Genomic DNA, 288,358 nt, shown 5'->3' on the forward strand with positions numbered 1-288,358 from the left:
GCCATCAAGTCCAACCCCCTGCTCAGTGCAGGAATCCACCATAAAGCATCCCTGACAGGTGGTTGTCCAGCTGCCTCTTGAAGGCCTCTAGTGTGGGAGAGCCCACCACCTCCCTAGGTAACTGATTCCATTGTCGTACTGCTCTAACAGTCAGGAAGTTTTTCCTGATGTCCAGCCAGAATCTTGCTTCCTTTAACTTGAGCCCATTCTTCCGTGTCCTGCACTCTGGGAGGATTGAGAAGAGATCCTGGCCCTCCTCTGTGTGACAACCTTTCAAGTATTTGAAGAGTGCTCTCATGTCTCCCCTCAATCTTCTCTTCTCCAGGCTAAACATGCCCACTTCTTTCAGTCTCTCTTCATACGGCTTTGTTTCCAGTCATCACAGCATCTCTTGCTGATCATACGTTGGTTGGATATTTCTAGCAACTATAGCAGCACAGGCTATAGAATAGCAGAGTTGGAAGGGGCCCACAAGGCCATCGAGACCAACCCCCCGCTCAATGCAGGAATCCACCCTAAAGCCTCCCTGACAGAGGGTTGTCCAGCTGCCTCTTGAAGGCCTCTAGTGTGGGAGAGCCCACAACCTCCCTAGGTAAGTGGTTCCATTGTCGTACTGCTCAAACAGTCAGGAAGTTTTAGAGCTTTAGAGGTGGAAGGGACCTTGGATGTCATCTTGTCCAACCCTCTGGCTCCTTGCAATGTCCACTCTTGGTTCTAGTCCCGCCCCCTGGAGCAACAGAGCACACCTTTGCTCCATCATTTGCATGACAGCCCTGCAGGTAGTTGAAGACAGCTAATTTCACCTTCCATTGCCATCATCCGGATTTCCACAAAGTTTTGAGGGACAGAAAGAAAGAAGACATGGAAAAGAAGGAAGAAAGTCAATTTATATTTTGATGCATGTGTTGGTTTAGGTGGGATTGATGCCCTGAGCCCTTGGGGTGGGATGGAGGAAACTCAGCAGCACACAAGACCATTGCAGAGGTCTTCTGCTAAATGGCAGCACTCCACACCCCTGGGATTTCCTCACCGCCCTTTCATCCAGGGGGTGGGCGGCAGAGAAGGGCAATGCCTAACTGAAGAGGCAAAGTGAACCACCTGTGGCCACACCGTTGCGACTGGAAACCAACTTCCCTTTCCCCGTGTTCCCTTTCTTTGCATAAACTGCCAAGCGTTGCTCCATCTGATTGCAAAGTCTCAACTGACAACCTGTGTGCTTCTGTGCACCACGGGGGGGGGGGGGGAATGGGGCAGGAGGGTTGGGCAGGATTCCCCAGGTGTTGCTGCTCGGGATGCCGCAGGAACGTGCTGTGGATCCCAAGGAAGCTGAATTCCAAAGAATCCAACCTGCACAGTCCTTAGGTCCTTAGGCATTCCCACGGAGCGGGGGGGGGGGGGCTTGCAAAAAGGGATGATAGGTGAATGGCAGCTCCAGCTGTTCTTCTTAAAAAAGAAATGATGCCCAGGACATCCTGGAGGCAGCCCATGTGGACCGAGGGGGAAGGATTTTGCGATTAGCATATCGTGAGATCCTCCTCCTCCTCCTCCTCCCCTCCTCTGGTGTAGACATGCCCCCTGTGTGAATTCCTTTTCTTGCTGATTGTGGAAAAGCAATGATTCAGTAACTGTAAAGCAGGAGCGAGGAACCTTTTCACCTTGGCCCTAAACCTGTCAGGGGACCACATTCCAGCAGTGGGTATGGCCAGAGCCCAAAGCACATGGTGTCACAGGCGTGACTCTCACATGTGGGCAGTGTGCCACGAGGAGCGGAGGAGGCCTTTGCATCCAGGCCTTTGTTTCCCACATGTGTTTAGATTCCGTTCTGCTTAAGCCCAACAGAATTTTACAGCATTTGCATTGCGATACACAGTGGCAGACTCTAGTGGACTACCCCCCTTCCACAAACACTAGAAATGTCGAAAACTTTTTTGTACATTTTAAATTTATTCTTCAGGTCCTTTGAGTTGCATAAATGGGGTCATATTTTTATTCAAACAATAGATTACACACCAAAATGGAATTCTTGTGCATCCTTACATTTGTTCCTGTCCTATATAAGTTCCAGTTAGGCCACGAGGCTTTGCCATTTGTAGTTAGATGTTATTAGAATTAGTTTGGAATGTTAGAATCTGTGCAAACTTATCTATGAGGAGAGACTGAGAGAATTGGGCTTGTTTAGCCTGGAGAAGCTAGCCTCTGCTCCTCTCGTGGTGATGATGTGATGTGGAGCTGGAGCGTGTTCAGAGGAGGGCAACCAGGATGATCGGGGTCTGGAAACAAAGCCCTATGAAGAGAGACTGAAAGAACTGGGCATGTTGAGCCTGGAGAAGAGAAGGCTGAGGGGAGACACGATGGTACTCTTCAAGGACTTGAAAGGTTGTCACACAGAGGAGGGCCAGGATCTCTTCTCGATCCTCCCAGAGTGCAGGACACGGAATAACGGGCTCAAGTGAAAGGAAGCCAGATTCCAGCTGGACATCAGGAAAAACTTCCTGACTGTTAGAGCAGTGCGACAATGTAACCAATGACCTAGGGAAGTGGTGGGCTCTCTCACCCTAGAGGCCTTCAAGAGGCAGCTGGACAACCATCTGTCAGGGATGCTTTGAGGTGGATTCCTGCATTGAGCAGGGAGTTCTACTTGATGGCCTTAGAGGCCCCTTCCAACTCTACTATTCCATGGTCCTATGTCAGAGTTCTCAGAGGAGGGAGTAGCTTCAACACCCCCTCTCTTGGTCTTCAGACTATAAGACTACTTTGGAAACCTAGAACATAGAAGTGCCCTGATGCTGGATCAGACTCAGAGTCCATCTAGTCCAGCACTCCGTTCACACAGTGGGCAAACAGCTGTTTACCAGGAACCAACAAAGCAGGTCCAAGTGAAGCTGCTGCCAATTCTGCCTGCTGGAGTTTGAATCTGGGACCTTCTGCAGACTGAGCATAAGAAGCTAAGAACATCAGAAGAGAACTGATGCTGGACCAGACCAAGGGTCCATCTCATTCAGAATAGAATCATAGAATACTAGTAGAGTTGGAAGGGGCCTATAAGGCCAGCTTAGGTTGATATACCAACTATGCCCTTATCTGGACAGAGATAGCCTAGCTACAATGATCCATGCTCTGATAACCTCTCATTTGGATTACTGCAATGCGTTATACATGGGGCTGTCTTTGGAAACGGTCCGGAAACTTCAACTTGTACAAAACAGGGCAGCACGGTTACTAACAGGGACTGGCCGGCGAGATCAAATCATGCCGGTCCTTCTACAACTTCATTGGCTGCCTGTCCAGGTCCAGGCCCGATTCAAAGTGCTGGTATTAACATTCAAAGCCTTAAACGGCTTGGGGCCAGGTTATCTGAAGGAACGCCTCCTCCCATATGTACCTGCCCGGACCTTAAGATCATCCACAGGGGTCCTTCTCCGTGAGCCCCTGCCAAAGGAAGTGAGGCAGCTGGCTACTAGGAGGAGGGCCTTCTCCGCTGTGGCACCCCGGTTGTGGAATGAGCTCTCCAGAGAGGTCCGCCTGGCGCCTACACTGTACTCCTTTCATTGCCAGCTGAAGACCTTTTTATTCTCTCAGTATTTTAACAACTAATTTTAACTTACGTTTAAATTTTATTATTTTAATTCTGTATTTAAATCTTATATCAACTTCTGCTGTGTGGTTTTATCCTGGTTGTGCTTTTTATATTGTATTTTGTATTTGTGTTTTTAGATTGTTGGTTGTTTTATTATGTTCTTCATGGTTTAAATTTTTGTGAACCGCCCAGAGAGCTTCGGCTATTTGGTGGTATAAAAATGTAATAAATAAAATAAATAAATAAATAAATAAAAAACCCTGCTCAATGCAGGAATCCACCTTCTGTTCACACAGTGGCTACCCATGGGAAACCCACAAGCAGGACATGCTGCAACAGCACCCTCCCACCCATGTTCCCCAGCAACTGGTGCACACAGGCTTACTGCCTCGAATACTGGAGGTAGCACACAACCATCAGGGCTAGCAGCCATGGATAGCCTTCTCCTCCAGGAATTTTATCCAACCCACTCTTAAAGCCATCCAAATTGGTGGTCATCACTACATCTTGTGGTGGTGAGTTCCATAATTTAACTATGCGCCATTTAAAGAAGTGTTGGGAGAGGTGGGGGCCTTGCTGAAGGAGTCACTCAGATTGTAGCGTCATCTTGGTGAGTTGAACAGTGCCACCCTGTTTGGAGAAGGGCGTGGCTGAACGGTCAAAGCACCTGTCTGTCAAGTGGTTTGGATGAAGCCAAAAACTCCCTTTATAAGCTGGGGCAAAGGCGAGGGGCCGTTGCTGGGAACAATTCAGCTCATGGCCCAAACCCCCTCCCTGTTTGGAGCCATAGGATCATAGAATAGCAGAGTTGGAAGGGGCCTACAAGGCCATCGAGTCCAACCCCCTGCTCAATGCAGGGAGTTGTCTATGACTTTTGTCCATCTCTGTCTATGACTTTTAAAGCAGTCTGCACATGAACTCTCTCCTAATTGGACTTTGGATTACTAAGGACTTTGATATGAAAATTACTGTGAGGCTTTTCATAGAGTTGAACTCTCATTGGTTGTGGTTTGTGTGTGTTTGTTCGTTGACAGCTCAGTGTAAGGGTAGACTGTGCTTTATTTCGACTGTTGGACTTTTCCTCTGCTGACTCAGGTAGTGGGGAGTTCCCAGTGCTAAAGCAGAAGCATGGGACACCTTGTGCCTGAGCTTTTTACCTTCCCTGTGATGTTTAGGCTTTGGCCATGTTCTCCTGAGTTACCAACGAATGACCCACGGTTGGTCCAGCTCCTTTGAGATGGTTTGTTAAGCCTTTCAAGAATTACCCGTTGTGAATGCCTGAAAGATCATGTCAGGAATCTTTCCCTTCCTTTGGCCAAGTCTGGAACCCGTTTTGGATGGCAGCTGGGAAACTACCTTGTTATTGTAGTGATAAGCTTTTGACTGTTTTAGAATTGTTCGGAGCCTATAGCTTGCTGACCATCAAGCTATATGGATTTCTGAAATGTGTAACCATTAAGCTTTTACCGTGGGGCTTCAATAAAGAAATCTCACTGATTGGGTGTCCCATGTCAATTTGCCACTATTAAGGGGGAAAAAATCTGAACTTTTAATTTTATTTTGAACTGCCTTCTTTTGTTCTGGGCACACTTGCAGGGCTCCTGCAGCTTTAACTGTTGTGATGAAGAGGGATTGTTACCAGGTGCTGCATGCACACAAATGATACCTGCTGAAATTCTCTTTATACAACTGTTAAAGATACAAGAGCCCTGTCCTCTTTTTCATATGGCTACCTTAATTCAAGACAGCTGGTAGCTGATGCCATAAAATGAAGCAGGTACACACTTAGTAGAAGTCCCACCAGGTAGTGTTACCTAGTGGATGGAGGGCTGGAAGTAGTTCCCCCCTAAGACAAAGCCCTATGTCTAGAGCTTGGCAGTGGGCCATCTTGATCACCATCTTACCTGGTGCTCCCATGAGCAAGAAGGTGAGAACATCTGGGAGAAGGTAGAAGAGTTTCATGGCTGATGGTCGTTGAAGATCCTGGAGGAGTGGCGGATTGGAGGTGGAGACTCTCTACACCGACAGGTCATTGGGCGGAGGGGTAGGTTGACGCCATGATGGATCTTTAGAAATCTTGTGGGGAATTAACACAGCCCCATCATCTGGAGTCACCCCTTGCCTTGGCAGTACTCGTCCTTCAGCGGTGGGAAAGAGGAAGAGGAGAACACGGCAGGAAAAAAAGAGGAAGGAACAGGGTTAAATCTGTTAAAGATCTAGTAAAAAGGGATAGGATTTCATGGGTCAGACAAATTTGAACAATCTTTGAACTGCTGCTCAGAATTTCAACAAACCAATGAAAGGCAGAACTCCCCCAAAAGGCAGAACAACCTAGATCATTGATTTTCACCAAATTTGAAGGGTGGGGGGATAGGACAAACCTAGTCACACCACGAAGGAAAAAAAATACAAAGGTCAATTTCCAACACCTTTTAATTCTCTGGAGCCAATTTTTTTGGGATGAGTTTGAAATGTTGCACAATTGTAGACATTTGAGATCTATTGTGGATGCCAAGTTTCACATTATCAGCTTAAGAGATTTAATTTTTACAAGCTGCAGAATTTGGGGGCTGATAAGGGCAGAACCTGGGTTTGTTTTTTTGTTTTTGTCCCATGCTCCTTTAATATTGGTGGTGGTGGTGGGGGAAATGTCCCAAATGCATTCTATTAGGAAAATTGCTTGCAAAACTGAAGTTTGTAAAAGGAGTGCCTTTTACAAACTCTGGTTGGTGGCCCAGCTACGCCCCTATCTGGACAGGGATAATCTGACTTCAGTTGTCCATGCTCTGGTAACCTCCAAGTTAGATTACTGCAATGCCCTCTACGCAGGGCTGCCTTTGAAGACGGTTTGGAAGCTGCAGCTTGTGCAAAATGCAGCGGCCAGATTGATTTCGGGAACCAGAAGGTTTGACCATATAACACCTGCTCTGGTCCGCTTGCACTGGCTGCCTGTATGTTTCCGAGCCCAATTCAAGGTGCTGGTTTTGACCTATAAAGCCTTACATGGCTTGGGACCACGATACCTGACGGAACACCTCTCCCGACATGAATATACCTGGTCACTACGTTCAACATCTAAGGTCCTCCTCCGGGTGCCTACTCCAAGAGACGCTCGGAGTGTGGCAACGAGGGACAGGGCCTTTTCGGTGGTGGCCCCCAGGCTGTGGAACGATCTCTCTGACAAGGCTCGCCTGGCACCAACGCTGCTACCTTTCTGGTGCCAGGTTAAGACTTGAAGGGAACAGGAGCAGGCAGAAGAAACATCATGGCCTGCTCCTGTTGGACTCTACCCCCACCCCCACAGGGCAAACTATCATCTTGGCCCTGTAGGGAAGAAGAAAGTGCAAGGGGACAGATGCAGGCTGAAGAAACACCATGGCCTGCTCCAGTTGGACTCCCTTCAGGAGGAAGACAATCCCATCATCCCTGTTCCCAGTCCACTTAATTTCTCTCTCTCTCTCTCTCTCTCTCTCTCTCTCTCTCTCTCTCTCTCTCTCTCTCTCCCCCTCTTCCCTCCTGGACTCCTTTTCCTTGTGTGTCATGTCTTTATTAGACTGTAAGCCTGAGGGCAGGGACTGTCTTTTTTGCTAAGTGTAAGCCGCTCTGAGAGCCTTTTTTGGCTGAGGAGCGGGGTATAAGTATGATAAATAAATAAATAAATAATAAGACTTTCCTCTTTGCCCAGGCATATGGCGGCACATCTTAATCGCCCACATGTTTAGTTTTTTAATGGTTTATGTGTGTGTGTTCTGTGTTTTAGAATTTTAAATTTTGTATACTCATTTTTATCTAAATTTTAGATTTTCTGTAAACTGCCCAGAGAGCCCTGGCTATTGGGGGCGGTATATAAATGCAATAAATAAATAAGTAAGACTGGGGAAAAAATCTCAATGTTCACGACAAACCAAACGTAAGATTGGAACAATGAGAAACAAGAGGAGAAATAGAAAACAAGCAAGAAGGAGGAGGATCAAGATGGGAGGAAGTTTGAGAATATGCAAAATTGGGTGGGATAGCTCATGCCCTGGAAGACAGAAACAAACTTCAAAGTGATCTTGATAGGCTGGAGTGCTGGGCTGAAAACAACAGGATGAAATTTCATAGGGATAAATGCCAAGTTCTACATTTAGGGAATAGAAACCAAAGGCACAGTTACAAGATGGGGGACACTTGGCTCAGCAATACTACAAACGAGAAGGATCTTGGAATTGTTGTAGATCACAAGCTGAATATGAGCCAACAGTGCGATATGGCTGCAGGAAAGGCAAATGCTCTTTTGGGCTGAAATTAACAGAAGTAGAGCTTCCAAATCACGTGAGGTCCTGGTTCCTCTCTATTCGGCCCTGGTTAGGCCTCATCTAGAGTATTGCATCCAGTTCTGGGCTCCACAATTCAAGAAGGACGCAGACAAGCTGGAGCGTGTTCAGAGGAGGGCAACCAGGATGATCAGGGGTCTGGAAACAAAGCCCTATGAAGAGAGACTGAGAGAACTGGGCATGTTTAGCCTGGAGAAGAGAAGATTGAGGGGAGACATGACAGCACTCTTCAAATACTTCAAAGGTCGTCACACAGAGGAGGGCCAGGATCTCTTCTCGATCCTCCCAGAGTGCAGGACACGGAATAACGGGCTCAAGTGACAGGAAGCCAGATTCCAGCTGGACATCAGGAAAAACTTCCTGACTGTTAGAGCAGTACGACAATGGAATCAGTGACCTAGGGAGGTGGTGGGTTCTCCCACACTAGAGGCCTTCAGGAGGCAGCTGGACAAGCATCTGTCAGGGATGCTTTAGGGTGGATTCCTGCATTGAGCAGGGGGTTGGACTCGATGGCCTTGTAGGCCCCTTCCAACTCTGCTGTTCTATGATTTTTCTCTCCCTTTGTCCACATCAAGAGACACACATCTTTGGGGAGAGCCTTCATGGGGTGCAGGAGCTCAGAGAAGCCAGCAGGTGGAGCTCCAGGGTCAGCTACTTCTCCTCCATCGACCAAAGCCTTCTCAGATGTTTATACAGGGATCATACGGGGTGGGAAAATGCCATGGCTGAACCTGTTGACTGAAGATGGGTTATGGGATTCTCATCGGATCCTGCCTTAAGTTTCCAAAGGCTGCCTATGCAAATGGTAGCAGACACTAATCTAGGGTGACCCTATGAAAAGGAGGACAGGGCTCCTGTATCTTTAACTAGGGTGACCCTATGAAAAGGAGGACAGGGCTCCTGTATCTTTAACAGTTACATAGAAAAAGGAAGTTCAGCTGGTGTCATTTGTATATATGGAGAACCTGCTGAAATTCCCTCTTCATCATAACAGTTAAAGCTGCAGGAGTTATACTAGAGTGACCAGATTTAAAAGAGGGCAGGGCACCTGCAGCTTTAACGGGTGTGATGAAGAGGAAATTTCACCAGGTTCCCCATATATACAAATGACACCTGCTGAAATTTCCTTTTCAATACAACTGTTAAAGACACAGGAGCCCTGTCCTCCTTTTCATAGGGTCACCCTAACTAATCCCACAATGCCGGGTGCCGGGACTTGACAAAGTTAACAGAGAGAGAACTAGACACACCGCTGAGAACTAGACACATCGCTATTTGAGTTTGGAACCAAGGAAACTCCCTTATGCTAAGTCAAAGTATTTGAGCATCTCCCCAAAACCTGTCTACTCTAAAGGCATCACCTTGCAGTAGGATGGCTGTATGAAAAGGAGGACAGGGCTCCTGTATCTTTAACAGTTGAATTGAAAAGGAAATATCAGCAGGGGTCATTTGTATGCAGGCAACACCTGCATGCCGTTTGTATGTATCACAAGAGTTAAAGCTGCAGGAGCTATACTAGAGTGATGAGATATAAAAGAGGGCAGGGCTCCTGCAGCTTTATCTGTTGCGATGAAGAGGGAATTTTACCAGGTGCTGCATGGATACAAAAGACACCTGCTGAGGGCCAGGATCTCTTCTCGATCCTCCCAGAAGGCAGGACACGGAATAACGGGCTCAAGTTAAAGGAAGCCAGATTCCAGCTGGACATCAGGAAAAACTTCCTGACTGTTAGAGCAGCATGACAGTGGAACCAGTTACCTAGGGAGGTTGTGGGCTCTCCCACACTAGAGGCCTTCAAGAGGCAGCTGGACAACCCTCTGTCAGGGATGCTTTAGGGTGGATTCCTGCATTGAGCAGGGGGTTGGACTTGATGGCCTTGTAGGCCCCTTCCAACTCTGCTATTCTATGATTCTATGATTCCATGAAATTCCCCTTTCAATACAACTGTTAAAGATACAGGAGCCGAGTCCTCCTTTCTATGTGGTCATCCTATAGAGAAGAGATGCTACTGAAAGAGACGATCCAAAAGGGATCTTTTTCTGACTGCCAACCTTCCAGTTCTTCTGACAGGCCACACTCAAGGACAGCTGGACAGGGTCGCTGACAAAATTACTTCGATGCCCCCTTGTTCTAAAAATATCCCTGCATTCCCCCTCTCGGTTGCTCTGCCCGTCTCTTCCATTTTGGGTATGTCCCGGCTTCCACACAGAGGAGACAGTCAGCATGCAGGTGAATTGCTTGGAACATTTTATCGTACGATTCCATATTTTTGGTATGATAAATATGGTTAGTATCATAATGAATAATGCAATCATTATCCATAATAAATAATGAAATATGGTATAGTATGAATAATGAATAAAAACACAACTCATAAACGTATATGGGAGGGGAGGTATAATACAGCAAAGACATTTCATCGTTTTATTTTTTCATTTTTGGAAGAGGCACAGGCCTTCTGGCTTAGCACCAAAGGACCTTTTCACCGTGTGGTCTTAAAAATATCAGTTATACTTTAGTGTTGTGTCTTGTAAAAGCTGATTATCCAAATGCTGTTGACATTAAGTATTATATACAGTGTGTCTGATCTCTTAAGCACCTGAAAACTACACAGAGATTTTATTATTTCAAGTAGTATATAAGTATTCTAAATTAGATAGATAGATAGATAGATAGATAGATAGATAGATAGATAATTGGGAGGAAGCTAACTAGCTAGCTAGATATATTGATGTACCGTTTCCCCAAAGAGAAATCTAAGACTTTGCTCCCATTTCTAGTGAAGTGATGTGTGTGTATAAAAATAACTCCCTTTTCTCCATTACCTACAGACCAAGCAAGGGATGGAACTTGCTCCCGTTGAACCTTCTTCCTCCTCTGGAGCAGGGGCTGAGTCTCTCTTGCCTGGCGGCCTTCCGAGGAGGATGTGCTGTATGGATGGCTGGGTTCCTTGAGTCGTCAAGACCCCGCTGCTACTGACAGCTGCTACCCGTGTCCATGGAAACAGTTCTGGGCATCCCCAGGAGGAAGGCAGGAGCAGACAGTCGAGGGAGGAACCTGAGTGACAAAGGACCAGACTCCACCAGCCTCCTCCGTGCTAGGCTGGGCTGCTGTTGGCCAAGCGCAGGGCATGAGTGACTCACGGAGACTTTAGCACTTTGCTCATCTTTCTGGATCCTCAATCATACCAGAGGGCAAAGAGAGAGACACAGAGAGAGAGAGAGAGAGGATGTTTGAGAGTTCTACAGTAGGGGAAATTAGCTTCCAGACATCCTTCTGCGTCTCCCATCAAGCAAGGTGCCACCAGCGAATGGCCCTGCCCTGTGCCCTGGTCTTCATGGTTGTTCTTCACTGAACACAGAAGAGACTGTCCTCAGGTGTTGGCCTCCACCTGGGAAGCACCTGGGAGCCTTTGGCAGCACAGAGAGGCAATCTGAAAACCGCTTCGGGGAGCCTGTCCAACTTGAAACACGTTTCTGAAGAAGGGGCAACATCCTTCTGTTCGCAGGTGTTTCTAACAACTCGGAAAGGAGCCTGCTGTTTCCCTCTGCCTATTGCTCACCCGGCTTCCCTGGACTTGGCTTCTAGAGGCCCTCGGAGGCCGTCTGCTGGCCAGGCTGAACGTCAACAGTGACAGGGCGACAGCGAGGCCCAGCCCAGCCGCCACCATGACAGGTAAGCAGCAAAGGGCTCCTGTTGCCGACACGCCTCCTCAGCTGCTCTCTGTTCGGTTTTTTTCTCCGTTCCTTGTATGTGAACCGAGATGCTGCTAGATGTTCAGTCATGTGTCTTGCAAAACTTCCTTTAAATAGAGCCTTTCAAAACAGAGGCGCCGGCCCCTCTCGCGTTGAGATTGCAAGTCCTTTGGGGGGTGGGGGGGAAGGGACCTGGCTTTTCAAGGGCGGGGTGCTTCTGTGGAAATTTGTCAGGGGCAGGGCGATGGCTTTTTAGGGAAAGCTGTGAAACGGCCATTTGGACAGTTGGTTTTGAACTGTACCAGTCCTTATGGGTTTTTTTAAAAATGAATGGATTGTTTATCTGCGGCTTGGTTTGCCCTTTAGAAGTTTTCACAACAAAAGCAGCATGTGAGCAGTTTTCCCCCCAGCTACTGGCTGTGCAGTCTGGGACGATGGCAGTTGTATTTATTTATTTATTTATTTATTTATTACATTTCTATACCGCCCAATAGCCGAAGCTCTCTGGGCGGTTCACAAATGAGTTGTAGTCCAACTCATCCAGAGGACCTGAGGCTGGGAGAAGCTCATGAAAAGCAAATCATATTGAGACATAATGGCTAAGAGACAGCGCCAACCTGTGCATGTCTACTCAGAAGTAAGTCCTGCTGAGTTCAGTGGCTTTTACTCCCAAGTAAGCGTGCACAGGGTGCAACCTAAATCTCTTTGACTCTCTTTTAAGGCAGGGGTGTTGAATGTTAGGCACGTGGGCCAAATCCGGCCCAGCTGTGGTTCCAAACTGGCCACCGGGGATACCCAAATGAGGTAGGTTCCCAGGTTTTGTGCCGTTTTTTTGTCCCATTCTAAAAGGTTGACATTATTATTTATTATTATTTATTGCGTTTTTATACTGCCCAGCAGCCGAAGCTCCCTGGGCGGTTCACAAAAACTAAAAGCCGTTCCTAAGGCTTACTTACTTACAACAAAGCAGAGGGCCTTTTCTGTGGTGGCTCCCCAATTCTGGAACGATCTCCCCGATGAGGCCCGCCTGGCGCCAACGTTATTATTTTTTCGGCGCCAGGTTAACACTTTCCTATTGGAATTTGGTGCTTTTCCAAATTCAAATTCAGTCCTTGGTCTGAAAGAGATTCAATACCGTTGTTTTAAGGTGTCACATTAATCTATGTTCTGGAAGGTTCCACTCTGTTTAAACTCTATAGGAAAGGAAAGGAACCTCTCGTGCAAGCACTGAGTCATTACTGACTCTTGGAGGGACGCCAGCTTTCAATGATGTTGTCTTGGCAGGCCTTATAGCGGGGTGGTTTGCCGTTGCCTTCCCCGGCCGTTATTACCTTTCCCCCAGCTAACTGGGTACTCATTTTACCGACCTTGGGAGGATGGAAGCCTGAGTCAACCCGAGCCGGCTGCCTGAAACCAGCTTCTGCTGGGATCGAACTCAGGCCGTGGGGAGAGTTTCGGCTGCAGAAACTGCTGCTTTACCGCTCTGCGCCACACGAGGCTCCGTTAAACTCTATAACTTCCTCAAATTGACATCATGATATTTCCCCTCCTTTCTTTCACTGTTTTGGGTGGGGAGGGTGGAGGGCAATTTTAAAAAGTTGCTTCCCGTGCGAAGGGCATCCAGCTCTTCCGCTTGGGATGTTATCCACAGTTTCTGCTCCCTGGGTACGTGTTGCAGCAGATCTCGAGTAATGATGTCTGCGAGAGCCAACCCGCTGGCAAGAGAACTACTGGCTCCGCCTCCTGGGAGGCATTTCTGACATTTGCCATGAGACGGCTGTCATCACTTGCGACTTAAGAGTTGTTGTCGGAGGGGCTCCGTGTGCTGTTGCTCTTTATGGATGGGATTTGTACATCTCAGAGTTGGCACAGAGCTCTCTGCCTTCTGAGCTGCTCTGCCGATGGAGGGTCCATCTGTTCCATGCCGATTACATATCTAGGAAACAGAGAAAATCTTGTGTGGGCGAGAGGGTGGGTGGGTGACGCTTGGAGGATCCTGGCTGGTAGCGGGAAGGGTGAACATGATGACCATTTAATAATAGAACCATAGAATCATAAAAGAGAAGAGTTGGAAGGGGCCTACAAGGCCATCGAGTCCAACCCCCTGCTCAAGGCAGGAATCCACCCTAAAGCATCCCTGACAGATGCTTGTCCAGCTTCCTCTTGAAGGCCTCTAGTGTGGGAGAGCCCACAACCTCAGTAGGTAACTGGTTCCATTGTCGTACTGCTCTAACAGTCAGGAAGTTTTTCCTGATGTCCAGCTGGAATCTGGCTTCCTGTCACTTGAGCCCGTTATCCCGTGTCCTGCACTCTGGGAGGATCGAGAAGAGATCCTGGCCCTCCTCTGTGTGACAACCTTTGAAGTATTTGAAGAGTGCTATCCTCTGCTTTTATGTCACGATCTTCATCCCGCTCCTGGGGCTTGTCTGTACGGCTTCTTTACCCCGACCTAAATGCGCATATTTGCGTTTTAAGTTACACGTCCATTCGTCTCAGCGCCAGGTTTTAACTGCAATAATGCGCATATACACATTCGCGAGTTCAATAGGGTTACTTTCCCCAGAAAGCACACCTAGGGTTAGGGTTGACCTTGCAAATTTGCAAGTGGAACCCTTGACACACATTTTATTCCTGCTTAGCATAGCAATGGGAGGGAGGAACAGGCTGGATGGCCCCTTCTCCAGTGTCGTCTGTATTTGTGTTTTATTTCTATTTTGCTGTCATGAGATTGCTAGCATTGTCAGGGCTCAGCAGGGTACCTGAGAGAAACTGAGGCATGAGATATGATCCAAGCACGAAATCACATATCCCACCCAGCCCCCGCCGTCGCCAATGAACAACAAAATATCCATTTCTCAGAAGGCAAACTAATAATGCTCGGAGAACTCAGGGAACATGTTAAACTTAATGTCTTAATACATTTTTAGCTATGTACAATGATTTATTGTTTTATACTGTTTGATTTTATCTGTCTGCCAGATAGGGTGGGATACAAATTAGGGCTGAGCACGGACCCCCCAGCTCCGAAGCGGAGCACAGCCCTACTTCGCATCTCGTGTGGAGGAAGCAGGAGGAGGGGAGGAAGAAGCTGCTGGGTCTTTAAGACCCCGCGGAAGCCCTTCCCACCGCTTGCAGGTCATGATCTTCGCAAATGGGGAGCAAAGAAAGAGCAGTTGAAATCAATGGGATTTACTTTTGAGTAAATCCCATTGAGTAAATTTTGAGTAAATTTAAAATTTAGCCGCTCCTGTTTCCCTGCCAGGAGGGAGCAGAGGAGTTCCAAGGAGGAAAGGATTTAAAAAAAAAAAAACCACTGCAGAAAAGCCACGCCCCTGTCCTTCCTCTGCTCTCCCAAACTAGAAAATAAAAGGAAGTGCTTGTTTGCTTTCTGTCTTCCCCAGCCTTATAAACACTCATGCTGTTTCCTCAAAGGAACGGAAGAGCGCCCCATTCATCCTGCCGGAAAACCTCCCTCCCCCTTCCATGAACTGCATGATGAACTCAATAGGATTTACTTTAGAGCAAGGGAACCAACTCATGATCAAAGGAATGAATGAGCACAAATGCGTCCCTGCGCTTCTAAGTTCCATCGCTCCTTCGAACTAGTGGAATATACGCTCCAAAGTGCTTGAGGAAGGAAATTTTAAAAAAATCATAAAAAACCCAAAATGGATGGCCCAATTGGATTCAAACTTGGTATGCTGAAAGCCCTCCTTAATAGCTATTACTGTGCTGATTTGGAACTCTTTATCTTTAAAAATTACGCAGATGTAAGCATTTGTTTAATTTCTATTTTAAAAATCCAATAGAGTTCAATTGATTAATCAACTAAAGCTCCTATCACCTGCCATTGGAGGTTGCATTGTGTTCCCCTTGTCAGGCACTTCCAATCAGGAGGGAAAGGGGCAGCCCCCCCTTTCTCGGTTCCTCTCCCGCCCCCCCAAAGCAAGTCATGAAGCAAAGATGGAGGATCCAAAGTGCAATAGACCCAGCAGCCAAGAAGCAGGAGGAGGAAAGGATTTGAATAGGAATTTAAAAACACCCGCTGTAGAAAAGGCACACCCCTCTCTTTTGTCAGCAATACCGCCCCTTGAAAACACACAGAAAATACATGTTGCAGTTTGAGCGAGGTGCTTCCGCATGCTTGGAAAAACCGGACTTTCCACACACCAAAAATTTATTTATTTTATTTATTTATTTAAGGATTTTTATGCCGCCATTCAGCCAAAAAAGGCTCTCATGGCGGCTTACAAAAGTATTTCTTGACAGTCCCTGCCCACAGGCTTACAATCTAAAAGACATGACACAAAAGGAAAGAGGATTGGGAGGGAGGAGGAGGAGGGGGAAAGGAAAGCAAATTCAGGCACTACAATCTTAGTTGGAAAGTTCAGCAGTTACAGTTGACAGCAGGAGGGAGGGGGCTCTCAGCTGGAGCTGGACCCAGGCACGGTGGAGAGGTGCCTGGCTGCTGCTTCCTCCCTCACTGGTGGCCTCTCCAGAGACAGTTGGTAGCAGGAGGGAGGGGGCTCTCAGCTGGAGCTGGACCCAGGCATGGTGGAGAGGTGCCTGGCTGCTGCTTCCTCCCTCACTGGTGGCCTCTCCAGAGACAGTTGACAGCAGGAGGGAGGGGGCCCTCAGCTGGAGCTGGACCCAGGCACGGTGGAGAGGTGCCTGGCTGCTGCTTCCTCCCTCACTGGTGGCCTCTCCAGAGACAGTTGATACTTTGCTTCTTTTGGGGAAGGAGCGCAATCGAAGCAGGATGCATCGGAGTACTTCACAATAAAAGCAGATTATAAACTAGAAAACATCAGAGTCCTTTGCATGCACTTCACAGTGCATGCACAGTATAACGCCGGTGTGATGAAGCTCATAGTCAAAACCAGGGCAATGTGTGAGAGCACACTGTGGGTGCTCTCACAAAATGGATGCCACAGGGTGGGGAGGGGTTGCCCATTCACATAAAAGGTTGCCACAGTGGGTGTGGCCAGTCACAGAGCATTCATTTCCCAGAAGGCTGAATTCACAAGCTGAATTTGTAGATCACAAGCTGAATATGAGCCAACAGTGCGATATGGCTGCAAGAAAGGCAAATGCTATTTTGAGCTGCATTAATAGAAGTATAGCTTCCAAATTGTGTGAGGTACTGGTTCCTCCCTATTCGGCCCCGGTTAGGCCTCATCTAGAGTATTGCGTCCAGTTCTGGGCTCCACAATTCAAGAAGGACGCAGACAAGCTGGAGCGTGTTCAGAGGAGGGCAACCAGGATGATCAGGGGTCTGGAAACAAAGCCCTATGAAGAGAGACTGAAAGAACTGGGCATGTTTAGTCTGGAGAAGAGAAGACTGAAGGGAGACATGATAGCACTCTTCAAATACTTAAAAGGTTGTCACACAGAGGAGGGCCAGGATCTCTTCTCGATCCTCCAAGAGTGCAGGACATGGAATAACGGGCTCAAGTTAAAGGAAGCCAGATTCCGGCTGGACATCAGGAAAAACTTCCTGACTGTTAGAGCAGTACGACAATGGAATCAGTTACCTAGGGAGGTTGTGGGCTCTCCCACACTAGAGGCATTCAAGAGGCAGCTGGACAGCCATCTGTCAGGGATTCTTTAGGGTGGATTCCTGCATTGAGCAGGGGGTTGGACTTGATGTCCTTGAAGTCCCCTTCCAACTCTGCTATTCTATGATTCTATGATTCCAAGGCAAAGTGGTGAAGCTAAAGGAAAAATAACTTGCTCAAGAGGCAGAGGTGGGGTCTATGCTCTTAAACACAAAGCCACTTTCTGGGATCCAGTTTCCTGCTCCAAAAGCCATTTCACGGAAGGTAAATTGATAAGGCTCAGAGACAAGTAATTGGCCAAGAAACTGAGGCACGGGCCGGGTCCAACCTCCAAAGGCCAAATCACGTATTTCTCCCCGACCCTCAAAAAGAACAAAAACCCATTTCTTGGAAGGCAAACTAATGATGCCCAGAGAACCGCACATCCCCCTTACAACACACACACACACACACACACACCGCCACCCCACCCCCAGACAACCCCCCTACCCCTAGCTTAAGGTGTGTTTTTTCCCCTCAGGGTGGCTGGGTGCCCGTGTGCCCCATGTCAGAGACCCCCCATGTCTCTAGATGTTAAATCCATGTTGGGGGTGGGAAATACATCCTGCCTCAATTGCACAGATACATAAGTGCCAGCAGCGCATGAATGCTAATGCACCGTGCAGTGCGCAACCCGCCCTTCCACACAGTGCAACAGCTGCTAAGATCTGTTCGGCACTGATAATAATACACTGGAAGGCATCCATGTTGAGTCGCTTGTGTGATCTTTTTTTAATTCTAATATATTTTTAACCCAAATCGCTGTCTGGTGTTTCTTCATCTCCAAAGAGCTGAACCGCAAAGGCCCACGCGCGCTCAGGCTCCTGGCTTTTCCCTTCCCGTCGCCTCCCGTCCCTCCTCTCTCCCTGTCAAATTCAGATTGTAAGCTCCTTGGGGCGGGTTATTTTGCCCTTTAAAGTCACCCTTATATTGAGTTTTCTCCCCAACACTTCTTAGGACAGAAGGGAGCATTGCTTCTCCGCTCACATATGTTTAAGCAGCTTTCATTACCCCCCCTCCCCCAATTCTCCTGATTTCTAAGTTAATCAGAGAAACAACTTTGATCAAAAGTCTGGTTGTAATTAAAGCCTGAAGTCCCCAAAGGGCAGGCCTCTGAGTCACACAATAATAATTCACTGCCACGTAATAATTACAGTGGCGGAGCTGTTTTCAACGCTTCACATTTGAGAAAGGTTTATAGCCAAGTCAGCTCTGCTGCTCACAAATGCAACTTTTGGCACCTCCTTGGCAGATTCATTGATAGATTGATTTAAAATATTTGCTGGCTGCCTTTAGAGCAGAAGCCCTCCCAAGGCGGCTTACAACGTAAAAATGCGTAAAAACAATTACACTATTAAAAGCAATAAAAACATAAACACAATGAAATGTTACTCCATGTTACTCCGCTTCTGAAATCTCTTCATTGGCTTCCAATTCACTTCAGAATCCAATATAAACTTCTCCTGTTAACCTTCAAAGCTTTTCACGGTCTAGCTCCTTCCTATCTCTCCTCTCTCATCTCACACTATTGCCCCGCTCGTGCTCTTCGCTCCTCTGATGCCATGTTTCTCGCCTGCCCAAGGGCCTCTACTTCCCTTGCTCGGCTTCGTCCTTTTTCGTCTGCTGCCCCGTACGCCTGGAACGCTCTTCCAGAACATTTGAGAACTACAAGTTCAACCACAGCTTTTAAAGCTCAACTAAAAACTTTTCTTTTTCCTAAAGCTTTTAAAACTTGATGTTGTGCAGACTTCTACTGTTACTTTCTACTGTTAGTTTTTCCCTACCCTGTGCCTGCTTACCCTACCCTGTACCTGTTTGCATTCTCTTCCCCTCCTTATTGTTTTACTATGATTCTATTAGATTGTAAGCCTATGGGGCAGGGTCTTGCTATTTACTGTTTTACTCTGTACAGCACCATGTACATTGATGGTGCTATATAAATAAATAATAATAATAATAATAATAATAATAATAATAATGGCACTTCGTTGGCATTGGGTGGAAAGGAGTAGTAGAGTTGGGTGTCATCAGCGTACTGGTGGAACTGCACCCCAAAACTCTCTCCCAACGGTTTCATGTATATGTTAAACAGCACGGGGGACGAAACAGAACCCTGAGGGACTCCACAGGCCAACGGCCAAGGAGTCAAACAGGAATCCCCCCAGCACCACCTTTTGGGTCCGCCCCTCCAAGAAGGAATGGAGCCATTGTAATACAGCGCCTCCAAGTTCCATCCCAACAAGGCAGCCCGGAAGGATACTATTGTCGATGGTATCAAACGCCTCTGAGAGGTCCAGCAGCACCAACAGGGACATACTCCCCCTGTCCAGTTCCTGGTGTAGGTCATCCACCAAGGTGACCCAAGCGGTTTCTGCCCCATAACCAGGCCTGAAGCCAGTTTGAAATGGCTCTAGATAATCCGTCTCATCCAGGAATCCCTAGAGTTGGGAGGCCACCACACGCTCCAATACTTTGCCCAAAAACGGGATATTGGAGACTAGGGCTGTGCTCCGCTCCGTTTCGGATCCCTGAATCCGAAGTGGAGCGGGCCAATCCTGACCTATGAAGGTCCAGATCGGCGCAGAGCGGTTCAGAACGGTCCGAAGTGATTTGAACCGTTCCGAAGCTCCAGATGCAGGTAAGTGGGGGGGACGGGGGCTTACTTGGCTTTGTCTCCCACCGCCGCCACGGTCCTTGCGGCAGGGGACAGCGAAGCCAGGTAAGGGGGGAGGGGGACCTATTCGGCCCCCATTTTGTCCCCCCTTCCCCACTTACTTGCCTCCGCCAGGCAAGTAAGTGGAGAAGGGGGGGCAAAATGGAAGCTGAATCTCAATCCGGCCCTCCAGATCTCGATCCGGATCTGGTTCCGAAGTGGATTGGGGGAGGGTCGGATCAACCTGAACTGGTTCGGGCCCAATCCGGAAATTCTGGATCAGTCCGCGAACCGGTTTGAAGTGGTGGTGCACAGCCCTATTGGAGACTGACCGGTAATTATCCAATACAGTGGGGTTCAAGGAGGGCTTTTTCAATGTGGGTCTCACCTCTGCCTCCTTCAAGCAGGTTCGCACCCTTCCTTGGCCAAGGGAAGCATCAATCACTCCACTTTATGTGCTGTGACTCCTGTTGCTTGGTACATCGTATACAGTCAGTCGGCTGATAATTTCTAAAGAAGTTGAAAGTAGTTTGGGTGAGATTTTCCGCAACGTACATGCATGCAAATTTCTTTTATTTATTATTGGATTTATTTATAATACAATATAATAACACCTCTGAGTGATTTACATATAAAAATATTAATAATCACTGTTTAAAAGATACCATGACAAACAATTATAACTACGATAACAAAAAATGAAAGCACTGCAAAAAACAGTACAATGAAGCAGCAGTATGACATTGGTTGCAAGAAAGGCAAATGCTATAGTATAGCTTCCAAATCGCGGGAGGTGCTGGTTCCTCTCTATTTGGACCTGGTTTGGCCTCATCGAGAGTATTGCGTCCAGTTCTGGGCTCCACAATTCAAGAAGGACGCAGACAAGCTGGAGCGTGTTCAGAGGAGGGCAACCAGGATGATCAGGGGTCTGGAAACAAAGCCCTATTATTATTATTATTATTTATTTATATAGCACCATCGATGTACATGGTGCTGTACAGATAACACAGTAAATAGCAAGACCCTGCCGCATAGAGAGACTGAAAGAACTGGGCATGTTTAGCCTGGAGAAGAGAAGATTGAGGGGAGACATGATAGCACTCTTCAAATACTTGTCACACAGAGGAGGGCCAGGACCTCTTCTCGATCCTCCCAGAGTGCAGGACACGGAATAACAAGCTCAAGTTAAAGGAAGCCAGATTCCGGCTGGACATCAGGAAAAACTTCCTGACTGTTAGAGCAGTACGACAATGGAATCAGTTACCTAGGGAGGATGTGAGCTCTCCCACCCTAGAGGCCTTCAAGAGGCAGCTGGAAAACCACCTGTCAGTGGATTCCTGCATTGAGCAGGGAGGGTGGACTCGATGGCCTTGTAGGCCCCTTTCAACTCTGCTATTCTATGATTCTATGATTCTTCTTACAAGCCAGAGAAAGCCTGTTTAAACAAGTGCATTTCCAGGAGGCGTTTAAAATGTGCCCCGTTTTCTGCCTCCTGAACCACACAGAGAGAGCATTCCAGAGAATGGGTGCCAATGCTGTCAAAGTATTACATGTTGGTTGCGGAATGACCAGCAAGGCCTCCTCTGAAGATCTTAAAGGCTGGCTGGATACTTATAGGGGAAGGCAGATATCTTGGCTTAGGGCTTTGGGCCTTAGATGCTGTCTAGGGGGCCATAGGACTGCTCTGTTATTCAATTAATTCATTGATTCAATTTGCATAAATGTTTATATGGGTAAAAACAACAGTTCTGAAGCAAGAAGCATGCTTCCTTAGTATTTATTTGCTTATTTATTACATTTCTATATTTCCCAATAGCTGAAGCTCTCGGGATGGTTCACAACAATTAAAACCACAAGCTACATAATAAAATACAATATAAAATGTAAACGTTTAAAACTACAGTATAAAACTGCAAACCAAAACCTAGCGGCAATGCAGAGATTTATGATAGAATAACAGATTTAAAGCAGCAGAGCTAAAAGACTAAAATGCATTGAAAAATGAAAAGGTCTTTACCTGGCAAGCTCTACATTTAAGAAATAGAAACCAAATGCAGAGTTACAAGATAGGGGATACTTGGCTCAGCAATACTGCAAACGAGAAGGATTTTGGAATTGTTGTAGATCACAAGCTGAATATGAGCCAACAGTGCGATACGGCTGCAAGAAAGGCAAATGCTATTTTGGGCTGCATTAATAGAAGTATAGCTTCCAAATCACGTGAGGTTCTGATTCCTCTCTATTTGGCCCTGATCAGGCCTCATCTCGAGTATTGCGTCCAGTTCTGGGCTCCACAATTCAAGAAGGACGCAGACAAGCTGGAGCGTGTTCAGAGGAGGGCAACCAGGATGATGATGATGATGATGATGATGATGATGATGATGATTTATATAGCACCATCAATGTACATGGTGCTGTACAGAGTAAAACAGTAAATAGCAAGACCCTGCCGCATAGGCTTACATTCTAATAAAATCATAATAAAACAATAAGGAGGGGAAGAGAATGCAAACAGGCACAGGGTAGGGTAAACAGGCACTGGTAGGGTAAAACTGACAGTATAAAGTCAGAACAAAATCAAGTTTTAAAAGCTATAGGAAAAAGAAAAGTTTTTAGCTGAGCTTTAAAAGCTGCGGTTGAACTTGTAGTTCTCAAATGTTCTGGAAGAGCGTTCCAGGCGTAAGGGGCAGCAGAAGAAAATGGACGAAGCCGAGCAAGGGAAGTAGAGACCCTTGGGCAGGCGAGAAACATGGCATCAGAGGAGCGAAGAGCACGAGCGGGGCAATAGTGTGAGATGAGAGAGGAGAGAGAGGAAAGAGCTAGACCGTGAAAAGCTTTGTAGGTCAACAGGAGAAGTTTATATTGGATTCTGAAGTGAATTGGAAGCCAATGAAGAGATTTCAGCAGTGGAGTAACATGGTAAGAGCGGCGAGCCAAGAAGATGATCTTAGCAGCAGAGTGGTGAACAGAAACCAACGGACTGATGTGAGAAGAAGGAAGGCCAGTGAGAAGAAGGTTGCAGTAGTCCAACCGAGAAATAGCCAATGCATGAACAAGAGTCTTGGCAGAAGAGACAGAAAAAAATGATCGAATCCTGGCAATATTATACAGGAAAAAATGACAGGATTTAGCTACTGCCTCAATATGAGGAATAAAGGAGAGCAAGGAATCAAATATAAAGCCAAGGCTACGAGCTTCCTTGACCGGAGTAAGCGTAACATCATTGACAGTAAGAGAGAATGATAGATGAGGAGAAGGTTTAGGAGGAAAAACAAGCAATTCAGTCTTTGCCATATTAAGTTTCAAACGACGATGAAGCAACCAAGCTGAGATATCTGAAAGACATGCCGAGATACGATCGTGAACATCAGGAGAAAGATCTGGAGAAGAAAGATATAATTGTGTATCATCAGGGGTCTGGAAACAAAGCCCTATGAAGAGAGACTGAAAGAACTGGGCATGTTTAGCCTGGAGAAGAGAAGATTGAGGGGAGACATGAGAGCACTCTTCAAATACTTAAAAGGTTGCCACACAGAGGAGGGCCAGGATCTCTTCTCGATCCTCCCAGAGTGCAGGACACGGAATAATGGGCTCAAATGACAGGAAGCCAGATTCCAGCTGGACATGAGGAAAAACGTCCTGACTGTTAGAGCAGTATGACAATGAAATCAGTGACCTAGGGAGGTTGTGGGCTCTCCCACACTGGAGGGATTCCAGCTGCAACTGGACAACCCTCTGTCAGGGATGCTTTATTGTGGATTCCTGCCTTGAGCAGGGGGTTGGACTCGATGGCCTTGTAGGCCCCTTCCAACTCTGCTATTCTATGATTCTATGGCACCGGAAAGAGCACAGCGTAGGTGCCAGGTGATTGTAGTTGATAGATGTGTGTATTGCAGCTGGCATCTTCTTAAAAGACATACTTCCCTGCCCACACACACAGGAGGGACAAAATGACTCTGTTTGGAGGAATCTTGCCATCGCCAGGTGTCTGGGGTTTTGTTTTTGTTTTTTAAAAAAGATAATTGTGTTTAAAATAATTTATTTTTAAGGTGAAAACAACAGAATCTTTTGGCACCCAAAATATTAACAAATGTATTGCAGCATCTTTAAAGTGCCCCAAGATTCGTCGTTGTCTTTGCTGCAACAGACTAGCAGGGCTACTACCCCTCTGGAATTTTTCTTAAGCTTTTCCCCTGTTAATCTCAATGCCCTTTTTTTGTTGATAAAGGTTTTCCGAATTGCCTAGTCTAATGAATAAATCAATTAAATATTGCAGCTACTTTACTAATTGACAGAGTGGCTTTGCGGAATGGGGGAGGACGGGGCTCCCATCTCCTTTTATTTCCCGTGTGAACGAAGCCATTCTCCCAGATCCTGGCACGGGCCACCCGCCCCGTTCATGCCAGCTTAGAACTGCCTTCGCTGTGATGTTTGGTGAATTTGCATCCTCTCATTTTTGGCAGCCAGGAAAGCACGAACAGCAACAAAAGGCTTCCGTATGATGGCCTGCGTCTTTGTCTCTGCAGCTTTTATTATTATTTTTTAATATGATATTCTCCAGTCCCCTCAGGGCCATTTGCTTTCAGATCCGGAATCCACCATATTAAAAACACATCGCACCAGCAAAGCCGTCTGCATGCTAATGCCGCCTTCAGCCTCCTCGGCTGCTGGGGACGTGCTTATTAAGAAAAGCCGGAGCTGGGGCCGACAGAGGAGATCGCGTCCGTGCAATTTTGCTTCGTTCCCTTCCTCCATTTTATGACTTGCACCGTTGCAGGGATGCGGAACATCGTGGATGAAGGAGATTGACCCAGCCGTGCAGAATATGGTTTCCCTTGTAGTGCTTAGCTGCTCAGAGCCTGGTGCGAATCACGCCAGGAGTTTGAGCCCCATGCGGAGCTGCCTCTTTGGAGGAAGCGCCATCGTGCAAAGACATGCGCTTCCCATGCAGAAGAGCCCAACATGATGGGGAAGGGCTCCGGTCCGACACTCTGGCTCGCTGCTGCCAGTCACATCAAGCGGCCAGGTGGCCTTTTTTTTACAGAGGACAGCCCTCCATTTTCATAGAATCATAGAATCATAGAATAGCAGAGTTGGAAGGGGCCTACAAGGCCATCGAGTCCAACCCCCTGCTCAATGCAGGAATCCACCCTACAGCATCCCTGACAGAGGGTTGTCCAGCTGCCTCTTGAAGGCCTCTAGTGTGGGAGAGCCCACAACTTCCCTAGGGAACTGATTCCATTGTCGTACTGCTCTAACAGTCAGGAAGTTTTTCCTGATGTCCAGCCGGAATCTGGCTTCCTATCACTTCAGCCCGTTATTCCGTGTCCTGCACTCTGGGAGTATCGAGAAGAGATCCTGGCCCTCCTCTGTGGGACAACCTTTTAAGTATTTGAAGAGTGCTATCTTGTCTCCCCTCAATCTTCTCTTCTCCAGGCTCAACATGCCCAGTTCTTTCAGTCTCTCTTCCTAGGGCTTTGTTTCCAGACCCCTGATCATCCTGGTTGCCCTCCTCTGAACACACTCCAGCTTGTCTGCGTCCTTCTTGAATTGTGGAGCCCAGAACTGGACGCAGTCCTGAGATGAGGCCTAACCAGGGCCAAATAGAGAGGAACCAGGACCTCCTGTGATTTGGAAGCTATACTTCTGTTAATGCAGCCCAAAACAGCATTTGCCTTTCTTGCAGCCCTATCGCACTGTTGGCTCATATTCAGCTTGCGATCTACAACAATTCCAAGATCCTTCTCGTTTGTAGTATTGCTGAGCCAAGTATCCCCCATCTTGTAATTGTGCATTCGGTTTCTATTTCCTAGATGTAGAACTTGGCATTTATCCCTATTAAATTTCATTCTGTTGTTTTCAGCCAGCACTCCAGCCTATCAAGATCACTTTGAAGTTTGTTTCTGTCTTCCAGGGTATTAGCTATCCCACCCAATTTTGTGTCATCTGCAAATTTGATCAGCGTTCCCTGCACCTCCACGTCCAAATCATTAATAAAAATGTTGATGAGCACTGGGCCCAGGACTGAGCCCTGCAGCACCCCACTCGTTGCCTCTCCCCAGTTTGAGAAGGTTCCATTGATAAGTACTCTTTGAGTCCGATTCTGTAGCCAACTGTGAATCCACCTAACAGTTGTTCCATCTAGCCCACTTTTAGCTAGTTTGTGAATCAGAATGTCATGTGGTACTTTGTCAAAAGCTTTGCTGAAGTCAAGATATAGAAGCAATGACTCTGTTTTCATGGTCCTTGTCCAGGACAGAGCAGTCTGCAGAGTGCCCAGAGGAAGGGCACTGCCTGTCTGATCCCAGGAAGGAATTTGATTCTGCAGAAAAGAGAGGGTGGGTTGGAATATTGCAACCTCATCTGCAAGTTACAAGAAAAGGCCAGATTGGCAGTTATTGTGTGGGAATTTGGGCCATAGCCAGCCTTAGGATCTCTGTAGCCTACAGTGACTTCCTGCTCCTCGCCTTCCACCTATCCGCCCCCCCCCCCCCACTCTCTGCCTTCCTCCATTGCTGGGAGCACATGGTGTACTTGCTCTCTCGCGCTCTCTCCTGCTGGTGTTACAGAAACAAAGAAGTGGACTGAACAATGTCCTCCTGAAACTATATGCTGGGCCTGCGTGATATGCAACATTACGTGTGGGTAAAGCTGTTTTTCTTTCTTTCCTGAAGGAAAGGTGTGCTCTCTCTCTCTCTCTCTCTCTCTCTCTCTCTCTCTCTCTCTCTCTCTCTCTCGTTAGCCTTGTGTTCTGTGGGACTGCTAAACACTCATTCTGCTTTGCCTTTTTGTTTTCCCTCTCTCTCTCTGCTAACTGCTTTTCTAACAAAGAGGCAGCAATACAGTAAGACCTATCAGGGACAGGTTGGGAGGCTGTCTGGAGACCCCAGAATGCAGGGCTGCAAGGCAGGGCTTCCAGCCACCCCTGAAGCAACGTCTGCCTTCCTTGGGAGCTCTTCCAGGTTCTGCAGAGCTTGGCCTGGCCCCTTGGTGCGCTACAGGAGAGGGCAACTTGTGGCCCTCTAGATGTTTTGACCCACAACTCCCGTGATCTTTCACTATTGGCTTTGCTGCTTAGGGCAACGGGCACTGTCAGCCAAAACGTCTGGAGAGCCACAAATTGGCCACAGCAGGTCTACTGTCTACTGCTTGCAGCTGGCCGGTCCCTGCCCAAGGTGAGTCCGCTCCAGGCCTTATTCAGTGTCCCACTGGCCCTGGAGTCAGCTCGAGCAGGACAGACCTCACACCCCCATCCAGCCACAGGAGGTGTTGATGCAGGCCTGTGCTGCACCTGATGGTTCTCTGCCTGTTTGACTGCCTTCTGTGCTAATTTTCCCTGCCTCTGGCTCTTCCAGCCGCCTTCGTCTCTTCCCCGGAGGCTCCTGGCTCCCTTGTCTGTCTTGGAGCAGCCTGACCAAACGCTCTGACAGCCGCTCAAGGACTTCACGGGGGCCAAATCCTGACAGGCTGCATGTCACGGGGATGTTCTTGGCACCCGGAGCTGATCCGCCTTTGATCATTACAGGCCAGCCGAGTGGGCAGCAACGGTGGCTGCTGGCAGGCTCCCTTGGCATTTTAGAAGACCGGGCGAGAGGCGGTGCTGTCAGAGAGGAGGCCCTGGAGCGTGGGAGAAGGTGCTTCCAAACGAGACCCAGCCCCCTCCCCCGTTTTGGTCCTGCCTCGTGGCATCTGTGCCAGCTGTGTCCCACCCACCCACCCACCCACCCCCGCCCCCAGTGACCAAAAATAGCCTGCAAGGAACGCAGCAGCAACGCACAGCAAACCTCAGGACCCCCGGCCCTGGCAGCTGCTGGGGAACAGGCCCCTGCGGCGGCTGCTCCCCCCTGCTTTATTAATTGACTCGGTGGCCTTGTTTGCATTTGCTCCTCTGGTGGCTCAACCTGAGAGCAGCTTATTAAATTTAGCAAGGAGGCCGCCGTTGAGACCTCCCACCTGCTCTTGGCAATCTCTCTTCCCTTGCTTTGCCGACGGAAGCGGCGGAAACTCCTTCACTGAAGGTTGTAGAAAAGAGGGAGGGGAAGGGAGGGAGGCACTCTGCCCATGGCCAGGAGTCCCTTTCCTACCTCCTCATGTGCACACAATCACAGCAGCCTTCCCCAACTTGGTGCCCTCTGGATGTGTTGGACTACCACTCCCATTGGCCGTGCTGTCTGTGGATGATGGAAGTTGTAGTCTGGCATGCCTGCCTGGAGGGTGCCACGGGGCGGGGGGGGAGCTGTTGGGCTAATTACAGGAAGGAACGTCTTTCTGTTTTGTTTTGTTTTTCAGATTATGTAGGAGTGACCCCGTTCAGAAGACACCTTAAACCATGGCTTTAACCATGGTGGTTAAGTCGGAAAGGTGGGCTGTGTTCAGAAGACACCTTAAACCATGGCTTTAACCATGGTGGTTAAGCCGGAAAGGTGGGCTGTGTTCAGAAGACACCTTAAACCATGGCTTTAACCACAGTGGTTAAGCCAGAAAGCCGGGCTGTGTTCAGAAGACACCTTAAACCATGGCTTTAACCACAGTGGTTCAGCCAGAAAGCCGGGCTGTGTTCAGAAGACACCTTAAACCATGGCTTTAACCACAGTGGTTCAGCCAGAAAGCCGGGCTGCGTTCAGAAGACACCTTAAACCATGGCTTTAACCACAGTGGTTCAGCCAGAAAGCCGGGCTGCGTTCAGAAGACACCTTAAACCATGGCTTTAACCACAGTGGTTCAGCCAGAAAGCCGGGCTGCGTTCAGAAGACACCTTAAACCAGGGCTTTAACCACAGTGGTTAAGCCAGAAAGCCGGGCTGCGTTCAGAAGACACCTTAAACCATGGCTTTAACCACAGTGGTTCAGCCAGAAAGCCGGGCTGTGTTCAAAAGACACCTTAAACCATGGCTTTAACCACAGTGGTTCAGCCAGAAAGCCGGGCTGTGTTCAGAAGACACCTTAAACCATGGCTTTAACCACAGTGGTTCAGCCAGAAAGCCGGGCTGCGTTCAGAAGACACCTTAAACCATGGCTTTAACCACAGTGGTTAAGCCAGAAAGCCGGGCTGCGTTCAGAGGACACCTTAAACCAGGGCTTTAACCACAGTGGTTAAGCCAGAAAGCCGGGCTGCGTTCAGAAGACACCTTAAACCAGGGCTTTAACCACAGTGGTTAAGCCAGAAAGCCGGGCTGTGTTCAGAAGACACCTTAAACCAGGGCTTTAACCACAGTGGTTAAGCCAGAAAGCCGGGCTGTGTTCAGAAGACACCTTAAACCAGGGCTTTAACCACAGTGGTTAAGCCAGAAAGCCGGGCTGTGTTCAGAAGACACCTTAAACCAGGGCTTTAACCACAGTGGTTAAGCCAGAAAGCCGGGCTGTGTTCAGAAGACACCTTAAACCAGGGCTTTAACCGTGATGAATAAAGCAAAAGGGCTTATTTGCCGTGGTTAAAGCCATGGTTTAAGGTGTCTTCTGATCATGGCCTGGCTTTCTGGCTTAACCACCATTGTTAAAGCCATGGTTTAAGGTGTCTTCTGAATGGGCCCAAAGCAGCCATAGATGATGCCAACCATCTTTGCAAACAGCCCGGCAAGTTAGGCTAATATCATTATCCTCATCTTGCAGATGAGCGGGTTGCTGTGTTGGGAGGAAGATGGGCTACCCCAGACTGGCAGGCCTAGAAGCTGGGGGAAATCTGGTATACATGACGACCCCCAGGACTGATGCCAGCTTCCAGGGGGGCCTTGGCATAGTGCTCCGAAGGCCCCAGGGCCCTCCACCAGCCCTCCCTCGGTTCTTTTTTTCCCCTTTTCCTTTTTTTAACCTGGCAGCCGCTACTCCTCTTTGCCCGGCCAGCCCTGCTAGGGAAAGGAAGTGCCACGGCAGCTGGCCTGCACGCCCCACACCGCTGCTTTTGAAAGCAAAATTCCCACCCCCACTATTGTCTTGTGTAGCAGCAGTCTGAACCAATCAGTTGCTGCTGGGGGAGGGACAATGAGGGTACAGGAAAAGCAAAGGGGAAGCAGGGGGAAAGCTCTTACCTCGGAACAGCAGCTTCTCGGAGATAAAAGCCTTTCTCTGCTGCACAGTAACAAAGGCCGCCTTTCTCACCATGCAGCAGAGGAAAGCTCTTATCTCCAAGAAGCTGCTGATTGGAGATAAGAGCTTTTGTCTGCAGGAGACAGTCGGCTGAGTCCTGGGGAGGATGCTGGCAGGCCAGATGGGGAACCCCCAGTGGGCTGCACATCTGGCCTGTGGCTTCCCCATGCCTGCTGTGTGGCAAGCAGGATGTTGGATGAGATGGCCTTTTGGCCCCGCCACAGGGCTCTTCTTGTGTCCTACTGTGACGTGGACAGTGCCAAGCGCTGAACCCTGTGGCTGCGAAAACCTGAGCAGAGAGGAGGGAGCAGGGGAGATGCGTAAGAAGGGACTCCGCTGGTGCCTCCAGTGATTTTCAACGCTGAGTGTTAAAGTAGGGTGGAGGGCTGTGCTCGTGGGTCATCCAGAAGGGCCCCAGGGGCCAGACTGAGCTCCCACCCCCACCCCCACCCCATGCCTGATAGAAAACACAGGCACTCGCCTGACACCAAGTCAGACCTTGGGGCCATCTAGCCTGATACACTCTCTCCTGGAGGCAAAGGCTATCCATGGCTACTAGCCCTGATGGTTGTGTGCTACCTCCAGTATTAGAGGCAGTAAGCCTGTGTGCACCAGGTGCTGGGGAACATGGGCGGGAGGGTGCTATTGCACCATGTCCTGCCTTGTTGGTCCCTGGCCGATGGCTGGTTGGCCCCTATGTGAACAGAGTGCTGGACTAGATGGACCCTTGCTCTGATCCAGCATCAGGGCACTTCTGATGTTCTTCTGACAGGCGCCCATGGCTCTCCGGGCAGAATTCTTTCCCAGCTATGGCTGGCGATGCAGGTGGGGACTGATCTGGGACCTTCTGCATTCGAAGCAGGTTCTCCACCACTCAGCCCTGATCCTGCCCTGAAATCCCAGCTAAGATGCCAGTCCCCATGTTTCTGAATGAAGACCTGATTTAAATAGGCGCACAGGAAGCCTCTTTGTACTGAGTCAGGTAGAGCTTCGTAGTGTCTCTTCGGGGTCTCTTTCCCAGACCTAGCTGGAGATGCTGCCGGGGGTTGAACCCGGGACCTTCTGCATGTAAGGGGGGGGCGGTCTGCCACTGATCTACACAGGGCTGGTGATACCATAGGGGCCACTCAGCCTAGAGCGCCATGGTAAGGGGGGCGCCGAACGCCGCACCCGGAAGCCGCTCTCCCACCGCGGCTCTGAGAGGGCGGCTTCCAGGCACGCCGTTCCGAAGCCGCCCGCCTGCCCCGGCGTCCTGGCTTCGCTTCGGCTGGGCACCCACCCAGCCGAAGTGAAGCCACGCCCACCTACCCCCACCCCAGTGTCCTGGCTTTGCTTCGGCTGGGCGGGCGAGATGGCACCCCGTGCCCAGGTACGCTGGGGTGGGGGTGGGTGGGTGAAAGCAGCTCACCTGCCTAGGGCGCAAAATAGTCTGGCACCGGCCCTGGATCTACGCCCTTTCCCTAAGCTCCCACCCCACCCCTTCTACCTGAACATTCACCACTCTCCATAAATGATCACTGCTTTTCATTTTTTAACATGGATTTGGGTCCTTCATTTGGACCCAAATCCAAATGGCTTCTGCCCCATTTGCAGCGTTTCTTCTTCAGACTTTCTGTTTCAAGTCTGAGGGGTCCCAGAGGGATGGGGGGGAGGGGAGAAGAGGCCGGAAGCAGCTGGAGGGTGGGGGGTTGAAGACGGAATGCCTCTCAGAACATAAAGCCGTGCAAAAGAAGAGGCTCTCGGGGAGGGATGACCCAGAGCGGGCGCATGAGGTGGGGGGCTTGAGAGGTGGATGCTTTAGGGGAGGAAGGACTGCGTCCCTAAATCCTTAGCAAGGAGGAAGGAAAAAGCAGAAGCCCTTGAAGGAAAGGTGAAAGCGGAGAGGCAGGAGGGAGGTGGGGGAAAGCTGGCCCAGCAGAATGTAGTCCTTGAAGCACCGAAATGAGAGAAGCTGCTGCTGCCGCCGCTGTCCCAGTTTTGCTGTGTTTTTCTAATTTCTGCACAGTGAAGCAACTTGGAGAGGAGTCGGGGAGGGGAGGTGGCAGCGGGAGGACGGCCACTTAGCTATCCAGGCAGCTGCAAAGCAACCCAGGTCCCCGTGCTTCGAGAGGAGGCAGCGCAGCTGCGTTGCCTGCATGCCAGGCCCCAAGGAGCGCCGGGAAGCATCATGGCATGCCGGAGAGGTCTGATGGACTGCACGGCGGCTGTGGATCATCACCTTTGCAGTGGTAATCAGGGTGGGTGAGGCGGCACCACGCATGCGATGGGGTGGGAGCGAGAGAAAAAGGGGTGCAAGGCTGCGGGAGTGTGTACCAGTGGCTGGGGAACATGGGTGGGAGGGTGCCGTTGCACCATGTCCTGCTTGTTCATCCCTGGCCAACGGCAGGTTGACCACGGAGTGAACGGAGTGCTGGACTAGATGGACCCTTGGGCCGTAGCTGGTTTATCCCAGGATTGTCCTGGGGTCAAACCTGTTCATCTAAGTGCCACACAGGGCGTCCAGCGCTCAGGCAGGGATGAACCCGGGATGATCCTGGGATAAACCTTTGGTCTCACTACCGTCTTGGTCTGATCCAGCATCAGGGCTCTTCTGATGTTCTTATGAGTGCCGGATTCCCTTTCCGGCTTCTGACTCGGACTCCCTGGTTGACCCTGGGCATGAGCGGTGCATGTTTTTTCTCCAGATGCCTCGGCCAGCGTGGCATCTCTGGCAGGAGGCTTGCCCAAACTCAGACCTGCCCAGATGCTTTGTCCCGTTGTTCTTCCTCCCTCATCTGTAGGTAGTGACTCTCAAGCTTCCTTTCTAAGTAGTCCAAGTGATGCCTGACAGGGCAGAAGTGTAAACGGAACCTGGGGTGAGATTGGGCCCCAGACGAATGCAAACGTGACGTACTTTCTGCCTACAGAGGCATCGCTGGGCATGGACGTGGGGCCCTCTCCTCCACACGTCCTTGTGCTTCACATCTTAGCAGTGTGTTGTCCAAAACGCTTAACCAATGCATGCCTGACAACTGGGTTCCAAGGAATCTGCATAAATCGGAATAGGCACGTGTCGTGATTTTATTACCAAAGGATGTTGTGATGGTCACCGGCCTGGCAATTGGGAAAGGGTTAGACAAATCCACAGAGGGTAACTCCAGCAACCGTGGGTTGCTGTGATAGGGATGTGAGGAAAAGCCGCATGGGATTCCCATGGAGCATCTGGCCTGGATACAAGTGTTGGATACAACAATAAAGAAGGCAGAGGTTGGAATTGACAAAACAGAATAATGCTAACCGGACACAATTTTCCCACAACCCTAAAACAATTCCAATTCTGTCAACAAGCAGACAACAGAATGAAAAATGCCTAACAATCTGCAAAACACAGACGGAATGGATTTAATGAAATCTGTACATCCCGAGTGGTTACATTTGCCTTTTCCAAGTTGGGGTCTGAATCACCATGGGCCAGCCCTGAGGCCAAAGGCCCACACAACCTAGCCTTCTGCCTCCAACATGGGTCAAAACAGAATAATGCTAACCAGCACGCAACTGCTAAACCAGGATGATCAGGGGTCTGGAAACAAAGCCCTATGAAGAGACTGAAAGAACTGGGCCTGTTTAGCCTGGAGAAGAGAAGGTTGAGGGGAGACATGATAGCACTCTTCAAATACTTGAAAGGTTGTCACACAGAGGAGGGCCAGGATCTCTTCTCCATCCTCCCAGAGTGCAGGACACGGAATAACGGGCTCAAGTTAAAGGAAACCAGATTCCAGCTGGACATCAGGAAAAACTTCCTGACTGTTAGAGCAGTACGACAATGGAACCAGTTACCTAGGGAGGTTGTGGGCTCTCCCACACTAGAGGCCTTCAAGAGGCAGCTGGACAACCATCTGTTGTGGAACGAGCTCCCCAGAGAGGTCCGCCTGGCGCCTACACTGTACTGCTTTCGTCGCCAGCTGAAGACCTTTTTATTCATTCAGTATTTTAACACTTAATTTTAACTTAAATTTAAATTTTACTGTTTTAACTCTGTATTTTAATCTTATATCAACTTTGCTGTGTGGTTTTATCCTGGTTGCGCTTTTTATACTGTATTTCGTAATTGTGTTTTAACCTGTTGGGTGTTTTATTGTGGTTTTAATTTTTGTGAACCGCCCAGAGAGCTTCGGCTATTGGGCGGTATAAAAATGTAATAAATAAAATAAAATAAAAGAAATCTGTCAGGGATGCTTTAGGGTGGATTCCTGCATTGAGCAGGGGGTTGGACTCGATGGCCTTGTAGGCCCCTTCCAACTCTGCTTTTCTATGATTCTAAAACATTAAATGTTATCAAAAGAACTGGGGTGGTAAGCAGACATATTATATAACTTATCATAAGTGAACAAACATTTTATATAACATCATAGGTGAACAAACATTTTATATAACTTATTATATATTAAACGTAAGAATACAATGATGATTTACAAAAAACAAACAAATTGTTTTGCAGTAATCAAGCGTTTATGAGACGAAATGAATTGTTCACAATAACCGAACATGAATGGTTTACAAATACAGCGATAACTGAATTACAGGCGTCCGGCTACTTTCACCTGTTTCACAACTGCTTTGTCAGAGTCAGAATATCACAAGCCACTTGACACTGTTTATGGGTGGGGAAACAGCAAGATTTGTTGAATTTGTTCCTCGGTTCTCAAAAAAACTTTTTAGACCTCCAAAAAAGGATTGACTTCGATCCCCCGCCAGAAAACAGAAATGTTCAGGAGCGGTGAGTTCTTGACCAGCTGCACCTATGATAAGTTATATAAAATGTCTGCTTTACCACCCCAGTTCTTTTGATAACATTTAATGTTTTAGCAGTTGTGCGCTGGTTAGCATTATTCTATTTTGACCCATGTTGGAGGCAGAGGGCTAGGTTGCGTGGGCCTTTGGCCTCAGGGCTAGCCCAAGATGATTCAGACCCCAACTTGGAAAAGGCAAATGTAACCACTAGGGATGTACAGATTTCATTAAATCCATTCCATCTGTGTTTTACAGATTGTTAGGCATTTTTCATTCTGTTGTCTGCTTGTTGACAGAATCGGAATTGTTTTAGGGTTGTGGGAAAATTGTGTCCCACTTCCACAAAGGTGCACATTTGTGCTAATGCTCATATCTCCCCTAAAAGTAAAACACTTTCTCAAGTCCGTGGAATCTGTGTGACTCAAGAAAAAAAGGCCCAGTGCAGAATCTGCAGGTCAGATTCATAGAAATCTGAACTCATTTGAATCCATTCCGGATTTCTTCAACATCCCTGGGTACCACCACTACCTCCCACTAATTAACATGAGCCCAATCCACCTGAACTGTCATAGAATCATAGAATCATAGAATAGCAGAGTTGGAAGGGGCCTACAAGGCCATTGAGTCCAACCCCCTGCTCAGTGCAGGAATCCACTCTAAAGCATCCCTGACAGAGGGTTGTCCAGCTGCCTCTTGAAGGCCTCTAGTGTGGGAGAGCCCACAACCTCCCTAGGTAACTGGTTCCATTGTCGTACTGCTCTAACAGTCAGGAAGTTTTTCCTGATGTCCAGCTCTTGTCTCTTGTGCGAGGAGCTCTTGGGAGCTGCTCAAGGCAACAGCCCTGCTGAGCTCTTGCACAAAACTTGTTCAGCTTGTGCAGGAGAATATTCAGGCAGATGGTCCCACTGTGCCCCTTTTAATGGCCAGAAAACAATCTGCTCTTAAGAGGTGCTAGCTGTACTTCTTGAATTTGACCAGTGCAGATGGGCGAGAATTTCATTTGGGTTCATTTTTGATAAGAATTTATTAAACTTTACAAAGTTCTGCACATTCAGGAGGGAAGCCATGTGAGATGTTAAATTTGGGAGAAAGTGAAATTGACCGATTCACCCACCCCTACTAGGGCCAAGCAGGAAGGATAAGGTCTGTCCATGATGCTTCATCACCTTGAGAAATGGAACCGTCGGCATTTGGGTTGATCACAGCAGGCTCCTTCTATGTATCGTTCCCCAGCCCCACTGTGTGGGGGTCCCTGGTCATAGAATCATAGAATCATAGAATAGCAGAGTTGGAAGGGGCCTACAAGGCCATCGAGTCCAACCCCCTGCCCAATGCCGGAATCCACCTCAAAGCATCCCTGACAGAGGGTTGTCCAGCTGCCTCCTGAAGGCCTCTAGTGTGGGAGAGCCCACAACCTCACCATCAGCTGCTTGGCCACTGTGTGAACAGAATGCTGGACTAGATGGACCCTTGGTCTGATCCGGCATCAGGGCACTTCTTAGATTCTTATCCCTTTACCTGGAGATGTCAGTGTTGAACCTGGAAGCTTCTGCATGCAGGCAGAAGGCAGGTGGTCCATGGACTTTTCCCTCCCCTTTGGCTGCCTGCAAGCTTAAGTTCCTAATTGTATCGATTGCGTCCATCTGCGTCACCGGTGCCCATGACGATGGATTCACGGTGCCATGTTGATAAAAGTGGCTCCATGCTGCATTGTTCCTGTCTCTTTTGTGACGAACTTCAAAGTGACCTTGATAGGCTGGAGCGCTGGGATGAAAACAACAGAATGAAATTTAATAGGGATAAATGCCAAATTCTACATCTAGGAAATAGAATCCAATTGCACAGTTACAAGATGGGGGACACTTGGCTCAGCAATACTACAAATGAGAAGGATCTTAGAATTGTTGTAGATCACAAGCTGAATATGAGCCACCAGTGCGATAGGGCTGCAAAAAGAGCAAATGCTATTTTGGGCTGCATTAATAGAAGTATAGCTTCCAAATCACGTGAGGTACTGGTTCCTCTCTATTTGGCCCTGGTTAGGCCTCATCTAGAGTATTGCGTCCAGTTCTGGGCTCCACAGTTCAAGAAGGACGCAGACAAGCTGCAGCGTGTTCAGAGGAGGGCAACCAGGATGATGAGGGGTCTGGAAACAAAGCCATCTGAAGAGAGACTGAAAGAACTGGGTATGTTTAGCCTGGAGAAGAGAAGACTGAGGGGATACATGATAGCACTCCTCCAATATTTGAAAGGTTGTCACACAGAGGAGGGCCAGGAACTGTTCTCGAGTGCTAGTGAAAGAGACACAGGGGTCATTTCTGCAACCAGACAGAGGGCTGCCTGCTTGGGAGATGTAGCCTTTGCATGGCTCAGCTTTACATCCGAACAAGACAAATAAAAATGAATAAAGATAGCAAATCTAAAATGTAATAATAAGAACAATACTCTACTAATCCAGTTCTGGGCACCACACTTCAAGAAGGACGCATACAAGCTGGAGCATATTCAGAGGAGGGCAACCAGGATGATCAGGGGTCTGGAAACAAAGCCCTATGAAGAGAGACTGAAAGAACTGGGCATGTTTAGCCTGGAGAAGAGAAGATTGAGGGGAGACATGATAGCACTCTTCAAATACTTCAAAGGTTGTCACACAGAGGAGGGCCAGGATCTCTTCTCGATCCTCCCAGAGTGCAGGACACGGAATAACGGGCTCAAGTTACAGGAATCCAGATTCCGGCTGGACATCAGGAAGAACTTCCTGTTAGAGCAGTACAACAATGGAACCAGTTACCTAGGGAGGTTGTGGGCTCTCCCACACTAGAGGCCTTCAAGAGGCAGCTGGACAGCCATCTGTCAGGGATGCTTTAGGTAGGGTGACCCTATGAAAAGGAGGACAGGGCTCCTGTATCTTTAACAGTTTCATAGAAAAAGGAATTTCAGCAGGTGTCATTTGTATATATGGAGAACCTGGTGAAATTCCCTCTTCATCACTATTTATTTATTTATTTATTTTATTACATTTATATACCGCCCCACAGCCGAAGCTCTCTGGGCGGTTCACAACAATTAAAAATAGTAAACATTAAAAGTATACAAAAATTTTAAAAAACATAAAAGCAGTATAAAAACAACAGTATCCATTTAAAAACAACAACAACAACAGTATATCACAACAGTTATAGGTGCAGGAGCTATACTAGAGTGACCAGATTTAAAAGAGGGCAGGGCACCTGCAGCTTTAACTGTTGTGATGGAGAGGAAATTTCACCAGGTTCTCCATATATACAAATGACAGCTGCTGAAAATTCCTTTTCAATACAACTGTTAAAGGTACAGGAGCCCTGTCCTCCCTTTCATATGGTCACCCTACTTTAGGGTGGATTCCAGCATTGAGCAGGGGGTTGGACTCGATGGCCTTTTAGGCCCCTTCCAACTCTACTATTTTATGATTCTATGATTCCAATAACCACAGGGTGAGGAAGCAGAGTCATAAAGGCTGATATGTAGAGAGGAAAATATGCTGTAATTAGATATTGTCAAGAGAAACTGGCAAAAATGTTGAAATTGGGTGAGTATAAGGATTCTAAAGTGGCCCTGGAGTACCGTAATGGATGCATTCTGGGATGGAACTTGCAGATGTAGCCTAGAAGATATTGCAATTCACTGTTTGTTTGTTTTTAATGAATACTCTCCTGGGTGCTTGTAGAGAACAGTAACCATTCAACGCCTAGTTTGCTTAACCCATTAACCACCTTTTCTATATGACTGGCGGAACTGGGGGAATTGCTTTTCTATGGGGCAAATATGTTCATAGCCCCTCCTTTTCATTTACATAACCCCACCCTGGGGTTGTTGTTGGTCACACAAGAGGGTGACGGAATTCTGGGAACGGACTTGAAATTCCCAGGCCTCGTCCCCACCGAGATAGCCAGCCTGTATGTGGGCTATGCCACTTCAGACTGCACAAGTCCTGCTACAGATAGAAAAGTTCCCTGCAGTTGGAAAGCTAGCTTGTCAGGGTGGGGGGAGAGAAACTGGAGCTCTTATTCCTGGCATTGCGAAGGGGACTTCTTCTTTGCCGTATGGATGTCATAATGTGAATCCCATCACAAGAGTCCGAACCGGTACAGCCTAGAGGCAGGTTTATTAGGTTATGGATTTTACTGCGCTTTGTGTGAGTTGTGGTTCTTTCTTCCTCTTCCCAAACCTGCATTTATCTCTGTCACCAGCAGTCCCCGCCAACACGGTGTTCTAGCATTTTTTGGCCACCTGGGCAATGACGTCCTTTGCTGCATTTGAAACATCCGGTACAGACCTTGTTCTCCAATAGCAGATACAAAAATAGCTGTCGCTGTTGCAGTCCCATCAGCCAGGGCTGTTTCTTAACCAAGCTGACCCTCCCTCCCCGCGCTCTGACTTTGGCAGAACTGGAGCTGTTGCGGACGTCACAGCTGCTGCTTAAAATCCTCTCTCCCACCCCACCGCCCCCCCTTCATCCCCACCAATCCTTTACATGGAGAAGCAGCAGCACAAAAGAAGGATGTTGCATCTTGTATCTAGAGGGATGTCTTAGAAGCGGGGAGGGGGGGATCATTCTTTTTCCACGAAGAATGATTTCGAAGCCGATTGTCCCAATTTATTAGCAAAAGCCAGAATGTATAATTTCCTAAACTGCGTCCGTCCCCCCATCCCCCGTCACCCCCCCCCAGTTCTAATTCTGCATGTTTGTATATCTGAGTTTGCAGGGTGGGAGCAGGGAGGTAGGAATATAGCATTTTTAAAAAACAGTATGACTGCCTTAAAAAAATTTCCAGAAAAACATGGGATTAAGTTTATTTTTGTTTTTTGTTTTTTAAATCCCCTCAGTTAAAATTTAGAAGTGAAAATGGATACTTTTTTAATATATATATATATATATATATATATGAGATTTGAAATTCCAATTCCACATATTGTGTGTGTGCCAAAGTTCAAGCAGAGGCAAAATTTCATAGAATTTTAGAATCACAGAATAGTAGAGTTGGAAGGGCCCTCTAAGGCCATCGAGTCCAACCCCCCGCTCAATGCAGGAATCCACCTTAAAGCATCCCTGACAGATCAGGTATGTTCAGCTGCCTCTTGAAGGCCTCTACTGTGGGAGAGCCCACAACCTCCATAGATCATTGATTCCATTGTCATACTGCTCTAACAGTCAGGAAGTTTTTCCTGATCTCCAGCTGGAATCTGGCTTCCTTTAACTTGAGCCCGTTATTCTGTGTCCTGCACTCTGGGAGGATCGAGAAGAGATCCTGGCCCTCCTCTGTGTGACAAGCTTTCAAGTATTTGAAGAGTGCTCTCATGTCTCCCCTCCATCTTCTCTTCTCCAGGCTAAACATGCCCAGTTCTTTCAGTCTCTCTTCATAGGGCTTTGTTTCCAGACCCCTGATCATCCCGGTTGCCCATTTCAGCTCTGCTGCATATAACGCAAGAGGTGTGTGTCATAAGCAGTTCTGTATACTGGGAGCAATATTTCACCATTCCTGTCAGTTCATTGCATTCTGTACATGTTTTACAATGCTAACCTTGTCTTCACAACAGCCTTGCAAGGTAGAGCGGGCTACGACTGCAATTCTATACTTGGGAGAGGAAACTCTCTGAAGTCAGTGGGACTCCTGAGTAAACATGCTTAGGATCACGTTATGTCAGCTTGTGCAGAAGGGCAGAACCTGGGCACTTCCACGCCCGAAAGACTTTGCAGATATTGCAAGGGGCCCCTCAGAGACAGGACTTCCTTACTCCTTGATGTGCTACTTTTCTACATGAAGGATTAAACACAAAACATGAGTTCCAATTCATGCATGGCTCACCTGGGATAGTCCAGGAAAGATTCTACTCTGAGACTGATGCTGAGGTAATTCTTACCATTTGACAGTGCCGGTGGAGGGGATGAGATCAAAAGGCAAGCACCTTAAATGCGAATAACACCTGACAATTTGAGTTGGACAACTGGTCCCATCCCTCCTAGGTTTGGGGATTTGAACCCGAGTCTTCCTAACACCCTAACCACTATGCCGCACTTTATCAGGGACAGGCAACCTGGGGCCCTCCAGATGTTTCGGATTACCACTCCCATCAACTCTGCCAGCATGGCCAGCAGGCAGGGATTCTGGGAGCTGTAGTCCAAAACATTTGGAAGGTCCCAGGTGTCGCCCACTCCTGCTCTAAACCAGCCTCCCCACCACCAAATCTGGTGCCCACCAGATGTGGTGACATGCATGGCTGTGGAGGATGGGAGTTGCAGTCCAGGTGGGGGAAGGCTGCAGTCAAGCCTCATCACCCTCTCTCTCTGAAGCCACACCCCCTCTGAGAGGTGGATCTAGAGAAGATAGGGGATACTTGGCTCAGTAATACTACAAACGAGAATGATCTTGGAATTGTTGTAGATCACAAGCTGAAGATGAGCCAACAGTGCGATATGGCTGCAAGAAAGGCAAATGCTATTTTGGGCTGCATTAATAGAAGTATAGCTTCCAAATCATGTGAGGTCCTGGTCCCTCTCTATTCGGCCCTGGTTAGGCCTCATCTAGAGTATTGCGTCCAGTTCTGGGCTCCACAATTCAAGAAGGACGCAGACAAGCTGGAGCATGTTCAGAGGAGGGCAACCAGGATGATCAGGGGTCTGGAAACAAAGCCCTATGAAGAGAGGCTGAAAGAACTGGGCATGTTTAGCCTGGAGAAGAGAAGTTTGTGGGGAGACATGAGAGCACTCTTCAAATACTTAAAAGGTTGTCGCCCAGAGGAGGGCCAGGATCTCTTCTCGATCCTCCCAGAGTGCAGGACACGGAATAACGGGCTCAAGTGAAAGGAAGCCAGATTCCGGCTGGACATCAGGGAAAACTTCCTGACTGTTAGAGCAGTGCGACAATGGAATCAGTTGCCTGGTGAGGTTGTGGGCTCTCCCTCTGTAACGCTTTAGGGTGGATTCCCGCCTTGAGCAGGGGGTTGGACTCGATGGCCTCGTCGGCCCCTTCCAGCTCTGCGATTCCATGATGCCCGAAGGCCGCCGGCCCCGCCTCCGCCCATGCGCAGCACCCGCCGCCCTCTTGCTCCATTCATGCCAGGCGCTGGCTCCGCCCACTCCGGGCTGCGCCGCCCCGGGTGAATGAACGGCGGAGGCGCGGCGGCGGCGGCGGCAAGACGAGCGAGCCGGAGCCGGAGCCTCGCGGGCGGGCTGCGCAGCTGAGCCATGTACGGTAAGGGAGGGCGCCCGTCGGCCCGGCCGTCCCCGCCCTGGGCTGCCCATCGGCGCCCACCTCCCCAGGGACTGGCCCCTTGCGGCGTCGGAGGGTTGCAGGCAGCCGCGCAGCTTCGGGGAGACCCCGAGAAATCCCGCTTGCCCGACTCCCCGCTTCCCCAAATAGGCCCTCCCCCAACTTCGGGACTCCCGCTCCCATCAGCGTTGAAGGATGCTGGGAACGGTAGTCCGGCACTCGGAAGGCGGCTGGAGAGGACGCTCGCCTGTTCGCCCCTTCCGCAGCCCCCCAGCTCAGTCGCCCCCAACCCGGGGCCCGCCAGATGTTTTGGACTACAAATCCCACCAGCACCAGCCACCAGTGTCAAAGCCCGGGCATGCTGGGAGTTGTAGTCCGGAACATCTGGCGGGCACCGGGCTGGGGAAGGCGGCTGGAAGTAAACAGAGCGGCGATCGAAGCGCTTTTTCTGCGTTGCACACAAAAGCGCCCCAGGGCCATGGCTGAGTCTCCCCAAAGGAGCGCCCCCCCATCTCCAGGGGCCCCCAATTAAGAGGGCTGCCCCCGCGTCCCGCCACCGCCGCCTTTTCTCCCACGGAGCTGCAGTTTTTGAGCAGCAAACCCTTGTGCCAGCGCCGCTCCGCAGTCTGATGCAAGGGTGAGAAAAGGGGGGGAGCCCATTCTGCCCCCCCCCACAACGCAGTGTTGGAGACCCTTCCTCGGAGAACCCGCTCCCCCCCCACACACACGAAGGCCTCTCCTCTGCTTCGTAAAGACCACAAAAGGAAGAACCACCCGGACTCCCCACCATGAGTCCAGACCGAAGAGGGGGCTCACAGCCAGAGCTGTGCAGAGAAACTGGGGGTGGGGTTCGTCAAACAGCTAAACCCACTGGCACCTTCCGCCCCCCCAACCCCAATAAACCAGCTCCGTTGACACCCTGTCCAAGAGTTTGCAGTCTCTCTGGGGCAAGCCACTGCGCAACTCTCTGCGGTCTTTCGGATCAGGCACAGTTTTGGTTTCTCTTCCTCCTTCTCCCATCTCTCTCCCCCCTCCGCCCCCCGGGCCACCCCTCCAACCAGCAATGAGTCACTTCCTTTGCTCAGAATCCCATGTTGAATCGGCTCCCTTTAAATTGCACGATTGCGGGCTCTTTGCACCCCAACGGGTGTCTGCAGCTGGCTGGGAGTGCAAATGCAGGAGAGGAGAGAGAGAGTGTGTGTGTTTAGAACAGGCTGCGTGAGAGAGTAAGGCAATAACCCACCCCTACAAAATTTGTGTATTGATGCTGCAGCCTGACCATGTAAACAGCTAACAAGTGATGGCGGCTTGCAAAAGCCAGCTCCAGACAGTGTGGACTAGCAGCTTGCAAAGCCAAGCTGAGTTTTTTTTGGTGGGGGCTGGGGAAGTGGGGATTCACTTATGTCAATACCCACAAAGTTGGGTTTTCCCTGCTAAGTTCTGAGACTGAGGGGAGACATGATCGCACTCTTCAAATACTTAAAAGGTTGTCACCCAGAGGAGGGCCAGGATCTCTTCTCGATCCTCCCAGAGTGCAGGACACGGAATAACGGGCTCAAGTTAAAGGAAGCCAGATTCCGGCTGGACATCAGGAAAAACTTCCTGACTGTTAGAGCAGTACGACAATGGAACCAATGATCTATGGAGGTTGTGGGCTCTCCCACAGTAGAGGCCTTCAAGAGGCAGCTGAACATACCTGATCTGTCAGGGATGCTTTAGGGTGGATTCCTGCATTGAGCAGGGGGTTGGACTCGATGGCCCTGTAGGCCCCTTCCAACTCTGCTGTTCTATGATTCTATGTCCAGGTCAGCTTTTGCAAGCAGAGCTTTCGTTTTTGCCGTGGGTTTTGCCCTTGCTCCCAAACCTCCCACGTTCACTCGAGATTCTGTTGCCCCCCCCCCCCGACTTGGTTGGCTGACCACATCCCCTGCTTTCTTGGTTTACTGGCTTTGCTCCCGTGGCATGAGCCATGGCAGCCGGCTGCAGAAGCTTTTCTCCTCACCTGGAGTCAATGCCAGCAAAAGCTTCTGCTGCTTACCTTTCTGCACGTCTCTGCATTTAATAAGGCAGAAAAGGAAGACTGGGAATCAGGTGGCAACTCTAATACAGCATTTCAGTCCCTTCCCTTCTCTATCTACCTGCCTTTGCCAGCAGCAAAACACGCACGAGCTGTCTTTTCCCTGCAAAGGCCAAAGGTTTTCAATGTGCCAAATGAGAAGAGGCGTTAAATGTGTGATAGCTTTTGCATACCGTTTAATTGTTTGAAAACGAAGCAACTGTGGTGGCACTCCAGGATTGGGACCACGGTTTGGAAGGAGTGTTTGACACTCTCCCCCCCCCCCACCCATTTTCCTGATAAAAATCCCCCCCCCTCCTATTGCTATTTGCCCTGGAAGGGAAGCTGCTATTCGCACCACCATAAACAAGGCAAATAGCAGCCTTGGACAGGGGTGTTTTGTTTGTTGGAGAAAACAGCAGTTCGGAAAGGGTTAACCCCTCCCCCCCTTGCACTGCAGTCATAATTTATATTGGGTTCCCTGCTGGAGATTTTTTTTTTCAAAATTAATACAAATAATTTTAACTTGATGTTTCAATTTGTAATTTTGCATTGCTGATGATTTTATCTGGTTTTTATATTGTATTTTATATTATGATTTTATACTGTTGTTTTATACTTTGAATGTTTTCGATTTTTGTGAACCGCCCAGAGAGCTCTGGCTATTGGGTGGTATAGAAATGTAATAAATAAATAAATAAATAAATAAATAAATAAATGCAGACATGATCACATACCTCACTCCTATTGTCTAGTGGGGCTAAAGATCTCTCTGCTTCCAAAGAATAATTTCCATCCGTCTTGATTTGAAATAAGTGCCTGGTCACCATAGGCGACTCTAAATTGCGTGCAGGCGACTGAGTGGGCTGGCAGAGGAGGGATCTCTGGGAGTGTTTTCGTCTGTAGAGTGAGGTTAAAGTGTAGTAAAATGCTTTAAATCAGCTTTAAATGATGCTTTAAATAGATAAATCAGCATCTAGCCTTGTATCCCAGCAGAGTAGAAATGCAGCTCTCCAGTCCCTCTTCAGCCAGAACCCAACCCTGACTAGTAACTTTTGTGGACTTATTTGCAAGGCTGATTGTCAGACTGATTTATTTGCCAAAGGGTCCCTGAATCTCTTTCAAGGAAAGCTAGTGCATACTAGAGAATTCCAGGGCATGTTCTAAGGCAGGCTTTCCCAACCTGTTGCCATGCAGATGTTTTGGACTACAACTCCCATCATCTCCGGCCAGCAGGAAACCCCTGCTTTAGACCAGTTTTGGAGGTTTTCCTGTGCCCAAAATAACACTCTACTTCCTTCATAGCTGCTGCACTGTATGGCCAGCAGTGATATGTGATGGACTCTTCCCCCTCGCAAGTTAGAGTATTCGTGAACATTCCGTGCTTACTCAGGAGTAGCGATGGGAGTGTATGCATCGGAAATTCACAGATATGCAATTAATACCATTTCTTCTTTTGCTTCTTTATTTGTCTGCTATATTTTGGCTTGTATCACAGTTATGATTTAAAACCTGGGATATCCTGGCATCCCAGATTTTTGATGTTTCTTATTGTTGGTTGTTTAAATATTTTTTAGATAATATGTGTTTTTCTGTGTGTGCTGCCTGTTCGTATGTAAATGGTTTTGTATATACTATGGGTAATGTATTTTCAATGGTTTTTAATCTCCGTAAGCTGCCCAGAGAGCTCTGGCTATTGGGCGTTATATAAATCTAAGAAATGAATATCAGGTGGTGGAGGAAACTGTGATTTTGGGTGGGTGATTTTTGTCCCCCCGCCTCCCTCCCTCCCTCCCTCCCTCCCAAGGCATCTGATCTTGCAGACCAAATTGTGTAACTGCAGAACATAATCCTTGCAAGGCCGAGGTTGCTTCTCAAACACGTTGGGACTTTAATGAACCTCCCACCACAAAGCAAAGGGCAGGAAGCAAAAACAGCCTTGGAAAGCAATACAGATTCAAACTAATTAACAGAACTCCGTTCAGCACCTCCCGTTAGGAGAGCGGTGTGAGACCTCTTTCAGTCCAAGGGCCAAATTGAAACTCTCAGGGGCCGCCTTCCAGTGCTGGGTGGGGCCTAATGCAAACAGGGCGGGGCCAAACAACAACAAAAATTCTAGCACAGTGGTTCCCAAACTTTTTCAGGTCACCGCCCCCTTGGTTCCACAAACTCATGCCCGGTGCCCCCTACCCTACACTATAAAAAACATTATTCAGAATAGCGGTTTTCAATGACCCACTAAGGAAGATAATAATAATAAAATTCAAAACAATAACAATTAATTGAATATTTATTCAAAATCCAAATACATTTTTTTTAGTTTATTCAATTAAACATAATTGATGAACTTGATCCAGTGATATCATCTTTTCAAAGTCTGATAGTCATTTAGCAAGAATAATAGATATCACATTTAGTTACTAGGGTAGAGGACCTCGCTATTCTGTAAAATCTTAATGTGATGGATGGGCTTGATGAAGTGATACCAGTTTCCCAGTGTCTGGCTTAAAGTCAGTTGACATGAATCATAGAATCATAGAATAGTAGAGTTGGAAGGGGCCTCTAAGGCCATGGAGTCCAACCCCCTGCTCAGTGCAGGAATCCACCCTTAAGCATCCCTGACAGAGGGTTGTCCAGCTGAAGGCCTCTAGGGTGGGAGAGCCCACAACCTCCCTAGGTAACTGATTCCATTGTCGTACTGCTCTAACAGTCCGGAAGTTTTTCCTGATGTCCAGCTGGAATCTGGCTTCCTTTAACTTGAGCCCGTTGAGTCTTAAATCACCACGTTTAGTAATCTGGAGTCGATCTCTTTGGTTGGAGAGAAGTAGGCAGACCACACTAAAACCACATTCCACCAAATAAGATGTTGGAAATGCAACCAGGAGCTTCTGAACCACTGTCCATAGTGCAGGATAGCAATCAGAAATTTCCTTCTGTAACCAAAACTCCTGTTATATAAAAGACCACCACAAGTGCCCCCCTGCCGCCCCCTTGCCTCTTAAAGCCCCCTATGCAATCCCACTGCCCCCAAGGGGGCAGTACCGCCCACTTTGGGAACCGCTGTTCTAGCACATTGTAGCTTTTCAGGTCTCTTACGGTGAGACAGCTCAACCTTTTAGAATGGGGAAAGAAGCTGAGCCAAAGCCGGGAGACCTGCAAGCCAGAGAGGCCTGGGGGGAAAGCAGGTAGAGCCAGGGAATGGGGCACAGCCACATGGGACCCCTGGAGGGTCTGCTTGGCAACCCAGGAGGGCCAAATGTGGCACTGAGGCTGAACCTTCTAGATGAGTCTGGCTGGTAAAAAAATAAATATACTGTGGTCTTGTGAAACATTTGAACTTGGCTGAATGGGACGTGCTGTGTCAGCAAATGGCCACGGTCACTGAATGACACATTGCTGCAGTGTCCGTGAATGACTATATATTTTTCAAATTGCAAAGCTCTCTGTGCAGTATGCAAAAAGGTGTATAATTTACTGGATTTTTTCCCAGGTCCATCTGGGGATGGCGCCATGACAGGGACTTGTTGCATTTTGTCAAATGTTGGAGCGTTGCTCTTTTGTTGACGCCTCATTTTAACATATCTCACTGCCAGAGGATTATACCATATTTATTGGTTATGGGTTCCCCCTCCCCATGCCATGGGACAGGGGCTTATTAGTTATTTAGTTATTTATTACATTTTTATACCGCCCAATAGCCGAAGCTCTCTGGGCGGTTCACAAAAATTAAAACCATAACAAAACAACCAACAGGTTGAAAGCACAAATACAAAATACAGTATAAAAAGCACAACCAGGATAAAAACCACACAGCAAAATTGATATAAGATTAAAATACAGAGTTAAAGCAGTAAAATTTAAATTTAAGTTAAAATTAAGTGTTAAAATACTGAGAGAATAAAAAGGTCTTCAGCTGCCGATGAAAGGAGTACAGTGTAGGCGCCAGGCGGACCTCTCTGGGGAGCTCATTCCATAACGTGATTTCCAAATCACGTGAGGTACTGGTTCCTCTCTGTTCGCCCCTGGTTAGGCCTCATCTAGAGTATTGCATCCAGTTCTGGGCTCCGCAATTCAAGAAGGACGCAGACAAGCTGGAGCGTGTTCAGAGGAGGGCAAGCAGGATGATCAGGGGTCTGGAAACAAAGCCCTGTGAAGAGAGACTGAAAGAACTGGGCATGTTTAGCCTGGAGAAGAGAAGATGGAGGGGAGACATGAGAGCACTCTTCAAATACTTCAAAGGTTGTCACACAGAGGAGGGCCAGGATCTCTTCTCGATCCTCCCAGAGTGCAGGACACGGAATAACGGGCTCAAGTTAAAGGAAGCCAGATTCCAGCTGGACATCAGGAAAAACTTCCTGACTGTTAGAGCAGTGCGACAATGGAATCAGTTGCCTGGTGAGGTTGTGGGCTCTCCCGCACTAGAGGCCTTCAAGAGGCAGGTGGACAACCCTCTGTCAGGGATGCTTTAGGGTGGATTCCTGCTTTGAGCAGGGGGTTGGACTCGATGGCCTTGTAGGCCCCTTCCAACTCTGCTATTCTGTGATTCTGTGAGGTTTGAACAGATCAGGTCCTTAGCTGAGTGTCTCCACCAGCCCCGATGGGCCCTGGGTATCCTTCGCCAGTCTCTGTAGGGATTTGAATAACAGCGAGGCTTTTTTTCCCTCTCTGTCTGTTTGGCTGGAACCCTGCAACATACTTAGTCTGATTGCACTTTGTCCTTTTTTGACCCTGCGAGGAGCCCAATCGCTGGGCAAGGCCCTGCTGGGAGGCAAATCCCTACACTTAGAGGGCTGCTAATGTCGAACAGCTGGCTTCGACAGCTGGCTAAACCCTTTCCCCTTCAGTGTCCGTTGATCCATCTTCCGTTCCTGGTTAAAAACGCGTGGGGAGAGATGATTAAACCCACGGCCCTCCCATCCACGAGGGCAAAGGGCGTTTGGGCCGGTTCCTGGCCTTTGGTGGAGGCAGCTTCTCTGCAAAGGATGGAGCGTCTCTCAAAACCAGGCTCCCTCGGAAGAAGAGACGGGGGGAGACCGAAGCCAGGCGGCTCACGTCCTTGAGTCTTGTGAACCAGGTACCGGCTTTCTTTCTTGGCTAGACCTTTCTGGTCCATTGAGGGCATCGTCTTGGGCTGTTCCTCTGGAAAGCTGCCTTCCCCGCAACCTCCCTGATGCTGTTGGCTGCGCTCTCTGGGAACGATGGGACTTGCAGTCCAACACATCTGATGGGCACCAGGATGAGCAAATAAATGGCGATGCCAAGCGAAAATTCAGATGCAGGTTTCACAGTGTCCGCTGCCCCCAAATCAAGAAAACCCACATCCCTAATCCAAGAGCTTCCATCCTCTCCCTGTGGGTTCTCCATGAGCGTTGAGTTTCTAGGACGTTTGGAGCAGCGTATGGGCCTGACGGGTGCTGCAGGGAAAGCCCCCATGTGCTCCTTGCGGGGAGGGGGAGGGGTTTCTGGGCCCCGGCATTTGTCCAGCCCAGGTAACGTCTGGCACCAGGCCTGGTGATCTGTTTTTGGCTGACTGTCTGGGCTTTGATGGACTTTGGGGGGGGCTCTTTTGACTCTTACGCTCCGGTGGCCTGGTTCTCTCAAGCAGCTGGTAGGTTGTGATCTGATTAAGTTCAAATTAGAGATGCATCTGGGTCTGTCCTTTCAGGCTGCTTCTGTTCTTACTTCTTTAATTGTTGTATTTTTATGATATTGCTGCCATTTCTTGTGCTGCTTGATGTTTTATGTGGCAAGCCGCCCTGGGAGTTTCATTGCAACCGAAAGGACGGGATAGGAATGCATTAATAAACTTGTTTTTGGCCTCTCTCATTTTAGACTGTGGGCATGATTGAATGCGACTCTGTAGGGCAGGTGAAAGAGAGTCCCTGCATACAGAAAACTAGCATGTCAAGAAGATAGCAAGCTGAATATGAGCCAACAGTGCGATAGGGCTGCAAGAAAGGCAAATGCTATTTTCGTTGCGTTAATAGAAGTATAGCTTCCAAATCACGGGAGGTACTGGTTCCTCTCTATTCGGCCCTGGTTAGGCCTCATCTAGAGTATTGCGTCCAGTTCTGGGCTCCACAATTCAAGAAGGACGCAGACAAGCTGGAGCGGGTTCAGAGGAGGGCAACCAGGATGATCAGGGGCCTGGAAACAAAGCCCTATGAAGAGAGACTGAAAGAACTGGGCATGTTTAGCCTGGAGAAGAGAAGATTGAGGGGAGACATGAGAGCACTCATCAAATACTTAAAAGGTTGTCACCCAGAGGAGGGCCAGGATCTCTTCTCGATCCTCCCAGAGTGCAGGACACGGAATAACGGGCTCAAGTTAAAGGAAGCCAGATTCCAGCTGGACATCAGGAAAAACTTCCTGACTGTTAGAGCAGTACAACAATGGAATCAGTTACCTAGGGAGGTTGTGGGCTCTCTCACACTAGAGGCCTTCAAGAGGCAGCTGGACAACCACCTGTCAGGGATGCTTTAGGGTGGATTCCTGCATTGAGCAGGGGGTTGGACTCAATGGCCTTGTAGGCCCCTTCCAACTCTGCTATTCTATGATTCTATGAAGGCTTGGCTTCGCTCCTTGTTTCTGATATGCTAGTTTTCTATATGTGGGGAATCCCCGGGAGAAGAAGTGTTCAAGGCTATGTGCCTTCCTGACATGCTAGATTTCTGGATGCAGGGAATCTTTTTCCAACAAGGGAGTATTCGGTCGTATGGGGCTGTCTGAAATGGTACAATTCAGATCCAGGTTGATCGCCTCATCAGCACTTTGTGCAAATCCAGGCCTGCTTGTATGTCTTTCTCTTTCGCCTCTTAAAGTTTGATAGGCAAAGCTTGTCAGTTCTGGCTTTTTTTCATTGCAATAGGGATAAGAAGCAGAACCAGCAACAAAATGTTGCAGCGTGAGGTACTTCTGTTCAGGTTTCCATCAGCCACTCTATTACTATTACTCCTTCCTCTGGTTTCCTGTCATTCTCCCTCCCCCCCCCCCAAAAACACCCCATGGTCAGCTTACCATGGCAACTGAGCATGCTCAGACTTCATTGGTTCATTGCCAGTGGTGGGTGGTCGCTGACTTTTCTCCGTTAGGGTGTTTGTACTAGTTTTTTTGTTTGGTAGTTCTGCAGCTCCTGGGGTTCCCCCAAGCCCACTGGTATCTCCCTGTTTTGTGGGTGGATGGTGACATTTTGGCTGTGTAAACAACGACACTTGTCACCTACACATCAGAAATAGGGGAAATGGTTTCATTATCCTTCCAGGCTGGTTAAAAATTAAAAAAAACACCACAGTGCTGTGTGCTCTCTGCAGTGTGCTGGCTGCAGACCAGCGTCTGTGTCTTGCTGCTTGGGACTCCAGACTGATATGTCTCTGCATCAGGGATCAGGTGGCGAAGAGGGTTTCCGCAGACGTTCTTCTGTCTCTTCCCGCTTAATGATCTTTTCTGGCAATTCTCCGTGGGGTTCTTGTGGGGGTGGATAGAGAAAAGTGGGGGAGGGGAGTCTACAAGCAGAGACATAGACCCGATCCCAGCTGTGCGCTGTCTGTAATGGCAGGACGTAATGCACAAACCTAATTAAAAAACGGTGATGCTAATTGCTGTGAAACTTGCCAAAATGAATTCCGGGTAAATAAGCACTTTTCAAGGGCTGCATAGAAGCTGCGGAATCCGACTTTTGAAAGGGGGGATTTAAACAACAACAATGGCACATTCTTTGCATCCAGCGCAGGGTAAAGGCAATTTCATTGGTATACAGAGTGGAAGCCCTCCGCGGAATAATGGCTCGAGTTAAAGGCAGCCAGATTCCAGCTGGACATCAGGAAAAACTTCCTGACGGTTAGAGCAGTATGACAATGGAATCAGTTGCCTGGTGAGGTGGTGGGCTCTCCCACACTCGAGGCCTTCAAGAGGCAGCTAGACAACCATCTGTCAGGGATGCTTTAGGGTGGATTCCTGCATTGAGCAGCGGGTTGGACTTGATGGCCTTGGAGGCCCCTTCCAACTCTGCTATTCTATGATTCTATGATTGCCCGTGTCAGTTGTTCTGAAATGTTTTTAACTGAGATGCTTTGTATTTTCGGTTCTCAAATGTTTTAACTGCGTGGACGTTTTGTGTTTTGGATTGCTATATTTTGAACCCGCTTCGAGGTGTCCTTTCAGATACAGACAAAACGGTCTATAAATTGATTAAATTAAATAAATGAGTTCCATAAGGAGTTCCAATTCATGTAAAAAGATAGATTTGTTGTTTGCTCTTATTCGTGAGGTGCTCAATTAATGTCAGGAGGGCACAAAGCCATAAAGAGTGTCAATGCCTTCCTAGCTGGCTTTGATCTGTATCTCTTGGCATTCGCCCAGATTGAGAACTTCCTCCCCCCTTACCTGAAGCTGGTTGAGCCCTTGCAGAATAACAAAAGTCTATTTTTTAAAATATGTTGCCCCAAATCCTTGTAGAACTTATCCCTGCTCTCCAAATTCCTGTTCAGTGAGCCTGATAAAGGCCTTTCTGTATGTCTATATTGATTCTTGACCTAGGAAGCAGGGCCATCTTTGCCCCATTCATTATTACCTGGGGAATTGGTTGCTGACCATGGAAATAGGTCTGAGGTGGCATGGATATAATGGCTGCTGCTGTCACAGAGGCAGTGATGGCTTCCTTTATGCAAAAGAGAGATGTGCTATTCTTTATGCATTTTTTGGGTGGAGTGGGGTGGTCCCTTCCAGCCGACAAATTGCAGTATTATATGCCTGTCAGGGATGCTTTAGGGTGGATTCCTGCAGTGAGCAGGGGGTTGGACTCCATGGCCTTGTAGGCCCCTTCCAACTCTGCTTTTCTATGATTCTATGATTCTATAGAATAGCAGAATTGGAAGGGGCCTATAAGGCCATCGAGCCCAACCCCCTGCTCACTGCAGGAATCCACCCTAAAGCATCCCTGACCGTACCTCTCCTCCCCATGCAAGAAAAACTGTTCAGGGGGGAAAGACGCCCAGGCAAATGGACCTGTAGAAAAGCCAGGATGTTTCTCTAGAAATCTAATTTTAAATCTAAACTCTTGCTCCCATCAGGGATTTCTTCGTTAGGTGACTGGCAATTCTTGCTTCGATAAGTCACATGATGAAAACTGAATCCTCACTTTAACCCCAGGATTTTCAAACTGGCTCTAGCATGAAAGAGGACAAGGCCCATAGGGGGGAAAAAGCCCATTAAACGCAAAGGCAATGAGCTGTCTTGGGTGGTATGGGCAGTTGGATACTAGAAGGGTGCTTGTTCAGTGGAGGCTGGAGTCTCCGAGGTCAGTGGGGCAGTGAAATCATTTATTTATGAATCTGCTCCAGCTTTTAGTCAGAACGAGTCAGACCTCTAAAGGGGCTATCCACCTTGGACAACTCCTTTAGAGTTCTGACTGGCTCTGGCAGAAGCCCAAAGCAGATTCACTGCCTCACTGACATCGGAGCCACCAGCGTCCACTGGTGCTGTCCAGATGGGATGTCTTCTCATGTGGTGGGGAGAGTGCTGGGCTTGGAGGAGGGTACGCATTTGCTCTCCGGCTTGAGTTTGGTTAAGAGACCCGTTGGGCCAGGCATCTTCTCAGCCTGGTTTCCCTCGCAAGGAGTGCACCTGTGTCTCTGCACACTGTCTTGATCTCCCTGGGGAAAAGCTGTGTGCAATTTTTATTCACTTCTTTCTTGCTGGACAGCCTGTGCCTCTCGAACCCTTTCCGGTGGCCCTCTTAGTCTGGATTCCAACACTTCTGTCCTGATCTCCTGCTGCTTTGTTCTGAAAAGACCACAGACTTCCACCTGGCTTAGATCGGAGGATGGCAACAAGGGAGAGGGCCTTTTCGGTGGTGGCCCCCCAATTATGGAATGATCTCCCTGATGAGGCTCGCCTGGCACCAACTTTGTTATCTTTCAGGCGCCAGGTCAAGACTTTTCTCTTCTCCCAGGCATTTAACAGCATCTAACAACGCTAAGTTTGTCTTTTAACGGACCCCCAAAACTGTTGTTTTTTAAATGGATACTCTTGTTTTTATACTGTTGTTTTTATGTTTCTGATGGTTTTTAAATTTTGTATACTTTTTAATGTTTACTGTTTAAACTTTTGTGAACCACCCAGAGAGCTTCGGCTGTGGGGCCGTATATAAATGTAATAAATAAATAAATAAATATAAATAAATAAATCACGTTCCGTTTTGTTCCATAAGAACGTAAGAAGAGCCCTGATGCTAGATCAGACTGAGGGTCCATCTAGTCCAGCACTCTGTTCACAGAGGGGCCAACCGGCTGTTGACCAGGGACCAAAAAACCAGAATATGGTGCAACAGCACCCTCCCACCCATGTTCCCCAGCAACTGGTGCACACAGGCTTACTGCCTCGAATACTGGAGATACCACACAACCATCAGGGCTAGTAGCCATGGATAGCCTTCTCCAGGAATTTATCCAACCCCCTTTTAAAGCCATCCAGATTGGTGGCCATCACTACATCTTGTGACAATGAGTTCCATCATTTAACCCTGTGCTGTGTGGAGAAGTACTTCCTTTTATTTGTCCTGGATCTCCCACCTTCATGGGATGACCCCTTTGGGTTCTAGTATTTTGAGAGAGGGAGAAAATGTCTCCCTTGTCCACATTCTCCATACGCATCATTTTGTCCACCTCTATCATGTCTCCCCTTAGCCTCCATTTTTCCAGGCTAAACAATCCCAGTTGATATAACCTTCCCTCCTAGAGGAGATGCTCCAGCCCCTTCATCATTTTAGTTGCCCTTTTCTGCACTTTTCCCAGCTCCATAATATTCTTTTTTAGGTGTGATGACCAGAACTGCACACAGTATTCTAAGTGTGGTCGCACCATCGATTTGTATAAAGGCCAGGTGATGCTGGCGGTTCCAAACAGCTGGGCCGAAAGGTGCCCGTGCCTTTCGAAAGTGCGCTCCAAGCAGTTTCGAGGATGGGTTGACCCAATAAAAGAGGATTGTGTCTCCTGCTCTCAATGAGTTGCAATTAAAAGATGGAGAAGCGGCCGGGGGAGGGGGGGCTGGGTGAGGAGGTTGGAAGCCTCTAATGGGTTTTGGTGCCAGAAAGCTTATCCGCTGCGCCTCTTAACATGCAGAAAAATCCCACGGAGGGAGAGGAGAGAGTGTGAGTGATGGAGAACAGATCCCCCGCTAGCTTGATCGCCTTCCCCCCCCCCTCTCCCTCCTTCAATACGTGGAATAATTTGAATGACAGCTTGCCTCATTACCTAACTAGCTACCTGCAGGTGGGTTGTTGAGTGAGGCTGGTGGGAGGCGGAAGCAGCTAGAATTTCTCAGCTTGGATTTCCAGCTACCGGAGGGTATCCGTGTGTGTGTGTGTGTGTGTGTGTGTGTGTGTGTGTGTGTGTATAGACTAAGCTCAGCTGAACTGCAGGCAGCTCTTATTTATTTTATTTTATTATATTTATATACCGCCCCATAGCCAAAGCGCTCTGGGCGGTTTGCAAAAGTTAAAAAACAGTGGACATTAAAAGTATACAAAAATTTAAAACCATCAAAAATATATAAAAACAACAGGGGTCCATTAAAAAACAAACAAACTCAGCATATGCTGTTAAATGCCTGGGAGAAGAGAAAAGTCTTGACTTGGCGCCGAAAAGATAACAATGTTGGCGCCAGGTGAGCCTCATCGGGGAGATCGTTCCGTAATTGTGGGGCCACCGCTGAAAAGGCCCTCTCCTAGTAACACCTGAGTGAGATGCAGCAGCACAGCCTCACGGGTTCCAGGGAACCGGATTTCAAATCCAACCTGCGACGCCTTTCTGATCCAACATCTCTGAAGGGTTCCATGTTGGGGCAGCCTGCTTTAGAATACCACGCGCTGTTTCAGCCATCACAAGTTCCATGGCGGTAGCTGCCTTGTCGGTCAGCGGCAGGGAAAGAAATGGCCACAATTCCTTGGGCAGCGCCTGAAAGGTGAATTGAACGTTCGTGGCATCGGCTTTCACAATAAAAGCTTTGGTGGACTACCTGACCATGTGGCCCATGAAACTCGATCCCATCGTAAATGTGTTTGTCTTTAAGGAACCCAGAAAACAGGTGCTGATTGGTCCGGGCATCCAATGCTCATTAAAAAGAAAAGAAATAATGGCAGGGGGAGAATGGATCTTATTTAGACCTGGGTTCTGATTCCCGTATTTGGAAATACTAATTCAGGCACAGGCACGCACGCCACCCGTTGGTTTGAAAGTGACCCCGGTGTGTCCGTGTGCAGACGTATCACCCCTCCCACGTGGTCCTGTGTCCATCTGGACCTCTGCTCTATGAATAGATCTCTGCTTCAGAGGCCAATGTAGTGTGGGTTTCCTAAACGGCTTTATGGAGGACTGATTGATGGTGGCATCCATCCTCGTACCAAGGGGCTGGACTAGAAGACCTTTTTGTGCCCCACTTCTGCCTCTGGGGCTCTGCGACGTTTCCTTATGCAAGGAGCTACATCCTGGTTTGGCCAAATTCATCTCCTGCACCCCCGGAAAATGTGACTGACCTAAATGGTTGTTAGGAGCAAGCTAAGAGACAGCGAGGCTGCGGAGCACAGGTGCTGAACCTCTTTTAGCCCGAGGGCCAGGTTCCATTCTGGAGAGGCTCTCGGCGGCTGCACTCCAGCAGTGGGCGGGGGCTGAAAGTGAAAGGGGCGGGGCCAAAGACTGCCAGTAATTCAGCCTTAGGAGCAACATTCTGGCCTTTTAGAACGGGAGGGGGGGGGGGTCAGGGGGACTACGCAAAAGCCAGAAAGTCACCAAAGGGGAACAAGGGAACCCCCTGAGGGCCGGGTTGGGGCCCCTAAGCAGGCTGGATTTGACCCCTGGGACCGAGGTTTTGCACCTCTGTGGTAGAGGTCCGTTTGACTAGTTGGTAGAGGCAGAGGGATAATCTGATTCAAGGATGTTCTTTCCCCCCTCCCAGCTTATCAAATTTGCAGATGACACAAAATTAGGTGGGATAGCTAACACCCGGGAAGACAGAAACAAACTTCAAAGTGATCTTGAGAGGCTGGAGTGCTGGGCTGAAAACAACAGAATGACATTTCATAGGGATAAAGGCCAAGTTCTACACCTCGGAAATAGAAACCAAATGCACAGTTACAAGATGGGGGATACTTGGCTCAGCAATACTTCAAACGAGAAGGATCTTGGAATTGTTGTAGATCGCAAGCTGAATATGAGCCAACAGTGCGATATGGCTGCAAGAAAGGCAAATGCTATTTTGGGCTGCATTAATAGAAATATAGCTTCCAAATCACGTGAGGTACTGGTTCCTCTCTATTCGGCCCTGGTTAGGCCTCATCTAGAGTATTGCGTCCAGTTCTGGGCTCCACAATTCAAGAAGGACGCAGACAAGCTGGAGCGTGTTCAGAGGAGGGCAACCAGGATGATCAGGGGTCTGAAAACAAAGCCCTCTGAAGAGAGACTGAAAGACCTGGGCATGTTTAGCCTGGAGAAGAGAAGATGGAGGGGAGACATGAGAGCACTCTTCAAATACTTAAAAGGTGGTCACACCGAGGAGGGCCAGGATCTCTTCTCGATCCTCCCAGAGTGCAGGATGCAGAATAATGGGCTCAAGTGACAGGAAGCCAGATTCCAGCTGGACATCAGGAAAAACTTCCTGACTGTACAACAATGGAATCAGTTGCCTGGTGAGGTTGTGGGCTCTCCCACACCAGAGGCCTTCAAGAGGCAGCTGGACAACTATCTGTCAGGGATGCTTTAGGGTGGATCCCTGCATTGAGCAGGGGGTTGGACTCGATGGCCTTATAGCCCCCTTCCAACTCTACTGTTCTTTGATTCTATGTGTAAATGGGGGCAATGATGCTTAGAACCATGGAATCATAGAATAGTAGAGTCGGGAGGGGCCTTTAAGGCCATCGAGTCCAACCCCCTGCTCAATGCAGGAATCCACCCTAAAGCTTGATGGACAGTGGGGCAGGTGCTGCTCTTTTAACCTGCCTCTGCTCTGAGCCAGCAGAAAGCAGTTCTTGTGTTTGTTGCATGGGCAAACGCATGGCATTTTTGGGGTACAAGACATGATGTTCCTTCATGCTATTTCCTGGCAGTTCACAGAAGCAGAACCAGTGAAGCCAGGAGTACGAGGACAACATATTTTAGGACAGAACGCGGCCCCCATTTCCCACCCAGGGTGAGCTCTTTGCTGCCTCTAGTTTGGATAGGGCTCGTCCTGCGCAATCCCTGTGCAAGCTCTGGTTTCCCTAACCCAGTTAGGGAGTGGCGTCTTAAACTTCCTCCTGCTGTTTGCAATTGAATGAAAACTATCTGTGTGTTTTTAAGAAGCTTATGTGGCTGAGATAATTCTTGGTGTGATGCTTTAGCTCTTCCTCCCCCCGCCCCCCCCCCCCCCCGCCACCTGGTCCAGGCTGGGTGCGGCGCTACGATTGCCCAGGATGAGCTGTAGCATTGAGTAGCATCATTCAGTTTATTGCGAAGATCATAACATGGAGCTGCTTTATGCAAAATCGGCCGCGTTGCTCTCCAGGAGACGCTTTTCAGGTAGCAGAGGATTGGGATAGATCTCCGCCTAACGCCTTGATGAGTCACTGCAAGGCAAAGGAGGCCATACTGGACTAGATGGACCAGCAAGGCAGATCATACAATCATAGAATAGCAGAGTTGGAAGGCGCCTACAAGGCCATCAAGTCCAACCCTCTGCTCAATGCAGGAATCCACCCTAAAGCATCCCTGACAGAGGGTTGTCCAGCTGCCTCTTGAAGGCCTCTAGTGTGGAAGAGCCCACAACCTCCCTAGGTAACTGGTTCCATTATCACACTGCTCTAACCGTCAGGAAGTCTTTCCTGATGTCCAGCCGGAATCTGGCTTCCTGTAATTTGAGCCCATTATTCCGTGTCCTGCACTCTGGGATGATTGAGAAGAGATCCTGACCCTTGAAGGCCTCTAGTGTGGGAGAGCCCACGGGCTCCCTAGGTCATGGGTTCCATTGTCGTACTGTTCTAACAGTCAGGAAGTTTTTCCTGATGTCCAGCCGAAATCTGGCTTCCTGTCACTTGAGCCCGTTATTCCGTGTCCTGCACTCTGAGAGGATCGAGAAGAGATCCTGGCCCTCCTCTGTGTGACAACCTTTCAAGTATTTGAAGAGTGCTGTCATGTCTCCCCTCAGTCTTCTCTTCTCCAGGCTAAACATGCCCAGTTCTTTCAATCTCTCCTCATAGGGCTTTGTTTCCAGACCCCTGATTGTCCTAGATTCCTATGTTCCCGTATTGGCCTGAGATTATGGCCCAGCTCTGAGTCTTTTCTCCTTGGAGTATAAAAATCCTGGAAGATTTATGGTGCAGGGTGATGGGAACTCTAGTCCCACGCATTGTAGAGCACCAGGTTGTGGGAGGCTGCTCTAGTCTGTGGTAGCAGAAGTCGTAGTTGAAACTTGAGTTGAACTTAGAATCAGCACCATGTACATTGATGGTGCTATATAAATAAATAAATAATAATAATAATAATAATAATAATAATAATAATAATAATAATCTTCTTAGACTGCTTTTTCTTTTTTAAAGAAACAAGACTTCGGAGAAAGCCCAGTTTTCAAGAAGTGCAGGAGGTGTCCACCTCCTCCAAAAGCTGATCATTTTTTCTTTCTAATACTAAATAATAAAGAGTTTTTCCCTCCTGGCTTTATGAATGAAGCATGCTCCTATTTTTAATTGAGGAAGAACTCTCCCAATACCACACTTTTCATTGGATTCTTTATTCCCCCCCCCTTTGTTTTATTTCTGTGTGTGGCCAGCCTGACAGAGAGAGCAGTGTAACTCAGAAACTTGCATACTGTAGCCACAACACAGGTTCAGTCTTATAAAAACACGATATTGATCTGGCATCCTTCTTGAAATTAGACTTCAGTAACTGCCCAGATTTTGAGCGTGGTATTTGTTGAAAAGGAACTTGAACCTACCACCCTGCCTTCAGCAGCTAAGCCCTTGTCAACTGGGAGCAGGGTCATCTTGGTGTTGGTGCCCTGGGTGGGAAGACCCCTCCCCAGAAAAATCTGCTTGAAACTTAACATTTTTAGGTTTTGGATTAAAAGAATTCCTCCAGTCTTTTAACATGTGTTTGCTTTATTTTCCTCCTTACTCTTTTAAACTGGACTTCATTTTTTTTAAGAGTGTCTACTTCCATTGTTAGTGATACGATTACTATAAACTGTCTTCATTACTTTGGGGGAAGTGGAAAGACCCCTATATAAGTGTTCTAAAATGCAGAGTCGGTTTTAAAGTGGGGTATTTTTTTTTCCTGCGGCAGGAAAAAAGGGAGAGAGAATATACTTCAGAGCACCCTTGCTTTGGAAGGGGATTTCAAACACAATCCTATGCATGTTTAGACAGGGAAAAGTCATACTGTATAACTCCCAGTATGCCCCAACCAGCATTAGAGCTGTACGACTTTTCTTTCTGTCTGTCTAAACATGCATAGGATTGCACTTTAATTTATCTGTCGGTCCACCCTTTGGTGTAAACATTTGGAGCAGAGAAAGAAGAATAAAACAAAAGTCGATCCGTTCCAATCCAGGAAGGCTTAAAGCATTTGTCAGCTTTGAAATCGGCTGGGATTTTGGATTCATGAGCAGGTTGGAACATATGGTCCCTGAGCCAGATTGAATATTATAGAATGCATCAAAAGAGGAAGGAGATATGTGGGGGCGTGCTGTGCAGGGGGCGTGGGGAACGCTGGGTGGAATCTGCCCTCCGGCCAATGGCTCAGACGGGCTTTTGCACAACTTACTGTGTAGTTCTGCAGGCTTTATTACTATTATTATTTGGTTTTTGAATCTTTGCACCCACCAGACACCCACCCCACCCACACGTCCTTTCCTCCTCCCTGTTGTGGGATCAAACATCCCAGGATGTCATTTTCTGAGACGTGCGCTTTTCTGGTGTGAATCTCTGTTTAGGAAGGGCAAAGTAATGTCTTGTCAAGCACACGCAGCAGGCTACACGCCACACCAGGGGGCCCAGAACCTCTCTCGGCCTGAGGGCCGAATTCCATTTTGGAGAAGCTTTGGGGGGCCGCATTCCGGTAGTGGGGGGGGGCCCAAAGGCAAAAGGAGTGGAGCGAAAAATGCCAGCCGATTTTAGCTTAAAGCCCTTAATGCCGGTAGCGTCTTAGGAGAGGCATTTTCACCTTTCAGAATGGGGAGCAGGGAGGGCCCAGCAGCTGGGAAACCACTAAACCAGTGGTTCCCAATTGGTGGTCCGTGGACCCCAGGGGGCCCACATAACCCACCCAGGGGGTCCGTGGCACCATTCACATATTCACTATTCATTTCTGGAGTCCACTGACGACGAATTCCTACCAGAAGTAAAATATAACATCCCTGAGCACCTGCGTGATTTAGTGACTAGCTTCAGGGATTACTTCCCTGCACCTAATCCTGAAAACTCACGGAACCCTTTTGAATGTGGTGATGGACAACTAACAACTCTCTCTGCGGAAGAGCGAGATGCAGTTGTTGACGTGACTTGTGATGGTTCTTTGAAATCATTTCCCAAAGAATATAGACCGGACCAATTCTGGGTGAAGGTTTTTCCTGATTATTAGAAGTTAGGTGAAAAAGCATTGAAACATCAAGTTCCCTTTTGTTCCACATATCTTTGTGAACAAACATTTTCGACATTTTGTTATATGAAGAACAAGCAGAGAAAACGGCTCGATGTTGATCCAGATTTGAGATTAAAAGTAGGAAATATTGAACCGGATGTGGAAAGGATTGTTCGGGACAAAAAGAGGCACGATTTCTCCCATCACGTTTACGTTTAGTAGCTGCTAGACAAGTCATAATTTGTTCAATTGTAAACTAGACGTTAGGAAAATTAAATTCGTCTTTATATTCCTAACTAACTCATTGTCATTTTTGTGTGGTAATATCACAAATTTTATGGTCTGTTTTTAGTATACCTAAAATCCTTTGCTTATTAGGGGCTACCCCTTAATTATCTCCAAAAAATTGCTTCGCACAGGTAACTACCATAGAGGTAACACATTTTTCAAAGGTAGGGGGTCCATGGCTTGGCATTGAAAAAACAGGGGGTACGCAGTACTTAGCTAATTGGGAACCACTGCACTAAAGGATCAGTGCTTGGGGCCACTGGGAGGGGGCGTGGCCATCTCAGCAACTCAGAAAGCCGGATTTGCCCCCCCCCCCAGGTGTGAGGTTCCAGACCCTTGCTGTAACACATGGGGTGGGGGGGAACAAGTTGTTTTGTACTACAGCTCCCATTGTTCTTTTATTTCATTATACTTCTATACTGCCCCATAGCTGAAGTTCTCCAGGCGGTTCAGAGTGCTCATCCCTGCCCATTGGCTGTGCTGGCTGTGGCTGATGGGAATAGTAGTTAAGACATCGGGAGCTCAGCAGTAAGCAGACGCTATGCATGCAGAATGTCCCAGGTTCATTCTCTGGCATCTCCCCACCCCCGCACCTCTCTCTCTCTCTCTCTCTCTCTCTCTCTCTCTCTCTCTCTCTCATTTATTTATTTATTACATTTCTATATGGCCCAATAGCCGGAGCTCTCTGAGCAGTTCACAAAAATCGAAAACATTCAAAGTATAAAACAACAGTATAAAACCCTAACATAAAATACAATATAAAAGCTCAACCAGATAAAAACAGCAACAATGCAAAATTACGAATTTAAAACACCAAGTTAAAATTTATTTAGAGACTGTTAAAATGCTGGGAGAATAAAAAGGCGTCTAAAAGCATATAATGTAGGTGCCAAGCGAACCTCCTTAGGGAGCTCATTCCACAGCCGGGGTGCCACAGCAGAGAAGGCCCTGCTCCTCCTGGGAGCCACCTGCCTTGCTTCCTTTGGCAGGGGCTCATGGAGAAGGACCCCTGAGGATGACCTTAGGGTCCGGGCAGGTACATACGGGAGGAGGCGTTCCTTCAGATAGCCTGGCCCCAAGCCGTTTAGGGCTTTAAATGTTAATACCAGCACTTTGAATTGGGCCCGGACCTGGACTGGCAGCCAAGGAAGCTGGAAAAGGACTGGCGTGATGTGGTCTCGTCGGCCAGTCCCTGTTAGTAACCGTGCAGCCCTGTTTTATACCAGTTGAAGTTTCTGGACCGTTTTCAAAGGCAGCCCCACGTATAACGGATTGCAGTAATTCTAACGAGAGGTTATCAGAGCATGGATCTCTGTCCAGAGAAGGGCGCAGTTGGTATATCAGCCTAAGCTGATAATAATTGTTGTTATTATTATTATTTATTACATTTGTATACCGCCCCATTGCTGAAGCTCTCTGGGTGGTTTACATTATTATTATTATTATTTATTTATTTATATAGCACCATCAATGTACATGGTGCTGTACAGAGTAAAACAGTAAATAGCAAGACCCTGCCCCATAGGCTTACATTCTACTAAAATCGTAGTAAAGCAATAAGGAGGGGAAGGGAATGCAAACAGGCACTGGGTAGGGTAAACAGGCACTGGGTAGGGTAAAACTAACAGTATAAAGTCAGAACAAAATCAAGTTTTAAAAGGGGGAAACAGGGTAGAGCCCAGGAAAGGGCGGGTGGTCTTCTTCTTCTTCTGGGGAGCCTATAGGGACTGGGTTCAGAACCCCTCCCTCATAAAGCCCTCTGCAATTCTTAAAACTCTTAAAAAACAATATACAAAATTTAAAACTACAAAAACATACAACAGACGCAGAAACATACATTTAAAACAATTATAAACAGCTTTAAAAACAAATCTGTATATACTAGTGGAAAGCCAAGGTCGCCATGGGGCGCTACTAGTCCTGGTCCTTTCCTGCCTTTTTATTTTATTTTGCCCCTCCATCCCATCCCATCACAGAGATGTGAATCCCCCCCTCTGAAATTTGCATGTGGCACTGCCCTGGCCCCTCCTCTTGTGCACTCCAATTGGCTGCCTCCTTCCCCCTCCCCATAGAACTTAACTCTATGGCTGTGCCCAGGGCCCGCCTTCACTCCACACTGATTGTCTGAGCAGGGCTGTCCATCATCCCGCTGGTGGAGGGCCTGGCCCTGCCTGTCTTCAATTGCTATTGAAGCTCGACCTTTGAACTTTTTTGAACTTTCAGAATTTTCTGCACATCTACACTGGTCAAGCTTCAGTTTAAAACAAAACTGAGCAAAATCGGTCTGGTTGATCTTGCATAATAAGCCTTTCACTACTGGTATTCTTATATAAATATATGAACGAATCATGAAGCAATGAAGGAGCCTTTTCTGCCCAAGACCCTGGAGAGTGGCTATCGCCAGTCAAGGATCGATTGTGTTGCGCTGGATGAACAAACAAGCCAACCTGGGGTAGGGGACGCTTCCTACCCCAGGTTGGGCTCCACACTTCAAGAAGGACGCAGACAAGCTGGAGCGTGTTCAGAGGAGGGCAACCAGGATGATCAGGGGTCTGGAAACAAAGCCCTATGAAGAGAGACTGAAAGAACTGGGCATGTTTAGCCTGGAGAAGAGAAGATGGAGGGGAGACATGAGAGCACTCTTCAAATACTTGAAAGGTTGTCACCCAGAGGAGGGCCAGGATCTCTTCTCGATCCTCCCAGAGTGCAGGGCACAGAATAACAGGCTCAAGTTAAAGGAAGCCAGATTCCGGCTGGACATCAGGAAAAACTTCCTGACTGTTAGAGCAGTACGACAATGGAATCAGTTACCTAGGGAGGTTGTGGGCTCTCCCACACCAGAGGCCTTCAAGAGGCAGCTGGACAACCCTCTGTCAGGGATGCTTTAGGGTGGATTCCTGCATTGAGCAGGGGTTGGACTCAATGGCCTTGTTGGCCCCTTCCAAGTCTGCTATTCTATGATTCCTGCCTTTCCCACTCAGCCTTACTGATTAAAGAAGTCCACAGACTTATTAATTAGTCATTTTATTTACGAATTAAATAAAGACTCCCCTAACTATCCTCGTTTAAACATACCAGTCAAACAGCATCACCAACAGGCCAGCTCAGGAACAGCAGCGATAAGAAGGCTGCGATACCGAAAACCAGATTGCAGGAAGCTGGGACGGCGTCCAGGGTCAGCATGGTCGAGCACTTGCCAAGGGCCCTCACCGCGGTGTGGGCCCACTGGAAAGATCACCCTGGAGCTGTTGCCCCTCTTCACCCTTGCAACCTGCTTGTTCTCCCACCTGTCGCTCTGGCCCAGACAACAGTGGTGGTGAGAAGGTGGAGCAGCAGGAGACGGCCCTGGCCTGCTGGCGCTCTGCCTGTCCAGCAAGTGAGTGGCGGAAATGAGGAGGAAGAGGAGGAGGAGCAACACCAGCTGATGACCATGGTGGTGAGAATATAGAGTCACTGAAAGAAGGGAGACCCCAAAGCTTACACCTTTTTTGTGATCTTTAAGTGGTCCTAAAGCTGGTATTGCAGTCTATGGATTTTGGAGGTTTTCTTACGGCCAACACAAGCTGCCTTTGGGTTTTCTAATATTGATAGTTGCCTCAAAATGAATGCATCGGACTCAGCTGAACAGAATGGTCAAAAAGATACTCGGGTTTCCAGACAATCGCCATATCTTAAGGACGCTTGATGCTGGGTGACATCTCTCTCTTTCTTTCTTTCTTTCTTTCTTCCTTTCTTTCTTTCTTTCTTTCTTTCTTTCTTTCTTTCTTTCTTTCTTTCTTTCTTTCTTTCATAGAATCATAGAATCGCAGAGTTGGAAGGGGCCTACAAGGCCATCGAGTCCAACCCCCTGCTCAATGCAGGAATCCACCCTAAAGCATCCCTGACAGAGGGTTGTCCAGCTGCCCCTTGAAGGCCTCTAGTGTGGGAGAGCCCACAACCTCACCAGGCAACTGGTTCCATTGTCGCACTGCTCTAACAGTCAGGAAGTTTTTCCTGATGTCCAGCTGGAATCTGGCTTCCTGTAACTTGAGCCCGTTATTCCGTGTCCTGCACTCTGGGAGGATCGAGAAGAGATCCTGGCCCTCCTCTGTGTGACAACCTTTTCAGTCTTTGAAGAGCGCTATCCTGTCTCCCCTCAATCTTCTCTTCTCCAGGCTCAACAGGCCCAGTTCTTTCAGTCTCTCTTCATAGGGCTTTGTTCCCAGACCCCTGATCATCCTGGTCGCCCTCCTCTGAACACGCTCCAGCTTGTCTGCATCCTTCTTGAATTGTGGAGCCCAGAACTGGACGCAATACTCTAGATGAGGCCTAACCAGGGCCGAATAGAGAGGAACCAGGACCTCACGTGATTTCTTTCTTTCTTTCTTTCTTTCTTTCTTTCTTTCTTTCTTTCTGCTCTTGCTGCCCCCACCCCCACCCCCACCCCCCAGCTTCACCTGCCTTTTCATCCAATGGGCTGGGCCAACTCCTGGCTGACTTTCTGTAGTGTTGTGGTGTCTTTGGGGCAACGGCCTGAGTCGCTTGCCACGGCCCATTGGCCACGAAGCCACGGAGGAGCGAGGGTGGAGGAAGAGAAGAGGAGGACAGCCCTGACACAAAGTGGAGGCGCTTGCGGCCACTCTCGGAAGTGGTGACAACTCTTCAAATACTTGAAAGGTTGTCACACAGAGGAGGGCCAGGATCTCTTCTCGAACCTCCCAGAGTGCAGGACACGGAATAACGGGCTCAAGTTAAAGGAAGCCAGATTCCGGCTGGACATCAGGAAAAACTTCCTGACTGTTAGAGCTGTACGACAATGGAATCAGTTGCCCGGTGAGGTTGTGGGCTCTCTCACACTCGAGGCCTTCAAGAGGCAGCTGGACAACCCTCTGTCAGGGATGCTTTAGGGTGGATTCCTGCATTGAGCAGGGGGTTGGACTCAATGGCCTTGTAGGCCCCTTCCAACTCTGCTATTCTATGATTCTATGACACTAAAATGCACATCTTGATCCTGTGTGGGCAAATGTGAACTGAGGCCGGTCGTAAGGGAAAGAGCAGAGCACTGGAAGATGCGTTGTACCAAATTATTTGTCTATCTTCCCCAGTCTTGCTCATGCAAGTTTCCCTAACCTGATGGCCTCCGGATAGGTTGGACTACAGCTTCCATCATTCCCAGCCAGCATAGCCATCCCAGCTGTGGATGATGGGCTTTGCAGCCCAATACCTCTAGAGTGTAGTAGGTTGGGGGAAACAAGTCTATTTTGACCGGCATTTTATTCTTTTGTAGCCAGTTCTGCTCCGCTCTTCAGACTAAAAAGCTTGTCCGGAGTGACTTAGGAAGATGAGTAATAATATGTCAATCCTGTCGTGAGGCTTGCAAGCTAAAACAAAAGGAAAGGGGGCATGTGGAGGAGGAGGTTCAGGGTCCAAACTCAGGAATCAGGTCTTGGTTTCAAAACTCTGTATACATACCCGCACATTGACACTGACCAGTTCAGGAGTAAAGCTTCAGATTTTTAGCATCTAGTAACAAAATTGTGGTGCGTAGACAGCCGGGTGTCTGCTCCCTTTCCTTTCCTTTCCTTTCCTTTCCTTTCCTTTCCTTTCCTTTCCTTTCCCTTCCCTTCCTTCCTTCCTTCCTTCCTTTCTTCCTCTCTCTCTCTCTCTCTCTCTCTCTCTCTCTCTCTCTCTGCACTGATTCTTGGCTAATTGGAGCAACTGGCATTTATGTTCTGATGAAGGCAATGACCTTTGCATCCTTTCCGAAGCGCACCGCGTGCTCCTTTTCGGCACAGTGTGTGCAGAAAAGGGCGAGGGAAGAGGAAAACAAACCCCTCTGAGGACAAAAGGCTCCAGCCTGGTGATTTGCTCTCGGCTGTTCTGCATAGCGGAGACAGAACGCTGTGTCTGCTGATATCATTGTGTTTTGCCAGCTCTGCTGCGGACGCCGTTTCTTCGGGGGCTTTACCTCGAGAGCCGTGATCCCCCGGCAGCGCCACTGTGCTCTTGACAATGTTCATGTTTTTGTTGCAGTTCCAATATCAAAAGGCATCAGGGAGGAAAATATTGCTTTGTGTGATTGCCGGGAGCTGCCAACTGCAGCGTGGGGGGTGGGGGTGGGCTGAAAATCCCGCCATCCCAGGGCCCAGCTTCTACAGGTAGAATGTAGCTATGCAATTTAGTCATATTTAAATGAAGATGCTTTCATTTGTGAGTCTAAAATACTTCTTCACTGCCTTCTTAGTAGTTCTTTTTCAGCTCGTGTTACAGCTGTAGCTAACGTCTGTCACTTACAATGCTTCAAAATCCCATCCCTAAGCTGCTGCTTCTACAATTCCTTTATTTTTTAAAAAAAATCAGCCTTGCACATCAGTAACTTCTGTGAACTAGTCCACACAAACGTTTACTCCCCACCTGCCCATGCATGATTCTGTGACTCATATTTTGTGGCCAAAACAGAAAAGAACTTGGGCCTAGTTTCGCTTGGAGGTGGTTCAAGTTCACCATAGGTGAGCAGGCAAAGAAAGGCCCATTCACAAATACCCATTTTACTCAGACTATCGTACTAACCTGTGCTGATTATTGCTTTAATATTCTTCATACCATTTTTCCGGTGTCTGGTTTACACCGCTTATATTTAAAGTCAGTTCTTCTGCTTGCTTAACTTTGGGTGTCTTGACATTCTCCCTATCTGTAAACCTCCTTTGGATTTTCACATTCAGAATCTCTCTTCATAGGGCTTTCTTTCTTGTCTCCTCCTGCCTGGGGATTGAACCTGGGTCCTTCTGCATGCAACGGCGACGTTCCTCCCTGCTTGCAGCCTGTGCTGGCTGTAGAATTAACTTGGAAAGGGTTCTGCCTTAGCATTCTGCTGTTTTCGGTTGGCCAGGTGTCAGTGCTGGGTCTGAGGCCCCACTAGCCTTCACCCAAGAGGATTTTATTTTTCAGTTTCTCCCTGTCCTGCTCTTATCTCAACTGACTTGAGGTTTAAGCCTAGTCTTCACCCTGGGATGCTATTTATCGATGACCAGGGAGTCTCTTTTTTACAGGAGACAAAATGTATCCCACTCCTCTGCCTCCGCCCCCCTTCCCCTTTCACACAGCCTGACGTGGTAGAGTCCCAGAGAAGCTTCACCACTTCGGCAGGCCTCTGTGCCTCATGCCGTAGTTCCTGATCCATTTTGCCTACTGCCGAAGGTGCTTTGTCACTAAATGCAGCTGCCGAGACTCATTTAGAACATGAAAATGCATTTAACGTGTTTATTATAATACAGTAATGGCTCATGCAGGCATCAAAGCGGCTAAATAAAGGTTGCAATCCCGAGTGGCGGCGGTTAAAGATGAATTACTGTAATTATCCTCGATTAGATCAACTTCCCCAGCTCTGAAACTTCTATTTTGATGTTTTTTATGCTGTCTGTTTGCTTGCTGGCACAACATGGAGACCTGACCCTGCTGCCCGTGCCAACTCCTCCAGGTGCCCGCCATGGGGTAGGGCTCCAGCCGTTCTGCAATGCGCAGTGCACGCGAGGGTTACCTGGATTTTGCCCTGCCTCCTCCGCCTGCCAACCTGATCAGTTAAGATAGAATGCAAAACGGTTCTCTTCTATCTAGCAATCTCCTGGAACCCAGATCCTGACCGGTAACCAGCTACCTCCCTCTCTTGCGTTCTCTGTCTCTCTCTGTCTCTCTCTTTGTCTCTAGAATCATAGAAAAGTAGAGTTGGAAGGGGCCTATAAGGCCATCAAGTCCAACCCCCTGCTCAATGCAGGAACCCACCGTAAAACATACCAGATGCTTGTCCAGCTGCCTCTTGCAGGCCTCTAGTGTGGGAGAGCCCACAGCCTCCCTAGCTAACTGGTTCCATTGTCATACTGCTCTAACCATCAGGAAGTTTTTCCTGATGTCCAGCCAGAATCTGGCTTCCTTTAACTTGAGCCCATTATTCTGAACCAGTGCCTGGGCACGGTAATGGCTAATAAACTGAGACTCAATCCAGACAAGATGGAGGTACTGTTAGCGGGTGGTTCATCTGTCCGGCGAGGTGATGTTTGCCCTGTCCTGGACGGGGTTGCACTCTCCCTAAATGATCGGGTCCATAGTTTGGGGGTGCTCTTGGATCCAGAACTGTCACTTGAGGTACAGGTGAACTCAGTGGCAAAGAGCACCTTTTATCAGCTTAGGCTGATATACCAACTGTGCCCTTATCTGAACAGAGATAGCCTAGCTACAGTGATCCATGCTCTGATAACCTCTCGTTTGGATTACTGCAATGTGTTATACGTGGGGCTGCCTTTGAAAATGGTCCGGAAACTTCAACTGGTACAAAACAGGGCAGCACGGTTGCTAACAAGGACTGGCCGACGAGACCACATCACGCCAGTCCTTTTCCAGCTTCATTGGCTGCCAGTCCAGGTCCGGCCGGATTCAAAGTGCTGGTATTAACATTTAAAGCCCTAAACGGCTTGGGGCCAGGCTATCTGAAGGAACGCCTCCTCCAGTATGTACCTGCCTGGACCCTAAGGTCATCCTCAGGGGTCCTTCTCCGCGAGCCCCTGCTAAAGGAAGTGAGGCAGGTGGCTACCAGGAGGAGGGCCTTCTCTGCTGTGGCACCCCGGCTGTGGAACATGCTCCCTAAAGAGGTTCGCTTGGCACCTACATTATATGCTTTTAGACGCCAGGGGAAGACTTTTTTATTCTCCCAGCATTTTAACTAATAAATAAATAAATTTTAACTTGGTGTTTTAAATTTGTAATTTTGCACTGCTGCTGTTTTTATCTGGTTGAGCTTTTATATTGTATTTTATATTATGGTTTTATACTGTTGTTTTATACTTCGAATGTTTTTAATTTTTGTGAACTGCCCAAAGAGCTCCGGCTATTGGGCGGTATAGAAATGTAATGAATAAATAAATAAATAAATAATAAATAAATCCCGTGTCCTGCACTCTGGGAGGATCGAGAAGAGATCCTGGCCCTCCTCTGTGTGACAACGTATTTGTAGAGTGCTATCATGTCTCCCCTCAATCTTGATTGCTTGATTTGATTTATTACATTTATATACCGCCCCATAACCGAAGCTCTCTGGGCGGTTTACAAAAGTTAAAAACAGTGAACATAAAAAAGTACGTATACAAAATTTTTAAAAAACCATCAACATAAACAGTATAAAAACTGTCTGTCTTCTTCACCCCGTCTCCCCCCCACAACCCACCACGTGCCCAAAGCCCTGAATCATCCCTTTTGGCTATCTTGGCACCCAGACCTTGTGACTCGGCAGAATTCTCCGGCTAGTGCAGCAAACGCTCTTTCATTCTCAGCTGCTGCTGCTGGATGAAGCATCCTCTGGAGATGCAAAGTTCTTCCCCACCTCCCCCGCCTCCTGGCAGAAATCCCAGCAGGTGCCAATTCCCTGCCGCCTGTGCCGGCTTTTTCACACCTGCGCTTGTGCGTAGAGTTTGCCCAGGTGGTGAGTCACAATCCCTCCCTCCTGCTAATCTCCCCCACCCCCCAGGGGCAAACCGTGGCCTCCCCGTTTCAGCCAGCAACCTCTGCGGTTGTGCTGTGCAGTGTGCGGCTGGTGGGATGACAGAAATTGGTCCCCTGGACTGGAGCTGCCTTTCAGAATGACATTTAATGGGGATAAATGCCAAGTTCTACATTTAGGAAATAGAAACCAAAGGCACAGTTACAAGATGGGGGATACTTGGCTCAGCAATACTACAAACAAGAAGGATCTTGGAATTGTTGTAGATCGCAAGCTGAATAGGAGCCAACAGTGAGATATGGCTGCAAGAAAGGCCAATGCTATTTTGGGCTGCATTAATAGAAGTATAGCTTCCGAATCACGTGAGGTACTGGTTCCTCTCTATTCGGCCCTGGTTAGGCCTCATCTAGAGTATTGCATCCAGTTCTGAGCTCCACAATTCAAGAAGGACGCAGACAAGCTGGAGCGTGTTCAGAGGAGGGCAACCAGGATGATCAGGGGTCTGGAAACAAAGCCCTATGAAGAGAGGCTGAAAGAACTGGGCATGTTTAGCCTGGAGAAGAGAAGATGGAGGGGAGACATGATAGCCCTCTTCAAATACTTAAAAGGTTGTCACACAGAGGAGGGCCAGGATCTCTTCTCGATCCTCCCAGAGTGCAGGACACGGAATAACGGGCTCAAGTTAAAGGAAGCCAGATTCCAGCTGGACATCAGGAAAGACTTCCTGACTGTTAGAGCAGTATGACAGTGGAACCAGTTACTTAGGGAGGTTGTGGGCTCTCCCACACTGGAGGCCTTCAAGAGGCAGCTGGACAACCGTCTGTCAGGGATGCTTTAGGTTGGATTCCTGCATTGAGCAGGGGGTTGGACTCGATGGCCTTGTAGGCCCCTTCCATCTCTGCTATTCTATGATTCTATGAGTCTTTGGGTCCCCCACTTCTTTTTTTGTGGGTGACCATGCAAGAGAAGCGGCTGAGATGCTCCAGCGTTCACAGCTGCTTGGCTGGTTTTCGTTCTTTTTTTTTCTTTCCCCTCAGGGTGGATTTGATTTAAATCAATTTGATTTAAATCACGATTTAAATCACTACTCAGAAAGTCTCGATTTAATCATGTGACTTCCCCCCCTCCCAAAACAGTGCACTCTATTCATTGAATTTTGTGAAACTTGGCACTTAAGAGGAAAGGTTTTTTTTCTGTGTACATCGATTTGCAAAGGCACAAGGAGATTGTGACCTCTGCAGACACACGTTCACAGTTTTGAGAACAGTAAAACCAAGCATCTGTGATCATATCTTCTAGACAGAAAAATTGCCCCATAATCTTACAGAAACCTCTGGGAGAGCATGACATGATGAATGGATGAATGGAATTCATTTAACCCAAAATTTAAACATTGCATGACTATTTATTTATTTTTATTTATTTAAAATATTTATATCCCGGCCTATAACACTAAGATCTCAGGGCGGTGTACAGCCTCATGCTACATAATTAAAAACTAATTCTTATTTCATGATGAATAACCTTTGCACTATAATGTATCTTAAAAAGAAAACTATCTTTAGATGGATTTTTCCTCAAAAAGCATTTTATTTTAAAAAAATACGATTTAATTTTTTTTAAAAAATCAATTTTTATTTATTTATTTATTTACTTATTTAAAAAAAACATTGCTTTTTATCCACCCTGTTTCTCTCCCACTTGGATTATCCCACTTGGAAAAGTTAGAATAACCCCCAAGATTTTGGTAGCGAAAAGGACATGTGAACCGCCCAGAGAGCTTCGGCTATTGAGCGGTATAGAAATGCAATAAATAAAATAAATAAAATGAATGTGGACGTTCCTCCATCCAGGACTGTCTGCCGTTGGAACAGAAGGAGGCCCTGGTGCAGTTTGCACTTGACCAGTGCTGTTAAAGGATCACCTGGAGTTGCAGAGTTTGGAACTGGGTGTCTTGGAGGGGAGGTGGTCCTTGAAGCCCTTCTGGATGACTTTAAAGAATGGATGCAGGATATTGGGGAGGTTCTGCGTGACAATCTCGCCAGAGGGAAAACTCCATTGTCAGTATTGTTCGAAACATTCATTGTTAAAGGGCCAATTTATTTATTTATTTATTTATTTATTATACTTATATACCGCTCCCATAGCCAGGGCTCTCTGGGCGGTTTACAGAAATTCTAAAATTGAGATAAAAACAAGAATACAAAATTTAAAACTCTAAAACACAGTACATACAAACACAGAGCATTAAAAACCAATTAAAAACTAAACATGTGGGTAATTAGGATGTGCCGCCATATGCCCGGGCAAAGAGGAAAGTCTTAACCTGGCGCCGGAAAGATAGTAGTGTTGGTGCCAGGCGAGCCTCATCAGGGAGATCATTCCACAGTCTGGGGGCCACCACCGAAAAGGCCCTGTCCCTCATTGCCACACTCCGAGCCTCTCTCGGAGTAGGCACCCGGAGGAGGACCTTCGATGTTGAACGTAGTGACCGGGTATATTCACGTCGGGAGAGGCGTTCCATCAGGTATTGTGGTCCCAAGCTGTGTAAGGCTTTATAGGTCAAAACCAGCACCTTGAATTGGGCTCGGAAACATACAGGCAGCCAGTGCAAGCGGACCAGAGCAGGTGTTACATGGTCGAACCTTCTGGTTCCCGAAATCAGTCTGGCCGCTGCATTTTGCACGAGCTGCAGCTTCCGAACCGTCTTCAAAGGCTGCCCCATGTAGAGCGCATTGCAGTAATCTAACTTGGAGGTTACCAGAGCATGGACAACGGAAGCCAGGTTATCCCTGTCCAGATAAGGGCGTAGCTGGGCCACCAACCGGAGTTTGTAGAAGGCACTCTGTGCCACTGAGGTCACTGAGGCCTAGAAGGAATGTGCAGTGCTCACCTTGTGAGGTAATGGAGTGTTCCTCCAACAAGAAGTGGTGCTGATGGTGTGTGTTTTTAAACAGCGGAAATCCAGTAAGGGTTCCTAAAACGTTAGGTAGAGATGGAGCCTTTCCATACCTACACAGCAGCAGCGCCTGGTGCCGTGATCCTCTCTGGCCTCCTTTCTAGTTTTGTTCTGGTTTGATGGATTGATTGCATTTTTGTGCCGCCCAATAGCCAAAGCTCTCTGAGCGGTTTGCAAAAATTAAAACCGTTCCAAGTATAAAACAAAGCGTATAAAAAGCATGATATAAAATACAATGTAAAAGCACAACCAGGATAAAATCAGCAGCAGTGCAGAAATACAAATTTAAAACATAAATTTAAAACAGCCAAGTTAAAATTGAATTTATAGACGGTTAAAATGCCGAGAGACTAAAGCTCTTCACCTGGCGTCTAAAAGCATATAATGTAGGTGCCAAGCGAACCTCCTTAGGGAGCTCATTCCACAGCCGGGGTGCCACAGCAGAGAAGGCCCTGCTCCTGGTAGCCACCTGCCTCACTTCCTTTGGCAGGGGCTCGTGGAGAAGGACCCCTGAGGATGACCTTAGGCTCCGGGCAGGTACATACGGGAGGAGGCGTTTTACCAAGTGAGTCTGGGCGATTGCAAGGAACATCCTGACAAGGACAGTGAGGGTTCTGTTTTGAGTTGGGTCTGATCCAAAATGCTTCAAGAGTGGGCGCACTGGGCTAATGAACTATAGTGCCTAAAGTGCACTCCGCCTCGCCGCATTTTGGGGCATCAGCCGCAACTTTAATTTTGTAAAAACGGAGTCGTGGATGAGCGCCACAGTGTATCCATTGTACAACATGGAGATAGCGCATGGCCCCAAAGGCTGTTAAAAGATGCACCCACAAAGTGCTAATGAGAGAGGCAGCATGTTGTAGTGCTTAGCGTGTTGAACTGGGACCCGGGAGACCCAGGTTCTAGTCCCCACTTGGCCATGAAGCTCACTGGGTGACTTTGGGCTACTCACAGACTCTCAGCCTAAGCTAACTCACAGGGTTGTTGTGAGGATAAAATGTAAGCTGCCGTGGGTTACTTGCAAGGGGGGAAAAGGCAGGCTGTAATTGTAACAAATGAACGGAATAAATACATCATGCTGGTGCCTCCACACAGCAATGGGAGTTGGGAGATGGGGAAAGGATCTCACTTTCACAGCAACCAAATATTATGGGTTGTGCGCTTGGAAAAAGCAACCGGTCTCGAGGATCGGCACCGGACAGCTGAGCAAGGAATGAATAAAAGCAACGAGTCCGTGTTGGCTGTGCCAGAGGGGCCCACGTCACGCCTGGAAGCAAAGTGTGGTTGCAGCAAGCACCTGTCTGGAGGCGCGCACCTCGTCGCGGCACAGGTATATGCTCCGTGGGGAGTTGGGGTGAGCTCCAGCCCCTCGCTGCGCTGTGCCACCTGACGGTGAGGGCAGGTGCACCTTTGCATCGTGCGTGGAGCGGTGGACCTGTGAGGAAGCCGGCTTGCTCCTTGCTCCTGGTTGCAGTAACGCAGCCTTCCCTCGCCTGGAGCCCTCCTGCTGTGTTGGACTGCAATTCCCAGTACCCCCCCAGCCGGTGCTGCTGGATGGGGGACACTGGGAGACGCTAGGAGTTGTAGTCCAACACGGCTGGAAGGCGCCAGTTTGAGGAAGGCTGCGCTATCCCCTTTCTGCAGCCTGCACTGGCCTCTGCAGCTGACATGCCTCTGCTCTCTTGTGCCTCCCCGTCTGGTTCGGTTCTCAACAGCTGATGTGCCCAGTACAGGTGCAGCCCACGGCTGCCGATGCCACCTTGCGATGTGCAGAAATATGGGTCCCTCTTCCCCAGTACCACCTCACTAATGGATGCTGCTGGTTGCACTTAGGGGGGGTCAGATGGGGGGAGCAAACGAGGCAGGACTCCGGCCTTGGAGGGTCTGTCTGCCCGGGCTCCTTGAGGGACGGCTGAAGGGCTGGCGTCACCCTCTCTTTGCCGAGGAAAACGCGGCTGCATCCATGGCGGTGGGGACCCTTTCCCCCATCAGCTGCTCCCGGCCGCAGGGAGAAAGCTTGCCAGTGGGCGAACGGAGCCGGCTCTTTCCTGAGCCCCGGCCATGTAGGCGAAGTCCCTTGCCGGCCTTGCGCCTCCCCCAGTGCCGATCCCAGCCTCCCGGCAAAGGCGGCATTGTTGAAACCAGGCGGCCAGAGACGCGTCGGCTCCTGCGAGGTTGGCCCCCCGGTCCTTGGCACAGCGTATCACAGGCCAGGGATGGGCCGGGCTTGCTGACGGCGGGCGGCTCCGTCTCTCTTGAGTTGGTTTTAACTCTTTGTCACGGAGACAAAGGGCGAGACTTTGGCACTGGCCGCGGGCTTCGTGATCCTGTCTGAGCAGATGGAGGCCGCAAGTAAGCAGGCGTGGGGGGCCGGGCCTGGGCCGGGGTCTGCTTTTCTCTCCCTTTCCCCTCTCTGTGTGGCTTCTTTTTCTATGCATCTTTATTTAAAACAAACAAACGGGGTGGTGTTGCTGGTGGCCAGTGGCTTGCAGATAGTGTCGCTTGTTGCTGATGCTGGGTCTGCTGGCGTTCGTCCCGTTAGGGAGCCCGTCTGGTTTCAGACACTTTTTTTAGAGCCGTCAGCAGAGAACGCCGATCGCACCGTTCTGTCTGATTTTATCACGGGGCACGATCCGCCAGCGCAAGCCTCATTGGAAGGGCCGAGAGCTGTGAGGCTTCTCATTACGATGGAGGTTGCATTATTACGATCATTACTTACTTATTTATTTATTTATATAGCACCATCCGTGTACATGGTGCTGTACAGAGTAAAACAATAAAATAGCAAAACCCTGCCGCATAGGCTTGCATTCTGATAGAATCATAATAAAACAATAAGAAGGGGAAGAGAGTGCACCAAACAGGCACAGGGGAAAGTAAAACTGACAGTATAAAAGTAAGATCAAAACCCTTTGGCAGATCATGAGGTAGATTTTCTCCTCCCCCACGATACCCACCCACCTTTTTCTTACAGCGCCCAAAATCAGTCGCCTGAGGGAGACACTTCCCTTTGCCTCGCCATAGGCGTCTCTGCTGCTTTAGTCCAGAGTATCATCCCAGGGGAGACATGATCGCACTCTTCAAGTCCTTGAAAGGTTGTCACACAGAGGGGGGCCAGGATCTCTTCTCGATCCTCCCAGAGTGCAGGACACAGAATAACGGGCTCAAGTTAAAGGAAGCCAGATTCCGGCTGGACATCAGGAAAAACTTCCTGACTGTTAGAGCAGTACGACAATGGAATCAGTTCCCTAGGGAGGTTGTGGGCTCTCCCACACTGGAGGCCTTCAAGAGGCAGCTGGACAACCATCTGTCAGGGATGCTTTAGGGTGGATTCCTGTATTGAGCAGGGCGGGTTGGACTCGATGGCCTTGTAGGCCCCTTCCAACTCTGCGATTCTATGATTCTATTGTGGACTGGCCAGCATCAGTCTCCACGTACATGTCGAGAGAGTGTGTCTCTGTGCTCCAGTGAAGTTCCGCGGTTGCAAAGGTGTGCTTTCTCTGGTCCACTTGGAGACACTGGGGCTGTTCTGGCTGATGTCAGGAGGCATCAGAGTCCCTCCCTTTGGGGTTAACCCCTCTGTGCTCTGTCCAAATTGCCAAAGAAGTGCATTGCCTGAACCAGTTTAGATATCAATGCCAGGGACGTATTAGTTGATTCACAGGTGTATTATAATATAATATTAATGGACTGCTCATTGCACGTCTTCTTCTTCTTCTTCTTCTTCTTCTTCTTCTTCTTCTTCTTCTTCTTCTTCTTCTTCTTCTTCTTCTTCTTCTTCTTCTTCTTCTCCTCCTCCTCCTCCTCCTCCTCCTCCTCCTCCTCCTCCTAGAATCATAGAATAGCAGAGTTGGAAGGGGCCTACAAGGCCATCGAGTCCAACCCCCTGCTCACTGCAGCAATCCACCCTAAAGCATCCCTGACAGAGGGTTGTCCAGCTGCCTCTTGAAGGCCTCTCAGGGTGGGAGAGCTCACAACCTCCCTAGGTAGCTGATTCCATTGTCGTACTGCTCTAACAGTCAGGAAGTTTTTCCTGATGTCCAGCCGGAATCGGGCTTCCTTTAACTTGAGCCCGTTATTCCGTGTCCTGCACTCTGGGAGGATCGAGAAGAGATTAGAATGTAAGCCTATGAGGCAGGGTCTTGCTATTTACTGTTTTACTCTGTACAGCACCATGTACATTGATGGTGCTATATATATATATATATATATATATATATATATATATATATATATATATAAATAAATGTAATAGATCCTGGCCCTCCTCTGTGTGACAACCTTTCAAGTATTTGAAGAGTGCTATCATGTCTCCCCTCAATCTTCTCTTCTCCAGGCTAAACATCCCCAGTTCTTTCAGTCTCTCTTCATAGGGCTTTGTTGTTTCTTCTTCTTCTTCTTCTTCTTCTTCTTCTTCTTCTTCTTCTTCTTCTTCTTCTTCTTCTTCTTCTTCTTCTTCTTCTTCTTCTTCTTCTGTAGTGGGGAGTTGAGAAAAAGGAGAATTGATTAGTTTAGCCAAGTTGGTTCATGGCGCAGGCAAAATTTGAACCTGCTACTTCTGGGTTGTGCAAGTAGCCAGTTCTCTGGCTCACTGTTTCCCATGCTGGCTGGGCATGATGGGAGTTGCACTCCAACACATCTCGTGGGCCCCGGGCTGGGAGAAGGTGCCCTCATTCTTGAGCAGAGTTGGCGTCAAGGGTAGGCAAGGTTGGGCAACTGCCAAGGGCCCACACCCGAGCAGGGGCCACTAACAATAAGTCCCTGGACTTGCTCCTCCTGCTTGTTCTTCTGCCTCTCGCTCAGACAATGGTGTTGGTGAGAAGAAGCATCAGAAGCCGTGGCCTCCTTTCTCCCTGGCTTTCTGCCCAGCACGCAAGCAAGCGGTAGCCATGACTAGGAGCAGAGGCAACTGTTGACAATGGTGGCGAGACGGTGGACTCGCTGATGGGCCCTTAAAACCGGCACGGCCCTTGAGCCAGGTTGAACCGTACCAGCGTTGGAATTGGGGCAGGCAGTGAAATTACTCCTTCACAAAAGGCACACAAGATGTGGCCTGCTAGTTTAGATGCCGTGAGAATGGGCTTCTAGGCCCGAGTGGAAGTTTCCCCACCACAGACGCACCTGGGGAAGACAGAAAAAAGTACCCCATTTGTAGTTTTCTCTGTAGGGTGATCCCTGGCAGCTTCTGGTCACTCTAGTATAGCTCCTGCAGCTTTAACTGTGGTGATGAAGAGGAAATTTCACCAGGTTCTCCATATATACAAAGGACACCTGCTGAAATTCCCTTTTCTATGCAACTGTTAAAGATACAGGAGCCCTGTCCTCCTTTTCATAGGGTCACCCTACCTAAAGCATCCCTGACAGATGGTTGTCCAGCTGCCTCTTGAAGGCCTCTAGTGTGGGAGATGTTGCACACTATTCCACAGATGTTCTGTCTGAGGCTGCACGGCAGACTACACTTTGCAATGGGTGAATCTACAGACAAATCTGCAATTCGTTTTAGTTTTAAGAGAAGAAGGAGAAGCGGGTGGAGGAGGAGGAGAAGATTAAAAAAAATGGTGGATGGTTAGCATATATTCCATGCGAGGGGCCCTGTGTTGTGAGGATTAATTAGTTAATGTTTGCAAAGTGTGTTGAGCATGGCAAGAATGAGATAAAAGCGAGGCCCTTATTATGCAAATTGCTGGCAGTCTCCTGGGTGTTGGCAAAATGCCAAAGCGGTTTCTCTCTTTTCTCCCCCCCCCCTCCCAACGCCCACGCACTTTTCTCTTCCCGGTCCCCCTTTCTTCCTGCTTTCCCGGCTCGGAAGGATCCCTCCTGGCCTCCAGATGAAGGAATAAAGCACTTTGCCACCCCTAAACACACCCACACACCCACACACACCCCTCATGACACCCTGGAGCCTGTCACATTACCAGCAAGGGTGCGTGGCTGATGTTGGGGGACGGGACGGACAGTTACAGCTGGCTTCGGCTTCCAAGGCTGGTGTGAATTTGGGCTCCCGCTGGGGCCCAGAGGTGATTGGAAGGGGGAGAGTTTAAAATGAATCTGCAGCATGTTAAGTGATCAATCTTCGCTCTGCTTATTTAACATTCGGCTGCCCGATGGTTTTTTGCGTAGCAGATTCTTCAAGGAGAATCTGTCTGGGCTGCATGTAAAATTCTTATTTATTTATTATTTATTTATTACATTTTTTATACCGCCCAATAGCCAAAGCTGTCTGGGCAGTTCACAAAAATTAAAGCCATAATAAAACAACCAACAGGTTAAAAGCACAAATACAAAACACAGTATGGAAAGCACAACCAGGATAAAAACCACGCAGCAAAATTGATATAAGATTAAAATACAGAGTTAAAACAGTAAAATTTAAGTTAAAATTAAGTGTTAAAATACTGAGAGAATAAAAAGGTCTTCAGCTGGCGACGAAAGGAGTACAGTGTAGGCGCCAGGCGGACCTCTCTGGGGAGCTCATTCCACAACCGAGGTGCCACAGCGGAGAAGGCCCTGCTCCTAGTAGCCACCTGCCTCACTTCCTTTGGCAGGGGCTCGCGGAGACGGACCCCTGTGGATGATCTTAAGGTCCGGGCAGGTACATATGGGAGGAGGCGTTCCTTCAAATAACCTGGCTTTGAATGTCAATACCAGCACTTTGAATCGGGCCCGGACCTGGACTGGCAGCCAATGAAGTTGTAAAAGGACTGGCATAATGTGATATCGCCGGTTAGGAGGAAGAAATTCTTCTCTTCCTCCTAACTCCCAGGCACATAGCTCTGGCACCTGAACCCCCATGTTGCAAGCGATCTACACGGCCGGACCTGGTTGTTTTACCAGCTGCCCCCATGGGATGGGGGGGGGGGCGTGTGCATTCAAGGTTCCTTTGGGAAAGAAGAGGAATTGTTTATACATGGAATAGTAGCCACAGGGGATCTATTTACCGATGCCTCAGTTTCCAAGCTCCTTTGTGCAGCCATAGGGACTAGACACTTGCTTATGGAAAGGATACCAAATTCACACACAACCTCGCATTTCGGTTTAGATTGTGGCAAGAAATAATGCACGGGAGGTTTTCATTAAACACGTAGGGGAGGCTCCCCTAATTTGGCATGCACACACACACACACACACACACACACACACCCAGATGTGTCAGACTGCAACTCCCAGAATTCCCAGCCAGGCATGAATTCTGGGAGTTGCAGTCCTACACCTCTGGAGGGCGCCATGTTGGAGAAGGCTGATGTAGGGTATTTGGAGCTGCGCTCTAGATCCCTATAGAGTTGGGGAAAGTGTTGGAAAGAAGGAAAGGGTTACCAACAGTGCGATATGGCTGCAAGAAAGGCAAATGCTATTTTGGGCTGCATTCATAGAAGTATAGCTTCCAAATTGCGTGAGGTGCTGCTTCTTCTCTATTCGGCATGGGTTTGACTTCATCTAGAGCAGTGGTTCTCAACCTGTGGGTTGAGACCCCTTTGGGGGTCGAACGACCCTTTCACAGGGGTCGCCTAAGACCATCGGAAAACACATATTTCCGATGGTCTTAGGAAACTGTATTGACTGAACTATGTCATGTATCATCTTTTGTATGATTAAAGCTATTGTTATGTATTATTTTCATTAGCAAACCATCCCATGACAATGGATCGTGTAGAGAAGAACGAAAATAATTTTATGGTTGGGGGTCACCACAACATGAGGAACTGTATTAAAGGGTCGCGGCATTAGGAAGATTGAGAACCACTGATCTAGAGTATTGTGTCCAGTTCTGGGCTCCACAATTCAAGAAGGACGCAGACAAGCTGGAGCGTGTTCAGAGGAGGGCAACCAGGATGATCAGAGGTCTGGAAACAAAGCCCTATGAAGAGAGACTGAAAGAACTGGGCATGTTTAGCCTGGAGAAGAGAAGATGGAGGGCAGACATGAGAGCACTCTTCAAGTACTTAAAAGGTTGTCACACAGAGGAGGGACAGGATCTCTTCTCGATCCTCCCAGAGTGCAGGACACGGAATAACGGGCTCAAGTTAAAGGAAGCCAGATTCCAGCTGGACATCAGGAAAAACTTCCTGACTGTTAGAGCAGTATGACAATGGAATCAGGTACCTAGGGAGGTTGTGGGCTCTCCCACACTAGAGGCCTTCAAGAGGCAGCTGGACAACCCTCTGTCAGGGATGCTTTAGGTTGGATTCCTGCATTGAGCAGGGGGTTGGACTCAATGGCCTTGTAGGCCCCTTCCAACTCTGCTATTCTATGATTCTATGATCTAGTTATGGGTCATGCTAATAGATATTCGTAGCATCAGAACAGTTGAAAAGGCGATATAGAATCCACGAAGCTCATCCCCCGTTTGTGAAAAGCGCCTTGTGTTTTTCATGCTGCTGAATTGATGCTTCCAACGTGTTGGATAACCAGGAGTGAGTGTCTGTGCACGTGCAGAGAATGCAGTGCTGGCGTTGAGTGTGGAAGCAGTGGGATCTCAGAAGTGGGAACTAGGAAGTCCAGCTTCACGCCACGGATGCATCCTGTCTTGCCCAGGGCTTCACAGCCCCGTCTTCCACATTTCCCATGCCCACAAATTTAAAAAGGGATAATATGCTACTATTCCACATAAAATGAGCTGTGGGGGACCAAAAACATGCCACTTTAAGCTACTGACACATTAAACATGGTTTGATTGATGGCAGTAATGGAAGGCCTGAAGGTGTAGCGTTGTGGGGACCGGCAGGAAGAAGCCACAGTGACTTGGACACCCATGCAACGCTTTTAACTCTGTTACCCAAAGTCTGTCTCTTCCCCCCCCCCCCTTTGCTACTGTATGTTACAAGTGAAGCTCTGCTTATTTTTCGTAGAAATTACTGCTGGGATTTTCAATTAGGACCCAGTAAGAGTGGAATTATACCTTGGCTGGTTTATAGTAAAAGTGGTGGTGGTGGTAGGGTTGTTGTGCAGAGCATTTGCAAAGGAGAATCAACAAGCAGGGGGTACTTAACCCTTCCCCCAGGTAGATTCCAGCTGAACATCAGGAAAAACATCCTGACTGTTAGAGCAGTATGAGAATGGAATCAGTTACCTAGGGAGGTCGTGGGCTCTCCCACACTAGAGGCCTTCAAGAGGCAGCTGGACAGCCATCTGTCAGGGAAGCTTTAAGGTGGATTCCTACACTGTGCAGGGGGTTGGACTAGATGTCCTTAGAGACCCCTTCCAACTCTGCAATTCTATGATTCTATAATCCCCACCACCACCCGAATTTTCCTTCCCATCCACAGGCTTCTTTTTCCCCAATCAGAGTCATTTCTATTCATTGATAGAGATGTAAAATTTTCCAAATAAAATTGAGGCCATAGAAATAAAAAATCCACAAATATATATATATATATATATATATATATATATATATATATATATATTGTGGGGGAGGGAATGAAAAATAAGCAATACTTTTTTTTAACCACTCTTTACAGATCTAAAGTCACTTTGTTGGTTTAAGACAACCTTCCCCAACCTGGTGCCCTCCAGATTTTTTGGACTTCAGCTCCCATCAGCTTCAGGCCGCAGTGCCAATGGTCGAGTGCTGGGCTCTGTAGTCCAAAACATCTGGAGCGCACCAGGTTGGGGAGGGCTGCTTTAAGAACATCTGTTCCTAAAGTGATTTTATGTCTAACTTAGTTTGCTCATAAATCATTATATTTTAAGTAAACTCAATTAGTAAATTTGTAGTTATTGTCTGAATAGACTAGAACTGCAGTAAATGACTACTACAGCATCAGAAACACAGGACTCTCAGAACAAAACCCGAACTGTCAAAAATGCACACTTACTGTCAGGAATGCACAATGGTGGCGCTAATTACATATTGGGAAACTGAGCATAAATGTCTATCAGTAAAATTTACTCTAGATCAATAATTTTCATAAGGAATAAAAGAAAACAATTACGCTGGGAATCTTTCAGAGAGGATTAAAAAAAATACATTTCCCCCCACAGCTTCGTTATTTCCAGACATTTTACCTCTTTCTCTAAAACTGTTCTTATTACATAGTTTTTAGAAATCATTTTGGGAGGAGTAAAACCTGGGTAACAATACATTGTTTTAAATTCTAAAAGAAAATGGGCCCATTCAGAAGACACCTTAAACCATGGCTTTAACCACAGTGGTTAAGCCAGAATGCCGGGTTGTGTTCAGAAGACACTTTAAACCATGGAATCATACAATAGCAGAGTTGGAAGGGACCTACAAGGCCATCGAGTCCAACCCCTGCTCAATACAGGAATCCACCCTAAAGCATCCCTGACAGATAGTTGTCCAGCTACCTCTTGAAGGCCTCTGGTGTGGGAGAGCCCACAACCTCCCTAGGTAACTGATTCCATTGTCGTACTGCTCCAACAGTCAGGAAGTTTTTCCTGATGTCCAGCTGGAATCTGGCTTCCTTTCACTTGAGCCCGTTATTCTGTGTCCTGCACTCTGGGAGGATCGAGAAGAGATCCTGGCCCTCCTCTGTGTGACAGCCTTTTAAGTATTTGAAGAGTGCTCTCATGTCTCCCCTCAATCTTCTCTTCTCCAGGCTAAACATGCCCAGTTCTTTCAGTCTCTCTTCATAGGACTTTGTTTCCAGACCCCTGATCATCCTGGTTGCCCTCCTCTGAACACACTCCAGCTTGTCTGCATCCTTCTTGAACTGTGGAGCCCCGAACTGGACGCAATACTCTAGATGAGGCCTAACCAGGGCTGAATAGAGAGGAACCAGGACCTCCCGTGATTTGGAAGCTCTACTTCTATTAATGCAGCCCCAAATAGCATTGGCCTTTCTTGCAGCCACATCGCACTGTTGGCTCATATTCAGCTTGTGATCGACAACAATTCCAAGATCCTTCTTGTTTGTAGTATAGCTGAGCCAAGTATCCCCCATCTTGTAACTGTGCATTTGGTTTCTATTACCTAGATGTAGAACTTGGCATTTCTGCCTATTAAATTTCATTCTGTTGTTTTCAGCCCAGCACTCCAGCCTATCAAGATCACTTTGAAGTTTGTTTCTGTCTTCCAGGGTATTAGCTATCCCACCCAATTTTGCCTTAGTCACCATGGCTAAAGCCGGGGTTTAAGGTGTCTTCTGAACAGGGCCAATGTTTCATAAACCAAAGCGGCTCAATTTTTCCGGTGGAAACATACAGTCCTCAGAAAAAAATGGAAAAACCACTGGTATTTTTTCATCCCGTCCACCCCCCCAGCCTTCACATTGTATAGCACCAAGTACATTGTTGGTGCTATATAAATAAATAAATAAATAAATAAACTCTATTCCCGGAGCCATTTGGGGCGGAGCAAGGGTCAATGATGCCCAAAGCAGAGGAGGTAACAGAAAAGAATCCATGGTTGCGGAAATGCTTCAGAAACCCAGCTGGACATTCCAGCTGGACATCAGGAAAAACTTCCTGACTGTTAGAGCAGTGCGACAATGGAATCAGTTACCTAGGGAGGTTGTGGGCTCTCCCACACTAGAGGCATTTGAGAGGCAGCTGGACAACCCTCTGTCAGGGATGCTTTAGGGTGGATTCCTGCATTGAGCAGGGGGTTGGACTTGATGGCCTTGTAGGCCCCTTCCAACTCTGCTATTCTATGATTCTATGATTCTATGATAGCCTTTGTAACTTCCACTTTCCGTTAACAGATAAACATGTTGTTGAGGTCCTTGTGTTTGTTTGTCTGCAGTTATGCCATAAATGGCACTTAACCGTGTATGTGTGTGTGCGTATTTGGGGGTGGGGAGAAACATGGCTTTGATTTACAGGAAAGAATCCCAAGATCTTTTACAGGAAGACAGAAAGCAAGCAGGACTCTAGGGTGCTTTTATTGTTCGCTCACTTCCTCTGGCGTGAGGCACTCCCAGTAGATATAAGCTACAAACCTGAGAATAAATAATCCCCGTTGTATCAGTGGGATTTCCTTGTGAGCAAACAGGTAGAGAAGGCTTCCCCAACCTGGTGCCCTCCGGATGTGTTTGGACTACAACTCCCATCAGCACCAGCCAGCATTGGGAAGGCTGATGCAGAGGATCAGGCTGTGGACTTTATGCATCTGCTACAGCCTTCCTCAACCTGGGGCGCTCCAGATGTATTGCAGTCCAACACATCTGGAGCGCCCCAGGTTGAGGAAGGCTATGCTACATCATGTTGTCACATTGGCAATGGGATAAACTTTACGTTAGTCAGGAATCCAACATAATGAGGATATTAAAGAGGCTTTACGAGATCATAAGCAATTTTCAGTGTGAATAAGAAAGCAAGAATTCATTAAGGAGTTGGATTAAAGACACTTTGTACTGAAAAGAGAAGAATCAATTGCTCATTTTGGGGGAAGGAACAGGGAGGGGGTAAATAGAAATATTGCATCAATTAATCACAGAGAAGGTAATGAACCAGACAAGAGCAGAACCCAGAAGCTGCAATTCCACACAGACTGAAGGTGTAATCCCATGCATGTTTTGACGGGGCGGGGAGGGAGTCCTACAAAAACGTCCTACATCCCCCATGGCTGGGGGATGCTTAGAGATATAGGACTTTTTTCTGTCGAAGCATGTTTAAGATCACACCTTTGATCCCATGGATTTCAGCTGACTTGAATGTGCTTTACATGGTGCTAGATAGGGACAAAAAGGCAGAGAGAACTGCAGCCTCCAAAAATCATTCCCATGAAGCTGATTGGTGGGAGGTTCAGGACAAATGAAAGGAAGGATTTCTTCCCACAGTGCATAGCTAAACTATGGAATTCACGACCACGCGATGGAGTGATGGTTGCCAATTTAGATGGCTTTAAAAGGGGGTTGGATAAAGAAAAATCTATCAATGGATCTATGCTACCTGCAATATCAGAGCAGTAAGCCTATTATTATTATTATTATTAATTTATATAGCACCATCAATGTACATGGTGCTGTACAGATAACACAGTAAATAGCAAGACCCTGCCACATAGGCTTACAATCTAATAAAGTTGTAGTAAACAATAAAGAGGGAAGGAGAATGCAAACAGGCACAGGGAAGTGTAAACAGGCACCGGGTAGGGTGAAGCTAACAGTGATGGAGTGATGGTTGCCAATTTAGATGGCTTTAAAAGGGGGTTGGATAAAGAGAAATCTATCGTAGCCTTGGCTTTATCTTCGACTCCTCGCTCTCCTTTATTCCTCATATTGAGGCAGTAGCTAAATCTTGTCGATTTTTCCTGTATAATATTGCCAGGATTCGATCATTTTTGTCTGTCTCTTCTGCCAAGACGCTTGTTCATGCACTGGTTATTTCACGGTTGGACTACTGCAACCTTCTTCTCTCTGGCCTTCCTTCTTCTCACATCAGCCCGTTGGTTTCTGTTCACCACTCTGCCGCAAAGATCATCTTCTTAGCACGCCGCTCCGACCATGTTACCCCGCTTCTGAAATCTCTTCATTGGCTTCCAATTCACTTCAGAATCCAATATAAACTTCTCCTGTTAACCTTCAAAGCTGTTCACGGTCTAGCTCCTTCCTATCTCTCCTCTCTCATCTCACACTATTGCCCCGCTCGTGCTCTTCGCTCCTCTGATGCCATGTTTCTCGCCTGCCCAAGGGCCTCTACTTCCCTTGCTCAGCTTCGTCCATTTTCGTCTGCTGCCCCTTACGCCTGGAACGCTCTTCCAGAACATTTGAGAACTACAAGTTCAACCGCAGCTTTTAAAGCTCAACTAAAAACTTTTCTTTTTCCTAAAGCTTTTAAAACTTGATGTTGTGCAGACTTCTACTGTTACTTTCTACTGTTAGTTTTTCCCTACCCTGTGCCTGCTTACCCTTCCCTGTACCTGTTGGCATTCTCTTCCCCTCCTTATTGTTTTACTATGATTTTATTAGATTGTAAGCCTATGCGGCAGGGTCTTGCTATTTACTGTTTTACTCTGTACAGCACCATGTACATTGATGGTGCTATATAAATAAATAATAATAATAATAATAATAATATCAATGGATCTATGCTACCTGCAATATCAGAGCAGTAAGCCTATATGCACCAGTTGCTGGGGAACATGGGTGGGAGGGTGCTGTTGCACTTGTGGGTTTCCCATGTGCAGCTGGTCGGCCACTGTGTGAACAGAGTGCTGGACTACATGGATGAATGGTGTAGAATGGTGGACTACATTGTGGAGCCCTGTTCTGGTCTCCACAATTCAAGAAGGACGCAGACAAGCTGGAGCGTGTTCAGAGGAGGGCAACCAGGATGATCAGGGGTCTGGAAAAAAAGCCCTATGAAGAGAGACTGAAAGAACTGGGCATGTTGAGCCTGGAGAAGAGAAGATTGAGGGGAGACAGTTAGTTTTACCCTACCCTGTGCCTGCTTACCCTACCCTGTGCCTGTTGGCATACTCTTCCCCTCCTTATTGTTTTACTATGATTTTATTAGATTGTAAGCCTATGCGGCAGGGCCTTGCTATTTACTGTTTTACTCTGTACAGCACCATGTACATTGATGGTGCTATATAAATAAATAAATAAATAAATAATAATAATAATAATAATAATAATAATAATAATAATAATAAATACTTCAAAGGTTGTCACACAGAGGAGGGCCAGGACCTCTTCTCGATCCTCCCAGAGTGCAGGACACGGAATAACGGGCTCAAGTTAAAGGAAGCCAGATTCCGGCTGGACATCAGGAAAAACTTCCTGACTGTTAGAGCAGTACGACAATGGAATCAGTTACCTAGGGAGGTTGTGGGCTCTCCCACACTAGAGGCCTTCAAGAGGCAGCTGGACAACCCTCTGTCAGGGATGCTTTAGGGTGGATTCCCGCATTGAGCAGGGGGTTGGACTCGATGGCCTTGTAGGTCCCTTCCAACTCTGCTATTCTATGATTCTATGATTCTAAAGGCAGTCCTGTGTAGAGAGTGTCATGGTAGTCTAGTCTGGCCGTAACCAGGGCTTGGGTGGCGGTAGCAAGGTCCGCTTTCTCCAGATGGGTTTGCAGCTGGTGAATCGATCGATGCTGATAAGGCAACGCTGGGAACTGATGCCACCTGCGCTTCCGTGGATTGCCCCGAGTCCAAGGTGTGCCTTGGACCTCCATGGGCAGCACAGCCCCATCCAGCCCAGTCTTGCCTCTGCATCCAGATTGATGGATGGAGCGTAGCACAAATGACGTAAAGAACGTGACGGGGATGTTGCTGCATCTTTTTCGCTCGTCTTGTATTCTTGAACGCAGGGGTGCAGAACGTCAGGCCCAGGGGCCGGGGCCGTCCCTCCTAGGATCCCAATCCAGCCTTCTGGGGTTCCCCAGATGGCCACGCCCCTTCCCCTTTTCCCCAACCATAGATTGTTTGGTGGTTTCCCAGTTTTTGTATTATTATTATTATTATTATTATTATTATTATTATTATTATTTACATTTATATACCACCCCATAGCCGAAGCTCTCTGGGCAGTTTACAAAACATTTAAAACAATGTACAAAATTTAAACAGACAGTAAACACAAAGACAACATACATCTGAAAACAACATTGAGCAACCAGCCAAACCTAAAAAAAAAACCCACCAGATCCGGGATCGATTAAAACTCATCCCTTGCTGCTGCTCATCCCATACAGTTACTTCTCCGAAATGGCATTCTGTCCCTCGGGCTGCAAGCGATTTGGCACGCCCGCTCTGAGGACTTCCTAAGCCATCCAGACAATAAAATGAATACATTAAGAGCCTGAAGAAGCAAAGACCTCTTTGGGCCGCTGTAAAATGACTCCCTGTGGCCCCTTTTTCTAGTACTTTGTCCGCTCTAGTTTTCCGTCTTTGACTGATGAAGGCTCCCTCACGCTCTTTCTCTGCCTCCTCACCCGTGAAACTTTGCGGGGGCGTTTTTGCTTCCATGAATCATCGCTCTGCAGGTACCGGTGGCTCTGAGGCCTTACAAGCGTTTGGTGCTGTCTGTGTGGAGCGGGACGCACATTTATCTGCAAAATGTAGCTGTCCCTGAAATCTCTCTTTTGGTACACGCACATGGCCTGGGAGCACAGGCCCAAGCAATGATTTATTAGGTGATGTGTTGACACTTCTGGCGCGGAAGGAGTGAGTGAGCACAACTGCAGGGCTGAGGACATGCAGAAGAATGCATTAGAACATCAGAAGTGCCCTGATGCTGGATCAGACCAAGGGTCCATCTAGTCCAGCACTCTGTTCATGCAGTGGCCAACCAGCCATCGTCCAGGGACCCACAAGAAGGACGTGGTGCAACAGCACCATCCCACCCATGTTCCCCAGCAACTGGTGCACACAGACACATGAGCAACCCAGGATTTTTTTTGTTTTTAATGTAGTGAAATTCCAGGAGAGTAACACATGTCAGGATGTGAGGGCAGAAGCAAACGGGATCTTTGGTTCCTTAGACTGCAAACCTATATGCTAAGGGGGGGGGGTTGAAACTCTGTCAGCCGTTGAGCGGAATTCCATTTCTGAAAAGATACCGGAGGGCTGCATTCCTTTGATAGGTGGTGGGACCAAAGTCAGATGGGGCAGTGCCGAAATACTTGCATATTTTAGCTTCAGGCTCTTTACAGCCTCTGGGCTTCTTTAGATTAAAAGGAAACCGTGTTCATAGAATCATAGAATAGCAGAGTTGGAAGGGGCCTACAAGGCCATGGAGTCCAACCCCCTGCTCCATGCAGGAATCCACCCTAAAGCATCCCTGACAGAGGGTTGTCCAGCTGCCGCTTGAAGGCCTCTAGTGTGGGAGAGCCCACAACCTCCCTAGGTAGCTGATTCCATTGTCGTACTGCTCTAACAGTCAGGACGTTTTCCTGATGTCCAGCTGGAATCTGGCTTCCTGACACTTGAGCCCGTTATTCCGTGTCCTGCACTCTGGGAGGATCGAGAAGAGATCCTGGCCCTCCTCTGGGTGACAACCTTTTAAGTCTTTGAAGAGTGCTATCATGTCTCCCCTCAATCTTCTCTTCTCCAGGCTAAACATGCCCAGGTCTTTCAGTCTCTCCTCATAGGGCTTTGTTTCCAGACCCCTGATCATCCTGGTTGCCCTCCTCTGAACATGCTCCAGCTTGTCTGCGTCCTTGAATTGTGGAGCCCAGAACTGGACGCAATACTCTAGATGAGGCCTAATCAGGGCCGAATAGAGAGGAACCAGTAGCTCACGTGATTTGGAAGCTATACTTCTATTAATGCAGCCCAAAATAGCATTTGCCTTTCTTGCAGCCATATCGCACTGTTGGCTCATATCCAGCTTGTGATCTGCAACAATTCCAAGATCCTTCTCATTTGTAGTATTCTTGAGCCAAGTATCCCCCATCTTGTAACTGTGCATTTGCTTCCTGCTTCTCTTCCGCAGTTGTAATGAGCTGAATTATATGGGAAGAGAGGGGCGATGACGTGGAATGTAACTGTTTACTTCAGCTGTCATATGCTTGAATGGGACAGCACCCTCTAGTGTATGTTTTGTAGCGCAACTTCCCCTGCGCACAGTAGGAAATCCCGAGATATTTCAGAAGAATCGGGATATCACAGGGTTTTTTCTTTAAAAAATGGAATAACTGGGGGAAAACTCGGGAGACGTGCAGGAGGCTCACGACGTCATCAAAATGTCCCACAAACTTCTGGGAGTGGCCAGTCACACGCGTGCTATAAATCGCTCATGTAAGGAAGCCCAATAACTCTGCCTTAAGGGAGGCGTTTCTGCCTTTTAGAAGGGGTGGGAAACTGCACAAGAGCTGGGAAAGCACCCAGTGATCGCTGGGAAGGGGCAGGGCTGTGGGAGTGGAAGGGGGCAGGGCCCGGAGAATGGGGAGAGGCCATGTGGGGAAGTCCGGAAGGCGAAATTTGGCTTCTGGGCCTGAGGTTTTGCTATACACATATACCTGGGAGTAAGTACCATTGAAGTCAGTGGGGCTTAATTCTGAATAGTCCTGCATAGGAGTGCGCTGTTAAAGATTTGGTCTCCCTACCACCCCTATCTAGTTCCTGGTTATTTCAACGGTGCAAGCACAGAAGAACCCTTTTGTGGATTGTGATGTGAGCTGCCACTAGCAAGAAACTTCTAATTTTCTAATTCAGCCATCCCCAACCTGGTGCCCTCCAACGGCCTTATTAATTGGGGATGGTGGGAATTGTGTTCTCTCTCTCTCTCTCTCTCTCTCTCTCTCTCTTCCTCTCTTTTTCTTTCTTTAACTACTTGAACATTATTGATGTACAGTTGTAAACTTGCATTTGCTGCCTAGATTTTGATGAAAGGAAGGTGGGTTATATTTAAAAAAAAAAAACGTATTGACGAACACATTTGCACAGTTCTCTTCTTGAGCGGAGGCTTTTGATTCTGTTCCAGGTGTCTGTGGCTGCTGCGGAGCTCTGCGTCCCCGTTACAAGCGCCTCGTCGACAATATTTTCCCTGAGGACCCAGAGGTAAGCGCGTTGAAGCCCCTTCCGCACAGCCTTAAACCTTAAATCCGAGCGGTTGGTGTGTGTTTTGTCATAAACACACACACCTTTTTTACCCCACCCTCAAGAGCTCAGATCCTACCCCAAGGAGCCAGACTCTTTAACCAAAATACATAATGCAAAATGCAGGCCGATCTCTGCACATTTACTCAGGAGGAAGTCCCCCAAATTTGGCAGAGGCTTACTCCTGAAGAAGTGTGAATAGGATTAATAGCCCAAAGGACACTGCTTCCAAGGTGCAAGTTCTCAAGGAATTTGATATTTGGGGCCAAGAAGGATGGATGACCTCTATGGTCCAGAAGAATGGATAACCTTCATGGCCATGAACAATGGATGACCTCTATGGTCCAGAAGGATGGATGACCTTCATGGCCATGAATGATGGATGACCTCTATAGTCCAGAAGAATGGATAATCTTCATGGCCATGAACAATGGATGACCTTTATGGCCATGAATGATGGATGACCTCTATGGTCCAGAAGGATGGATGACCTTTATGGCCATGAATGATGGATGACCTCTATAGTCCAGAAGAATGGATAATCTTCATGGCCATGAACAATGGATGACCTTTATGGCCATGAATGATGGATGACCTCTATGGTCCAGAAGGATGGATGACCTTCATGGCCATGAATGATGGATGACCTCTATAGTCCAGAAGAATGGATAATCTTCATGGCCATGAACAATGGATGACCTTTATGGCCATGAATGATGGATGACCTCTATGGTCCAGAAGGATGGATGACCTTTATGGCCATGAATGATGGATGACCTCTATGGTCCAGAAGGATGGATGACCTTCATGGCCACGAATGATGGATGACCTCTATAATCCAGAAGAATGGATAATCTTCATGGCCATGAACAATGAATGACCTTCATGGCCATGAATGATGGATGACCTCTATGGTCCGGAAGGATGGATGACCTTTATGGCGTGGCCCCAGGCGTGTCTTTCTGCACGTATTTCCCATTGCGTCCCTCCTTTGGCTGCCCAAAATTCTCCTGCCCCCTTAAAACCTCCTCTTCTCCATTGCTGCCCCTTCCCTTTGAACGACCACCCAGAACACCTGCACGGTCTCTCCACCACCACCACCACCACCCTCTCTCTCTCTCTCTCTCTCTCTCCGTTCCTCAAAACCCACCTCTTTTTTTCATTAGCATTTGGGGTCTTCCATTAGTCCAGGAGTATCAGCCCGGGAGCCGAATTAGATTCTGGAGATGTTCTCAAGGGCTGCATTCTAGTGGTGGGTGGGCCCCAGAACAAAAGGGGCATGGCCAAAATGCCAGTGTCTCTTAGCTTAAAGTTCTGACTGCCATCTACTAACCTTTAGGAAAGGCATTTCAACTTTATAGGATGCAGGGTGGTCAAAGTGCGCAAAAGCTGGGAAAACTCCAAAGGAACAGTGGTTGGAGGAAAGGGGGTGGTGCCAGAGGAATCATAGAATCATAGAATAGCAGAGTTGGAAGGGGCCTACAAGGCCATCGAGTCCAACCCCTTGCTCAATGCAGGAATCCACCCTAAAGCATCCCTGACAGATGGTTGTCCAGCTGCCTCTTGAAGGCCTCCAGTGTGGGAGAGCCCACCACCTCCTTAGGGAACTGGTTTCATTGTCGTACTGCTCTAACAGTCAGGAAGTTTTCCTGATGTCCATCTGGAATCTGGCTTCCTTTAACTTGAGCCCGTTATTCCGTGTCCTGCACTCTGGGAGGATCGAGAAGAGATCCTGGCCCTCCTCTGTGTGACAACCTTTTAAGTATTATAAGAGTGCTATCATGTCTCCCCTCCATCTTCTCTTCTTCAGGCTAAACATGCCCAGTTCTTTCCGTCTCTCTTCATAGGGCTTTGTTTCCAGACCCCTGATCATCCTGGTTGCCCTCCTCTGAACACGCTCCAGCTTGTCTGCGTCCTTCTTGAATTGTGGAGCCCAGAACTGGATGCAATACTCTAGATGAGGCCTAACCAGGGCCAAATACAGAGGAACCAGGATCTCACGTGATTTGGAAGCTTTACTTCTATTAATGCAGCCCAAAATAGCATTTGCCTTTCTTGCAGCCCTATCGCACTATTGGCTCATATTCAGCTTGCGATCTACAACAATTCCAAGATCCTTCTCATTTGTAGTATTGCTGAGCCAAGTATCCCCCATCTTGTAACTGTGCCTTTGGTTTCTATTCCCTAAATGTAGAACTTGGCATTTATCCCTATGAAATTTCATCCTGTTGTTTTCAGCCCAGCACTCCAGCCTATCAAGATCACTTTGAAGTTTGTTTCTGTCTTCCAGGGTATTAGCTATCCCATCCAATTTGGTGTCATCTGCAAATGGAAGGAGGCGTGGCCATCTGTAGAACCCCAGGGGGACAATTTGGGAGCCTGTCCTGCTTTAGTCCTAAGAGCTTGAGGCTTGAGTCCAATGTGCAGTGAAATTATGGCTACTCCTATCCAGGGAAATCTCTTTGGAGGGCAAGTGGGGCCAATGGCTGACACGCCTTCATGCGTGCAGGAGGAGCGTTTGCAGGACTGTCGGCTGCAGTCATGTGACTTCTCCCCCCACCCACCCCGCCTGAGTATGTTAGAAATGGTGGTGTATCAAAGTGAGCTATATCCTGCCCTAGGAGGTCGCATGTCGCCCTGCAAAGCCCTGCATCCACGGCGGGAGGTCCCTGGCTCGGAAACTGAGATCGCAGAGCACGAGGAAGCCTGGCCTGACGGAGGAGGCTGTGCTCACGCTTGCCTGCTTACTCTTCCCCCTGCTACACTCCCACTTGAGCTAAGGTGCAAAGCAGGGGAGGAGAAGGGCGAAGGCTTTGGGGGCAGGGGCCGATCTTTCCAAGTTAGACAATGCGTGAGTGCAATGGAGGTAGTTATGTGCCCACATCGCACTCGGGGTCCCCTTTCTCTCCCGCCATGACTTTTGTTTGGAAGAGGGAATCCTCTTGTTAACTCCAATCCAGGTTGGAGATAACAAGGGGGTTCCACCTCCACCCAAGGTTGGTAGGTAGATCGGGAGAGAGGAGATAAAGGTGCCATGGCAAGGACCAGGAACACAACCCTACTGAATAAAGTAAGAGTTGAGAACTTCTATAGGGACTGGGCCAGAACTATTGACCTGCTCTGGCAAACAGCTGGCCAAAAGGCTCCTTTGCTCTCTGGGCTGCTTTCCTTCTATTTCCTTCCATTGCCCAGAGATCCCCGCCCGACATCCCTTGGGTTCTGGGTTCAAGACTCATCGCAGGCTCAAGTCTCACACACACCTCTTTCTTTCAGGACGGACTGGTGAAAACCAACATGGAGAAGCTGACCTTCTATGCCCTCTCCGCTCCCGAGAAGCTGGACCGCATTGGCGCTTATCTGTCGGAGAAGCTGATCCGAGACGTGAGCAGGCACCGATACGGGTAAGGGCGCTGCGTCGATCACGATGCTTTGAAGGTCCTTCATCCCTGCCGCTGCCCCGCTCCTTCTTGCCTCCTTCTTGGATCCTCTTTCGTTGAGCCTTCGGGCGCAATCCTATGCATGTTTAGACAGAAAGAACTACAACTCCCAGCATTCCCCAGCCAGTCACTGTAGTACTGGTATATAGAGCAGCAGGGGTTTTTAACCCCTCTTGCCCACTGCCTTTGTAGCCTGGCAAACAACCTGTGAACAACCCATGGTTCTGAATTCACCTGTAATGACAACCCATGGTTTAAACGATGCAGAGTTCACAGCCCAACGACAAAGCATGTGTTCCCAGAGGGCCATTTTGCACATCCCAGATGGCTCATCATGGGTTATTTAACCCTTGATGAACTGTGGTGCATGCCGGATGCGTTTGGCCACCATTTTGATTGCTAAACAATCAAATCATGGGATAAGCAAGGGTTGTTATATAACTCATGTTAAACTGCCCATGTTATGTAAACCAGGTCAGAGTTCACAAAACAACAACAAACTATGCTGGGTTGTTCGTAATCTACAAACCATGGATTGGGCTGGGTTCACACATTATGACAACCCGGAATTCAATAGCCTATGGGTTAAAGAAAACATGGGTTAGCATTATGTTGTCTCAAAAACAATGCTTTCAGTGGAGTCCTTTCACAGGCTTGACTGATAGTAGCTAAAAAGCGCTGACTTGCATGTGTGTTTGTGTCAACTGGCAGCTGAAAACGTGGACTCCGTTGGACATCTTGATGCTTGTGTGTACTAGCCCTGAGGTCTCAGCTGCGTCTTTGCCTCCTTCTCTCCCAAAATGGGTTAGATTGCATTTATCTGTTCCAGCTATTTGATCCTAAATAAATTCTGTTGCTGGGATTTTTAAATCCCATGCCCGCTGCGGTCTTTTGGCTCAGCTGCCCGAGTTGATTCTATATCCGTCGCCTTTCTCCCAACACCTGCCTTTCGTTTTGCAAAGTGTTGCTGCTCAGCAAGTGGGTGGTGTTCGCTAAAGGGATGCTTGTGCATGCGCCTTCCGTGGGCGTCACTGTCGCCAAGAATAAATGGCTGTTCTGATTCGAGATGTCAGATGAAACTCCAGATGGAAGGTGGCTTTCAAATCATTCCAGGACGGATTCTTTCTTTGCCTTGCCAGCCAAACCCCGACACGCAAATGTCTCTTTGTGTCTCTGTTGCTGTTTTGCACTTCGATCGCGGCTTCTGTGTGCCAAAGAGTGAAGAACGGGGGCGGGGGGGGGGGGGGAGAAGGAAGGAGGGGGGCAGAAAAGGCGTTAAAAAAAGAAAAAAGTGAGACACTTCAAAGCTGCAAAGATTTCTGCTTTCATCTGAGCTGACAGTCCCTTCAAAGCTGTGTCAGAGGGTCTCTGTTCAAGAGACTGTTAATGTTTTGTTTGCAATAAGAAAGCAAGGCCGATGAAGGATCATAGAATCACAGAATAGCAGAGTAGGAAGGGGCCTACAAGGCCATCAAGTCCAACCCCCTGCTCAATGCAGGAATCCACCCTAAAGCATCCCTGACAGAGGGTTGTCCAGCTGCCTCTTGAAGGCCTCTAGGGTGGGGGAGCCCACAACCTCCCTAGGTAACTGATTCCATTGTCGTACTGCTCTAATAGTCAGGAAGTTTTTCCTGATGTCCAGCTGGAATCTGGCTTCCTGTCACTTGAGCCTGTTATTCCGTGTCCTGCACTCTGGGAGGATCAAGAAGAGGTCCTGGCCCTCCTCTGTTTGACAACCTTTTAAGTATTTGAAGAGTGCTATCATGTCTCCCCTCCATCTTCTCTTCTCCAGGCTAAACATGCCCAGTCCTTTCAGTCTCTCTTCATAGGGCTTTGTTTCCAGACCTCTGATCATCCTGGTTGCCCTCCTCTAAACACGCTCCAGCTTGTCTGCGTCCTTCTTGAATTGTGGAGCCCAGAACTGGACGCAATACTCTAGATGAGGCCTAACCAGGGCCAAATAGAGAGGAACCAGAACCTCACGTGATTTGGAAGCTATACTTCTATTAATGCAGCCCAAAATAGCATTTGCCTTTCTTGCACCCATATCGCACTGTTGGCTCATATTCAGCTTGCGATGTACAACAATTCCAAGATCCTTCTTGTTGGAATTGTTGTAGATCGCAAGCTGAATATGAGCCAACAGTGCGATATGGCTGCAAGAAAGGCAAATGAGAGCTGTTGGAGCAAAGATGGGTGGAAATATGTATTTTCTTCTGATTCCAGATGTGTAAGTGACTTGGAGGCTCCGGTTGATCCCTTCAAGAGAACCGTAAAGCCCCTCTGATCTGATAACTGTTCTAAGTGCTCTGCTTTGGTGGCACATGTCTTTACATTATTATTATTTATTACCTCTCATCTGTAAAGCCAGGAAAAATGTTTAAGGAGCATGGGAAGGTGCCTTGTATGAGATCAAACCACTCGTCCATCTAGCTGAGTATGACCTATTTCAGCTTGGTGCTGTCCAGATGTGACGGACTACAACTCACATCAACCCCAGTCAGGCTGGTCTATTCGGCCTGGCAGTGGCTCTCCGGGGCCTCAGGTCGAGAAGAATCTTTCGGATTACCTGTTCCCTGATCCTTTAAACTGGAGTTACCAGCAACAATAGAATACAAATTAAGAAAGAATTATAGTCGGAACATAAAAGCGTGTTCAGAGGAGGGCAACCAGGATGATCAGGGGTCTGGAAACAAAGCCCTATGAAGAGAGACTGAAAGAACTGGGCATGTTTAGCCTGGAGAAGAGAAGATGGAGGGGAGACAGGATACCGTATTTCTTCGATTGTAAAACGCCATTGATTGTAAGACGCACACTAATTTCAGTACCACCAACAGAAAAAAAAACCTAAGACACACCCGTGATTCTAAGACGCACCCCATTTTTAGAGATGTTTATATGGGGAAAAAAGTGCGTCTTAGAATCAAAGAAATAGGGTAGCACTCTTCAAATACTTGAAAGGTTGCCACACAGAGGAGGGCCAGGATCTCTTCTCGATCCTCCCAGAGCGCAGGATACGGAATAACGGGCTCAAGTTACAGGAAGCCAGATTCCGGCTGGACATCAGGAAAAACTTCCTGACTGTTAGAGCAGTACGACAATGGAACCAGTTACCTAGGAAGGTTGTGGGCTCTCCCACACTCGAGGCCTTCAAGAGGCAGCTGGACAACCCTCTGTGAGGGATGCTTTAGGGTGGATTCCTGCATTGAGCAGGGGGTTGGACTCGATGGCCTTGTAGGCTCCTTCCAACTCTACTATTCTATGATTCTATGATAAAAGCAAAATGCACCCACCAATTACAACCTGTTTCAGCAACTGACAATCCAGCTTAATGGCTAAAAGCCTGCCTGGATAAGAAGGTTTTGCATCCTGAGGTTCACGTGAATGCCAAGTAGCTGTTCTGGTGCATAGGCATGTGCACTGCAAAGCCATGCAATGCGCCCACGCGCCCTCTGCCCCGTTCTCATGGTGGCAGCTGGATTGCTCTTGACCTCGCTGGGCACTTCCAGACCGCATTGATCCGTTCACCCACAAAGAGGAGGAGAGAGGCAGAAAAAGGCAAGACCAACCAAGAGGGAAGTAAACACAAAATCTAAGCCCTCACCGCAGAGCGTCAAGAAGTGCCAAGGGAGTCGTCGTGATAGGGATCTGGGAACCGCCCATGTTCGTGAACCTTGATACCTTGGCCGAACAGACCATTTGGTACGTGGAGTGGAAAATGCTCTCTCTCTCAAAAGAACATTTAGAAAAGCTATCGGAACAACCGTCTATTTTTGATCCCCGTCTCTGCCCCAGAGGATCAGCCTGGGACTCTTTTGCCAGCCTTACATCATAAAGAAGTCGATGGTTCTGTACAAATTGCACCCATCCCCCTTATAGCAGTATTGTTGAAATTAACACAGCCCTCGAGGCCTGTGCACCCTGACAGGATTTAGCTTGTGTAGAGACAGCAATGAATACACACCCAAAATGGTATGGTGTTTCAAATGGATATTGTGTCTAATCTGTTTATATGCCTTTAATCTTTGTATACTGCCCACAGTGCTTTGGCTTTGGGGCGGTATATAAATTATCATCATCAGGCAATCCCTAGATTTTGTCAGAGTTTTAACTTCAGCTATGGGGCAGTATACAAATGCAATAAATAAAATTAATAACTTACACCTCTAAGAATCATAGAATCATAGAATAGCAGAGCTGGAAGGGGCCTACAAGGCCATCGAGTCCAACCCCCTGCTCAGAAATTAACAGAATTAATTTCTGTTAATTTAGAAATTAACTTGTGATTTCTAATGGAACTAAAATCACAAGGGGCTACAGAACTTGGAATGAGAATTGAAATGAGGAGGTGGACTTACATTTTTTAAAAAATGTAAGGGACAACCTATCAGCTTTGCCCACCCTGGCAGCCTGCAGATGTGTTGAAGCAACTGCCGTTACCCTCAGCCGGCACGGCCAACACATCTGGAGGCAGCCAGGGCGAGGAAGGCCTGCACTGCATGGTTCCCTAATTGGTTGGCTGGAGTCAGGACCATAAGTGAACTTTGAGGCGTAGAACAGATTCTCTGAACTTTAGAATCCTCCCAATAGAAAGTGATCATATTGGAGAGAACTCAGTTATTTCCTCCTAGGCGTGCTGCTGTCTTTCCATGCACAAGAACATCAGAAGAGCCCTGATGCTGGATCAGACCAAGGGTCCGTCTAGTCCAGCACTCTGTTCACACAGGGGCCAACCAGCGCTGTTCCCCCCCATCCATCCATCTATCCACCCCACCTCCCGGCCATGCTGAGTACTCAACCACACAGTGGTACCAGCCAGGAAAGCTTTACGGCTTGGAACTGCTCAGTGTGAACTTTTTCATGCCTGAAAACGGATCCAATTCGGCTCCTTGAAACAAACCGCATCCCCGGGGGGCAAATCCCGAAACTCCTGCCTCTTTGGGCAGTCCACCTAGTGACATGTGGCCGGTCAAGTTCCTCTTCTCCTCAGTCGCTTTATTTCTTTCCCTCCTTCATTTCTTCCTCTAAAAAAAGCATTAGCGGGATGATTTAATCAGCAGCCTTGGAAGCCTCCTGCTTCTGCTGCAGCGCCTTTGTAAACGATCCCGGCCCACACGTGCTCCCGTTTCTCTCTTCTGACAGGTGATTTATTTTTGCCTCTTGGGCTGACTGAACCCAGCGGGGCGGTGGGGGGACAACACACACACAGAAGCCCCAGTTTCTTCCGTTGACGTCAATCACAGTGTCTCGGGAGCAGAACTTCGCTCCCAGTTGGCCTCCTTAGACTGATGTTGTTTTTACTGGGGAGTTTGTCCTCGTTCCTTCTCTCCTTCCCGACCTCGATTCTGACGCTAACATCCAAGGCAATTCAGGGCTCTGATTCTAGAATGTGCAAGCGTCTCTCCGTCTGTCTATCAGTCGGGAGGGACCATGGCTCAGTGGTGGAGCCCCTGTTTTGCACATATCAGGTCCTTAGTTCAATCTCCAGCACCTCCTGGAAGAGCTGGGGGGAAAGCCTTCCAGAAGCCCTGGAGACCCATGGCTGCCAGTCAGTGGGATAGATGGACCCGTGGTCTGACTTCTGTCTTCCTGTTGTCCTATATGTCATCATATTGCCATAAGTACTCATGCCATTTGGTGATGCTGAGAACTAACTCCTCCCATTGGTGACGTTGAGAGCTGACTCTTCCCGTCCACTGCCTTGCTCCTCCTCCTCCTCCTCTTCCTAACTCATCATTGGATGTGGTCATTCCAGGATGGCTTGGTGTCTCCTCCTCTTCTCCCCCAACCACCGCCACAGGTACGTGTGCATCGCGATGGAAGCTCTGGACCAGCTGCTGATGGCCTGCCACTGCCAGAGCATCAACCTCTTTGTGGAGAGCTTCTTGAAGATGGTGGCCAAGCTGCTGGAGTCGGAGAAGCCTGACCTGCAAATCCTCGGCACCAATTCGGTAAGCTTTGGCCCTGGCGACGCTTCAGAGGGTTTGGACTACAGCTCCCAAAATCCCTGACTATTGTCTATACTGGTGCTTGGGGCTGATGGGACTTGCAGTCCAAAATAGCTGGAGGGCGCCAAGTTGTCTACTCTTGGCCTTGGAAATGGTCGCCAACAAGATGTGGAACTAAGAGAGGCAGGTGGACCTTGGGGCTCCGTTCCTCTCTGGAGAGGCAGCTTCGCATTCTGCCTCAGATCCTGGGCACTGTAGCAGAACGTCACCAGTTCAAACCAGTGCCTCACAAGGGGCCCAAGGCACGGAGCAATTGCTCTGCCTCAGTCCTCCTATCTGAACTATGGGGATAATGATACAAATGGACGTTATAGGATTGCTGTAAGAAATGATGTGGGAATACTTTGAGTTCTCAGAAGTACCAAGTAAATGCCAAGTTGTATTATTATTGTTGTTGTTGTTGTTGTTGTTGTTGTTGTTGTTGTTGTATCCCAACCTATATCACAAGGATCTCAGGGTAGCATACAGGTAAAACCGTACAAACAATATAAAGCAAATACACAGCTAAAAACAAATTGAACCATTAATAAGCTAAAACCAGTATAAAATTTAAAAACAGTAAAACCAATTAAAGCAATTAAAGCTATGTAGAAGTTTGGTGAATTTAGCCATCAAAGGCTTTGTTAAAAAGCCATGTCTTTACTTGGTACCAGAATAAAGTCAACGTTGGCGCCAGTCAGACCTCCAAGGGGAGGGCATTCCACAACCAGGGTGTCCCCACAGAGAAAGCCCTCTCCCATGTCCCACCACAGCGTATGTCTCACGTTGGTGAGACGCGGACGAGGGCTCCTGCAACAGATCTCAAGTCTTGGGCAGGCAGATCTCGTCTCGCTCCTTCCAGAGTGCAGGACACGGAATAACGGGCTCAAGTTAAAGGAAGCCAGATTCCGGCTGGACATCAGGAAAAACTTCCTGACTGTTAGAGCAGTATTACAATGGAACCAGTTACCTAGGGAGGTTGTGGGCTCTCCCACACTAGAGGCATTCAAGAGGCAGCTGTCAGGGATGCTTTAGGGTGGATTCCTGCATTGAGTAGGGGGTTGGATTCGATGGCCTTAGAGGCCCCTTCCAACTCTACAATTCTTTGATTCTAAGTTACAGGAAGCCAGATTCCGGCTGGACATCAGGAAAAACTTCCTGACTGTTAGAGCAGTATTACAATGGAACCAGTTACCTAGGGAGGTTGAGGGCTGTCCCACACTAGAGACCTTCAAGAAGCAGCTGGACAACCCTCTGTCAGGGATGCTTTAGGGTGGATTCCTGCATTGAGCAGGGGGTTGGACTTGATGGCCTTGTAGGCCCCTTCCAACTCTGCTATTCTATGATTCTATGATATAGGGAGAGATGCGCTCCCTCAAGTACTGAGGTCTCAAACCGTTGAGGGCTTGAAAAGTCATTGCCAACACTTTGAATTCCAGCCGGAAGCGTATTGGCAGCCAGTGCAATTCTTTTTACACCGGTGTTATATGGTCTGAGAGATGTACCGGTCAGCAGTCTAACTGCTGCATTTTGTACTAGCTGCAACTTCTGCGTCGTCTTCAAGGGCTGAACCTGCTCCTATTGGCTTAGGAATAGGCACCCATAAGAGCCATCCAGGGTCACCTAAAGATCCTGGCAGCTTTGTTTTTCTCTCTGACTCAGGAGTGCAAAGTAACTCACTGATGAATCATCACAGCACTCTGGAAGTCTCTTAACTGCCGTGGACAGCAAGCGTTTCTACTGCCTGCTGTGGCTTTTGGGATTAATCAGAGAAGGTATTTAGGGATGTCCTGGACCCCACCTAACAGAGAGGAAGTTCCCCTCCCTCCCCTGGGCAAGAACCGAACCAAGAAAACTCTGCAGAAAATACCAAAATGGAAGTAAATCCTTCGAGGACCCAGGTTCACAGAATCATAGAATCATAGAATAGCAGAGTTGGAAGGGGCCTACAAGGCCATCGAGTCCAACCCCCTGCTCAATGCAGGAATCCACCCTAAAGCATCCCTGACAGAGGGTTGTCCAGCTGCCTCTTGCAGGCCTCTAGTGTGGGAGAGCCCACAACCTCCCTAGGTCACTGGTTCCATTGTCGTACTGCTCTAACAGTCAGGAAGTTTTTCCTGATGTCCAGCTGGAATCTGGCTTCCTTTATCTTGAGCCCGTTAGAGCCCGTTATATAGGTTGACAAAGCAACCTAATTACCCATCCTAATTACGGCACATCCTAATTACCCACATGTTTCGTTTTTAATTGGTTTTTAATGCTTTATGTGTGTATGTTCTGTGTTTTAGAGTTTTAAATTTTGTATACTTGTTTTTACCTCAATTTTAGAATTTCTGTAAACCGCCCAGAGAGCCCTGGCTATGGGGGCGGTATATAAGTGTAATAAATAAAAATAAATAAATAAATAAGGGGAATTCCTGGGCCTGGTCTGGGGCGCCTGGTGCTGTGCATAACTCAGGCTGAGCAGAGTTGGGCCTGTTCGTTCCCTTGAGTGGAAGACCAGCAGGAACCCTTTTAGAAGTGAGATCTTCAACGTCGTACAGGGAGACCTTGGAAGCCTTTGTAGCGTAAGGGTTCGAGGGGATAGATAGAAATGTAGATATGTGAGCTGTGCTTGCAGGGGACCGATTGTTTTGCAGGAGGAATAAGACATTTTGCAGAAGTCCTGACACCACTGGAGGCTGGTGGCTCCTATATCAGGGGAGTGATGAATCCTCTCCGGGTTTGTTTATTTATTTATTTATTTATTTATTACATTTCTATACCGCCCAATAGCCGGAGTTCTCTGGGTGGTTCACAAAAATTAAAAACATTCAAAGTATAAAACAACAGTATAAAACCATAATATAAAATACAATAAAAAAGCTCAACCAGATAAAAACAGCCGCAATGCAAAATTACAAATTTAAAACACCGAGTTAAAATTTATTTATAGACTGTTAAAATGCTGGGAGAATAAAAAGGTCTTCACTTGGCGTCTAAAAGCATATAATGTAGGTGCCAAGCGAACCTCCTTAGGGAGCTCATTCCACAGCCGGGGTGCCACAGCAGAGAAGGCCCTCCTCCTGGTAGCCACCTGCCTCACCTCCTTTGGCAGGGGCTCGCGGAGAAGGACCCCTGAAGATGACCTTAGGGTCCAGGCAGGTACATATGGGAGGAGGCGTTCCTTCAGATAACCTGGCACCAAGCCGTTTAGGGCTTTAAATGTTAATACCAGCACTTTGAATCGGGCCCGGACCTGGACTGGCAGCCAATGAAGCTGGAAAAGGACTGGCATGATGTGATCTCGTCGGCCAGTCCCTGTTAGTAACTGTGCTGCCCTGTTTTGTACCAGCTGAAGTTTCTGGACCGTTTTCAAAGGCAGCCCCACATATAACGCATTGCAGTAATCCAGACGAGAGGTTATCAGAGCATGGATCACTGTAGCTAGGCTATCTCTGTCCAGATAAGCTTTGCACCTTGGATAGCTCCTTTAGAATTCTGACGGGCTCTGGCTGAAACCCGGAGCGGATTCGTTACTCCACTGACCTCTGCTTAACACATGTTCACAGACAGAGCTGAGTAACGGTCTGATGGCTGCAACTTGTCCATCCACTTCTTTATGGCCTCAAGTCAATTCCTGCTCTAGGTCCAGAGGACCTTTCAGTAGAAAACTATGGGGACTGGATCTTTGGCTTCTAGCAGGCAAATATGTTCTCTCCTGCCTAAACCTCAGGTCCTGGATCCCAATCTGGCCCTCCGGGTTTCCCCAGAATGACCCACCAACTCCCCCCCCCCCGCACAAAACCCCGGATCATTTATGTTTCTCAGCTTTTATGCAGTTTTTCCCCGTTCTAAAAATACTGAAAGGCCTCTCCGGAAGTTCAGTTACTGGCTAGAAGAGCTGTGTGTGAAAACAGAGAGGTGTGTCTTTGCATTTTGGAAGCCGCCCATTTTGCCTTTGGCCACGCCCACCACTGGAAGGCAAACCCCGCCCCCCAAGAGGCAATGGGGTCCTCATTGCTAAAAGACTTTGAGTATTTATCATTTATTTATTTATGTATTACATTTTTATACCGCCCAATAGCAGAAGCTCTCTGGGCGGTTCACAAAAATTAAAACCATAATAAACATCTAAGGTCCTCCTCCGGGTGCCTACTCCGAGAGAGGCTCGGAGTGTGGCAACGAGGGACAGGGCCTTTTCGGTGGTGGCCCCCAGACTATGGAACAATCTCCCTGACGAGGCTCACCTGGCGCCAATGCTGCTGTCTTTCCGGCACCAAGTTAAGACTTTCCTCTTTGCCCAGGCATATGGCGGCACATTTTAATCACCCACATGTTTAGGTTTTTTTTAACGGTTTTTAATGCTTCATGTGTGTATGTTCTATGTTTTAGAATTTTAAATTCTGTATACTCGTTTTTATCTTAATTTTAGAATTTCTGTAAACCGCCCAGAGAGCCTTGGCTATGGGAGCGGTATATAAGTGCAATAAATAAAATAAATAAATAAAACAACCAACAGGTTAAAAGCACAAATACAAAATACAGTATCAAAAGCATAGAATCATAGAATCATAGAATAGTAGAGATCGAAGGGGCCTGTAAGGCCATCGAGTCCAACCCCCTGCTCAATGCAGGAATCCACCCTACAGCATCCCTGACAGATGGTTTTCCAGCTGCCTCTTGAATGCACATGTGAACTGTCCCTTTAAAGAGACACAGGTAATGAATGAGCTTTCTCCATCATGACCGGACAATCTCAGCCCCACGGATGGGGGGTGGGGTGGGATCAGGGAGCCCCCTCCTTCTCCTCCTCCTCAAGGCAAAATTTAGCCCCAGATGATTTGGAGACGATCGCCGTGTCTGAAAAAGGCAAGACGTTTTGCTTTCCCACCAGTTGGCTGCTGGTCAGTCAATAGAAACGCGCTGAAGGTAGAAATGAAATGAGAGGCGCTAGAAATCGATTTTTGCTGCGTGGAGTCGGCCTCGCTAATTGCAAAACGGAGGCGCTCTCGCCGCTTGCTAGAAGCGAGAGGCTGCCACGCTGGGGAGGGGAGGGGGGCGTGCAAGTCTCGGAAACGAACTGGAGCATCTAAAGGTAAGACTTTGGGGGCACTTAAACCTTGTGTGAGGGGAGGAATTTGCCGATGTGTTTTTCCTTGATGCTATACGAGTGGCCCCATCTGCCCCCATCAGCCTCTCCACTGCAGAACGAGGGAGGGGGACGTCAGGGGAGGCTGCCCGTTGCAGTTCAATTCCTTCTGGCCTTTGGCTTAACAAGGGTAAGTGGCAGGAGAAATGGAGCCGAACAGGGTGGGTGATGGAGCGGCGGAAGGCGTTGCGGAGCACGGGCGGCCCAGACGAGGCGTCTGCCGAGGTTCCGCCGGCTCAGGAGCTCGTTGCAGGGTCAATGAAGCAGCACTTTGCTTTCTGAACGAGATGGATGGCCCACGCAGTCGACCACGAAGCGTTGCTGCCCGAACGACCCTTTTGCCTGTGATTTATTGAAGGATGTCTCTGTAGAAGCGGTTTCTACCCAGGAGCTCACAGGGGAAGCGGCAGTGGAGGCCGGTGGCTCCGAGGTCAGTGGGGTGAGGAATCCGCTCTGGGTTTCAGTCAGAACCAGTCGATTCCGACTGGTTCTGACTGAAACCCGGAGCAGATTCACCTTGGATTCACCCAGTCCAGGTCCGGGCCCGATTCAAAGTGCTGGTATTAACATTTAAAGCCCTAAACGGCTTGGGGCCAGGCTATCTGAAGGAACGCCTCCTCCCGTATGTCCCTGCCCGGACCCTAAGGTCATCCTCAGGGGTCCATCTACGCGAGCCCCTGCCAAAGGAAGTGAGGCAGGTGGCTCCCAGGAGCAGGGCCTTCTCTGCTGTGGCACCCCGGCTGTGGAATGAGCTCTCTAAGGAGGTTCGCGTGGCACCTACATTATACGCTTTTAGACGCCAGGTGAAGACCTTTTTATTCTCCCAGCATATTAACAGTCTATAAATAAATTTTAACTTGGTGTTTTCAATTTGTAATTTTGCATTGCGTCTGTTTTTATCTGGTTGAGCTTTTATATTGTATTTTATATTATGGTTTTATACTGTTGTCTTATACTTTGAATGGTTTTAAATTTTGTGAACCGCCCAGAGAGCTCCGGCTATTGGGCGGTATAAAAATGTAATAAATAAATAAATAAATGGAGAGCTCCAGTAGAGTTCTGACTGAAATCTTGAGTAGATTCACCTTGGAGAGTTCCTTTAGACTTCTGACTGAAACCCACCCCACTGATATCGGAGCCACCAGCCTCCACTGGGGAGCGAAGGTCATCAGGAGGATGGGACGTATCCAGCATGACCAGCACTTGACTGGCAAGGTGGATTGGGAGTACACAGGGACAGAGCCTCTAGAGTGGAGGAATGCACATGCAGAAACAGGGTCACGCGCTTATAGCAGCATGTGTGTTACACGTCTGCACACCTGTGCATGTTCTGTGCACACACACACACACACACACTGTGTTTCTAGGGTGACCCTATGGAAAGGAGGACAAGGCTCCTGCGTCACTTGTACGCATGCAACCCCTGGCGAAATCCCCTCTTCATCACCACAGTTAAAGCTGCAGGAGCCCTGCCCTCATTATCTAGCGTGACCAGATACAAAAGAGGGCAGGGCTCCTGCAGCTTTAACTGTGGTGATGAAGAGGGGATTTCGCCAGGTGCTGCATGCGTACAAGTGACCCCTGCTGAAATTCCGTTTTCTATACGACCGTTAAAGATGCAGGAGCCCTGCCCTCCTTTCCATAGGGTCACCCTAGTTGTTTCCCACCTGGAAATGATTCTCAGGCAAGAGGCCCACTGTCTGTGAATCGGTGCAAACACTTGCCCACATGCCACGTACATCAGAAATCAATTGGGCTGAAGGGAAAAGGTCACAGAACAGCGGGGTAGTGGGGTGTACAGGTTTGTTCATGTGCACATGCACGTGCGTCCTGTTTGCCAAAAAAGGAAGTGGGCTTGCTGAGGAACTTTAGAGACGGGGGTGGGGTTTGGTGGGCAAGGGGACATGGAAGTTTGAGGAGTCCACACTGGGGCTGAATGTCACAGACATCCTGTGAAATGTCCGGCCAAATGTTTGGCTACAGCAGAGCTCCCATAATTCCCTCCAGAGGAGAAGCTGTGTGTAGTGTTAGTCTCCTGGAGCGAAAAACGCTCCCTCACAAAGAATCTTCAGTCACTTTCAAGATGCATTCCCATGCTGGGGCTGAAAGCTTGCTCATGCGAAGAATGATAAAATCATAGAATAGCAGAGTTGGAAGGGGCCTACAAGGCCATCAAGTCCAACTCCCTGCTCAAGGCAGATCGTCTAGTCATTCCAGCACCAACTAAGTCCCCCAAATGCTTGCTGTTAGATAACAGTGGTGACTCCCCCAGGGGCAAGGCTTGGAAGCCAGGCCCTCCCTCCTGGAGGAACCCAAGGAGGCTCTGCGTTTTGGATACGGAGCTCCCGCAGGCCACATACATAGGCTCTGGGGACCGGAACTTCTGCGCCCCTGGTCTGTCCAGACAAAATCCTCCCAAATGCATGCAAACAGTCTTCATGATGTCCACTCATTCATTTTATTTATTTATGTATTTATTTATTGCATTCCCAAAGATCTGTAGGAGTTTGAGTAGTCTGGGAGTGCAGCATTTTTACCTCACAAATTACACATTTTTACCTCACAAATGCATACAAGTCTTCATGGTGTTCATTCTGTGGGTGGTATTAGTATTAGTATTAGTATTAGTATTATTTATTGCATTCCCCAAGATCTGAAGGAGTTGGTATGTGGTGTGAGAGTGCAGTATTTTTACCTCACAAATGTTTATGTCACAAATTACCTCACAAATTGCATTTTTTTTTTACTTCGCAAATGAGTGCAGTCTTAATGACGTTCACTCCATTGTTGTTATTTATTTATTTATTGTGTTCCCAAAGATCTGTAGGAGTTTGAGTGGTCTGGGAGTGCAGCATTTTTACCTCACAAATTACACATTTTCACCTCACAAATGCATACAATCCTCGTGGCGTCAATTCTGTTGTTGATGATGATGATTTATTGTATTCCCCAAGATCTGTAGGAGTTGGTATGTGGTGTGAGAGTGCAGTATTTTTACCTCACAAATGTTTATGTCACAAATTACCTCACAAATTGCAAATTTTTTTACTTCGCAAATGAGTGCAGTCTTAATGACGTTCACTTAATTGTTGTTTGTTTGTTTATTTATTTTTTGTGTTCCCGAAGATCTGTAGGAGTAGGAGTGGTCTCGGAGTGCAGCATTTTAACCTCACAAATGCCTACAATCTTCATGGCGTTAATTCTGTGGGGTATTATTATTAATAATAATAATTGTATTCCTCAAGATCTGTAGGAGGTGGTGTGAGAGTGCAGCATTTTTACCTCACAAATGTTTATGTCACAAATTACCTCACAAATTGCAACTTTTTTACTTCACAAATGAGTGCAGGCTTCATGATAGGGTGGATTCCTGCATTGAGCAGGGGGTTGGACTCGATGGCCTTGTAGGCCCCTTCCAACTCTGCTATTCTATGATTCTATGATTCTATGATGTTCACTCCATTGTGGTGGTGGTCGTCGTCTTCTTCTTCTTCTTCTTCTTCTTCTTCTTCTTCTTCTTCTTCTTCTTCTTCTTCTTCTTTTATTCTATTCCCGAAGATCTGTAGGCATCGGAGTGCAGCATTTTTAATGTGTGTTCCCTTTCTCTGCCTTGCTGCCCCCACTTCCCCCACCTGCAGTTCGTGAAATTTGCAAACATCGAGGAGGACACCCCGTCTTACCACAGGAGCTACGACTTCTTTGTCTCTCGATTCAGTGAAATGTGCCACTCCAGCCACGATGACATGGACATCCGGACGAAGTGAGTAGTACCCGAGCAGATACAGGCGACGTAAACAGGCCTCCACAAATCCCTGGCCCTCCTCTAGTGGGGAGGCTCTGCTCAACCAGCCTCTCTTGCCTCCTACGTTGTTACTAAATTGGTCGGGTCGCCTTGTTTTATTCATTAATTTATTATATTTCTATACTGGGAGTTGTAGTACTTATTCTGTCTAAGCATGCATTGTTGTTGTTGTTTATTCGTCGTTCAGTCGCTTCCGACTCTTCGTGACTTCATGGACCAGCCCACGCCAGAGCTTTCTGTCGGCCGTCGCCACCCCTAGCTCCCCCAAGGTCGAGTCCGTCACCTCCAGAATATCATCCATCATGCATAGGATTTCTATAATGCCCAATGCTTTCTGGGCAATTCACCAAAATTCCAGAAAGTTCTCCCACTCAATTCTTGGCATCTCCAGTTGAGGCCACTGCTTTGGCCTGAGTACCGATGCCTCATGACGATTCAGGACGGTGCTGGGCCGCTCCCTCTGCCCACCTGGGAAAGCTGGTGCAAGGCCAGCCATGAGTCCAGGTGAGTCCAATGGACTCACCTCACCTTACCTACCTATCCTTCCTCTCCCTCCCTGGTCACCGCACTGCCAGGACTTACCTTACCCTGCATCTTGGGGGCTCTCTTTTTTTAATAGCTCTATGGCCGCAAACGATGGCGGACATAAAGGGCCATTTGTGTGCGTGTGCATGTATGCGCACAGCCCTGCAATTTTGCACATTGGCCATCCTGGGCAAACGAGCCTTTAAAGCCACCGTTGATGGAAATGAATGCCTGGAATCGGCTTCTACTCTTCAGCCTCCCGGGTTTCTCATCCCTGAACAGTTCCAAAAGAGCAGTGCCAAAAGAATTCTGCATGCAGCCGTCCCTTGGGATTCGCTTTTGAAAGCCGAAGCGTGGAAAAGGCAATCGGGCTAGGCATGAGCGTCAAAGACCACATCTCCCCTTTCCCTTTGATGGGGATGACGCTTCCTCCCAGAAGGATTGAGGATGAATCATAGAGCCAGACATGAATATTATTTATGGCCAGCCAAGCGTGCCTCTGTTGGTGGTTCCTGCCCCGCACCGACCAGCATGGTCTAGCGTTTCTGTCACAGATCCGTTTGCGCGGTTGCTGCACGCCCACCCTTTTCAGAATGATCTCCGTCCTGCAATTAGCCTGCCATGGATGTATTTTAATTGCTTTCTCCTCGCCCCTCGACGAAGCGGGAAGCCGGAGGAAGCTTTTCAGAGGCTGCAGGATAATGAGGAGCTGAGGTCGGGGTGAGGGTGGCAGATTAGAACACAACACACCGGGAGGGGACGGGGACCTTTAGAAGCCAGCGCAGAACAGGTGACTAAACCCCCTTGAATGAGACGTCTTTCATTACCGCTATTATTTATGTTCCTTTGAGGCGTGTTTTGGTTTCATAGGTCGGAGGGAAATGTCACCCGCCCTCTCGGTGCTAAAACGCTTGTTGCACCCGGTTAAATTGATTTGGCAAGTCGGTTCAGGACAGGTTAATGGAAGGATTACTTCACACGACTTGTAATTAACAGAGGGATTTTGCTGTTCTCATGATACCATGGTGGCTGTTCCCTTTGTGGGGAGGCAGGAGACGCCTACATTTGTGGAGGACAGGTTCTTCGCTGGCAGCAACACCATCAGTGAACCCCGTATTCAGTGAAGATATAACTTTGGGTACCAGAGGCTGAAAAGTTGTTGGCAAACTGGAGCGGTCCATCTTTTGTCTTTCATTCCAGCCCTCTTTGCTTTTTCCTGGGGCACGCTTAGCCCCACACACACACGGGCGTGAGCATCCAGCATTCACAAGCTGAATATGAGCCAACAGTGTGACATGGCAGCAAGAAAGGCAAATGCTATTTTGGGCTGTATTAATAGAAGCATAGCTTCCAAATTGCGTGAGGTACTGGTTCCTCTCTATTCAGCCCTGGTTAGGCCTCATCTGGAGTATTGCGTCCAGTTCTGGGCCCCACAATTCAAGAAGGACGCAGACAAGCTGGAGCGTGTTCATCCCACTATGGTGAGATGTCCTATATTTCTATAGCAGTGGTTTCTAAATGTGCATCTATGCACTTAATCATGTGCAAGTCTGTGTCCTGTTTTGTCCTCTTTTGTGATGATGCATAAGAAGACACCCTTAGTGAACAGAGAAGCAATTTCTGCTTTTCAAAGGACAAAAACATGAGCTTGTGGAGTAGAGTGATCCTCCGGGTTTATCTTAAACAGGGCATTGAGATCCCTGCTCCCAAGAAGCTTACGTCTATCTATTAAGGTTGAGGAGAGAATGCAGGGAGGGAAGAACCCAGAGGAACAGATGAGCAAATGCAGTGACACAGAGGAAGATGTGGTATGCATAGGAAGGAGGGCAACCAGGATGATCAGGGGTCTGGAAAAAAAGCCCTGTGAGGAGAGACTGAAAGAACTGGGCATGTTTAGCCTGGAGAAAAGAAGATTGAGGGGAGACACGATAGCACTCTTCAAATACTTGAAAGGTTGTCACACAGAGGAGGGCCAGGATCTCTTCTCGATCCTCCCAGAGTGCAGGACACGGAATAACGGGCTCAAGTGACAGGAAGCCAGATTCCGGCTGGACATCAGGAAAAACTTCCTGATGGTTAGAGCAGTACGACATGGAACCAGTTACCTAGGGAGGTTGTAGGCTCTCCCACACTGGAGGCATTCAAGAGGCAGCTGGACAAGCATCTGTCAGGGATGCTTTAGGGTGGATTCCTGCCTTGAGCAGGGGGTTGGACTTGTAGGCCCCTTCCAACTCTGCTATTCTATGATTCTATGATCCTTTGAGAGCCAAGGCTTCCAACTAGGCCAGAGTGGAGGGAGGCTTCGTTCCCTTTTGCCTTTTAAGATGCAGCTCTTCTTTTCTTCTCCCCCCCAAAGGATCCGCATGTCTGGCATAAAAGGCCTGCAAGGAGTGGTCCGGAAGACCGTGAACGATGAGCTGCAGGCGAACATCTGGGACCCTCAGCACATGGACAAGATTGTGCCTTCGCTGCTCTTCAACCTGCAGCACGCTGAGGAAACCGAAAGGTGACAGCAGCCAATCTGCTTGATCTCGCCCGGCGGCGTTGCTAACTGTGGAACCCTAGAAATGGAAGGATGTTGGCGGGTCACAATTTAGTCCCCAAGTCCTGTTGGAGGGCACAGGAATGCGCCACCAGAAATGCATCTATTAAGTGCTAGGCGCTCCTTTAAAGGGAGGGGGCGTAGCTCAGTGGTAGAGACTCTGCGTTGCATGAGGAAGGTCACGGGTTCAATCCCCAGCGAGGCTGGAAAAGACCTCTTGTCCGAAACGCCCGAGAGCCATTGCTGCCCGTCAGAGTTGAAAGAACCGGGCTGGACGATCCAACAGTCTGACCCGATATAAGGAAGCTTTGCATAAAGCCAAACAATCCATCTGTGGGGCAGCATGTGGGGCGGTATATAAATGTAATTAAATAATTAAATAAATCTTTGACATGCCTCTTTCCCAGCGGCTTCCATTGGGGCTGTGGGGGCAGTACTTTGACGGGATTTGCGTTCACTTGATCGCTTCCGATATGCAGACTTGCAGCAGAATTACCCAAAGCAGCCTGTTCGCTGGGCCTCCGCATGACTCGTTGCTTTGCCTGGTTCCAATGTGGAGCCACGTCCAGACACGTGGCCCATGCAGAAAGGCAGGTGGCGGGCGTCCTCCGCTGGTGGGTGAAGGTTACCTGTATCTAGGGTTTTACGGGTTCTGCAAAATCAGTTCTATGTTTCCTGAACGGACAGGTTCCATTGAGCAGGGGGTTGGACTCAATGGCCTTGTAGGCCCCTTCCAACTCTGCTATTCTATGATTCTATGTTCTATCATCCACTCATTCGCAGAATACTTTTTGTTTCCCAATTTGTCACGTTTGCACAAATTCGCATTTGCGAAAATGTGAAAATCCCTGCAAAAATCCCCCCCCCCAAATGTGCAAATCCGCCCCCCAAATGGGTTGGACTCGATGGCCTTATAGGACCCTTCCAACTCTACTATTCTGTGATTCTATGTGCAGATTCCTGCTTTTATAGAATCATAGAATAGCAGAGTTGGAAGGGGCCTACAAGGCCATCAAGTCCAATCCCCTGCTCAATCCAGGAATCCATCCTAAAGCATCCCTGACAGAGGGTTGTCCAGCTTTAGTCTATGGGGGGAATGTGCATTTGGGGCTGATTTTTTTAAATGTATTTTTCTACGACTAAATTTGCATTAAACTCCAGGAAATAAAAAAAATGATTCTATTGCGGATTTTTCCTGTATCCCTTCTTGTAACGCAGTTCCCACAGTTCGTCATTCCAGGTGCAGCCGTGGCTCCAGCTTTAATTCAGTGTGTTGGCGTGGCGCGCTTGCACGCAAGGTGGGCCTTTGGCCCTGGGTCTGAAACGCCATTGACGCCTCTTTCTTCTTTCCTTCAGCCGTTCTCCGTCCCCCTTGCAGACGACGGAGAAGGAGAAAGAGAACCCGGCAGAGCTGGCGGAGCGATGTCTGCGGGAGCTCTTAGGGCGGGCGGCTTACGGCAACATCAAAAACGCCATCAAGCCCGTGCTGATGTAAGTCCCCGGAGATGCTGCGTTGCTCTCCCTGGCGTTTGCCTCGGGGTTTGTCCAACCTGGGGGGAGGTGGCTTGAACTCCCTCTTGCCCCAGGACGGAGATCTGACCTTGGGGCACTTCACGAGAGTTATTTCTTCTCCCTCATCTCCATCCCAGCCTTCTTCCAAGCAGCCAAGACTGGTGCAGGTCTCCCTCTCCCAGTCCACTCCATTTCATCAACACAAAATTGGGCTGAGAGAGAGAGACAGATTGGCCTGTGGTCACCCAGTGAGCTTCATGGCCGGGTGGGAATTTGAACTCGAGTCTCCCTGCTTCTATTTATTTATTTATTTATTACATTTCTATACTGCCCAATAGCCGAAGCTCTCTGGGCGGTTCACAAAAAGTGTCCTAGCCTGACACTCTCTAACCCAGGGGTGGGCAACTTGCAGTTTTCCTGACGCTTTCAGCCTACAAATCCCATCATCCCTAGCCAACATAGCCAGTGGATAATGGGAGTTCTGGGCCAACACATCTGGAGAGCCACAAGTAGTCCACACCTGCTCTAACCACTACACCACAGCATTACGCCAGCACGGCTGAACAAATCGATTCTAGCAAAACGACGGTTTTTACGTCTCTCTGGAGAGCCTGTGTTTTTTGTCAGGTTTTGCCCGTTTGCAACCTGGACTCCTGTAGCCACCTGGCACGTCTCCTGCCTTGCGCTCTAGCCAAGCGGTCCGTTGTGTAGCTAGCCGTGGGTCTCTGGATGCCCTTGCTTCTGTCAGCAGTAAATCCACAGTGTGGGCTCGTCTGCTTGCTAAATTCATGCTCCTTTTGTCCTCCTCCTTCTTCCCATAAGCCACCTGGACAACCACTCCTTGTGGGAGCCCAAGACGTTTGCGATTCGCTGCTTTAAAATCATCATGTACTCAATCCAGGTGAGAGATCCCGTTGAGACGGGGGGGTATCATGTTTCCCTCATGTTGGGAAATGGGTCTTGTATTTCAGCAGTAGCCGCTTCACCTGCCCAACGAAGTATGAACATAAGAAGTGCCCTGATGCTGGATCAGACCAAGGGTCCATCTAGTCCAGCACTCTGTTCACACAGGGGCCAACCAGCCATCGGCCAGGGATGAACAAGCAGGACACGGTGCAACAGCACCCTCCCACCCATGTTCCCCAGCAACTGGTGCACACAGGCTTACTCCCTCGAATACTGGAGATAGCACACAACCATCAGGGCTAGTAGCCATTGATAGCCTTTGCCTCCAGGAATTTATCCAGACACCTTTTAAACCCATGCCAATTGGTGGACATCACTACATCTTGTGGTAGTGAGTTCCATAGTTTAACTCCCTGCTGTGTGAAGAAGTCCTGCCTTTATCTGTCCTGAAGTGTTGTTTTTAAAAAAAGAAAGGGGGGAAAAAGCATAAACTGAGCGGCAGAAGAAGATGCTCTTTGCCCGCTGTGAAAGAAAACACTTTGGGGTGCAAAAGCCTCCATCTCTAACCCCAGAAGGAAGGGGGAGGTGAAAGCAGAACTGTATGTGACCTGCAATTTCATGATTGTGGTATGAAAATGCAGGAAACCCCTAGAATATTATAATGCATCAATACAAGCTGAATCAATTGCTAATAATGCCCACATCATTCAGTCATAAGGGCTAAAAATGCGGGTTGACTGTGGTTCTGTTTGTTTTAAATGAAAGCAAAAATGTTCCAGAGGTTGCTAAATCCTGCACCTACTGCCAATATTTGCCCTGTATTTTAAAAGTGATTTGCTGTTTTGCTTGAATGCTCTGCTACTTTTACTCTTTTGATTTGTTTTTAATTGTGATATTTTATGGGGTTTTTTATATTTTGGTCTTTATGCCCCTTGTGCCCCTCCCTAATGTCCTCGGATGAAGGGCAGGTTAATAATACTTTAAATAGAATCATAGAATAGTAGAGTTGGAAGGGGCCTCTAAGGCCATCGAGTCCAACCCCCTGCTCAATGCAGGAATCCACCCTAAAGCATCCCTGACAGAGGGTTGTCCAGCTGCCTCTTGAAGGCCTCTGGTGTGGGATTGCCCACAACCTCCCTAGGTAACGGATTCCATTGTCGTACTGCTCTAACAGGAAGTTTTTCCTGATGTCCAGCTGGAACCTGGCTTCCTTTAACTTGGGCCCGTTATTCCGTGTCCTGCACTCTGGGAGGATCGAGAAGAGATCCTGGCCCTCTTCTGTGTGACAACCTTTTAAGTATTTGAAGAGTGCTCTCATGTCTCCCCTCAATCTTCTCTTCTCCAGGCTAAATATGCCCAGTTCTTTCAGTCTCTCTTCCTAGGGCTTTGTTTCCAGACCCCTGATCATCCTGGTTGCCCTCCTCTGAACACGCTCCAGTTTGTCTGTGTCCTGATGAACAATGAACAAATAATCTTAAAGTCCTGCTCTGACTGGCTGGAATACTGCTTGCTTTTGCTGGTGGTCTGACCGAGCGGGAAGACCTCAGCACCCTGCTTTATGCACCCCAGCTCCCAAAATAGTCCACTATCCCCATTCTTCCAAGTTCCTTTGCTCCCCTGCTCCCTTTTCATCTCTGGTTCTTAGCAATTTCCTCCCTCATCCATTGTTTCTCTTCTCCTTTGCTTCTAGCCCCAGCACTCCCACTTAGTGATCCAACAGCTTCTGAGCCACCTGGATGCCAACAGCAGGAGTGCGGCCACCGTGAGAGCCGGCATCGTGGAGGTCCTCTCGGAGGCGGCCATTATCGCGGCTTCCGGATCCGTCGGTAAGGAGCCCGAGCGGCCCTCGAGGGGACAGCCCTGTTGTGTGACCACCGGGCACCCCAAACTCCAACGAGGGAGGGCGCACCTCACCACATGTCACCAATGCCTGGAGCCAAATGGTCTGGCGAGGGCGATCTCCGTTTCTAGGGATTTGCACCAACAGATAAGTGAGAAAGATGGGTGGGCATGAAATTAGGCTCAAGATATAGAAAGAAAGACTGTCACAATGGTGTACCAGACCCTGAATCATAGCATCACAGACTAGTAGAGTTGGAAGGGTCTCTAAGGTCATCAATTCCAACCCCCTGCTCAATGCAGGAATCCACCCTAAAGCATCCCTGACAGAGGGCTGCCCAGCTGCCTCTTGAAGGCCTCTAGTGTGGGACAGCCTGGCTGGGAATTCTGGGAGTTGCAGTCCAACACATCTGGGGTGTGGATGTGTGCGTGCCAAATTAGGGGAGAATCTTAGAATAGCAGAGTTGGAAGGGTCTCTAAGGCCATCAAGTCCAACCCTCTGCTCAATGCGGGAATCCACCTTAAAGCATCCCTGAGAGATAGTTGTCCAGCTGCCTCTTGAAGGCCTCTAGTGTGGGAGAGCCCACCACCTCCCTAGGTCACTGGTTCTATTGTCATACTGCTCTAACAGTCATTAAGTTTTTCCTGATGTCCAGCCGGAATCTGGCTTCCTGTAACTTCAGCCCATTATTCCGTGAAACGTGGATCAGTCTCCAAATGGCGTGGTACATGTGGTTTTAAAACAGAAAAGCAGTCATTGGAGGGGATAGAGATGTGAAGGCCTGGGAAAAGACCTGAAAAAATGGGTGGAGAAGAGAAAAATGGGGGGATTTTTTTCTAAAGATTTTTGGGAAATCATGGGGGCAGATTGTTTCTGAATTTTTTTTTGGGGGGGGGGGTTCCAAAGATTTTCACCAAGCCTTAGCATCTCTGTGGGGTGGGTGGGGGGGAGCTACCAGTTTAAGTGGACGAGTAATGAAGGAAGTGGAGGTTGAACTCTGGTCCGACCTCTGCTTTTCCCCTAAGGGAATGCAGGCAAGGAGCGCCCGAGCGGGGGGGGGACCTTGAGTGGAAGAAATGAAAGAGTTAATCACCCCTCTTCATCCCTGCCGCCATTCTATGGATTGTTCCAGCCCCTGAGGCGGCTTTTCAGTTATTATTCGGTTCATTTTTAAGGCTGTCAACAGTCACGTAGTGGGTTCAGGGCTTGCTGTATCGAAGCACTGGGACTTTCTTATTACCAGGGACGACATCAACCACCCTAGCAGATTTCCCTGTCAGCTTAGTAGCAATAGTTTCAGGACCTGGGATGTTCAGGGGTCTGGAAACAAAGCCCTATGAAGAGAGACTGAAAGAACTGGGCATGTTTCGCCTGGAGAAGAGAAGATTGAGGGGAGACATGAGAGCACTCTTCAAATACTTGAAAGGTTGTCGCACAGAGGAGGGCCAGGATCTCTTCTCGATCCTCCCAGAGTGCAGGACACGGAATAACGGGCTCAAGTTAAAGGAAGCCAGATTCCAGCTGGACATCAGGAAAAACTTCCTGACGGTTAGAGCAGTACGACAATGGAATCAGTTACCTAGGGAGGTGGTGGGCTCTCCCACCCTAGAGGCCTTCAAGAGGCAGCTGGACAACCATCTGTCAGGGATGCTTTACGGTGGATTCCTGCATTGAGCAGGGGGTTGGACTCGATGGCCTTGTAGGCCCTTCCAACTCTGCTATTCTATGATTCTATGATTCTATGTGTGGGAGGAGGGGAATGGACTTCCCCAGCAGCAATATATGGCTGTGAGCTGTCCCTGTTAAAATGCAACGTGTGTTTTGGAGTGGCTTGGCCTGAATGGGCAATTAGGATTCCTTAGCTCAACAGAAGCCCGGCTCCTGGGGAGATGAAAATGCTAGACGTGGTTTGTAGATAGGGATCCACATGGCTGCCTGCATTTTTGGAATCTCCTTGGGGGCCATGGCTATAAGAGCCTAAGAAGGGCCCTGATGCTGGATCAGACCAAGGGTCCATCTAGTCCAGCACTCCGTTCACACAGGGGCCAACCGGCCATCGGCCAGGGATGAACAAGCAGGACATGGTGCAACAGCACCCTCCCACCCATGGTCCCCAGCAACTGGTGCACACAGGCTTACTGCCTCTGATACTGCAGATAGCACTCAACCGTCAGGTCTAGTAGCCATGGCTAGCCTTCGCCTCCTGCAGGAATTTATCCAACCCCCTTTTGAAGCCATCCGGATTGGTGGCCATCACTACATCTTCTGGTAGTGAGTTCCATAATTTAACTATGTGCTGTGTGAAGAACTCCTTCCTTTTATTTGTCCTGGATTTCTCACCGATCAGTTTCATGGGATGACCCTGGGTTCTAGTATTTTGAGAGGGAGAGAAGAATGTCTCCCTGTCCGCATTCTCCACACCATGCATGGATTTTGTGCACCTCCATCATGTCTCCCCTCAGCCTCCTTTTTCCCAAGCTAAACAATCCCAGTTGATGTAACCTTCCCTCGTAGGGGAGATGCTCCAGCCCCTTCATCATTTGAGTTGCCCTTTTCTGCACTTTTTCCAGCTCTATGATATCCTTTTTTCAGGTGTGGTGACCAGAACTGTACACAGTATTCTAAGTGTGGTCGCACCATTGATTTGTATAAGGCCAGTAGGATACTGGCTGTTTTATTCTTAATTCCTTTTCTTATCATGCCTAACATGGAGTTTGCCTTCTTTACAGTGGCCACACACAGGGTGGACATTTTCATCGAGCTGTCCACCACAATCCCAAGATCTCTGTCTTGTTCGGCCCCCACCAACACAGATCCCATCAGGTTATACTTGAAGTTCAGGGTTTTGCCCCAATGTGCATCACCTTGCACTTGCTGACATTGATCCGCATCTGCCATTCGGATGCCCACTCTCCCCGCTTGGAGAGATCCCTTTGGAGCTCTTCACAATGTCATGATGGGTGCCAGTGCTTCAATATTTGCCACTGCACCACCTGGTTGTCAAGCAAGGGATTTTTCATTTCATTTCCCCTACACGACATCTGGTTTGGCCTTGAACGTCGGGCTCCTGCATATTTTATTTATTTATTTATTTATTTATTTATTACATTTCTATACCACCCAATAGCCGAAGCTCTCTGGGCGGTTCACAAAAATTAAAACCATAATAAAACAACCAACAGGTTTATTTATTTATTTATTTATTTATTTATTACACTTCTATACCGCTCCCATAGCCAGGGCTCTCTGGGCGGTTTACAGGAATTCTAAAATTGAGATAAAAACAAGTATACAAAATTTAAAATTCTAAAACACAGAACATACACACATAAAGCATTAAAAACCATTAAAAAACTAAACATGTGGGTGATTAAGATGTGCCGCCATATGCCTGGGCAAAGAGGAAAGTCTTAACCTGGCGCCGGAAAGATAGCAGCATTGTCACCAGGCGAGCCTCGTCAGGGAGATCATTCCATAGTCTGGGGGCCACCACCGAAAAGGCCCTGTCCCTCATTGCCACACTCCGAGCCTCTCTCGGAGTAGGCACCCGGAGGAGGACCTTCGACGTTGAACGTGGTGACCAGGTATATTCACATCAGGAGAGGCGTTCCGTCAGGTATTGTTGTCCCAAGCTGTGTAAGGCTTTATAGGTCAAAACCAGCACCTTGAATTGGGCTCGGAAACATACAGGCAGCCAGTGCAAGCGGACCAGAGCAGGTGTTATATGGTCGAACCTTCTGGTTCCCGAAATCAATCTGGCCGCTGCATTTTGCACGAGCTGCAGGTTAAAAGTACAACAAAAAATACAGTATAAAAAGCACAACCAGGATAAAACCACGCAGCAAAATTGATATAAGATTAAAATACAGAGTTAGAACAGTAAAAATTAAATTTAAGTTAAAATTAAGTGTTAAAATACGGAGAGAATAAAAAGGTCTTCAGCTGGCGACGAAAGGGGTACAGTGTAGGTGCCAGGCAGACCTCTCTGGGGAGCTCATTCCACAACTGGGGTGCCACAGTGGAGAAGGCCTTCCTCCTAGTAGCCACCTCCCTCACTTCCTTTGGCAGGGGCTCACGGAGAAGGGCCCCTGTAGATGATCTTAAGGTCCGGGCAGGTACATTTGGGAGGTACATATGTTCCTTCAAATAATCTAGCCCCAAACCGTTTAGGGCTTTAAATGTCAATACCAGCACTTTATCTGTAGGAAAGGCCAAAGAGTCTACCAAGGGACCCCAGTTTCTGCACCTAGAAAAGGTGAATCCTCTAACTGGAATATAAATGTATGCAAATCCCTACCCAGGAAAGCCGTCTCCATTTCGGTTTGTGGAGAACCTCCAGCTTCCTGTGCAGAGGAGGCCGAAGGGAGGACTGCCCTGGTGTTGAATCCAATCTGTTCTGTCCTCCTTCCAGGGCCAACCGTGCTGGAGGTCTTCAATACCCTGCTGAGGCAGCTGCGCCTGAGCATCGATTATGCCCTCACAGGCAGCTACGATTGTGCCATCGCTGGTGGCACCAAGATCATCAAGGAGCATGAAGAGAGGATGTTCCAGGAGGCCGTCATCAAGACCACAGGTAGGACAAGGCACCCCAAAGCTCTTTTTCCCATCCCAAGCAGCGGGGAGGAATTCTAGCCAGGTCTATGGATCCTCCACTCTCCTCATCCGAATCCTACGACCACAATAGACCCTGTGAATTTGCATGCCTGTGCTTATTTTCACCAACTTTCTCTCTCTCTCTCTCATAGTTCTGTTGTTTTTAGAAAAGCGACACAGCAAGAGAGAGACAGCAGGAGCATTTGAACCCTGCCCCTTAAAGAGAGCTTTGGCTATTGGGCGGTATAAAAATGTAATAAATAAATAAATAAATAAATAAATAAATAAATAAATGCATTGGGAGAAAGAGACGCATGTGCACGCAAACAGGAGCATGAGATTCATCAGGCCCACAGGAACTTCTCAGACACCATAAGGGCTGGAAACTTGAGACTAGGGATTTATTTATTTATTTACTTATTACATTTCTATACCGCCCAATAGCCGGAGCTCTCTGGGCAGTTCACAAAAATTAAAAACATACAAAGTATAAAACAACAGTATAAAACCATACTATAAAATACAATATAAAAGCTCAACCAGATAAAAACAGCAGCAATGCAAAATTACGAATTTAGAACACCCAAGTTAAAATTTATTTATAGACTGTTAAAATTTATTTATAGACTGGGAGAATAAAAAGGCGTCTAAAAGCATATAATGTAGGTGCCAAGCGAACCTCCTTAGGGAGCTCATTCCACAGCCGGGGTGCCACAGCAGAGAAGGCCCTCCTCATGGGAGCCACCTGCCTCACTTCCTTTGGCAGGGGCTCGCAGAGAAGGACCCCTGAGGAGGATCTTAGGATCTGGGCAGATACATATGGGAGGAGGTGTTCCTTCAGATAACTTGCCCCGAAGTCATTTAGGGCTTTATACCAGCACTTTGAACCGGGCCTGGACCTGGACTGGCAGCCAAGGAAGCTGGAAAAGGACTGGCGTGATGTGGTCTCGCCAAATGGATGGATGCACCAAACCCCTGTTAGATCAATGTTCTTTTCACCCAAGGACGAGATCCAAACAGCCCTTAAGCACGACTCCACCATTCCAGCGACAGAGGGTTCAAAAGCGCTTTATTGATTAGTAATCAAGGCCTGGTCTCTTCAAAGGGAGCAATCGACTCCACCCGACAGATGGAAGGGAACAGGCAACACCCCTGCCACTTACCCAACCCCAACAAAATGGCACTGGGTGAACTATTATTATTATTATTTATTTATTTATTTATATAGCACCATCAATGTACATGGTGCTGTACAGAGTAAAACAGCTGGGTGGACCACAGACTGGGTGGACCACAGACTGTCGGCAGCAGGGCGCAGGCGCCCACGCCCTCCACGAGCTGCCGTTTTCCACAGAAATGGCAGCTCATTCTTGTCTATAAATGCCCCACTTGCGCAAATGGGACCCTCGTCAGGCCAACATACGCAACGTCGCAGGCGTTCACACACTGAAGATGTGAAGAAGTATTTCAGTATTTTTCTGACAAAAGCCCGCAGACTTGCTCACCGCGACAAGTGTGCTACTGCCCTCTGGCGCACGTGAGCCACTGCAGCGGGGTGGTTAGAGTGTTGGACTGGGGTTTGGCAGACCCAGGTTCTAGTCCCCACTCAGCCATGAAGCTCACTGGCTGACTTTGGGCCAATCACTCATTCTCAGCCTAACCTACTTCGCAAGGTTGTCGTGAGGATAGAGGAGGAGAATCATGCATGACGGCAGGATATAAATGTAGCAAATAAATTAATAAATAAGCATTGTAGGCCTGTTCTTTCTCCCAAACTTGCAGCTGGAGAGAGGATCCAGGGATGTCCCCCAGAGTGGAACTGAGCTTCCAAGACCTTCTGCTGAGCTTCCAAGACCTTTGTTACATTGATCTAACAAAGGGGTTCATTCCGCCCCCGATACAGATCTGTAGAGGAGAGCTAGGAACGACCCCTAACCAACCCCCCTCTCCAGCTGCAAGCTGAGCCTGTGGTGTGTTCAGAGGAGGGCAACCAGGATGATCAGGGGCCTGGAAACAAAGCCCTATGAATAGAGACTGAAAGAACTGGGCATGTTTAGCCTGGAGAAGAGAAGATGGAGGGGAGACATGAGAGCACTCTTCAAATACTTAAAAGGTTGTCACACAGAGGAGGGCCAGGATCTCTTCTCGATCCTCCCAGAGTGCAGGACACGGAATAACGGGCTCAAGTGACAGGAAGCCAGATTCCAGTTGGACATCAGGAAAAACTTCCTGACTGTTAGAGCAGTACGACGATGGAACCAGTTACCTAGGGAGGTAGTGGGCTCTCGCACACTAGAGGCCTTCAAGAGGCAGCTGGACAACCATCTGTCAGGGATGCTTTAGGGTGGATTCCTGCATTGCGCAGGGGGTTGGACTCGATGGCCTTGTTGGCCCCTTCCAACTCTGCTATTCTATGATTCTATGATCCAGCAGGGCTCTTTGTGCAATCTTACATTCAGCTCGTGGCAACCACCAACTCTGCACGTGCCTCCCTTCCCCGCCCGTCCACCGCATGGACCTCATAGAATCATAGAAACATAGAAACCTCCACAGCAGCTGTCACTACGTTTAGCTGAAGCAATTTTGTGTGAAACGCTGTGGATGGATATGGATCCATCGGTGACGGATTTATCTCTCTTGGTGCCTCAAGAAATAAGCTCACTGGCTGTTGTAGAAGTGCTTTCAAAAAGGAAATCCATCCAGATAATCAACCTGTCTCCTTAACTGGGATCAGGTTTTTCCCTTTCCAAGTAGGGTCAACTCAAGGGACTTCACTCCCACTCTTCCTAAATTTTTTATCCTGCCCGTGAGTTGCATTTGAAACCTCAACCTGGTGCTATCAGGATGTGGTGGACAATAACTCCCAGCATCCCCGTGGATGGGGGTATGGGACTTGTAGTTGAATACATCTCGAGTGCGCCAGGTGGGCCACGGCTGGTTTGGAGTCAAACCTCGCCGTCCCTCTCGTGATAAAGCAACTGATATTCACTGGGGTTTGCTTGTGTTCAGTTAATCTATCAAATTTAATTCGGCTTCTCCCAACCCCAGTGTCTCATAGAGCAATGATAAATGCAATCATAATTAGTGCTAATAAAAGGCATTTGTAACAATCAGCCTATTTAAAATTCACAGCAGTGGAGCAATCAATCAATCAATATTTTTTTAAAAAAGCAGCTTCTCTCAGAACCTGAGTGTATTTCTTCCCCTGCTCAAGGAAAACAGGATTTGGCCCAGCACTAAAGGAAACCCATCCAGATAATTGGCTCGCCGTCTAAGCCCTGAAGTGAGTTACTGGACCAGTCCTGAAATTCATTGAACCCTTTTCTGGGATCAAGGGGGCTGGGGGGATACTCTGTAGGTACCGTAGAGCATGTCACAAATCCCATTTCAATCCACGACCTTTCTAGTTAAAACTAGGGGCGTGCACGGACCCCCCCAATCCGCTTCGTAGCCCGATCCGGAAAATCCGGATCGAGCCCGATCCTCTTTGCGCCGCTCCGCCTGTCTCCCACTCCGCGGAGCAAGATCCGTCTTCGCCACCAACGCTACATGGGTGGCGGCAGTGGCGACGGCGCAAGATAAGCCACCACTACACGCCCCCTTACCTGCATCCGTCGCGGGCTTCAATTGAGGCCCCGGTTGAAGCCGGAAGAGGCCTCGGCCTTCACTTCCGCCTTCAACCAGGGCCTCAATTGAAGCCCGCGATGGACACAGGTAAGCGTCCCTCCTCCCTGCTCCCTTACCTGGCACCGCCGCCGCATGGATGGCGGCGCCGGCAGCGCCAGATGAGTCTCCCTCCCCCCCCACTTACCTGCAGACGAAGCTCTGGATTGAGGCGATCCTCTTCGCTTCGATCTGCAGCCCCCTGACTCTCTTTGCCTCTGCCTTTTCCGGAGGCGAGTTAGGCCGCCTCGCTCCTACTTCTCTGAACCGAAGAGAAGCAGAGCACATCCCTAGTTAAAACAAAGTTTTTAAACCTCAGGCTTATGGGTCAGATCCATCAAGGTCCCTATCCTGCTCTCTAGGGAGTCCTCAGATGCCTGCTGTCACGTTTCCCCAAAACCTCCCGCCTTATTGGGAGACAATGAAGAGGCCTGCCACGTAATCCACACAGCTTTATTCAGGCAATAAACGTCTCTTCCTACCTGAAGAGAGTCTAAACTCTAGGAACTTTCCTCTAGGCAAAACTATGCAAAGTAAGCGAGATGATTGTCCTTTCAAGAAAAAGGGCAAGCCCTTTCCCCAGAACGCTTTGACTTCAAGGAGGCTGGTTCTGTCTGAGGAAGCCTTTGGCGAGAAGGTAGCCGGGCCGACCTTCTCTCATCTTCCTTTAGCTCCACCCGTTTGAGTCTGCGGCATACTCTAGGATCAACTAGCCTTTAAGTGCCCTTCCTCTCTGAAGAATACTGATTTCCCGCAGAGTGTGTATTGTTAACGTTTTCAATGATAAGGTCTGGCGAAGGTTCATCCCCAGCTGGTGACGAGCCCGTGAGAGTCACCTCCTCCACTCACCGTATAGGCTGGTACGTTTCATAGAATCATAGAATCATAGAATAGCAGAGTTGGAAGGGGCCTACAAGGCCATCGAGTCCAACCCCCTTCTTCCTGCAGGAATCCACCCTAAAGCATCCCTGACAGAGGGTTGTCCAGCTGCCTCTCGAAGGCCTCCAGTGTGGGAGAGCCCACAACCTCCCTAGATCATTGGTTCTGTTGTCGTACTGCTCTAACAGTCAGGAAGTTTTTCCTGATGTCCAGCTGGAATCTGGTACTGCCTCTTCTGCTTCAGAATCTGATTCTGATTGACCGCCTGAAACTCCTTCCCCCAGCCTAAGGAGAACAGGCCTAGTCACGACACCCCCTTCTGCACATGCTTTCGTCATTATCTCCATGTTCCAAGGCTGAGCAGCATAAAAACAGGTTCTGGAGTGGAATTGTAACAAAAGGAAAGAAGTGTGACCGATGCTCTTCCATTGGAGGCTGATCAGCAGGAGGAAAAAAGAGCAGACACCGTCAGAGCATGGTTTCATGCGGCGCATGGCCAGCAGAGGTCAGGCTCACCCCAGGAAACACCAGTGTTGGTGGCAGAGGGAGAGAGAAAGCCCGAAAAGAGATGATTCTTCTGTCCGGATGGTTTTTTGACACGGACGGAGGAAAAAGGAATTCTCTTAGAGTTTACGTAGACAGCTTTTGTGGGCGGGAAGACACTGTGAGCGCTCCGAGTGAATCTGCTGCCGAGTCTACCTGCTGGGGGTTGAACCTAGGACCTTCTGCGGACCGAACATAAGAAGCTAAGCACCTCAGAAGAGCCCTGATGCTGGACCAGACCAAGGGTCCATCTCATCCAGTGTTCTGTTCACACAGTGGCCAAACAGCTGCCCATGGGAAACCCACAAGCGGAACAGGAGTGCAACAGCACCCTCCCATCCATGTTCCCCAGCAACTGGTGCACATAGGCATACACCTCTGATTCTGGAAGTAGCATAGATTCAGGACTAGCAGCCATTGATAGCCTTCTCCTGCAGGAATTTGCCCAATCCTTCATTAAAGCCATCCAAAGTGGTGGCCATCACCACATCTTGACATTGTAAATTCCATAGTTTAACTAGCTGGACATCAGGAAAATTCCAGCTGGACGTCAGGAAAAACATCCTGACTGTTAGAGCAGTACAACAGTGGAATCAGTTACGTAGGGAGGTGGTGGGCTCTCCCACACTAGAGACCTTCAAGAGGCAGCTGGACAACCCTCTGTCAGGGATGCTTTAGGGTGGATTCCTGCATTGAGCAGGGGGTTGGACTTGATGGCCTTGTAGACCCCTTCCAACTCTGCTATTCCATGATTCTATGAAAAGCAGCCTTACCCAACCTTGCACACACACCCAGATGTGTTGGCCCTGCTGTCTGGGAATGATGGGAGTTGCAGTCCAACACTTCTGAAGGCAAGGCAGGTTAGTTTAAAGCTTTTTCCTAAAGCTTTTAAAACTTGATTTTGTTCTGACTTTTATACTGCCTGTTTGGTGCATTCTCTTCCCCTCCTTATTGTTTTATTATGATTTTATTAGAATGTAAGCCTATGCGGCAGGGTCTTGTTATTTATTGTTTTACTCTGTACAGCACCATGTACATTGATGGTGCTATATAAATAAATAATAATAATAATAATAATAATAATAATAATAATAATAATAATAATAATTTATCTCCTTTCCATTGCATTTTAATGAGTTGAGCAAGGCCCTTGCTGACAAAACCAGTGAGAAAAACTACTCATAAAGAGCCCTGCTGGGTGAGACCAATGTTTGTTCGTTAATTAAATCTACTTTTAAACCACCTAATCACCCAAGTCAGTGTGCAATGACTAAAAACAGCACATTGTATAACCAAGATATAACCAGCAATAAAGAGTAAAAACACGACGAATTGGACCAAATTAAAACCTGCACCAATACATGTGCCAGTGATCTTAAAAGGACTCAAAGAGTGAGGCTCTGTGGGGAATTTTGTGGACAAGTCAAAGGGAGGTGGGGTGAATACTCATGCAAGGCACTGCGCATAGGAGAAGACTGTCGTTCATGCAGCCTCCAAGTCATTTGGGGCTTTAAAGTTGTATAATCATCATCATTATCATCATCATCATCATTTGTTATCTTCCTCTCCCTCTGGATCGAGGCGGGGTACAACACTAATAAAAACACCATAAAATACATCCAACTAATTCAAACGTTTAAAACCAGTGCAGCATTAAAAGCAGCACACCATTAAAAAAAAAAGGCAGTTCTTGGGAAGACAATTCACAAGACTCGGAGGCAGCTGCCGTACCTCACAGCTGATATTCCGAGGCGCGCTGCGTCCAGTCCTGGAGGTTCAGTCGGGTCGTTGTGGCCAGCCTTTGCTGAGGGGCTACCTCTTCCGCATGCATTTGTTCAATTCCCTTTTTAAAAACATCTAAGCCGGTAGCCCTCATGAAAGAAGCTGGTTTCCCTGGAACAGGCTGGCTTCTTTCTTCAGCACTGATCCGGGTCGCCCCTGCTCCTTCTTGACCATTGGAGAGGGGGGTGGCAGGTGGGGGGGCACTGCTCGCCATAGCAAAAGCCATCGTTTATTTATTTATTTAATGCATTTATATACCGCTCTCTGGGTGGTTGTCTTGGTGAATTGCTCTCCTCCACCGCCTGCTTGAGAAGGGTTCCCCCGTCCCCGCCTCAGGCTCCTGTGGCCCCTCTGTGCCCCCCACTCAACTGCCTTGCATGCTCTTCCTGCTCTGTCTTTCCCCAGGTTCCTTTGCCAGCACCCTGCCCACCTATCAGAGGTCGGAGGTCATGCTCTTTATCATGAGTAAAGTTCCGCTTCCTTCTCTGCACCACCCTCTAGACACGGGCAAGGCTGGGTGAGGACAAGTACCTTTTTTTCCTTCTTCGCCTTTCTCTCCTCTGTTGGCCTTTTCTGGTCTTCTTTTTCTTTCTCCCTCTTCTCCCTCCCCTTTAAGACAATAGCGGAATCACGGGCTCAAGTTAAAGGAAGCCAGATTCCAGCTGGACATCAGGAAAAACTTCCTGACTGTTAGAGCAGTATGACAATGGAATCAGTTGCCTGGTGAGGTTGTGGGCTCTCCCACCCTAGAGGCCTTTAAGAGGCAGCTGGATAAGCATCTGTCGGGGATGCTTTAGGGTGGATTCCTGCATGGAGCAGGGGGTTGGACTTGATGGCCTTGTAGGCCCCTTCCAACTCTGCTATTCTATGATTCTTGCAGAAATGATAGCCTTTCCTTGATGGTGCCTCTTTGGGCGTGGGGAGGTATCATGTTTGCAGCTCCCACCACTTAAAAAACAACAACATCCTTTTGATTCTGAATCCTGGATCCTGAGGTTAACTTTGGGCTATGCCAAACACCAGAAAGAGAGGATTGGGGTGGGGTGGGGTGGGCTGTCTCCATTTCTTCCTTGTTCCTCAAGTCGTTTTCGCACGACAAGCCCAAACGTCAAGTCCTCTGATTCTAGGCAGCATTCCTCTGCGGACTTACTTCAGAGGAAGCCGCACTGAAATCAGGGAGTCTTACGGATGATGATACTATTCTATGAATAGTATCTACTATTATTCTATGATTCTACGTGTGATTCCTGCATTGAGCGGGGGGTTGGACTCGATGGCCTTATAGGCCCCTTCCAGCTCAACTATTCTATGGTTCTATGAATGAGATCAAGCCTTTCCGGCACCTTTTGACATCTTTGCAATGGGTGCTTCTAAGATTAGCCATTGTGGCGGCAAATGGGATTAGCCTCACTGAAGAGTGAGTTGCAGTAAAATGTGTGTGAGGGGGGGACAATATTTCCCTAGACTACACGGCTTAGGCTCAGTTGGTCTCAGGGCAAGGTGGGTGGGTTGGTCCCACTTGGAAGCCTTCCAAGAGTGCAGGGGAGACATTGGGGGTCACCCCCACCGAAGGCACCATCTGGTCTTCCTTATTCCCCCGTATCTTGTTCCCACTGGGAAGGCTGAATTGTTTTCTCTTTCCCCCTGTCTCTCAACCTCACCATGGAAGCCTGGCAGGGCCCTAGCCTCCCCCACCCCATGGCTGGAGTGAACGCAGTTTTGTTTTATGAAACGTCCACAGAAGAGTTTGTGCAGAACTTGTATTTGCTTGTTTGTTGCGTTGGGTTGTAGCCGTGTTCCACCATTCTGGGCTCCACAATTCAAGAAGGACGCAGACAAGTTGGAGCATGTTCAGAGGAGGGCAACCAGGATGGTCAGGGGTCTGGAAACAGCCCTAGGAAGAGAGACTGAAAGAACTGGGCATGTTTAGCCTGGAGAAGAGAAGGCTGAGGGGAGACATGAGAGCGCTCTTCAAAGACTTAAAAGGTTGTCACACAGAGGAGGGCCAGGATCTCTTCTCGATCCTTTCAGAGTGCAGGACACGGAATAACGGGCTCAAGTTAAAGGAAGCCAGATTCCAGCTGGACATCAGGAAAAACTTCCTGACTGTTAGAGCAGTACGACAATGGAACCTGTGACCTAGGGAGGTGTGGTGGGCTCTCCCACACTCGAGGCCTTCAAGAAGCAGCTGGACAACCATCTGCCAGGGATGCTTTAGGGTAGATTCCTGCATTGAGCAGGGGGTTGGACTCAATGGCCTTGTAGGCCCCTTCCAACTCTGCTGTTCTATGATTCTATGATTGGAAGGGATCCACTGGAAGAACAGATTTCTCGTTCTGCCCCCGCCCCTCCCGCAGCCCCCAGATCTGACGTAGAGGGTTAGGGAACCCTCTAGAGCAAATTTGGGGATGGGGGAAAAAGAGGGCAGTGGTCCTGTCACACGGGGGCAGGGTCCAACCCATTGCATAGACAAGGTTGCTTCCAGCTGCTTAAATTCCGTTATCTCGCTTCTTTGATTTCATTTTGAGTTTTGTTTTATCTTTTTCTTTAGGGAGAACAGGAATCGTCTGACGCAAATCATGCTGCTGAAATCGCTCCTGCAGGTATGCCACCCGGCTCCTCCATTTCGCATGTGCCTTTGCAGGGGACGAATAGCAGCTGGTCACGTGGTGGTGGTGACTTTAAGGCTCCAGGGCAAATCCACCCTTTTAGGCATGCTGTGGCTTGCTCCTCGACCCGGGAGGGGACAGCAAAGGACTTGAGTTCGGGCTGAGCCTGAGCAACCGCCATCCCTGCAAGTTTGACTCCCTGGCTCCTAGCTCCTCACCACCACGACCACCTACGGATCAGTAATGGATCACCTGTCAGCACCCCCCCCTCCCCCTCCACACCCGTGGGCTCCAGATCACGGCGAATTCGAAGCCGAGGGCGTGGGGCACTGCAGGCAACTGCCTACACAGCCCAGAGCTCAGTAGGGCTGTAGCCACATCCTTGAATGGTTGTGAGCAAGTGGAGACTTCCAGAAAGAAACTGGATGGCCGCCCAGCATCTAGTCCCTAATTGTGGTAGCTGCCCATCAACTATATCATCCTGGCCGACTCCAGATGCATAAGACTGCAATTCCCATCATTCCCAACCAGCGTGGCCGTTGGGAGTTGCAGTCCAACAGATCTGGAAAGGGCCAGGTTGGGGGCGGTGGGTCTGTTGTGTGTGTTGCAACCAAGCCCTGGGACCCGGGTTAACGGAGGGGACCTCTGCGGAACCTGCAGGTTTCCACCGGCTTCCAGTGCAGCAACATGCTGACGGCCCTCCCCAGCTCCTTCTTGGACCGGCTCCTGTCGGCGGCGTTGATGGAGGACGCGGAGATCCGCCTCTTCGTCCTGCAGATTCTCATCAGCTTCATCGACCGCCACGGGAACAAGCACAAGTTCCAGACAATCAGGTGGGCAGACCTGGGCTTTCGTTCGGGATGCGGCGGGGAAACGGGAACCGGCCTTGTGGGCTGCAGGAGGACCGTAGGCCGTCGAGGTCAAGAGCAATGAGACGCCCTTTTCGCCGCCTTGTGCTACGGTTGCCTCCTTGCACGCCCCTTCCGTGGTAACCCTGGTGGTTCAGTGACTTCATCCTCCTGAACTGGTTCTCCATCCCTGGCACACACCCTCCTCTTCACTTCTAGCAAGTCTGATCCATCTCTCCGTTCCAATTTATATAAAACGAGGCCCGCATTTGAATATACTCATGCGTCAGTTTTCGGATTGCCCGAGTGCTTTTTTCTAGGGCTGTGCACCCCCTCCCCAAACCACTTCAGATCCCGATCCGGTTCGGGTCAATCCGGACCTTCCCCGATCCACTCCAGAACCGGGCTTCAGATGTCCGGATTGGCCTGCTCCACTTCGGATCCGGAGTTACGGAGCGGAGCACAGCCTTACTTTCCCCCGCCTCTTTCTCCCCTAATACTGTTCAGCACAGTTGTTTCCCTTGGCAACGGCAGCGGCTGCTTCCAAGATCAACCACGCAGGTGATCCTGCCAATCAGGGATCACATAGTAAGCACGGTGACATTGCAGATAAAATGATTGGTTATATCATTGGTGATGTAACCAATCAGCCTTGCCGTTCCTGGTGCCTGCCAGATGTGTTGGACTGCAACTCCTATCGTTCCCAGCCAGCATGGCTGAAGTCCAACACATCTGGAGGGCTCTAGGTTGGGGAAGCCTGCGCTATGTGAATTGAGGACAAGGGATGGTGCAGCCGATGGAAACACAGAGACCGTCCTCTTTCAAGGGGCGTTGCAAAATCTTTTGCAGAGGGGAGCCATGTTTACGGTTAATAACGTCAATGCAAAATTGCAGCTGTTTCAGCTCAGCTTGCAGAATTTTCGCCCTTGCCGGCTACCTCTGTTGACTGAGAACATTGTAGTCGTCTTACCACGGGTCGGAAGTGCTCCTGATAACGGCTAAAGGGGAGGGCCCCCAATTTGCATCCATATTTCCCCTCCCGCCGCCTTTTATTTTCATCCCTTGTCATCTCTCTGCACAGCACCCTCAGCGATATCTCCATCCTGAAGCTGAAAGTGGACAAGTGTTCTCGCCAGGACACCGTCTTCATGAAGAAGGTACGGGCTGGTGCTCAGGGGCGTGCAAAGCACTTGTGGCAGGGGAGGGGGAGTTACCCTGAAACAGGGCGGACGGTAAGCTGGACTTGAGTCAGCAGGGCAGGGCCGTGTCTCCCGAGAGCATCCACAGGACACTCCTTGCCCACAAAGACAATGGAACCAGTTACCTACAGAGGTGGTGGGCTCTCCCACACTCGAGGCCTTCAAGAGGCAGCTGGACAACCATCTGTCAGGGATGCTTTAGGGTGGATTCCTGCATTGAGCGGGGGGTTGGACTCGATGGCCTTGTGGGCCCCTTCCAACTCTGCTATTCTATGATTCTATGAAATGGCAGTATCCAACTGTGTCGCTCTGCAAACTCAAATAGTGCTAGTGGAGCTTCATCGAATCCATTGTGCAACCGGTTAAGAGCATATGTGCCCTGATGCTGGATCAGACCAAGGGTCCATCTCGTTCAGCACTCTGCTCACACAGTGGCCAACCAGCCGTCGGCCAGGGACCAACAAGGCAGTACACAGGTGCAACAGTACCTTCCCACCCATGTTCCCCAGCAACTGGTGCACACAGGCTCACTGCCTCTGATACTGGAGATAGCACCCAACCATCAGGGCTAGTAGCCATGCGTAGCCTTCTCCTCCAGGAATTTATCCAGCCCCCTTTTAAAGCCGTCCATATGGGTGGCCATCACTACATCCTGTGGTATATGAGAATTGTGCTTACACAACCAGTTGCACAGTGGGTTGCATGAGCATAATGCACAACCGCTTGCACGGCTGTGCAAACACATCTGTAGATGGATTCTCCTCTTGGGCCTAGTTTGGGACCTCGTTTCTGCTAGTGCGGCGTCATTTGTGCTAGCGGAATGAGGCAGTTGGAGAGGTGCCCGTTGAGAGATATAATCCCGGCAATCATCTCAGTGTTGGGGAGGCCACGTCTTAAGTTGGTTCTGGGGCTGCGATTCAAGGTCAGGGTTTGCAAAGCTCTCGGAGAAGGACTTAGAACAATGCTGTGAGTCCTCCTGACTGTGAAGGGAGCATTCGGCCACCCATGAACTCTCTCCACCTAGAGCTGCCGTCACCCAACTGGTGCCCCTGGGTGTGCTGGACTCCAACTCCCATCGCATGGCCATGGCTGGGAATGATGGGTGTTGCAGTTCAACACATCTGGGCAGCACTGACATGGGAGAGGCTGTTTAAAGTTTTAAGGGCCTGGAGGCTTAATGGTTTGTGTGGGAAACTTCCTTTTTTATCTCGATCCATCTTTTTCCTTTCTTCTCATTTTAAGACTCCTGCTCAGAGCCTGGGTGTTCAATTTTTGTACATCTTTGAAGTGCTTTATAAATCATCCTCATTACCGTAGTTATTTAAGAAGCAGGTCAAGGCTGTCTTTGCTTAATCTCTGTTCTTCTTGGGGCTGCAGTTTTAACTGGCTCCTCCAATCTTTTACAGATTTGTTTTCTCGTATACCAAAGTATTCATTTTGGCTTTTCATTAGGCTAATGTTTAAATCCATATTGCATTGGTTCTGTGTATTGCTGTTTAAATGCGGGAGGCAGTCTTTACATTACACAGCACAGAACGATGCTGTGGAACCTACTGCTACAAGACGTGGTGAGGACCATTGGGCTAGATGCATTGAAAAGGGAAAGGGGAAAACTCGTGAAGGAGGAAGCGGGGGCAGAAATCCATCAGGGGCTATTCGTCATGGTAGCTACATGAAACCTCCCAGGATTAGAGACTCGCTCCCTCTATCCTGGCTGGGGTGCGGAAACCCAAGTCCTTCGGGGAATGCTTAAAAGATCAGAGTACATTTTAGCTCAGAGAAGAGACAATTGCAAGGAGGCATGATTCCGTTGGAGACGTTGGAGACAATTGCAAGGAGACATCAGTCCGTTGGTTTCTGTTCACCACTCTGCCGCAAAGATCATCTTCTTGGCTCGCCGCTCTGACCATGTTACTCCGCTTCTGAAATCTCTCCATTGGCTTCCAATTCACTTCAGAATCCAATATAAACTTCTCCTGTTAACCTTCAAAGCTTTTCACGGTCTAGCTCCTTCCTATCTCTCCTCTCTCCTCTCACACTATTGCCCCGCTCGTGCTCTTCGCTCCTCTGATGCCATGTTTCTCGCCTGCCCAAGGTCCTCTACTTCCCTTGCTCAGCTCTGTCCTTTTTCTTCGGCTGCCCCTTACGCCTGGAACGCTCTTCCAGAACATTTGAGAACTACAAGTTCAATCGCAGCTTTTAAAGCTCAACTAAAAACTTTTCTTTTTCCTAAAGCTTTTAAAACTTGATGTTGTGCAGACTTTCTACTGTTAGTTTTACCCTACCCTGTGCCTGCTTACCCTACCCTGTGCCTGTTTGCCTTCTCTTCCCCTCCTTATTGTTTTACTATGATTTTATTAGATTGTAAGCCTATGCGGCAGAGTCTTGCTATTTACTGTTTTACTCTGTACAGCACCATGTACATTGATGGTGCTATATAAATAAATAAATAAATAAATAATAATAATAATAATAATAATAATAATAATAATGATGATGATAGCAGTCTTCCAATATCTGGCATGTTGTCTTGCAGAAGATGGAGCAAGATGTGTTCTCTCTTGCCCCAGAGAGCAGGACTAGAACGAATGGTTGGAAGTTGCAGGAGGCAGATTCTGGCTAGACATTAGGAGAAACGTCCTAACTGGGAGAACTGCTCAGCGGTGGACCAGACCACCTCCCAAGGTGGTGAGCTCTCTTTCGCTCGGACAGCCACCTGTCAGGGATGCTGTAGCCTCACCCTGCTCTGCAGAGCCTGCATTGAGAGGGTGGATTAGATGATCTCCATGGTCCCTTTTGACTCTTTGATTCTATAACATCATATCCTGTCTTCCTGTATCCTGTCTTCTCATTATGTGGCCAAAGTACTTCAGTTTTGCCTTTAATACCATTCCCTCAAGTGAGCAGTCTGGCTTTATTTCCTGGAGTATGGACTGGTTTGATCTTCTTGCAGTCCAAGGCACGCTCAGAATTTTCTTCCAACACCACAGTTCAAAAGCATCTCTCTTCCTTCGCTCAGCCTTCCTTATGGTCCAGCTCTCGCAGCCATAGGTTACTACGGGGAATACCATTGCTTTAACTATGCGGACCTTTGTTGTCAGTGTGGTGTCTCTACTCCTAACTATTTTATCAAGATTTGCCATTGCTCTCCTCCCAAGAAGTAAACGTCTTCTGATTTCCTGGCTGCAGTCAGCGTCTGTAGTAATCTTTGCGCCCAGAAATACAAAGTCTCTCACGGCCTCCACGTTTTCTCCCTCTATTTGCCAGTTATCAATCAAGCTGGTTGCCATAATCTTGGTTTTTTTGAGGTTTAACTGCAACCCAGCTTTTGCACTTTCTTCTTTCACCTTTGTCATAAGGCTCCTCAGCTCCTCCTCGCTTTCAGCCATCAATGTGGTGTCATCTGCATATCTGAGATTGTTAATGGTTATATAAGTATACAATCTCTCTCTCTCTCTCTCTCTTACAATAAAAGAGAATGCAATACAAATATTAGATTAGCTAAAAGAATTGCAGTTGCCAAAGCGGGCCTTGCGAAGTTAGCTAATAGGGTTAGCAGCTTGAGCTTCTAACACTGTTATGACTCCTCCTTCTCTGCTCCTGTTTTGGACTCAGGGTTTAAAGCTAAACTAAAACAAAACGAAACTAAAGTCGTTAAACCTTCCCTATTCCTCCTCCTGCACATTATTTGAATATAAAAGCTGTGTGAAATCATTACAGGCGTGTGAATAATTAAATTTAGAAATGAAAAGAAAAACTTAAACATAGTTCTAAATGCCATCTTCAGAGATAGCTTTCAGTCTTAACCTAAAGAAATATTCTAAGTCCCAACTCCAGAAAATATGCGAAGTCCCAAAGTTTAAAAAAGTAAAGAGGTTCCTAGTTACCCAGATCTTTGGGTCTGTTAATCCAAAAAAAACCAAGGTGAAGTAGAGGAAAAGGGGAAATTTAGGGGGAGGCATCAAGCCCTGGAGCCTTTTCTATCTGTGCTTTTATACACTTCTTTTGGCCAAAAGTTGGGACCCCAATGAGTGATGAGACATGAATAAGTGATTAGACCAATCAAAAGTTAGGTGAATAAGTGATTCACCAATCAAAAGTTAGGTGTCTCCCCCTCCCCAATATCTCACGTGTTATACCTATGTGTTTTGGGGAACCTCTCTGGTATTACTATGAACGGGTTAACTTGGAGCTTACTAAAACATGGCTGCCATGTGGGCATGTTATCTTGATTGACATGTTTCTCTCTGGTACGTCTTAGAATCATAGAATGGCAGAGTTGGAAGGGTTGGAAGGGGCCTACAAGGCCATCGAGTCCAACCCCCTGCTCAATGCAGGAATCCACCCTAAAGCATCCCTGACAGATGGCTGTGTGACAACCTTTTAAATACCGCCCAGAGAGCTCTGGCTATTGGGCGGTATAGAAATGTAATAAATAAATAAATAAATAAGTAAGTAAATAAGTAAATAAATAAATAAATAAATAAATAAATGTATTTGAAGAGTGCTATCATGTCTCCCCTCAATCTTGTCTTCTCCAGGCTAAATATGCCCAGTTCTTTCAGTCTCTCTTCATACGGCTTTGTTTCCAGACCCCTGATCATCCTGGTTGCCCTCCTCTGAACCCGCTCCAGCTTGTCTGCGTCCTTCTTGAATTGTGGAGCCCAGAACTGGACGCAATACTCTAGATGAGGCCTAAGCAGGGACGAATAGAGAAGAACCAGTAATTCACACGATTTGGAAGCTATACTTCTATTAATGCAGCCCAAAATAGCATTTGCCTTTCTTGCAACCACATCACACTGTTGGCTCATATTCAGCTTGTGATCTGCAACAATTCCAAGATCCTTCTCGTTTGTAGTATTGCTGAGCCAAGTATCTTCATGCCTATGGCTCAGGGGCCTGGAATATACATCTGGGGGTCTTCCAGATGAGTCTGCGGTCTTTTAGGGGGTCTTCTTGTAAGTCTCCCCAAGACCCTCACTGAGGTTGTGCCACCATTCCAGATCAAATGAGCCATCCATAGTTTGAAGTGCAGCATGATTTGACCCTCTTAGATTAACACTGCCTAAGCATCAGAGCCTCTACTTTTCCATGCAGAAGTTGCCCGGTTCAGGCAACTTCTGCGTGACAAGCTGGAGACAAGCTGGAGCGTGTTCAGAGGAGGGCAACCAGGATGATCAGGGGTCTGGAAACAAAGCCCTATGAAGAGATAGCACTCTTCAAATACTTAAAAGGTTGTCACACAGAGGAGGGCCAGGATCTCTTCTCGATCCTCCCGGAGTGCAGGACACGGAATAACGGTCTCAAGTTAAAGGCAGCCAGATTCCAGCTGGACATCAGGAAAAACTTCCTGACTGTTAGAGCAGTACGACAATGGAACCAGTGACCTAGGGAGGTCGTGGGCTCTCCCACACTAGAGGCCTTCAAGAGGCAGCTGGACAACCCTCTGTCAGGGATGCTTTAGGGTGGATTCCTGCATTGAGCAGGGGGTTGGACTCGATGGCCTTCTAGCCCCCTTCCAACTCTGCTATTCTATGATTCTATGAATCTCTGCCTGAAACCCTGGAGAGCTGCTGCTGTCGGTTCGTGTCGACGATACTAGTCTGGCTCAGTAGAGATGGCAGCTTCATGCCCTCCTGTGTCTTTTCATGGGCTGCTCCCTGAGTTCCATTTAACTGGAGATGCCAGGGATTGAACTGGGACCTTCTGTGAGCAAGGCAGGGCCTCTGGCCCTGATCCGCACTGCCCTCCTTGCAGTCCTAGGAGAAAACCATCCTACTTAGCTGCGGGATGAAATACTTCAAAAGCGCTGCATGCAAAGAGCCCGTGGCTCGGTGCCTGCCTCACAGCCCACCGCCCCTCCCTCTCTTCCCAGCACGCCCAGCACCTCTACCGGCACATGTACCTGACTTGCAAGGAGGAGAACAACGGGCGCGCTCATTACGAGGCCCTCTACAGCCTGCTGGCCCTCATCAGCATTGAGTTGGCCAACGAGGAGGTGGTGGTGGACCTCATCCGGCTGGTGCTGGCCATGCAGGTAGGTGCGGGGTGAAGGCAGCGGGCCGGCGGGTCTCCCAACCCACTCCATAGCTTTGCTGGGTGCCTGTGGCTTCCTTTGGAGGAGGGGGTGAGGGGAGCGCCAAAGGGGGGTGCAGGACAGTGTCTGATGGCAGGCAGCAAATTGCAGAGGGCTTCATGAGGGAGGGGTTCTGAACCCAGTCCCTGTAGGCTCCCCAGAAGAAGAAGAAGACCCCCCGCCCTTTCCTGGGCTCTACCCTGTTTCCCCTGACCAACGATCATTTCGTTTTCCAGCCTTTTGCGTGTGTGTTTTTCTCCCGTTCTAGAAGGCTGAAACGCTTCTTTAAGGCTCCATTACCGGCAGTCAGAGCTTCGAGCTAAAATAGGCTGCTATTTGGGGGGCATTTTGCCCCACCCACCCCATTTTGCTCCCCTCTTTTATCTTCTCCCCTGAAAGTGGTTCAGCACCCACATGCAGAAGTGACTGGCTCAATTTCTTGTAGCTCTACCAGCCATGCTGATAGTTTCATGTGCCATGCTGTGCCATGCCCAGTTTGTACACCACGTCCCCACGCATTTCAAACGTCATAACTGGTTCGTCGTCAGATAATAATAATAATAATAATAATAATAATAATAATAATAATAATAATATTATTTCTCACCCGCCTCTCCCTTTGGATCGAGGCGGGGAACAACATTAGAACAGGAATCAATACATCTTAAAAATTCTTGATTTTACATTAATCTGAGTTGGCCTGCCGGAAAAGGCTAGTCTTTAAAGCTGCCTTAAAATCACAGAGGGAGTTAATATTATGAATCTCCTCTGGCAGGCCGTTCCATTATCCAGGGGCGACAGAAGAAAAGGTCCTCTGGGAAACTGATGTCAGCCTAGTTTTAGCTGACTAACGTAAGTTCTCCCCAGAGGACCTGAGTGTGCGGGGCGGACGGTATGGGAGAAGGCGATCCCGCAGGTAACCTGGACCCAAACCATTTAGGGCTTTAAAGGTAACGACCAACACTTTGTACTTTGCCTGGAAACTAATCGGCAGCCAGTGGAGTGATTTTAATGTTGGGGTAATATGCTCACCCCTAGATGTACCGGTGACCAACCTGGCTGCCATATTTTGAACTAGTTGAAGTTTCCGAACTAGGTACAATGGTAGCCCTATGTACAGCACATTGCAGAAGTCAAGCCTTGAGGTTACCAGCACGTGCACTACTGTCTTTAGGTCTTCCGACTCTAGGAAGGGGCGCAGCTGGCGTATCAGCCGAAACTGATAGTAGGCACTCCTGGCCGTCGCGTTTATCTGGGCTGTCATTTGGAGCGACGGATCCAGGAGCACCCCCAAACTGTGAACCCAGTCTTTCAGGGGGAGTGTAGCCCCATCCAGAACTGGTTGACACACCTCCAAACCTAGGTCAGAGCCCTTGACAGCAAGCACCTCTGTTTTGTCTGGATTCAGCTTCAGTTTGTTTTTCCTCATCCATCCCATTACGGCCTCCAAGCATTCATTCAGAGGAGACACACTATCCTTAGCTGACGCTGTTATTGAAGGCATAGAGAAATATGTTTGGGTGTCTTCAGCATCCTGATAGCACCCCGCCCCATGCCTCCGGATGATCCCTCCCAGCGGTTTCATGTAGATGTTAAACAGCCTTGGGGTGTTTAAGATAGCTCTAGTGCTGTTGTCATCAGTTAAGCAAATGGTGTTCCGTTTTGTTTTTACAATTCCTTCCAACCCAGACATTGTCCTAAAAGTAAATGGACAAACACGCACACCTCCACCTGTTGACCTGTCTTCACCACCCTCGTCCAAAACTTCTTTTGAGGTTTTGAGCACCTCCACGCACTTAAGTATATCAAGGGGGGGGGTTACATCTGTGCCCCCTCCCCTTCAAAAGTGAGCAGGACCATCCAAGTGATTGCACTGGCAGCATTCCCGAATATGCAACAGGAAAGGCCTCGTGTCATGTCATGGAGATGTGTTGACTCAGAGCTGGGTGATGGGAGTTGTAGCCTATCTCAGCTTGAATTCCATCCCATGTTTTTTTTTAATCCACCCATTTATTAAATCGGCCTTCGAAAAGAAAGCGCAATGCATTCCAAACCAAGCAGCCAAGCCAGCAGAGAGAGACAAAAATTGCGATGCGAACTGGAGTTTTTTCAAATAATTCTGTTCCATTAAAAACAATGCCTAGGTCAGCCTCACAATGCTTTTTGGCCATAACACCCAGCATTCCTGACCCTTGGCTTTGCTATCTGAGGCTGATGGGAGTTGGAGTCCAAAAGCATCCGGAGAGCACCAGGTTGGGGAAGGTGGCGGGATCACTGACTCTTCGGATCTGCAACGTGATGATCTTCTTTGCAGGAGCTGGCCCAGGTCAACGAGGATAACCTGCCACTGTACAGCCGCTGTGCGCTCTATGCGCTTGGCGCCGCCTACTTGAACCTCATCAGCCAGCTGACCACCGTGCCTGCCTTCTGCCAGCACATCCATGAGGTTTGCCGCTTGGCCCGGACTTCCTTTGTCTGGCCCGTGTCCGCTCTTTTCTCATGCCACCTCTGAACGTGGAGATGCCTCTTGTACACGGCTCTCCTTCAGACGTTTGCTAGGAGCAAAGCCGCACAAGCGGGGCCTCGCTGGGCGACGCCAGCGCTTCCCTCCATCTTCCGACAAAGGGCTGACGTGACCTCGGCCCTGTCCGTGGTTCCCTGAGCCGGCACTGCTTCCTTGGTTGCCTCATGCGGAGGGAGTAGGGTGACCCTATGGAAAGGAGGACCGGGCTCCTGTATCTTTAACAGTTGCATAGAAAAGGGAATTTCAGCAGGTGCCATTTTTACGCATGCAGCACCTATTGAGATTCACTCTTCATCACAACAGTTAAAGCTGCAGAATAGCTAGAGTGACCAGATACAAAAGAGGGCAGGGCTCCTGAAGCTTTAACTGTTGTGATGAAGAGGGAATTTCACCAGGTGCTGCATGCATACAATTGACCCCTGCTGAAATTCCCTTTTCTATACAACCCCAGCCCTGTCCTCCTTTCCATAGGGTCACCCTATGAAAAGGAGGACAGGGCTCCTCTATCTTTAACAGTTGCATAGAAAAGGGAATTTTAGCAGGTGCCATTTGTATGCATACAGCACCTGATGAAATTCCCTCTTCATCACAACAGTTAAAGCTGCAGGAGTTATATTAGAGTGGCCAGATACAAAAGAGGGCAGGGCATATGCAGCTTTAACTGGTGTGATGAAGAAGGAATTTCACCAGCTTCACCATATATACAAATGGCACCTACTGGAATTTCCTTTTCAATACAACTGTTAAAGATACAGGAGCCCTGTCCTCCTTTTCATAGGGTCACCCTATGAGGGAGGGGTGCAGGAACGTTGAACACGCCCATTCTCAACTAGGCATTTCCAAGAAATGCAGGGCAGAGGCGCCGTCATGGGCAGTGGCCCTGCTTTGCCGGGACGACCGAGTTGGGCCTGCGTTGAGAGCTTGGTGCAAATCCAGCCAACCAAGTCTCTCTCTTTGTGTGTGTGAGTCAGTGTGTCGGACTAGAACTGGGAGACCTGGGTTCTAGTCCCCACTAGGCTATAAAGCATACTGAGTAACTTTGGGCCAGTCACTGACTCACAGCCTAACCTACCTCACAGGGTTGTTGTGAAGATAAAATGGAGGGGAGGAGGAGGAGGAGGAGGAGCATGTACACTTCCTTGAGTTCCTTGCAAGAGGAAAAATGTCAGGATATAAATGTAAATAACTATCCCAGTAGCAGTGCTTAACAGTTGCAGTTAGTAATGCCCTGTCTACCACTCGCTCTTTATTTGCATCTGTCTTGGTCTTGCACTAATGGTCTTGCTGCCTCCAGAAATATCCAGACATAATATAAAGGGAGGCTCGTATCAGTAAAATCATAGGTGGTTCACCCTGGGAGTAGGCACGTGGTTCTGCCTTCGTCAGGCATCCGAGTAGCCTAGTCCAGCAGGGGGGAACTTAAACCTACCAGTAGACGCCAAGGCGGGATGTTGTCCGGTGGCTGAGCGCACCTTGCCTCTTTCCCCTTCCCAGGTAATTGAGATGAGGCAGAAGGAGGCCCCCTACCTGCTCCCCGAAGGCATCTTTGCAGAGAAGCCCAGGTAAGAATGCTCCTGTCGGTCTCAGAGCTGCCACCTCATCATGCCGGTGTCTCCTGATGTAGTGCTTTATCAGCACAGGTGACAGCCGCCGACCGGGTTTGGCTCCTTGCAGCTCACCTGGTTGCGCACTCACTCCTTCAGCCCTGGCTGTGCGTCGTCCTTCCTCCCCTGGAGAGAAGCTGCTAAGCAACGGGGAGGGGCAGGTGAATCCTCTCTCAGCGCTTCTCCTCTCCCATCTTGCAGGCTGTCGAGAAACCTGGACCGCCTCGGCTCCGAGATCCTCTTCCGGCAAAGCAAGATCAGCGAGGTGCTGGGTGGGAGCGGCTACAATTCGGACAGGCTCAGCACGCCTTACATTCCCCAGCTGACAGGTACTGGCGCGGGGGAGGCTGCACGTACCATGAGGGCAGGGCAGGAAAAAGCATCGGATGCGCAGCTGGGCTCATCTGCCTGAGAATGTCAGCTTTAACATTTTTAAGCACGTTTCATGGCCGCTCTCACAAAATGGCAGCCACGGGGCGGGTCACCTATGCATGAAACGGTGGGCGTGGCCAGTCAGAAGACGTTCATTTCCAGAAAGGCAACTGGTAAGGCTCAAAGACAAGCAACTTGCCCAAGAACCTAAGTACAAGGCAGACATGGGGAGGAGGGTGGTCTGAGCTCCAATTTGCAATAGGATTATGGAGAGGAAAAAGGGCTCTCCTTAGCTAATCCCGACAAATGCCCCCAAAGCATCTGCTTCCTAGCTGTGGCGAAGACTGTCCTGTAGATCAACTTCTCTTTTAATTCCCCCCATCCCTTTTCAGATGAAGATAGACTGTCGAAGAGGAAGAGCATTGGGGAAACCATCTCCCTACAGGTCGAAGTGGAGTCCAGAAATAGCCCCGAAAAAGAGGAGGTATGGCAGTTGCAGAGAGTCCAATTTTGTGGGTTGAGACACAAGCATGTGCTGAATGAGAAGGGGGAGCCGGCGGGGGGGGGGGGGGGACGACCGTCATCCAATAAAGCCCTCTCCCCATCTGCCTTTTGTAGTGCTATTTTAACCTACATCTGCCTTACTGCAGACTACTCTTAAGGACTGAACTAGACAAGTGAGGAGCCACTACCGAGAAGGCCCTGTATCTCATGACCACCGGCCTTATTGCTCTTATAGGCAGGCAGACCAGCAAGGCCACCAACGCTGACGTCAGAGTGTGGGCAGGATGGCATGGACATAGGTGGCCATTCAAGTAACTGAGACCCAAACCCTTTAGGGCTTTGAAGTCCTATACCGGCAGTTTAAATTGGGGCCCCAAACGCACTGCCGATCAGTGCAACTGGTACAATGTTGGTGTCACATGATCCTACCAGTGTTCCAGCGGCCACATTTTGTACCATTTGAAGTTATTGATTTCATTTGATATAAAATTATTTTTCAGTCTCTAAGAATGGAATCCTCCAAGTCCAGGCCCGATTCAAAGTCCTGGTACTAACATTCAAAGCCCTAAACGGCTTGGGGCCTGGTTATCTGAAGGGATGCCTCCTCCCATATGTACCTGCCCGGACCTTAAGATCATCCACAGGGGTCCTTCTCTGTGAGCCCCTGCCAAGGGAAGTGAGGCAGGTGGCTACCAGGAGCAGGGCCTTCTCTGCTGTGGCACCCCGGCTGTGGAATGAGCTCCCCAGAGAGGTTCGCCTGGCACCTATACTGTATTCCTTCCATCGCCAGCTGAAGACCTTTTTATTTTCTCAGTATTTTAACACCTAATTTAACTTAAATTTAAACTTTGTTGTTTTAATTCCGTATTTTAATCTATATCAATTTCTGCTGTGTGGTTTTATCCTGGTTGTGCTTTTTATATTGTATCTTGTACCTGTGTATTTATTTATTTATTTATTTATTTATTTATACATTTCTATACCGCCCAATAGCCGGAGCTCTCTGGGCGGTTCACAAAAATTAAAAACATTCAAAGTATTAAACCATAATATAAAATACAATATAGAAGCTCAACCAGATAAAAACAGCCGCAATGCAAAATTACAACAACTGTTGATTGTTTTGTTGTGCTTTTCATGGTTTTCATTTTTGTGACCCGCCCAGAGAGCTTCGACTATCGGGCGGTATAAAAATGTAATAAATAAATAAATAAATGGTGGCATAGAAGATAAAAATAAAACTATACAAAATACAATAGACACTAATAAATGTTCAATTAGAAATACCGTATTTCTTCAATTGTAAGACGCCATCGATTGTAAGATGCACACTAATTTCAGTACCACCAACAGAAAAAGAAAAACCTAAGACACACCCGTGATTCTAAGACGTACCCCGTTTTTAGAGATGTTTATATGGGGGGGGGGGAAGTGTGTCTTAGAATTGAAGAAATACGGTACTAGAAGAACAGATAATACCAATATCATTGGTATTGATAAAGCAGTACAGCTTCTGAACCATCTTTAAAAGCAGCCCCACAGTAATCTAGCCAGTAAATTACAGTAATCCAGCCTGGATTTTATTTATTTTTATTTTTAGAACATGAACATCAGAAGTAAGGTCCATCCACTCCAGATGGCTTTGCAGTTGGTGGTGGACCAGCCTCATATCAGTTCTCATTAGCACACTACAAGGATGATTGGTTGATAAGATATTTGTTTCTCTCCCCGCCAACCATTATTAATAGTTTCTATTAATAGCTTCCTAAGTGGGGTGTCTAACTGAACTTCAGAGGAGGGCAACCTTCAGAGCAGGGCAACCAGGATGATCAGGGGTCTGGAAACAAAGCCCTATGAAGAGAGACTGAAAGAACTGGGCATGTTTAGCCTGGAGAAGAGAAGATTGAGGGGAGGCATGATAGCCCTCTTCAAATACTTCAAAAGTTGTCACACAGAGGAGGGCCAGGATCTCTTCTCGATCCTCCCAGAGTGCAGGACACGGAATAACAGGCTCAAGTTAAAGGAAGCCAGATTGCAGCTGGACATCAGGAAAAGCTTCCTGACTGTTAGAGCAGTACAACAATGGAATCAGTGACCTAGGGAGGTTGTGGGCTCTCCCACACTGGAGGCCTCCAAGAGGCAGCTGGACAACCCTCTGTCAGGGATGCTTTAGGGTGGATTCCTGCACTGAGCAGGGGGTTGGACTCGATGGCCTTGTAGGCCCCTTCCAACTCTGCTATTCTATGATTCTATGCTTTTCAGGTCTTGAGAGAGCTGCTTTCTAACATTTTCCTTCTTCTCCTCTTGCACCACCTACCCAACCCCAAACAGAGAGCTCCTGCCGAGGAGATCACTTATGAAACGCTGAAGAAAGCCATTGGTAAGTATCTTTCTAGAGCAAAGGTTGCCCACGCACATACAGTGGAGGCCAAAATTGTGGACCCTCTCGTGCCAGCACTTGAGTCATTGCTGACTCCTAGAGGGACGCCTGCTTTCGCTGACGTTTCCTTGGCAGACTTTGTAGCGGGGTGGTTTGCCGTTGCCTTCCCCGGCCGTGATTCCCTTTCCCCCAGCTAGCTGGGTACTCATTTTACCGACCTCGGAAGGATGGAAGGCTGAGTCGACCTGAGCCGGCTGCCTGAGAACCAGCTTCCGCTGGGATCTAACTCAGGCCGTGGGGAGAGTTTCGGCTGCAGAAACTGCCGCTTACCACTCTGCGCGCCAAGTAGTTAAAAAATTATCTTCCTTTGTTTCCCCTCTAGCCATACAGAAATGACAGGTTAATTTCTCCGCCAGTGCAACTGACCATATGCTATAAAGGTATCTCCTATGAAAGTCCTTGGAAATTTTTCCAGAGAAATTTTCCTTTCCCGTTATACAGTGGTGGCCAAAATTGTGGACACTTTTTGAAATGTTCATGTTTTGCAACTTTGCAACTTTGCATGCTTATAGAAATGTTCTGCTTCACGAAATTCAAATGTTTATATATCAATTGAAAGAGAATTTAATGTTGAATTCAATACAAAAAAACAGAATGCAAATATCTGCAGTACAAAAAAGGTTATGCTTACTATAGTCTAAAAACAAACACAAGTGCGATGGAGTGAAGACGCGGATTGGAATTGCAAACCCTACCGGCCAATCACAGTCCTTGTCCTGGGGTCCAATCACATGGCAGTAGCTGCAATACATCATGTTTCAAGTTGGGGAAAGTCAATTTTGCTGTTTGTTCTGTAACTGAAGGGCGATTGGAGATTGTGTGAATAATTGAAGTATTTCTCAAATTAAAAGTGTATATACGTACATCATAAATAGAGCAAAGGCACCAAAGAAAAGAGTTGATTGGACACCCAGGAAAAGGAGCAGGGTTGTTATATTACGTGAATCAGGTCTTTCAATTGATATATAAATATTTCAATTTTGTGAAACAGAACATTTTCTATAAGCACGCAAAGTTGCAAAATATGAACATTTCAAAAAGTGTCCGCAATTTTGGCCACCACTGTATAACGGGAAAGGAAAATTTCTCTGGAAAAATTTCCAAGGACTTTCATAGGAGATACCTTTATAGCATATGGTCAGTTGCACTGGCGGAGAAATTAACCTGTCATTTCCGTATGGCTAGAGGGGAAATAAAGGAAGATATTTTTTTAACTACTTGGCAACATTCTTAAGGGTTTTTTTTTTTAAAGAAGTGAATACAGAAGATCCAATTAATCAACTGGATTTTTGGCAAAGTCGATTCTAATTTTGGATAGAAATGGACCAATTAGCAACAATTAACAATAGATAAAATATTTTAATTGTATTATTTAAGGTGTTCTGGTAATGTTTGTGTGTGACTGTATTTGACATATTGTTATAATTGCTTGTGGGTTTTGGGGATTCGGAGGGAGGGATTGATGTACTTGTTTTTGCTAGGAAAGGCCTTATAAACATTTTTTTAAAAAAGGAAAGGAAAATTGAGACTCCCCTGATGCAACTGAGGTCCTGACTATTTCAGCCTCTGGTTTCATTACATCATCATCATCATCATCATCATAAGAAGAAGAAGTCAGGGATGCTTTAGGGTAGATTCCTGCATTGAGCAAGGGGTTGGACTCGATGGCCTTGTAGGCCCCTTCCAACTCTGGGATTCTATGATTCTATGATTCTATAATAATAATATATTTGTTACCTGCCTCTCCCTCTGGATCGAGGCAGGGTACAACACAAATAAAAACACCATAAAATACATACAACTAATTCAAATGTTTAAAAACAGTGTATCATTAAAAGCAGCACACCATTTAAAAAGGCATCTTAAAATTCAACTGGGTAGGCCTGCCGGAAGAGACCAGTCTTTATGGCTTTCTTAAATTCCGGAAGACTGTTAAGTTGACGAATCTCTCCCGGCAAGCCATTCGACAAACTGGGAGAAGTGGAAGAGAAGGTCCTCTGGGTAATAGTTGTCAGCCTTGTTTCTGTTAGCTGGAGTAGATACTTCCCAAAGGACCTGAGTGTGCGGGGCGGTTTGTACGGGGGAAGGCGATCCCGCAGGTAGCCTGGACCCAAACCACGTAGGGCTTTAAAGGTGATAACCAACACTTTATACTTCGCCCGGAAACTAATTGGCAGCCAGTGAAGAGATTTTAAGGCTGGTGTGATGTAGTCCCCCCTAGGTGTACCGGTAACCAACCTGGCTGCCCTATTTTGAACTAGTTGAAGTTTCTGGACTAGACACACTAGTCAATGATTTTCAATCTTGTTGCTGTTCCACCCAAGCTGGTCCATTCTCTCCTCTCACTCTCTCCGTAGTAGACAGCGTGGCCGTGGAGGAACAGGAGCGGGAGAGGAGGAGGCAGGTGGTGGAGAAGTTCCAGAAAGCCCCCTTTGAAGAAATTGCGGCTCACTGTGGCGCCCGGGTACGTGGCGGCTTTTCCCTTTCTTCCCCCGGCTGCTAGCCCTGTGCCTTCGCTATCTTGGAGGGGCAAACGGTTTGCACAAAGAATCCAGTGAGGCAGGGACATTAAGAATAAGAAATGAATGCTATGTGGAAACAGGAGAGGATGGAGATATGAAGGCCTGGGGTGGGGTGGGCACAGGGGGAGGTTCAGGGAGAAATCCCTGTGTTTTCCAGGACTTTTTTGGCCTTGGAAAAAAGGATTAGAAGTGATTCCATGAGGAGAACTGTGCTTTAGATAGGTTTCAGTTCATCACTGTTCTTGTTTTCAGCGTCAGGGGGATAGCCCTGATATCTAAATAAGCTTATTGTGTTGAGGCAGTTCTGGTATCTCAGTGTAATTCAGAACACCACCTCTGCTCTGTGTGGAACATCCCAAGGTTGGTTTATTTCTTTGTTTGTTAAGTTTATAAGCCCTTCATTCTGCCAGAAACGGCACTCAAGGCAGATGGCAATAACGACGTTGTTATTAAAGTTCAACAGCTCACCTTATTAGCTCAACATCTCAAACCTGTGTTATAATACCCTATTTTACAAACATAAAAATGTAATGTTTATATTCAAGTAAATTAAGGGTTTACGGCTGAGCTAAAATGGAACGCTTTTCACAAGGATTGAACAGCATTCTTTCCTCCGCTTGGGCAACATCAGGTCGTGTGTTGAAAGAGGGCAAAAACCTCAGTCCCTTTGGAGTAATACTTTCAGATAGGGTGACCATATGAAAAGGAGGACAGGGCTCCTGTATCAAAAAGGGAATTTCAGCAGGTGTCATTTGTATATATGGAGAACCTGGTGAAATTTCCTCTTCATCACCACAGTTAAAGGTGCAGGAGCTATACTAGAATGATCAGATTTAAAAGAGGGCAGGGCTCCTGCAGCTTTAACTGGTGTGATGAAGATGTCCTACTTTTCATAGGGTCACCCTGGTTGTACTGAAAAGGGAATTTCAGCAGGTGTCATTTGTATATATGGGGAACCTGGTGAAATTTCCTTTTCATCACACCAGTTAAAGCTGCAGGTGCCCTGCCCTCTTTTAAATCTGGTCACTCTAGTATAGCTCCTGCAGCTTTAACTGTAGTGATGAAGAGGGAATTTCACCAGGTTCTCTATATATACAAATGGCACCTCTGAAATTCCCTTTTCTGTGCAACTGTTAAAGATACAGGAGCCCTGTCCTCCTTTTCATAGGGTCACCCTGGTTGTACTGAAAAGGGAATTTCAGCAGGTGTCATTTGTATATATGGAGAACCTGGTGAAATTTCCTCTTCATCACACCAGTTAATGCTGCAGGTGCCCTGCCCTCTTTTAAATCTGGTCACTCTAGTATAGCTCCTGCAGCTTTAACTGTAGTGATGAAGAGGGAATTTCACCAGGTTCTCTATATATACAAATGGCACCTCTGAAATTCCCTTTTCTGTGCAACTGTTAAAGATACAGGAGCCCTGTCCTCCTTTTCATAGGGTCACCCTGGTTGTACTGAAAAGGGAATTTCAGCAGGTGTCATTTGTATATATGGAGAACCTGGTGAAATTTCCTCTTCATCACACCAGTTAATGCTGCAGGTGCCCTGCCCTCTTTTAAATCTGGTCACTCTAGTATAGCTCCTGCAGCTTTAACTGTGGTGATGAAGAGGGGATTTCACCAGGTTCTCTATATATACAAATGACACCTGCTGAAATTCCCTTTTCTGTGCAACTGTTAAAGATACAGGAGCCCTGTCCTCTTTTTCATAGGGTCACCCTATTTCAGAGGGCAGCATATATAGCCAACTATTATTATAATGTAAATAACAGCCCATATTGGCTACGTAACATTGTGACATCATCCTGTTCATTATATGAACCCTAGTTGGCTGGGATCACCCACGTTACTGTTCTCGGGAAGAGCATCCGGTTTGTTTGCAAAAACAATATGCAAAGCAGCAGCTGATTGAAAAGAATAATGAAACAATAGCAGCAACTGGGGTAGAAAATGGTAATGTTTAGTTGAGGGATTGGGGTCAGGAAATATTTCATCTGTGCGCCTCCTGTCAAATGAATGAACCCTGAGGCTTGATGAGTACACAACAGGAGAAGATTGGCTGCCTTAATCAGGGTTAATAAATGTGACCATATTATCAGAAGCCCTTATTGGATAAGTGGATATTATGCAAATGACATATCTCTCGAGTTGTAAAGGCTGTCTAATTTAATTATGCTTGTTGTGCCATTTCTCAGTGACTGAATACTACGGACTGGGATTTGTTGAACTGACAAAGGCAGTGCACATAAAATATCTTTTCTCAGTGATCGCTATGACTTAATGTGAAGGAAAACAAATCTGTTTTATATTTATTTCACTTTATTTATTTGTTACATTTTTATATGGCCCAGTCAAGGCTGCCTGGGCAGTTTCACAATTAAAACCATAAAATACAACAAATCAAAGCATAATATAAAACCTGTTTTTTAAAAAAAAACCAAACACCCAGCAGCAGTTACAACCTAGGGAAAGCCTGTGTGAAAAGATGTGTTTACAGAGACATTAAAGGATGTTACATTTTTCCACCTCCTGACCAACACAAGGGGTGCCCCTACAGAGAAGGTCCTGTATAAGAGTGAACTGCTGCCCGTGGTGGAGTTTCAGGAACTTTTTGCTCGTTCCTTGCTCAATTTTTATTTATTTATTTATTTATTTATTTATTTATTACATTTCTATACCGCCCAATAGCCGGAGCTCTCTGGACAGTTCACAGAAATTAAAAACATTCAAAGTATAAAACCATAATATAAAATACAATATAAAAGCTCAACCAGATAAAAACAGCGGCAATGCAAAATTACAAATTTAAAACACCAAGTTTTAAAATTTATTTATAGACTGTTAAAATGCTGGGAGAATAAAAAGGTCTTCACCTGGCGTCTAAAAGCATATAATGTAGGTGCCAAGCGAACCTCCTTAGGGAGCTCATTCCACAGCCGGGGTGCCACAGCAGAGAAGGCCCTGCTCCTGGTAGCCACCTGCCTCACTTCCTTTGGCAGGGGCTCGTGGAGAAGGACCCCTGAGGATGACCTTAGGGTCCGGGCAGGTACATACGGGAGGGGGCGTTCCTTCAGATAACCTGGCCCCAAGCCATTTAGGGCTTTAAATGTTAATACCAGCACTTTGAATCGGGCCCGGACCTGGACTGGCAGCCAATGAAGCTGGAAAAGGACTGGCGTGATGTGGTCTCGTTGGCCAGTCCCTGTTAGTAAATGGACTGCCCTGTTTTGTAGCAGTTGAACTTTCCGGACCGTTTTCAAAGGCAGCCCCACGTATAACACATTGCAGTAATCCAGACAAGAGGTTATCAGAGCATGGATCACGGTAGCTAGGCTATCTCTGTCCAGATAAGGACGCAGTTGGTATGTCAGCCTAAGCTGATAAAAGGTGCTCTTTGCCACTGAGTTCACCTGTGCCTCAAGTGAGTTCTGGATCCAAGAGCACCCCCAAACTGCAGACCCGATCCTTTAGGGAGAGTGCAACCCCGTCCAGGACAGGGCAAACATCACCTCGCCGGACAGATGAACCACCCGCTAACAGTACCTCCGTCTTGTCTGGATTGAGTCTCAGTTTGTTAGCCCTCATCCAGTCCATTACCGTGCCCAGGCACTGGTTCAGAACAGCCACTGCCTCAAGTGGGGTATATCTTCTTTCTCTAGGGCAGCCTGCCCTGTCGTGGGCCCCTCCAAATACGTTGGATGAGGAAGGCTGTTGTAGATGGTCTCTAAAAGCCTGGTGCATTGGGTGCCGCTGGAATAGAAGCATAGAATCATAGAATAGTAGAGTTGGAAGGGGCCTATAAGGCCATCAAGCCCAACCCCGCATGGGCTCCTGCCACTGAGGAGGAGCCCACAGTGGCTAAAAACAAAAAACTCAGCATTTAATAAAGAGGACTACATTAGAATCCTCAGAGATGTCTCAGAGGGGTGGGCTGGGGGGGTTGACAAAGCTAGTAAAGAACAATTGTGTATTTTTAAAATCACATTCCAAGGTCTGCAGCCTTGACTGGGGCCACTGCAGGACTTTCCTTTAGCAGCACAGGAGGGGGAAACGTTTCTGCCTTCAGCCACCGATCCGAGGGCCCTCCCAGACCGTAGGGCCCCAGTCCTGCACCCGGTGTTCTGTCCCTTGTGGCACCTCTGAGCATACCAGCAATCCGAAACACAACATGCTTCAGGAGCGTAGAGAACTCTGCCTTCTTTGCAGTGCATGCGTGCACACTCACACACACAGACACACACACGCACACGCCTGCAGGGCTGACATGGCCTCTGCAAGGCTGATGAACATTATTGTTCTCGTTGCAGGCGACGCTGCTCCAGAGCAAGCTCAACCAGATATTTGAGATCACCATACGGTAAGGGGATGTGATGTGTTCGAGGAGGCGAGGCATTGGGGAGGTGTGGGCAGAATCTTGCCATGAGCAGTTGGTGGCCCTGAAAAGTCAACAATCAGGACACCGTTTATAGTAGCTCTCCTGTGCCCTAGAGACAGCGTTCCTGGTCTCTGTGGCCACGTGGGGAATGAAGCCGTGTCGCCCAGGCCCCCCACGGACAGGAGAAACAGCGCATCGTTGAACTATGGAACCGTCTGCTCAGGACAAATAGCTTAGATGGCTTTCAAAGGGAATAAGGCATATTCATGGGGGATAAATCTATCAATGGCTCCTAGCCACAATGACTATTGACCAAGGTCAATATCAGACTGCATGCCTCTGAACCCAGATGCCAGGGAACCACAGCCGAAGTGCTAAATGCCTGAGAGAAGAGAAAAGTCTTGACCTGGTGCCGAAAAGATGACAATGGCGGCACCAGGCACGCCCCGTCAGGGAGATTGTTCCACAGTTGGGGGGCCACCACAGAGAAGGCCCTCTCTCTTGTTGCCATCCTCTGAGTTTATTCATTATTTTGTTCTCTTTCGATGGGGTTGGGGCGGGAGAATTTTCTGCCTGAACACCGTTAAAATCACAACTCCAGAATTACAAGTACACAGTAAAATGTAATAAAAAAAGCCGTCAGTGCATCACCAGAAAATGGAACAAACGCTTGCCTGCATCCTAAAGGCCTGTAGAGATAAATACGTCTTTAACTGTTGCATGAAGAACAACAGCCTGGAGGACAGCTGAAGCTCTACTGGGAAGGAGTTCACCAGTCCGGGAGCCACCGCCAAAAAGGCCCTGCCATATTAGTCCCACAGGCCACGTTCCCCAAACAGTTGTGTGTCGGCATATTTAGTGTGCGGGGTGGTTTTATTTATTTATTTATTTATTTATTTATTTATTACATTTCTATACCGCCCAATAGCCGAAGCTCTTTTGCATGCTTTGCTTCAGCCAGTTCTACCACAAACACACCCACACGGACGCGTCTCCTTTCTCTTCAATGCAGGCCTCCGCCAAGCCCCTCGGGCACCATCACTGCTGCTTATGGACAGCCCCAGAGCCATTCCATCCCGGTGTACGAGATGAAGTTCCCAGACCTCTGCGTGTACTGAGAACCCAACAGCATGCCAGGACAGCAGCCATGGAGCACAGAATCACCCGGGACCACCTAGAATGCTACCATGCCCTCCACCCCCTGCATGAGCCAGAGTGGAGCTTTGGGGAGGGGGCCGTTGAGCACCTTCCGACCATGAGGGATAAGAACAGCATCCCTTCCAACTCATACACTCCCGTGGTCCTTTCTCTCTCTCTCTCTCTCCCTCTCCCTCTTCTTTGTGCTCCACGCATTTTCCGTCATGCCCAGACCCGCATCCAGAAAACCTTTTACGGACTGTGGGAAAGAGATTGTTTTGGCTTCCCTTTTTTAGAAGCTGTTTTAAAAGTTTTGAAGGGTTGAAGATTTTCTCTCTCCGGTGAAAGCGTGTGTTGATAATCCATTACATAAAGTAAATTTATTCTCTGTGCGTCTGCCTCTCATTTCTGCTTGTCGTTCCATGTCCAGAATACTTTGCTAGCAAATAGGTTACTCTTTTATTTGTAACGGAGATTTCACATTTTTCTTTCTTTGGAATTTTCATAGAATCATAGAATAGCAGAGTTGGAAGGGGCCTACAAGGCCATCGAGTCCAACCCCTTGCTCAATGCAGGAATCCACCCTAAAGCATCCCTGACAGATGCTTGTCCAGCTGCCTTTTGAAGGCCTCTAGTGTGGGAGAGCCCACAACCTCCCTGGGTAACTGATTCCATTGTCGTACTGCTCTAACAGGCAGGAAGTTTTTCCTGATCATAGAATCATAGAATAGCAGAGTTGGAAGGGGCCTACAAGGCCATCGAGTCCAACCCCCTGCTCAGTGCAGGAATCCACCCTAAAGCATCCTTAAAGCACCCTAAAGCATTCCAGACAGATGGTTCTAGGAGTGGGGGGTGCTGTTTTTTTAAAAATATGCACGCCTCTGCAAAAGTAAATATAACACTTTGAATCAACTTTAAAATAAAACAATTGGTTTGAAAAAGGTATAGACTGAAAGGGGTGGCACTTGTAGGGTGACCATATGAAAAGGAGGACAGGGCTCCTGTATCTTTAACAGTTGTATTGAAAAGGGAATTTCAGCAGGTGTCATTTGCATATATGGAGAACCTGGTGAAATGTCCTCTTCATCACACCAGTTAAAGCTGCCCTCTTTTAAATCTGGTCACTCTAGTATAGCTCCTGCAGCTTTAACTGTTGTGATGAAGAGGGAATTTCACCAGGTTCTCCATATATACAAATGACACCTGCTGAAATTAGCCTGGAGAAGCGAAGATTGAGGGGAGACATGATAGCACTCTTCAATTACTTAAAAGGTTGTCACACAGAGGAGGGCCAAGTTCTTCTTCTTGGTCTCTGTGCATCACACATATGGGCTCTGCGCCTGCGCAGGGCCAGGTTCGGAAACTTCTCAAGCTGAAAATCTTTTAGGCGGGAACCCCTCCCCCACCATCCACTGAGCATGCTCAGGGGTTCCCGCCTAATCCCCTCAGTTCTCTTCAACCGCCTGTGGGTCAACAGCATTTGGAGACTTCTCGTGGTATAGTGCCTTCTCTGTTATACCATAGCTGAAAAATCTATCAATTTTTCCTTCTTTTTCTTACTTCTCCAGTTTTCTATTCTCTCCTATCTTATATATATTTGTTTGTTCGTCTGTGTCTTGAGTGCCTATGGCACATCAAGGCCTTTTCAAAAAGTGTTCCAGTTGTGGACAGAAAATATCACAAACGGATGGACATTCTTTATGCTTGCTCTGCTTGGGGGAGACTCATATTGTGGAGTCGTGTGCCTTTGTTTGAAATTTTCAAGGCAGGCACGAAAAAACCGCGCAGATTGCCTTCGGGCTATTCTCTGGGAAAAGGCGTTGGAGGCAGTAGACAAGCCGAGAGCAGCTCGCGCTTCTACATCTCCACACAAGATGGAGTCTCTGCCCAAACATCCTCCGACAAGGAGTGAAGCCTTAGCGGTTCCCCCCTCCTCCTCTCAGTCCGCAACAAAGGCGGCAAAGAAGATCTCTAAGAGAGCGAGAGAGCACTCTGAGGCCGAAAACCCTCAGAGAAAAAAGAGCAAAATCAAGAGAAAAAATGGAAAGAAAAAACCATCGAAATCGATCTCGTCGGTACCGAGGAGCCCGGTACCGAGTACTTTGATACCAAGCCACGAGACGGGGCATAGAAGCCCGATATCGAGTCTCTCACTACAGAGACCTCCCTCGCATGCGATAAGCCCGATACCGAGGCTTTCGCTACCGACATCTTTTTCAATACCAAGACGTACGACTCCATCTTTGCCGCCGGTACTGAACCCCCCGCCGCGTGAAGAGCCGGTTGCTAACTCGCCGGTCCCATCGCCGCTACATATTGTTACGGTTCCGACTGATGAGCCTAGTGTGAGGCCATCGATTTCGGAAGGTGAAATCAGGGGTTCCTCACTGGATAATACCATGTCGGATCGGAGACCTTTTTCCCCTCGGTACCGAGAAGACATCGATACCGACGGACGTTGGTACCGACAGCAACCACAGGTCGATACCGAAGGCTATCGATACCGACAAACATCTCCTTATGGATATGGCCGTGATCGTTCATCGGCTTCAATTCATTCCAGTCGGCAATATGCCGCTTACAGTGAAAGACCCAGGTCCCCATCGAGGGGTCGGGACTACTATGCCGATTGGCAACCTCCACATTTTCCTCCATATTACTATGAGGACTGGAGGCACAGAGGGCATCAAGAATATTACTACCCTCAAGAATGCCCGTATGAACAATACCCGCGTTTTCGTCAGCCACCCTCCGAGACGGTCTCCCGTCCACCGCCCCAGGAGGATGCTACAGTCATGCCGCCTCCGCCTCAACCAGCGGTATTGAGGCGCTCGTCGCAACCGACGCAAGCTACGGTACCGACCACCACGGTACCGACTCAAGCGTTACAACCAACCTCAGACATGAGGGTGGGCACTTTGGACGCCCTATCGGAGGAGGACTACCAGTCTGACTCCTCCCAAGAGGTATCACCAGCACCCTCCATTCCCTCCCCGGATGACCTTGTAGGGACTTCGGATGTAGTCTCCCCTTCGGAGGATTTATTACACTTTGCCGATCAAGTGCAAAGGATGGCAAGATCATTGGGGATTGAAATGTCTCAACCCATAGAAAAAATGAACAACCCAGTTTATGACAACGCATATTGTGAGTCATCAACTCCAGCAGCCATTCCGTACTTGCCTGTGCTGTTACGCACAGCACAACAGCCGTGGAAGCTGCCCTCCTCTATGCCACCAACGTCCAGGAGGTTAGATAATACATATAAGATACAGGAGAAAACTGCTCCTTTTCTTTTTACTCATCCCAAGCCCAATTCCATAATTGTAGAGGCATCTCAGGGACGCACTCATAAAAGACACAATGCGCCAGTAGATAAAGAAGGTCGTCGGCTGGACGGCATAGGGCGAAGAATCTACTCGTCAACAGCACTGTCATTGCGCGTGCATAATTACCAAGCCACCATGGCTAAATATCAACTCTTGTGGGAGAAGATGGCATCCCTATCTGGATATTTGCCAGATGACCAAAGGGAACTGGCAAACGTATTTTATACTGAGGCTTGACACTCTCTAGACAACAGCTTAATACAGCTCGTCACGCGACTGACTGCGCCTCAAAAGCCATGGTAGGGTCTATTGCCCTACGAAGACATGCATGGTTGAGGTCTGCAGGACTATCCCAAGAGGCACGCACCCGAATCGAGGACCTGGAAAACATCCAAAAGGCCAAGAATACGGCCAAGAAGATGGGAATTGGGCAGCAGCAACAACAGATCCAAAGAGCATTCCGTTCAAAACGCTGGCCTAGGGCTCAACAACCCAGACTGTCAGCCCAGACAGCAACAGCAGTTTCAAGATCGACCCCGTCTGTACCAACCCCAAGGTCAGTACAAGAGGCAACAATTTTCAGGACGCTTCAAACAAAGCAGAAGCAAACCAGATCAGGGTCAAAGACGGCGTCTTTGACTGCCCCATAATTATAATTTCTGTGCCAAAATTTGGTGACATCCTTGCCCCCTTTTATAATAGTTGGACCACCATTACCACCGACAGGTGGGTCCTCAACATCATTTTTCGGGGCTACAAAATTGAGTTTACCACCCTCCCTCCCCTAGGAACCGCAAGGTTCTCTCCACCTACAGACGCTCTATTGCAAGAGACCAAGTCTCTTTTGGAGAAGGGTGCCATAGAGCGATTACCAACTCATGCCCTAAGGTGCGGGTTCTACTCCCGCTACTTTACGGTTCCTGAACAGGATGGGGGGCTAAGACCTATTTTGGACCTCAGAGACCTAAATAAGTTCATCAACCCTAAAAAATTCCGGATGAACTCCCTAGCAAGCATCCTACCTTTCCTCTCCCAAGGGGACTGGTTTACTTCTATTGACCTTAAAGATGCTTACTTTCATGTCTCAATTTACCCCGACCATCGTCAATTCCTCCGGTTCATAGTAGGGGAAGACATTTTCCAATTTAAAGTGCTTCCTTTTGGTCTTTCTACTGCCCCCCAAGTTTTCACAAAGTGTATGGCACCAGTTTGCGCCTTTCTGAGAACTCAAGGGGTAGAGATTTACCCCTACTTGGACGATTAGTTGATAGTGGCTAGTACGGAGCAGGAAGCCACCCGTAACACCCACCTCACCATCAACCTCCTCAACGAATTAGGCCTTTGCATCAACAAAGAAAAATCAAATTTTCAACCAACTCAAAAAATTAAATTCCTTGGAGCAATTCTGGACTCAACCCGCTCCAGGGCTTTCCTTCCGCAGGATAGAGCTGCAACATTAATTAGGCTTGCACTCAAACTCTTTCACTCCAAGACCATATCTGCCTTCCAGGTGCAAAGACTACTAGGTCTCATGGCGGCAACTGTCAGCGTCGTCCCTTGGGCACGCCTACACATGAGACCTCTACAATTGTGGCTTCTGCGGGAGTACGACAATACAACGGACGCTCATCGAGTGAAATTGTCGCCCCCTACCAAAGTAAAGGACACTGTATGCCTTTCAGCAGACCTTGTCAGGACATGTCATCCAAATCCATACAGACAACATGGCTGCTGTTTGGCATATAAACAAACAAGGTGGAACACGGTCTATGGACCTGATTTCCCTAACATTAGACATTTGGCACTGGGCTATCGCCCATGGCATGACTTTATCGGCCATTCATATCGCAGGCCAGGACAATATTCTGGCAGACGACCTCAGCCGCACCTTCGTGGACACGCACGAGTGGCAGATGAAAGACTCTGTTCTCAACATGATCTTTCAGGCATGGGGACAGCCTGTAATAGACTTATTCGTGTCACCAGAGAACGCCATCTGCAACCAATTCTGCACGTGGGCGGGTCACTGGACAGCATCTCTAGGAGACGCCTTCGAGAGGACGTGGTCAGGACAGCTCCTGTACCTGTTCCCCCCCCCATACCACTACTATCCAAGGTGATCCTGAAGTTGCGCACAGACAACGCCAATGCCATATTAGTAGCACCTTGGTGGCCAAGGCAGCCGTGGTTCACTCTACTACTCAAACTGTCCTCAGCGGAGTTTATCAAACTGCCCCAACGCCACAACTTAATCTCCAAGGAGAAAGGACTCATTCTCCATCCAGATGTCTGGTCCCTGAACCTGACAGCATGGAGAATCAGGCAACGATAGATAATCTATCCCTGCCTGCTGACGTATGGGACATTATTCTAGCAGCCAGGAAACTGGCCACTAGAAGATCATACGCCAAAAAATGGGAAGCATTTTCTGCCTTTGCCTTCAGCGGAAACGGAAACCCGCTTACAGCACCTTTACCCATTGTACTTTCATTTCTTTTTTCTTTATTTAAAAAAGGACTCAAGTTCTCGTCACTTAGAGTTTATTTGGCAGCTATCTCTGCCTCTACCCTTTGGGTTCAGGGCTGTTCGGTCTTCACCCACCCTTTAACCAAGCGTTTCATGAAAGGTATGAAAAATACCATCCCACCAGTTCGTTCCTCAATGGAGCCTTTCTGTGGTGCTCAAGGCACTGTCTGCCAAGCCCTTTGAACCATTGGCAAAGACACATTTACGTTTATTGACTTTTAAGGTGGCATTCCTTGTTGCCATCACTTCTGCTAGACGTGCATCAGAGTTAGCAGCACTCCGTATGGACTCACCTTATACGGTGTTTCATGCTGACAAAGTGGTCCTTAGACCAGACCCAGCCTTCCTTCCAAAGGTTGTGTCTTCCTTTCACCTTGGACAGGATATTACACTGCCAAGCTTTTTTCCGTCACCGACATCTCCCCTTGAGTCGACGCTACACACCCTGGACGTGAGACGTGCTCTCGCTTTCTACCAGTCCAGAACAGCAACTCTCCAGAGATCCCAAAGATTTTTTGTTTGTTATGGGGGCAAACAAAAGGGACTCCAAGCATCTCCGCAGAGAATATCTGCTTGGGTTGTTCAGACTATCATATTAGCCTATGAACTCGCTGGCCTCCCATTGGAGGGGAAAGTGCGCTCTCACTCCACCAGAGGAGTGGCCACTTCTACGGCTTTTGAAAAGGGGATCGCCTTACCAGACCTCTGCAAAGCGGCTACCTGGTCGACACTTCTGACTTTTGCCACCTGGACATCAGGGCACGCAGAGACTGTGCCTTTGGGCGTGCCGTCTTATTGGCAATCTTATGACTACTCATATACCAACTGACACCACCCACCTCCGGTACGTCAGCTTGTTAATCGCCCATATGTGTGATGCACAGAGACCACGAAGAAGAAAGACAGGTGGCTTACCTGTAACTGTAGTTCTTCGAGTGGTCATCTGTGCAGTCACACAACCCTCCCACCATCCCCACTATGGTGTCATTATTTTTGATCACCTGGTGGTTCTCCTCAGTGAGACTGTCTAGGCGGTTTCAGGAACTGAGGGGATTCGGCGGGAACCCCTGAGCATGCACTGTGGACAGTGGGGGAGGGGTTCCCGCCTAAAAGATTTTCAGCTTGAGAAGTTTCCGAACCTGGCCCTGCGCAGGCCCGGAGCCCATATGTGTGACTGCACAGATGACCACTCGAAGAACTACAGTTACAGGTAAGCAACCTGTCTATCTCTTCTCGCTCCTCCCAGAGTGCAGGACACGGAATAATGGGCTGAAGTTACAGGAAGCCAGATTCCGGCTGGACATCAGGAAAAACTTCCTGACTGTTAGAGCAGTACGACAATGGAACCAGTTACTTAGGGCAGTTGTGGGCTCTCCCACACTGGGGGCCTTCAAGAGGCAGCTGGACAACCATCTGTCAGGGATGCTTTAGGGTGGATTCCTGCATTGAGCAGGGGGCTGGACTCGATGGCCTTGTAGGCCCCTTCCAGCTCTGCTATTCTATGATTCTATGAAATTCCCTTCTCTATGCAACTGTTAAAGATACAGGTCCTCCTTTTCATATGGTCACCCTAGGCACTTGGAAACATTTTCATCAATCCCCTGAGCCCTTCAGTTATGTATCGGTCAAATTTTCTAGCACATGCAGAGTGAGGGCAAGAAACTATCTGATTGGTCCAGAGCATCCACGTGACAAATCTAGTAAAATTGCCCTCTGTCTCAATTGGCTTTGTTTGTCTTTAGCGATGCCAACTCATACAAAATCTGATTGGCCACTTGACATCATAGTTTCTAAACTAGCCTGTGTTTTGCCCTCAATGTTTTCTCTTTTGTCAAGTTTGATTTGGGTTATTTGGTAGAAATTGGCAGGCCACATTTTCCCCTACTCATTTACATATCCCATGCTTCTATCTGATTTATCTGCCTATGGTTATGGCTTCGGTTTTACTGGTAGACGTAAGAGCTCAGGAGCTTGGATAAAAGTGACGGTGGACAAATAATATTCGCATTTCTCTGCATGTATTGTCGGTGCCATCTCAATGTCTGAGGCACACAAGACGCACGCTCTAGGTGTTGGGCACAGAGACAGCTGGGGATTTCATTGTTGATCTTCACAAAGGTCACTTCATGGTGGTGGTGGGGACGCAGAGTTGACTTATTTTTGAATAAAGTTATCTGGGTGCCCTTTTCAAAGAAATGTTAATGTTGTCACCGATTTGGACTCTGGACTATCTTTAAGAAAACATTTTGTGAGGCATGGAGGGGTGTTTAAATGATGAGCTGGAGGGGGCTGTGGCCATCCCTGGGATTTCATGAATGACCGTTCTACTTCTTTTGCATGCATTTGGGGTTTGAAATAACGGTCACGTTCTATACTTTTTGCATTTCATTTCTACCTGACATAACAGATTACAATTTCACACATACAGACAACCTTGTGCATATACTTTTTGATGTAGGACAATGCCATGCAGCTCATAGAATCATAGAATACCAGAGTTGGAAGAGGCCTACAAGGCCATCAAGTCCAACACCTGCTCAATGCAGGAATCCACCCTAAAGCATCCCTGACAGACAGTTGTCCAGCTGCCTCTTGAAGGCCTCTAGGGTGGGAGAGCCCACAACCTCCCTAGGTCACTGATTCCATTGTCGTACTGCTCTAACAGTCAGGACGTTCTTTCTGATGTCCAGCTGGAATCTGGCTTCCTGTAACTTGAGCCCGTTATTCCGTGTCCTGCACTCTGGGAGGATCGAGAAGAGATCCTGGCCCTCCTCTGTGTGACAACCTTTTAAGTATTTGAAGAGTGCTCTCATGTCTCCCCTCAATCTTCTCTTCTCCAGGCTAAACATGCCCAGTTCTTTCAGTCTCTCCTCATAGGGCTTTGTTCCCAGACCCCTGATCATCCTGGTTGCCCTCCTCTGAACACGCTCCAGCTTGTATGCGTCCTTCTTGAATTGTGGAGCCCAGAACTGGACGCAACACTCTAGATGAGGCCTAACCAGGGCTGAATAGAGAGGAACCAGTACCTCACGCGATTTGGAAGCTATACTTCTATTAATGCAGCCCAAAATAGCATTTGCCTTTCTTGCAGCCACATCGCACTGTTGGCTCCTATTCAGTTTGCGATCTACAACAATTCCAAGATCATGAATTGGTCTCCAATCCAGCGGTGGGCAGAAAGCAGATCTCTGGATTTTTTGGTCTCCTTACTGCCAGCATTCATGATCGTTGACAAGGGCTTCTGGGAGTTGAAGTCCAATTTCCAGTATATAGGCAGTAAACCTATATACACCAGTTGCTGGGGAACATGCGTGGGAGGGTGCTGTTGTACTGTGCCCTGCTTGTGGGTTCCTGGTTGACAACTGGTTGGCCACTATGTGAACCGAGTGCTGGAATGGATGGACCCTTGGCAGGATCCAGCAGTGCTGCTCTTACGTAACTTCCTGACTGTTAGAGCAGTACGACAATGGAATCAGTTCCCTAGGGAGGTCGTGGGCTCTCCCACACTAGAGGCCTTCAAGAGGCAGCCAGACAACCCTCTGTCAGGGATGCTTTAGGGTGGATTCCTGCATTGAGCAGGGGGTTGGACTCGATGGCCTTGTAGGCCCCTTCCAACTCTGCTATTCTATGTTCTTATGAAGCCTGAATACAATCTGTTTCACTACTGGCCACCCATCTTCCAAGGATGTCATATGTTTACATCTCCGTTGCTGCTGCGTTTACACGTCTGTGGATCACAGCGCTGAAGGTCAAGAAAAGAAAGGTAAGCTTGAGGTTCAGCTCATCAAAACGTCCTTCTCAGAAGCGTTTGTTGACTGTAACTTCTGAGAAAGAGACGATTTTTCAGTCCTCATTGTGCTTAGCAGAATATCAAATGCTTCCTTAATAGGGGCAGCGATGGAGGAAAAAAAATGCAAGCACCATAACAAGGACGTTGTATAAACGGAGGATGTGCTGACATGTAGCACACTTCTTAGAGCTGGCACATTCCCCCACCCCTTTCCCAACCCCCATGTCAAAAGGGGTATCGCAAAGCTGGAGAAAGTTACATTCTCAAGGGCTTAGCGAAGTCATCTGATGGATCGGCACCTTTGCAACACGTTTGCGGCAGCTGACAAAGGAACCCTCCTCTGCAGATCTGCCGGCTGAAGGGGTACCCGCCTCCTCCAACGTGGTGCTCTCCAGATGGTCCCAAAGGCTGTGCCTACTGAGGATACTGGGAATTGTAATCCAACACAGCTGCAGGCTACCAGGTTGGGGAAGGCTGGGCTATGGGGTACGGTGGGAACCCTGCTACGGGGTTGGAATGTGAAATGCATGGCTGCTTTGCCAACAGAACACCCCTGATATGTTAGTGGAAGGCTTCACAAGTACAGATAATCAGCCAGTGAAGATACAACCATCAAACAGCTAAAACGAGCACAGGAAAGCACAGGGCTGGAGCACACTTACAAAGCTGGGTCCAGGTTTGCGGGAGCAAGACGCCTTCCATGGGTCTCCCTACTCACCGCTATTGTCGCCAGCTGGTCTTGATCCTTCTCCTCTTTCTCCTCCTTCTTCCCCCTTTCTCACTTGACTGGCAGAGGGGGGGGCAAGGAGGCCATGGCATCTGCTCCTGCTTCTTCTCACCACAAGCAGCAGCAGCAGCAGCAGTGCATAGTTAAATTACGGAACTCACTACCACAAGATGTAGTGATGGCCACCCATTTGGATGGCATTAAAAGGGGGGTTGGATAAATTCCTGGAGGAGGAGGCTCTCCACGGCTACTAGCCCTGATGGTTGGGTGCTATCTCCAGTATCCGAGGCAGTAAGCCTGTGTGCACCAGTTGCTGAGGAACATGGGTTGAAGGGTGCTGTTGCACCATGTCCTGCTTTGCCTGGTCAACTGCTGGTTGGCCACTGTGTGAGCAGAGTGCTGGACTAGATGGACCTTCAGTCTGATCCAGCATCAGGGCACTTCTGATGTTCTTAGGTTCAACTTCCTGACTGTTAGAGCAGTACGACAATGGAACCAGTTCCCTAGGGAGGTGGTGGGCTCTCCCACACTAGAGGCCTTCAAGAGGCAGCTGGACAGTCATCTGTCAGGTATGCTTTAAGTAGGGTGACCATATGGAATGCAGGACAGGGCTCCTGTATTTTTAACAGTTATATTGAAAAGGGAATTTCAGCAGGTGTCATTTGTATGCATGCAGCACCTGCTGAAATTCCCTTTCAATACAACTGTTAAAGATACAGGAACCCTCTCCTCCTTTTCATATGGTCATCCTAGTTAAGATCATTCCCTGTACCCAAGAGTGCTGCACATGCCAGCCCCACTCCCACCAGCCCCACACCTGCCTGGCTCCACTCCTGTGACCTACACATACTTGACAGTGGTCTGATAGGGTGCCAGCAATGAAATCAGGAACTCCAATTGCACAGGGCTCCCAGTCACATGAAGGAGCATATGCAAGTATCTGGTCAAGAGGGCAGGGCTCCTGCAGCTTTAACTGTTGTGATGAAGAGGGAATTTCACCGGGTGCTGTGTGCATACAAAGGACACCTGCTGAAATTCCCTTTTCTCTACAACTGTTAAAGATACAGGAGCCCTGTCCTCCTTTCCATATGGTCACCCTACTTTAAGGTGGATTCCTGCATTGTGCAGGAGGTTGAACTCAATGGCCTTATTGACCGCTTCCAACTCTACTAGGGTGATCACATGAAAAGGAGGACAGGGCTCTTGTATCTTTAACAGTTGTATTGCAAAGAAAATTTCAGCAGGTGTCATTTGTATATATGGAGAACCTGGTAAAATGCCCTCTTCATCACCAGTTAAAGGTGCCCTTTTTTAAATCTGGTCACACTAGTATAGCTCCTGCAGCTTTAACTGTGGTGATGAAGAGGGAATTTCACCAGGTTCCCCATATATACAAATGACCCCTGCTGAAATTCCCTTTTCAATGCAACTGTTAAAGATACAGGAGCCCAGTCCTCCTTTCCATATGGTCACCCTACTTTAAGGTGGATTCCTGCATTGAGCAGGGGGTTTGACTCAATGGCCTTATAGACCCCTTCCAACTCTACTATTCTATGTTTCTATGATTTAAACAAGGCTTTCTGGAAAAGGTGGGTTTGAGGGAAGGATTTGGAGGAAAGTGAGAAGTTGCCACCAGCCATAAGGGGAAATGTCTTTAGTTCCCATCCCCCCGACTTTACAGAAAACCTCAAAAAGTGTCTATAGGGGACCGGTCTTACTCGTGCATCTGGATTTCATTTCTTCTAGCGATTGAGCGAAGCAAACAGCTCTGACTCAACACAGGGAACATGAGCCATTGGTGCAATTGCATCGGCATATTCCGAATGACATCCAACAATTTCCTGCCCACCACCGTCAGCATCTTCCAGCCATTCACCATGAACCGTCATGTGTCAAAGATCCACCATCCGCTAAGCGTCATGAGTCCTTCAGGCAACTAGGCACACAAGGAGACGCGGCCTGCAGGTGGCTAGAGACACTTCTGCATTTTCTTTCTCTTGTGGAGGTCAAATGTGACCCTTTGTTTGAAGTTGACGTGATTGCCAAGGACACAGTGGGAAAGACTGGAAAACATGTTATTGTAATGAGCGCCCGCCTCCCACTAATGTTGCTTCAACGAGGCAGGTGGAGTTAAGCACTCAGAAGCCCACCAAGGGTTTGGGATGAGTTACAAGTACATATAAATAAATAAAAGCTGTATTCAGTTCAAGGGATAACAGAGATATGTATGTATTCAGTTCAAGGGAATACAGAGATAAGGTTTAACAATGATCAAAGAAGGCTGACTTCCTTTCCATAGCCCCGTGGCCAATATTTCATAACCCAATATCCTGTTAAATATCGAGCTTTTCAAATGAGGTTTTTCTGTGTGCTCATGATTGCTCACGTACAGTAGTTTGAGGGTTCTTTATACAACGTTGTAATTCTAGAGGGCCTCTCCCGTGCTTTGCGACCATTATCACAGCTTTTTTTTTCTTAATGGAGAAATTCTGGCATATGCTGAAACGCTGCCATTAAACTAGGGTGACCATATGAAAAGGAGGACAGGGCTCCTGTATCTTTAACAGTTGTAGAGAAAAGGGATTTTCAGCAGGTGTTATTTGTATGCATACATCATCTGGTGAAATTCTCTCTCCATTGCAATAGTTAAAGCTGCAGGTGCCCTCCTCTCTTTTATATCTGGTCAAGAGGGCAGGACTCCTGCAGCTTTAACTGTTATGATGAAGACAAAATATCACCATGTGATATATGCATTCAAATGACACTTGCTGAAATTCCCTTTTCTATACAACTTTAAAGATACAGGAGCCCTGTCCTCCTTTTCATATGGTCACCCTACATTAAACTCTCCATGAGGGATGGACGGACTCACCCGCGCCTGACGCATCAGCCGCTCACCCCGCCATCCACCCCTTTCGGCCTCAGCAAATGTTCGATGATGTTGTGAGCCCGTCCACCCATGTCCAGAGTCTCCATTATGCATAAAAATGGAGGCTCCCGGTATTATAAATTTTCCCCATTGCATAAATGGCAGCTGTAAAGGCCCCATTTAAGTTCATGTCTTTAATCTTGTGTAAACAGGGCCTTTACAGTCACCATTTACACAATGGGGAATAGACAGAGGGCAGATGGTGTGTGTGTGGGGAGTCCATTCAACTTTCAAACCCAGTTGAACACCTGTGGCCTCCCTCCTCTCCGTGTAATTGTGCTATTCCACTACACCACACACCATCTATACTTGGCTCAGCAATACTACAAACGAGAAGGATCTTGGAATTGTTGTACATCACAAGCTGAATATGAGCCAACAGTGCGATATATAAATAAATAATAATAATAATAATATGGCGACAAGAAAGTCCAGTGCTATTTTGGGCTGCATTAATAGAAGTACAGCTTCCAAATCGCGTGAGGTACTGGTTAGGGTGACCATATTTTGGAAACCAAAAAGGAGGACAAAATGGCCACCCTCAGGAGGCGTGGCCACCCAAACATGCCCACCCCCAAGGTGGAGCCAACACAACATGTCCGGCCCCCAAGGGGGTGTGGCCTCTGTCACGTTTATTTATTTATTACATTTTTATACTGTCCAATAGCCAAAGCTCTCTGGGTGGTTCACAAAAAGTAAATGAAAGCAACCAATGAGTGCCAAAGGCACACAACTACTATAATAATATACTAAATACTAAAAAAAGAATTAACACTTATATAAAACCATTTCTTTATCTTTATAACATAATAAACAGCCACAACCAGCAATCATCACCAGCAAGAGAAGGCGCATTATTAATATTAGAATCAGCATCCATTATCATCATCACCAGCAACTGAAGGAGCATTATTAATATTAGAATCAGCATCCATTATCATCATCACCAGCAACTGAAGGAGCATTATTAATATTAGAATCAGCATCCATTCTCATCATCACCAGCAACTGAAGGAGCATTATTAATATTAAAATCAGCATCCATTATCACCATCACCAGCAAGAGAAGGAGCATTATTAACAAATGAAGCAGAAAAATCTAGTACAATAAAAAGAAAGCCATTCTGTAAAATAACCATAATCTCAAAGACATAGGGCTCATCTACACCAAACAGGATACAACACTATGAAAGTGGTATGGAAGTGGTGCATAAAAGGCAGGAGCCACACTACTGCTTTATAGTGGTACTGAAGTGCACTGACAACTGTTGGGGCCCAGGACGCATCTATACCAAGCAGGATATTACATTATAAAAGCGGTTATGAAAGCAGTATATGGTACATGTCAATGGCCCCCAACAGTTGTCAGTGCACTTCAATACCACTATAAAGCAGTAGTGTACATCCTGCATGTTATATACCGCTTTCATAGTAGAATATCCTGCTTGGTGTAGATGAGCCTTAAGTCAAAAATAAAAATTCATTCACACACACACTCAAGGTAAAATAACAACAGCAATACACACCTCACATATGCTCATCAAAGGCAATAAAAATTAAAATCCACACACCCCTACACACTCACCCAGCATGGAAAAAACTCCACACCCTCCCCAAGACAATATAAAAACAACAACAACTCCACACATACTTAACTGGGGGGGGGGATAAATCCATCCCGCACTCACCAAAGGCAAAATAATAATAATCTACAGCAACACCGCCCAAGGCAAACAATAAAATAACATCAAAAACACAATACTTACTCACCCAAGGCATCATCATCACAATCATCATTATAGTGTGGTATAGTGGCTAAAGTGTTGGATTGGCAGCTGGGAGATTCAGGTTCTAGTCCCCACTCAGCCATGGAGTGACTGGGAAGGAGCCCGGGCCCAGCTGAGGCGAGCCCTGTGTGCGCCGGCCACGGCTGCAGGCCCGGGTGCTGGGAGGAGGCCCGGGCCCAGCCGAGGCAAGCCCTGTGCATGGTGGGTGCTGAGAGGTGGGGCTGGAGGACCCGTTCCCAGCCTCCAGCCCTCCCAGGGCCGAGATTGGCCTTTTGCTGGCCCGGCGTGATGGCGCCGGCCCAGCATCGCTGGGGGAGGAAACTGGGAGACCCGTTCTCGGAGAATGGGTTTCCCAGCTCCTCCCACCCAGCAACGCAGGCCTTCTCCTGTGTGCTGGCGTGCTTGCGCCACCACAGAGGAGAAGGGGAGAGCGTCACTGGGGGCGGGGACTGCGAGGCCCGTTCTTGTCTCTCCCAGCTTCCATCAGGACCGCTCCTTGGTCGTCATCACCATGGCGACCAAGGAGAGGCCCCGATGGAAGCCGGGAGAGCCTTAAAGCGCGTGTTTCCGAAATGCGGAAACACCCGGCTTAAGCCACGGCCACCTCGTCCATTCGGGCCTCTCCAGTCGACGTCATAGGAGAGGCCCGGATGGATGAGGTGGGCGTGGCTTAAGCCGGGCATTTCCACGTTTCAGAAACACACAGTTTAAGGCCACCCAGGTTTCCATCGGGGCCTCTCCTTGGTCGCCATAGTGATGACGACCAAGGAGAGGCCCCGATGGAAGCCTGGAGGGCCTTTTTGGAGGATTTCCCGGACAAAAGGGGGAAACGGGCATTTCCGGCCGGACCTGGATTTGCCCCCCCTTTTCCGGGCATTTCTGGGCAAATCCATATGTATGGTCACCCTAGTACTGGTTCCTCTCTACTCAGCCCTGGTTAGGCCTCATCTAGAGTATTGCGTCCAGTTCTGGGCTCCACAGTTCAAGAAGGACGCAGACAAGCTGGAGCATATTCAGAGAAGGGCAACCAGGATGATCTGGGGTCTGGAAACAAAGCCCTATGAAGAGAGACTGAAAGAACTGGGCATGTTTAGCCTGGAGAAGAGAAGATTGAGGGGAGACATGATAGCACTCTTCAAATACTTAAGAGGTTGTCACACAGAGGATGGCCAGGATCTCTTCTCGATCCTCCCAGAGTGCAGGACATGGAATAACGGGCTCAAGTTACAGGAAGCCAGATTCCAGCTGGACATCAGGAAAAACTTCCTGACTGTTAGAGCAGTACGAAAATGGAATCAGTTACCTAGGGAGGTTGTGGGCTCTCCCACACTAGAGGCCTTCAAGAGGCAGCTGGACAACCCTCTGTCAGGGATGCTTTAGGGTGGATTCCTGAGTTGAGCAGGGGGTTGGACTCGATGGCCTTGTAGGCCCCTTCCAGCTCTGCTATTCTATGATTCTATGATCTAGTGGTTGTATAATGAAACATATAGAAAAGCAGAGGAGGAAACATCCCAGAAAAAAGCATATGTAAAGGAGCTGTTCTTAATCCCACAAAGAATCCAGAAGCAGAAGCCCTGGTGATGAATGCCTCATGTGGAATGAATGCAGGATGAATGTCTCATGTAGAAATGACCATCATCCAAGGTTGTCTGCAGCATGTAAAACACTGTGAAATACCAAAGGGCTAATGCTATAGTGTCTTCATAAGAACATAAGAAGTGACCTGCTGCATCAGACCCAGGATCTATACAGTCCAGCATTTATTTTACATAGGGTGACCGTATGAAAAGGAGGACAGGGCTCCTGTATCTCCTGTATCGAAAAGGGAATTTCAGCAGGTGTCGTTTCTATATATGGGGAACCTGGTGAAATTCCCTCTTCATCACAACTGTTAAAGCTATAGGAGCCCTGCCCTCTTTTGTATCTGGTTACTCTGCAGCTTTAACTGTTGTGATGAGGAAGGAATTTCACCAGGTGCTGCATGCATACAAATGACCCCTGCTGAAATTCCGTTTTGTGCATAAAGATACAGGAGCCCTGTCCTCCTTTTCATATGGTCACCCTATGTAAAATGAATGCTGGACTATATAGTCCTGGGTCTGATGCAGCAGGTCACTTCTTCATCACAACAGTTAAAGGTGCAGGAGCTATACTAGAGTGACCAGATTTAAAAGAGGGCAGGGCACCTGCAGCTTTAACTGTTGTGATGAAGGGGGAATTTCACCAGGTTCCCCATATATACAAATGACACCTGCTGAAATTTCCTTTTCAATACAACTGTTAAAGATACAGGATTCCTGCATTGAGCAGTGTATATTTATTGTTCTATTTTATATGTATGATTTTATCTGTACACCACCCTGAGATCCTTGTGATATAGGGCGAAATATAAATGGAAAGAAAGGAAGGAAGGAAGGAAGGAAGGAAGGAAGGAAGGAAGGTGGGTGTCAATTGCTAATGCTGAAATATCCAATATTCAATAAACAAATACCCATGCAGGGGACATTCAGAGGCTATTTGTTCACCATCAGAATTTATTTACAGAGGATGACTTGAGTTGAGTCTAAGGGGACAAATCCATTTCTGATGTCATGCTTGACTAGCCCCTTTTAAAACACTGTTAGAGATGACTGCAACTCCCCCCTTCCCTGGCTGGACATTAAGAAAATGTGTTGCTCTTATCCAAATTCTTTTAGTTTCCACTTGTAATTCTTTTGGAATTTCACCAGGCATCTCCAAATTCACCCTGAAAGCACAGTGGCCCTTTCTACACTTAACGGCCTTTGGGGAGGGAGTATTTGTACAATGAGTATTTGTACCCATGGACCTGCCTGGCCAGCTGCCCACTGACAAGAAGAAGAAGGAGAAGAAGAAAGAGAAGAAAGACCCACATCACGCTAGTCCTTTTCCAGCTTCATTGGCTCCCAGTCCAGGTCCAGGCCCGATTCAAAGTGCTGGTATTAACATTTAAAGCCCTAAATGGCTTGGGGCCAGGCGATCTGAAGGAACGTCTCCTCCCATATGTCCCTGCCCGAACCCTAAGGTCATCCTCAGGGGTCCTTCTCTGCAAGCCCCTGCCAAAGGAAGTGAGACAGGTGGCTACCAGGAGGAGGGCCTTCCCTGCTGTGGCACTCTGGCTGTGGAATGAGCTCCCTAAGGAGGTTCGTCTGGCACCTACATTATATGCTTTTAGATGCCAGGTGAAGAAGACCTTTTTATTCTCCCAGCATTTTAACAGTCTATAAATAAATTATAACTCAGTGTTTAAAATTCGTAATTTTGCATTGCGGCTATTTTTATCTGGTTGAGCTTTTATATAGTATTTTATACTATGGTTTTATACTGTTTTATATTTTGAATGGTTTTAATTTTTGTGAACCGCCCAGAGAGCTCCGGCTATTGGGTGGTATAGAAATGTAATAAATAAATAAATAAATAAATAAATAAAGGAAGAAGAAGAAGAAGAAGAAGAAGAAGAAGAAGAAGAAGAAGAAGAAGAAGAAGAAGAAGAAGAAGAAGAAGAAGGGGAGGAAGAGGGAGGGAGGGAGGGAAGAAAGAAAGAAAGAAAGAAAGAAAGAAAGAAAGAAAGAGTGCTATGAGGTCCAGCATCAGTCCCCATGGGCCATAGCCTGGCCATGCTAAGCCCATGGAGCTGGCCCTGGGCCTGTTTGCCACTGCCCCATCCCTGCTGGTCTCTTGGTAATCATTTACCAAGGGCTACAGGACCCTAGACTTTGGCCCCCAGCTTGAACTGCAATTCCCCCCAAGCACACAAAAATGCTTTTGAGAGCCAGGGTGATGTAGTGATTAGAACGTTGGACTGGGTTCTAGTCCCCAATTGGCCACGGAAGCTCACCGGCGGGTGACTTTGGGCCAGTCACAGACTTTCTGCCTAGCCCCTTGTGAGAATAAAGTGGGGAGAAGGCCCAGTGAGTTTCATGGCCGAGCAAGGACTAGACTCCAGGTCTCCTAAGTCCCAGTCCAACACTGCAAGCACAGTAGCGCAACTGGCAGGCAAGTTATCACTTGCTTGCTTGACAGGCAGAAAGCCCTGCTGCTGCTGCTGTTCCTTCTCACTACCCACTCTTGTCTGGGCCAAAGTAAGAGGCAGGTGAACAAGCAGGTTGCCGTGGGTCCCTGTGGCCCTCCCTGCCTCCCTCTGACACCGGCCCTGCCCACGGTGGCCAACCAGATACCTGTGGGAAGCCCAGAAGCAGGGCATGAGTCAAAGCCCCTCCCCCCCGCTCATGTGCCTCAGCCACAGTTTAGCTTAGAGAAAAGGTGAGTGAGGGGAGACATCAGAGAGGTGTACTATGCATGGCATGGAAAAATGGATAGGGAAACATTTATCTCCCTCTTCTCATAACAAGAGAACCCAAAGGGGTCATCCCATGAAGCACACGGCGCAGAGTTAAACTATGCAATTCACTATCACAAGATGTAGGGATGGCCACCCGTTTGGATGGCTTTAATACTAGAGTGACCAGATACAAAAGCGGGCAGGGCTCCTGCAACTTTAACTGTTGTGACGAAGAGGGAATTTCACCAGGTGCTGCATGCATACAAACGACACCTGCTGAAATTCCCTTGTCTATGCAACTGTTAAAGATACAGGAGCCCAGTCCTCCTTTTCATAGGGTCATCCTAGACTTAGAGATTTAAGCATCTTCCTAGCCCACCTCACGCCAGACTTCATTCGGGTCCCTAAGGGATGTGCGCTGCAACAAGGGCAAATGTGGTCCAGACTGCAAGGAAGAGATGCTGGATCCACAGGCCCACCCACCTGCCCCGTTACATCACTCCTCGTGAGCAAGGGATCAGTGGGCATCTGTGTCCTGTTTGGCAGACCAGTGAGTGATGTTGTCCAAAGCTAAGAGCTGACCAAAGGTACCAGATGCGGGAATCCAACACTGACGGTGTCCATTTGCATTCCTGGCAGTGCAAGTTTCTGCATGCTCAAGTATCCCCTTTCATCTCTTGAGGGTCGCTAGGATAATCAGCAAGTCTGCCATGTGGGCAGAAACTAGTGGCTGGAAGGGCGTGAGAGGGTTGAGGAAAGAAAAAGAGAAATTGCAAGAGGGATGAAGGAAGTGTGGAAGGATCCTGTCCTGAAGCCTTAGCAAGTCAACCTGTGTTGTGAAAGACTTGGCACCACAACTAGCTGTACAGGAGTGGGTGAGAGCTACTGATGGGTACTTTGCACATGCACGTAGGAACCTATTTATTATTGCATCACATGTTCCTATTTATTGTTGCATCACATGGGCTCTCCCACACTAGAGGCCTTCAAGAGGCAGCTGGACAACCCTCTGTCAGGGATGCTTTAGAGTGGATTCCTGGATTGAGCAGGGGGTTGGACTCGATGGCCTTGTAGGCCCCTTCCAACTCTACTATTCTATGATTCCAGAGTTTGGGCAATGAGGAGTTCCAGCAAAGCCATGGTAGTGTCTGTTTATGGTGAGAGCATCTACGGGTCAGCGTTTACGACACTCTTACGGTTTTCTGCCTCGTTACCCCAATTCTAATTCATTGTTCTTCCTTGGATGTGGGAACCCCTGAAGTATCCAAGCACAGCCCTGCGAGGTGCAAAATTCTCAAGTGAAAGAAGAGGGTGAGCGCTTGACGCTGCCACACGTAACCAAAGACACCCCAGAGGCCGGCTTAGCTTGCAAAAGATGTATTATCGTTATTATTCGTATTATTATTTTATATCTTTAATCCTTTCATTTACAATATTGTACAGCTGGTTTAAAATATGAAAATACTCTCTCCCCTCTGAAAGATAGCTACCTCTGCTCCCTTCTCCCTCCTTCCTGCTTCCTTGCGCACACACGACAGAGGTAAGCATAAACGCCCACTGTCCAAGCCTCCCAATTATTTGTACAATCAAAACCAGAATGCAAACATTAAGCAGCGAGTTCCTTAGTGAATAATAATAATAGGTAAGAACAACGTAAATAAGTGATCTTCATTAACAGTATCTAAATGAAACGTGTGCCAGAGAAATCTACATCTGGGGTTCCCTGCACCACCAACCACCACCCCACCATTCCTGGGAGGGGGGGGAGGGTGCTTTCGGCCCCGGTCACCGCCCCACCCTTACTGGCCTTTCTTATAAGCAGTTTTGATTATGGCGTTCTTAAAAAGAGTCACTAGGGGCGTGTGGCTGCGTTCTGAGGTCATAAAGCCACCGTAGCGCTTTTTCTTGGGTGAGGCTGGAGCATTCCACCGGAAATGGTGCATCTGGTATTCTGTGCTGTCCTTCTTTGCCGCTTCAGGGTGTTCCTCCTCATCAGACGTGGTTGCTTTACCGTTCTTCTTCTCCTCTGGGGAGCCGAGTTCAGGGTAGTCTGATTCCCAGGAAAGGTCTCTTCTGAACTCCTGCGGATAGTTCTCCGATGACTCCTCTTCCATCTCGGTTGGGTAGACCTTGATGGGTCTCCTCTTCCGGCCCACGGGCTTCCCCCAGCGGAAGTGCTCCATCGCGTAGGACCTTTTGCCTTCTTGTCTTTCCACGGACTCTTGGTCGCCTCTCGTATCTCCCTCCCAACCATCTTGGGCTTGCGAAGAAACCGGGAAGATCTCCACAGAGGAGTCTCTGGAAAGGTCTTCTCTTTTATGGCCGAAGTCGCTGCCATTGTTGTTACTCTTGCCAAACTTGTTCCAGCGGAAATGGCTCATGACATACTTCCGAATATTCTCGGACAGAGGCTGCATGTGGCCATTGCCCGGATAGACTGGCAACTCATCAGAGAGGACCAATCTACAGGCCCTGAGACACTCCTGCAGTGGAGAAAGGGGAAGGGAGGCATTGAAATTAGACTTTGGTAGGGTGACCCTATGAAAAGGAGGACAGGGCTCCTGTATCTTTAACAGTTGTATTGAAAAGGGAATTTCAGCAGGGGTCATTTGTATATATGGGGAACCTGGTGAAATCCCCTCTTCATCACCACAGTTAAAGGTGCAGGAGCTATACTAGAGTGACCAGATTTAAAAGAGGGCAGGGCTCCTGCAGCTTTAACAGTTGCATAGAAAAGGGAATTTCAGCAGGGGTCATTTGTATATATGGGGAACCTGGTGAAATCCCCTCTTCATCACCACAGTTAAAGGTGCAGGACCTATACTAGAGTGACCAGATTTAAAAGAGGGCAGGGCTCCTGCAGCTTTAACAGTTGAATTGAAAAGGGAATTTCAGCAGGGGTCATTTGTATATATGGGGAACCTGGTGAAATCCCCTCTTCATCACCACAGTTAAAGGTGCAGGACCTATACTAGAGTGACCAGATTTAAAAGAGGGCAGGGCTCCTGCAGCTTTAACAGTTGAATTGAAAAGGGAATTTCAGCAGGGGTCATTTGTATATATGGGGAACCTGGTGAAATCCCCTCTTCATCACCACAGTTAAAGGTGCAGGAGCTATACTAGAGTGACCAGATTTAAAAGAGGGCAGGGCTCCTGCAGCTTTAACAGTTGTATTGAAAAGGGAATTTCAGCAGGGGTCATTTATATATATGGGGAACCTGGTGAAATTCCCTCTTCATCCCCACAGTTAAAGATGCAGGAGCTATACTAGAGTGACCAGATTTAAAAGAGGGCAGGGCTCCTGCAGCTTTAACTGTGGGTATGAAGAGGAAATTTCACCAGGTTCCCCATATATACAAATGACCCCTGCTGAAATTCCCTTTTCTATGCAACTGTGAAAGATACAGGAGTCTTGTCCTCCTTTTCATAGGGTCACCCTAGACTTTTTTGAACCATGGCTTTCGGCTCTGGGTAGAGCTGATCCCCCTGTCCCCACTTCTTTCTGCATTCTCAGGCGTTAGCAATGACAGTAGGCTCACCTACAAATCTGCAAGGTCTTAGTTTATTTGCAGGAGAGTTAAGGGGACTGCAATGCCTGAACTGTTCAACAGTTCCTATCTAATTTTACTTCACGCATCTTTAGATCCTTAATGAGTTTATCAATAGGAAGTTGTTTGGGGGTAGGGATTGGCTTGGGAGATGCTGAGACCTAGAAGCAGCAGCTGGCACCTCCCCAAAAGTGGGCGTTCTACAAGGCCGATCCAACCTTCCATGTCACACAGAGGAGGGCCAGGATCTCTTCTCGATCCTCCCAGAGTGCAGGACACGGAACAACGGGCTCAAGTTACAGGAAGCCAGATTCCAGCTGGACATCAGGAAAAGCTTCCTGACTGTTAGAGCAGTAAAACAAAGGAACCAGTTACCTAGGGAGGTTGTGGGCTCTCCCACACTAGAGGCCTTCAAGAGGCAGCTGGACAGCCCTCTGTCAGGGATGCTTTAGGGTGGATTCCTGCATTGAGCAGGGGGTTGGACTCGATGGCCTTGTAGGCCCCTTCCAACTCTGCTATTCTATGACTCTATGATTCTATGTCATTGTCATCTCACTTTCCCTTGGCTCCTCCAAGCTCTACTCCAGGGGCTCTTCCACTCCCAGCTCCAACCAAGGGAAGCCCCGTCTTCTCAGCCGCAATAGCCATGCACCCCACAAAAGTGAAAAACCAGCCCACAAGTCCATGGAATCTGCTTGACACCAGTCTACTGTGGAATCCACAGGCCGGATTTCATAGAATCGTTTGAATGCGTTGCAGAGTTCTCCAGCATCCCTCGGAATCAGCACTTTGGTCCCTTTACTGCTGGCATTAGAGACAGGAGAAGGAAAGGAACCTCTCATGCAAGCACTTGAGTCATTGCTGACTCCTAGAGGGACGCCTGCTCTCGCTGATATTTTCTTGGCAGACTTTGTAGCGGGGTGATTTGCCGTTGCCTTCCCCAGTCGCGGTTCCCTTTCCCCCAGCTCGCTGGGTACGCGTTTTACCGACCTCGGAAGGATGGAAGGCTGAGTCGACCTGAGCCGTCTGCCTGCGAACCAGCTTCCGCTGGGATCGAACTCAGGCTGTGGGGAGAGTTTCGGCTGCAGTAACTGCCGCTTACCACTCTGCGCCACACGAGGCTCTTGGCATTAGAGATAACTCCCCTCTAAATAAAACTATGTTTTTATTGGCTTGGATGGACTACATTGTAACATATCAGACTACTAAATTTCTTAAACTGGCTCTAGGGGAAAAGACATTCTACATTTTAACAGATAACAGCCCAGGTCTTTGAGCTATTCGAATTAATCTAATTCTGCTTACTATGCCGATCAGTTATTAATTGGTCGTTAAATGTTTTCTCTCCTTCTAAAAAAAACCCATCATGATCAGTTTGATTCCTTTGTATGCTGACATTTTGTATTTTTCTTGTTTTTGAGTTTTAGTTCGATGTGTATGCAAAAGCGTGGCTGGCAACTGAGCAATTATCTGAGCTGTACTGTTTCCAGGCACTTGATAGATCTCTCCTGCTCTTCCATGAATGGGTCAAATCCCTTGTTAAAGGCATCTAAACCAGAGTCCATCTTCAGGCCGGGCGTTTCATATGATGATGACAAGACAAGCACCTCTTCTGGTCATCCGTGAGCATGCCGCCCATTCATTCTGCACCTACCACCTCCAGCTGGAACCAGCCACGGTTGGGGTGGGCAAAGTGTCTGCTTACCATGACCTCCGCTTCCGTGTCCATGTCCCGACACCAACCGCTGTCCCAGCAATGGCCATGCACTTCGGCCACCGAGTGGATGAGCAGAACTCCCAGGATGGCCAGCAGGCTGCTTCGTGGAGTATCCGGCATCCTCAGGGCGTCTGCTAAGACAGAAAAGTTGGCCACCATCTTGGTGGTGTGAAGTGGCCAAGAGTGTGACAATGGGGCTCTGGCCGCTCAGCTCTGACCTCACTCACTGGCCCTAGTCAAAGTCATCTGCCCCGTTCTGTAACACTAGGAAGATACAACTGACTTGCCTTAAAAGGACCGGCTCAAGGATCATGGGAACGGGAACCTCTTCAACCCTAAATGTGAGATCTAAATGCATACATGTGTCAGAGGTCAGCATGCTCAGGCAGGTGCTGTTGCCCCCCACTGCTGCCTGGAACCTGCTGTCCTTTGCCTTTGACTTCCCTGTCCTCTCCCACTCATGCAGTAGAATCATAGAATCATAGAATAGCAGAGTTGGAAGGGGCCTACAAGGCCATCGAGTCCAACCCCCTGCTCAATGCAGGAATCCACCCTAAAGCATCCCTGACAGAGGGTTCTCCAGCTTCCTCTTGAAGGCCTCTAGTGTGGGAGAGCCCACAACCTCCCTAGGTAACTGATTCCATTGTCGTACTGCTCTAACAGTCAGGAAGTTTTTCCTGATGTCCAGCTGAAATCTGGCTTCCTTTAACTTGAGCCCGTTTTTCCGTGTCCTGCACTCTGGGAGGATGGAGAAGAGATCCTGGCCCTCCTCTGTGTGGCAACCTTTGAAGTATTTGAAGAGTGCTATCATGTCTCCCCTCAATCTTCTCTTCTCCAGGCTAAACAGGCCCAGTTCTTTCTGTGTCTCTTCATAGGGCTTTGTTTCCAGAGCCCTGATCATCCTGGTTGCCCTCCTCTGAACACGCTCGTCTGTGTCCTTCTTGAATTGTGGAGCCCAGAACTGGACGCAGTTCTGGGTAGTAGTTGGTGGTGAGGATGGCTTCTTGACCTCCTTCTCCTGCCACTTGCTATCTTGCCCACCCAGTGAGGAGAAGGCCCTGCCACCATGCCGAGAAGGCAAACCACTGAGGGAGATTGGCTCAATTCCCCCATCCAAGAGTGGGCTCAGGGTCCTTATTCACATTTCACAGGATCAGCCAGTGCTATATAAATTCACTTCAGAATGAATATGTTTGAGGACACACAGAGGAGGGCCAGGATCTCTTCTCGATCCTCCCAGAGTGCAGGACACGGAATAATGGGAGCAAGCTACAGGAAGCCAGATTCCGGCAGGACATCAGGAAAAAAGTCCTGACTGTTAGAGCAGTATGGCAATAGAACCAATGACCTAGGGAGGTTGTGGGCTCTCCCGCACGAGAGGCCTTCAAGAGGCAGCTGGACAACCCTCTGTCAGGGATGCTTTAAGGTGGATTCCTGCATTGAGCAGGGGGTTGGACTCGATGGCCTTGTAGGCCCCTTCCAACTCTACTATTCTATGATTCTATGAGAAGACCCAGATGCTGGATCATCCAAGGGTCCATCTAGTCCAGCACTCTGTTCACACCGTGGCCAACCAGCTGCTTGCAGGAAACCCATAAGCAGGGGTTGTGAATACAACTGGAGTACACAGGCTTGCTGCCTATGATACTGGAGGTAACACAAGACTAGTAGTCATTGATAACCGTCACCTCCAACTCCCCTTTAAGGTCATCCAAATTAGTAGCCATCACTACATCATGTGGTAGCGAATTCCAGAGTTTAACTATGTGCCGTGTCAAGAAGTCCTTCCTTTTATGTTTTGCCCTGAATCTACCACCAATCACCTTCAAAGGATGATCCCACTGGGTTCTAGTATTATGGGAGAGGGAGAAAAAATGTCTGCCTATCCACATTCTCCGCTCCATGCAACATTTTGTACACTTCTATCATGTCCCCCTTAAGCCTCCTTTTTTCTAAGCTAAACAATCCCAGCTGTTGTAACCTTCCTTCATAGAATCATAGAATAGTAGAGTTGGAAGGGGCCTACAAGGCCACTGAGTCCAACCCCCTGCTCAATGCAGGAATCCACCCTCACTTTTCTGCCCTTTTTCCAGCTGGAATTGTTGGGAATAAAAATGTGGCATTTGATGTAGGGAATTTACCCTGAAATGCTGGCTATAAATTTATTATTATTATCACCACTTCGACCACCACCACCCTGTATGTACTAGGGGAAAGGGGCTAGCTGATGGGGTGAAGGCCACTTCTTCCCTTTTACCTAATTCTGAACTGCAGCTGCTTATTCAGTAGAAGTAGGATGACCCTATGAAAAGGAGGACAGGGCTCCTGTATCTTTAACAGTTGCATTGAAAAGGGAATTTCAACAGGTGTCATTTGTATATATGGGGAACCTGGTGAAATTTCCTCTCCATCACAACAATTAAAACAGCAGGTGCCCTGCCCTCTTTTAAATCTGGTCACTCTAGTATAGCTCCTGCAGCTTTAACTGTGGTGATGAAGAGGGGATTTCACCAGGTTCTCCATATATACAAAGGACACCTGCTGAAATTCCTTTTTCTATGCAACAGTTAAAGCTGCAGGAGGCCTGCCCTCTTTTAAATCCGGTCACTCTGGTATAGCTCCTGCAGCTTTAACTGTGGTGCTGAAGAGGGAATTTCACCAGGTTCTCCATATATACAAATGACCCCTGCTGAAATTCCCTTTTCTGTGCAAGTGTTAAAGATACAGGAGCCCTGTCCTCCTTTTTTTATGGTCACCCTAGTACAGCCTTCCTCAACCTGGAGCGCTCCAGATGTGTTGGACTGCACCTCCCACAATGCCCCAGCCAGCTGGCTGGGGCATTCTGGGAGTTGTAGTCCAACACATCTGGAGCGCCCCAGGTTGAGGAAGGCTGTGGCCTCATAGAAGCCAAATAAAGAGTGAAATTGACCGGTGGCACCATTGGGAACTTCTGGTCTAGTCAGTTCCGCAGCCAAGGGGGGAAAAGGAGAAAGGAGGAGAATCTCTGTCAATGTTGGCTGAGAATGTGAGAGGTAGCCTTGCAATGCTCTCCCCACTCTCATCAAGGGTGCTGTTGCATTCTTGTCCTGCTCGTGGGCTTCCCGTGGGCAGCTGGTTGGCCACTGCTTGAACAGAATGCTGGACAAGATGGACCCTTGGTCTGATCCAGCATCAGGGCTCTTCTGATGTTCACCACCAACTTCTATGTCAAAACTTCCCAGAATTAATAGATGGCTAAGCACACATCCTTTCCCCATGTACTATAACAACATTAAAAACTGTTCCAACTTCCAGCCCTTCTCCAGTTGTGGGTCAGGCCTGGACATTGCTCTTAGCAGGAAGGTTCCAGTAGGCTGGGAGGCTGTTCTGGGTTTGTCCCCCTGTACAGAAACTTTCAAGGGCGATTGAACCAGTGTGGGACCGAAACGAAAATGAAGAGGGGCAGCGGTCTTTCTCCGACGTCACCTAAAAGCCAAGAGTCTGTACACAGGTGTGCTGTTCTGACATTACAAAGGCCACAGCTAGACGTAAAGTTTATCCTGGGATCATCCAGGGTTCGCCCCTGCCTGAGCACTGGATCCCCTGTGTGTCACCTAGATGAACAGGTTTGACCCCTGGATGATCCAGGGATAAACCTTAGGTCTAGCTATGGCCAAAGACTCTCAAGCCGGTGGCCTGATCCTTCCTGCCGGAGAATGGTCCAGGCAGAGTGGGACTTCCTTCCTCGACAGGGAGAAAATACAAAGGCTGTGCAAATCAAGGATGGAAAAAAACATAGGAATTGGGTGCGCGTGTGCGTGTTTCTTTTATATAATACAGAATGAGGATCAGAGGGTCATATCCACAGGGCTAGTCCTACACAGAGTAGCCTCATTGAAATAAATGAGATTTAAGTTAATCAAAAATAACCTAGCTCCCATTCATTTTAATGGGTCTACTCTACATAGGGCTAGTGTTGGTTATTACTCAGTCGAAGCTGTTCTAGAAGCTGGCCCATCGAGATCAGTACTGACCACAATACTGGAAGCGGCACTCCGGTTAACAGACAAATTCTCAAGAGCCCTGTGCAACCGGGAGATAAATGCAGCCTTGTTCAGCAGCATATACACATTAGGTGTTGCCCTGGAATTGGTGGGGAGACCTTGGCTGCAGACAGAAACCATGCTGGGGCTCAGGAATAAATGGGCCAACACAGACACGAAAGCAGAGCGAAGACAGGGAGACAACAGATGGGAAAGAGCCAGCGAGTCTGGGTCTTTATATACGCAAAGGTGGTGTAGGTTGTCCTGAATGGTCAAACACTGCATCCAGATCCATATTATCCTTCTTCCAGTGAGAGATGGACTCACCATCGGTCATGGTGAGGGGTGGACTATGGGGGTGACATTAAGGGGGAATCCGCACGTCGTTCTCAGGGCGCTTCCATCCGCCCCCAGTGCACCCCAAAAACGATCGTGTAACTTGCCTGTAAAAGAGACGAGGAAGAAGCGTCCTCGCCGGCCGGCTCGGAGGGAGTTGGGTGACGGCGGCAGCGGCGGCGGTGGCAAGGACACTTCTTCCTCGTCTCTTTTACAGGCAAGTTACACGATCGTTTCCGGGGTGCACCGGGGCGGATGGAAGCGCCTTGAGAACGACGTGCGGATTCCCCCCAAGAGAGGCAGCAGGTCTGGTCCAAGGACATGATCCACCAGGGAATTCTTCTGTAAGCAAGAATTCCTGTCTTATCTATTGTGCTCTTGCACTGGCCCTATTCATTTCAGCGCCTTGGTGGATTCTGCCCATATTAATTAGTGGAAGGAGGGGTGCCATTTAACATTCCCTCCCCATGCACTGCCATGTCTCAGACTAGCCTGGGTCAAAATCCAACTCTCCTCTTCCTCGTCCTCCTCCCGATCTCTCTGCACTACGTTATCCCAGTGACTTCCTCAGAACAATTCACATCTTTGATCTCAGACAGTGATCTCAGACACTGGGGATGTATTTCCCAGTGGAAACACATCCCCATAAAGCGATGCTGAAGCTGGAATTTTGGCATCCAGGAGGACGGATTTCCTCGTGGCTTCTAAGACGGTGTTGCAATGGAGCAGCTATCGTCTGCTTCCCATTCGCCTCAAAAGCTGGCATCCTGTTTCCTCGGGGAATTGGATCCTTTCCCCTATATCTTGCATCTCTGGTTTCTCTCACTTGCATACCTGCCGTGGGAGTGCGTGCACTTCCTCAGAACAAAACAGGCATCATTATAAACATTTGCACATACCAACCATTAGAACTAAACGTTGCATTTGGGAAGAAATGCCTTTCCCTACCAGTATCTTATGTAAGGCGTTTTTACTTTTCACAAGAGTTGGTTTAAATTTTAATGTGGGTTGAGGGTTTTTAATAGAAATTGTTTTATGTTTTATTGCAAAGCGCCACGATGCCAGAAATGGCGAGGAGGCACTATAAAAATGTTTTAAAATAAATAGATAGATAGATTTGAAGCTAGGAGAATGCGCGGAGAAGGGAAAGCTGTTATAACGAGGCGTCAATAGATTGTATCCCCTAGAAGCTGCATAATTGCAAAGAAACATCTCTAGGAAACTACGGATTCCTGCTCACTTTAATGCCAAATTAACTGATCCATACTAACCACCACTTCAGGCATTGCAGATTTACCGCCATCGAGCAGAGGTGGGTGGGTGGAATAACCGCTCCTATCCAGTGATTCGTGATGAATGAGGGAATTTCCACCTTTTACGCACAATGATTGGGTGTACGAAAGCAGTCCATAAAGACGTAAATTAATATGAATATGCTCTTGTCCCTCTCCCTTTCAGTTGAAGGGAAAGTGTGCAAGAGAACATCCGACAGTGAATCGGGCTGGTTGAAAATGCCTGCTACTAAATAATAGAAAGTTAGAGCTGGAGAGAAACTTGATGGCCATACTCATCTTGGACGCCTCCAAGAAAGGACACCCCCTGGCCTTCCTTAGATGCCTCTTCCTTTGCTTTGAGGTTTCCCCCTTCCTAATGTTTGACTCCAATCTTTATCCCTGTGCTTTAGAGGCATGGCAACTTGTCCTACCTTCAGTTAGGGGAAAAGTGATCAAAGTCTTTCCCCTGCAAATCTTTAAGATATCACCCTCACTCCATCCCCATCCCAAAAGTCTTCTCTGTTCTCCGTCAAGGCTGTTTTTAAAATAAAATTAAAAACTAAGTGAATGATGAAAAGCAGATGCACCTGGCAGAGCAGGGAGGCTTGGGATGGGACGTTGCCAGCTGGTCTCTTGCAGAAAGAGAGGCGATGAAACCCCTGAAGAGTTAAGACGCAGCAGAAGAGAAAGAGGCAACCTTCCTTACCTGTTGCTGTGATGTGCGGTCTCTGATGTTTCTTTCTGCGTGTGAGTCTTGCTCCCTCCTCCTCCTGTCAGCATCGGCAAGGCTTGAGCTAAAGCCCCAGCCCCCTTTTATACCACACAAGCACGTCTTTAGAGCCAAAGCAACCTTCCGGACAGACCTTTTGAAGCAACAGTGATAGGGGAGGTGTCCAGGAAGCTTCCAGGTAGACAAGAGCTGGAGAGATTAGCAGATGCTTGCTAAAAAAAAAAAAATTGGCATATTTGTGTGAATACACACCCGACAGCAATTGGAGGGGGGGGATTGCACCCCTGTGTGAAGAGGGCTGCCAGGTGAGGCCAAGGGAAACTCCTCACTTCATTAGTGCCTCTTAATTGTGCCTGCAGGTGATTTTTATTTTTTTTTATTTATAAAATTAGAAACCGGATACCTTTTGGCAATACAGGCATATTGATTCGTTTGGGTTTGTCACGCTATTGCACACATATTTCACACATCTGTTAGGTGCTGTTTTAATCTTTCTTTTTCCCAGATTACACTTGGTGGAGTTTGGCAGGACGAAACATTTGCCACCGGTGGTCCATATGGACATATCCATGGAGCAGCATATGGCCAGACACGTTTGAGCTGGTATAGAGTTTCCTGACCGGGACTCCAGGCCTCTCAATGTTTTAGACACCCTTGACCTGAACCCAACATTTTATGATGGCCTGCTTTCAATCACCCTGATTTTTACCAGGTGTCCTTGTTTTACTGGTTGTGATAACAACCACGCGTAGGGATTGCTAAAGACCGTTGTGAGCCCACCAGACTAATAGTAGGAACATCTGTCATCAGTCTTTCTTTCTTTTCTTTTTTTTACAGAGTGTCCAATTGTTAGTTTGGATAACTTCAACCCTCTGAGATGCAACCACATTTTGCCCAACATTGAGCTGAATTTGAGGGTTCCCAAATTTTGAGCAAAGCAAGTAGGGGAGAAGGAAGTTTTAATAAGACTAGCAAAATATCTTCAGGTTTTTTGCACATTAGCTGAAAACTAATTCATAAGATGAATTTAGAGTTTCCTGTTCAGGCAAAATATCGGAAGAATGTCATAGGAGTCTCAAAGAGGTTTTAAGATTAATGATCTCTCTCTCTCCCTCTCTCTCTCTCTCTCTCTCTCTCTCCCTCTCTATGTGGTGGGGGACAGGGCGAAGAGATCACACATCTTTACATGAAATAGTGGTTCTGCAAACATGTCAGGGAAAAGACAGTCTTAACTTCCACAGATTTTTACATTAGTCTCTACATGTTACCTCAGTCCAACCTTCCCCAACCTCTTGCCCTTTAGAACATTTGGACTACAACTCCCCACATTCCTTACATTGGGCATGCAGCCTGAGGTTGATGGGAATTGGTCACAAACATCTGGAGTGCACCCGGTTGTGGGAAGGCTGCATTAGTCACACTTTAAAAGGAGGGGGGAAGGATTCTTCAGTTGGTTCCAATGGATGGCTCTAATTCTGTGAGAAGCAACCACATTTTTCCTAATATAGAATCAGAGAATAGTAGAGTTGGAAGGGGCCTACAAGGCCATAGAGTCCAACCCCCTGCTCAATGCAGGAATCCACCCTAAAGCATCCCTGACAGATGGTTGTCCAGCTGCCTCTTGAAGGCCTGGAGTGTGGGAGAGCCTACAACCTCCCTAGGTAACTGATTCCATTGTTGTACTGCTCTAACAATCAGGAAGTTTTTCCTGATGTCCAGCTGGAATCTGGCTTCCTTTAACTTGAGCCTGTTATTCTGTGTCCTGCACTCTGGGAGGATCGAGAAGAGATCCTGGCCCTCCTCTGTGTGACCACCTTTTAAGTATTTGAAGAGTGCTCTCATGTCTCCCCTCAATCTTCTCTTCTCCAGGCTCAACGTGCCCAGTTCTTTCAGTCTCTCCTCACAGGGCTTTGTTTCCAGACCCCTGATCATCCTGGTTGACATTCAAGCCAAATTTAGAAGCTCTTGAATTTGAGGGAAGGGGGGGGAGTTTTAATAAGACTACTAAAACACCTCTGTGGGTTTTGGACATTAGCTAAATTGTCACTGGGGGCATAGCTAGACCTAAGGTTTATCCCTGGATCGTGCAGGGGTCAAACCTGTTCACCTAGGTTCCACACAGGGGATCCAGTGCTCAGGCAGAGGCGAACCCTGGATGATCCCAGGATAAACCTTAGGTCTAGCTGTGGCCTGATTCTCTTCCCAATTCGGATCAGGGCTTTCATAGTCGTTTTCTCTCCTCCCCCGCTGCTCTTTCCCTCCTAAGATGCTGTGTGCTTTAAACAGGACCTTCTGAGGCAAAAGAAGGGCTGGGCTGAGGGGGCTCTAAAGCAGGAAGCTGGTCCAGCAGCCTGATCTGGGTCAGGAATTCCCATGGCTGCTGCTTCTGCAAAGCCGGAGATGCCTGGTTTAAACCTGTCTTCTTCTTTTTTCCCCCAAAAGGGGTAAATGATCTAATGTGTGGTTTGGCCCCATGGCGTCATTCTTGTTCGGTGGGGCTGGCGTGACTGGGAAGCAGTTGCCCAAAGAGGCAAATTAAAGGAAAAAGGGTGCCAATTCTGCACTGGAGTGGTGGCTGGTGACTCTGATGTCAGTGGGGCGGCGCACCCGCTCCAGGTTTCGGTCAGAACAAGTCAGGACTCTAAAGAAGTTCTCCAAGGTGCTTCCCCAATTTTGATAGTCAGGTGGTCGGAATTAACATGGGAAATGATTGCAAGGGGGTTCTGGCTTATTTATTTATTTATTACATTTTTATACCGCCCAATAGCCAAATGTATGGCTTGCTTATAGCATCTTTTTTAAAAAAAAACTTTGGGGGCAGCACCGAGCCTACGTTAAGCACATGGAGGTCTACACCCCCTCCCTTGATTTCAATGCGTGAGAGCTCTTAGCTCTTCCACTGAAATAAATGAGACATGAGGTTGTTTAAATGTGGCTGGCTCTTTGCCTGTTACTATCCCCCGACGCCCAGCCTCCGTCACAAAAGTCCTTTGGGATAAGTGGGAATATTAAAACCAAATGCCTGTCTTAACTGTCACTGGGATCACTCTGAATATATGCCCCACTAGCCTGGCCTCCCTTGGGGAGTTCACACCTGAGGCATCATTCATCAACGCCGTGCGCGGCCTCCCGGTTTAGCAGCCGAACAATCCTGGGACATTCTTTCCTTTGACAGAGGGGCCATTCAGGTGGTCTTTATGAGTCCAATGAGAGGATAAAACCCGCCCCTGAATTTCCCTTTTAAAGTCTCCTTCGTCAAGCCAAGACGCTGCAGAGCTTCAATTGTTGCAGCAAATCCGTTTAGGAAGGGTGAAGAGCCACATTGATGGAGGAATTCATGCAGAGATGGAATGGCTCACATCAGCAAGTTTGACAGCCGGTGTGCACATTTTCCCCTTTTTCTCATTGCATGGGTCTGATTTCCCCCCTCCCTCCTTCACTCCCCCACCCCCCCCACCCCCACTCACTGGTTCCTTCTATTTCCAAACTTTGAGCAGAGCAGAATAGACCAGGCAAATTCTCTTCCTTCATTTAAGCAGTTGCTTTCTGCTTTCTTTGTTGCATTAGATGCCATCTCTGTCCACTGATTTTGCCTCTTCCTGCGCAATATGGTTTGTGAAAGGAAATCAGCAATTTAAATTGGAATAGAAACTGCAGCGGGCCAATTAAAAGAGGCAATTCAAGGGACAATTAATAGGCTATTCACCACCACCACCACCCTACGCACACCAATCCAAGAGCAACAGGAAGCAATAAAATGCACTGTACCTACAAGCAGGAAGCTCTCAATTAACATTGCGCAGACCTTTGCTGGCAGGACTTTCTTCCGAGTAAAGATTGCAGGAAGCTCTTTGCTGGATAATATGTGCTATATGAAGTGCTTGAGTAGAATTTATATTTCAATTCACTTCCATTTTGTTGCAGAAAAGCAATGCCTCAGTGGCACTAAAGAAAACCCCAGGAGTGGAAGCAAACCAAATAAAAGCCAGCTGTAGAGTAGGTGGAAAAACTTTGTGCATCAGAAAAGGAAAACAAGTGAATGATTTGCTTTCGAGAAGATTTTTTGTGGGTTGATGTTTTCAAACAGCAAATTACATTTACTGTATTATTTATTTATTTGATTAGGGTGTCACTCAAGGCGGCGTACAAAACCAATTTAAAAGAGGTTAAAACAATAAAACACATTTAAATACAATGAAAACATAACAATTACAGAATAAGACATCATCCAACCCACAGACCCAGTTCCAGGCCAAAGGTCTCCTTGAATAAAGTGCTCATTGCCTGCCCGCAGAAGTTGGGGAGACAGGGAGCAAAGCCAGCCTCCCTTGGGAAGGAGTTCCACCAGCCTGGGAGCAGCCACGAAAAAGGCCCTGTCTCATGTCACCTCTGATGGTGGCGATTAGACAAGTCAATCAGATACTTCATTAACTCCACATGATCACTTGTAATGATGTTCTAATCTTCCTTGTATGAAAACAAAAATGAACAAGGAGTATTAATGTTTTAACTTTATAATGTTTTAAATTTGCTTGTGGCATTTTATGTTGCTCAATTTTTTTAAAAAAAAATAACAACCCAGCAAGACCTTCTCTGAGGATCTTAAATGTCACCTGGATGTATATAAGGGAAGGTGATTCACTAGGTATCCCGGGGGATGCCTATATTGCCGCCACAATAAACACTGTGGGAATGCTGCGGACGTCATATATCTTGACTTCAGCAAAGCTTTTGACAAAGTGCCCCATGATATTCTGATTAACAAACTAGCTAAAAGATGGAACAACTATTAGGTGGATTCACAATTGGCTACAGAATCAGACTCAAAGGCCATAGCTAGACCTAAGGTTTATCCCTGGATCGTCCAGGGGTCAAACGTGTTCATCTAAGTGCCACACAGGGGATCCAGTGCTCAGGCAGGGGCGAACCCTGGATGATCCCAGGATAAACCTCAGGTCTAGCTGTGGCCAAAGAGTGCTAATCAATGGAACCTTCTCAAACTGGGGAGAGGCAACGAGTGGGGTACCGCAGGGCTCAGTCCTGGGCCCAGTGCTCTTCAACATTTTTATTAATGATTTGGACAAGGAGGTGCAGGGAACACTGATCAAATTTGCAGATGACACAAAATTGGGTGGGATAGCTAATACCCTGGAAAACTTCAAAGTGATCTTGAGAGGCTGGAGTGCTGGGATGAAAACAACAGGATGAAAACAACAGGATGAAATTTAATAGGGATAAATGCCAAGTTCTACATTTAGGAAATAGAAACCAAAGGCACAGTTACAAGATGGGGGATACTTGGCTCAGCAATACTACAAACGAGAAGGATCTTGGAATTCTTGTAGATCGCAAGCTGAATATGAGCCAACAGTGCGATATGGCTGCAAGAAAGGCGAATGCTATTTTGGGCTGCATTAATAGAAGTATAGATTCCAAATCACGTGAGGTACTGGTTCCTCTCTATTCGGCCCTGGTTAGGCTAGAGTATACCATCTAGAGTATATCATCTAGAGTATTGCGTCCAGTTCTGGGCTCCACAATTCAAGAAGGACGCAGACAAGCTGGAGCGTGTTCAGAGGAGGGCAACCAGGATGATCAGGGGTCTGGAAACAAAGCCCTATGAAGAGAGACTGAAAGAACTGGGCATGTTTAGCCTGGAGAAGAGAAGATTGAGGGGAGACATGATAGCCCTCTTGAAAGGTTGTCACATAGAGGAGGGCCAGGATCTCTTCTCGATCCTCCAAGAGTGCAGGACACGGAATAAGGGGTCAAGTTAAAGGAAGCCAGATTCCGGCTGGACATCAGGAAAAACTTCCTGACTGTTAGAGCAGTACAACAATGGAATCAGTTACCTGGTGAGGTTGTGGCCTCTCCCACACTAGAGGCCTTCAAGAGGCAGCTGGACAACCCTCTGTCAGGGATGCTTTAGGGTGGATTCCTGCATTGAGCCAGGGGTTGGACTCGATGGCCTTGTAGGCCCCTTCCAACTCTGCTATTCTATGATTCTATGAAAGCCCTGCGCTTTTGCTGCTTCGAGGTGGCAGCGGCTTATCCCAACACAGCAGCAAAAGTGTGGGGTTTCCAGCAGCCAGGCCCACCCCCTACCTTCTGCCTGGATGGACAGTGACCAAGCAGAGGTCGCCATCCACCTGGCCACGCATCCTCCACGTCTCTGGAGCAAGGATACACAGCTGTACTCGCATCACTCCAGAGAAAAACATCAGGGTAAGTCCTCGATTTTTCTTCTCCGCAGCTTTGCAAGAAAGCCCCGGGGTGCCTGCGAGGTGCCTGCTGCATCGTATAATTGACGCAACGCCCCCACACCAGGGCTTACCTTGTGAATGGACAGCCCCCCTGGTCCCAAGCTGTTTAGGGCTTTGCATAACCTTGCATGTGACTCGGTAGCTAAGAGGCAGTTCTTTTAACACTGTTTTTCTTGTGGGCAGAGCTAGTTGTCCCACTGAGCTCTCTCGTTGCTGCGTTCTGCACAAGCTGCAGCTTCCGAACCGCACTAATGGTAGCGCATTGCAGTAGGGTTTACCAGTGCATGGATCACCATGGCTGCTGTGTCCCTATCCAGGAACAGGAGTAGTAGGCATATCAACTGAAGTGGTAACGGGCCACCAGAGCCACTTGGCTCTGGGATGTAAATGGATCCAGGAGTGCCCCTAAACTACAAATCTGCTCTTCGGAGGAAGTGCAAACTCCATCCAGAACATGCCCCAGTGTGGGCTCCAGGGTGGAGGACATTGGTTTTGATGCTGGCTCATTTTTAGCATTCCTTCAATGAACTAGATTGTGTGTGCATCTCATTTTCTTTCTTTGGAATGTAAAAGGTATCTTTCTTTGACTATGAACTGTTGTAGCAGGGCGGGGGAAAGCAAAGCACTCTTACTTCATAATGTCCAGTTGTTCGTGTACACAAATTGGCCTCACAATTAGATGTCTGGGAAAGAAATCTGTGCTTTGCCAGACTTATCAGGTAAGAGACAAAGAAAATGTAGAGGCAGGGCTAGAAAACAATGCAGGGAATCCTCCGCTTTCCGTTACAATCTTCTTCAAGAGCTACTTCAGATGTTACTGTATTCCTGAGCAGAGATTATCTGGAAGAATTACTTGGAAGCAGGTAGCGATGGGGGAGAATTTTATTTGGTCTGCGTTTGAATGCCACCCAACTTAATTTGCCCCTTTAGAACAAATATGCGACCTGAAATGTATTTTTCCTTCTGTTTTTGCACTTTGGATGTTGCAAGGCGGTTCTCTGACTTTAAATTAAACAAATGTGTACAAAAATGCGTGCTTTAGGGGAAATTCTGTACAAAACAATATAGCGTCAGGGAAACTGCTTGCAAATAAATAATGCATCTAGTGGGGGAAATGTATACAAAATGCATGCAAACCTTCGTGCAGACTTACAGAATCATAGAATAGCAGAGTTGGAAGGGGCCTACAAGGCCATCAAGTCCAACCCCCTGCTCAGTGCAGGAATCCACCCTAAAGCATCCCTGACAGAGGGTTGTCCAGCTGCCTCTTGAAGGCCTCTAGTGTGGGAGAGCCCACAACCTCCCCAGGTAACTGATTCCATTGTCGTACTGCTCTAACAGTCAGGAAGTTTTTCCTGATGTCCAGCTGGAATCTGGCTTCCTTTAACTTGAGCCCGTTATTCCGTGTCCTGCACTCTGGGAGGATCGAGAAGAGATCCTGGCCCTCCTCTGTGTGACAACCTTTTAAGTATTTGAAGAGTGCTCTCATGTCTCCCCTCAATCTTCTCTTCTCCAGGCTAAACATGCCCAGTTCTTTCAGTCTCTCTTCATAGGGCTTTGTTTCCAGACTCCTGATCATCCTGGTTGCCCTCCTCTGAACACGCTCCAGCTTGTCTGCGTCCTTCTTACACTGCAAAGTGATGCAGAAATGAGACGGAACAACCTTGAGCTTGGGAGGGTGGGGGAATGAACATTGCAGAAAGTAAAGCAGATGGGTTTCTAAATCCGGGATGCAGAGTTTTGAAAGGTTTATTTTTTAAAAAAAACTGCATTTGTCATCCATTTCGTAGCTTTGACGTGTGATTTGCATACATGATCTATCCTAAAAGACAATAAATATGTACAGAGGAATCTCATTATAATAACACACACAGAGAGAGAGAGAGAGAGTTGGTCGAAATGTGAACCGCCCAGAGAGCTTTGGCTATTGGGTGGTATAAAAATGTAATAAATAAATAAATAAACTGTTGTTGTTGATAACAATAACAATAACAACAATAATAATAGCCATTAAGCTAATCCTGGTATCATGCAGGTCACTGGAGCTAGCTTTATCACTTAAGATCGCTGTTGTTAGGGTGACCAAATAAAAAGGAGGACAGGGCTCCTACATCTTTAACAGTTGCATAGAAAAGGGAATTTTAGCAAGTGTCATTTGTATATGTGGAGAACCTGGTGAAATTCCCTCTTCATCACAACAGTTAAAGTGCAGGAGCTATACTAGAGTGACCAGATACACAAATGGGCAGGGCTTCTGCAGCTTTAACTGTTGTGATGAAGAGGGGATTTCACCAGGTTCTCCACATATACAAATGACACCTGTAGAAATTCCCTTTTCAATACAACTGTTAAAGATACAGGAGCCCTGTCATCCTTTCCATAGGGTCAGCCTAGCTGTTTTAATATTTGTTTCAGTTGCTGAGATGATGGTTGAGCAGACAGGCCTTCATATTGAGTCCAATACAACCAAAATTTGTCACCATAAGTCTCCATCTGTATTGCTGTCCCAATATAATTTTGCTGCTTGAGGTGAAGGACAGGATGATGCCCTTGCAGTCCAAGGCCACAACTAGACCTAAGGTTTATCCTGGGATCATCCAGGGTTCGCCCCTGCCTGAGCACTGGATCCCCTGTGTGTCACCTAGTTGAACAGGTTTGACCCCTGAACGATCCAGGGATAAACCTTAGGTCTAGCTATGGCCCAATTGGACCGGCAGTTGAATCTGATTTAACACTGGTGATGGGACAGTGCCCTCTACCATGTGAAAGAACTGCTAGATGGGCTGTGCTTCCCAAGAGGAACCAGGTAGTGGTTGAGAGCAACGCTCCTGGCTTGAGGAGAGAGAGGCCACAGCCTGAGAGCGCTCTGTGGAAAAGGCTTTGTTTAAGTACAGCTCACATCGACTGCAATAATAGGTTGTTTTGATGCCCTGCTCCTGGGCTTTTAACAGCAGCTTGAACTGTTGACATAAACAAGGGATATTTCCCAGGCGGTAAAAAGCTTCTGCTGTTGAATTCTGCACAAAAAGGGCCAGGTCTCAAAGTCAGTTCCTGGCCTCGCAATCTGTTTTCCTGCCACATCCTCCCACAACCCAGGGACTGCCAGATGTGTTGGCTACACATCTCCAGCCTGCATGGCCAAGGCAGGGCTACAAAGTCCTCTGTCTGAAACTGGTGCCTAGAGAATCCCAGGCTAAGTGGACAAACAGGTCAGACTCTGTATAAAACACGTGCGGCTCTGAGCATCTCTGGGGTGAAGAGTTTGGCCTTCCAACCCATCATCGGAGTTGGACCAATCCCAGCCTGCTCTCGGATTCGGCTGCTGCAGCCACACAGCTAGCAATGGGATCTGGGCATCTAAGGCACACATTGTTATCGCAGATTTGCGCAGGTGATTGCAAAGGGCTGGATTAGTTACCCGTGTAATTCGCTAACCTTTGGAAGAAGGGCAACCACTAATTTGAAGGATGCACACCTCAGTGCCAATGAGCTCCACACCCAGGTGTTACATTTGATGCGTGCAATTCAATTCTGGCAGGTGCAGAATGACTGAAAGAGAAGATGGGAGCAATGAGAAAAACAGGAAGGTGTGTGTCACTGGCGAGCTATACATCTTTGTTGTACAGTTGCACTAATGTACCCTCTGGCACCAACGTTTGATGTTCTCAGCATGGCTGGCTGGGGGATATTCAGAGTTGCAAGACTTTTTTCAGTCTAAGCATGCATAGGATTGAGCCCCAACTGTGAAATCCTATGCATGTCTACTCAGAAGTAAGCACCATTAAGACCAATTGGGCCTACTCCCATGTAAGTGTGTATAGAATTGCAACCCAGCTAACGAACAAAGGACAGTTTGAAGCTGAAGTTCTCTGGGTAGTATACAGGTAAACTTTTCTTTTTCCTAAAGCTTTTAAATCTTGATGTTGTGCAGACTTCTACTGTTCCTTTCTACTGTTAGTTTTACCCTACCCTGTGCCTGCTTACCCTACCCTGTACCTGTTGGCATTCTCTTCCCCTCCTTGTTGTTTTACTATGATTTTATTAGATTGTAAGCCTATGCGGCAGGGTCTTGCTATTTACTGTTTTACTCTGTACAGCACCATGTACACTGATGGTGCTATATAAATAAAATAATAATAATAATAATAATAATAATAATAATAATAATAATAATAATCGAAATACAAAACCACAATTAAACAATGATACTCAAATCACACAAAATAAAACAGAAAAATAAAACCAAGAACAAGGTTTGCTATTTGAATAGAAGCAGGAAAGGATGCAGTGAGCTGCCATTTTGCATCCATATTCATGCATTGATTAGTTTAAACTATGTAGGGTGACCATATGAAAAGGAGGACAGGACTCCTGTATCTTTAACAGTTGCATAGAAAAGGGAATTTCAGCAGGTTCCCCATATATACAAATGACACCTGCTGAAATTTCCTTTTCAATACAACTGTTAAAGGTACAGGAGCCCTGTCCTCCTTTTCATATGGTCAGCCTAAAACTATGTCTGTCCCACTTGTGAGGCACATAAAAAATAGACTTCCAAAGCAGCCAACAGCAATAACAAAGAAAGGCAATTTAAATCATTCAACAAAAACCAAAAAGCAGCAGTGAAAAGACCAGTCTTTAGGGTAACCATTTATGCATCACCAAATAAGAGGGCAAAAATCAGGTTTCCATTAAAACAGGGTGACTATATGAAAAAGAGGACAGGGCTACTGTGTCTTTAAAGTTGTATAGAAAAGGGAATTTCGGCAAGTGTCATTTGAATGCATGTAGCAGCTGGTGAAATTTTGTCTTCATCATAACAGTTAAAGCTGCAGGAGTCCTGCCCTCTTGACCAGATACAAAAGAGAGGAGGGCATCTGCAGCTTTAACTATTGTGATGAAGAGGGAATTTCACCAGATGATGTATGCATACAAATGACACCTGCTGAAAATCCCTTTTCTCTACAACTGTTAAAGCTACAGGAGCCCTGTCCTCCTTTTCATAGGGTCACCCTAATTTTTTAAAAAATGCAGCTGATCATTTATTTGGATAGATGCAAATTTAGAAACAGTGACACCAATTGAAGTAGAAATACAATGCATCTCACCAAAGTGAAGACTGTGACTACAGGACCACTGCTGGGTCTGCTATCCAGGGGGGTGTCTATACGACGTGGCTGTGTAGCCGATGCCCTCAAAGCCCTGTAGAGTGGCTTCTGTGAAGCAGAACCGATAAATGCAGCTGGCAGGAGGGAGTGCGGACTATCCAGCCGGAAAACCGCAGCGCTGGCTGCCATTGGGCTCAGCAAGCCCCTGCCCTGTGCTTACTCTGGATGGAGGAGAAATCACAACTGGGCTCGGATCCGTCCCCAGCAACGCCCACTGGGCTTAATCCAAAACACACTGTGAAAAAGCATAGGTTTTTTTTGGGGGGGGCAGGGGGAGGGGGGAACCTGCCATGACTGCACAGCCATGATGAGGTCAATAGGCTCTATAGACACCCCCAGTTGCTAAGTGTTGATGGACAACTCCAAAGTCACAGCTGCCCCCAAATCAGTGGGGCAATTGGCACATCATACTAAGGGCTCATCAGCTCCAAGTGGGATATTCCACTATGAAAGTGGTATGAAAGCAGTATATAAAAGGCAGGAGCCACACTGCCGCTTTATAGTGGCATCGAAGGGCACTGACAACTGTTGGGGCCCATGGACACAGACCACGTACCGCTTTCATACCACTTCCATAGTGTTTTATCCTGCTTGGTGTAGATGTGTCCCGGGCCCCAGCAGTTGTCAGTGCACTTCAATACCGCTATAAAGCAGTAGTGTAGATCCTGCAGAGCACTTCAATACCACTATAGAGCAGTAGTGTGGCTCCTGCCTTTTATATACCACTTTCATAGTGGAATATCCTGCTTGGTGTAGATGAGCCCTAAGCCACCCTGAGAATAACCCAATTATTGATTGATCGATCGATCGATCGATTACATTTTTATACCGCCCAATAGCCGAAGCTCTCTGGACGGTTCACAACCCACGTTACTAGGTTACTGGACTGGCCGATGAGACCACATCACGCCAGTCCTTTTCCAGCTTCATTGGCTGCCAGTCCAGGTCTGGGCCTAGTATTAACATTTAAAGCCCTAAACGGCTTGGGGCCAGGCTATCTGAACGAACACCTGCTCCTGTATGTACCTGCCCGGACCCTAAGGTCATCCTCAGGGGTCCTTCTCTGCGAGCCCCTACCAAAGGAAGTGAGGCAGGGGGCTACCAGAAGGAGGGCCTTCTCTGCTGTGGCACCCCGGCTGTGGAATGAGCTCCCTAAGGAGGTTCGCTTGGCACCTACGTTATATGCTTTTAGACGCCAGGTGAAGACCTTTTTATTCTCCCAGCATTTCAACAGTCCATAAATAAATTTTAACTGGGTGTTTTCAATTCGTAATTTTGCATTGCTGCTGTTTTTATCTGGTTGAGATAATATTGGATTTTATATTATGGTTTTATACTGTTGTTTTATACTTTGAATGTTTTTAATTTTTGTGAACCGCCCAGAGAGCTCCGGCTATTGGGCGGTATAGAAATGTAATAAGTAAATAAATAAATAAATAATACTCCCGACCGACAATGGAGGAGGCAACAGCTTGCCACGGCTTCTTCCTCTCATTCCTCCTGCCCAGTCTCAGCACATATCCCAGTTACCTGTCTTATTTCCTTGTCCCTATGGATCACTACTCCGTTTCAGAGCACTTATTTCATTTGTAATCTTTTCCTTTTCTTTTTTCAGTACTTCAGAAGTACACAATTTTTATTTTTTTGAATATTTGTTTTCCTATCATTTGCAAGTCTGCAGATTCATCTGTTCACCCCGGTGTGGTCTGCATCAGTACAGTTGCTTTGTCAATTTCCTTGTTTATGACTACTGTAACCTTCTTCTGACTGGCCTTCCTTCTTCTCACATCAGTCCGTTGGTTTCTGTTCACCACTCTGCTGCTAAGATCATCTTCTTGGCTCGCCGCTCTGACCATGTTACTCCATTTCTGAAATCTCTTCATTGGCTTCCAATTCACCTCAGAATCCAATATAAACTTCTCCTGTTGACCTACAAAGCTTTTCACAGCCTAGCTCCTTCCTCTCTCTCCTCTCTCATCTCACACTATTGCCCCGCTCGTGCTCTTCGCTCCTCTGATGCCATGTTTCTCGCCTGCCCAAGGGCCTCTACTTCCCTTGCTCGGCTTCGTCCATTTTCTTCCGCTGCCCCTTACGCCTGGAACGCTCTTCCAGAACATTTGAGAACTACAAGTTCAATCGCAGTTTTTAAAGCTCAGCTAAAAACTTTTTTTTTTCTAAAGCTTTTAGAACTTGATTTTGATCTTACTTTTACACTGTCAGTTTTACTCTCCCCTGTGCCTGTTTGGTGCATTCTCTTCCCCTTCTTGTTGTTTTATTATGATTTTATTAGAATGTAAGCCTATGCGGCAGGGTGTTGCTATGTTATTGTTTTACTCTGTACAGCACAATGTACACTGATGGTGCTATATTATTATTATTATTATTATTATTATTATTATTAATAATAATAATAATAATAATAATAGAATCATAGAACAGCAGAGTTGGAAGGGACCTACAAGGCCATCCAGTCCAACCCCCTGCTCAATGCAGGAATCCACCCTAAAGCATCCCTGACAGAGGGTTGTCCAGCTGCCTCTTGAAGGCCTCTCGTGGAGAGCCCACAACTTCCCTAGGTAACTGGTTCCATTGTCATACTTCTCTAACAGTCAGGAAGTTTTTCCTGATGTCCAGCCAGAATCTGGCTTCCTTTAACTTGATCCCATTATTCTGCATCCTGCACTCTGGGAGCATCGAGAAGAGATTTGAAGAGTGCTATCCTGTCTCCCCTCAATCTTCTCTTCTCCAGGCTAAACATGCCCAGTTCTTTCAGTCTCTCCCCATAGGGCTTTTGTTTCCAGACCCCTGATCATCCTGGTTGCCCTCCTCTGAATAATACTCCACTTTGGTGGCTCCATTGACAGCTTTGGGTGAATCTCAACAGGTGAATCTGTGCACACTTGTGAAAGACAGGGGTTGGGCGGGGGGGGGGGGGTGGAATTCGGAACTCATCTGCAAACTTACAAAGCATCCAAAAAAGATAAGAGACGACACCAATGAGATTGCAAGGAGCAACACAGGCTTTTTCAGCACTCTTGCCAGGGGACTCTATAGCTGCTTGGGACAAGCCAGGCTGCTGGGTTTGCACGTCATGACAAGCCACCCTGCAAACAAGCCACGGTTTGTGCATGGTTAACAAACCATGCTGAATTGTCTGAGCTGGGTAAGTACATAGCCACGCTGACACTAACAAGGCTCACGATCCACCGTGGCTTGTTGTGTTGTGCAAACCAGATCCCTGTAGGGCAGGTGCGTCTACATGCCCTGAACATCTTTTTTAAAGAAGCTTTCAAAAAATCTTTCCAGGAGCCAAAACAAATACAGTGATTTCACAGGGACCACTGGTACTATACATTGTGGGCTGAACGTCTGCCTTCTCCACATTACCCTGCTACTATCAGGGACCCCAGAAGGCTAGAACCTTACTAAAGACGGTTCACCGGCTGACCGTGAGCCAGTCACTCAATATCTGCCTACTCTACACTACAGGATTGTTGTGAGGATAAAATGGTAAGAGAAGGGCAAGAGAAGAAATGTCCATGACTTTAAGAGCCAATGCAGACATTACTTTACATTTCTGTCTACCAGTGTTGCATGGGCACCGATCCAGATCAAAAACCCAGTGTGGAAAACATGGGGGCTTTTAAGATCCAGATCAGTCCCCAGGACCTGTTCTTGAGTAAATATGAAAATAAATAAATGATATGGTTGCTAGATACAGACTTAAAGTAATGTCTGCTTTGGCCCTCAGTGTAGGGAAAATAAAATGTGTAAGTATACATACTTGTATAGAGACTCCAAGACTCTCCTAAGTATGTGAGGATTCTTGCATAGCTGCAACAACAACTATATTTATTTATTTATTTAAAACATTTATATCCCGCCCTATATCACTAAGATCTCAGGGCGGCGTACAGATAAAAACATACAGTATAAAACAATAAATATGCACAGTTAAAAACAAATTAAACCATGATCCAAGTGAAAACAATATATAATTTAAAAGCAGTAAAAACAGTTAAAACAACGTGCCAGGGAGTTTAACCATCAAAGGCTTTGTTGAAAAGCCATGGTTTTACTTGGCGTCGAAATGCAATCCATGTTGGCGCCAGTCGGGCCTCCCAGGGGAGGGCGTTCCACAGTCGGGGTGCCACCACAGAGAAGGCCCTCTGCCTTGTCCCATCATAGTGTATATGTTGCACTGATGGGATGCAGAAAAGGGCTCCTCCAACAGATCTAAGATCTCGGGCAGGCGTATATAAAGAGAGGCGCTCTCTCAAGTATCGAGGTCCCAAGCCGTCTAGGGCTTTAAACGTCATTACCAGCACTTTGAATTCCGACCAGAAGCATATAGGCAGCTAGTGCAGTTCCTTTAAAACCGGTGTTATGTGGGCTGTATAAGATGTACCTGCCAGCAGTCTAGCTGCTGTATTTTGCACTAGCTGCAACTTCCACGTTGTCTTCAAGGGCAGCCCCACATAGAGTGCATTGCAGTAGTCTAATCTGGAAGTTACCAGTGCATGCACTACTGTGGCTAGGTTGTCCCTGTCCGGGAAAGGCCATAGCTGGCGAATCAGCCAAAGCTGACCCCAAGTACAAGTACAAGTACTCCACAAACTTCTCTATCCACTATAACAGCCAAGCATCCCAAGAACATAAGAAGAAACTTGTTGCATCAGACCAATGGTCCATCTAGTTCAGCATTCTGTCCCTCAGCTGCCATTGGTAATCCAGAAGCAGGACATGGGTGCAACGGCACCCTCCCACCCATGTTCCCTAGCAAATGGTATACATAGACATACTGATACTGGAGGTAGCATGTAGCCATCAGGGCTAGTAGCCATTGATAGCCTTCTCCTCCAGGAATTTGCCTGATCTCCTTTTAAAGCCATCCAAATTAGTGGACATCACCACATCTTGTGGTAGCGATTTCCACAGTTTAACTCTGTGCTGGGTGAAGCAGTCCTTCCTTTTATCTGTCTGGAATCTCCCACCCATCAACTTCATGGGATATGACCCCACTGGGTTCTAGTATTTTCAGGCAGGGAGAAAAGTAGGGCTGTGCTCCGCTTCGCATCGGAGCGCAGAAGCAATAGCGAGGCACCCTGATTCGCCTCCGACAAAGGCGGAGACGAAGCAGGTCGGGGGGGGGCTACAGATCGAGGCGAACAGGATGGAGACCAAGCGGATCCTTCGCCTCTATCCGGAGCTCCGAAAAAAGGTAAGTGGGGGCTTAACTGGCGCTGCCGCAGTCCGTGTGGTGACGGCGGCAGAGCCAGGTAAGGGGGCAGAGGAGGGGAGCTTACCTGCCTCTGTCCCGGTCCGCCGGCGGCTTCAACTGAGGCTGAGGCTCAAACCAGAAGACCAGGCCACAACCGCGGCCTGGTCTTCCGGTTTGAGTCCTCGGCCTCAGGTGAAGCCGCTGCCAGAACGCGACGGACGCCGGTAAAGGAGGAGGAGGGGTGGGCCTTACCTGGCAGCGCCACCGCTGCTGCGGAGCTCCGATTCGGAGCCGGAGCTCCACAGGGGAGCAGCCCGTAGGCAGATCGACATCGGGCGGAGCAGGCTCGATCTGGAATTTGTGGATCAGGTGCGGAGCGGAGCGGTCGGGGTCCGTGCACAGCCCTAGAGAAAAGTGCCTCCCTATCCACTTTCTCAACACCATGAATAATTTTGTGCCCCTCTATCATGTGTCCCCGTACTCACATTTTTCCTTAACTAAAAAGTCCAAAACATTGCAAACATGCTACATGATAGAAGTTGAGAAGCCTGCTCAGTCCGGGCGCAGCAAAACCGCTGAAAAACCAGTGGCCTGTTGTTGCAGAGTAACGTACAGAAGGCTCAAAGTGCAGCCTGTGAAGCAAAAGCTTTGACGTGTTCCCGATGAAGGGCTGAGATTGCAGCTCTGTGCCTCCTGACTCACGCATAATAATTTCAAAGGAATGCCAAGAAATGGGGGGAGGGGGGCGGTCGCCCCCCCAGTTTGCAGTGATGGATATTATCACCCACTTCAGCTCAGAAAGAATGTGCTCTACCCGCTGTGCAGCGCCGCTTCTCTATCCACAAACCAGGTCGGTCCATCGGTCCGTCCACCCACTGAAGCCCACTGCGTCTAGCAGCAGTTTTTAAAGGTCTCGGGGCAGAGAGAGATCTTTTCCTGGGCCTTTTGAACTGGAGACAGTGGAGGCTGTTGGCACTGACATCATTGTGTCAGTAAACCTATTCTAGGGGGATTCCACACGTCGTACTGAGGCCGCTTCCATGCGCCCCCAGTGCGGCCGCAAAGCGATGGTGTAGCTTGCCTAGCGAAGAGACGAGGAAGAGGCGTCCTTGCCGCCGCCGCTGCCGCCACCCACCTACTTCCTCACCGGCCGGGTCGGAGAGCTCGGCGGAAGAAGGCGGGGTGGAGAGCGGAAGACGTGTGGAGACGTGTGGAATCCCCGGTTTCAGTTGGAACCAGTCAGAACCCTAAAGTTGCAATTTGGGGAGCTCCTTTAGAGTTTTGACTAGTTCCGACTCAAACCCAGAATGGATTCAATGTCCCACTGACATCAGAGCCACCAACCTCTGATGGTTGAACAGTCATGACATCATCATATGGGTGATGTGTTCCCTGACGGAATCACTTAATCACCATTTGGAAAGGAAAGGACGTGTTGTTGTTTTAAATGATGCCGAAAATCCTGCTAACTGATCAGCAAATGGAGCCGTCACAAACAAGATAAGTATTTCTGAGGTTTTGGATAAATATTCTGAGAAAGCCCCTCTTGCACTGAAAACGTCCAGCCATGAAAATGTGGCACAGCCCTTTTTTCAGTCCAGGTCCAATTTTTTTCATGCCTGTCAGAGTGATTCAATACGTATCCCTGGGGTGGGGGGGATGTGCTTAGATCCTAAATGGGGGATACTTGGCTCAGCAATACTACAAACGAGAAGGATCTTGGAATTGTTGTAGATCACAAGCTGAATATGAGCTAACAGTGCGATATGGCTGCAAGAAAGGCAAACGCTATTTTGGGCTGCATTAATAGAAGTATAGCTTCCAAATCAGGTGAGGTACTGGTTCCTCTCTATTCGGCCCTGGTTAGGCCTCATCTAGAGTATTGCGTCCAGTTCTGGGCTCCACAATTCAAGAAGGACGCAGACAAGCTGGAGCGGGTTCAGAGGAGGGCAACCAGGATGATCAGGAGTCTGGAAACAAAGCCCTATGAAGAGAGACTGAAAGAACTGGGCCTGTTTAGCCTGGAGAAGAGAAGATGGAGGGGAGACATGAGAGCACTCTTCAAATACTTAAAAGGTTGTCACACAGAGGAGGGCCAGGATCTCTTCTCGATCCTTACAGAGTGCAGGACACAGAATAACGGGCTCAAGTGAAAGGAAGCCAGATTCCGGCTGGACATCAGGAAAAACTTCCTGACTGTTAGAGTAGTACGACAATGGAAACAGTTACCTAGGGAGGTTGTGAGCTCTCCCACACTGGAGGCCTTCAAGAGGCAGCTGGACAACCCTCTGTCAGGGATGCTTTAGGGTGGATTCCTGCATTGAGCAGGGGTTGGACTCGATGGCCTTGTAGGCCCCTTCCAACTCTGCTATTCTATGATTCTATAAAAATGCTGAGATATTTGAAACTTTTTCTTGGGCTCTCCCATCGTATCTGGTCTGGGGAACCTCATCTGATTAATGTAATATATAAACTCATCCCATATTTTCCCCTAAGTTAGATTGGTTGGAGATTCTGGAAGATGTTACTGTTTTTTCTTTGTGCGGCTTGGCTTACTTTCTTGAATGATCTGTAGTGATTTGTTTGTACAGTAGGAGGGCTGAAATGCCAGGTTTCCACACCCTTTCAATGGGAGCCGCTGACCCTCGATTCCAGACCTATGGCTGACATGTTCTGATTCATCAGTGGAGAAGTCATCATTTCTACATAGGTTCAGAGGCCCATCAGGGGTCCATCATAATTAATTTGCACATTCCAAAGACAAGCTCGTATCATCCAGAGCTCTGAATATCCTTTGACCGCAGCAACTTCTGGTTCATACATTCCCATGCAACCCATTTCAATTATCTATCTTGTAACGGCATGTTAAAAAAATCTAGCCTCCACTTGAGAGCAACGTTTGCTTTGCCGTTCTCCTTTTGCTTTGAACAAGATGTTCCTGTAAGTCCCACATTCCATCTCGGTCTCCAGGAAAACAGGTTAAGGTAGACGTGTTTGAGGTCACGAGGACCTCATTTCTGAACAATGGCACAATACTAAGAGGTTTGCTCCATTTATATGCCTAGAACAGACTGGGAAGATAGTTGTAATTAAAGCAAGCTGCTGTGTTGCTTGTTTGCGTAGCCTGGGGCAGGCAGGAGAATAAAATAAAATGAGCACATTTTGTTTTGAAACAAAGGGAAAGAAATAAAGAAAGAAAGAAAGAAAGAGAAAGAAAGAGGTGGTTGAAAGATGCTGGTTGTGTTTAATTAATTAATTTGATCTCATTACATGAATGGATGTTCTACCCTATTTTTCTAGACATCTGTCTGAAGCAACTAATAATAAAATACAATACAAGATCAGTTGCTTCATTTAAAACATGGTGCCTACAATACATCTTAAAATAGTAGTATTTAAATATAGCCAATTAACAATAATAATTGTCAGTAGGGCTGCCACCAAATTGAAGAAATTGTTAAGCATTTGCATATTGATTAAATTTGCATATATTTGCGTCACTCCACCAGGGGCTCACCTACACCTAAAGCCCTTTTGAGAGAGGGAGGGATGATGGTGGGGTTTCCCACTTCCGAGATCGTCCCTCACGGAGCACACGCAAGGGGAGTTTCCCCGGGAGTAAAGGAGACCCGTTACGCTGGTGGTGGTTCTTTCGAAGGTGTATCGGGAGAAGTGGATGGGATGGGGCTAGACAGACAGGTAAGGGGTGCAGAATTATATTATTTTTTAATACCTCCTCTGAGATGTGCAAAAAAGCAAATACCCAGAAACGCAGGGGGTGGGGATAGGTACTGTGTCGAAGATTTTATTTATTTATTTTGTTGCATTTATATCCCACCATTTTTCTTCCAAGGAACCCAAGGCAGCAAACATAATCCTCCTCCGCTCTATTTTATCCTCACAACAAAAACAACCCTGTGAGGTAGGCTGGGCTGAGAGTCTGTGACTGGCCCAAAGTTACCCGTTGGGTTTCCATGGCGGAGTGGGGACTAGAACCCAGATCTCCCGGCTCCCAGTCATTTGGACACACAGGGATGATCCCGGGATCCCTCTTAAAACTATAAAATACAAAACTAATAAATACATGATGATATACGATTTAAAATGTATTTATTTGTTGCGTTTATATCCCACCTTTTTTCCTCCAAGGAACCCAAGGCGGTCTACATAATCCCCCTCCTCTCCATTTTTATTCTCACAACAACAACCCTGTGAGGTAGGTTGGGCCGAAAGTAAATGACTGGCCCAAAGTCACCCAGGCCATAGCTAGACCTAAGGTTTATCCCTGGATCGTCCAGGGGTCAAACCTGTTCATCCAGGTCAGCCTTCCTCAACCTGGGGCGCTCCAGATGTGTTGGACTGCATCTCCCAGGCTGGGGCATTCTGGGAGTTGTAGTCCAACACATCTGGAGTGCCCCAGGTTGAGGAAGGCTGATCTAGGTGACACACAGGGGATCCAGTGCTCAGGTAGGGGCGAACCCTGGAGGATCCCAGGATACACCTTAGGTCTAGCTATGGCCCCAGTGAGCTTCCATGGCTGAGTGGGGACTATTTATTTATTTATTTATTTATTTATTTAAAACATGTATATCCCGCCCTATATCACTAAGATCTGCAGTTAAAACAGTTAAAACAATGTGCCGGTGAGTTTAACCATCAAAGGCTTTGTTTAAAAAGCCATGTTTTTACTTGGCGTCGAAATGCAATCCATGTTGGCGCCAGTCGGGCTATGGGGCAGTATATAAATATAATAAATAAATAAATAAATAAATAAATGTGCCTTGGGCTCCTTAAGGAGGAAAAAAGATGGTATATAAATGCAATAAATAAACAAACAAACAAACAATAGGCCCGGCATGGATAGGAGGGAGAAATAGCCAGTGGGCCGGACAAAGCACCATAATAAACAGGGACATTGATCATAGAATCATAGAATAGCAGAGTTGGAAGGGACCTAAAAGGCCATGGAGTCCAACCCCCTGCTCAATGCAGGAATCCACCCTAAAACATCCCTGACAGAGGGTTGCCCAGCTGCCGCTTGAAGGCCTCTAGGGTGGGAGAGCCCACGACCTTAGAGCCCACAACCCACACCCAGCATTTTAAGAGTCTATAAATAAATTTTAACTTGGTGTTTTAAATTTGTAATTTTGCATTGCTGCTGTTTTTATCTGGTTGAGATAATATTGGATTTTATATTATGGTTTAATACTGTTGTTTTATACTTTGAATGTTTTTAATTTTTGTGAACCGCCCAGAGAGCTTCGGCTATTGGGCGTTATAGAAATGTAATTAATTAATAAAATAAAATAAATATTTATCTAGGGGGTACTCCCCACACGACACGATAATAATCAACCACGGTGTGGATTAAGAACAGCGTCACGCTGAGTTGACTTACTCATGCCCCCACCCTCTCTTCCCCCCTCAGTCCTCCTACTCATATCCCATCAGCCATTGCTGCCGAAAATCTATCCTGACGGCTGGACTAGAGCAGCAGCTGCTGCTTTGACCGTTCTTGCCTTGAGGGTCCGTGGCTGATGAAATAACCAACGGTGGACGAGAAAATCGCCAACGGTGCCCTCCACACAACGTGATAGCCAAGGGTGGTTCCAAGAGCCAACTCTGGACAGCATTGGTTATTTGCATTAGTTATTTCAGCCAAATAACCAACCATTGGTAGGGGGGAAAACACCTCCCACCACACAACACGATAACCCATTGTAGGTTAAATAGCCAGCCATCAACTATTTAAACCACTGTTTATTCTGTTGCATTCAAAACCAGTCATTGTCTTCCTTTGACAACCAGCCATTGCCACTCCTACTAGACATGAGAGCACTCTTCAAATACTTGAAAGGTTGTCACACAGAGGAGGGCCAGGATCTCTTCTCCATCCTCCCAGAGTGCAGAACATGGAATAATGGGCTCAAGTTACAGGAAGCCAGATTCCGGCTGGACATCAGGAAAAACTTCCTGACAGTTAGAGCAGTACGACAATGGAATCAGTGACCTAGGGAGGTGGTGGGCTCCCCCACAATGGAGGCCTTCAAGAGGCAGCTGTACAACCCTCTGTCAGGGATGCTTTAGGGTGGATTCCTGCATTGCCTGGTTTGGAGAGCCTTTCTGGGGAGGGAGTTCTTTTCCCTCCCATTCAGGGGCTTTCGCTAAAAAGGCCCTGCTCGTTGCATAAGCACGATCTTCTTCATCGTGACACCGAAGCAGAGGAAGGTCAACTAATCCTGGATGGAGTAAACACCTGTCCTTCTTCCTTTGCTCCTAGGAAAGGCAGAGAGAAACAGATCCTTCTTTCCTTTGTTACAGCCACTGTCTAGACCATCTTGCCCCAATCTGGGCCCACCAGATGTGTTGGACTGCAACTCCCATCGTTTCCCAGCCAGCAGGGAGGGTAGGAGGTTGGTGAAGGATGGACTAGCCCACCGGGGCGCAAGAAGCACCCACTTCTCTGTTTCCGTAAAAGAGCAGCAGTGACATAAAAAGTGAGAGGAGTTTATGCAAACAATTGGAAATTATTCCAGGGGGTGGAGGGAAGTCAGCGATGAAAAGGTCACAGGACGACACACTTTTCTGTCTCATGACCCAGCAGCAAAACAAGCATTAATGAGCTTGTTCTAAACTGCTCCAGCAACCAGGACTGACACATAGGGAACCGGCAGGGGGGGGGGGGGGATAACTGAGATCTGGAAGGCAGCCAGGATTTTATGCACAAACTCTGACATTCCCAGCCCCAGCCCAGAATTTTTTAAAAAGAACTCCAGCACCTTCCCTTGGAATAAAAACTATATGCTTCAGGGCTAGCAACGAAATCCAGCACCTGCCAGTACCCAACAGGGCCAGAGTCTGCACCCATCACTGGCTGGTGGTGAGCAGCAGGGGAGCAAATGCTGATGCCAACCTCCTTTTCATTTTTCTTTTTTTTTTTTTATAATTTTTTTTTATTTTCTACAATACTTAAACATACATATTTACATTCACATAAAAACAACAACAACAACAACAACATACTACTTAATGTTCAATTTGAATACAAAATCTTATCTTAATAACATAATCAAAATAACCTACAAGTGCACCCCCCACCTCGGGATCTCATTCCTGATTCCAGAATCTCATACTTTCTTCTGCTGGTGGTTTCCCACTTCCCTTAGAAAACACAAATATTAGGAACTGTTTCCAAATTCCTTCAAAATCATTTGATTTAGCTATACCTCTTCTCCATTTAATATTACTTGTCAATTTATCATTAATAGCTATATCCCATACTTCTTTATACCATTCTTCAATAGAATATTCCCCTTGAATCTTCCAGTTCCGAGCTAAAATCAATCTTGCTGCAATCAACAAATTCGTTATCAGTTCCTTAGTTTCCTTTTTACATTTAAAATCTTCTTCAAATAGTGACAGCAATGCAACTTTTGGTGTTCGTTCTATCTTCATTTCCACAATTTCTTCAATCTCCAAAAACACCATCTTCCACAATTTCTGAACATAGTTACATTCCCACCACATATGCAAATACGTTCCTTTAACCCCACAACCTCTCCAACAATTTTCTGATTGCTGATTGTTTCATTTTTCATTTTTAAAACCCTTTTTTAAAAAATAGTTCCAAGAGACATTCTGGAAATGTGGCAGTCACAGGTGCCTCATCCAGCATGGCATGACGCCCGGCTGCCCATCTCTCTGCTGCTGTTTACTGTCACAACTATTAGGTGGATTCACAGTTGGCTACAGAACCGGACTCAAAGAGTACTTATCAATGGAACCTTCTCAAACTGGGGAGAGGCAACGAGTGGGGTGCCGCAGGGCTCAGTCCTGGGCCCAGTGCTCTTCAACATTTTTATGAATGATTTGGACGAGGAGGTGCAGGGAACGCTGATCAAATTTGCAGATGACACCAAATTGGGTGGGATAGCTAATACCCTGGAAGACAGAAACAAACTTCAGAGTGATCTTGATAGGCTGGAGTGCTGGGCTGAAAACAACAGGATGAAATTGAATAGGGATAAATGCCAAGTTCTACATTTAGAAAATAGAAACCAAATGCACAGTTACAAGATGGGGGACACTTGGCTCAGCAATACTACAAACGAGAACCAACAGTGTGATATGGCTGCAAGAAAGGCCAATGCTATTTTGGGCTGCATTCATAGAAGTATAGCTTCCAAATCACATGAGGTACTGGTTCCTCTCTATTCGGCCCTGGTTAGGCCTCATCTAGAGTATTACGTCCAGTTCTGGGCTCCACAATTCAAGAAGGACACAGACAAGCTGGAGCGTGTTCAGAGGAGGGCAACCAGGATGATCAGGGGTCTGGAAACAAAGCCCTATGAAGAGAGACTGAAAGAACTGGGCAGGTTTAGCCTGGAGAAGAGAAGATGGAGGGGAGACATGATAGCACTCTTCAAATACTTAAAAGGTTGTCCCACAGAGGAGGGCCAGGATCTCTTCTCAATTCTCCCAGAGTGCAGGACACGGAATAACGGGCTCAAGTTAAAGGAAGCCAGATTCCAGCTGGACATCAGGAAAAACTTCCTGACTGTTAGAGCAGTACGACAATGGAACCAGTGACCTAGGGAGGTTGTGGGCTCTCCCACACTAGAGGCCTTCAAGAGGCAGCTGGACAACCATCTGTCAGGGATGCTTTAGGGTGGATTCCTGCCTTGAGCAGGGGGTTGGACTCCATGGCCTTGTAGGCCCCTTCCAACTCTGCTATTCTATGATACGTCTATGATCCTTAAGGCCCTCCTCCTAGTAACCTCTCAGAGGGGGCCATCAGGGCAGCGCTGCCCGGAGGCCCCTCGAACCTGGTGCCAGCCCTGCTGCTCAGGGAAAGAGCGTGTACAAAAAAGTATTGTGCTGTGCTCCCCATTTCCTTAAGCAGCATTAAGTTCCAGGGTTAGGTAAAGGCCCAAATGGATATGAATGTATCTGGCTCCACCCATGTTGCTTTAACTCCACCCACAGCTGGAATCTTCCCTTCCGCTTTTGGAATTCCAGCTGAACAGCCTTTGCCACCTCTGGCATTTGGCCATGTTGGCTGGGAATGAATTGCAGTCCAACACATCTGGAGAGCAGCACCAGGTTGGGGAAAGCACAATTTGGACGTTCCTACATAAAAGGGTTTCTTTCTTTGCCTTTCTATATGTTCCATTATACAACCACTCAGTGGCACTGTGGTATTGTGGAATTGCACAAGATTCTATGGCATTAGAGGGCCATTCAGAAGAGAAAAAAATACCGCACATTCCCCATGAAGGAAGACAAAACAAAACGTGATAATGGTTGCAAAGCATGGGAAAGGTGCACTGTAAAGGACCTGCAAACTATCATGCATGAGCAATCAGAAGCACAATAAAAGCCTTGTGTAGAAAGGCTCTTTGAGTTTTCCCTGCTAGCATGAATCATAGAATCACAGAATAGCAGAGTTGCAAGGGGCCTACAAGGCCATCGAGTCCAACCCCTGCTCAATGCAAGAATCCACCCTAAAGCATCCCTGACAGAGAGTTGTCCAGCTGCCTCTTGAAGGCCTCTGGTGTGGGAGAGCCCACAACCTCCCTAGGTAACTGATTCCATTGTCGTACTGCTCTAACAATCAGGAAGTTTTTCCTGATGTCCAGCTGGAATCTGGCTTCCTTTAACTTGGGCCCGTTATTCCGTGTCCTGCACTCTGGGAGGATCGAGAAGAGATCCTGGCCCTCCTCTGTGGGACAACCTTTTAAGTATTTGAAGAGGGCTATGATGTCTCCCCTCCATCTTCTCTTCTCCAGGCTAAATATGCCCAGTTCTTTCAGCCTCTCTTCATGGGGCTTTGTTTCCAGACCCCTGATCATCCTGGTTGCCCTCTTCTGAACACACTCCAGTTTGTCTGCATCCCTCTTGAAGTGTGGTGCCCAGAACTGGACGCAATACTCTAGATGAGGCCTAACCAGGGCCGAATAGAGAGGAACCAGTACCTCACGTGATTTGGAAGCTATACTTCTATTAATGCAGCCCAAAATAGCATTTGCCTTGCTTGCAGCCATAGCGCACGGTTGGCTCATATTCAGCTTGTGATCTACAACAATTCCAAGATCCTTCTCGTTAGTAGTATTCTGAGAACTAGAGACTTGCTTGAGTTCAGCCTAGCAAGGCTGTTTTTTATGTCTACTTGCTGCATGTCTCCAGTGTGCCTGCCACTAGAAATGGCATGGGCAATTTAGGGAGATGGCGAAGACTCAGAGGAAAACAACTTCTGGTCCTTGACCTTTCTGGAGGACTTTTCCATTTGATTAAAAACTCTCAGAGAGCCATTATTGGTGAAATTTGCTGCCCAATTACATTGATTTCATTTATTTATTTTTTCCTCTCTGCTAAATGCTGCCCAAACAACTTAGAGCGTAATTGAAGGAAGGGGAAATATCCATTTTTGCTTCCCTGGAGAGGTAGATTTGCTAGCTAAGTCTGACTGGAGTGGACAGTCACCTGCTTGCATGCTGGAGCGGAGCCTCAAATGCTTCGTGAGCTTTTAATTAAAAATAGGAGCTGTTGGGGCAGGGGCTAAGAGCCTTTCTGACTCTCATTGATAGCAATAACATTTTGTGTGCTTAATCGGGGGAAGCAAGGAAGCCGGAGAGTGCAGGAGCCGAGGGTCAAATCTATTTCGGATCCTAAACACCGAAATGACAAATGTCTCCTAAGTGGGATTCAGTCTGAAGAAATGAGTTCCTTTGAAAGGATGGAGATGCAATTCTAGGGTTGAAGTGAAAGGTGATGGTAATGGATTTCATTATATAGGGCAAACATGTTGACCTAACCACTTGTAGTTAATGGAGGAGGAAGATTAGCCATAAATACACAAGATAGTTGTGCGTATTAGAACTATATAGCCCAGCGCTGGGGAGAGGGGGTTATGCCTGCAGTAGAATGGGTCAGAATGTGCATCATTTTAATTCACCCTCTCAAGATGTGTGTTGCGGCCATTAGGTGGCTTTTAAAATATCCATGGAGGATGGATCTGTGCCCTAGTAGGTAAGGAGTAAAAGGTGACTTCTGTGCAGCTCAGTGGAACAGAAAAGAGTAAAATGTGTGTGCAGTTAAGAATGAGAAGAATGAGAATGAGAATGAGAAGGAGAAGGAGGAGGAGGAGGAGGAGGAGGAGGAGGAGGAGGAGGAGGAGGAGGAGATGTGATGGATCAGACCAAGGGTCCATCTAGTCTAGCACCTTGTTCACACAGTGGCCAACCAGCTGCCAGCCAGGAATCCAAAAGCAGGACACAGGTGCAACAGCCCCCTCCCAAACCTTATGGCCTCTGATACTGGCGTAGCACATAGGCAAGTATTTATCCAACCCCCTTTTAAAGCCATCCAAATTGGTGGCCATCACTATGGCTTGTGGTAGCGAATTCCACAGTTTAACTATGAGCTATGGGGAGAAGTCCTTCCTTTCATCTGTCCTGAATCTCCCGCCACTCAGCTTCATGGGATATGACCCTAGTATCTAGTATTTGGAGAGAGGAAGAAAAATGTCTCCCTCTCCACGTTCTCCACACCATACACGATTTTGTACACCTCTAAGCTGAACAACCCCTGCTGTTGTAACCTTCCCTCATAGGGGAGAACATTTTAGTTGCCCCTTTCTGCACATTTTCCAGCTCTACAACAGCAATGCAGCACCACCAATGTGCAGCGCACCTTTCAGAGTTCAGGCCCCACTTAGTCACTGGGCAAAGCACAGAGGAAGGGGAGAGAAGAGGAGACCTCTGTAAATATGGAAAGAATATGCCCTTGCTTCAGTGGCATATCCTTAGACCAGCCTTCCCCAACCTGGGGCCCCCTGTTGTGTTGGACTACAACTCCCATCATGCTGTCTGGAGATGACGGGAACTGCGGTCCAACACACCTGGAAGGTGCCAGGTTGGGGAAGGCTGACCTATAGCCTCATTATGGCAGCCTTTGGGTCCTGTCGGGCTCACTGGATGTGGGCGCCATTTCTGAAGCCCTGCATGGTACCTAGGGTGACCCTATGAAAAGGAGGACAGGGCTCCTGTATCTTTAACAGTTGCATAGAAAAGGGAATTTCAGCAGGTGTCATTTGTATATATGGGGAACCTGTGGAAATCCCCTCTTCATCACCGCAGTTAACAGTGCAGGAGCTATACTAGAGTGACCAGATTTAAAAGAGGGCAGGGCACCTGCAGCTTTAACTGTTGTGATGAAGAGGGAGTTTCATCAGGTTCCCCATATATACTGAAATTCCCCATATATACTGACACCAGCTGAAATTCCCTTTTCTATGCAACTGTGAAAGGTACAGGAGCCCTGTCCTCCTTTCCATAGGGTCACCCTAGTTCTAGTGTTACGACAGAAGGAGAAAAATCTCTCCCTGTCCTCTTTCTCCACACTGTTCATAACGCTGCACCCCCCTCCCTCGTGTCTCCCCTCACTCGGCTTTTTTTTCTGAGCTAAACAGCGGCAGCCCAAATCCCTGCCACGTTTTATTTATTTATTCATTCGTTGCATTTTTATGCCGCCCAATAGACGAAGCTCTCTGGGCGGTTCCCAAAACCGCCAAGTCTTCCAGGGCCCTTGCTCCAGGCCCTTGGTCATTCCGGTTGCCCTTCTCTGCACCTTTTCCAGAGGAACAAGATCCTTGGGGGGGGCGGCGAGTGAGCAGTGCAACAGCAGGAGGAAACCAGAAGGTGATGGGTTCGAATGGGGAGGGGTGTCCTAATGTGGACATCACTTGGATCTGCCCTCAGCCAATGAGCAAAGGAGGAAGAGGAAGCCTCTTATGACATCCCTTTTCCTCCTCCCCCCCACCTTCCACCTGTCAATAGGCTGCCTTGCCCTTAAGGCCCCTCTCCTCTCCCCCCACCCAGGAATAAGAACAGCTTGGCCCTGCGGCATAATCTTTTGCATGCTGATAAAACTCCTGAAGGTCAGTCTGGGCCTCCGATGCTGTCCTCCTTCTTGGGAATTGACTCAGAAGGTCCCTCCAAGGCTATTTATAGTCCAGTGAGAGGATCAGGTGGGATAAGCCTCGTGCGCTCCTTCCAAGCACCCTTTCGTTTCTCTGGTACCCGGCGTGCTCATCGCTGTGTCACGTAAGGTTGCCGAGAGGCTGGTCCTTGGGCAGGTAAGTTTGGCCTCCTTCCTCTTTGCTGGGTCCACCCTTGTGGGTTATGGGCGCCCCCACCTTCCCACCCCCTTTCACTCTGGAGTTTGTTCTGGGTCAGAATCAGTCCAGGATCCCCTGCAAGGGATGATTCCGGACAGGCAGGCAATGAGAAATGCACAGGACTCCCAAGTGTCCCGGTTTTTTACCCAGCAGTGTGAGTGAGTGAGTGAGTGAGTGAGTAAGTAGGGAGATGTTCCACTGCAAACAGAAGAGTTCCTTTTGCAGTGGGACATTTATTTAATTATTGAGTTATTCAGTTATTGGAAGCATTTTTGTCCCGCTGTTTGGCTGAAATGGCTCACATGCAGACAGTCAATAAAGCAAGAGGCTTTATTGTGCAGGCTTGCAATCGAAAAGTCATGACACCAAAGGAAAGCAGTTTGGGGAGGTCAGAGGGGAGAAAAAGCCGACATCGGGCACCAGTTCTTAAAGTGTAAAAACGGAATCAAAGAAGGTGAGCTTTGGGCAGACAGCAGTGGCAGGAGCCGGGCACTGTTGCCCAAGCAGTGTCGCTGTGCAAGTCCTCCGTTAAGTCACATGGAAAGGTGAGATGCAGCTATAAGGATGTCCATGTATGCAGAGAGTTGTCATGAAACTGAAAAAGTTACCTTCTCATTAAGGGTGTTTTTAAACCTTTTACTGTCACGAAATGATCAGAGCGGCACTGTCCCGCCCTCCCAATATTTTTGCACACGGGCCAAATCTGCATTCTTCCAGAGTTCAACAATGAGTTTTCCTCTTTGATTCCAGCAGCGGCTTTTCGTGCCATTTCTTATCTTCATCATCACCCCTTGTTTGAAATGATACAACATCGCAAATAACGATTTCAGCACCTGCAGACCCCAGATCAAGGGGAGGCAACGTTGTGACTGCCAGATGTTTTTGGACTACAACTCCCATAATCCCTAACCATTGCCCATGCTGGCTGGGGGTTATGGGAATGGCAGTCCAAAAGACCTGGAAGCCACCAGGTCTCCTAACCCTGCTCTAGATTGTAAGGCACTGGCTTGTTTTCTCAATTTTCAGGAGACGGAAAGAAAAGTGGGAATTGCCTAAAACAGACAAGCTGCTTGTGACGGGCACCGTGAACGAGGATGGAAAAGCAACCTTGTGAGGTATCTGCCCATATTGTTGCCGCCTTCATCAGCCAACCACATGCTGGAGGATCTGTACGTGGTCCTGAAACCTGGGTGCCATAGAAGCTTTCCCTGCACGTGTTTTAAGGTGCCAGCCTCCAAGAGACTCCCCAACTGCAAGCAAGGCATTTGGTGGGCTCCAAAGGAAACCTGGGCATTATAAGCACATGACCTCCAAGAAGTTGTGAGCAGGACACTGAAATCTCGGCTGGCCCGGCCTCATTTCATGCCAGGCACAGTCACAGAGAGGCGTGTGAAGGCAGTAACCTTGGGCGCTTGCCGTTCTCTTGATCGTATTTTCTGGGTCTCCTTCTTGACGTGCGCCGGTTCAGTCGTGTCCCTGGTCACCCTTATGGCGGCCGCACATTCGCTCCTGGGATCTCCCGTGCAGCTGACGACTCTCTGTTCAAGCCACCGCAGTGTCTGTGGCTTGCACCGAGCGGACTTCTCCACATTGGGCACCATCTGAATGACGGGCAGAGCCATAGATCCTCGCGGCCCTGGCTTATTCCCACTGCTGGCACCATGAAGTTCTCGCTCCTTCCAGGACCCCAAAGGATGGCGGTACGGTGTCTCCTCTTCCTGGCCCTCCTGAACCGCCACTCGCTGCAGAGCCCCCTGGCAGCCCCCGGTGACGGGATGAGTGGGGACGACGCCCACCAAGGCAGCCCAGGCCTCATCCAGTGCGGGGAATACAGCAACCAGGTCCTGCCCAACGGCCGGTGCAAAATCATCGCCACTCTGCCACAGCTGGACGAGCAGCGGTGCCCGGATATGTTCCGCTGCACGGACGAAGTCTCCTATTGGCTCCACGAGAACGAGGAGCGGAAGCAGCAGATCCTGGAGTTACGGGAGCTCATCTCGGAGCTGCAGGAGGAGCTGAGAAACCATCGGCATCGCATCAAGGTCCTGGAGCTGCAGGTGAGTCTCTCGGTGGGAAAAGGGCAAATGAACCCGTCCCTCTGAGGAGGCCATGGGGATCCCAGGGAGCAGGATTCCCTCGCCAGCCCAATGCATCCCCCAAAGCCATCTTGGCCCTCAGCGCCCACCCCTGTCAAGCATTTTGTTACAGGGTCCACATGTTATTATTTATGATATTCGTATCCCATCTTTCCTCCAAGTAGCTCAAGCTACATGGTTTCCCTCCCCTATTTTACTCTTCACAACAACCCTGTGAGGTAGGTTCATCTGAGACCCAGTGGGCTTCATTCATTGTGTATGGACTTGAACCCAGATCTCACCAATATTCCTAGTCCAACACTTTAACCTAGCCTTCCCCAGTTGTGTGCCCTCAAGACGTGTTGGTCTGAGCCTTCCATCATTCCCAGCTGATGGAAGGTGCAGTCCAACAGATCTCAAGGCTACCAGGTTGGGGAAGGGTGCTTTAACCACTGCACCACACTGTCTCCCAAGTGCCCTCTCCTCAGAATCCAGACATTGGCTCTCACTCAATTTATTTGATCCATCACCTGCCTTTTAACTAACTGATGAATTAATTGATTACATGTCAATATATGTTCATACTGCCAAAAGGTCAAGATGGGTGCCTTTTTGCAAGGCCAGAACCATAAAGATAAAAAAAACCTTCAGATGATAAATACGTGCCTAACTCATAGCTTCCCCAGCTGCAGTGATCTTTTAGTGATTTAATCACTAAAAGATTAATCACTAAAGATTGAGTTGATTAATCTACACGTGAAAGACAGGGTTTTTTAAAGTTCATTCATGAAAGAAAAAGGAATAGATAATACTACAAACGAGAAGGATCTTGGAAATGTTGTAGATCGCAAGCTGAATATGAGCAAACAGTGCGATGTGGCTGCAAGAAAGGCAAATGCTATTTTGGGCTGCATTAATAGAAGTATAGCTTCCAAATCACGTGAGGTCCTGGTTCCTCTCTATTCGGCCCTGGTTAGGCCTCATCTAGAGTATTGCGTCCAGTTCTGGGCTCCACACTTCAAGAAGGACGCAGACAAGCTGGAGCATGTTCAGAGGAAGGCAACCAGGATGATCAGGGGTCTGGAAACAAAGCCCTATGAAGAGAGACTGAAAGAACTGGGCATGTTTAGCCTGGAGAAGAGAAGATTGAGGGGAGACATGATAGCACTTATAGAATCATAGAATCATAGAATAGCAGAGTTGGAAGGGGCCTACAAGGCCATCGAGTCCAACCCCCTGCTCAATACAGGAACCCACCCTAAAGCATCCCTGACAGATGGTTGTCCAGCTCTTCAAATACTTAAAAGGTTGTCACAAAGAGGAGGGCCAGGATCTCTTCTCAATCCTCCCAGAGTGCAGGACACGGAATAACGGGCTCAAGTTAAAGGAAGCCAAATTCCAGCTGGACATCAGGAAAAACTTCCTGACTATTAAAGCAGTACTGTTAGATGCCTAACCAGGGCCGAATAGAGAGGAACCAGTACCTCACGAGATTTGGAAGCTATACTTCTATTAATGCAGCCCAAAATAGCATTTGCCTTTCTTGCAGCCATATCGCACTGGAATGCTGCCCCAAAGGGTTTCCTCGCTTTCAGCTTTCAGCGGTATCTGAAAGCTGGACATCAGGAAAAACTTCCTGACTCTTAGAGCAGTACGACAATGGAATCGGTTACCTAGGGAGGTTGTGGGCTCTCCCACGCTGGAGGCCTTCAAGAGGCAGCTGGACAACCCTCTGTCAGGGATGCTTTAGGGTGGATTCCTGCATTGAGCAGGGGGTTGGACTCGATGGCCTTGTAGGTCCCTTCCAACTCTGCTGTTCTATGATTCTATACTCTTTAATACTTTAGTGACTGGAAGGAGGAAACAAAAATAGAAAACTGTGCCCCCTCCACACACACACACACACACCCCACCCTGGCCTCTGCCAAATAGAGAATGAGATCAGCGCTGCTCTTCAGATATGTTGATGGATTATTGAGCAGCGAAGGGGAACCTGAAAGCAAGAATATTTCGCTTTTATTAAGATCCATAAATCTTGGCCAAACAGTAGCGCTCAAAATTTATTTACTGAGACGGTCTGCACCCAGATTCCTGCAGTTTGCGTCTGCATAAAACTGGCTGCTTCTATCTAGGCATGAAAGCACCAACACTCACAGTATGAATAGCAAAAATCCCTTCGAGCTCAAGCTGCTTTGGGGAATATCTCCTGCACAAGCTGTACAGAAGGGAACTGCTATGCCTACAGGTGGGCTCAGTAGGGGTGCCTTTAAGAACTGGAGCTTAGAGACAGCCTGATCTTTTGACACTACGCAAGTATCGTTACGTGCTATCGATTAATGGAGAATTCTGCCATAGAAGCCCCGTTTAAATGATTCGTTGAAATGATTCGTTCTACACATTTGAAAGGAGTTTGTGCAGGAGAATGTCTCACAGGATTGTGCTTCATTTTAATTTGTGTCTGTCTGTTGGGGTTTGTGTCAAAGGGCTCCTCTAAATGAGTGATTTATTGCCTTCATGGATTGAGCACTCATGAAGGTTTTCAGGTCCATTACATGATGTCATCATTGACCAGGACATCTCCCATGCTATCCCCTGGAAATCCCGCTATGAAAAGAACCACTTTTAATGTGGTAATATCTGGAAAAAGCAGGATCTTCCACCACTAGATCATAGAATCATAGAATAGCAGAGTTGGAAGGGGCCTACAAGGCCATGGAGTCCAACCCCCTGCTCAATGCAGGAATCCACCCTAAAGCATCCCTGACAGATGTTTGTCCAGCTGCCTCTTGAAGGCCTCTAGTGTGGGAGAGCCCATAACCTCACCAGGCAACTGATTCCATTGTTGTACTGCTCTAACAGTCAGGAAGTTTTTCCTGATGTCCAGCTGGAATCTGGCTTCCTTTAACTTGAGCCTGTTATTCCGTGTCCTGCACTCTGGGAGGATCGAGAAGAGATCCTGGCCCTCCTCTGTGTGACAACCTTTTAAGTATTTGAAGAGGGCTATCATGTCTCCCCTCAATCTTCCCTCAATCTGAGACACATGGTGCTGTCTTAACAGCACTGAATGGAGCACTGAATGGAGGGGATGTATTCAATTCAAAGTATGTGGTCTCCCATATCCGCCCGTGTAATGCAGCCCATAACAATCACGCAAAAGAAGCAGAAAGCACAAAGCCCTGGGTAAACATTGTGATTTCCCCCTTAACGTAGAGATATTCAAAGATGCTATCAACCTTTTTTTTTTGCTGCTATATTTCCCATTGTCAGAAAGCCTCTCACAGCACAAAATCCGAGAATCTCAATTGTTCTCCCTTTAATTCTCTTCAGAGTCTCTTTGTTATTTTCCAGATAAACCTCTAATGGGAATTACCTGATACCACAGCTGGTTGCCTAATATAAGATCACTGATCTCTCACCACCCCACTTCTGCCACCAGCGCCCACCTTGACCGGCAGCCGCTCTTAAAGGCACCAGTCTCAAGACAATATTTCATATTGGGAATGTGCAGTGTCAATTGATTTATCTCATATTATCCCCAGAGATGCTGCCCACCCCCATTCCCCCCCCTCCCAGCAAGCATGTCCATTGCAGGTGAATCACATCGGGCCATGGTTAGGCAAAGAACCAAATGTTCAGTGAGTGCGTTTAACCATGGTTATGGAGCCACCATGGTTAGGAATTGTTCCCAAGGCACACTAAGTCATGGTTCACATAGAATCATAGAATAGTAGAGTTGGAAGGGGCCTATAAGGCCATCGAGTCCAACCCCTACTCATTGCAGGAATCCACCCTAAAGCACGCTGAGCCATAATGTTTAGCTCTAAATGCTTAACCAGCATGGCTTAGCATGTTGTCTGAACAGGGTCTTTTACCCATTGTTCAACCCTAGGGTGACCATATGAAAAGGAGGACAGGGCCGAATCTACACTAGTCTTGTAACATTGCTAGTGTCCCTTTCAAAAGTGGTTCTCTGTATCGGTTCTCTGTATCACGGGGCACACTAGCGTGACTTACGTTTAGCTGTAACGTTACTGCAGGGCACATTGTTAAATCCTTTCGGTTGTTCTCCCTCTTCTCTGAGAGTAGCAGAGCTGCTGGGTTTGCTCGGCCCACTGCCTGCCTCATTCCTAGCCAGCAGAGCAGAACAGAGCAGGGCAGGGCAGGGCAGGGCAGGGCAGGGCAATAGTCATAAGCACACACAAACCTCCTCCCAAAACATCTTAATGCAAGTCTCAGGAAATTGCCTGAATGCATAGGAGCCAGCCACTTTGCTAAAGCTAAGCTGGGTTGGGTCTGGTCAGGGTTTGGATGGGTGACCAACTTGAAAAGTTTTAGCAGCAGCCCTGTTTTGGACTGGGAGCAGAGACCCTTGTTAATTTTCCTGCATGGAGCTACAGCGATCCTTTGAGCACTCCTCAGCTCCTTTGCAAAGAGGGGGGAAATGTTAAAAAAAAATCATAAAAAATCAACCGATGACCCAATTTGCAGATGTAAGCATTTGTTTAAAATCCTGCTCCTGCGCCCACAGCAGCGGCTCGGGCGAATCTTTTGCAAAAGGAGCACAATTAAGGCAGGATGCCTGGGAGTACTTCACAATCAAAGCAGATTCTAAGGTGGAAAACTTCTGAGTCCTTTGCATGCAATTGTCAGTGATTGCACAGTATAAGGCTGGTGTGGTTTATCTGCTGTAGCAGATAAGACAGCAAACGGGGCGAAGGAAGGAGAACAGGAAGTGGGCGGAACCCAGCAGCTCTGAGAAAGGGAGAGGAAAATTACCAGTAGAACGAGGCACATGAATCTGTAGCCACGCTGGAACTAAGAAATAGAACCTGTAAGTACGAGTCATTTACAACGTTAGAGACCCAGGGTCACATGACACTGTGCATCACAGTAACCCATTCAAAACGTTACAATAACATCAGTGTAGATTCCCACCAGGGCTCCTGTATCTTTAACAGTTGTTTTGAAAAGGGAATTTCAGCAGGTGTCATTTGTATATATGGAGAACCTGGTGAAATTCCCTCTTCATCACCACAGTTAAAGCTGCAGGAGCCCTGCCCTCTTTTAAATCTGGTCGCTCTAGTATAGCTCCTGCAGCTTTAACTGGTGTGATGAAGAGGGAATTTCACCAGGTTCCCCATATATACAAAGGACACCTGCTGAAATTCCCTTTTCTATGCAACTGTTAAAGGTACAGGAGCCCTGTCCTCCTTTCCATAGGGTCACCCTATTCAACCTGTTGCATCTGGCCACTCTTCCCCTGCCACGTGGATCACTTGGTGGTGGGAGTGGAACATGGCCAGATATGATGCAAGCCTTGACAGGGCCTTGGAAAGGTGGGCCCCTCCTATAACAGTGAGCCTCTAGCAGTGGTGTAGTGGAGCCAGGACCCTCAGGGTCGAAGCACTAGGACTTTTTGATCAGCAGGGATGATGCTGTTGTCTGCCACCCACCACCCACCCATCTCGACTTTCTCTCTGACCTTAGTTCCCATCCTTGCAGTAGCTGCAGGTGGGACGGTGCAGGTGAATTCCCTCAGCAGCAATATCCAGTTGCAAGCCAACCCCTATTATAATGCCAAAGTATTTTGGGTGGCTTGGTCCTGAATGAGCACTGAAGACCAGGTTCTCTTTACAAAAGGCCTGCTCCTGATGGAGACGGGAACTGCTTGGCCTGGTTTGTTGACGCCGAGGTAAAATGCTTCTCTCTCGTGCTGGGGAAATAAACTCCAGGAAAACTCCTGGAAAACCCTCTGTCAGGGATGCTTTAGGGTGGATTCCTGCATTGAGCAGGGGGTTGGACTTGATGGCCTTGTAGGCTCCTTCCAACTCTGCTATTCTATGATTCTATGATTCTTGAGCTCTTGGTCTTACGCTATTTGGGGACATGTTGTGCATGTCCTGCATTGAGCCGGGGGTTGGACTCGATGGCATTGTAGGCCCCTTCCAACTCTGCTATTCTATGATTCTATGATTCTTGAGCTCTTGGTCTTACGCTATTTGGGGACATGTTGTGCATGTCCTGCATTGAGCCGGGGGTTGGACTCGATGGCATTGTAGGCCCCTTCCAACTCTGCTATTCTATGATTCTATGATTCTCATGCAAGCGCAGGTCTCCTCTGCCAAAGTCCAACATGATAATAGCAAAGGTCTCTCCCGCCAAAGTCCAACATGATAATGACAACACTGTTCTTTGCCAGTTCAGTATTCTGTGGATATCAGCTGAGGCTAATAAATTGGGTATTGTGCTGTGTACTGCTGCAGGGGTGGGGGCATCTATCTACACATATAAAGAGAGAGAGAGAGAGAGAGAGCGGGGGACGGACGGAGGGAAGCATAGTTGGGCTCTGGCCAAGGGCCCGCAGCCCAGCACAGAAAGAGACTCACCTAGATGTTCTGGAGACAGACCAGAGTTCATAAGAAAGTTGAGTATGATGCAGCGGCAACCCCCTCCGGGGAGCTCATCTTCCTTTTCCTTTCTGTCCCCCGCTGCCCAATTCCCCTCCTCTGCGCGAAGCACGAAGAGAAAGCCAGCCGGAACTCCACGGTGGAGCAGCGGGTGCAGGAACTGGAGCAGCACTACCACGAGGCCAGCGCCTTGCAGCACATGCAGGCCACGCTGCTGTACGACATGCAGGCCCAGGTGCACAACGTCTCCTTGCTGATGGAGTGGGTGCGGCACAACCCCGGCTGCCTGATCCCGGCAGAGATGCGGCTGCAGCAGGAGATGCACTACCCAGGTGACTCTACGGCACACCTGCGTTACTTCTCCTAACCACGGTTTAAACAAGCTCACCAGCCACTTGCTGTGCACGGGTTAGTGGCCTAGCCACGGCTTAGTGGGTTGTCTGGACAGGTCCATTAAGTCGTGGTTCACACAAGCCATAATGTTTAGCTCAAAATGTTTAGCGTGTTGTCTGAACAGGGGTTATGGATCTGAAATGCCAAAATAGTGAGCAGGTCAACGGCATTCCTCCCCCTGAAGCTCACCCAGAGGACTCCTGTCCCCCTTTGCCTCCACCATCATTTGGCCCCGATCCCCCCTCCCAGCATAGGGGCAGGGCCGGTGCTACCATAGAGGCCACTCAGGCAGCCGCTTAGAGCATCAAGGTAGGGGGCGCCACACGCCGCACACAGAAACCGCTCTCCCACAGCGGCTCTGAGAGGGCGGCTTCCAGGCGCACCGTTATGAAGCCGCCCGCCTGCTGGCCCACCCCACCCCAGCGTCCTGGCTTCGCTTCGGCTGGCCAAAGCGAAGCCAGGACGCTGGGGCGGGGGGGGGGGGCGGCTTCTGAATGGCGTGCCCGGAAATCTCTCTCCCAGAGTGGCTTCCGGCCGGGCGCACCATTCCAAAGCCACCCGCCCCCACCCCAGCATCCTGGCTTCGCTTCAGCTGGGCAGGCAAGATGTCGCCCTGCGCCCAGGTCCGCTGGGGTGGGGTTGGGTGGGTGAAAGCAGCTCAGCTGCCTAGGGTGCAAAATAGTCTGGCACCGGCCCTGCATAGGGGACGGCCTCTAATGTTGTTTGCTCTGCCTTTTGGATGAGGGCTTTTATCCGCTAACGAAAACCAGCTAAACGGAACCCCTTCGCGTTGATCCACAAATGGGGATTAGCCGGTAAAGACTTTCACCCACTAGCCCAAATCCAGCCCGGGTGCCTGACGTAGGAGGAGGGAAAAGCACAGCTGTGCTGGGCCAGCAATCCTTTAAGCTTGTTCTGGGCCCTCTGGGCTTGCCAGCAGTGGCTTGACGTGGGAAAGAGGCCACGTCACCCACGCTCCTCCGGTCCCATTGTACACCGAGGCCACGTAAGCAGAGCTATTCGGATGCCCTGTGCTAAGGGAACGTGACCTGACCCAAGAAAAGGAACCACAGCGGGGGGGTGGGAGTGTATAAAATGGGAGGCAACGTTGACTTGTCGTTGCTTCTGCTTCCGGTGGGAGGAGGATCAAAGGGCCACCCGGGGGCTGCCGAAACGACATGTCCCGGGTCTCTTTCTCAGACGCCAAGCACGCCAAGAACTGCCCCATTGATTGTGCCTCCATTTACTACAACGGGGTCCGGCGATCCGGTATCTACAGCATCATGCCTTCGGCGGAGGGGCTGCCCATCGAAGTGTTATGCGAGATGGATGTCGAAGGTAAGAGTCTGTATTACTGTTCCTGGGAGCTATTCCTCATGGCAGCTTAGCTAACTTAGGCGGTCGGCCGCCTGGTTGCTTCTTCCTTGGAGAGGCAGTTGAGAAGCCTACGCCTTTTGGCTTTGTCCCCTGAGGGCCCGCAGGCTCAGAGAAGTTTCACCCCCTTGGGGTAGACATTCCTGGGCGAGATGGATCAGAGGTCTAAGTCCGCCTTCCCCCTCCTGATGCTCCTCAGATGTGTTGAATTCGAGCGCATCTGATTATCTAGGGCAATTTCATATATCACTTCGTCTTGTAATTTTCTATAGGGTAGTCATAAGAACCTAAGAAGGGCCCTGATGCTGGATCAGACCAAGGGTCCATCTAGTCCAGCACTCTGTTCACACAGTGGCCGACCAGCCATCGGCCAGGGACCAACAAGGCCAGACACTGTGCAACAGCACCCTCCCGCCCATGTTCCCCAGCAACTGGTGCGCACAGGCTTACTGCCTCCAATACAGGAGATAGCACACAACCATCAGGGCTAGTAGCCATTGATCCTGCCTTGTGAGGACTTTGTCCAAAAAGTTGGTCTCTAAATATACGCCAGTTCCAAGATGGCGGCTGTGCAATGTTCTTCATGGGGCGAGCAGAGATTTGGCCGTTGCCTGGGACATCCTGGCCACAGCCAGCCATGCGCCATGGCAACCTTTAAGGCCAGACTGGCCCATCCCTTCCTCTGCATGTAAAGATTGTATTAGATTGTAAGCCTATGCGGCAGGGTCTTGCTATTTACTGTTTTACTCTGTACAGCACCATGTACACTGATGGTGCTATATAAATAAATAAATAAATAAATAAATAAATAAATAATAATAATAATAATAATAATAATAATAATAATGAGGTAGAACTTCCTTCCCCGAAAGCTCATAAAAATCTAAGCCTCTTCAAGAAGCGCCATCAGGAGGGAATCTACACGTCGTTGTGAGGGCGCTTACATGCGTCCCCAGTGCGCCCCCACCACGACTGTGTAGACCGAGGAAGAAGAGGAGGAGGAGGAGGAGGCTGGGGAACCGGCAGCACCTTGCCACCACTGCTGCCGCCTCCCTGCCAGCCTCCTGCTGCCGGGGTAAGAGCCACCCGGGTCGGAGAGCTCGGCGGAAGCCGAGCTCTCCGACCCGGGTGGCTCTTACCCCAGCAGCAGGAGGCCGGCGGGGAGGAGGAGGCGGCAAGGATGCGGCCAGTTCCCCAGCCTCCTCTTCCTCCGCCTCTTCTTCCTCGGTCTACACAGTCGGTGTGGGGGCGCACTGGGGACGCATGTAAGCGCCCTCACAACGACGTGTAGATTCCCTCCAGATCTTCTGGCTTGGTCGAGTTTTTAATAGCTGTGTGGAGCCGGAGAGATTTCGTTCTGCCTTTTATTGGAGTCTTCCTTTAGCGACATTTCTCGCCCTGAGTCCTTCAGAGAGGGCTCCGTTAGGAATGTAACCAACTAGCAACCTAACGCCTTCACGTAACCCTCGGCAGGTGGGGGCTGGACCATTATCCAGCGTCGGCAGGATGGTACGGTCAACTTTAACCGGACGTGGAATGAGTACAAAGACGGCTTTGGAGATTTAAACGGTGAATTCTGGATGGGCAACGAAAACATTCACAAGATCACAAACCAAGGAGACTATTCGCTCCGCATTGACCTGGAGGACTGGAATAATAAGCACAAGCACGCCTTCTACCAGCTCTTCAGGTAGGTGGGAATCTTCTGATTGAATCGTAATGTTGGAAGGTTAACAAACAGCAAACTGGGCAACACAGTCAGCCAGGGAAGGCCCGGATGAAAAGGGGGGGATGTCTAACTGGGGCCTAAAACGTGCCACAGTTGGCACCTCCTGCATACCAACGAGGAGGGGCCAACACAAAGTGGGTGCCGCTACCGAGGAGGCAAGTTGCACCACCAGCAATGTCTTCGCTGATGATCTTAGCAATCACATGAGTCTGTGTCGGGGAAGGCGATCCACAGTTCACCTGGGCCAGGTCGACACCAAGCAGGATATAACACTATGAAAGCATGTAGGGTGACCATATGAAAAGGAGGACAGGGCTCCTGTATCTTTAACAGTAATGTAGAAAAGGGAATTTCAGCAGGTGTCATTTGTATATATGGAGAACCTGTTGAAATTTCCTCTTCATCACAACAGTTAAAGCTACAGGTGCCCTGCCCTCTTTTAAATCTGGTCACAGTATAGCTGCAGTATATCTCCTGCAGCTTTAACTGTTGTGATGAAGAGGAAATTTCACCAGGTGTGACATGCATACAAATGACACCTGTTGAAATTCCCTTTTCTGTGCAACTGTTAAAGATACAGGAGCCCTGTCCTCCTTTTCATATGGTCACCCTAGGTATATGGCATATGTCCTGGACCCAACAGTTGTCAGCGCACTTCAATACTGTTATAAAGCATTAGTGCTGATCCTGCCCTAGTCCCAAGTTATTCAATTCATTTAGGGTGACCCTATGGAAAGGAGGACCGGGCTCCTGTACCTTTCACAGTTGCATAGAAAAGGGAATTTCAGCAGGTGTCCTTTGTATGCAGGCAGCACCTGGTGAAATCCCCTCTTCATTGCCACAGTTAAAGCTGCAGGAGTTGTACTAGAGTGAAGAGATACAAAAGAGGGCAGGGCTCCTGCAGCTTTACCTGTGGTGATGAAGAGGGGATTTCACCAAGTGTTGCATGCATAGCAATGACCCCTGCTGCGATTCCCTTTTCTATACAGCTGTTTAGGATACAAGAAGCCCTGTCCTCCTTTCCATAGGGTCACCCTAGTTGCATTACATTTATTACATTTCTATACCGCCCAAAAGCCGAAGCTCTCTGGGCAGTATACAAAGATTAAAAACCTTAAAAATACAGTGTTTGCATAGTATAAAAAGAGTTCAGCTACAAACATATAAACAGAACATACAGACACATCCAAACAATATCCCATGACCTGATAAAAGCCTTTCATATGCTGCCAAAAGCCTGGAAATCAAGTAAGTCCTTAACCTGGTGCCGAAAAGACAACAATGTTGGTGCCAGGTGGGCCTCGCTGGGGGATCACTCCATAGTTGAGGGGCAGCCACTGAGAAGGCCCTCTCACGTGATGCCACCCTCCGAGCCTCCCTCAGAGGAGGCACCCGGAGAAGGGCCACAGACTATGGAGGCAGTGTATGGGTAGGTTCTGAGTTTTATATGCCATAATGCCAGCAACGAAATTTGGTACTTAGCAGACAGTGCAGCTGCTTCTAGACTTTGGAGGTGCCGAGAGTATAAAACAGCTCTGTCACATCCAAATCGGGATGTTTACCTCGCCCTTCCCTGGGAGACACAGGCGTTCTCTCCATGTAGGATGTGACTGAGGTTGAGAAACAGGAAGCATGAGGCATTTATGCTTCCTGTTCCCCCGTCGCATGCCTGACACTTCAAAAGCTGTTCTGGCTTGGAGAACCATGTGCTGGAATCCCCCCCTAAAGATGCTTTCAGCGTGTCCCGTACTGCCTTGCAGCATTGAGGATGAAGTGAATTATTACCGCCTCCACGTCGAAGGCTTCAGCGGGACAGTGGAGGACTCGTTTGCTTGGTACCACAACAAGAGAAGCTTCAGCACGCCCGACTCCGGCAACATCTGCGCCGCCATCTCCCACGGAGGCTGGTGGTACCACCAGTGCTTCTTCTCCAACCTCAACGGAGTGTATTACACGGTAAGTGCGGCCACCGACCCGGCCAACCTGGCCTGGACAAACCACGCCAAAGAGGCGGACACTAGCAGGCCGGTAGGCCTTAGAATCATAGAATAGTACAGTTGGAAGGGGCCTCTAAGGCCATCTAGCCCAACCCCCTGTTTAATGCAGGAATCCACCCTAAAGCATCCCTGGCAGATGGTTGTCCAGCTGCCTCTTGAGGGCCTCCAGTGTGGGATGCCCGAAGCCAAGGGTGGACAACCTTTTTGCCACCAAGGTCTGCCTTTGAGGATGAGCTGCGGGTCATGGGCCACCCCCTACGCATGCATGCGCATATAACGCACGCTTACTGATGCACTCGTGTACGCCCATCGCCACACACACACACACTCCCATGTGCACACACACACACACACACACCCTTTCTCATGCACTCTCTCCCTCGTGCACACACATTCTGCCTCATGCACACACACATTTTTCTCACTCATTCACACATGGTCTTTCTCGCTTTCTATCTCTCTCTCTCTCTCACGCACACACTGAAATGCACTGACATACACATACTGCTCAATGCCCGTGCCATAGGGTGTAGGAAGGCCAATTAGACTGCATGCCAGCCTGCTTCCTCGGTCAGTGGCCACTGCAGCACCTGCTGACTGCAGCAACCAGGCCTCACTCCCAAGGCCTAGAATCCTAGAATCACAGAATAGTAGAGTTGGAAGGGGCCTACAAGGCCATCGAGTCCAACCCCCTTGCTCAATGCAGGAATCTCCCTTAAAGCATCCCTGACGAGTGCTCTCATGTCTCCCCTCAGTCTTCTCTTCTCCAGGCTAAACATGCCCAGTTCTTTCAGTCTCTCTTCACAGGGCTTTGTTTCCAGACCCCTGATCATCCTGGTTGCCCTCCTCTGAACACGCTCCAGCTTGTCTGCGTCCTTCTTGAATTGTGGAGCCCAGAACTGGACGCAATACTCTAGATGAGGCCTAACCAGGGCCGAATAGAGAGGAACCAGGACCTCACGTGATTTGGAAGCTATACTTCTATTAATGCAGCCCAAAATAGCATTTGCCTTTCTTGCAGCCATATCGCACCATATTGTAGCCATATCACACTACGAACATGGAAGACGGTGCTGCCTCGTCCCAGGCCACGCTCTTGCCTTTCAAGGCCAACAGCATCTGCTCTCAGGTGCCTCAGGCAGAGAAGGGTCTTCCCCACCTGCTGCTACCTGATCCTTCTCACTGGAGATGCCGGGAGAGGGGTGAACCTGAGGCCTTCTGCAGGCAGCACATGTGCTGAACCACTGACCTATGGTTCTCAACAGCCCTCTCCTCCCTTCCTTGGGGTCTGAGAAAGGGGAGGCAAAGGCTGGGTAACTGGGGGAGTTATGCAGGGAGGGCTGCCAGGCCGTACCACGCTCCCAAGGGCATCACAGACAGCAAAACAAGGCCTGATTTTAAAACAAGCCCATTTGAGCATCAGCCCTGGTTAGGCCTCATCTGGAGTATTGCGTCCAGTTCTGGGCTCCACAATTCAAGAAGGATGCAGACAAGCTGGAGCGTGTTCAGAGGAGGGCAACCAGGATGATCAGGGGTCTGGAAACAAAGCCCTCTGAAGAGAGACTGAAAGAACTGGGCATGTTTAGCCTGGAGAAGAGAAGATGGAGGGGAGACATGATCGCACTCTTCAAATACTTAACAGGTTGTCACACAGAGGAGGACCAGGATCTCTTCTCGATCCTCCCAGAGTGCAGGACACGGAATAACAGGCTCAAGTTACAGGAAGCCAAATTCCAGCTGGACATCAGGAAAAACTTCCTGACTGTTAGAGCAGTACGACAATGGAACCAGTTACCTAGGGAGGTTGTGGGCTCTCCCACACTAGAGGCCTTCAAGAGGCAGCTGGACAGCCCTGTGTCAGGGATGCTTTAGGGTGGATTCCTGCATTGAGCAGGGGGTTGGACTCGATGGCCTTATAGGTCCCTTCCAACTCTGCTATTCTATGATTCTAGTGGTTTTGTTCATTTTAACTGGGAAACCCATTCTCAACCTGGTACTTTCTGAGCTGGCCCTGGGAGAGGAGAGCTCACCTGACACTTGTTCTAGTGCTGATCCTAGAACCTCCCTAGTTCCAAAGAATCCCTGTTAGAAAGATTTGTATTTATTGATTCTATTTCTTTCCTGCCTTTTTGCTTACAAGTCCCAAAGAATCCCCGTTAGAAAGATTTGTATTTATTGATTCTATTTTTTCCTGCCTTTCTGCTTACAAGTTCCAAAGTTATCACACATCTGCAAAATTAATGTAAATACATTATAGTACTTAACATTTAACAGTAACAGCCATCATCATCATCATAAAAGAACATTTAAAATAAAAGCAATAGCAATAGTAAGACCAGAAGTCGAAATAAGACTGTTTCTGTGAATTACACACAAATCTTCATATACATGAACAAGACCAAATTTATTTATGACATTTATGTCCACCTTTCCCCTGAAGCAGAGCACACGGGTCTCTTTCCCACACCCCATTTTATCCTCACAACAACCCTGTGAGGAAGGTTAGTCTGAGAGCTGGTGGCTGGCCAAAGGTCACCGCATGATTTGAACCTGAGCCTCTCAACTCCTAGTGTGGTGTCAAATATTGAGCAATGGTTAGAACGGGGTGGTGGGGGGGCTAGAACGCTGGCACCCTCCAAACCGTTTTGGACAACAACTCCCATAATTGCTGACCATTGGCCATGTTGCCTGTGGCTTATGGGAGTTGTAGTCCAAAACATCTGGGCAGACTTTTCAGATCTCTGACAGAATCAACCAGTAGCGTAAGTGATGAGGAGTCTGTTCTCTAGAGTCTGTTCACTAGAGGCCTTCAAGAGGCAGCTGGACAACCATCTGTCAGGGATGCTTTAGGGTGGATTCCTGCATTGAGCAGGGGGTTGGACTCGATGGCCTTGTAGGCCCCTTCCAACTCTGCTATTCTATGATCCTATGATTCTTCCTGACATCTTTCTGCTCTGGTTGTTATATTCACAGGGGGGGCGATACTCCCTGAAGAACCGCAAGATTCTGGGCCCCGATGGATTGGTATGGTACACCTGGAAAGACACTGACTATTACTCCCTCAAGAAGGTCACCATGATGATCCGACCACGCACGTTCCGACCCCATCTCTCCCCATGAAGTTGGAGTCTCTTTTCTCGGCTCATCTCAGCCGGGTTACAAGCTCTGAGATGGGACGAATGCATCACAGCGAGGTCCTCCCTCGGCTAGTGAATGCTGCCAACAGCCGTGGACAGAATAAAGCCCATAAGGGCTTTCACAGGTGATGCACGCCACCACCGAGGCGGCTTTGACAGAAAGGTGGGCCGATGGGACCTTCTCCCCAAATGTGGATGTTCTGATGGGTGTGATTTGGGAAGATGGCAGCCCGCGGCCCCACAGGTGTTGCGGTTTCTCGGGGAATTGTTGCATCCGGTTCTGTCTTGCGTCGTCTCCTGGGATGGAATGAAACGAGCTACAAAAGTGAACCAATGAAATGAGTTTATAATATCCTGATAAGACGGAGGGACGTGAGCTCCGCGGAGTGCAGTGCTGCCCTCTACGGGAAGAAGGTTGGACTGGACCAAGACATCCTTCTTCTATCTAGCTTAACCATTGGATTTTCCCAATCCTTGTCTTGCCTGTCTAGCCCTGAGGAACCTACAGTGCCACCGGCTGGCAAACAAGAAGAACTGCATTGTCCGGGGGGTAGGGCGTGGGGGGCAGAAAGACATTTGCATACAATCAGTCAATTTGAGGGCATCTTTCTGCAGTGTTTTGGAAGCCATGCCCTGATCAGTAGCGGCCATTGCACAGAGAACCCCAAGGCTAGGAATTGGATTTGTTTGCATTTGCCCATTTTAGCATAGTGAAGAACCTAAGAAGAGAATCGGACCAAGGTCTACCAGCATCCTGCCTTCCCACAGTGGCTGAGCGGAGGTCAATGAGCAGCAGCATCAAGAGGTTAAAAGGCGAGCAGAGATTTTGGGGTCCCTGGCCCAGTGCTAGGTGTGTTCTTGCAAAGACTCCACCTTCCCCTAGGAGGGAGGAGCTGAGAGGTCCGGGTCGCCTGTTTTCAGGCACGCTGAAAGCTGCTGCTGGAATATCGGCGGCTTTTTCCTCCTGCTGCTGTCAATGGCAGGGGTGGCCTCAGCTCAGAGCCACTGCAGAACCTGCAAAATGCCACAGGTGCCCGAGGCATCTTTGGAGCTGTGTGCGGGAGTTAGGAGTGATGTGTACAGCCCAACTCCGGCCGATCGGGGTGGCTTCTCCATCCGGCTGTGTGGTGGAAATCACAGAGGGCCGCCAAGCGTGTCCAAGGTGACTCTGCCAGCCCTCTATGCACAGTGGGGGTGGGGGAGGACTCCTTCATCAGTGGAGGAGCGTCAGAAAGTTCATAGCCTTGCTCAGAGTGTCAGGACGCAGACAAGCTGGAGCGTGTTCAGAGGAGGGCAACCAGGATGATCAGGGGCCTGGAAACAAAGCCCTATGAAGAGAGACTGAAAGAACTGGGCAGGTTTAGCCCAGAGAAGAGATGATATAGGGGAGACATGATAGCACTCTTCAAATACTTAAAAGTTTGTCACACAGAGGAGGGCCAGGATCTCTTCTCGATCCTCCCAGAGTGCAGGACACGGAATAACGGGCTCAAGTGACAGGAAGTCAGATTCCAGCTGGACATCAGGAAAAACTTCCTGACTGTTAGAGCAGTATGACAATGGAATCAGTTGCCTGGTGAAGTTGTGGGCTCTCCCACACTAGAGGCCTTCAAGAGGCAGCTGGACAACCCTCTTTCAGGGATGCTTTAGGGTGGATTCCTGCATTGAGCAGGGGGTTGGACTTGATGGCCTTGTAGGCCCCTTCCAACTCTGCTATTCTATGCTTCTATGGTTCTATGTCACCATCTTGAAAGGAGGGGACCCAAAGGGGAGACCAATGTGGAAGAATGAATGCATCTTGATGTCAAAGCCTGGTCCAAATCTTTCCCCTGCCCTAATAAATGTTTTGTGTGTTCTGAAGAATCCGTGCAGAGGCTGTGTTGCGCTTTGGGATTCACAACCTCCAAGCATTCAGATTGTGCCCTGCGTGCCTACACAGCATTCCACAAGATTACAGGAGGGGGGTGTTGAATCTCAGGCCACGGGACAAATCGTGGCTCTCTGGGATTCCCCAGGTAGCCATGGCCCCTTCCCATGGCCGGCAAAGCTAACCCTAACCCGGGCCAGATGGGAAATGTAGGCCCCATTTCAAACTGCTCATTAAGTATTTTTTTAATCAGTTCTAAATACATATGAACTAGAACGATTTATAAAACAAGGTAATGGCAAGCACTTTTATTCAAAATGTATATAAGGCATCACTTCTTCACATTCAGAAATGTTTTATGTGCTTTTCTTTGGGCAAATTCATCATCAACAACAGAAAAATCAAGCAACTTTGCCCAGGGGGGACTTATTTATTCATTCACTTATTTATTGCATTTCTATACCACCCCAATAGCCGAAGCTCTCTGGGCGGTTTACAAATTTAAGACAATTCAAAACAAAACAATAGTATAAAACCATAATATAAAATACAATATAAAAGCACAACCTAGATAAAAACAGCAGCAATGCAAAAATACAAATTTAAAATACAAATTTAAAACAGCAAAGTTAAAATTAAAGTGATAGACTGTTAAAATGCTGAGAGAAGAAAAAGGTCCACCTGGCACCTGAAAGAATATAGGGTAGGTGCCAAGAGAACCTCCTTAGGGAGCTCATTCCACAGCTGGGGTGCCACAGCAGAGAAGGCCCTCCTCCTGGTAGCCACCTGCCTCACTTCCTTTGGCAGGGGCTCACGGAGAAGGACCCCTGAGGATGTACTGGGCAGGTTCATATGGGATAGCCTGGCCCCAAGCCGTTTAGGGCTTTAAATGTTAATACCAGCACTTTGAAACAGGCCCAGACCTGGACTGGCAGTCAATGAAGCTGGAAAAGGACTGATGTAGGCCAAAATCATAGGCCCATGCCAACTGGCCCCACTGCCCCCCCCCCATTGGCCCAGTTGGAAACCAGTTGGTGTTTTCTTGGCTTTTGTGTATTGATCCCCCCTTCTAAAGAGGTTGAAATGCCTCTCCATAGTTAAAGGGACAGAGAGCGCCATCACACAAACATTTTATCGCATGTGCGTTACTGCCCACTCATGGTTTTTCACTTGTCCTTTAGACAACAACGTCCACCTCCTGCGTGGCTCCTACTCCTTCTGGCCTTCGTTCCATCATGAAATAGACCCTGGTAAATCCATTTAAATATAATAATAATAATAATAATAATAATAATAATAATAATAATAATAATGAAATGTTCCACCATTTCCTGCTGTGTTCAGGAAAAGCGGCATGATGAAAATGCTCACTGAATGGGCCATGTGATCTTTGTTTACTTCCTCTTTCTTCCCCGGTGTGAAGAAAAAGGAAGTATTGTGGGACAGAAGCGGGGAGGGAAGCGATGGTAAGGAAACACAACAATAAGGAAACAGCCAGCCATGTCTAATGGTGGTGGGGGATTATGGGAGTTGTAATCCAAAACCTCTGGAGAGTAGGAGCCTTAAGCAAGGAACATAGACTGCCTTCTTTCCAAATATTGACTGCATTGCAAAATGGGATCAGTTAGAGCTCCATCATCACATCTGCACGTTTGCCCTGGTTTACCCTCGAATTATCCGCCCTCGTTTCCATAGCGTGTGGAAAGCCTGACCAACTTACACCTTTGCGCTTTTACGTTTCATTCATCTTTACACCTCTCCTCTCCTGCGCACCAGCTGGAGACTTTGGAGCATGAACATACTTAAATCAGATGCAGGCTGACCTTTGAGTAAACACCATTGAACAGAGAGAGACTTACTTCTGAGTAAACAGAAGTAAGACCTCAGCAGTACGCCTGGGGTTACAGAGCACTTCTTTCCAGTTTGCAGTTTTAAGACTTAAAAAAGAAAGCTTCTGAGTGGCCACACTATTAAAAATCAGTTCTATGTGTTTACTCAGAAGTAAGTCTCTCTGTTCAATGGGATTTACTCAAAGGTAAGCCTGCATGTGATTTTAGTATGACGGATTGAAATCAATAGGGTTTACTTTTGAGTAAGGGAACCAGCGGATCTGTAGTTTATGAACTTGAAGATGCACAGCTTCGCATAATCAAAGCCACGGAAGTTCGATCCTTCAAACTTGTACACTACCAGGAAAAGGGTTTAAGGGGGGAAATTTTAAAAATCATTAAAAAATCAAGTGATGACCCAATCTGATTCAAACTTGGCATGCTGAAAGCCCTCCGTAAGAGCTATTGCCGTGCCAATTTTGATCTCTGTACCTTTAAAACTTACACAGTCAGATGTAAGTATTTGTTTAATTTCCATTTTTAAAAAAATCCCTTAAAATCAAGGGATGGCCTTGGCCTGGCTAAAGCCCTCCTTAAGAGCTATCGCTGTGCCAACTTTGATCTCTTTATCTTTTAAAATGAGGGCGCTGCTGGCAAGGGTGTGTGTGCATTTTCCACATTTCTTTCAAGGTGAAAATGTCTACTCAGGAGTAAGAACATAGAGTTCAATGGGGCCTCTTCTTGCTCCAGAGGGACTGCTTATAACCCACATGCAAATTGAATCCATAGATTAATTGATTAATTGACTAAAACTCCTATCAGCTGCTACTGGAGGTTTCATAGTGTTCCCTTTGTCCCGCACTTCCACTCGCACGAAAGACCACAGGTGAGAAGGCGCGCGGGTAGGTGGACAGGTAGAGGATCCCTGGCTGGGTCATGCGCCAGGCGGGCTGCCTAAAGTGGGAAGAGCTTGTCCTGCAGTGCCCTTCTCCCCAGTAGGGTTGCTTCTACTCCTAAGCAACCCGTGCTGTGTTTACTCAGAAGTAAAGGGCAGTTAACTGCCAAATCCACGTGAATCTCTCTCTCTTGTTGGAGGCTTTTGGGCTGCTAGAGGAAGAGGAAGAGACGCAGGAGGAGGGAGGTGGGGAGAGATGGGGAGAGAAGCTAGGCAGCCAGCCCAGTCCAGCTTAACACCTTGGTGGGGCAACCAGCCAGGTAGCCTCTCCCAACCTCCTATGGAACAAAGGTGGGGAACACCCTCACTCACTCCCTAGAAGTACTTGTAAATCAGCCAAGGAGGGATCACTTCTAAACAGCACTCATAGCAAGCGGAGCAGGGTGGCAGCACTGATATTGGCAGCTGAAATGAAGGAGGGAACAACCCAATAAAACTGGAATCTATAGAAATGCAAGGCCTGCTTTTCGTTCAACAGCATTCCTCTACCGCCTCCTGCATTTCCTTCTAACTCAGGTCCTGTTACCTCCCTGAAGCAACCAGGATGATCAGGGGTCTGGGCCAGATCTTCTCCATTTTAGCAATGTCAAAACTATTGATTTGGTGGTGTGGAAATGTCTCCTGAAAAATAAATATGCAGAAAATCGTGTTCAGCATTGTTGTCCTCCCCTGCTTGCTGTCTCTTGTTCCTCTCCACTGGGTTTTATTTTTATTATCTGTATCTGCGGAGCTCTGCAGATACAAATTATAAAATTAAAAAGGGGGCGATGGCCCCGTTCCTCTCCTCCTCCCCCCACTTTTTTTAAAAACTTTTCCAGAGGCGCAGGGCCAGAAAATTCACACTTGCCTTCCTTCCCATGCAGATGCCAGGAAGGAACGCAAGTGTGGGTGTGCAAGGCGACTCGCAGTGCCAAAGTGCCACTGTAAAGAGGGGGGGCAGTTTAGTCATATGGTGGTTCCTCCCATCAAGGATCACGTGACGAGGGGGCAGCCTCATGACACTGTGCAACCAATGAGATCTGCTGCTTGATGAATACAAGTGAGGGTAATTGAGACCATGGGGGAATGCTCTGATAACCTCTCGTTTGGATTACTGCAATGCGTTATACATGGGGCCGCCTTTGAAAATGGTCCGGAAACTTCAGCTGGTACAAAACAGGGCAGCCCGTTTATTAACAGGGACTGGCCGACGAGACCACATCACGCCAGTCCTTTTCCAGCTTCCTTGGCTGCCAGTCCAGGTCTGGGCCCAATTCAAAGTGCTGGTATTAACATTTAAAACCCTAAACGGCTTGGGGCCAGGCGATCTGAAGGAACGCCTCCTCCCATATGTACCTGCCCGGACCCTAAGGTCATCCTCAGGGGTCCTTCTCCGCGAGCCCCTGCCAAAGGAAGTGAGGCAGGTGGCTACCAGGAGCAGGGCCTTCTCCGCTGTGGCACCCCGGCTATGGAATGAGCTCCCTAAGGAGGTTCGCTTGGCACCTACATTATATGCCTTTAGATGCCAAGTGAAGACCTTTTTCTTCTCTCAGCATTTTAACAGTCGATAAAAAATTTTTAACTTGGTGCTTTAAATTTGTAATTTTGCATTGCGGCTGTTTTTATCTGGTTGAGCTTTTATATTGTATTTTATATTATGGTTTTATACTGTTGTTTTATACTTAAATGTTTTTAATTTTTGTGAACCGCCCAGAGAGCTCTGGCTATTGGGCGGTATAGAAATGAAATGAAATGAAATGAAATGAAATGAAATAAATAAATAAATAAATAAATAAATAAATAGGGCAATTTAAACCGGGGGGGGGGGGGGGGAACCAAACATTTCTGCCAGGAAATCTTGATAAAAGGGCTTCTTCTTTTTTGACATTATTGCAAATGTTCACAACAACACTGACTACTAGTTTCCACTCACCTCTAATTTCGCATTTATTGGACACTGAAGTTTCTAGAATGACATAGGGTTGGTCGGTCGGTCTTTCTCTGAGCTTTATCCCTCCAGCGTTATACTGTGCAATCACTGCGAATTGCGTGCAAAGGACTCAGAAGTTTTCCACCTTATAATCTGCTTTGATTGTGAAGTACTCCCAGGCATCCGGCCTTAATTGTGCAATAAAGCAAAAAGGTTCGCCCATATTTAGCCCCTACTTTTTGAGTGTATTTTCCGAGCCGCCGCTGGGGCACAGGAGCAGGATTTTAAAGAAATGCTTACATCTGCGTAAGCTTTAAAGATAAAGACACCAAAATTGGCACAATGATAGATACGTATTAGGGAGAGCTTTAAGCATAACAAATTTGAATTGAATTAGGTCATCCGTTGATTTTTTAATGATTTTTTACATTTCCCCCCTTAAACTCACTTCCTGGTATGCAAAGGATCGCTGTCGCCCGGTAGCAAAAACAACAACAACCTCAAAAGCTTAGCACTACAAGGATAATACGAGGGCAGCAGGGACGTGGGGGTGAAGCTTTCTCCCTCTCTCTCTCTCTCTCTCTCTCTCACACACACACACACACTTGTTTTAACCTCCATACAGGGAGAAACTAAGGTGACCGTTTGTATGCATGCAGCATCTGGTGAAATTCTGTCTTCATCAGAACAGTTAAAGCTGCAGGAGCCCTGCCCTCTTTTATATATGGTCAAGAGGGCAGAGCTTCTTCAGCTTTTACTGTTGCAATGAAGAGGGGATTTCACCAGGTGCTGCAGGCACACAAATGACACCTGCTGGAATTCCCTTTTCTATGCAACCGTTAAAAGATGCAGGAGTCCCTGTCCTCCTTTCCATAGGGTCACCCTAAATAATTTAAACTTCCTTTAAGACCTGTTCTTCTAATCCCAGATGAATGGGTGCAGGGATACGGTGGGGAATTACACAGTTAAACATGCTTCGAAGACAAAATGACTTCGGATATTCCAGAATTTAAGAGCATCCCAACGTCTGGGACTTACATTATCATTGAACTTCTCTTTTGCTGTTTATGTGAACCACTTCACATTATTCATGGGGAAGCACAGAGTGGCAAAGAGGGATTTGCAGAGGCAAAGGCACATTCTCGCCAATCTATGGCCGTGCCTTCCTCTGACAAGCCCGACTGAAGCAGGAGCTACTTTTAAGTGTCATATGTTGAACTTTGTTCTTGGTTCCGACAGGAATTTGCCCTTCTTTCACCAGGTGGTGGTGGTTGTTTTTGGATTATTTTTGGGATAATCTGTTGTGTTGCTTATTATTTATTTATTTATTACATTTCTATACCGCCCAATAGCTGGAGCTCTCTGGGCGGTTCACAAGTTCATTGGTTTCTGTCCACCTCTCTGCTGCTAAGATCATCTTCTTGGCTCGCCGCTCTGACCATGCTACTCCACTTCTGAAATCTCTTCATTGGCTTCCAGTTCAGCTCAGAGTCCAATATAAACTTCTCCTGTTGACCTACAAAGCTTTTCACAGCCTAGCTCCTTCCTAGCTTTCCTCTCTCATCTCACACTATTGCCCCGCTCGTGCTCTTCGCTCCTCTGATGCCATGTTTCTCACCTGCCCGAGGGTCTCCACTTCCCCTGCTCGGCTTCGTCCATTTTCTTCCGCTGCCCCTTACGCCTGGAACGCTCTTCCAGAACATTTGCGAACTGCAAGTTCAATCGCAGTTTTTAAAGCTCAGCTAAAACTTTTTTTTCCTAAAGCTTTTAAAACTTGATTTTGATCTGACTTTTATACTGTTGGTTTTACTCTCCCCTGTGCCTGTTTGGTGCATTCTCTTCCCCTTCTTATTGTTTTATTATGATGCTATTAGAATGTAAGCCTATGCGGCAGGGTCTTGCTATTTACTGTTTTACTCTGTACAGCACCATGTACACAGATGGTGCTATATAAATAAATAAATAATGGGCGGTTCTCTGGTTTGCTTTTAAATGAGTTTCGCTTTTAACTGCAGATATAAGGTGCTCTCATGTGCTGAAAAAAGGAATAGAAGACTTCTAAAGAAATAATAAAATAAACAACATGCATCAAACCAGAATTTAAATATTAACTCCTCTACTTTAGCTGGGTAATTTTTCCCATACACACAAACAACACTCTCTCTCTCTCATACACACACACACACTGCCTTATATGTCACAAAATATATATCACGATATCCGGTAAAAATATACCCTTCAACAGAACTGTCAGAAAGAAAAAGAATGCCGGCGTATTATTTATTTAAATCCATTGTGTACAAAAGAGAGAGGACAGCTTCTTGCCACAACCAGCCACAAAGGGCCCTTCCTTCCCGTCCTCCCTCTTGCTTGCTGCTCTCCTTCAGTGTTTTCATGTCAAGGAAGAGATGATCTGTGATGGATGGGCCTCATCTTAACGCTCCCCGGAGATGCCTTTTCCTCTCTGCCCCTCCTTCTTTAATCAATAGCTTAATGCCTCCTCCGGATGTCAGGGAGAAAAAGTGTCCAGTGGGGATTACAATCAATACGGCACAGGATAGAACTTTAGAGCAGGAAGTTAGAAACCCCCCATCAAGGAGTGGCTGAAATGCCACCACCCCCACCACCACCCCCGTGTCCTTTCTATTTTTGTTGTTGTTGTTGTTGTTGTTGTTGTTGTTCAGATCTAGGGAGAGTAGCTAAAAGATAGCACATGAGAGCACTCTTCAAATACTTGAAAGGTTGTCACCCAGAGGAGGGCCAGGATCTCTTCTCGATCCTCCCAGAGTGCAGGATGCAGAATAACGGGCTCAAGTTAAAGGAAGCCAGATTCCAGCTGGACATCAGGAAAAACTTCCTGACTGTTAGAGCAGTGCGACAATGGAATCAGTTTCCTACGGAGGTGGTGGGCTCTCCCACACTAGAGGCCTTCAAGAAGCAGCTGGACAACCATCTGTCAGGGATGCTTTAGGGTGGATTCCTGCATTGAGCAGGGGGTTGGACTCGATGGCCTTGTAGGCCCCTTCCAACTCTGCTATTCTATGATTCCTAGCAATGTCTCAGATAATGATGGGGTGCAACTCCCTAGGGTGACCCTATGGAAAGGAGGCCAGGGCTCCTGTATCTTTAAGAGTTGCATAGAAAAGGGAATTTCAGCAGGTGTCATTTGTATATATGGGGAACGTGGTGAAATTCCCTCTTCATCACAACAGTTAAAGCTACAGGAGCTATACTAGAGTGGCCAGATAGAAAAGAGGGCAAGGCTCCTGCAGCTTTAACTGTTGTGAGGAAGAGGGGATTTCACCAGGTGCTGCATGTGTACCAATGACACCTGCTGAAATTCCCTTTTCTACGCAACTGTTAAAGATACAGGAGCCTGGTCCTCCTTTCCATAGAGTCATCCTACAACTCCCGGAGAGTGCATGGCTGCACACACTCTAAAAGCTGCAGCCCAATATCCTCTGCATGCTGGTAAATGCACATCTGGAACCTCAAGGGGAAGGAGGAATGGAGAAGTAGCAGGGATAGCTTGTGGGTGGGCGGGACAATAGCTCAGTGGCAGAGCATCTACCTTGCATGCAGAAGGTCCCAGGTTTGAGATCCCCGGCATCTCCAAGCAGAGATATGAAAGAAAACCTGGAGAGCTATTGCTGCCTGTCAGTGTCTGTACTACTGAGCTAAATGGACCAAGGGTATGACTTGGGATAAGGTGGCCTCCTGCGTTCCTAAGCAGGAAAATGGTCGGCAATGAAAGGATTAAGCCTCCCCCCTCCCCCCCCGTTTCCCCTTCTCCAGATTATCCCCTCTCAAAGCTCCTATCCGACAATCTAAGCAGCTAATTGCAAAGGATGCGTTTGCAGGGGGACGTCTCGTTTGACCTTCTCTTGGCGACAAATTTTAAAGAAACGACAAGGCTACGTCTTATCTTGCCAAATCTAATACATTATACAGGGGCCCTTTCTACACCTACAGGTGTAGAGGGGGCGATCTCGGACTTACCTGCTTCTGGGATCGTCGCTCTCAGTCTAAACGGGCCACGTGACAACACGGGCAACGCGCCCGTCGTGGCTGCCATTTTTTTTAAAAGGGCCAAATGAAAAGATTTTAAAAAAAGGGGGCGACCCTGCTGCCCACCCGACCCCCGATGGCCCTGGACTCCCCTTGTCCCGGCTCCTTTCCTCTGATGACGCCTGCTACTCATGGGGAACAGGGAAGATGCTGGGATGGGTGCCCACACCGTCCGCAGTCCTCGGGATCATCCCAGGACCGCATGTAAAACTGGGATAACTGAGGTCTCCGTTATCCTGGGGAAATGGAGGGATCATCCCTCCCTGATCCCGGGATCCCCTGTGCATCATTTGGACACACAGGGATGATCCCTCCAAAAAATGATGGTGTAGAAAGCGCCATGGAGTTATTTCACCTTCTTTCTCAATCGGGAATGTTTTGGGGGTGCAGAGCGGTAAAGCAGCAGTTTCTGCAGCTGAAACTCTCCCCACGGCCTGAGTTCGATCCCAGCGGAAGCTGGTTTCAGGCAGCCGGCTCGGGTCGACTCAGCCTTCCATCCTCCCGAGGTCGGTCAAATGAGTACCCACCTAGCTGGGGGAAAGGTAATAACGGCCGGGGAAGGCAACGGCAAACCACCCCGCTATAAGGCCTGCTAAGAAAATGTCAGCGAAAGCTGGCGTCCCTCCAAGAGTCAGTAATGACTCAGTGCTTGCACGAGAGGTTCCTTTCCTTTCCTTCTAACCAGAGCCATCGTAGCAATCAGAATTCACGTGAGGAAACTGAATTTGTGAGGATTTGCTTAAGAACGACACACGCGCACACACACACCCTTCCTATCAGCCTTAAATTCCACCATTGCCGCTGGTTTTACGCTCTAGGGCCACATGCACCCATAAGCGCCCCTCTCCGAGAGGGTTTTAAAAGAATCATTTTTGTTCTTGATTCACCTCAAGGTGACTCTTCCAAACCCTGCAGCATTCCAGGGCTTGCCGTATTGGCTCCGATTTCAGGGGGCAAGAAGATGTGGGGGGTGGGGGTGAATTACGTTCATACTTGACAATGGTGAGTCTCTGGCAAAAAGTATTTATTGTTATTATTATTATTATTATTATTATTATTATTATTATTATTTTTAAAACAAAGGTCTGTGGCTTTAAAAAAAAACCCACCACAGCCACCTTCGATTAAGCAACAGCAGGTTTGCAATGCCTCGGTGTGAAGGGACAAGGTGAAGAGTTACGAAGGAAAGACAAAAATGAGTTTCTTTTTTCACACTGGTGACCGACATTAATGGCAAAACACACAAGACAACACTCACCCCAGAGGTGACGTCACTTCCTCTGCTTGCTCCCAGCCCATCACCAAATTTACCTCACGTATCTTTCTGCTTTGCCCCCCCACCCCGGTCCCACCCCCAAACCCTCTGCCACACCTTCCCCATATAACCTGCCATTCCTATCACCCCTCTGTTAACTGGGTTCCACGACCGGTGTGGGAAAATGTCAGGACCTGGGCCAGAACGCCCCACCATTTGGGGGGTGTCCCTAGTTGTCCACCCCACCCCCTCCCCACCCCCAGATACGCACACGTCTTCCTCCCAGCTTTCTGTTTCCCTCCCTCCCTGAAACACACGCGATGGCTTCACCAATCAATTCTTTACATTCACAAACAACGAAAGCAGAGGACAATCCCAATTCGTCAGTCAACACTTTGCTCTGAGGCAGCGGCCTCCAGGACCGCCGCCTGCCACCATCTTCCCTTGGAGCTGTCAGTCCAAACTGTTCCGTGCCGTGGGGGCCTCTCTACCTGGAGGCCTCTTCCTTTAGCTCCTTGTTCTTCCGGACCTCCTCGGCATGTTTATCCTGGGGAGAGAAATGCCACAAAATATGGCGATGGTCATAGATGGCTTTAGAAGAGGACTAGATAAATGATAGGATGGCTATGAGTCATAATGGCTATATACTACCCCCAGGGCCAGAGGACACATGCCAATTGTCTGGAAACAACAGCAGTAGGGGGCTATTGCCCAACTCATGTCCTATCTGGGGCACCTGGTTGCCCCTTGAGGGAAGCAAGACGCTGGACTAGATGGGCCTTAGGTCTGATCCAGCCTTGGGGCTCTTCTTATAGGGAGGCACCTCATAAGCCTTATGGGCACGTCTACACTACAGATTAAACCCATTTCAATCCTGCTTAACTATCATGATGCCACGCAGCTGAATTCTGATCTTGGTGGTCCCCTAGGATGCTACAATGACACTAGCAGTGAAAAGGGGGCGTTCTCCTTATTCTACTTCCATCCATTGGAGCCTACCATACAACTCTTTGGCCTAGTCCAACCCACCTCTCTGCTGTTGACTCCTCACCTTCTCCTGCAGGCGTTCCAACATGGCGGCTAAATGTGCCTCTCGGTTCTCCTTATTGGACACCATTTTCTGAATCAGTCTCTCCTTGGCCATCTTGATGAAATTGTTGTTCTCCTCAATGGCTTTCTGGATGACCTCCTTCTCGTGCTCTCGCTTTCCCGCCAGGTGCTTCAAGAGCTCTGCTTCCTGGTACTAAACCCACAAAATGAAATGAGAATCATAGAATCATAGAATAGCAGAGTTGGAAGGGGCCTACAAGGCCATCGAGTCCAACCTCCTGCTCAATGCAGGAATCCACCCTAAAGCATCGCTGACAGATGCTTCTCCAGCTGCCTCTTGAAGGCCTCTAGTGTGGGAGAGCCCACAACCTCCCTAGGTAACTGGTTCCATTGTCGTACTACTCTAACAGTTAGGAAGTTTTTCCTGATGTCCTGCTGGAATCTGGCTTCCTTTAACTTGAGTCCGTTATTCCGTGTCCTGCACTCCGGGAGGATCAAGAAGAAATCCTGGCCCTCCTCTGTGTGACAACCTTTTAGAGTGCTATCATGTCTCCCCTCAATCAAATATAGACATATACAGTATTGATTATCGGTGATGAAGGGATATGACGGAAAATCCCAGGCCACCCACAGTACTCTCAACTGCACTGAGAAACCCAGTCCATCAAATTCCAGTCTTGTGTGCTGCCATCTTGGATTCACTAGACCTTCTCCTCCGGTCCATATTGTGGTAGCAATGAGATTGGATCTGTAATGACAATCTTTCCAAGGCTTCCTAAAGTGATCAATTCATACCTGAAGGACTTCCTTCACCCATATCACCCACACTCTGAGATCAAAATTGGGGGCTCTGTTTGTGTGCCCACCTGCCAAATCAATTAAGTTGCTGGGCACAAGGTGGTGGTCCCCAGTTTGTGGAACTCTATTCCACTTGATGTTTGCTGGACTCCACCATTATAGGCCTTCAAACAGGACCTAATGACTTATTTATTTACCTTGGTCTATATCAGAGTAGGGACTTGATTGGGTGCTGTTCTATATATGGTGTTATCTGGTTTTAATTGTTAATATTGATTTCATTATTTTATTATTATTATTAATTATTATTATTATTATTATTATTATTATTATTTTATCATTGATTGACTGTGTTTTGTGGCTTTAAATTTTGCACACCACCTTGGAAGGGTTTTCCCTAAAAGGCGGCCTATAAATCTTTTAAACAAACAAATAAATCTATCCATGTTATCTTTGCAATGATCCCTGGTTAACAGCAAATGGGTTAATGTTGGATCTGGTTACTCTGACAGAAGGGAAACTGAGCTGTGGAAAGGAATTCATTCGTCCTCCACAACGGGCCATTGTGGCTGGAAGGCCCATTCATAACTGTCTGTCAAGGTCAGGTAGGGCCAACGATGAATGAGAGAGGCCCCCTAATGGCCGATCAATAATTCACATGCTGGCAAGCCACACACATTTCCTCATTATGGGAACTTCTGTGGATCAGCACATGGCCAATTCTTGCCTTGGAAATGCTGTGCTAGCATTTGGAGCGTTACTTGAAATGTCATGGTTTTAATTTTTGTGAACCGCCCAGAGAGCTTCAGCTATTGGGCGGTATAAAAATGCAATAAATAAATAAATAGACCATGCGCCTTAAAGCTGACATACAACAGCACTAACGTAATGAAACGTTTTGCTGGCAGCATAGGGTAGCCCTCCACATGCTCTGGGCTTCACCCGCATCAGCCAGCATGGCCAATGGCCAAGGATGCTCAGAGCTGTAGTTCAAAACATCTGGCAGTTGGAGGAGGCTCCCATAGCATATAGGATATTAGGCTGTCATAGGATATTAGTAGAATTATAGAATCATAGAATAGCAGAGAGTTGGAAGGGGCCTACAAGGCCATCGAGTCCAACCCCCTGCTCAATGCAGGAATCCACCCTAAAGCATCCCTGACAGAGGGTTGTCCAGCTGCCTCTTGAAGGCCTCCAGTGTGGGAGAGCCCACAACCTCCCTAGGTCAAGTATTTGAAGAGTGCTCTCATGTCTCCCCTCAATCTTCTCTTCTCCAGGCTAAATATGCCCAGTTCTTTCAGTTTCTCTTCATAGGGCTTTGTTTCCAGACCCCTGATCATCCTGGTTGCCCTCCTCTGAACACGCTCCAGCTTGTCTGCGTCCTTCTTGAAATGTGGAGCCCAGAACTGGATGCAATACTCTAGATGAGGCCTAACCAGGGCCGAATAGGGAGGAACCAGTACCTCACACGATTTGGAAGCTATACTTCTATTAATGCAGCCCAAAATAGCATTTGCCTTTCTTGCAGCCATATCGCACTGTTGGCTCATATAAAGCTTGCGATCTACAACAGTTCCAAGATCCTTCTCGTTCGCAGTATTGCTGAGCCAAGTATCCCCCATCTTGTAACTGTACATTTGGTTTCTATTTCCTAAATGTAGAACTTGCCATTTATCCCTATGAAATTTCATTCTCAATATAAGGCACCTACAATTCTGCCACCTTTACCAACCAGGTACTGGACTGGTTCTCACCTTACGTCGTTCCTCGGCAGCTTCTAGTTTCTTCTGGATCTCCTCCAGTGAGGGGTCACGGCGTCGGGGCAGGGAGGCATTGAATTCAGGGATTCCATCAAAGGATGGCGGTTTAAGGATAACCTCGAAGGACTGACCCGAGGTGCGCTTGTTGAGTTCGATGACCTCCATGTCAGAAATGACGCACCAGGTCAGGTCTACCGTGTCTACTGGAAGAGAGAGGGAGGGAAGGAGATGCTAAGGTCTGCTTGTGCTATGAAGCCATTGAAGGGAAGCTCGGAGGATGGCAACCAAGGAGAGGGCCTTTTCGGTGGTGGCCCCTGACTGTGGAATGATCTCCCGGATGAGGCTCACCTGGTGCCAACATTGTTATCTTTCAGGCGCCAGGTCAAGACTTTGTCAGGTATTTGATTTGAAAGTGTTCATATCCAAGTGGATTTTTTTCTGGAACCGAAGAACAAAGTGAACAACCTCTGAGATAGCCATCTCAAGGTCTTTGAGAGCGGCCAGGATGTGCAGCTGGATGGCTCTCTGACCAAGGCTGTTTGCCCATGTTTTTTTTCTTGAGGCATAGCAACACAAGCCTGGTGATGCAATCCGGTGTTCATATTGCATGTGGACACTAGGATTGGCTCACAAGGCTATTAATATGTGACATGTGATTGAAGAGTATGGAGAGTTTGTGTGAAGAGTTATTGTGTAAAGTTCCTCAACTATGTTATGCTTATGTAAATACTTGTAAAGTAAACTTAGATTAGTAGTCCAAAATGCTGTGTCTGAGTATTCCTTCACTTTGTGAACATCTGCCTGTTGCCAGTGACCTCTGTCTCTGCTGACGTGTGCTTGCACTCTGTGCATGCTCTGAGGGAGTGCAATACATCAGACTCCTAACAGACTTTCCTCTTCTCCCAGGCATTTAAAGGCATTGAACGTGAAGTTTGTTTTTGAATGGATCCCAGAACTGTTGTTTTAAATGGATGCTGCTGTTTTTATACTGTTGTTTTTATGTCTCTGATGGTTTTTTAATTTTGTGTATTTTTGATGTTTACTGTTTTTAGCTTTTGTGAACCGCCCAGAGAGCTTCGGCTGTGGGGCGGTATATAAATGTAAATAAATAAATAATGGGCCCAACCTCCTAGCCCGCTCTGGAAATAATTCAAATTATGTTGCCGAACGAAAAACTTTTCTTTTTTCTAAAACTTTTAAAACTTGATTTTGATCTGACTTTTATACTGTTCGTTCTACTCTCCCCTGTGCCTGTTTGGTGCATTCTCTTCCCCTTCTTATTGTTTTATTACGATGCTATTTGAATGTAAGCCTATGCGGCAGGGTTTTGCTATTTTATTGTTTTACTCTGTTCAGCACCACGTACACTGATGGTGCTATATAAATAAATAAATAAATAAATAAATAAATAAATAAATAATAATCTGGGGCGAAAAGAAGGAAAACCCAATAGGGGAGTAAAAAATAAGCCAAAGGCAAGGGCGGAACCAAGGAATGTTCTACAAAAATATTATTAGTAAAAGGTTTATTAAAATGCCAGGTGCCTACGCATTTCGAACGGGGTTGCGTTCTTCCTCAGGGCTTTATCTAAAAAACAAAGAAATCTTTTGTATTGTAATATTTACAATTGGAGGCATTTTCCAAGTAACCGTGCCGTAAAAATATATAATATCTAGATATCTCATTTCTTTCTGTATCATGCTAGCCTGGGAGCTTCTGCAGACAACTGCACTAACGTTGTTGTTGTTGTTGTTGTTGTTATTATATTTATATAGCACCATCAGTGTAAATAAGTAAAGACTGTTCTCGATTATTGTGACATAGACGATTTGTTCTTGATTGTTATACTTTGCATAGATACTCCAATTGGCTGAATGATGATGTATTACATCTTTTTTGTTTGCAATTTGTATGTCTCGTTATACAATTTGTTTTGTCCTCTCTCATCTCACACTATTGCCCCGCTCGTGCTCTTCGCTCCTCTGATGCCATGTTTCTCGCCTGCCCAAGGGCCTCTCCTTCCCTTGCTCGGCTCCGTCCATTTTCTTCTGCTGCCCCTTACGCTTGGAACGCTCTTCCAGAACATTTGAGAACTACAAGTTCAATCGCAGCTTTTAAAGCTCAACTAAAAACTTTTCTTTTTCCTAAAGCTTTTAAAACTTGATGTTGTGCAGACTTTATACTGTTAGTTTTACCCTACCCTGTGCCTGCTTACCCTACCCTGTACCTGTTTGCATTCTCTTCCCCTCCTTATTGTTTCATTATGATTTTATTAGATTGTAAGCCTATGCGGCAGGGTCTTGCTATTTACTGTTTTACTCTGTACAGCACCATGTACACTGATGGTGCTATATAAATAAATAATAATAATAATAATAATTTTAAACTTTTTCTATCTAGATATTATATATGTTTATGGCACGGTTACTTGGAAAATGCTTTCAATTGTAAATATTTTGATACAAAAGATTTCTTTGTTTTTTAGATAAAGCCCTGAGGAAGAACGCAACCGCATTCGAAACGCGTAGGCACCTGGCACTTTAATAAATCTTTTACTAACAATATTTTTGTAGAAGATTCCCTGGTTCCGCCCTTGCCCTTGGCTTATTTTTTACTCCGATATCATCTGGGCCCCAGTTTGGATCAGGCTGCTGCCAATGTGAGGCCTGTCCTGTGATAACTGGGTGTTTGCCCAACATCATCTTAGAGATGACGTTGGGCAAACATCAGAGACATAGGCCCTGTTCAGAATCATAGAATAGAAGAGTTGGAAGGGGCCTACAAGGCCATCAAGTCCAACCCCCTGCTCAATGCAGGAATCCACCCTAAAGCATCCCTGACAGAGGGTTGTCCAGCTGCCTCTTGAAGGCCTCGAGTGTGGGAGAGCCCACAACCTCCCTAGGTAACTGATTCCATTGTCGTACTGCTCTAACAGTCAGGAAGTTTTTCCTGATGTCCAGCTGGAATCTGGCTTCCTGTAACTTGAGCCCGTTATTCCGTGTCCTGCACTCTGGGAGGATCGAGAAGAGCTCCTGGCTCTCCTCTGTGTGACAACCTTTTAAGTATTTGAAGAGTGCTCTCATGTCTCCCCTCCATCTTCTCTTCTCCAGGCTAAACATGCCCAGTTCTTTCAGTCTCTCCTCATAGGGCTTTGTTTCCAGACCCCTGATCATCCTGGTTGCCCTCCTCTGAACACACCTTATTCTCCGTGGTTAAAGCCGTGGTTTAAGTTGTCTTCTGAACAGGGCCATAGAGGGGTATACCAGCAAACACATGAATGTGGAAAGGTTTTATTGACCTAGAGTTGAAAGGTGGCTTTTGTTTTTTAACCATTTAAAAACAAAAATAGTCCCCCCCCCCCGGTTCAGCACCTCAGCGGCCTGTTCTTCACTTCTCCCAAATGCAAGAAAACACTGCCAAGCCATAAAGAAAAAGGAAGCATTGCTTTCCTGGTTGCTCAACAGAAGGACTGTTTGAAGGGTAAGTGACCAATGATGGCTGTCTCCTTGCTGGAAGCAAGAAGGGGCGAAGAGATCTCAGAGAACTGTCCAGCTGTGAATGCCTGTAGCAGCTGTTGTTGAAAGTGAATCACTACAGGCACATGGCTTATTTAGAGGCTAACATGTGAAGTGGGTCACGTTCTTATATCAACTGAAGACCCGGGTTGAAGTTGGATGTCTAGTTTGCATTAATCACTTGGCTCCATCTTAGCTACAGAGTAGCATAAGCCTAAGCGACCATGTAAAAAGAAAAGAAAAACGGTATTTTTATTCAAAGTGGGTTACAATAAACCTTTACAATAGGATGAAATAGGAAATCAATGTGGCCTCATGTGTCATCTCCGGAGTGTGGGTGTCTTTGCATGGTGTTGTCTAGAATATAATAATGCATAATGCATGGCATGTCAACTAGATTTATAACGTATTATCATATATAATATATTACGTTGAAGCCAATCCGGAGCCCTTGGGAATGGGAGAAACTTCAAAAGTGGTGCAATCTATCATTCGTGAAAATGCTCACACAGACAGGAGCCCAGCAAATTGGAATCAGCCAGTTGGACCCCCGATTCCACAAACCTCTGAGACTTAATGGCTTGGTGTGCACCTACCTTCATATTTATAAGATGGTTTGTTTAAGGGGTCTGAGAGGAAGCAGGAGCAGAAGAGGGACACCAGGGGGAGCTCCTTCATCTTTTCTTTGTACGCTGTAGAGAAAAAAAAAAGACATTACCAAGGAAAGTTTTTAAAAAGATGCTTCTATCCTTACTAGGGAACGACACCTCTCAGACTCCCCTCACACAATACCAAAGCACACACCCACACACCCACACACCAAAAGGGCCTTTACTCATGTGGAAAGAACATATGAAGAGCCATGCTGGATCAGGCCAAGGGTCCATCCAGCCTAGATTTCCCACCGTGGCCAAAGACACAAGAAGGACATAAAGGCGATAGTCCTCTCCTAGTGATGCTCCGTCACCTGCAAGCAACTGGTTTTTACTGGCATGCTGCTCTTGAAACTGGGAGTTCCATAAAACCATGGAGCGTGTTCCGAGGAGGGCAACCAGGATGATCAGGGGTCTGGAAACAAAGCCCTATGAGGAGAGACTGAAAGAACTGGGCATGTTGAGCCTGGAGAAGAGAAGATGGAGGGGAGACATGATAGCACTCTTCAAATACTTAAAAGGTTGTAACACAGAGGAGGGCCAGGATCTCTTCTCGATCCTCCCAGAGTGCAGGACACGGAATAACGGGCTCAAGTTAAAGGAAGCCAGATTCCAGCTGGACATCAGGAAAAGCTTCCTGACTGTTAGAGCAGTACGACAATGGAACCAGTGACCTAGGGAGGTGGTGGGCTCTCCCACCCTAGAGGCCTTCAAGAGGCAGCTGGACAACCATCCGTCAGGGATACTTTAGGGTGGATTCCTGCATTGAGCAGGGGGTTGGACTCGATGGCCTTGTAGGCCCCTTCCAACTCTGCTATTCTATGATTCTATGATTCTATGTTTCCTGCCTGGTTGCCTGCCACTCCGTGGCTAACCCTGGTGACAGCTGCCTCTGCCCCAGGAGAGGATGAAGGAAGCCCTTGGCCATTAGCAGCCTCCAAGCGCTCCCTTTACTCTCCTCCTCCTCATCTCATAACAAATGCCAAGAGTGAAAAGGGACTAGGGGAATGACCCTCAAGTGTCCCTCAGGGTGAGGGAGATCTCCAGTTTGACTCAGCTTTCATAAGCTGAGCTCTCTCAGACCTGGTTCACACGCTTGCAGGGTGGTTTGTGAGCCACGGCGCCCTAGTTAAATTCGCTGCAGGTTTTGTCGCATACTGGCCGGATTTACCCAGTTACCCTGACCAGTATGGCTTGTTGTGACAACCAAAGCCAGTGAGGCTGTCAATGATGTTACACTCACTCTAGTCAAGGAAGCTTGTAGTCTTGGCTTTATATTTGACTCCTCGCTCTCCCCTTTATTCCTCATATTGAGGCAGTAGCTAAATCCTGTCGTTTTTCCCTGTATAATATTGCCAGGATTCGATCATTTTTGTCTGTCTCTTCTGCCAAGACTCTTGTTCATGCCTTGGATATTTCTCGGTTGGACTACTGCAACCTTCTTCTCACTGGCCTTCCTTCTTCTCACATCAGTCCGTTGGTTTCTGTTCACCACTCTGCTGCTAAGATCATCTTCTTGGCTCGCCGCTCTGACCATGTTACTCCGCTTATGAAATCTCTTCATTGGCTTCCAATTCACTTCAGAATCCACTATAAACTTCTCCTGTTAACCTTCAAAGCTTTTCACAGTCTAGCTCCTTCCTATCTTTCCTCTCTCATCTCACACTATTGCCCCGCTCGTGCTCTTTGCTCCTCTGATGCCGTGTTTCTCACCTGCCCAAGGGCCTCTATTTCCCTTGCTCGGCTTCGTCCATTTTCTTCCGCTGCCCCTTACGCCTGGAACGCTCTTCCAGAACATTTGCAAACTACAAGTTCAGCTGCAGTTTTTAAAGCTCAGCTAAAAACTTTTCTTTTTTCTAAAGCTTTTAGAACTTGACTTTGATCTTACTTTTATACTGTTCGTTCTACTCTCCCCTGTGCCTGTTTGGTGCATTCTCTTCCCCGTCTTATTGTTTTATTATGAATTTATTAGAATGTAAGCCTCTGCGGCAGGGTGTTGCTATGTTATTGTTTTACTCTGTTCAGCACCACGTACACGGATGGTGCTGTATAAATAAATAAATAATAATAACCCCAAACTCATGGCCTGTTTTAGGGTTGCTGGATGCTTTGCTGGCCACCCCACCCACATCTCGACAAGCCACGCCGATGAGGGTAATGATGTCAATCCAGCTGGCATGCAAATGGCACATGAAGGGTGGTTAACAAGCCCTGTGGCTTATTAACCACCCTTATCTATGATTCCATAGATGCATACACCACGGGAATGAAGATAAGACAAATCTATAAGACATTTCTCTCTTAAAACATCATATTTGTTTTCCCAAAGGAAGATACTCAGGTCCCAATATGCTTCAGTGGCGGTGAGTTATCCTGTTCTGGGGCAGGAAAACATCTTAAAAGATTTGTCTTATCTCCCTTCCCACAGCGAATGCTCGTTAGTGGTGCCTACAAAATCATATATAAGAAACAGCAATTTTCTGAAGAAGCTGTCTTATGGAGAAACAGGAGTAAAACCGGATTCCTGTTGTTTTTGCTATGTAGCGCACTAATTGTTTAATATACACGCCTCAGCTCTCACGCCTCGCAGTTGCCTGCTTTTCAGCTTTGGATGTATTTGCTTCATATCAACTGCTGCCCTTGTTTGTGGTTTTATTGATTACCCTGCAACCATGCTGATCAGTCCTCAGACAAATCAATGGAATGGCAGATAGACTGCACAGTGCAGAGGGCCAGAGACTGAAACAACTGGACATGTGAGAGACTGAAACAACTGGACATCCACCCTAAAGCATCCCTGACAGATGTTTGTCCAGCTGCCTCTTGAAGGCCTCTAGTGTGGGAGAGCCCACCACCTCCCTAGGTAATTGGTTTCATTGTCGTACTGCTCTAACAGTCAGGAAGTTTTTCCTGAGGTCCAGCTGGAATCTGGCTTCCTTTAACTTGAGCCCATTCTTCCATGTCCTGCACTCTGGGAGGATCGAGAAGAGATCCTGGCCCTCCTCTGTGTGACAACCTTTGAAGTATTTGAAGAGTGCTCTCATGTCTCCCCTCCATCTTCTCTTCTCCAGGCTAAACCTGCCCAGTTCTTTCAGTCTCTCTTCATAGGGCTTTGTTTCCAGACCCTGATCATAGAATCATAGAATAGCAGAGTTGGAAGGGGCTTACAAGGCCATCGAGTCCAACCCCCTGCTCAATGCAGGAATCCACCCTAAAGCATCCTGGTTGCCCTCCTTGATCTATACCTTGATGTCCCTGCTTTGGGGCTTCCTTGGAGAAACTGATGGGTTGGTTGGCTGGTGGCCAGTGTGGGAATAGAATGCTGGACCACGTGGATCTTTGGTCGGATCCGGCCAGAGTTCTTCTTATGGCCTTGTTTGTTTATTAAGCAGCGACGCTGCCTGTGTTTCCATACCTGCCAGCGTCATGATGTGTGCAGTTCTGGGCCTTCTGCTGACTGGGCAGGTGTCCAAGTGGGTGAAGATCGTGTCCAGCAGCGAAGTGCCTGCTTGCAAACTGCAGAGACAAACAAACAAGCGTGCATGCAGGTGAATTTGGTTAGAGTAGTTGCCCTTTTCATGGAAAGCAAGGAAACATAGAGCCACGACGTTACAGTTTCTGTGATACAGAAGGGGCAGGGTGTGTGTGTCAGTCTACCACCACCCTCTAGTGTAGACGGAGCTATTGCACAGATTGTGCAAAAATTAATTAAAATTCTGCACCCTGATAACCCAGGTTCTGTTCCAAGAAAAATCTGGAACCTGCACAAATGGTGCAAATTAATCAATTTTGACCATTTTGACCAATTTTCTTTATTTTGTATTCGCCTGAAAGTGTGAGGGGAGGCAAGGAGCTCTGAATATTTGTATTTCATCCATCCTTGAGCCACCAGGCATTGTCAGGCTAAATTTCCAGTCCCTTCAGATGCCATCCAGTTGGCATCACTGGGAATCATAGAATAGCAGAGCCGGAAGGGGCCTACAAGGCCATCGAGTCCAACCCCCTGCTCAATGCAGGAATCCACCCTAAAGCATCCCTGACAGAGGGTTGTCCAGCTGCCTCTTGAAGGCCTCTAGTGTGGGAGAGCCCACAACCTCCCTAGGTCACTAGTTCCACTGTCATACTGCTCTAACAGTCAGGAAGTTTTTCCTGATGTCCAGCTGGAATCTGGCTTCCGTTAACTTGAGCCCGTTATTCCGTGTCCTGCACTCTGGGAGGATCAAGAAGAGATCCTGGCCCTCCTCTGTGTGACAACCTTTTAAGTCTTTGAAGAGTGCTCTCATGTCTCCCCTCCATCTTCTCTTCTCCAGGCTAAACAGGCCCAGTTCTTTCAGTCTCTCTTCATAGGGCTTTGTTTCCAGACCCCTGATCATCCTGGTTGCCCTCCTCTGAATCCACCAGACTCAGCTTCCTGGCATATACCCTCCTCTTCCTAGCCATGTGCCTCCTTCACAGATCTTCACAACTGGAGTGGGAAATGATACTAGGAGAGAAGGGACTTGGCCAGTGCTCCTGCAAGCACTACTAAATGCTCACCCAGTTTTGCTCATCCTTCTACTTCCTCCATGAGTTGTAAGAGACACTGTAGATTTGACTCCCTCAATCTGGTCTTGTTTGCAAATGCACCTCCAACCCCGAGGAAGACTTCACTAAACCACCCCATTATGTTTCAATTCACTTTTCCAACTGGAGTCAGTCATAATATGGTCCTGCGCTGAAACATGACTGGTTTAGCCCAGTTGATACCCTTTTGGGGGTGGCAGGTGCAGGAGGATATACCCTATTTTCATTTTTATTGTGTCTTTGTTTTGTTTTTTATTTTAATTGTTTTAATGAATTTTCTACACCTCCCTGTGATTTGGTAGTGGAAGTTGGTATATATATATTTAAATAACTAATAATAAATATTGGAATGTCCTGTTCTCATTTTCAGTGTGTAAGGGCCAAATCAGAACGGTCTGCTTTTCCAGTTATTTGTTTGCCTGTCTGCGAAGTAGCGAGGAATTTTACCAGGAGTGAAACTGAAGCATGGGAGAGCCCAATTCAACCTGTGCTGAGGACTCACTGTTGGAGACCTCATAGAATCATAAATTAGCAGAGTTGGAAGGGGCCTACAAGGCCATCGAGTCCAACCCCCTGCTCAATGCAGGAATCCACCCTAAAGCATCCCTGACAGAGGGTTGTCCAGCTGCCTCTTGAAGGCCTCTGGTGTGGGAGAGCCCACCACCTCCCTTGGTAACTGATTCCATTGTCGTACTGCTTTAACAGTCAGGAATTTTTTCCTGATGTCCAGCTGGAATCTGGCTTCCTTTAACTTGAGCCCGTTATGTCCTTGAACCCTTTCCCCTGCTGCCATTTGTATTATTAATATCATTAATATTAATATTTATTTATAAAGCGCCATCAATGTTCATGTACAATAACAATTGCCACCCCAACTGCCTTCCTCCCCCATGGGAAAAGGCACAGGGCTAGGCAGTGTGGCATGTGCACTTGGCATATGTTCAGAGGCACTGTTCATCATGAATTCTCTTGCTCCAAGACTGAGTCCTGGCAATCAGAAGGGGCAACAGTGAATTGTGTCTCATCATGCTAAAATCAACCCAGTCAATTGTGCTGTTTTAGCCACGTAAAAATACGGTCAGGCGAATGATTCTGTAACCAATTCAGGCAACTGAGCTCCATTCAGTGGCAAAGAGGAGTTGTGAGTGGTGCTCTAACCCATTCTGGCTGACGGCCAACTGACAGTTTGAATCAGCACTCACAACAGATTGGAACCAGGTCTGAGATGAGCCCAGTGTGTTAACACAGCACTCACAGCTGGGGAAGGAAAGCAAGACCCAAACAATGGGAACTATTCAGCACCAGGAACATGGGACAGCAGCTGCTCAGCTGAAAAGGGGTTTAACTCATTTAAGGAATCAGTGGGAACTAGGGCCATTGGCCTGCCATCTTGCTTAGAAAAGGAATGGCAGACAAGCAGAGCAAAATGTCCAACCAAAGTCTAATTATGTGTGTCGAGGGGAAGCAAAGCAAGAACAATCAAGGAGCGGTTTTTGTTTGTTTGTTTGTTATGAAGCAGTCACATCCCCCAGTTGTACAGAATAGCTGAGTTCTGCATAAATTTGGCATGTAAGAAATGGGAAGGCTTGATTTATACTGGTATTCAGAATATTTCCACTCAAGCTGGAGGTTGCACATGGCCCTCCTTATTAATCGCATTTTAAGAGTATAGTTGATGGGTTTACCATGCGTGTTCAGAACCATGCATGTTCTGGGGCAACAGAGATTTTTGACACACCCTAAACAAGCATCTTATAAGAGAAAGATTATATAGATATTAGGGATGTGCTCCGCTTCGCTTCGGTTCAGAGAAGTAGGAGCAAGGCGGCCTAATTCACCTCCGGAAAAGGCGGAGGCGAAGAGAGTCAGGGGGGCTGCGGATCGAGGCGAAGAGGATCGCCTCAATCCGGAGCTTCACCTGCAGGTAAGTGGGGAGGAGGGGAACTCATCTGGCGCTGCCGGTGCTGCCATCCATGTGGCGGCAGCGGCGGCAGGTAAGGGAGCAGGCAGGAGGGACACTTACCTGCCTCCGTCACGGGCTTCAATTGAGGCCCCAGTTGAAGGCGGAAGTGAAGGCCGAGGCCTCTTCCGGCTTCAACTGGGGCCTCAATTAAAGCCCGTGATGGATGCAGGTAAGTGGGCGGGGGGCTGGCCTACCTGGTGCCGGCGCCGGCGCCATCCATGCGGCAGTGGCGGTGCAGGTAAGGGCGCAGGGAGGAGGCAGGTAAGGGAGCAGGGAGGAGGGACGCTTACCTGTGTCCGTTGCAGGCTTCAATTGAAGCCCCGGTTGAAGGCAGAAGTGAAGGGCGAGGCCTCTTCCGGCTTCAACCGGGGCCTCAATTGAAGCCCGTGATGGATGCAGGTAAGGGAGGTGGCTTATCTTGCGCCACCGCTGCCGCCATCCATGTAGCGACGGCGGCGAAGCTGGATCTCGCTCCGCGGAGCGGAGCGGGAGACGGGCGGAGCAGCACGAAGAGGATCGGGCCTGATCTGGATTTTCCGGATTAGGTCACGTAGCGGATTGGGGGGTCCCTGCACTCCCCTAATAGATATGAACACCCAACCCATTAATCGCCAGGCTGTCTTTCTTCACCCTGACTTTTGGTGTAAGATATTCTAGCCGGGTAGGATCTGGGCTAGGAGGCTGTTGGGGACCCCTGCAGCAGGTATGAGGGAAGGGCTGGAGCATGTGAGTGAATGGTGTTTGACCTCCAAACTTATACCGTAGTGAAACCAAATCCATATTTAGCTGCATGTGCTGTGGCTATATACACACTCATTACCTCCCCATCTGATACAGCTTCTGTCAAACTTCAGGGATCTTCCCCCTCACTGGTTACATAAGTCCCAGCAGCTGCAGAGAAACTTCCCAGCTGACAGTCTGTGTGTGTGTGTGTGTGTGTGTGTTGGGGGTAGCGGAAACAACTTTCAGTCCGTTTTCACAAGTGACACAACTTTTGCAATACAAGGCAAATGAAAGACCTATATCAACTGCAACCGGTGGGGTTTGCCCACTTTCTGAACTGCATCAGCAACATGCATGAGTAGTGCATCTCAGTCTAAAAAAAACATTCTTAGCATCACTTATGAAAAGAGGCTTGACCTTATAGCCACTTGTATGCATTTCACCGCTGACAGGAAGGGGGGGTGTTCTGCCGGTTCTGGATGGGATCGCACTCACCCTGAAGGAGCAGGTTCGTAGCTTGGGGGTTCTTTTAGATCCATCATTGTCACTTGAGGCTCAGGTGACCTCAGTGGCACGGAGTGCCTTCTAGAAACTCCGGTTGGTGGCCCAGCTACGCCCCTATCTAGACAGGGATAACCTGGCTTCAGTTGTCCATGCTCTGGTAACCTCCAAGTTAGATTACTGCAATGCGTTATACGTAGGGCTGCCTTTGAAGACGGTTCAGAAGCTGCAGCTCGTGCAAAATGCAGCGGCCAGATTGATTTCGGGAACCAGAATTTTCGACCATATAACACCTGCTCTGGTCCACTTGCACTGGCTGCCTGTATGTTTCCGAGCCCAATTCAAGGTGCTGGTTTTGACCTATAAAGCCTTACACGGCTTGGGACCACAATACCTGACAGAACACCTCTCCCGGCGTGAATATACCCGGTCACTACGTTCAACAGCTAAGGTTCTCCTCTGGGTGCCTACTCCGAGAGAGGCTCGGAGTGTGGCAACAAGAAACAGGGCCTTTTCGGTGGTGGCCCCCAGACTATGGACCAATCTCCCTGACGAGGCTCGCCTGGCACCAATGCTGCTATCTTTCTGGCGCCAGGTTAAGACTTTCCTCTTTGCCCAGGCATATGGCGGCACATCTTAATCACTCACATGTTTAGTTTTTTAACGGTTTTTAATGCTTTGTATATGTTCTGTGTTTTAGAATTTTAAATTTTGTATACTCGTTTTTATCTTAATTTTAGAATTTCTGTAGACCGCCCAGAGAGCTATGGTTATGGGGGCGATATATAAGTGTAATAAATAAAATAAACACACTGTGCAAAACGTGTGCAGTAAAAACAGTGTTTTATTGTTGTATGCTGCCCTGGGAGGTCTCCTGCCCTGAAAGGCAGTCAAGAAATATTTTAAATAGATATCTGCATTTCACACAACAAAAGTCACTGAATTTGATGTTGTCTCCAGAAACCAGTGTCCTGAGGATGGGATTATACATTAGCTATCTTGCTGAATGCACGTTAAAAAACTCATGTTTGCTGAGATACTGGGGGCACTTCCAGGGGATAGAAGAGAGCTTGCAACCACTCTAACATCCAGACATTAGTGTGGACGTGGGGTGTGGTTGTTGCGATGCAGATAATATATCCCACTTGCTTCCAAAAACCAGTGAAGATAAGGCTCTTCAGGCATGTGGCAAATACTCGAAAGCACTGTTTTCTTTATGGTCATTTCACATGTTTCAGGGCTGAGCCTTGGCACTGAAAGCAGATTCTGGGGTTAAGCCCTGGTGAGCCCTAGGTCAAGGGTTGTGTTTTTTTCTAAAATGTATTTTAATTCCTTTTTTGGTAGCCATCTGTTTCAAACATAAAACCAATAAAGTTCTCAGGTGTCCAGAAGCTGGCTGAGGTTTCACAGTAGTGGGAAATGGGGCACTCTGCACATGCTCTCGGAAGCAATCTTGCCAACTCACTTTGATGATGAAACTTCCTTCACACGCACCCTTCCCCAAACCCACGCAACTCTCTCTCTCTCTCTCTCTCTCTCTCTCTCTCTCTCTCTCTCTCTCATATACTGGTTCTTCCAATCCAGGATGTTCTTGAAGCCCTCCTGCCCCCACTTCTTGTGCACGGCTTAATTTCTAAAATTAAAGTTGCCGCAGCAGCACCCTTCGCTCTCCTACAAGAGGAGCTAGTTGTGGCGATTCAGGGTGGATGGACAGGTACACTTTCCTTTGTTATGCCTTCGCAGGCTCAAAGGCTTTGCCAACAGCTCGCTTCGCCTGCTTAAGAGATTTCCCCACATCCCCTGATCATTGCGGAGCCCTCTCCAGATGATTCCTGCAGAGAGTTCCCTTAATAAAAGGAGGGCTGGGGTGGGGGTGGCATTGTGGGTTCTGGGGTGGGGGGATGAGCAAACTGGTGATGTGAGGCAGGCAAAAGAGATGCTGACGCCTTCTCAGTGGTTTCACCAGGGATGCTCTGGTGCTTAATAAGTAAGGGAGGGAGGAGGAAACCACAGCCCCGTATAATATAGGATGAGCTCATTCAAGCCGAAAACAAGCAGGGAGGAGGAGGAGGAGGAGGAGGAAATGCCGGAAGACCTTGCTTTCAAACCACCTACAAAGGCAACAACCCAGAGAACATCAATACATGTACGTATGTCTATGTGTTTATTTATGTCCATGTGTTTATTCATTTGCCTCATTTGCATGCCATTTATCTAAAACTGCTTCTGTTCACAACCAATAACAGTTAAAAAAAATCTCCACCACACGCAGCCACAAAAAAAAAAACGAGAAGGGGAAATATTAATGCCCATTTCTACGAGCGAGCACTTGTGTTTTTTCTCCTCCAGCAATTATTCCACTTCTCTACCCTTCGCCCCAAACTATTCCTTATACACTTAGCATAAATGTGGTAGAAGTGGAGGAGTGGTCCTTGTCACATGGTGAGCCTCCATTTTTAAATGTCAGAGCCAGGGAGAAGCAACGCTCATCCCATTATTATTATTATTTTTAAAATAAACAGCATATAGAACAGGTAAAAGAGAGAGGGAGGGGTGAATATGCTTCAAAGGGGGGGGGGAAGGTATCTTTTATGAATAACTCATCCTCTCCCCTTTCCAAGAAATATTTCAGGAAGGGTCTCTCTCCACCCATCTGCACGTCACTGCAGTTTTCATTCTATGCTTCAATGACTGGATAGGAGGGGAAAGGAGAAAGGGTCTTCCGTCCCCTTGGTATCTCAAGTGCAGCCTTCCCCAACCTGGAGCCCTCCAGATGTGTTGGACTACAATTCCAATTATTCCAAGCCAGAAGGCCAATTGGAGGGCAGCAGGTTGGGGAAGGCTGTAGTAGTGGACACAAAAGTAAAAAAAAAGATCCAATGATATAATGAAGATGGCTCTCCATCATCATGCTATGCTGACTTACTCTATGCCACACACAAAGATTTGTTAAGGCTTTAACATGTCACAACGAGACTGCTTTTAGCTACATGGAAGGAATTTCCATGGGGGTGGGGAGAGAAGCATGGAACCCATATGTAGACATGCATTCTGTGGCATGAAGCATGTTAAGAAATCCAGAGGCAGTCGCAGTTTCCTGGCTAGATATACACATGGGTTCAGTCACCACAAATCCATTAGCATTTGGATGTTTTCATTTCTTTCCTAGAATTGAGGGGAAAGCACTCTGCACATGCTCTCAGGTACTGCTTCGTTATTACCGCTGCACACGTTCCAAGGCTGAACAATGGGAAGTAAAATGGGTTCTTCTGGAGCTAAGCCTCACTAAGTCCTGACTAGTATTAGGCTCCGATATCCCTTGTGCATCCTTTTCTCTAGACAGGAGTATTTTCTGTGTAAAGAAAAGCATAATGTGGACGTGAGCCGAGTCTGGGTTTATTTTGGTTTGTGTGAGCAAGAGGTAAAAGTAGGGTGATGCAGGAATTGGGAGAAGTCCACTTCCCCCAATTGGGGAGAACCGCCTGTGGGATTTGCCTGTAGCTATTGGAATACTTTTTGGTAAAGCAGCTCTGAAGAGAAAAGACTCCACCTGTAAGCCTGGTGAACTACTGGGAACAGGGATAAAAGGACTGTTTGTGTGTCACAGTATAAGGAGCTCCTTCGTTAAGTTAGCCAAGCTAATTTTCTACTTATTAGATGCTTCAAAGGGGGGGGAGCTATCTTTTATGAATAACTCATCCTCTCCCCTTTCCAAGCAATTGTAGACACTGCAAACTATTACATCCTCTCTGCCACCCCAATATTATTTATCCAGGCAATCCAGATTCTGCACTAAGAAAGCTGAATTTCATGACCTGTACAAACAACGTGGATGGGAAAAATTACATAACTGCTCCTATTTTAGCAGGGTATTGTTTTGTTTTTTAAAAATTTCTGGGCAAGAAGGAACTCTGTAGGGCACGGGAGCCCCACCCCTGTCCTCAGAAAACCTCATGCAGGCATTTCTCTGGGTCCTGAGTTTGTAGCAAGTGTTGACCACACACCTTCAGATTTTTCCAGCCTTAGGGGGGGGGGGGCACCCTGCAATAAATCAGTAACTTTTAAAAGTTAGAACTAGGATTTTCAGGAAGTTGAATCCTGCATCCAATACAATTTCCCCCCCCCCCCCTCTCTCTCTCTCTCTCTCTCTCTGTGTGTGTGTGTGTGTTCTCCCATAGAATAGTGACACACAAGCTCATTGTTACTGTGCATCATAGTGAGTTCATTGCAGATCACAAGTAGATGGTGGAGCAGCATGAGCAGTTGGGAACAGAGGAAGAAAGAAAAGTCCTGTGTCTCCCTCTCTTCCGCCCAAAGTGCCTATGTCCAATGAGAACTAACATGACTTGGACTTTCTTTTTTTCTTTTTCTTCCCCCCCCCCCCCACCTTTTTTTTATTTATTTAAGCATAACTGTTTTCTGTGGTGATGACCCTGAAATCCTGCTCCCTCTCCCTGCCAGGCACCACCAGGCAGCCTTTTCTTGCAATTAATACAAAAAATTCTTTTATATCATGAGAAACAGTGGTGTTGTTGAGACCCTCTAGCATGAGTTCTCTTATACAGACCACAAGCAGAAAACAGCAAGTTCTCGTTATACAAAATGTTAAGAAACACAGCTGTGCACACATGCAATTAAATGATAAGGAGGAGGAAGGGAAGGAGGGGCAAAGGACTTGGAGTGAGAAAGAAAGAAAGGGTCCACATGGTGAATATGCCTGCACGTGGCGATACAAAGAAAAGAATGACGAAACCTCGGATGGATTAATAGATGGATGGATGGATGGATGGATGAATAATCGTGTGATTGATAAAAAGTTATCATGGTGTGGAGAGAGAAGGATAGAGGCATTTAAGTAGAAATTATTATATTATACTGTGCAGAGAAAAAAATGTCATTTGAATAGATGAGAGTGTGCAGAGAATTGCACACGGGCTTCCAAAAACCAGGGACAAAGGATCCTGGCTCACCACAGCCTTGTCCATGCTTAGTGTCCTAACTGTGCCCGCTCGCCCACCCCCTGCGCTTTTGAGGGTCCAGCACTTGCCCTCCTTCCTCAGGAAAGAACTTTTATACTGGGCAGAAAGATTCTTTTCCTTCCCCTAGTTTTTCTCCACTTCCTTGCCCTTTCCCAGCCCCAGCTCCTTATGGGATGGGGGGAGCTCGCATATTATGTCTGCTGCTACTCACCCCCTTATAAGTGCAGCGCCTGGTCCAGCCGCTCCCAGCCTCTCGCTCGCTTCCTTCCAGGCAGAGATGCTAAAAGATCCACTTAGCATCCGCTAGGCTGCCAAGCGCTCACCATGACATCACCTCTAAGCCAAGTGATTGGCTGTGCTCACAGGGCCTGCTGATTGGGCAGCATCTTCTTGGGAAGAAGGAATTGCCTGAGTAACTCCTTGGTGAGCCAGGTGGGCAAGGGATGATGTCACACAAAAGATGCTATTTTCAAGGCGGGTTCTTCAGATGCAGAAGGGAACACAGCATCTTTGCTTCAGAGGGTAGGAAGGGATGCTCCAGAGGCAATCTATGCCACCCCGTGGATGCTGCCAAGACAATTTAAACCCATTCCACTCTCCTTAGCAAAATAATTTCTACATCTTTGCCCAGGGACAATTAGTTCAAGCCAAGATTGAGCATCTTTTAGAAATGATGTTAGAATTCATTTCAGTAACTGGGGTGAAGCTGGGTGTAGAAGGATTGCATTTAGCGAACTTATTATATATAAAAGTACATTGCAAGGAGCTTGCGTACTGTAGTGACCAAGACATTATATGGGAAATCCAGAGTTAAAGTCACAAAATCCACCTAGTCTTGAAACATGTCATCTGGTGACCGGGCTGTGTTCAGAAGACACCTTAAACTATGGTGAATAAAGCAAAACGCCTTAATCATTGTGGTTAAAGCCATGGTTAAAGGTATCTTCTGAACATGGCCTGGCTTTCTGGCTTAACCACCATAGTTAAAGCCATGGTTTAAGGTGCCTTCTAAAGGACCCAATTAGTAATACTGGAAGGTGGCCCACATTACAGGGCATTTTTCAAGATTACTGACATAATGTATTAAAGTGTGTTTCATGCGTCACATACACTGTATAAAATGTGTGTTACAATGCCTGGGACTGTTTAGTTGAGAAAAAAGGCAAATATTGGGAGACAACAATAAGGCGTACAAAATTATGCACAGTGTGGAGCAAATGGAAAAGAAGACATTTTTCAAAGTACTAAAACCTGGAGTCATCCCATGAAGATGAATGGTGGGAGATTTAGGATAGATAAAAGGAAGTATCTCTAGCTTTTGATAAATTCCCCCACCAAAGACTTCTGAATAAACTTAGTAGTCATGGAATAAGAGGAGAGGCCCTCTTATGGATCAGTAACTGGTTAAAGAACAGAAAGCAGAGAGCAGGAATAAATGGTCAATTCTCCCGATGGAGGGAAGTTAATAGTGGGGTCCCAAAGGGATCGGTATTGGGACCAATTCTTTTCAACTTGTTCATAAATGATCTGTAATTAGGAGTGAGCAGTGAAGTGGCCACGTTTGCCGATGACACCAAATTATTTAAGGTTGTTAAAACACAAAGGGATTGTGAAGAGCTCCAAAGAGATCTCTCCAAGCTGGGAGAGTGGGCATCCAAATGGCAGATGCGGTTCAATGTCAGCAAGTGTAAGGTGATGCACGTTGGGGCAAAAAAAACTCAACTTCAGGTATAACCTAATGGGATCTGAGCTGGCGGTAACTGAACAAGAAAGAGATCTTGGAATTGTGGTGGACAGCTCGATGAAAATGTCCACCCTGTGTGCAGCCACTGTAAAGAAGGCAAACTCCATGTTAGGCATTATAAGAAAAGGAATTGAGAATAAAACCGCCAGTATCATACCACCCTTATACAAATCTATCGTGTGACCACACTTAAAATACTGTGTATAGTTCTGGTCACCACACCTAAAAAAGGATATTATAGAGCTGGAAAAATTGCAGAAAAGGGCAACTCAAATGATGAAGGAGCTGGAGCATCTCCCCTATGAGGGAAGGTTACATCAACTGGGATTGTTTAGCTTGGAAAAAAGGAGGCTGGGGCCGTAGCTAGACCTAAGGTTTATCCCAGGATCATCCCGGGTTCGTCCCTGCCTGAGCGCTGGATGCCCTGTGTGGCACTTAGATGAACAGGTTTGACCCCAGGACAATCCTGGGATAAACCTTAGGTGTAGCTACAGCCTGAGGAGACATGCTAGAGGTGTACAAAATTATGCATCATATGGAGAATGTGGATAGGGAGACATTTTTCTCCCTCTCTCAAAATACTAGAACCCAGGCTCATCCCATGAAGCTGATTGGTGGGAGATCCAGGACAAATAAAAGGATGTACTTCTTCACACAGCACATAGTTAAATTATGGAACTCGCTACCACAGGATGTAGTCATGGCCACCAATTTGGATGGCTTTACAAGGTTGTTGGATAAATTCCTGGAGGAGAAGGCTATCAATGGCTACTAGCCCTGATGGTTGTGTGCTATCTCCAGTAATCGAGGCAGTAAGCCTGTGTGCACCAGTTGCTGGGGAATATGGGTGGGAGGGTGTGGTTGCACCATGTCCAGCTTGTTCATCCCTGGCCAATGGCTGGTTGACCACTGTGTGAACAGAGTGCTGGAATAGATGAACCCTTGGTCTGATCCAGCATCAGGGCACTTCTTACCTTGAAATCTGAGTGCTTTAAGCTTGTTGGCATCTTTTGCTTGTTTTGGAAGGCATCAAATATTAGACCTCATAAACTGAGAATTTGCAGATACTCTCATGAATATCTTTGCATGCAAGCTATTAAATAATGTAAAATTAACTCAACTCAAATATGAAAACTAACAAAAATATATAACATGTCCCTAAGATCAGCCTCTGTACAATTTTTAAGGAGGGATCTAGGACTTCACACAGTACATCGTTAAACTATGGAATTCACTTCCACAAGATGTAGTGATGCCCACCAATTGGGGTGGCTTTAAAAGGAGCTTTGGCAAGAGATAGCAAAGAAGTGGAGCTTTCGATTCTGATTTCTTGAAAGGCAGCTCTTTCAAGAATCTGCATTTAAAAACAAAAACAAAAACTGACCATACCTGTACTAACAAAGACCTCAAACAAGAGGAACAAAGGGCCGCCCAATGAGACAATGCCCTTGTTAAACTCACTAGCACCACTGAGTTGATGGTGTGATTAGATGACCCATCTACTGATTCTTTCCAGAAAAGATTAGCACAATTGTGCCTTTGATAGAGCCATGAAAATATCCAGCTGCTGCCTTAACTTGCAGTTCCTATATGCATGTATATTGCTTGTATACTAGGAGTGTGCATGCTTTATTGCACATTGTCTGTCAAACACTCATATGCTCAGCCAGAGGAATCCCTCCCACAATTTGTGTGTACACCCACACCCACACCCACCATAATTCACCTTTCATTTCTTTCAGAGAAGCTACACTCTCAATATTGCAGTCTTCCCCAACCTGATGTCCTCCAGATGTGCTGGACTACACCCCCATCATCCTCAGCCAATACAGCCACAGGGATGGTGGAAGTTTTGTCTGTTGCGTTTGGAGGACACAAAGAAGGCTGTTATAATGCCACTCTGAACAATTAGAATGTTTATGAACATTCTATGATATCACAGCAGTTCAGCCACCCAAAAGCTGGGAGAGGGAATTGCAGCCAAGCAAGCAGCCAATGGTCTATTACATAAAATCCCATGAAATTGATGAGTAAAGGAGGAAATCTCCAGCTGCTTTTGCCTTCTGTCCACTATGTTTCATTTCCTTCACCCTTGCCTCTATGCTTGGACTCTTCCCCTCCCATTTGTGACTGGACAAGTAGGTTTCTATAATTAGCAGTTCTTATTGGGGAACTCTGGTTTTCTCACCTTGTCCAGAGAACTATGTAGCATTGTTACAACTGCAATCATATGAGACAACCAAGAGGAAAAAGCCTCTTCCCTGTCATGCCATGGCATCACTGATAGGGGACTCTGTGTCCAATGACACGTTTTGCCAGGTTGCAAATTGGAGAGCCTATGTTTATCTTTAACTGTACGGAGAGATTGTTCCTTCTTTCTCATTCCTTCCTGGGTGCCATTGCTTACCTTCCTCCTCTCCTTGTGCTGAAACAAATGGAACCTTGATTCTGCCCCACAGCAGCCAGGGGAATAGAATGAGCTGTGGGATCCACAAAGGAATAGAGCAGGAGAGGCAATGTGGCTGTTGCAACTTAAATGTATGGCAATCACTCTTAATGCATTCATGCTGTTAAAAAGTAAAGTTAGGTTCTCTGGGTTACAGCCTGGCAACTCACTTAGTCATTGTCTAGAATGGCTTCCCATCTCTTGATCACTTTACAGTGCCCTTTAGGGGGGAGGGGTGTACACATGTACATATGTATGTGATAGCGGTGTATGCGATACATACACACACACACACACACAGAGAGAGAGAGAAATAAATAAAAAATCCTTCCAATAGCAGTGGCCTAGACACTAGTAACTGAAGCTTTCTCCCTTAATATGGGCACTTTAACGTATTGTTGTGTGTTTGGGGTCAGTCTAAATTACCTCCAGGGATGCCTTAAAATTCAGTCCCTCTGAGTGCAGAAAGATTGAGGATTTTCTGACTCTTGATCTGGTAACCTTTGTTCTATAAGGCTTGAGGGGGTAAGGAGAAATGAATCTGGGAGAAAGTTGAGTCTAAGACAAAAGGAGAACAGTTTTTGTCTTAGAAAAGAAGACTGCTGAGTAGCAAAGGGGAAACAGGTTTTGCTTGAAATTGTGATGTTGCAGGCCTTCATCCTGAGCACAGTGTAAAGAAACCTTTTTATAAAAGCAGCACTACAAGTCTCCAGTGCCCATCTTCTTGAAAACCGAAGTCTGAGTGAGTGCTGAAGCCCTGCAAGTTCACTCCACTCAGGACTGGGGTGCAGGAGCATAACAATATTTTCTCCTGTTGCTGTTGCTTAATTTATAACGGCAACTGACAGGGTAAAAGAAGCTGGAGTTGGTGCTAGGAAAAAGGTGTAGACAAGAATGACAGTACTGGGGGAATCTCAGGGTGCTCGTTGGAATATAAATAGGGTCTGTAATGGGTCCTTCTGATCCCATCACAGAGACTGATTCAGGGTATTGTTTTGCCTGTCCTGTAAAACATCTTTTCAGTTGTTTATTTTAAACCCTTTTAAGGAGCTGTTTGCTTCTGTGAAATTATGATGGAATGGCTGTCTATTAATGTTCCCTTTGGACACCTGATTTTCTGGTGTCTGTTAAATTGATATTAATTGCTCTGATGCTGCTATATTATCCCTTTAACTAAATGGCAGGTGGTTTGTAGTACTACTGAGTGAAATTGGCTATTTGGTCTGGCCAATTAAGTGCATAATGTTGGCACTAAATAGTATTTTGTTTAGACTTATACCCTGTCCAAGTTTAAGTTCTTGGACTATATTAAGTGACTACACTTCAAAAAGACTGTGTGGATTTTACATGGATTTTGACCACTCTGTGTACCTCCAGCTTGTGCCAGTCCTTCTCCTAGGGATGAGAAGGAATAGGACAGAAAGAGTAGAAACAGCTTCAATGACTTGTGAAGCAAGGAGTTAACTTTAAGTATGAAGGTTGGTTCAGTCCCAGAATGACCGCATTCCTCTGAAAGCTGATGAGCTGTTTTCTAAGAGAGAAGACCATGAGTTCAGATATTATTTATTTATTTTATTATTATGTCTTCCACCCATAGAATGGAAGCCCTGGCAAAATAGGGGACAGCTGGGGCTCTTAGTTCTACTGTTGTTGCTTCATGGGCTTTCTTTAAAGCAGCATCAAACTTCCTTTCCCCTGATCTCTGAGGGGGTATCCTGTCTTTGCCCCTGAGAGTAGTACTGCAGTATCTACCAGGGGTATTTTAAGTTCTTCTATAATGTTGTCTAGAAGAATGTAGAGTTTTAAGCAATATTAGCACCCTTCTTACCTTGAAGGGGTGATTTCCACTCTTCCTTTATTAACTTTTTGAAAGAATTAGGAAAAGATACCTCTCTGGTTGAAGGCTTGGGTTCTGGGAACATCTCCACTCCTCTGAATAACAATTGCCTTCCGTTTGTTTCCTCAGGTTTAGTAGCTAGGGAAGCAATTGCTTTGGACAGTAAAGGCAAAAATTCATCTTCATTAAAGAATCTATCAGATAAATTCTCCTCAACCGTTTCCATGTCTGACTACATCCTCTTCCCCATCTGAATCACCTGATGGGAATGCATGGATGAATCACTGTCTGGTTGATGCCCAGTAAAAAGTTTGTGTTTTAGTATTGCAGTTCGTGGCTATGGAGCATGTGTCTGGTGAATCTTCCCTTACAGAGGAGTGAGGACTAGCAATAATATTAGGCTGATTTGGTTGCGGATTTTTATTCTTGCTTTTATCCTTCTTTTTATTTCTAGTGTTTGGAGGAGGGGAGGAAGAAGACTCAGAGGTATGTGAATTGTGGTTATGCTTTATCACTTGTCCTGTTCTTAAAGCTGCCATCTTGAGTCAAGCCCACTGGACTGCTAATGTGTAGTGTAAGACACTGGGGGACTAAAACCAGGCACTAAGGCAGCCAAGCCCAGGCACCTTACCCCTGGTACCACCTAGGTCACTTCCAAGGAATTACTGATCCAATCTCTGTTATGCACCAACAGCACCAACATGGTAGCTGGAAATGCAGCTCTTCAGTCTAACTAGGACCATGTGATTGGAAGACTAATAGGCCCCTTGCTTGTTTTCTTTCATCCTTGCTCCAAGCTGTCCTTCAGTCTGAGTAATTTATCAGAACGATTCAGCCCAGACTGCATTACTTTGCCTGATCTTTGGTCTGTTGTTTGACTATTGGTGTTTCCAGATGGTCAACTCCTAATAAGTCATTGTGGAACTATCCCAATCTTTCCCTTCTTGGTCTTGGGGGCTTCCAGATAGAGGTCTCCTAGCCCTATCAATCAAAAAGCATTGCACAGCTTCAGGGGCCATATAACTATTTCTATATTAACTGGCTTGTCCTATGAATTGAAAGCTACTTTCCACTTCAGTCTACTTATGGGTAAACTGCAGAATGGAGGTCATTTCTCTTGTGGAATGGGTTGAAGAAAAGGGGAAACAACACTGACGTCTTTGTTTTATCCAGCAAGTTCAGGCATTCATGGAAACATTAACATGTTCATTTTGGCCTCTTTCCTAAACATCAAGGGAAGGATGAGCTGGGTGTGAATAGTCTCAGCCGTTGAACTGGAATCATTTGTGCCAGTCAGTGAAGAAGATACCTAGGGAAATATGATTAGGCAGCAGAATGCCCTTCTTGATATCAATAAGCAATTATATTTTTGTGTGTGCATGTGTAACTTATAGTAACACAGTATTAGTCATAGGGAAGGGAACAGGAGTGGATTCTCCATCAGAATCCAACAGGACTCAAGTGATTTTCTGTGCTATAATGCTGTTATTAAAAACAGAGTATCTTCAGTCCTTCCCGTCATTGTTGGGGGACTCTGCCTGCAAAAGGGGACCTGCAAAAGAGAGCACAGTAGGTTAGTTTGGAGGGATGCATACTGCAGTTCTTGCCCTACTAACTAATTTTATAATCCACAAAACTATGTTCTGTTTAGTTAAAAATAATGCTCTTCAAGCTGGTACACACACTTGACAATTGTAAACCGCCCAGAGAGCTTCGGCTATGGGGCGGTATATAAATGTAATAAAATAAATAAATAAATAAATAAAATGTTTAAGCAAGATGTTATTTGCCACACTACGTAAGAGCAAAACCTGGACCTCTGTGTACATTTGAGGTTTGATGGTTGATTATTGGCTGATTTATTTCAGTCAGATAAACTGTGTCTGAAATTAATGCCAGAGGTTATAAATGCTTATTTTGGGGGCCTAAAAATATTTAAAGTAATTAGACCTCTAAAAACAAATACAATCTTCTTGTATCTGCAGCAAACTGCCACCCTCTCAAGCTGTTCTCTGAAAGCATGTTGAGTTTTCCTGAACTGACCTAATTTATATCAGTAGCCACTGTCTGTAGGCTGCTGTTGCACAGTACCGCAATAGGAAATGTTTTCCCCAAGGATGAACAGTATTCATATTTGTAGTCTTTCAGAGATACCCACCACGTCCCTCCAGCCCCCTGTGGGATAATGGCGATAAAGTCAGGTGGGATCCTGCTTAAAGTATTCACTCACCTGCTCTGAAATAATGGTGTAGTGTGTGGGGTGAACCTCAGCTAGGAAGGAAAGAGAAGCAAAAGTGATTTTTTAAAATAACTTTTAGCAGGATATTTGCAGTCCGTGCAGACACATGCTCTCTGTCACTCTCACCTGTATGGGGCGCAGCCTCTCAACTCTGTGACGTTCTGGCATAGGAGCCCCCTCCATCTGATCTGTAGGTCAAAATCAATAGGGAATTGAACATTGCTTAAGGACAAACTGTTTTGCCCCAGCCTCTTGGACTACTACATCCTTAGGAGCTAGGACATGCTCTCTACTCTGACTTCTGCTACGGTGTGGCATGATCTGCAATGCTGTGTACAGAAATGGCAGAAAGAGGAAATTTGGAATATAAGGTATTCTAGGTAGCAGCACAAGACCACCTACTCACCAGTGAAGATACTGAAGCTTGGTGTCTCCTGTTGCTCCATACTACTGCTGTCACTCTGACTTTGCCTCGCTATGGTGGGTTGTAGGGTAACGACATTCAAGCCAGAGGTGTGAGAAGAAGAGGAAGAAGCCCTAAACATGAAGGGAGAAAAGAACAACAGGGAAAGGCCATAACTCAATAGTCAAACCCAAGGTGAGCATACAGATGGTCCTAGGTTCAATTCATGGCATTCCCAGTCAGAATGCTCTGAGGCAGCTGAGCTAGGAAAACCTCTGCCAAAAACCTTATCTCATCTTCAAACTCACCTGTAGAATAAACTTTGAGTAGAAGCTGGAGAAGGAGTAGCTGGAAAATAGAACTTAAGAGTATTATATCTGGTACAAATGATAGAGAGTCTATGAAAAAGTAAAACGAAATGAACAAGGTTTAGCACATGGAATCTCATCTTGGGTGTCTATTGTAGGATGAGAAATATGGATGTAACTCCCACCCACCCTTAAGCATGTTTTCCAGCTTGTCTGCAAAGGTGGTGTTTTGTGCCAGAACAGCTGTATCCAAAATCCTTGGGCAAGAAGAGAGAAAAGCCTGATTCTGTTTTTCCTAGTCCTGTGTTGCCATTTTGATTTTCATACTAATTACAGCATTAAATATTTGCCTTCAATGTTTCTTACTATTATAAGAGTCAGCTGGATTCATCCTGCCATGAGTCACCCAGGTGGCTCCTGTGGAAAGCTGGAGGAAAAAATGAAAGACCCTTAACATGAGTCTGGAAGGAACAAAACATTGTACCCATCCTTGCTTTTCTTTACTTGGGAATAGGAAGGTGTTGGGATGGGAACTCACTTGCTGGTTGAATGGGACTCTTGAAGAGATGGAATCCATGGAAGAGGAACGGCTATGGGAGGCAGCACAAAAAATCAAGAACACGTCAGTGGGAGTTAATGGCATGCAGATTATGTAGCCACAGAATCCAAATTCTTTGTTTGAAATAAATGTATGCATATTAATTGAAACATATCTAGGAAATCCTCTCCTTGAGACCTTATCTCAGAAGAGAAAGCCAGGCCGGGGAGTTGGTGTCATCAGCTCCTGAAGAGACCATCGATGGTCTGAGAGGACTGTTGGGACGGCCCCTCCCCACCTTCCCTAAGACTACTGAGGGAAGGCACAAGAGGAGAAACTCAGGATAGGGAGCTTGTTCCATCAGCTCCTGAAGATGCCTTCAGGAGATATTCTGGTGTTTGTCTGGGGATACTTGGTATTTTTTGGTAACATTTGTTTGTTTACTTTAAAATTGTAAACCGCCTGAGTGCCTTGGCAGAAAGGTAATATACAAATGGAATGAACAAACAAACAAACAAATAATATTCACACACTACATACACTTGGTTTTCATAGTTTCACAGTTTGGTTTTGGGGGGATAAGGCAAGGGAGTTGCAAAACTTTGAATTTAGATCAAGCTTTGTTAGGGAACTGGAAAGAAGAAGCATAGTTCACAACAGGAAGTCTCATGTAGTGGCAGGATGCAAGTAAGTAAAGGGAGGTGTAAAGGTTGGGAACTGTACTGAATAAAGCAGGCCCTCCCTGCATTGAGTTAACAGCCCACCACCACCACTTTGATTTTTAATAGAATCTACCAAGATGTTTGTATTGTTCTTCCTCTACAAATATATGGGTTAGAATTTTGCCTTTCTTAAGTTCATCTGGAACTCTGAACAGGCTCCCATATTCTCCACTATTCATCATACCTAAAGAAAATTAAATTCCTCTTGTGCCTACCTGACCACTTCACTGGAATGCCGCAAACCTGGCCGTGGTGTAACTGCAAAGTACGAGAGTGTGAGTTATTGTGAGGAGAGAGCAGGACATGTAACCATTTTTTAGCCCTGCCTTCTCAGGGAGGAGCCCTGCCTTCAACAGGAATAGGTTAACTCCTCAGGGAGGAGTTAACCTATTCCTGTTGGCTCCACTTCTGTTGACAAAGGTATGAAATATGAGGCTGCCTTACACTGAGTTAGAGCATGATCCATCTAGCTCATTATTGTCTACAGTGATTAGCAGCATTTCAAACAGGGATCTTTCCCAGTCCTACCTGGAGATGCAAGGACTGATCTTGAGACCTGCTGCATGCAAAGCATGTGCCCTACCAATGAGCTACAACCCCTCCAAATGCTCAAAGTGTGGTGGCCTCTCATCTCTGGGTGGTTTTGGAGGATACTGATTATTTGAATCCATTCCAAGCCATCTTCAGGCCTGCTTTTTGGATAGAAAGAGCCTTGGTTGCCCTGCTGGATGATTTGCACTGGGGAATGGATGTAGGGAGTACAATCCTACAGGTTTTCCTGGCTCTCTCAATGGCTTTCAGTACCACTAACTAACCATGGTATCCTTCTGGGCCAGCTGATTAGGCTGGGCTCAAGAGGCACAGTGTGTTCTGGTCTTTCCTAGAGGGTTGGTTTTGGAAGGTGGTGCAGGGGGACTCCTGCTCTAGCCCAAGGTCTTTAGTTTTTAGGGTTCCCCATGGTTCTATTCTCCCCCACCCTGCTCTCTAATATCTACATGAAACTGCTGGGAGAAGTAATCTGAAGGTTTGGATTGAAGTGCAGATGACACAACTCTCTCTCATTTCCACCTGCTCAGCTCAGGGAGGCTGTGGGACACATGATCCAGTGTCTACATGTCTTTTGGGGATGGATGAGTAAAAAGAGGCTGAAGATTAATCCAGACAAGATAAGAGATGCAGTGGCAAACAAATCAGCCAATCTGGATGGAGATTTGCAACTGGTCTTGAATTTTTTCCCCCATGGCTTCAACATTTTTTTCCATGGCCTCAACATTTCTGGAAATTTTGCATCTCTAATCTGGTTACTTGAAAGTCCACCTCTACAAAGGCTAGGCAACCTGATGCCTCCATCTGCTTTGGACTACAACTTCCATAAACCATCGTGGCCAATGGTCAGAGATTATGGGAGCTGCAGTCCAAAATATCTGGCGGGCACCATGTTACCTGCTACTGAGCTACACCATATCAACCTACCTACATTTTAAGATCATCTTCAGTGAGCCTATTTGGGTGCCCACTGGTGCCAACAATTTGGTTTGTAGCCATGAGAGAGAGAACCTTTTCAGGGGTGGCCCATGTTTATGGAACTCTGTTCCAAAGGAGGTTCATACTGCCCCCATCATGGCAAGCCTTCAAACATGTTTCAAAGACTTATTTTGTGCAACTTTTGCTCTTGACAAATAATTGCTACTGCTGCTGTTTGATCTGATAATAATTATCTTATCTGTTTTAATGATATTGTGGCGGGTCTGGTGCTGCTATTTTATTATTCTGCTGATGTTTTTTTGTTCACTTTTACTGCTGTTTTTATGCTGTCTCCTATATTGTGTTTTTGATATTTTAAGATATGTGTATACGATGGAATTCACCTTGTGAGGGCTTGGGTTATGAATAACTTAAATTAAATAATTATAACATATGCTAGCATATTTGCATCCCTGTAAGAAAAGTATGCAGGGATACATGTAAGCACATTCTCTAGTTTTCTCAGTCAAAATTAGATTTATTCATACATGGGCAGGCCATAGCCCATGCACTTACAGGTTCAATCACCCGAAGCTATGCTGTCAAATGTACATTTTCTGCAAGGACCTTATTGAATGTCTAGTGTGGGGGCATCTTCCTACCTGTTTGGAATGGGGGTGTGATGGCAACCGGCCTTGGTGTGCTGTTTCTGCACAAATTAAGAAGAACTTTGTTCAGTCAAGGTGAAAAATACATTACGTTGCCTCTCTTTCCCCAGATGTTCAGCTTTGGCCTAAAGCCCAGAACGCTCATTCTCATATGAAGAGGCTCTACTGTCTACACATTATGTGTTGCAATTCCTGACAATTGTCCAAAAAGGCCAGAAGAGGAACACTGACCTGCTGCCCTGGAGATGGAACAGAGTATCCTGCAGAGACAAAGGAGGTGGTTTACAAGGCCCATGTACACACATACAGAGAAGTTGGTTCCAATTTCTCTTTTGTACAGAGACACCTGCATAGAGAAAGCAGGAATCACTCCTTTCAGCAGACAAGACCAGGAAGCAAAATACATTCAGTTGGGCTTGTTCCCAAGAAACAGCTTAATCCTACCTTCAAAAAACTGAGATTCTTCTTCAGTTCCCTGTTCTCCTTCCGTAGCACCTCCAGTTCTCTAAACATTTAGCAAGTAGGGAGAGACAGAAGATGGGTGCTTGGAAAAGAAGTTGGCATTGTTCCCAAGATCCCTTCGTTCCCAATATTGACCTTTTAATTCCCATAACAGATCACTTTAGCAGTGCCGAGAGCAACAGTGGAATACTTCTTCAGTCACTGTATCCTAAACTTTTGTTTAACTAAGAAAGTTAAAATTAGCAGTGAGCAGAAGTACGAGTATCTCCAATATATTGTTTAATTTAACCTTATCTTGATGGCCTGCTTCCCTCCTTATCAAGAATCCGTGCCCACCTAAGAGAAAATACCTACTCTTTCTCAGAATAGAAAAAGATTTAGAGGATTTTTTTCTAATGGCTTTACAGATATGACTTTACTTTCAGGGAGTGGGGAAGAAAAGAAAAAGACTATTGTATGTAAAATGCATATGTTGTGCAGAAGTACAGCTTATCAGGCCATCTTGAATAATCCCTGCAGACATGACTGTTTGCCTTTATTCATGTGAATGCAACCTATGTGCCTCACTTTTCCTGTGTAGTTAATTTCTGGTGAGCTCGCTGCAGTGTTCCTTCAGCCTTTGAAGCCCTGTGTTTGTAAAAAGAGGCCAGCAGCTCCATCTGGCCTTTCTGGAAAGTCCATACCTAGAAGAGAACCATTGGGATATGAGAATTTAGGGAATGGGAATTTGGGAATATTAGTTCTCATCCGATGTAGAAACCGTGGCTTGCTTAGTGAAATGAGGAATGTCATGGGAATTCCTGCCACTCTTGAGGATAGCAATTCAGTTCATTCATCCAAATGAAAAATTAAAACAGATTTTAGAGCAGATTTTTCTCCTGGAGAGATAAGTCTGGTTTTCCCTTACCAATGCAATATAATTGACACACATACTCAGCAGTGATTTGAATACTGATTCAATTGTCAGTCTTGCCCTTCCTCCAGTGCTTCAGTAAGTTGTCTGCCTTTTAAAACTTTATAAAGCCCCAAATATATGTTCATTCAATTAAACATCCATTTGCCTTTTCTTCTTTTTTAAAAAAGTTATTTTTAACTATGGGAAGTTAAGAAGCAACTTGTAGGTTTGATGGGGACAGTCTCTAAAAACAAAACAATCAGGAGAAACAGGAAAAACTTCCTGACTGTTAGAGCAGTACGACAATGGAACCAGTGACCTAGGGAGGTTGTGGGCTCTCCCACCCTAGAGGCCTTCAAGAGGCAGCTGGACGGCCATCTGTCAGGGATGCTTTAGGGTGGATTCCTGCATTGAGCAGGGGGTTGGACTCAATGGCCTTATAGGCCCCTCCCAACTCTACTATTCTATGATTCTGGTGCATCTGTCCCTCTGCTTCCTAAAAGGCAACTGCTGTTTACCTTCAGGGAGTGGCAAGCGTGCCTTATTAAAGCAGTTGGTCAAATGCCATTTCTGAGATGTAGATAACTCAAGTAATGCAGAAGTAAATCTGCATTACAGTAAATCCTGTAAATGCAGTAGTCCATTTTGAAATACAAGGATGGCCTGGGTGGTTGATACAATGGTCCTTAAGTGCCCTCTCCATCCGGATAGAGCTTGCCTGGTTCTTTAGTATGGAGGAGAGCTGAGATCAATGAAACAGTTGGTATGATGGATGGAACACAGAATGGTAGAAAACTGCTTGCCCATATGTTTTTGAGCCAAATTTAAAGTGTTGGTTTTTACCTTTAAAGCCTTAAATGGGTTGGGGCCAACTTACTTGAAGCATACCTGTCTGCCTGCACTATGACGTCATCAACAGAGGTCCTTCTCACTTGTCTGCTGCCAAGGGTGGTGAGGGTGGTAAGTACAAGCAAGAGGGCTGTATTAGTGGTAGTCCCACACCTCTGGAATCAGCTTTCAATGGGGGTTTATCAGGTCCTTTCTTTGGCCGGATCTACACTATTGCTTTAAAGCGCTTTATAACAGTTTTGACAACTGAATATGGAGTGTTTCCTTGGCCCCAACAGTTGACAAAACTGTTATAAAGCACTTTAAAGCAATCGCGTAGCTCCTGCCCAGGTCTTCAAGAACGCTCTAAAGATCCAACTGTTTTCTTTGGCCTTCCTGTGGTGTCTTGCCATTGTTAATTGCTGTTTTTATTGTTTTTATTGGTGATCTGTTTTTATGGGTTTTTGTTGAATATGTACTTATTGATTTTTATTGTAGCCATTTTGTTTGGTTTTTATCTTGCACACCACTTTGAGAGCGTTCAAGCCGACTTAATAATTTTAAATTTAAAAAGAAAATCTCAAAGTGAATCTGATCAAATGCTGTAAGGAGGGCTCATTTCAGCACCTACTCTTTGGCAGTGGTGGTAGAAAGAAGCAAATACTTCACCTACTCCATTGCACAGTTCCATCCAACATACTTTTTCATGTGGTTCATGGCCTTCTCCAGTTTGTCCAGCAAGCAGAAGTTAAGAACCCTTGGATGTCCAGTTTCAATTATTAATAAGGGTGCTTGTAGGGGGACATGGACAAGATGCTTGTTGGAGTGTGGCTGGCCTACAACCAATTTGCCGAACCTTTGACTCCTTGCTCAGACAGGAGGGAATTAACCAGCTGAGTCAAGAAAAGAATCTTTAGAATTGAAAGTGGCCCAGACTATCACATGAATTAGAGCTGAACCAAGCCATTCCAAAATCGTTGCTTTGCCTGAATTTGAGGAAGCTTTTTACCCCCCACAAGATAGGTGGTTGCAGGAGATATCGCTTCATGGTGGTGATGGGGCCCCGAAAAATCAGGGATCTAAATTGTCTACGGAAAAGAGAAGGCTTGCTGCTTCATGTAGAGGGTAGTAGAGGGGGGAATGGAGCTAGGATGCTCATTCCTGGTCCCCATTCTCACATGTAGAAGTTACATGCATTAAGAACATTGAATACAGCTAATGTAACTGTCTTCTTATTTATGGTGGCCCAAAACATATTGTGGGGGGCACATCAGGAGTTCCATATACTTTTCTATGTATACTATCAATTATTGGAAGGTGAGTTCAGTGGCCCTGAGCACCTATTACCAACTTTGGTTGGTACACCAACTGCAGCTGTTTTTGGATAGGGGAAGCCTAACCCCTGTGATCTATGCATCACAATTAGACTATTGTAATGCAGCACTTAGGATGCTCAATGGAGCACCTAGCTATACCCATATTACACCTGTGATAAAGAACTTCATTGGCTGGCTGTTAGCTACTGAGTTTTGCTAAAACTGTAGGAGCCAGAAATCATCATCACTGTTCCTTCTAATAGTGATCTCAGGAGCGAGTGCTGACACAACTTGGTTTTGCTGTTGGTATATTATAGAGCCCTAAACAACTCAGGACCAGGAGGAGAGCTAGCTGGCTATCTTCCTCTGTACACATCCAGTGGGCCCCTGAGATCTTCCAAGGAGGATTACTGTTCTTCATTTTGCCAGTCACTGGCACACATTTTAGAATCCAGGATTTAGGAGGAATTTCAAAAGAGTATCTGATTTGTCATTCTTACCTGAGAAATATGGGCAATATAGCTGAGTGCAGTTTCAACAGAGCTTTTGAAAAACTTTTTTTCTTCTGGCTGCATCTGTAGGTCAGAATGACAAACACAGAAAGTGGAATTATAAGGGGTGAGTCACAATCCCCGTTCTGAAGAGACTAACAAATTTGAGATGTTTAGTGTTTCCGTTGGCAAAGCATTTGAAGAGACTTGAATTAAAACAAAAACAAAAAAACCCAAACCTTCAGTCATGAACTTACTGTCCAGCCATTGTGTCTCTGCCTGAATTGTTAATATGGGAATAATTATCCACCTGTTCTAAGACTGAGTAGGGTCTGAAAAGTGCTTTGCAAACTAAAACTCCTTTAGAAATTATTACAGCTTTTATTGAAATAGTCTGAAATGATAGGCTTGCTCTTCAGTGTAGACATGAGTTAACCCCCCAACCTACGACCAACTGTATTGACTACTCCTTGATTTTAGGGGTATTTTAAAATTTGTAATAAATAAGGGTGTGTGTGTGGGTGTGTTAACTTATGGGAAAAGGAGTTTTTTTTTTTTTACCACGTAGGAGCCAGAAATCATCATCACTGTTCCTTCTAATAGTGATCTCAGGAGCGAGTGCTGACACAATTGTAGCCAAAATGGCCCGCTGATAAAGAAGAGGGATGTTTTAATATTCTTGGGGCAGGGGGAGGTTTGCAGAAGTGCAAAAAAATCTTTTAAAATCCAAGGGGGCTAAGAAGCCCGAATCCAAGCCTACTCAGCCACCATTAAATATTGACTATAGGTTGGAAAATAAAAACAAAATTGAGGGGGGAGGTTCTATATGAGACATTTATCATGCGCTCATCATACTCATGGATGTTTAAGGGTTCTTTAGACAAAGTTGTGACCCTCCAATTTCACTTCTTTTTTTAATCAACACTTTCAGTGAGGTTTTTTTTTAAAAAAAAAAAAAAGCAGGGGAAATGCAGCATTTAATTGTGAATGCAAAAGAAAGCATGATTTCCTCTTGTATATTTGCACTATTCCGCTATACCACAGTACCACCTAGAGGTTATGTAGTGGAAAAGCAGGAAAGGAAACACTCAACTACTCAATTCTGCATCAAAATGGAAAATGGATATAGTTGATTAACAGCCAATTAACAGCCAAGTGGAGAAAAGTTCTAGCAGGGGGCAATGGAATGGCCTGCTGGAGGAGAACATGGCTGGGTAGTTGGCAACCTATCCTATCATGATGTGAGAATATATTGTAATGTTATGTTGTGGGTTTCTAATCCACAACACACACACACACACACACACACACCATGATATCATAGTCATTGTTTTAAAGATCACACTAATTCTTTTTAAAACAATCAAAGGGACCCTTTTAGCAGCAGCAGCATTTATTCTCAAATGCCACAAGCTAGCAACCAAGGATCTCACTAATGCCATGTATAGAGGTAAAGTCCTTTCATGATTCTGCTATTTTCCTATTTTATATAAATAAAATGTTTATACGTATGCCCAAATTATTGCAAATAGTCGTCGTTCTGTGCTTCAAAGAGCCCAGAGAGAAGAAGACATTCCTGCTTTACAGAGAAACAACAACTTACATTATCATTGAGAGGCAAATATTTGCTGCTTGTTCCACAACATGGGCATTTATCTGCCAGGATTAAAATGGAAAAGATATTAGTACAACCTACTGCAAATTCCCAGAGATGATATTGTTCTAAAAGCATGAAAAAATCAGTCCTCTAAAATCTCAAGACTATCTTCAGAATCCTTATAATAGTCTTTTAAAAAGAGTGTTTAAAATTGTTCCACCTATTAAAATAGCTCAGTTGCAGTTTTCAGAGTAATATTACTTGAAAATATAAACATTGTATTGGTAGATGTGTGTGTGTGCATTTGTTTTTTGGTGTGTTAGTTTTTTACCTCAAGGCTTTTAATACATTATGAGGTTAAGGGAACAATGTCCTGTATGGCTGGCTGGGGAATGCAAGGATTGTAGGACTTTTTTCCTGTCAAAGCATGCATAGGATTGTGCCCTAAAATGTCTAGCATTTTTTCTGTTATGTGACTGTAGGATGGAGGGGTGAACTTAAATATTACAAATATGCATCCAGTTCTGGGCTCCACAATTCAAGAAGGACGCAGACAAGCTGGAGCGAGTTCAGAGGAGGGCAATCAGGATGATCAGGGGTCTGGAAACTAAGCCCTATGAAGAGAGACTGAAAGAACTGGGCCTGTTTAGCCTGGAGAAGAGAAGATGGAGGGGAGACATGATAGCACTCTTCAAATACTTCAAAGGTTGTCACACAGAGGAGGGCCAAGATCTCTTCCCGATCCTCCCAGAGTGCAGGACACAGAATAACGGGCTCAAGTTAAAGGAAGCCAGATTCCAGCTGGACATCAGGAAAAACTTCTTGACTGTTAGAGCAGTACGACAATGGAATCAGTTACCTAGGGAAGTTGTGGGCTCTCCCACACTAGAGCCTTCAAGAGGCAGCTGGACAACCACCTGTCAGGGATGCTTTAGGGTGGATTCCTGCATTGAGCAGGGGGTTGGACTCGATGGCCTTGTAGGCCCCTTCCAACTTTGCTATTCTATGATTCTATGATTCTGTAAGGACTCACAATACGAACACTTTTTCCTCCAAAAGGTAGCCTAGAGCAGCTGACAACATCATTACTCCACCAGCCGATTTGCTAGCCATGCAGACATAACATTAGACAAGGCCACCGTAGAATGAGTAGAAACCAAGAGCATAGGCACAACCAATTAATACAGTGGTAGCACAGGATACAAAAAGCCATCATGTTGCTCCTCTTACCTGAGCCAGCACATTTTTTGCAAAATATGTGTCCGCAGCTGGTGACGCAAAAATCAGATCCCTCCTGACTGAAGCACTGGTTGCAATGAAACCAATCCATGTTGCAAAATGGAGAGGCGCAACCGAGTTCCCCCTGAGTTCCACTCCTGTTGGGAAATGTGGCTGGCAGAACTATGCTAAAATGGGAAAGTATAGAAATGGAATGTTTCCGCATGGTGGATATAATGAAAGCATGGCAGAGGAGATCCACATTAGTGATTGTATACCAGTTCTTCACAACTAAGTAATTAATATCATTTGCCCTCTCACATCAGTTTGAAGATATCAAGTGTTTCAACAAGAGTAATTGATCAACGCTTGAACAATTCTTCTTGCTGAAGGGGCAGGCACCATCCAACTAAGCTTAAGCACCATCCAACCATGAGATAGTCACATCTGCTTAATTTTGTCCCATTAAAAAAAACACTACTTAAGAGGGCAGACATATAATAGGAACGGTTTAAAGGGATGAAGGTAAACAAACTGTAGATCACAAGCTGAATATGAGCCAACAGTGTGATGTGGCTGCAAAAAAAGCAAATGCTATTTTGGGCTGCATTAATAGAAATATAGCTTTCAAATCACATGAGGTACTGGTTCCTCTCTATTCGGCCCTGGTTAGGCATCCTCTTGAGTATTGCGTCCAGTTCTGGGCTCCACAGTTCAAGAAGGACGCAGACAAGCTGGAGCGTGTTCAGAGGAGGGCAACCAGGATGATCAGGGGTCTGGAAACAAAGCCCTATGAAGAGAGACTGAAAGAACTGGGCATGTCTAGCCTGGAGACGAGAAGATTGAGGGGAGACATGAGAGCACTCTTCAAATACTTAAAAGGTTGTCACACAGAGGAAGGCCAGGATCTCTTCTCGATCCTCCCAGAGTGCAGGACCCAGAATAGTGGGCTCAAGTTACAGGAAGCCAGATTCCGGCTGGACATCAGGAAAAACTTCCTGACTGTTAGAGCAGTACAACAATGGAACCAATGATCTAGGGAGGCCACAGGATCTCCCACACTAGAGGCCTTCAAGAGGCAGCTGGACAGCCATCTGTCAGGGAAGCTTTAAGGTGGATTCCTGCAATAAGGGAATCCACCTTAAAGGGTGGATTACCACCATATAGGCCCCTTCCAACTCTACTATTCTGAAGCTTAATCTAAACTCCATGAAGATACTGGGGGCTCATCTACACCAAGCAGGATATTCCACTATGAAAGTGATATATAAAAGGCAGGAGCCACACTACTGCTTTATAGCAGTATTGAAGTGCACTGACAACTGTTGGGGCCCCGTTGACACATACCGTATACCACTCTCATACCTCTATATCCTGCTGGGTTTGGCTTCTGCTTTTTATATACCACTTTCATAGTGTAATATCCTGCTTGGTGTAGATGAGCCCTGGGAATTGGGAGTTCTGGCAAACTAAGAGTAGTGCACAGCCTGTTTTGGCTGGGGTGCACCCTCATAAAAGGAGATACCCCACTTGGGGGTGCTGCTCCTAGATTCAGCCCTAATCCTGGATGGACAGGTAGCAAAGGTGGCTAGGTGTGCTTCCAGATGAGGCGTTTATCGTGCAATCATCCCCCTCCCATTCATGGAATTGTATGGGGGTCTAGATGGACATTTTTCCATTTGCAACTCTCTCATGTTTTCTGATTGCTTCCTCAGCTTTCTTTTGTACCACAGAAAATCCATCAAACCGGAAGTGATGGAATAGCTTCAAATGTCTTTTGATCGGTAGCACTACGAGCCTTTTGTCTGGAAGCACCCTAGGAAAACCTTTTACGAGCTTTGTCTGCTCCTCCAGCTACATCCTTTCTTTGTGAAATCAGACCTTGCCATGCCCTAGTCACTTTTAGCTCAATTATGGCAGCACATTTTTCAGTTGAAGATGATTTGAGAACTTCAAGTGATCCAGTACGTGACTTCTAAAATATTTACTGGATCTGGGACCAGTATCATCAGAATCACCTCTACCCATATGAGCTGTCTAACTCCTGAATTCATCACTGTAGGCCCTGTTGTTTGCCCCCAGTCATCAATACGACAGGGCCTTTTCTTTGGTGGCACCTTTTCTGTGGAGGTCCCTGTGAAAAGATGTTTACCTTGCCACATCATTGCTCACCTTTTGTGAGCAGGTAGGGCTTTTCTTTTCCAGCAGTTAAACATTATTTTCAGTCTGTTGCTGATCTTGGTAGTGTTTGTTGATTATTTGATAATTTTAATATATTAATGTTTTAATCTCTTGTTTTAGAAATGTATGCTTATTTGCTGCCTTGAGTAAAAGCTTCTTAAAATAAGTTATCCATTTTTAAAATAATTTATAAATAATAAAATATCTCTGTTATGGGATGCTGTTCTATTCCTTTATTTAACAATCTTGCCCGGGTCGAGCACTTTTAGATTGCTTTGATTAAAACGAGTGAAGCATATGCACAAATCACTTCAACTGATAGCAATGGGATGCAAAACTGTTTAATTTCAGTGGAATTGCATCCTTGGTTTTATACTTTTAGTTTTAGCTCTGCTGCAGTTAAGCATCATTTTGGGCTTCTGTCATATAGCAAGTTAATCAACCAGATGTTCCTCTTCTAATTTCCAAAATATGTTTGAATTCTTTGGGGTATCTGGGGACTTTAGGCAGAACAAAACCAAAATGATAACCCATTAAA

At 47.4% G+C, this 288,358-nt stretch overlaps 4 protein-coding genes across 9 annotated transcripts; 2 read left to right on the top strand and 2 right to left on the bottom strand.

Annotated features, from left to right (window-relative positions):
* The first annotated feature begins 11,486 nt into the window (after positions 1-11,486).
* On the top strand, positions 11,487-156,524 carry EFR3B (EFR3 homolog B). 4 transcript variants are annotated; one of them, XM_063123733.1, is made up of 23 exons: positions 11,487-11,568; positions 92,648-92,724; positions 96,037-96,164; positions 102,001-102,151; positions 110,957-111,078; positions 114,002-114,151; positions 115,544-115,678; positions 116,522-116,600; positions 118,296-118,431; positions 122,857-123,018; positions 130,311-130,422; positions 132,457-132,502; positions 133,169-133,347; positions 134,444-134,519; positions 140,440-140,601; positions 142,955-143,086; positions 144,659-144,726; positions 144,970-145,097; positions 145,533-145,624; positions 147,976-148,024; positions 150,442-150,548; positions 154,915-154,964; positions 155,995-156,524. In XM_063123733.1, the coding sequence occupies exons 1-23, from the start codon at positions 11,562-11,564 to the stop codon at positions 156,098-156,100; spliced, it is 2,454 nt and encodes an 817-aa protein (XP_062979803.1). In that variant the 5' UTR covers positions 11,487-11,561; the 3' UTR covers positions 156,101-156,524. The 4 variants fall into 4 exon arrangements, with proteins under 4 accessions (XP_062979803.1, XP_062979801.1, XP_062979804.1 ...); XM_063123731.1 differs by lacking the exon at positions 11,487-11,568 and adding an exon at positions 32,035-32,157; XM_063123734.1 differs by lacking the exon at positions 11,487-11,568 and adding an exon at positions 41,877-41,922.
* Positions 156,525-177,306: 20,782 nt separating this feature from the next.
* POMC (proopiomelanocortin) lies at positions 177,307-180,892 on the bottom strand. The gene is made up of 2 exons (XM_063125513.1): positions 180,761-180,892; positions 177,307-177,990 (listed from the first exon to the last, which is right to left on the bottom strand). Exons 1-2 carry the CDS (start codon positions 180,890-180,892, stop codon positions 177,307-177,309), a joined length of 816 nt encoding a protein of 271 aa, XP_062981583.1.
* A 37,765-nt stretch (positions 180,893-218,657) lies between these two features.
* Positions 218,658-234,058, top strand: LOC134397267 (angiopoietin-related protein 7-like). Its single transcript, XM_063123762.1, has 6 exons — positions 218,658-219,020; positions 225,555-225,777; positions 227,039-227,176; positions 228,686-228,902; positions 230,702-230,897; positions 233,912-234,058. Exons 1-6 carry the CDS (start codon positions 218,658-218,660, stop codon positions 234,056-234,058), a joined length of 1,284 nt encoding a protein of 427 aa, XP_062979832.1.
* A 12,162-nt stretch (positions 234,059-246,220) lies between these two features.
* STMN4 (stathmin 4) lies at positions 246,221-275,876 on the bottom strand. Of its 3 annotated transcripts, XM_063123767.1 has the most exons (10): positions 275,807-275,876; positions 275,441-275,480; positions 275,136-275,266; positions 274,856-274,917; positions 274,721-274,761; positions 257,150-257,250; positions 253,678-253,773; positions 249,561-249,769; positions 247,010-247,201; positions 246,221-246,505 (listed from the first exon to the last, which is right to left on the bottom strand). In XM_063123767.1, exons 1-10 carry the CDS (start codon positions 275,829-275,831, stop codon positions 246,446-246,448), a joined length of 957 nt encoding a protein of 318 aa, XP_062979837.1. In that variant the 5' UTR covers positions 275,832-275,876; the 3' UTR covers positions 246,221-246,445. The 3 variants fall into 3 exon arrangements, with proteins under 3 accessions (XP_062979837.1, XP_062979836.1, XP_062979838.1); XM_063123766.1 differs by lacking the exon at positions 275,807-275,876 and having other exon boundaries at positions 275,441-275,607; XM_063123768.1 differs by lacking the exons at positions 274,856-274,917; positions 275,441-275,480; positions 275,807-275,876 and having other exon boundaries at positions 275,136-275,174.
* Positions 275,877-288,358: the final 12,482 nt, after the last annotated feature.

Source organism: Elgaria multicarinata, chromosome 4, assembly GCF_023053635.1.
Source record: "Elgaria multicarinata webbii isolate HBS135686 ecotype San Diego chromosome 4, rElgMul1.1.pri, whole genome shotgun sequence".
In the NCBI taxonomy this organism is placed as follows: Eukaryota; Metazoa; Chordata; class Lepidosauria; order Squamata; family Anguidae; genus Elgaria; species Elgaria multicarinata.

Coding starts and splice junctions, on each gene's coding strand:
- STMN4 (XM_063123766.1), bottom strand. CDS start 275,580: ATGAGATTCCATGTGCTAAACCTTGTTCATTTCGTTTTACTTTTTCAT. Junction 253,774..257,149: donor ACACATCATGACGCTGGCAG/GTATGGAAACAC, acceptor TTTTCTCTACAG/CGTACAAAGAAAAGATGAAG. Junction 247,202..249,560: donor CTGCCGAGGAACGACGTAAG/GTGAGAACCAGT, acceptor TTGTGGGTTTAG/TACCAGGAAGCAGAGCTCTT.
- POMC (XM_063125513.1), bottom strand. CDS start 180,892: ATGCCGGATACTCCACGAAGCAGCCTGCTGGCCATCCTGGGAGTTCTG. Junction 177,991..180,760: donor ACACGGAAGCGGAGGTCATG/GTAAGCAGACAC, acceptor TCTCCACTGCAG/GAGTGTCTCAGGGCCTGTAG.
- LOC134397267 (XM_063123762.1), top strand. CDS start 218,658: ATGGCGGTACGGTGTCTCCTCTTCCTGGCCCTCCTGAACCGCCACTCG. Junction 225,778..227,038: donor GCAGGAGATGCACTACCCAG/GTGACTCTACGG, acceptor TCTCTTTCTCAG/ACGCCAAGCACGCCAAGAAC. Junction 228,903..230,701: donor GCCTTCTACCAGCTCTTCAG/GTAGGTGGGAAT, acceptor ACTGCCTTGCAG/CATTGAGGATGAAGTGAATT.
- EFR3B (XM_063123731.1), top strand. CDS start 32,088: ATGGCATGCCGGAGAGGTCTGATGGACTGCACGGCGGCTGTGGATCAT. Junction 130,423..132,456: donor CTAGACACGGGCAAGGCTGG/GTGAGGACAAGT, acceptor CTTTTTCTTTAG/GGAGAACAGGAATCGTCTGA. Junction 154,965..155,994: donor ATATTTGAGATCACCATACG/GTAAGGGGATGT, acceptor TCTTCAATGCAG/GCCTCCGCCAAGCCCCTCGG.